At 34.5% G+C, this 237,794-nt stretch overlaps 1 protein-coding gene across 1 annotated transcript; it reads left to right on the top strand.

Annotated features, from left to right (window-relative positions):
- Positions 1-50,995: 50,995 nt before the first annotated feature.
- On the top strand, positions 50,996-204,706 carry LOC124366242 (metabotropic glutamate receptor 2-like). Its single transcript, XM_046822637.1, has 17 exons — positions 50,996-51,110; positions 79,564-81,211; positions 101,312-101,454; positions 183,523-183,693; positions 186,319-186,463; positions 187,512-187,763; positions 191,166-191,352; positions 191,758-191,852; positions 192,978-193,127; positions 199,618-199,751; positions 200,544-200,694; positions 200,846-201,020; positions 201,116-201,278; positions 201,975-202,188; positions 202,449-202,600; positions 203,125-203,275; positions 204,391-204,706. The coding sequence occupies exons 2-17, from the start codon at positions 79,603-79,605 to the stop codon at positions 204,594-204,596; spliced, it is 4,098 nt and encodes a 1,365-aa protein (XP_046678593.1). The 5' UTR covers positions 50,996-51,110; positions 79,564-79,602; the 3' UTR covers positions 204,597-204,706.
- The last annotated feature ends 33,088 nt before the right edge of the window (positions 204,707-237,794 follow it).

Here is a 237,794-nt window from a genome sequence, read left to right on the forward strand (position 1 = left end):
TCTTCTGACTTATGTAATAACTTCATTATTTACACTTAAACAAAAAGGCTTGTTTGTGCGCTTTTCTTGGCCAGTAACCTCACAAACTATTTTCCATGTTGCCTTACTATTACCCTTACTGCTTTCAAACTTATTACTATAATACTCGCGCTTAACAAGTTCTATATCTGTTTTTAATTTGTTTCGGAATCTAATATAATAATTTTTAAATGGATCGTTTACCGGTCTATTCCTTGTTTTTTTATAAAGCTCATTTCGTTTTTTTATTCTTTTACATATATTATCATTTTATCCATGGTTTGAGTTTAGTTAAATTTCGAAACTAAACCGCTACCTCTTTTTTACATTGTTTAATATACTGTAAAAGTTTTACCTTCAAACAAGTCGTAGGCAGCAGAAGCATCCTGCTGATTGTAAACAGGAGCCCAGTCAGTGTCACCTAGCAGACCGATCAGCCGGTCATAGTCAAGGCGGGTCACAGTGCACTGGTCCCCCAGCTCACTGCTCGCACACACTCCACCACAACTCAACCTCACAGCCGTCCATGTAGTGATCGGTGATCTGTCTCCTGATTACTATAGCTTCTACACTAGTCATGTCTTTACATTCTACTCTGGCAAAAACATGATCAATACATGTCCGTGTCTGGTCTGTTTCGCGTGTAACTTCATGTATAAGAAGAGACTCAAGTCCGCAACTGGCCATTAATGCTTTGTAGCTATCAATATCGTTATCTACTTTAAAAAGATCTAAATTCATGTCACCAATAATTAAAAGATTTTTTGACTCTGTTTTCTTTACAAGAATTGAGTAAATATCGTCTTAATTCGTAAACAAAAATTTGTAATACTATATTCATGTAATCTGTAAACTGCAATTAAAACATATTCTAAATCATATATTCTTAATCTAAACTTTCAAAATGTCTGCTGACTGAAATTTAATTCTTTCATAATGAAAGCTATTTAAAAAAATTGCTTTTGAAAAATATAGCAACACCACCAGATCTGTAGCTCTCATTTGAGGTGTACTATTAAATCATAGTTAGATATTTGATAAAAAATCTGATTCATCTATACCTATCCAAATTTCAGTTTAAAATAATGATTTCTGGTAACTTTTTCCAAGAAGAAATTTCCGCTATTAAATTCATCAAAAATTTTTTCGCATACTACGAATATTTTGCTGAATAATACTTACACTATTTTTCCCTCCTACATTGTCAGTAAAATAACTATCATTTAGGTTGAAATTCTGCATTTTAAACTAAAAGAAAAAGGAAAACTGTGTCAAATGTATATTGTGTATTATCTAAAAATTTACTTTTTCTTATTAATAAAAATTGTTACATTATAAAGTTTTACTTTAAACCAGTTCGAGAACAGGAAAAAAATGCTTAAATCTACAACTTATCAAGGTCAGCCTGGGTTTTAATTTGAAATTACAGCAGATCCTTCTTCCTTACGCAGCAGGATGTTGCCGTTGCGCAGCCAGATGTACTTGTAGCCGCGGTCCCTATTGAGCATCCTCGCCTTGGCCAGCAGCTTCCTCCTCGTCGGTGACAGAGACTCGTTCAAGTACACGGGGAACGTCCGACGGCCTGTCAAGACTAAGGTGACGATTGGAAAAGTCCTTCTTCCTCTCACGTCTCTTCTGCAGGAGCGCCTCCCTGTCCAGACGACGGACGAACCTCACGATGATACCTCGTGGTCCTCTATAACCGCTGTCTTTCTGGCCCAATCTGTGGCAAGTGTCTATCATCTCCTCGCTGAACATCCATGCCCAGTGCGCGACCAACGTCCTTGACAATATCCAGAACATTTTCATTTTTTTCTTCGGGAATTCCTTGGATCTCCAGACAGTTCCTCCGCGAGTACTGCTCCATGTCATCCACTCTGATTTCCAGTTCATCAACCTTTTTCTTTAAGTTACCCATTCTCCAACTCCCAAATCGACAACTCTTCTTCGAAAACTCCTCTATTTTCTGTTAAAGCGCTTTGAAGTGACTGAGCGTTTTCCTCAAGTTTGACATGTAGAGCCTCATAAGAAGTGTTGAAGTCTTGCTTGGTTGCTTTTTGGTCCTCTCGGATGTCATTAAGCACCTTCATCACGTCCTCAATTGTAAGTTTGCCATCCTGCACACTCGTCTCTCCAACCTCATGCTTTTCCTGCGTTCGTTGTTGCAAGAGTTTACACCTCCACACTGAGTTCAGCTCCTCCAAGCAATCTACATCCGCCTGACTCATGTTCACACACCTAGCGTGAAAACTCGACTGACAATCAGCGCAAACGAGTTTTAACTGACTTCTCTTAATAGCACTCAACAAACTTTACATGAAGCCATTTTCAAAACAAAGAAAAGAAGAAAGTTTTCAAAACTAAGTATTAAAATAAAGTATAGCAATTCGGCACTAGCAATCAAGCTTATACAAGTAAGCACACATGCAGTATAGCTACGGAACGGGAACACTGATAAGAGAGCTTAGCCGCGATACGTCCGCTCCGCTTGGACTCCGACTCATTACTGTCAACTTTAAATAATAATGTCAAACACAGGGTTTCTAAAAATAGTTCAAAATTTTTTTTGTTTATTTATGGTTTATCATCCATCTAAGAGATTGCAAAAACTAGTAGATATATCGATATAAATTCCAAAAAGATTCCAATGGAAAGTGTTTTCAAATATATAAATAGCTTTCATGAAGTATTAATATACAACTAACAATACTCTAAAAATTTACAGATTGCGTTGAAATAAAATTTCTTAATGCTGATGGTCGAATGAAAAATTAACATTTGTACAGATTAAAATAACCTCAACTTAAAATAAAATAAACTTAAACATATTAGTAAGTTAGTGCTGGGATTAAGAGTGCCAAATTCCAAAAGTACACAACTTCATAAAAGCTCTAATTTCCACTCAAAGAATTATTATATTAGGAAAATGTGTACACAGATACTCGCAGAAGAATTCAGGATTCAGTTTACCTCATGAGTTTTTGAACGGTGTTGTGTGCTGTCCTGCATCTGATTTGAGTGCTGCTTAAGTTGAGTGATACGTGTGTGATTATGTGACGCCTTTAAAGTGCCACACCACACCTGAGTTCAATATCAAGTGTGAGTGAAGGTCTTCGTTACACAGTCTGCCATTTTAAAGTGTATTATTTATTGTGTTGTTTGAAACTTTATGTTTTATAATTCGTTATTACTTTATCACAATCTTTCACATATTTGCACACACACTCACACACATACATAGCCTACATTTATTGTAGATGTAAGTTGTTTATGCAATCGTTGTTGTGGTAATGGTTTTTAGATTTAATTGTGTAGCTTGTTATTTACTGGTAACTTTGTTAAGCTATTAAACAGTTACGATTTAATATAAAGATCTCTTAGGATTAATTGTTAAATTTATATTTAATACAGTATTAATGTATATAATTTTTATACATTCTTTTCATACAATACCTGTTGTATGTTTCATCACAGTTATTACACTTTTAGGTGTGTGTTAATTTAAACAAGAATATTTTTAGTATTAGTAGTATTTGTATATTTATAGTAAGTTACTCTTAAATATAGTTTTTTTTCTATGCGAGTGTACCTACTAGTGCTTGGCGTCTTATTTATATTTTCGTGTAAAATGGTGCAAACCGTACAATAAATAAACGATATAGGGCCGAGGACAGGGCTGACTCTATGCCACACAGCTGGTTCGGACTTGCATCACTGATTGCTTAATAATCTCTCTCGACCTTAACTCTGGTACATGCTTTAGGTATTAAAGAAAATGTGCCATTCAGTTATAACGTACGACATTATATGGTAATGGATTTTAATCATTATGCTTTCCAAGTTTTTATTTCAATAATTTTGAATCTTAGTTTATTTATCCGACAAATTATTTACACAGATGATTACATAGTATTTATCATCAGTGTGATACAAGTTAAAATTTAAGCAGTAAATTCCTAGGTCGCCTGTTTTTACTTAGATTTCTACGATATCGTCAGATATTTTAGAATCGTTTAATGTAATAGGCTAAGTCTATATCTAACTTTCTCTACCCGTAAGAAGCATCCACACTGACACGGTCTCTTTTTTATGTTGTATAATTATGTTATTCACGATATAAATATTCTTACGAATTAAAATAGTGTGTGCTAATCTTTAATCTCTAGATCGGCTTGACCGATTCAACTAATTCTATTTTTAAAGTTTAAGGAAGGTTTTTTATGAATAGAAAGATTTAAAAAGTCCCCTGAACTGTTTGGAATTAAAAAATAATGACAATGTTTATGTTTAATAATCCAAATGTAACTGACAGTAAATATATGTTGATTCTTATAAACTTTATTTAATAATTCAGGTGAAGTTTGTCAAAGAGACTGAAACATTTTTTTACATTTAAACCTTATACAATATTAAGTACACAGTGCTTCATCATTAGTGTAATGCAGATAGCAAAGACAAAATTACCTTATAAATTTTATTCCAGATTTCGCCAGTGAAGAAGTAAAACATGTAATATATTGAAAGTACTTCGTTAAATTTTGTGTTAGGAAATACTATTAAAAAACTGTTATAAACCCACCTAAATGATCAAAGCAGTGAATGCTTTGTGAGATGCTTAAATACAGATGTTAGGAAAAACAGAAGAATGAAAACTAACATTACTCAACGAGCCATTATACAGTCAGAAAAACATCAAGCCTTCTTGACTCAAATCCTATTATAAAAATATTTATTTGAAGAGTTGCGTGCCTTTATTAGTAAGGACTGAAAAGAATGAATTTTGATTATGAGAACCGTGAAATAAGACAAGAGTTCACCAGGTTACACATAATGAGTTTATGAACAGTGCATATTAAAATAAAGTGCACAAAATAAACAGTTACTTTTGTTTTCATGAGGGGTAACCGTAGTTTGCTGTTGTTGAGGGCCAGGTTGTGATCTGGAAGTGTGGAAATAGGCTGCTGTCTTGTAGGCAGGCGTGAAGACGGAAGATGTCCTTCACGGATTCACTCACGCACAATACGACCGCAAACGAATAGTATAGTTCATAACACTGTGGCCAGTAATGTAGAGCACGGTAGACGCGGGTGTCCGGGAACAGAGACGTTCTGGTAGAGATTGCCAATCCAGAGCACTGACTTTAATGTTAATGTAAATGTGCAACAAATAGAGATAAAAACTAATATTTAAGTGAGAGAGTAACACAAGGGGCATAAAGTCACGTGTTGAGTAAGTATGGTCAGCAGTGGCTAGAGTGCTAGGCCGTTTCACACCGCGGTCACACTATGTCACGTTACGTAACGTGACAGATTTTTCTTAAAAGATCTGTTTCCATAGTTTTAAATGGTGTAATTCACACCGACCTCGCAGAACCTCACAGACACCACAGACGTCGATAGACGAATCTGCGGAATCGCTCCGAGAGCGATCTTTTCAAAAACATCTGTCGACGTCTGTGGCCTCGCGCATGCGCAGACCTATCGCGCAGTTTCGTGCTGTAACTCTTTACAAGAAGCTGGATTGCTAGTTTTGTTATTTATTATGGAACAATTAATTGATGCTGTCAGAACGCGTCCACTGCTGTGGAATACAGATTTGGAGGAGTATAGAGACAGCAATTTAAAAGATACAGCATGGGTGAAATAGCAGAACAACTGGAACAAAATAGTAAGCAGTTCTAATTGCACTTGTTGAAGCTTAAAAACTTTCAATATAACGCTTCATAATTGAGTATAGTTTAATAATATTGGCAACATAAATGTGTGGGTGTCAATATCTACTTCACTGGATTTAATATTAGCATAAATTTGTACTATTTATACTCTTTAATGAACAGCCCAAATTAAATTTAAAAAACACGACTTAAAAAAAGAAAAACACATGCATGTTAATTGCAAATTGGCATTATGTTTATACGAAAGAAATTCAACGGAAAATTACATATTAAAATAATGTTCATATACAGACAGTAGAATAATCATTCTTACTACATGCCACAAACTGTTAGCAAAACATATTTTTTAAATATTAATCATACACAAGAGCAGAATACATACAAATTGTTAGAACAATTAATTGTTGTTTTGGTTATCATTAAATGTGGTTCCACTGCCATGGCACACTTCCTTCTTCGGACATGAAGTATTTAACAAAGTGATTTCTTATCTCGGTAGCTTCTTTAGATGCCTCAGCACCATAACGAGGAATAGGTTTTCATGCTTTGTCATAAGCTTCTAAAATTTCCTCAGGCGTCAGTACTGGAGAAAATGATCCCTTTGATCAAAGATAATATTGTGGAGGACGGCTGTTGCTTTGATTATTTTGTTTTACTAAGTGCAGCTTACACTTTAAGGGTCCTGAAGTAGATACGCCATCTTTGTGCAAGAATGACAAAAGTATTTTAAACTAATCTTCTACATCTACAAAGTCTATAGTTGAAAAATTCTTCTTTCGTCGTTAAGATTAGTACACATACCATCTTAACGCCTGGTAAGATTGGCGCATAGTGCCAAACTTTCTCTGCTGGTTATACATCTCCTGTAGTTGGTATCTTTTTTACTAATATCGTTACATATCAATGTTAAGATCTCTTCATACTCAGGATTAGATAGCCGAAAGTATGTTGTGAATCTGTCATCATCTAGCTCCATATCCTTCATTAGATGATGATAATCGCCGCACTGTCTTTTGGTTGATAGGGTGCACCCAGTGCGTTCGGTTTGTAAAACCGAATACAACAGCATGAGTTCCTCTTCGCTACTCGAACTACTATCGCCGTCATCCAAACCAAGGCACATTTTTAGTAAACGTGCTATCGCACTACGAACCACTTGCCATGTTACCTGCTTAAACTAAACCGACTGACAGAGCAGAAACAATGTCCCAGTATCTGACAGACGTCGGTGGCGGTGTGAACCGTATGTTTGTCACGTGACATCTGTCACTTTAAGTAACGTGACATAGTGTGACCGCGGTGTGAAAGTGCCCCAGGCGGGACTAAGAGTATACTGAGCAAGCGTGCCGTCCTTGCAAGGTGGGCAACACGGAGCCTTGATAAGTCAACCGTTGTGATTGGTTGTTGAGTGTACAGTAAACAGCTGATTCGTGAAACAATGGTTCATTGGTCTGTCACTGTACGTGAATATTTTAATCCAGTAAGGAATGGTATTGTAGGCACTAGGCCGCAGACAGAGATATAGAATTAATGCAGTATATACAGTTTAGTAAAATAAAGGCAAATATACAGTATAAATTGCACAAAAAATATATACATAATTATTGTTCAATAAAAGTAGCCTTTTAATATTAGGCAATAAAAAAACAAGTTATTTAACGCAATAATACTTAACAAAGATTTTCATTTTTACCGGGAGTAGTTTTTATGACCGTAATAGGCATCATAGTTATATGATAGTATGTATATTCTTTTAATCCGGACAACAAGGCAAAGTCAACTATTTTACTGTATATTTCATGAATCAGAAGTAGTGTACTACTTGGGTTGGAAATAAACAGGGTTATATTTACCAAAGTAGGTTTCTGAGTATATATTTTCTTGATTGAAAGAAAAAAGTTCCTATAAGCGCACAAAATAATATAATAGTCAGTCTTTTTGCTTCTGATTGCCTTAAATAATAACACTAAAATAATATGTACCTGCTCACTTGTATTATAAATATATCAAAGGGCACCATCACATTACACCATAAGCGCTTTAACTGAGTAGGCTACAGGCTTCAGTTAAAAAAACGTTGGTGAAGCCATGGGTAACAGCTAGTAAAGTAATGTTTTTATATTATAAACAAAATAAATAATGTAAACATAACAGCTATATCAATAATACAACAAATATTTTTATCAGTGAATAAAAGAAGTTTAAAGTGATTTGTTATAAGTTGCGGAACGGTACGAGAATGATAATACTTTTTCGAGTTTACTAGTGCACTCATTGCAGGTACTAAACCTTTGATATTAACAAATATGCTTAGTTTATGTGAAAGGTTTTCAACGTGTTTACAATGGTAGGGATGAAAGAGCACTAAGATCAATTCAATTATACTTATTTTGATAACATTTCTTTTACATATTCATTTCCAACAAATCCAGTGATGGTAGTTTTCTTTGAAGAAATAGTTTTTAGCGCCAAACATTTAGAATGTGAATTATCGTTCTTATATTCTCTGTGTTATGATCATGTGTACACTTTGTTCTGTGAACAGTAAACTTGGAGCTGCTCCAGCATTGAAGACAAAACAATCCATTACCTCCAGACACTACTTACGAGTCTAAGCAGACAGTTTTGAAACAAGGGGAAATCTGCAGAGAAATGATAATTTTTACTCTTCTCCGGCTTTTATCTGCTGCTCACACGTACCTTCTTGTGCGGCCGGGATGCCTTGTAAATAACGGCTTCAAGCCACTTTCCTGAAAGCATAATGAATCAAGTGTTCAACCAACTAGCTTTGATTGAACCTTGCTAGTCCTAGTGCTTTGACCTGCACTGTTAGGATTGACAGTTCATATACCACAAATAATAGTTAGATTACTTTAAATAAAATGAAAAAGCAGAGCGATAACAATAAAAAACTAGTAACATTATTAAATACCTGAAATATATCAGCCTTGTTAAGGAGAGCAATCTTAAGTAATAGATTATGGTAAACTGAAATCGGCAATACACATTATGACGTGTAGGTGTACATTATACGTAAAGGTGTCTTACAGTAAAATTTTATTGCCCGTAAAAAACGAAATTTTCAACACCGATTGCCAACCTGATTATTATTTAATGCTGTCATATTTAAAATAGTTATTTTCCAGGGTTACTAAATCGGGTAATACTCGTATAACCCCGACGTATTTTTTGTACGTTTTGGCAGTCTGTTAAAAAATCGCTAGCTGTATGTAATTCAGAGAATCGCGAAGCTTTTATTGTTTTTGTGTTAGAAATATTCTTTGCCTGCATAAGCCAGAAAATTTCAAGGTAGTAAATTAAAAAGGCCGTAAGAGACTACTGTACTATCGAACAACGAATGGTGTTGTTAATGCCTTTATGTAATAGGTATAGGTTACCAAACTTAGTGAGCACTAAACTAAGAGTTAATTCAAAAAGAGACGATTAATAATTTATCATTAAACTAAAAATAAAAACAAGAAAGAACATGTGTAATGACTTCAGTTTCGAATATGAACTTTAATGTTTCAGTAACTTGTATGTTAAATTTTAAATTACCACCAAATTTATAATATTTTAATTAAGTGCCTATCCCAATGGCAAAATTTACGTTGTTATTTTATTTCTTAGTTTAAATTAAAAGGAATTATTATATATTATAAGAAAAAGAGTGGACTACACGTGCAAGATCATATACAATGTTCACTGTGTTATTATATTTAACTACAGTACGTGCCACGAAAGAGTGCAGTTGGCAGTAACCAATTAAATAACCAGGCCGGCGCGTCATTCCCACGTATGTAAACCGCCGACCAGTGTAAGCAGGGAACAATTTTGACAACGTCTCTCAGTACTCGCTAGCTGCTTCAAGGTCACGCGCCAAATAGACTCCTTCCTCAACAGCACTCTCTGGTGATCCCTACTGTAATTAGTCTGGCATAGTCAATTAATGAATTAGCCTAAATTATATTTTACACTGCTGTATGTGTAATTTATAATTTTTAAAATTATACATGTGAATTAACCATTACTTCACCTCATAATTCAAAATACTGAACAAAAGTTCCTTTCTTTCTTCCTAGTTAGAATTAATATAGGTTTTTAGCTTTTCCTGACTTTATAACGTACCTTGGGTTTTTAGTTATGCCAGGAATCCTCATTAAACACTTCGCACATTTTTAGATTAAGTATATACATAATTAAAAAGGACGAGTATTGTGCGGTGCAATATATCTGCATGCAACACGCAACAAGAATGTGTATGAAAAGATTTTCATGCCTGGAAAAATAATTAAAATGTTTTAGCAGTAAAAATATAAATGGATTTAAGTTCTTAACTATGCTGTTTCCAACTATCAATACATCAGTTTATAAAGGGTGGTTGGGCCTATTTTGATACAATTTATTTAAATTTCATACATTGGAATTTAAATAAATCTATAGTAAGAATTACATTGAGGGTTAACGAATTTCATTGCTGGTTATATAATTTATAGCTATAGCAGGCTGTAACTTTGTAACTTGAAACATGCATGTAATTTGTTGGACAACGCTTGGAAGTGTGTTTAAAAGGTAAACTTTTGATCTTTATACTTGTAGAAGAAACGCAGTTCGCTCTACGACTGAAATCATTGTAGTGTTAGTTTAATCTACTGTAAGTTTATATTTTAATATACCGAGTTTTCTTACATATTCCAGATATCTTCCAATTTTAGTAAACGGTTTATTTTTTAAAGAATTTTTAAGTCCTATCCGAATTAAAATTTTAAATGTGATTCTCATTGCAGAAAGTTTGTAGTTTTGAAGCTTATTATAGCTGTATCGTTTTGTAATACCGAAGTTTGATTTCGTAATTACTAGAAAATTCGGTTGTCTTTATGACAACTAAGTCATACCTTTTTCTTGCTTCGTATGACTACAAAACATATCCTTAATTTTATTTTTGAAGTCGTTATTTTAGTGTATTTATGTAATCCTCTTTTATTCTACCACCGAATGGCTGATATAACTTTTGTGTATTTAATGATAACAATCATTGAAATTGGTTGCAATTCGGATCCTGTGAAGTAAGGCCTGGAAAAGTACTACTACAATCACGTTTCTTCTCAAAATAGTTTGAGTTGAAGATGATAACAAATGTTAAGTAAATTTTTAAACCACAAAACTAACATTGAAATCTATAAACGCTTCGTTGTAACGAAAATTTGAAAGCATTAAAACTAAGTTGAATACATCCTTATAATGTGTTTTATAATATAAATTAGTAGACGTCTCGTCCAAAGTTTATTAGTTACAACTGAGATTTATTTTGTATTTTCAGCCTCAAATGTATTACTCGCTGGAAAGTTTTTTTATAAAAGTTTTCCAGCGAATATAACTTTGTATGTGGAGAGGCAGATGAGGGCACTAACAGACGAACAAATCAATGAGTGAGGTTATCTCATCCACACGTAAACTCTACTCATCGCTTCAGTGGTGCTGCAAACTCGCTTTAGTTATTTAATTACTTCTGTTGGAAACTGACTTTTTGTGAAGAGTTGTCGGAAGCGCGTTGTGTAATTAAATAACGTGTGGACTCTGTTAAATGCAAATTAAAAGGTCGGATAAAATAAACAACCTCGACTTGACAGCGCTCACCTTCTTGAATTTATACATTACAATACTGTCAGTATAATTTACTGCGGTACTGTGCACTGCGTGGAGCTGTTGCAAGTTAAGTTTTGAGAGTACAAGCAACCTAGGCTTGTCTGTGCTTACTTTTACTATTTTATATTTCACAATACTGTCGGTATAATTTATGTAATGAGAAATGGATTTTAATTTATGTTCTACTGATACAAAGCAGGACTAATCTTAGGTTGTTAATTTGAATAACATTACTAGTTAAATTATATTGGAGAAAGCATTTAAGCATTAACTGGTTGTAGATTTTCTAACAGGAGTCTAATGTTTCATTATAAACATAATTAAATTTTTTTTATTGGAATAGTTATATCAGTAAAAAGCTGTATAGACCTGTGAGCCGATATTCAAATATAATTTTAAAAACTATATAAGAATTTTGTACTTTTTTGTACCTTTTTGTACCACAAAAATATAATTTTGTACGAATCACTGAAAAAAGTTATTAATCATTTAAAACTCGGCTCACAAGTCTACGTTTTTGAATAAATATTGTTTAATCAAATACATGATATGCAGGAAATGTAACTCTTCCATCAAAAAAGGCTTTCAACTGTATTAGAAAGAACAGAAGAGCTTGAAACACGATAAATCATACTCGTTTGACTGCGATGCTCTGGGTTTGTAAACAAACGAACAAATAACCTGATGTGACCAAGCCTCTGAACTCTGCTGATACATTTCTCCTATCTACTTCAAACTTTAAAATATGCATACTAATAATAATCGGTTAATTTATAGGAACGGTGATAAATAGTACGATCATGAATAACTTATTGTGGTATAACAATAATTTGTATGACTAACTAGCCGTTCATATATTTACATTAGCGCTTACGTTACAATTAAGCTAATCAAGCCGCGCTAGCTGTGTTAAATTTTCGTATAATTTGCTACTCCTATTACTGTTAAATAGTAACAAAGCTCCTCTTCATTACAATACGTTTTAGTCGAATAAAGTTCGTCTGTTTGATTGTGTGAGGCTACCAGTTTAGCTTAATGTACCTGGGACTATAGCAGGTAGAAGGTTGCGGTTATGTGATGACTTGAAGTTTGTCTTTGCCTCAAGCGCGACTACTGTACGTCTTTGTCCTTGTTATAGCGTACTTTTACTGGTAATACATGATTACAATTTATAGTGCAAGGAAGGAATAAATTAAATTGTACTAAATAACTAAGTCCAATTCTACATATATCTCTACATTTTAACTTCATACTGGCGTGCTTTATTTAATATCTTCTGAGCAGATATATCCTAAAGGTTAGAATATAAACTCACAATACTCCATTTCCACGACTATTAGTTTATCATTGTGAATGTGGTGTAACTAATAATTACATCCAGTATAATGTAAACAATGCCATTAGTCGTGACATGGTGTAACACGTAGGCCTAATCATTTAATAAATGTAAAAGTGGTGTAACTAATATTCAGTTTAATGTAAATCATGCGATCAGCCGTGAACTGTTGTTACGTTAAGGGACAAATACATTATTGTTAAAGTTGTGTAACAAATAATAAGATCTAGTTTAATATTAAGAATACCATCAGTCGATACATGTTTTGTCAAACATGCCTGCTCAATATATCATTTAGAAAGTGGTGTAATTAATAATGAAATCCAGAATAATATGAAGAATACCATCTTTCGAGATATGTTGTGACAGGTAGGCGTGCACAATCTATCATTCAAATTATGACAGATAACGCGGAAATATCCTGACAACCTTGTCAATAACGGAACTGACGTACTCAAACTGAACCTAAAACTGATGACAGCACTCAGTATGTGATTAGAGTACAAGGAAATTTTGACAGGCTTGGGAACATCTATATTCTGAAGTATACTACACTTGTGTTTAATGGAACCCTACTTAACACAAATAAATCTAGTTAATAGGTTCTGTGACAGCTTGCATTTACTAATAATAGTTTGGTTATTTTTAGAACTTCTACTAACGGACAGTCAGTCTTGTACAAACACTCTCAGATAGACAGTCTACTCTCTGACAATCAAACGAGGACATCCATTCTCGGGCAACCAGTCTAAGGCAGCCACTTTCGGAGAGCCAATCTAGGACAACCGCACTCATTCAGTCTATGAATGTCAATCTCAACTACTCTACCTGAAACAGCCACCCTTGGAAGTCAGCCTACGACAGCCACCCTAAGACGGTCACTCTCTGCGAATCAGTCAAGGGCAGCCACTCTCGGAAAATTAAGAGAATCAATCTAGTAGAGCCACTGTCGGATAGTTATTCTAGGACAGCCAGTCAAGATCAGACTCTCTAAACAGCAACGCTAGGACATTACCTGTGAGCGTGAGAGAGCTCAGAATTTTATACACAGAAGAAATTTGCCACGACTCGTGTTACATACCAATATAACAATAAGATATATAACAATTTCTTCATATAATGTTAGCTAAAAAAAATGTAACTAATTCATTGATCACGATCACTAGTAAAATACTTAGCTGCCCATACTAGGGGGATCGGCCTCTCTTTAAAAAAAAATAAATAAAAAAATAGGCCGTCAATACCTTACGTTTTATTTCTGTAGAAACATTTTCTAATTACCAGTCCGTGATACTCCGTTATATTAATGATAGTTAAATCAGTGTTTTCCTCAGATACTAAATCATTTTATGTAGTATTGGTAGTGCCATCGAAGATATTTCAACTTTGTATATCAACACAAAATGTACTAAGTCGTTTCGATCAAAGTGTCTACTCCACTAAAACAAAACACAACACGATATTTGGTAACCTGTGTCCACAAGATACTTACTCGGTTAGGAATGGGTCGGTCATACCCAATGTACTTACATTAAAAGGAACGCAAATCTAACGAGCGTAAAAAAAACGAAAACCAAAAAAAGGAACCTAAAAACTTAAATCCAAAAGAGCGTATGAATCTAAGTAAATGTTTAATTTTTACAACTCTCTCGACGGGAAATGTAAGGGACACCCTCTCTACTGGAGCAAAAAATAATGTTATAGCGTCGTTGACGTCATATAACACATCTCTACTGGAGGTGTAGAGTCACGTCATTATAGTATTTATAGGACACAGTCTAAATCTTGATAACTGTTTTCTCTGGACTCTTTCTCACAAGGGTTTTGCACACAACAGTTCCACACTACAGAACGAAATTAAATTTATTTCTGTTTTCACTGGTTATTCGTCATAAACAATTATCAAGTAATGCAGGAAGTATATTTATGTAATGCTTACTGTATTGGGACATAAAAGAAATAAAGCTATTTCGTTCCAACAATTTAATTAATTTTAATTTAAGCTCATGTATTTTTTCTAAATTTCTTGATAAATTAACACTTCCGAACTGAAACCAAACACAGATACTGAAATATCCAGTGTTTAAGTGCCTTAATTTAGATAACAAGCTTACTGAACCATTTACATTAATTAAAAGTGACTGTCTCGTTAATTAGTTAATTAATTAAAGCCATATTTGCATCAAGATTAGATTATTAACTTAATTTAAAACATTAAATTAAAACTGTTTTTGTACACTTTTAGCAATATATAAATTTCAGGGAGTTTCTAACATATATTTTATACCATTATAAGAATGGAAATAAAAATCTATATAGAGTTTATTATAGTGAAATAAAATGTATAGAAAATTTGCCTTGTGTTTTTTTCCGAGAAAAAGTTATTTTAGAAGTCAAGAATCGATCAATAAAATTCAGTTGTTATATTTGGTGATTAAAAGATTATAAATAAATTAGGCTAGAAGTTCTATAAAAATTTATAACATAACAAATTAAGAAATTATTTTAAAAATGTGTTTAAAGCGTGTATATATCGATGTGTGTGTGTGTGTGTGTGTGTGTGTGTGTGTGTGTGTGTGTGTGTGTGTGTGTGTGTGTGTGTGTGTTTTACAAGCCAGTTATGCAAAGTTCGGGCAATCGTTATGGGTTTTGTTTCCAATAAAAATTTATATGCGTGTTTTATATATATATTTCTTAATCGTGTTGTGGTATTAAAAATTATCTTCAATCAATCAATAATTGGGTATTTGTGATAATCTTCGATCACCCAATTATAAAAACCGAAAATATTTTCACGATTTATAGTTTCTAAAATTAATCAGTTTAAACATCAATCTTGACGTTTCAAAGATAAAGAGAATGCGGGAAGTTTATATTAACGGATTAATTAAACCAGAGCTCTCAACAAGATTGTGTGATACACTGTGTAACATTGTAACGTGTAGACTACATCTGGATATCTCATTTCCACCAACACAACTTGATCAATACTGGCTAATTAGATTTTCAAATGCACATGGTATATATTACGTCAGTAACTTGCTGTTTATTGATTACTATATTTAATATGCGCAGTTTAGGTATTGTTTTAAAATAATCATCAACAATAATTTAAATCATCTTTGTTCATATCTGCAAACTTCAGAATACAGTGTAGTTTAAGAGAAAAGTACATTGTAATCTTCGTTACAAAAACACTCTTATAACAACACTGATACATACTGTACATACACGTATGAGAGACATTTAGAAATTAAAAGCAAAGAAACAGAAACAAAATTATCTTTTTATTGCAAATGAACTTAATTTAAGGAGAGAAATTATATTTAGACAAATTTTTGTTCATTTCAAAAAATTATTATATTTAGAAAAACTTACTTCAGTTGCAAAACAAATTTAAAGTTGAGAATTTAAATTTATAACACAGGTATAGTGAGAAGGGTTGATTCAATGCAAATGTAGAGTTAATGACCTTACCACCTTCCTCTTAGTGCTGTATCTGAAATCTGACGTTGTCTCATACTAGATTCCTGGAATCTTAAGTCCATAATTGTCTGAAGAGAACCAGAACAATTCAAAGATGAAGGAAAGACCAAAACGAACTCATTGCATTTCTTGGATATTGCAGACACGCATACTAAAATATTAAGTATAATCTAAAAGAATATGTATGTTAATCGTCTATCAGGTGCTCCATTACGATGTTTAAGATACGATCACAAAGTACTAAGAAGCAACCGAATTTTAGCAACCTATGACTTTAGCGGGAAATTTATATCTGACCTTGACGACCATAACAATTTTAGAACGAGCCAGAAGTGTTCATCTCTTTCACCTGTTACCTATTATCCAAATCACAGCCCAAAATAAAATACAACACTATTATCACTGTATAAATGAGAAATCCACTTTCTAGATTTTTCATATTACTCATATTGTATCTCGATTTTTTTACTGCCACTAGAAAATATATGCACAATACAAGCATACATATTTGTGTTCAATCAGAGTTGTCATCTATCAACCATTATTTTATTCGATTACCATAACACGTGGTTTCGATAGAGAATATACATAATTTGTTTTATTTCTGTTGTCGATCAGCCATCTTTAATACGGTAATGTATATTTAGCGAGACCTGAATTATAGATTGTCCTATTTCATTCGTTTATTATTCAAAGTAATAAGGAAAGTCGTCATCCTTTATCGATGAGGAAAGCCGTTATTAGTTTCCAAAATAATATAAAACAGTAAAAAAAGTTTAACAAGCTTTCCAGATTGTTAACATTTTAAAATAACACAACAAAAATATTAAAGGTTTTAATCAGACAAGGAATTGCCTGAATACGAATACCTTCAAATATAACCATTGAGGGGTCAAGGATAAACTTATGTGACTAAGGACAAGAAATATGGTAGGGATCATAGTTAATCTAGTTTTTACAGGATTCTGTTCATGAACAAAGATAGAATGTTACAGGGTACTGGCCACATATTCATAACACCTAATATATTCTGCTATCGTATAACATTTGCAAATGTACCACAGCTTTAAAAGACAACAGCGTACTGTTTCTTTTACCGGATCCATAGACGTCCAAAATTAATACACTTTTACTTTAAAAAATTAAATTACAAACAACGATACATTTTCAATTCGAATGAATTACGGGTGCTACTGTTAAAGAATATCAAAAACAACAGTCTTTATAGCATGCACAGTTCAAAGTATAGTATATCTTCAAGTAGGCTACAAATGCAAGGAAATTGCTTCAAATAAGAACAAAACACATTCAAAATATATTAACATACACATATTGAAATTAATTAGAGATTGTTATATCCATTCGTTCAATTTTTAATTATTACTAAATTCTACTTCCGAAAAAAGAGTTCCAAATTTGTCATGTATACTACAGGAGTTTGAGCGCAAGGAAATGCATTGGCAGTGAGCCCAGTGCTTGTGTTTTTCGGAGGCACATAACTTTACAGTATAGAGAGGCTCTGTGCGACAGTGCAGGAAATTCCGCTATTGCCCCAATATTACACCCTGTGACATCAACAAGGATTCCAGCTCGCGTTATTTTTGTTATCACGCTATAAGTAGATTGGCAGTGAGCCCGGTGCACATAACTTATCAAGCTAGTGATGCACTTTTCGATTTACATGAAATATGATGGTAATTATATTAATTCAACATATCTTTTCGAAGTTACGACATCTACTCAAATAGAATTTATGCCAGAAAGTAAAAAAGACACAATGTGACTAACAATGCTGATCGGGTACGTTATCTGGGATGTATTTCATTTATCAACAGTTAAGTTTATCGTGTTTAATTTCAGTAAAAATAAAACAAAGATTTATTTTTCACATTTCAAACTCATATTTTAAAATAGGTTTCTTATAATTTAATACATTTTGGTATATCTGAGTCCATTTACATTTTTTCAATATCATCCCTAAATGTACACACCACATGAGATACACTGGTACATATCATAAGATGATTATCTTTACATATAATTATTTCCTAAATTCGCTACTTTGGTAGGTAATAGTTGATCAATACTCTTTTTAATAATCGATTTAAAACATATTATGTTTGAGAAATGTTGATACTTACATAAAATTGTTACTAGTTCTCTTAGTTCCCTCAGTGGTTAAGTGGTAGACGAATGGAAAGACCGTCAGTTCCAATACTATACAATTACATACTTACGTTTTTTCCCATATATGGGAACTGGCTTACTTTTTAGGGACATGGGAGCGACAAGCTTTTAATATTTTAACATTATTTACAAATACCTGACGTTTAAAGCACAAAGCACGTAACACGGTATAACATCAAAGCAATGTCCACTTCCAAAGTCAAAAGCATTCACGAGTAAACAAGCAGACAAACGTGATAGCATTATTGCTTGTTTTACATACTTGTAGTTACATATACTGACGATATATATATATATATATATATATATATATATATATATATATATATATATATATATATATATATTTATATATATATATGTATGTATCAAATGTAAAAATATGTTACACATCAAGTAAATAAAAAAAAACTTATGGTTGCCTGTAAAGTCGGTTTTACGGGCGAAGATTTTACGTGACAACGTCTTTTTCTCGGTAGAATATTTATTGATATGAATATTATTAAATTGCACAATAGGAACAAGGAATTGAATGAAAATAGGAATTGCACAAATTTTAACTATAGAAATATATTTTGTTTACTAAAACATTGTACATAATTTGAAATTAATTAAAATTTGTTATTGTAAATAATGGTAAAGTTGAATAAAACATTTACTAAAATTGGAATTTGAAATTCTTGCTAAACACAGTTAAATTCTAACTCCGCGCGTGGTGATTGGTCGGTTTAGTTCGTTTGTTTGGTCGCACTGTTATGACAGGTTAGAGGTTATAATTTGTTATTTTAAATGTTTGACTAGCAATACGCGCTGTTTCTTCTCAATCGACTGAATTACGATTGATTGCAGAGTGATTTAAACTAATAATTTACTTAACACTATCAACATTTGTCAATAGTATGACATAACCTATAAACTCAGTTTCTCAACTTTTGGGTCAATCTAACAATTAATCAATCAATCATAGTTTACGATAATGAAATATCAGTGTACAATTATTTACCTTTATTGTTGTAGTTGTTGTAAATGACGAATCTAAGCACTCCACATTTTCACGAATAAACATAGTTATCTGCTTTATCCCGTGCGGCGGACCCACAGTTATCTGCTTTATCCCGTGCGGATCCCGTGCGGCGGACCCACTGGACGGGCATCGTAACGTTACCGGGCGTTACACTTTTTCATGAGTGACTCCGAGCCGCAACCTAATTTAAGACGTTGTCACGTCAAAATAAATTTGGGAAAACTAACAATTCTAACACTTCAGACCGAGTACTGTGAGTATAGATATTTTGGAATCATAATAAAATTTTATTGAAAACATTTTTAAGCCATCCTAATATATTTTCATTTTGAACTCTACTTCAAATTTTTCTTCTAAAACCGTAACATAAATGTGCGGACACAAGTCTAAAAATAACAACAACAACAACGACATTACCAAGAAAAATTATACGGTGATCTAAAATTTAAAACTTAATTACTGGGCTATTTAAAATTTAATTCCTGGGCTACTGTAACATTTCTTTTCACTACCCCCTTTTAAGTCAAAATTACTGTTTGGTTTAAATAAGAGACGAATTGTTTAAAATGGTCAAAACAGTGGAAACTAAATTTATTATCTATGTACCTGTTCTGATTGTTCAATAAAAAACTAAAAGATTGCTTAATTTAATATAAATTTTTTATAATTTGTTAATAGTTTTGAATTTTAACTTTCGTAATTAACTTCCAAAAATTTCTGATAATACATTAGAGGAGCCAAAAGTGCATGTATATATAAAACTATATTAGAATATTTCTGCTGACACAAAAATATATTATATGTTCACTTTTATTTTTTATGCACTATATTTACATCCTTTCTTAAAACTTTATTTCTAATTGTCCAAGGTAAACGATTAAAAGGAAGCCTTCTTCTTTCTTATATATATATATATATATATATATATATATATATATATGTGTGTGTGTGTGTGTGTGTGTGTGTGTGTGTGTGTGTGTGTATAATATTTACTATAATCAAATATACATCATATTTGTTAAAATTGCATCAATTCATCGAAATATATCACTTTGAATTTCTATTCGATTTCTCCGATTTGAGTATATTTTATCAGTCCAGTACGGAGCCGCCAGCTACAATGACGTCATTTTTAAGCTTACTTTCATCTGCCAGAGCACGGTTTTCTATACTTAGTTACCTTAACATACAACATTGCTCCTCTCTACTATGTCTATTTCAGTTTCACTCAAGTTTGTTATATATTCAATTAAGGTTTTTTTTGTAAATTAATAAGTAATAACGTCGTAGTTTTAGTACGATAGTTGAACCTAATGTCTAAATACAAAATTACGAAAATCCTTGTTTTATGTATGCATTTGTGGTTAGTTTCCTGGGACGATAAGCAACCAAAATACAAGATTTGTATTTTGAACAAGATGCAACCATAAACATCCGTAAATCACGAGAGTTAAGACAGTTCACACGCAAATTACGTCACATTCACTGCAGGTGTTCCAGATTCCCTCGATCTGACGAGAAGTGTCTGTCGGTTGTACCATTGTTTCCTTTGTAAAGTTGTCTCCTGTATATTATTGTTATTGAAACAATAACCTTGAAAACTGAAATATTTTCTTTAATAAATATCATAGTAAGAGATGAATGAAAACTGGTGATAATAAAAGTATTGAGATGTTCTAGAAGTATTGATTTTGATTTTAGTTTTCAATTTTTAATTTTCACTAACAATATCTACATCTATACAATTATTATGAAATCTTTACTCTTTTGAATCTAACTCCACTATAAAATTAGTATTTGTAGACCTATAGTCTATACATACTGTTTCCTGGTGCAAAATAACAAATTCCATATTTGCGTCAGAATATAATTAAGCCATACCAGAATGCTCTTAAAAATAAAAAAGCCTGACGTAAGGATTACTGGCTATTTTGCTTAACCTCTAATCCTCTTAACCATGAACACCGAAAAATGGGAATCTGATTCTTGATAACTAATGCAGTTTCCAAGATATGATAGAACCCTATTGTATTATATCATAAATGCTTTCAATAAGAAAGCTATGAATTATGACCTAAAATAGATTAAGCGTAATTGAAATGTTGGGAGTTTTTGATATACATGAAATGTTGCAAAGACATCATAGGTGGAGGCGCGGGTATGTGGTAGTAAATAGATAAACACGTATTTGTCATATCGTGTAGTGCAGACGCCTAATACACCTTACGACTTGTTTAATATCTGAAAGATTTAAAACATTATTTTAATGTTATTTTTTCAAACATACAAATTTATTTAGAAAAGTCTTATGTCTTTTTTCCTACTTCGCTGGCATAATAGGAATCCAGTATTCTCAAACAAAATTAGAAATGTATTAATTATTGTTTTTTAATAAACATTAATACACATTCATATTAAGAGTTAGTTACGAAATCACAGGCGTATAATGTTTTTGTATTGTGAATATTCAGTATAGAAGTTTCTAATTAATTATTCAGTAATGTAACAGCGTAGATATTCTATTAGTTTTTTATAATATGACACATAGTTAATTAGCTTAGAATGCAATAAATATTTCGAGTCCTGGAGCTAATCAATTCTCACTTCTCTATTCACTATACGCAGATATCACATTAGTCTATGCAATATAATATTGTTGTACAAGGCTCGAAACACAGAGTAAACACGAAGAGCTGTAAATTGATTAATCCATTTACCTAAGCCCTGCTCATGACAGCGCACTTTACACGCAGATATCACATTAGTCTAAGCAACATAATATTGTTGTACAAGGCTCGAAACACAGAGTAAACACGAAGAGTTGTAAATTGATTAATCCATTTACCTAAGCCCTGCTCATGGGAGCGCACTCTACACGCAGTCTGTGTTAATTTTTAAATCTCCAATATTACATAGTATCTCGTAATAACACTTCTACATGAATTATGTGTCCATTGCACCCTAACCATTTACTTTGTATGTTGCTCGGAGTTATTATTCCGTAAATCAAACGTGTACTAAACAAATATATAAGAAGGTAATAGCAGATTTATGAGGCAATACAACTACTGCCGCACTTTGTGCAGCGTTGTCTCTGTATAATATCACGATGTCTAATACTGTAAATTATTATTATTATTATGTTTTATTGTTATTGCCTGTTTATTATTATTATTGTTGTTTCTTTTCAACTTGATAACTAATATATATTGTTTTATATATACCATAGTAAGATGTGAATGACAACTGTCATAATACTTAAGTTTTGAGATGTGCTACAATTATTAATGTTGATTTTAGTTTTTAATTCTAAATAACAATATCTACATCTATAAAATTTTGAAAACTTTCTTTTTTTGAATTTAACCTCACCATTAAATTACTTAATAGGTCTATAAATATCGTTTCCTAGTGCAAAATATGAAACTCCAATTTTAGGTCGGGATTAATCCAAACCAGAAATGCTACTAAAAAGCACAAACCCTGATGTAAGGATTACTAGCTATTTTCTTAGCCACTAATCCTCTTAACCGTGAACACCGAAAAATGGGAATCTGATTCTTGATAACTAATTAAAATTCCAAGATATCATCGAACCCTATTGTATTATATCATAAGTGCTTTCAATACGATACCTATGAATTACGACCTAAAATAGTTAAAGTTTTATTGTTTATTAGAGGAGCTATTCAGTTCAGAAGGCGAAGCTTCGGGTTTGTGCTAGTAGATACATAAATACGCATTTGGCGTATTATGTATTGCAGGTGCTTAATGCATGTTACAAATTTTGAATATCTTAAAGGTTAAAAATTAATGTAAACTTAATTTTGAAAACATAGAACTTATTTAGGAAAGTCCTATGTCACTTTTCCTACTCCACCGTCACAATATATAAGGAATCCAGTGTTTTTAAACAATAATTATTACAATTTTATAATACCAATAACAATTGAAAATGTTTTAATTTTTGCTTTTTGCTTTTGTCTATACAGGCATATTAGATTTTATTTAAAAACAACGTGCATGTTTTATTTTTGCGCTGTAAATATTAATTCTTGGAGTTAATTAGTATGTAATACTTTATTCAGTATTATAACTGCGTAGATACCCATTGTTTTATTTAATATCACATACAGTTATTCAAATTTGTAAGCAATGCATGTTTCGTCTTGGAACTAATCAATTCTCACTTCTCTATTCACTACGCGCAGATATCAAATAAGTCTATGCAATTTAATATTGTTAAACAAGGCTCGAAACACAGAGTAAACACGAAGAGCTGTATATTGATTAATCCATTTACCTAAGCCCTGCTCATGGCAGTGCTCAGTGTTAATTACAAAAGCTCAATATCACACAGTATCTCGTAATAACACTTGTACATTAATAATGTTTCATTATCTTCCCAAACTGTTTGTTTTGTTTGTTGCTCGGAGGTATTCATTCCGAGAAATAAACGTACAAACCTATAAGAAAACATCAGCAGATTTATGAAGTAATATAACAACTGTAGCACTTTGTTTGGACAACGTGTTCTCTATATAATATCGCGAAGCTTATCTACTTTAGTTTACATGAGTTTTGTTATTTAAATAGATAACCCGTTATAATATTTACCACGAATATTACTCAGTTATTACAAACACGTTCATAGCAACGAATAAATTGGTTATCTGTAGTGGGGCCAATTATGAGTAAGGAATTACATTTATTTCGACCATTGCGAGGTTCTTTGCAATTTATTTTTCAAAGATTTAAAGTACCTTTATTAGTGAAACTGATAAAAAACTTTACATTAGAACGTTAGACACAAAGCATTAGTTTTATTTCAATAACATTTTATTACAAACGTTTAATGTAATTGTTTTTAAGTGAAGAACCTTTTTGCTTGTGTTTACTGATTTAGTTGTGCCATTGTTTTTTCAGACAGATGAGAAATATGGAAGTTAGAGGTATAAAATATGTTTGAGATGTTTTCCAGCAAAAGGTTGTTCTTTGCAAAGTTTGCTACATAAATTATACTTATTATATACTTTATTTTATTTTTACGAATTTCAATCTTTTTCTAACACAGAGAAACATAGTAAAAGATAAAAAGGACACAAAGGCATAAGGATCCAAATTTTGGAAATAAAATATTTGCCAATGTTTTAAACGATGTAAAAGGTAGTAAAATTATAAAAATGTGTGTGAAAACTTTGCAATTCGGGTACCTATATCGAAATATATAAACGGGGAATGTATTTATTAAAAATAAAAAAGTTTGAGTTTATGTAGTGTAAGGTGAAGAAGCATAAGAGAATAGTGAAAGCAAACATGGCAAATGATATGAGAGTATTGTATTTAAATCAAACCTTCAGAAATAGTAAACAAATCTACTATAAACTAGCCAAGTACATGTAAATCGACTAGTTGCAATATTCACGACTCCATACTTGCTCGAACCAGCTTCAAAATAAAAAGCGCCTCATTTACAATTTCCCAATCGCTCAAAGGTCGAAGATTGAACCATCCAGCTCCAATTGTTCAACAGAGTTTTCAACTATAAAAAAACCTAAGAGTTTTCAGATACATTTCACTACTCTGGAGTTAACACAATGAATTCTCTAATAGTCCATTATTTGTATCTAGGGAATGAGTTACCGCCCCTTAGGGGCGTGACAGATCTGTTCACTAGCAGTGTATGGCAGCGCTAACTCACTTGCCGTGACATAAGTGTCTCGGGTATTGCGTGAGTGACATATTAACTCGCACGTACACGTGGACATCAACTAAATATTCGCTGTAGCTTAACAGTAAGTGTTATTTAAGTGTAAAACAAGTCAAAATTATAAAAAACATAAGCGTTCCTCCAGTTAGTACACCTAACTAAACTTCACTCTAAGCAGTCTACTTATTAGACAACACACTAGTACAGCATATATTGTCCAATTTTGCCTTACACTTACAAGTTAATGAACAAATCATGTTGTTATTAAAGAGCGTCGCTGGAGATATCAAGCCCTCTCTACCACTTAAACTAATGTACTGCACAGAAACGCTTTATACGGTTGTTTCCACATAATTGCATCGCAAGGAAAGTCTTTACAGTGCAACAATGGTTAGAATGTTAGCAACCACTTTGCGTCGTCTGGATAAAGTAAGAGTTAAGATACACTAATTAAAATAATATCATTATTAAAACTGTTGAAAATATAAGGTCCTTCATAGAGAAAGAGTTGGAACAATCAGAGTTATATATCCTTATAAAAAATCTATTGCTCAAACAACTGTGGCTGTAGGAAGGTCTCGCACACACGCCATAAAAACTGAAGAATAGGTTGTTTACGGCACGCATTGTTGGCCCTTGGCTCCCTGTCATATATAGGGCCAAATGGCCTTACTAAAACCTAATATATTACATCTTACTTAGACCCTCTGTGCGAACCATTTTTAAATAAAAATAGGTTATTTTAGTTAACATTATAAAACATTTAAACATAAAAAAACATATTAATCGTTAAATTAGGTTATATAAATAAATTATACTAATATAAATTAAAACCGATTGAATTTAAAATTAATGCACACATATATTTTGCAATATAAAATCACAAAAACATGTAATGAAAATAATCTAAATACTTTCCGTGTCATTAAAATATTAAGAAACACAATAATATGCCTGGGCACTGAGATGCTATTTTACAGCACATACAAAGCTTTAAATGAACAGGATGATTATTATATAATACGAGCTAACATTAATATGTACCCCATTCGTGCAATGCCAGACGGCGATTTGGGTGGAGTAGATTTACATGTCTCCATGTTAAATACCGAAGACTCCCTTTGAAACAGTCGGTAAGAATTGTGGTTGATGACAGTTCGCTTGACTGTGCTTTTGAAGTAATGTACCAATTCCAACTCTAAATGTTCTAAAATATTAATATTATTTTACAGTTTATAAGGCTAGAAACGCATAGTGTTATTGTTAATGTAATTCTAACCAGTAAACTGTTATAAAATATTAGTTATTAGATTTAAAAGATAATTTTTTCTACCAAACTTTTACTATAAATTTAAAGACTGATATAAAGGTCATCTTAGTTTAATTTTGGCAAAATTAGGTTTCGCTGATGTCTGATACACACATTTTCTTGATCTTGAAACAAAGTAAACTCAATTATGGAACAAAACATACTTAGAACAAATTGAATTATATTGGCTATAAATATAAACTTTGTGACGTATTTTCTTGATTGTGGTAAATAAGGCAAACTCAAAATTGGCGACGGGCATGAAGTTCACTCGAACTAGAAGTGGTCATACACGTATAAAACATACTAAATTACGTTCAAAGGGGGGGGGGGTAGCTGATAAAAATTCAAATATAAGAGGCAATGTAGTATAATTTTTAATTTACATTTCAAGACTGTATGATATCTAAGTTGTTATCTTTTGACAAAAGTAGGCTCCTTAAGGTTGTGTATTTATATATTTTATTGGTCGAGATAGAAGCAAAATCAGCTATGCAACGAAAAATACTAAAATCAAAGTAAATTAAAATGATCCTACATATACATTTCTAATCTATTTTCTTGATCCTGGAAGAAAGGCAAACGTAACATTGGCGTTGGATATATAATTAACTGGAATTAGAAATGCTCATACAGGTGCAAAACCTACGTAATTGCATGTGTAAACGTGGGTACCTGCTATCTATTTAATTAAAGATTTAATTATTTTTTTTAAAGTGTTTTATATATATATATATATATATATATATATATATATATATATATATATATAAGGGGCATAAATCTCCTCCTTGAAGTATTTAAATAATTAAAATTGGATTAAGTAATTTTGTTTTTAACCTAGAACTCATTCATGACTTTTCAAATCTCAATTTCTCAAGGAAAGATTTCAGAGGTCTTTTTTTCGAGGGTATTTGAGTCCCCTCCAAAATAATGTCATAAACGCGACTGGTAATAATACCTAAATTTAATGACAATTCATTTAATTATTGATAATAACAACAAAACAGTCCAATAAAAAGTATTTTTGTACTATGGAGCATATACGCATTATGAGTGAAGATGATTCAGAAGGTTGTAGAAATGTTCAAAGGTGATAAAACTCTCAGAATAGGAGTAAGCAGACGGAGAACAAGGAAAGGTGGATCAGTGCATCGGATCGGAGGAATGAAGTAAATAAATAACGCCAGAACATATGCCCTAGGGATTATGGAGCTACAATACGACATCCTGTTGTACCACCCTGGGACTCCTACACTTGTTCTCCTAAGGCACTCCATACTAATGCATAGCGCCAACTGTGTATCAGTATTATCCTAATGTATCTACTTACATAACGCCAGAACATATGACCTAGGGATTATGGAGCTACAGTACGACAAACTGATGTAACACCCTGGGACTCTTACACTTGTTCTCCCAAGACACTACATACTAATGCTTAACGCCCAACTGTGTATCAGTAGTATCCTAATGTATCTACTTACATAACGCCAGAACATATGACCTAGGGATTATGGAGCTACAATACGACATCCTGTTGTACCACCCTGGGACTCTTACACTTGTTCTCCCAAGGTACTACATGTTAATGCATAGCGCCCAACTGTGTATCAGTAGTAACCTAATGTATCTACTTACATAACGCCAGAACATATGCCCTAGGGATTATAGAGCTACAATACGACATCCTGTTGTACCACCCTGGGACTCTTATACTTGTTCTCTCAAGACACTACATACTAATGCTTAACGCCCAACTGTGTATCAGTATTATCCTAATGTATCTACTTACATAACGCCAGAACATATAAAACTGTCCTGGGATACACTGATACTAGGGCTACAAGACTAAAACATAGTTGGATTTGGTTGTGTCTCGCTAACATAAATATAATCTAATAACAGTTATTGTTACGTTTTTGAAGTGAATACTTTCTGTTTACGGGCTATGGATGTATGTTTTACATGTTAGAAAAAATGTCGTTACGCGTCACGGAACGTAACGTCACGCTTGTTCGCTCTGTATCCGCTAAGGGCGGGATCATCGCGGCCATTGTGATGTCAGGGATTGCGATTCCCGTTTCGTGGCTATGCATTCGTGCTAGTCAGAGGTTACTGTCGCTGCTTGTTGAAGTGACTACTACGGGCAATATATATATATATATATATATATATATTATATATATATATATATATATATATATATATATATATATATATATATATATATGTGTGTGTGTGTGTGTGTGTGTGTGTGTGTGTGTGTTGTGTTTGCAAGGGGAAAAAGTTCGTTTCGCGTCACGAATGGTTCTTTCAAAGTAAAATGACAGCTTTACCGAAACGTAAACAAACCGGTACACAAGATCTGATCTGAATTCACAAAAGTTGTCGTTAATGTAAAATCTGTCAGGAGAGATTAAAGGGGAAATATAATCTACAATAACATATAATATATAAGTTAATGAAAATACAAAACGCTTCAATAGCCAAGTTGTGTTTACAATGATTTATTTTCTAACTGTTCGATCGGTTTACTCATATTATTATTGACGTAAATGTCCACATATCGCATCGTATGGATCTATACCTGCTTCTGCAAAACTTTTTTTGTTTATGGAATGTTCCAAGTTTGGTTACTTAAACTTCAATTTAACGGTTGTACAAAATATCAATTCATACTCTGCTATTAGCAATTCTTTTTACTTTAACACGAGATGGAACTTCCAACGCCAGACAATCATTGGAAAAAGACTAAAATATATGGTAATTTGCGAACTACTCATTTATTTATTAATTAATCCAAATTATTTAACTTACTGCATTATTTAATAGCAGTATTTAACGCTCTCGTATTCAAAATTGAATTTCAGCACGGTTAATATTAATTCATATTCTAGTTTACTACTAGTTTTGTCCAGACAAGATTTAAAAATGGATTAAAACTAAATTGTTAGATTTCTTCTAACAAAGCCGTAGTGTAATTTAATCCTGGAAGAAATAAGTCTCTCTGTTGACTATAATTCTAACCTTTACTCAGTTACATTTTGCCTTATGTAACACTCACTTTAAAAATCAATTAAATTTAAATACAAATTTTACTTAAGAAACATGTAAACCATTACTTGAATTTTTAATTCATCAAATAAATATAACAATTTAAAACGATAAAATCATAAGTGTGACGCAATATGTAAAAGCAATAGACGCTGTATTTACAAGATATTTAGCAAAACTGTCATCTAGAACTTTATAAACCATATTTTCATTTCTAGAATATATTGACAAATTAAATGGAGCAATTATTTCAGAAATACAAGATTGTAGTAAAATGTGATTTACCAAAATGTGGCAAGTTATACAAGGATATTGTTGAAAGTGTATAATTATTTATTACTTTAATATTTAGAAGTCAGGGATCATTGCAATGTATGAAATGTATAAAATATCACAAAAACACGTACACAATAATATAAATATACAGCTTTTTTGTTATAGAATTGAGGGTTTCGTATTATTTTAAAATATACAAAATAATCATTTAATAATTAACAAACGCTCTTTTTCAAGATACATATTCACAACCTGTCATAAGAATTAGTAATTTCTGTCGGTCAGTCCCGTGACTGCCTTTTCATTTTTTTCTTCTATATACCCCATTCGATTTCATTCTTAGTGTACATTAGTCTTTTCAGTAGACATTCTTAGCATCGATTTCCCGTAGGACAAGGCTAACTGTCCGTGTGATACAAGCTACAGGTTATATACTGGCTCTCGGCTCCTGAACGATGAGTTTTCATTTACTCAAGCTACAGCAAATACGAGGTAAATCGTATGTTGTAGGCAAACATGTGTGTCGGTAAGGCGAATATATTTTCATTCATCACTCCTATGAAATTATACATATATATTAATTATATTTTTGTCTATAAAAATAGTTTTTTAACGATTAGCAATATTATTTTAACACTAGACACTTTTGAATCTCAACTATAGATCAGAGTTTAGTTGTAGCATAGCAAAATTGTGGTGCATGATGCTTATCTTATAACAAGAAACATGCACCGAGATGTTTGTTAGATACGGTGCTAAAACTTGGCAACAGATTCTGTATTTAATGTCTTTGTCAAATATTCACCTGATTCTATTTCTGATTTTATTGTTTCCATTTAAGCAATTGTTTATTCAGAATATATTCAGTTGTAGAGTCCGTATAGGTTTGTTTCAAAACATGAATTTAAACTAAAATCTTGTTTAATTATAATTGGGGTTTCCCAAGCAATCAGTACACTGTAACTTAGTATCGTTCTGGTGGGTGAGGACTTCCACAGCGATGAAGGTATATATTGAGGTGTGAACCGTCTAGGCCCGTGTAAAAGGAAATTCTTGTTCTTGAATTTGGCGCTAATAAAAATAGACAATAATTCGAACACACCAAGAAATGAATTATAAAAACTTAATAGTATATTAAAGAGAATGAGTCTTAGAAAGCGAAGGTTCTTATTTAAAAGGAAATCGTTGCTAACTTGCAGATTTAAGCGCAGGATTTAAACAGTTGTACTAGAGTTTAATTTGTGGGAGTTCATGAATTAGCGTGGGAAAATGCGGTATGTGGGATAAGGATTGAAATAACGAACAAAATTGAGACAGCCTTCAGCGAGGAGACCGATGATTGTATGACTAACGTCTGCAACCGTATAGGGGAGGCATACCTAATATAGTTTTTCAGATTGACTGGAAGAGAGAGAGCAAAAGTGACCTCTCAAGCTGATATTTGGACATGAATTATTTTACCAATGTGGTGGAAAGTATTATGAGTCCTACGGAACCACCTTGGTAAGCAAGAAAAGTGGTCGCCATAGAGACTGTTCCCGAGAATTGTAAAATATTTTTTGATTATTAATTATTTATACCTATTAAGAATTAATTGTTGTTATCTCTGATTATTTGTGTTTAGTTTATTTATGGACGGTCAAGTTTGTATATGTTGTGTGACAATAATTAAAACAGTGCTACTAAAGTAAAAAACTAGCAAATAAAACATTCAAACTATGCTTATTAATTATTTTCATTTTTAAAAGTGGGAATAATTTCGTGGGTTCGTTTAAATATCCTATTATAATCTAAAAGTGAACGAACATAGAAATCATCGTTTTGCTGAAGTTGCAGCCAGTTTAAAAAGCTTGATTGGTTCTGAAACCAATATTTTGTTTAAATAAAGAAGCCAGTTCAGTACATGAATTCATTTTGTATTGTTTCAGTCTCACTCTTCCGTCACAGACTTGTTTCAGTCTTAAAGTCAATAATTTGAAAACTATTTACGAGCGACTAACTCATCTGAAAGATTTTGTTCACCAGGATATTCAAATGCGAAATCAATAAAATTAACTTGATTAAACGTAAATATTAAGTAACACTGGCTATAACTTGCAATGTTGTAATTGACATCTCGAGTTTCTGACAAGATTTGACAATAAGTGACACAAAATCGTTCTAGATTTTAAATTTGAGATTTAGATTTTTCTTGTATGTATCTTTTCGTTATGCTATGTTACTAAGTAAGAACATGTGTTTAATCTTTTATAAAAACTAAAACTGTACTTTATAATTTAACTAAATCTTTACTTTAAAATCGATAGAGTAAGTTGAGGAAGGTTCTATTCTGTGTTACAATTTTTGAACTATTGTGTCAATAGATTCTCAACCGTGAAAAGAAATAAACCTTCTAAACATTTCTTTTCTCACTTTAATGAAAAAAAGAACACGTTATTGCAGCAAGGACTTTTTATAGGATATATCAACGTAATACACGTACCATCGAGACAAGGTAGAATATAAAGGAGGATATAAATATACACGACGATGTGGAGCGCTTAATGTGCGTCTAACCTTGTGTGCTGATGGCTCAGGGAATGTACATTTATAAAGTAGATTAGAGCTGATAGAGCACGTACCAATAAGGTTGTGTAGAATATGAAGCAGGATATAGAAATAAATTGGTATAACAGCGCCTAATGTGCCTTCAACCATATATGACTATAGCTCTGGGCTTATACATTGATGGAGAAGCTCTTAGTCTTACAAATTGGTTTCGAAAATATAACTACTCTTATTTAACTGCGTTATTTTATGCTTGGATCTCCTCTAAACAAATTTACTTTTGGATAGACTAGGCTCTCACGATTAGAGTGTATAGTGGGAAAACGCCCAAACCCTTATTTGAACCCTGATCCCTGAGGTGAAGCTAACCTGTCAAATGTGTCTATTATTATTGTTCATCTCGAGGATCACTGTGGAACAATTCAGTAAATGCAATATAGGCCTACACGGTAAAAGCGTGATTTACTAAAAGCTTTATATAAAACGATCCAATAATACTTACCCAGGCTTAACATTAACGCGGGACGCTAATTAATTGCCAATACCCATATATTAGCTTAATATATAAGTAATGTTAGTTTAAATTTGTTTTTCAAATCAAGATTTATTATTATCCGTTGTTCACATTTCAGTTGTGTGCATTAGGGTTGAGTATCCTGGTATACTATACAAGCCACACTTCCTTTGTTTATTATGAAACAAAACGTTTTTCTCTGAAATATAAACCAGACTTTTGTGATATAATTTTAATTATAGAAGGTAAAATCATGTTATAGATTAAATTGGGGTTAATACATACTGAATAGAACAAATATCTTATATTGTCATGGTTTAAATTAAGTAATGTATGCAACTGTGGTGAAATCGACCAACACGAGTTCCAGTGCTGTGAACAGTAAACTTGGAACTTCTCCAGCTCCAGCTGAAGACAGAACAATCCATTACCTCCAGCCCCTCCTCACGTGTCCGCACTGCCGCTTGCAAAGCAAGAGTAAACCCGAGGAGAAACGTCTATTTAACTGAGTTTTGAACGACTTTTGACTGTTTGCGACACGCATAAAACTTCTTGTGTCATCAGGAGGCTGGAGGTTGACACGCTTTACATCACTTGTATTGTATATACTTGTAGAAAGACGAGTTTTCACCAGAATGTAGAATTTCCACTAGCAAAAATGCCAATAGACCAAATGGAAAAAGATAAATAAAGGCAACAGATACTGTAAGAATACTGAAGGCCACAGAATGATGGTACCGCTATTTCCACGAGTTGGGTATCTGGGATGGGAACCTGGGAATTTGACTACGTCAGATTCTGGTATTCCGAGATAAGTTACAAGTGAGTTACGTGGCATTAGAAAGAACATAATAGAATGTCAGAGCTTTTATATATTTAAGTAAGTCCAAGTATGTATATATTTAAGTATATATTTAAGTTGTGTGCAAGTAAGTCCAAAGGTAGGAGCAAAAACATGATAAGCTAGAGCTAACTAATCAGTAAAGATTGCCAAAGCGCTTCATGTGATAACTTTGAAATCTAAAACGGTTTACTTTGTGGAATGATTAGTACAATGTATTAAAAACCACTGAGGTTTAGTAATGTACCTGCAAATTTAATTGAAGAATGAGACCCAATGATTTCTTTATTTATTCTTCTAACGGAATTACACCAGTAGTAAAATTAAATAATTTAAAAAATATTAATAATTTAAAAAACAGTAATAATTTTTACTTGTATAATGAAATAGCAAACTATGTTAAAAATAAATAACAACAAAGCGATAGAAAAATTTGACAAATAACCATTTGCAAAAATTATAATACTTAACGAGCAATGCGCAAGAAAAGATTAAAAGTCAGAAACATGCGTAAATTAAAAAAATAATCTGCAACAATCTTAAATATTGAAATAATTACAAATAATCATTAACGCTTGTGAATATGTTCCTAAATCCAATACATACATACCGGAGTGACGCGCACGCCGTGTATGTGTGACAAATAAGTGTATAATATGATTATTTTAACGATAGTTATCAATTGTTTTTTTAATCTAAAGGTTTTTCGTTTGGAAATATGAACTCAAATTATAACAGAAATTGCTTACGAGAGACACCCTTAGTCAATAGATGATAAATCAAACTGATAGGAAAGGTAATACAAAACCTCTAGGAGGAAAGAGGGTGGGTAAGACAGTGATTGGCGGCATTTTAACCTATCCGTGAATAATGTGACTTTGCGGTTCTACTTTTCAATGTTTGATATAAACTAAAACTGTTTAACATGTTGGAGCTCTTTACAATATTTCTAAAATTATATAAAGAGTTGAATTATTGTGAGTAAATTTACGGATTTAATTCTTTGCACGATCTTGGAATATAACACTTCTCTTCAGTCAAGAAGTGGAGTGTTCAATTTCCCGTACATAATCTCCAGCATTATGCAGAGTCATGTTTTGTGTTTGGAGTATTCTCTGACTAAGATAGATTGTTAGCATTTCTAGCATTCCAACGGTCCGTCCATCACATTAATCGTGTGAATATATATGGCACAATATAGTTAAACCTACTTGTCAGTTTAATATTACTTTGTTTATTACTTACTTCGAATAATTCTGTTAGGGGGGGGGGGGGTAAACTACCTAGCTTTAACAATTCCATTTAATACGTATTTTTTAGGGAAAAGGAACATTTAATCCTAAATCTTTAGGTACATTTACATAAAAAAATTAATCATGATTATAATAATGAAGAAGATATCGAAGTGAACTATTAACAATTTCGCTTAGTATTTTTAATACATGTGTGTGGACAAAAGAAGCGTGAACAGTTTGTCCACGCACTAAGGGAAATGAACATAACCAACAACAGATTGTGTCGTATCAACTAACCAAGCTGTACTTAGCTACTTACTCTAGGCTACAGTAGCACGGCGGCTTCTATTAGTTTGTTATGTTAGTAAAGTATCAGCAAATAGAGTCAGCCGCTGTTTAATAAAAATTAAAAATGGGCGTCATTATATTATAAAATAAATATAACCAATCTATATTATGATAAATGAATTCAAGTAAATAGTGTCTACTATTTCTCTATCAAAAGCCTTTGCTACACATTATAGCGAAAATCAAGCTTTAGTAGTTGTGGTAGCTTCTCAGTGAGCTGCTAGAGTAACATCACCTGGAAACCTGAATAACAATGAAATGTTTCTTAGCTTTCAAAATGAAGTCCACGTATACAGAAAAATCCCAACATCTGCACATTATTCCCTACATCCCAAAAATATATTTTATACAGGCACCAACTGGGAAGCTCTCTGAGAACAATGGGAAAGTAAAATTCAACTTTTAATCCTTACTGTAAATAGATTGTAATAGATTCATTATAGCCAAACAATGAGACAAAACTTATAGAAGAAATAAACTATTTGTACTTAAGTGATAATTTTCTATAGTAATTGTTATGTACAGTTAGGAAAGTTCATTAGCTTTATAACTAAGGATGTGTGGACAGGATGACGTAGCCTCCTTCTTTCACTTGCTGGATGGATAGGAAGATAGATGTTTCTCTAATTCTGTCGATGTATAAATTTCCAGTAGTAAACTAACAAACAAATTAGTAATATCACATTTTTTATGCCAGGCTTAATTTTTATTTGGTGAGTAAATATAAAATATACTACCATGTATCTAATCAGTTTTGGAATCCGTATCCAGGAAGATAACTAGGAACCGGCATTGCTACAAGGGCAAGAAATCCCGGAAAGACAATTGGGCGGAGCTGTAAGGCACTATTGTGAAGGAAATTATTCGATAAGTAAGAAATATGATTTGGAATAGATAAATAATGTATCGATTTAGAATGAGCTATCTCTATCTCAAAAAAATTTTGAAGTTAACACATTTTTATGTAGGGCTAATCACATCTCTGTGTAATTCAAATACATATAGGTATTGAGTTAAGAAGTGTATTAAATATTCAACTAATGTCCATCTCGTAATCAAAATTATTAAATATTAAACTGTAACATGAGTTAACAACTTAAATTACAAGAACCTATACCAAGGTGATATTATGAAAGGTAAGTTTCCATAAGGGTACAAACGGTGAAAGTTTTTCTAAAATAGTTGAAGCCTACTGCGGTTTGTAAATCCCAAGGTCTTCACTCTATCCTTCTTCGCTGCGGCCTAGACGCATTCAACATGACCAGGAAAGTCACCCTAAACACAGACATGAAAACTAAATGCTCCCAAACATTTTTGAGGTAAGTCATTTTTCTTGGAAGAGTATTTGGTATCTGCGGCTACGCTGCTCTAAGGAACTTCCACAATCCTGATAGAAAGAAAGAAGAAAGATGGAAAGACTCCTGATATAAAAACCAAATTGTTCCCAAATATCTGTAAAATTCATGCTTTTTGGATGATTATTTTGACATCTGTGGATGTGATTCAAATGCTCCAACATTACAATTTATGTTTACATATAGAGATCTTATCGATGGAGTCATATTCCGTGAATAAACAGTCCCATTCGGTTAGTATAAGACTCTGTACCCCCCCCCCCCCCCCGAAAACTACTCTATACTCACTACATGTTCACGATCATAGCATAAATTTTATGGAACAGCATAACCATAAGGTTTAATAAATACTTAAAAAATCACCTAATTAATATGAAAATATGCCGGTAACGAACAAATTGAAATGTGAAGGACAGCAATAATGACAGGTGAAATTACACGGCGAGAAATGACACATGATGTGGAATTAATGAAACCTACTGATGTGTAATGGTGTTGAGGCCGGCGGGGGAGGAATAGATGAATTATTTATTGTTGTCGCCTGTCACACATTTGATGGAGGAAATATTACAACTTTACACACAACAGATACATTTTTCAAAGGCAAAGTCAGCCTTTCGAATCCAACATATTTGTCTTCTACATGTTATTGTATATGCCGAGGAGCCATTTTGTACTCAGCAATTAATGTCTTATTATGAATTTTTCGATAACGTTATAGAAAAATAATTGCGCTCAGAGGATTACTTGTATAACTTAAGTTAACATAGTAAAATTACATTTGGCTTATTACTGTATGAAACAGTCGAGTTTTCATGCCGCTTTTACTTACACAAATGTCAAACTTTGAGGGACTGCATCTAGACGTGGAAAAACACATGAAAATTAGTAACGCATTTTTATTTCTCAAGTATATCATACTGTCAAGTATTTCTGGGCTATGTACCTGGAGGCTTACTGAAGTGGGCTAATCGCACGGCATGGGTATCTGAAGAAAGTCTTTACTGAGAAGACTTCTCTAAAATAACCCATTTCTTTGGCTATACTGTACAATGAGCAAGACAAACTTGAGCGAATAAGTTTTTTCTAACCCGCGTTACCTCAAAATAATTTTGCCATTGTTGGCGCATTGGACATGGCCGGTAATTTATCTTAGGGAAACGGTATTAGGGTTATTTAGTATTTTAGGATTGCAAGAACTGAATTCACTTTTTTGAATTGTAATAAGACCCTTCAGATTTAAATGCATGCTAATAATTATAAAGTCCATTAGATAAGGAAGAAGAAGAATTATATTAAAACTGTAATTGCCTCATACGTTTATGTCTGTGGCGGGTCTCTTAAACTGATCTTTATTCCTACAGTTTTAAATCCAATTTTCATGTAATTAACCCAGGAAAGTGAGTTTTTTTCTCTTACAACGTATCACGTAGTCTGGTATTTTCGTTTCAAGTCCCGTCTTCATCGTGGACAACAAATCGTACAGCACGGAATAGTGCACTCAACAGCAATTACCACTCCTCATCCTCCTCCTCCTATTTTCTTTCACCTATCATTTTGAATTACACTTTAAATCCAAATTTAAACGTATACTTCTCAGAGATGTATATTCACACAATAGAACAAACTGCATTAGTTGTATGTGTATGTAAATATCTAGTTTTACATTTAAAAAATTAACAGATCTATAACATAATGAAATATAATATATAGTATAATTTTACCTTGATGTCACGATCAAGAAAATATGTCAAAAATGTATTGTACATGCATAATGTATTTTATTACAAAGTGGTCTACCACTCAACCTTTAAGTTCAACCAAAAATTTAGTTTAGACAATTATAAATCATAACTTAGCGCCTTCAAATAGTGTTTCACTGTTTAATATACGTATCTATCTCGTAATTGCAGGTTATAATGTGCAGGCGCTTTGAAAACTTTTCTTCATTTTATTCGTTTATATTCACGACATAAGCGAATAATTCAGATAATAACTATCCTATCTTCTAAGTTAGACTAAATTACGGATACATGTGAAATTTGATTGAAATTGGTTCAGTCGTTTTGGAGTTTATTGGCAACATACATCGTGACTCAAGATTTTTTATATATATAAGATTTGTCATTGCGTTGTAATTGTTTGAATTACATGTAAAGTGGTACATTTTGGACATAATTAAATTTTTGCATCTGGATTGTCGGTTTCGTGATACGATAATAAACCTTTCCAGCCACGTGGCGTATCACCCTACATTGGTGCTGGTTTAATACTGTAACAATGTTGCAGACGTTCAAAATCAAGTAATTAACTGAATTTTTGAAAATATTAAGTTTAAATCAATCTGTGTTTAGTTTATTTCTTGCATTATAACTATGATTAGGATTATGGAAAAGATCACAATTTGTTTAAACAAAATCCAATATGCAAGGTAGAGTAATAATGTCCGAAAGTGTTCCATAAAACTGTCCCACGATTCACGAGCCCAGAAATTTGGCAAAGCTCTCTTATGTAGAACATATTGTCGATTGATGGTCTGGATACCTCTAAATCCCCATAGTATTATGCCATATCTTTGTCTAGACTAGGAAATGACACTTTATGCTACCCTGGGAGTTTTCTAACAGGAGAAACTTGAAAGACACTGCAGTGAAAATATTTCGGAATTTAAGTTATTACATAAATATCTTTATTTTTATCATATATACGTGTTTTATACCCTGTTTTGTGTGTATATAAGTTTGTATATACCAACAAATATTGTATGAAGAAAATGTTATTAGTGTAAACAATCATTTACAACAGTATTGTGCTTCTAATAAAAGGTAATATCCTCAGAATTAGTCACATTCAAAGACACTTATTTTCTTCGATCCATTCCAGGAGGAAGTGATTACATTCCAGGGGGATGTTCTAGAATGTTATATTCACATCAAGTGTCACATCGTGATACTACACAGAGCTCTTTGTGCCAGAGTCACACCTTACTCACCAATCCAGGCCAGCACTTGCAGCATGACTCGGTCGACCAGCCATAGTGCCCTATCGAAGATCCTCCCACGCAGTGATGACGGCGGCAATATTGTCCGCGTATCACCTTGACCAGCTCTTGCCGTGATCTTCCTCTAACGCGGCACGTCAGCAGTTGGAAAGGTCAGCTGTGTATCCTTGAGATAGCTGTTAAGCATTCTTATGAGGTATGCAGCAACGTTTAAATCGTCTCGCAGGGTGGTCAGCATATCATCTACTCGGCTTAGTTTAATGCGTTTCCCACGAAAAACTACCCCGAAGGCATCCAAAACCAGCGCCACTGCCCCGATGGTGAAGCACCCTGCTCGAAAACCGTTTTGACGGCCAGAAAGCACTGCCCCTATCAATCGCTTCGATGATCCTCGGCTTCAATAGCCGAGTAGTTTTACTGCCTTTTCGAGTATACGCAGAGGTCTGTATCCCAGTCGGGTTTCAGTTTCTTCCTTTAGGACAGCAAATCCTGACGTAGTTTAACTTGTACTATACATTTTAGAGGCGGTAGCTGCTAGAAGGGCCTATCTCGAGATGGGCCCTTTTTGCGGAGATCGCTTATATTTTTTCTCCATATGTTTAAGTATAACCTCCATCTCACTCATTCAAATATTCCTCTTTGTTGTCAAGATAAACCTATTTAAACGTCTATGTGTCGAGAGGCCCTTCTAGCATAGACAAATGGTGGCATCAGCTGGCTGTGTGTTTTTGTTTTCTGCTGTACAATATAACCTCACTTCTTGTTGTTTTGTATTGTGATTGTGTAGCTTACAAGTAGTATTTGAGTGTTTTATTTAGATTGTTGTTAGATACAGAAGAAATAAGTGGTGAACTTCTTTTGAAATCTAACTCAAAAGGTGTAAAGAGAAAAGTAGTTAGCACTGAACAGTGGGGCCGTAATGTTCGGAAACAAAAGCGGCAGTCGGGCCTAGGTTATACTTCCACTTCGGGAAAAGATGTTCCTCCGAAAGTTATAGTACGGGAGCTAGGAACGTTTCTAAAACAAGAATTTCAGGTCAGCTGAAATTTTGATATGCTGTTTTTTCTTGCTCTTTCGGTTGGAGTCCGGGCTATCTGGCTGGCGGTAGTGGTTGCGTTTTAATGCGCATCTTACCTGCACAGGTAAAAATCCTGGAGCGCTTCGGCAAATGGACAACATGGCGTCAGTCTATCAGAAAGACAGCATATCAAAATTTCAGCTGACCTGAAATTCTCTCTCGAAAACGTTGCTAGCTCCTATACTATTAATAATACAGTTCAATCTTGTTGCAAAAGGGATGAGTGCTACAAAAAGTTCTCATTTGATGAACAACTTGACATTTTTAACCAATTTTACGGAAATCATTTGGGTAAAAGTGGTCAAGATTCATACTTGAGTAGTTGCATGACATTACAGGATAAGAAAACTGAGTGTAATGTAATTTATTACTGCTGGTAGTAGGGTTAATAAAAGTAATTAAACTCAATTACACTGTGGAAATATAAAAAAGAAATCTGTTTGTAAAATAAAAAAATATAATAAGTGAATAAATTATCAAAATAAATGGCTTTTATCCAATAGTAAACATTTAAATGCAGTTTTCTCAAAACATGATTTTTTGAGATAGGCCCTTCTAGCAGCTACCGCCTCTAAGTCTTAATTTAAGACTTATGAAATATATAGCTTTTGACAAAAGTATATATTTGTGTGTGTGTGTGTGTGTGTGTGTGTGTGTGTGTGTGTGTGTGTGTGTGTGTGTGTGTGTGTGTGTGTGTGTGTGTGTAAATCTCTGAGAAACATATATATTTGTTATTCGTCATCGAGAGAGAGGCTAAATCAGCTTTGAAACAAAAAAATACTAGGATCGTAGTCAATTAAAATGATCATAAATAAACATATTTTCCTGATCGTGAGAAGAAGGCAAACTCAATATTGGCATCGAAAATATAATTTACTCGAACTCGAAGGAAAATATAATTTACCTTCTGCGAACCTACGAAAGTTTCTCAAACCTACTAAATTGCTGCAAAACCGCGGTTAACTGCTATTCAATTTGATTGAAGAATAACATATTAATGAGATTAATCCTTCATGATTTATGTTATAACGGATTCAGCTCATTACGACAAAAAGGCCTCTCTCAGAGGGTTGCTAGAAGAAAGATAAATATTAATAAGCATACTTATGTATAACGCCTTAGAACTAATAGTTATCAGCTTAATGGTTGACATTTAAAAGATATTGAGTTGTAGCCAGCATTACGGTAACTAGCTTTAAGAATTCAACACCATTTAAACTATGCAGAGCATGTATTGGTTCTCTAACGTCACCACCAATAACACTTATCAGAGAGTATTTGTGTGCTCGTACAGTAGCGAAAGCGACAATAATTTGCTTCGAGATTTCAACACCAATTGATCAACTCAGAATCTTGTTAGATATAGGCATTCTAAAAGCAGCGCCAATGGGATATATTTGTTGGATGTACATAAACGAGAATGAAAATAACTGGCTGTGGCATGTCAACACCGGTAGAACTACACAGAGGGTTCTTTAACGTACAATATGGCGTACGTATGGCAATTTCCTGAGAGTATTTGTGTGATGTACAGTACCGGCACTGGCAATAATGTGCTTGAAGATTTTAATTTCAATAAATAATTTAACTCTATGTTTTACCAGGTGAAATATGAACTACATTGTTCTTTTCTTACACATAACCTCGTATAGATAGCAAGTTCAAACAGTATACGTCATTCAAAAAACACTAACAACTAAATCTTACATAACAACAGAGTTAAACCATTAATGTTACTGCAGTAATACAAAGTAATACTTTTTGATTAAATTTATTTTTTGACATTGGATGATTTAAGAAGATTATCGGATTATTATTAGGAAATAATATTTGATATAATACGTTTATGAAACAAAAAAAAACATTTTGCTTAACTATCACTATAGTTCTGGTATCTGAATGTGTGTTTATCATATGTTAGCATATGAACAATATAAGCTCTGGACTTGGAATTTTACATGTAACATCCTTTGTACTTATGCAACGTCGTGTTTAATGATGGGCAGGTTTCTTTATGAAATTTGGCTGAGTCTTTACGTAGCCTAACTATACGGAGGATATCCCCACAACGATTTTACTTTCGACTTCCATGAAGGATTTTAGTAGGCGTTATTGTAAAATCACCTTTAATTGTATTAATTACACAGGAAATAAATAATTCATATCGACGAGGTTACTGAGGTAAATGGGACTATTTCAGTTAGTTATGAGGTCTGACGCTAGGGTTGTGCGAAGTGTATAATTACGTGTATGATTAGCCATGATATTGCATTACTAGGTACTCTACACAGAGGATAGTTGAATCAATTAAAGGCTAATTGAATACGGTAAAGTTTTGAGCATTCACCACGTGTAATATGTAACTAAACGCCTATTTACTTAATGCATATACTTACACAGTAATTTAATACGGTTATAGCTTAGAGTATTCACCACCAATGATATTTAACTCATTGAATATTTCATTAATGCATAGTGGCGTGCGTAACAGTGATTAGCTATATAGTAGAACTACCAGGTGCGCTACTCACCCCCTAATTTATTATTGTACTATCTTTGAGTATTCACCACCAATGATATTTAACTCATTGAATATTTCGTTAATGCATAGTGGCGTGCGTAACCGTGATTAGCTATATAGTAGAACTACCAGGTGCGCTACTCACCCCCTAATTTATTATTGTACTATCTTTGAGTATTCACCACCAATGATATTTAACTCATTGAATATTTCGTTAATGCATAGTGGCGTGCGTAACAGTGATTAGCTATATAGTAGAACTACCAGGTGCGCTACTACACACCCCTAATTTATTATTGTACTATCTTTGAGTATTCACCACCAATGATATTTAACTCATTGAATATTTCGTTAATGCATAGTACCGTGCGTAACAGTGATTAGCTATATAGTAGAACTACCAGGTGCGCTACTCACCCCCTAATTTATTATTGTATTATCTTTGAGTATTTACTACTAATGATATTTAATTAGGCACCTATTTGCTTAATGCACAGTAACGAGCTTAACAATAATTAGCTATACAATTGCATTACCAGGTGCATTACTCTAACACTAATAATTATTGAATTCGGTAAAACCTTGATTATTCACCATCAACGATATTGAACTGAGTGAATATTTTCTTAATGCACAGTAGCGATTGTAACAATAATTAGCTATACCATTTCATTACCAGGGGCACTACTCAGACCCTAATTGAATAAGGTGAAGGCTATATATGAATAAGGAGTATTCACCACTAATGCTATTTAACTAAACGCCGATTTGCTTAATGCACAGTTACGAGCTTAACAATATTTAGCTATACAATTAATTGCATTACCAGGCGCACTACTCAAACCCTAATTGAATACTGTAAACGGTTTGAGTATTCACTACCAATGATATTTCATTGAACTTCTATCTACTTCATGCACACTAACGAGTGTAACAATAATTAGCTTTACAATTAATTGCATTACCAGGTGCACTACTCTGACTCTAATTACATTCGGTAAAACCTTGATTATTCACCACCAACGATATTGTACTGAGTGAATACTTACTTAATGCTCAGTAGCGACTGTAACAATAGTTAGCTCTATAATTGCATTATCAGGTGCACTGATCAGACCCTAATTGAATAAGGTAAATGCTTTGGGTATTCACCACCAATGATATTTAACTAAGTGCCTATTTGCCTAATACACAGTAACGAGCTTAACAGGAATTGGCTATACAATTGCATTGCTATGTGCATTATTTTGAGCCAAATTAAATACACTATCGGTGTTGGTATTCACCACCTAAGTTATATCACATAAAAAGCACACAGTAACACTGTATTTACTATTATAGCTCGTTATTTTACGGGTAAAATTAGCCATGACATTTCATTACCAGCTGTAATAGTCAGATCGTTATTGAATACGGTAAAGACTTTGAGTTTTCATCACTAATGATATTTAATTGAGTGTACATTTGCTTGTTGCACAGTAACGAGCGTGACAATAATTACCTATGACATTGGATTACCAGTTGGGATATTTAGAGGATAATTGAATAAATGAAAGGCTACAAAAATATGAACCGCATGGATGAAACACATGTGGAAGGAGAAATATGAGGTCTTAGTAATAAATACTGGGCATTGAAAAGTATAATTTTGGCAAATAAAACCTACAAGCACCACTTTTAGGTGTTAAAATAAAATTATGACCTGTAAAGTTGCTGCTAAAATAGAGCAATTAATAATACATTAAAATTATATCTGGGAGGTGGGCTCAGTAACTCTTATGTTATTTGGAACCTAATCACTTAATTAAATAAACTTTAAAAATACTTCCCATCACGTTGATTTTAATTCAAATATCGAAGATTTATCATTTTAACTTGACATTGCAGCTGCAGTCTCAAAATGAATGAAGGGAGTCCTCGAAGAAAAATCGTTCAGGACTCAAGATCTCGTCTAAAACAAAATCGCAAACGGATTAACCTGAAAATATATAATCACGACAACGTTGTCTCGCCAGAAGGAAATCACAACTTCTATCTGTATTATTTTACAAATAAAATATCATCTTGGATAAGTTACCTTACTACTAAACATTTTCCTTATAACAAATTCAAAATTCAAAAGCATGAAAATTTTTAATAGTTAATATTAGTACTTTTTAATAAAAAGACTAAGTTTTACTTACATAAGGCGCGCTTGGTGGTGATTGATGAGCTCTCGAACGGTTACAAATTTCAAGAGCAAAAGAGGAACAAAATTACTACGCGTCCCAGTTGTGTTATTATTTCGCAAAGAAGTTAGTTCCAAGAACATCGGATAAAATACCACTAACTAGTAAAGAGTAACAGGGTTGCGAAATATATGTATTATACATAATGAAAATAATTAACAGTATACGTGTTCTCCACTAAAGATATTTTACTGAGCGCTATTTAATATGTTGACTGACATGGCACTCCACAGCAAGGCCAGAATATTTCAAGAATTTAATTATGTTATGCGATGTGAACCATAAAACTATAAAAGTTGCATGCCATTATGGCACTGGACGTGTAAGAATAAGAACTAAGATGACCAAGATGCTTCACGGGTCATTATTGTAGACTTCTACTCCCCTGACGGCGGCATATTTCTTGATAGAAAGTTTAAAAACAACCAAACTTTGTTTTCCACAGATTTATATTTGTACTATGTAAATGGTTTATCTTACATCAAAAAACTATGTATTGTGAAACATTACATAATATTGCATTCTGTAAGCGCTATAGCAAGTTATTGCGTGTTGTTATGCATTTGAACTTGATAACGTTGATCTTTTAGATTCTACATTTGATGGTGAAGGAAAGATTTAGCAAAAGTTTTTCAGAAGTTGAGATCTCTTCCTGTCTCACAACTCACCTTTCTGCTACTTGGATGTGAAACATTGTGTTGCGATGGGTAAGAAGCTCATGTTAACCAAGGCGTAAATAATCCACAAAACAACATACATGTTGACGTCCAATTAAAAACCTCAAAAAATTATTTAAGATTTTTCATGGCCAATTTCAATATTTCACACCTAAAACACTGCTATGAAATGTAAAAAATACCATGTTTAATCGCTAGTTTAGGTCAGCTATTTGCTTTATAAATTTTACAAACCAAGGTTTTTGTAAAATTTAAGAGTGCCCTTTTAAGTCAAGACAACACATTTTTATTTGTTAACACCTGTTAAAACAAGTCTTTACAGGATATGAGGTAAATTATAAATAAATTAATTCCAAAATATGTGTAACATCCTTTTAGCAAACCCTCAAGAGAATAGAAGTGGTCTTAGAGGTAATGATATTTTCGCCACAAGGACGTAGCCATCGAGGGGGTCTAATCAAAGGTGACCAGACCCCTCCACCCCAAGTTTTAATTACTTTTTCAGTAATCGATCATTATTACTTACATAATTAAGTATTACTGACATGTACTACTTAAAGATCGTCTAAACAAATAAATGGGTCAAGAAATTTTTAAGGAACAAAACGGGGCCTTCCTTTCTGTCCACTACGGGAAAGTATCAGTTGGACTACCTCAAAATTTTTTCCTGCCTACGTTCTTGCTTTGCCTATTTGATAAAATTTTATAAACAAGTGTATTTTGATTTTCAAATTAATAGAAGATTGGATTGCATTCAGATACTCCTGATAAAATGAAATGCTGCAGGATATTTTTACACGTATTACAACATGTTTTATTCACAAGTACATGACTGATGGTTAATGGTTTTAAGTTGTTTAGAAGTAAACTTGTAGCAAGAATCATTTATCATATGTTTGATCCATTCATCCAGTGTAGCGTATACCAACCCTATCCTCTCCCATCACCATTTCCCTATCCTCAAACTTTACTTTCCTTAAGATCAAGAGGAGGCCGTGATTATTGCTATTGTCCCAAGCTTCTCTTGGTTGACCACGTTATTTCTTCTAGCATAAAAGCATGGATTGCATTATGTCACCTGTCATTAATAATGATCTGGAAGCACTAATATTACAAGTTTCTAAGATCAAATGTACTTTACAATTACTGCTACATGAAAGATTACTAGATTTCAATGAGACTAACAACAGTCTGTGTAAATATCCGTCGTGTCAGAATTAGTGGTTATGTTATCCCTAATAATTCCTATAAGGTAATAAACTATGAGTAAATAGTTCACATAAGGTTTTGTAGTCTAAATTTCGAAGCTGTCGGACTAGAATTTCCTATCATATCTTTGTGTATGTAGAGTCTGTATAGTGGCGTCATGGTTGTATAGTAACATTAAGTCTCGATAGTAGCGCCAAGTCTTTATAGTAACTCAAAATGTCGATAGTGGCGTCACGGCTTTATAGTAACACAAAATGTCGATAGTGGCGTCACGGCTTTATAGTAACATTAAATCTCGATAGTGGCGTCACGCCTTTATAGTAACATTAAGTCTCGATCGTGGTATCACGGATTTATAGTAACATCAAATCTTGATAGTGGCGTCACACCTTTATATTAATAACAACACTCGATAGAGGAGTCACGGCTAGTAAATAGTGACATCAAATTTCAATAGTGGCGTCACTGCTTTATATTAACCTCAAGTCTCGATAATGGCGTTATGGCTGTATAATTACATCCAACTCTACCAACAGTTCGATTTGGCTAACATTAATGCTTTAATTGGGCTTAATGAGTTTTATGGAAATTTATTAATATTTTATATAACAGACTAGTTCTTGATTAAAATGGATAAATAGATAGTATATTTAAAAACTTAGGAGTAAATACTATTCATTTTAACATAGAAGTTTTAAAAATAAATAAACACTTTTCTCTGTATGCTGTACTCGGCTGATTATAATAAAATTGTTATTGTTTAATAGAGTTTATTTTTTAAAAATTAAAAAATAAGTGAATAGAAAAATGAATTTTGTTTAAATAGTTATATAAACTAGTGTGGAATTAAAACCAGCGATGAGTTGGGTAGATTATATAAATTTAAATAATCACACCAGTACAAATTGATTTTAAATTCCTAGTATTAGCTTGCAAACCCTCTATATGTTAGTATGTTCATTAAGTAAATAAACATTGCATAAACTGTTACACTTTTCATTACACGATAGAGCTGATGTAATTTTGCATATAAACTTAAATCCAGTTACATGTTAATAAACCAAATTACAACTATTTACTTCCCACTGGCCTCTAAAGTAGAAAAAATCTCTATAATAAATGTATTGGTGAATAGTCTGAATTTCATGTTATATGACACATGTTGAAAGTACACATTGAATCACTACAGTGGTTGTATTTATAGAAAATCCATTTTCAATATACCAGCTAGTTGGAATAAAAAGTTGGCGTAAACATTCAGTATATCATTGTTTATTGATTTAACTGTTCTGTTAGAAATGTATAACCCGGGATTACGTTTAAAAGTATTATTATACAGCGTGTATCAAAATGAATGACCTGATTTTAAAACTCAATATCTATTGCTAAAAATGTACTACAAAAATAATATTTATTGCAAAATACTCACAAAATCTTAAAGTTTTAGGTTCATTTTCCAACAGGATGGAGCTCCGCCTCACTGGCACAACAATGTTCGGCAGCTTCTCAACAACAACACTCTGCCCCACCGCTGGATAGGGCGCATGGGACCTCGAGACAATGCCCTTCATTCTTGGCCTCCAAGATCACCAGACTTGACCCCATGCGACTTTTTCTTGTGGGGATATGTGAAGGAAAAAGTGTTTGTTCCCCCTCTAACTCATGACATCGAAGAACTAAAGAATAGAATAACTGTCGCAATAATGTCTGTGAACGCAGATACATTGTGTAAGGTTTATGAGGAATTTAGCTATCGTCTGGATGTTGTTCGTGCTGCTGCTGGTGGACATATAGAACATTTGTAATAACATAAAACCTTTAAGATTTTGTGAGTAAAAATATTATTTTTGTAGATTTTGTGATGAAAACCCTGTATTTTCATCTGCAAAATCCATTTTTACGTTATATACAAACAGCATTCTTATTATAATCCTTTTCAGTAACACATTAGAAATATTTTACCAATAATACTAATGCCATAATGTTCTTTGTAATCTGTACTGATAATGTTTTAAATTGCGTAGTTGTCTTCAATTCAAAAATATCCTGATAATATTTTAAACGGGAAAGGTCCTTATTTTTCTTTGTTTTGCTTTCACGCGTAACCTGTTCAATTGATTGTACTGAATTTTAGAGGTACATTTTTAGGGTAATTGGGATGAATATAGGACTATTATTATTTCGAAACACCATCCAGGTTACTGATCAATAAAACAGTGACAAATACAATCTTTGTCTGTAAAGTTGCGAAATATTAATTGCAAGAGCTTGTTAAATATAAAACGCTGTTCTCAGTAAACATTGTTTTATGACAGCTCAAACATATAACTAATTTATATAATCACTATTTTCAATTTGTTTAGGTTTATATTGCATAGCTTCATTAATGATTAACCATTCGTTTTTATGCCGTTTTTTGAATGTAACTATTCATCTACCTTAGACATAATATGGTTGGAATTTTACTCCGAAGACTGAAGCAGTCTGCTAGAACTATGCTAGATGAATGTTTGCTGGGCTTTAACTTTGAAATAAATAACCGATTTCAGATCTAATTAATATTCCAAAGTATTATAAATGTGTTTGACTTTATAAAGAACCAAAAAATTAACTATTGTAATCGTTAATGTACTTTCAACTGTACATTTTTAGAAAATTTTATTTATTAGATGTAAAATCCAAAATTGCAATCTAACTTTTACTATAAGCGTTAAGGCTGGTAAAAAACCCATCTTTATTTTCTATTGACAGAAGTAGGCTTCTCTGATTTGTGTGATTTTATACCAACTACGCTAAATTAACTATGGAACAAAAATGCGATGAACTTAGTAAATTACAAGGCCATAAATATATACTTTTTGACATTTTTTCTTGATCGTGGCAACAAGGAAAACCCTACATTGGTGTCGGAAATATAATTGAATAGAACCACAAGTGGTTGTACACGTATAATGCCTACTAAATTGCGTGCAAATCAGCGGGTAACTGCTAACAGTGCAGATATTAAAGACAAAATTAATAGTCTAAATTTTACTTTCCCTTTAAATAGTTTTATAAACCTATATTAGGTGTCTTTTGACATAAGTAGTCTTCTCAGGATTGTTTATGTAGGTTATATAGTATTTTTAACTAGAAAAAGGCATAATCTGCTATTGAGAAAATACTAAGACAATGGCAATAAATATACGCTTTTAACACAGTTTCTTGTTCGTGGCAAGAAGGCAAAATTAATATTGGCTTCGGAAATCCAATTCACTCGGACCAGAAGGGGTTATACATGTGCAAAACCTACAAAACTGCGTGAGAAACCGTGGGTAACTCCTAGTTTATCTATATTTATCTGGCCCCTCAGAGCACACGATGCTAACAACACAAACAACAGACTTTAAGAACTATTGACAAAATTATTGAGGGCTTATTTACTTTTTTAATTTTTTGCTATTCATATATTGCACACAAAGTCCATGTGTTTATATTGAAGACCTCCTATTGTAAATACAGACAGTAGAATTTATTTAGAGGTAGGAAAATGTTTTAAAAATGAAAGTTGATTTACAACGGAACGTGTACCCTGTTAACGGGTGAAATATCGTACCCGGACCCGGACGCAAGAATGGACGAGGCAGGTGGTGTAGGCTTGAATGGATGGGCGCCGCGACCCACCGCGCCCCCGCCCCCACAACCACCCCTGTAACTACCCCGGCTCTCTGACATTGCCGCGCGCTCTCCCGCCGTGTCCAGTACGTGGTTGTCGCGTCGAGTGTCTCTGACCGCCTCTCTACGTCAGTGTATATCGTTCAGGAGTGGTCCTGCCCACCTGTGGCTGGTCCCAGGTAATACTTTCTCAATGTATGTTTGTAGAATGTGTTACTATCGCAATGGAGTCACGCCCTTTATTAGTTTTAATTATGACTGGGAGTGTCCTACCTGGTAACAAACACATATTATCGTTCCTTGAATTTCATAAACACGACCTCTTCAGGTTTTAAGGGTACGCTTTTCGTAATATAGTTATAAACGACTTCTTGATTAACTTACATAGGTTAAAGGAAATGTGATATTCTGGACTTTTGCCACCGTTCAGTGATACAAAAAGGTCAGTAATACCTATTACAGATATGTTTTGCAAATATTCGGAAACAATCCTATTACCTTAACAATCTGTCAAGATTATTAAACAGCTTACTACATTAAAACTTTCAAAAACATATTTTTGAAATTGTTTAAACATTTCTTTGTTCTTATTGTTATATTTGTATTGGAAAGATAGCATAATAAAGGAAATGTTTCATTGCTATGTGTTATAATAAAAGAACGAAATTTCTACGTAAAACGGTGATGAGTGAAATCTTTGGTTTCCAATCGATTTTGCGCTAACGCAAACACACAGTTCCGTTTTATTAATAAACAATATGACTCGTATTTGTGAAAATATAGACAAATTAAAACACCAAGAACTACACTAATTGTGATAGGTATGAATTATAAAATTATTTTACCGGTAATAGTGACAGTAAACAAATGTTGTTTGTAGGCAGAGAACGTTAAAATTACTACAACCAAGTAGCAAAACTATTTCCCCTCTCAAATTGTAACAAGGGACTGCTCAGGCTTAGCTGCAAAACTGCTTTAAAAATCATTAATAAAACTGCTATGTTTAAAAATTCAATTAAATTATAACAAAAGCGCAAAATGTCTAAGTATTTTTACTAATATATTAGGACTTAAATGGTATAGTTATAAACAAAGCTAGAATTAGAAATAAAAATGCAGCGGTGTTTACAGTATATATTTTGTAGCAATTCGGATCAACTGGGTCTTAATCGGTTTCAGCATTTCTGCAAAGTTAATACGGCTATAAATTAATAATATAACGTATAATTTTTCCAAGTATACGTTTTTTATATACACGCTCCTAAATAAATGTGCTTTTTTGTCTATAGCTTACTAGTTTATTTATTGCTGCATCTGTTGTCTGGCAGTGGTCGTACATACAAAGCTTGAAAAATTAATTTTCAGAAAATAAATTACGTTAGAGCTTCGGATATAAAAAGTGTACTACAAAAACTCGTTCTACTCTATAGTTTTCAGGATTTCAATAGGATGAAAAATTCTAAATCTAATAATTTAATATTATCCAATAATTTATTAAATTCCACTTTGTACATTCTAGTAGTGCGTCCTTCAATAACGGTCCTCTAATAAATGTTTTACATAATAATTGTCTTTTAACATTAAAATAAACAACATTTAAAACCAAAGTAGCAGTCTTTAGCAATATATAGCATTTAAAATCACAAAGTAAAGTAAATTAGATAAAACTAAACTGATCTTGTTTCATTTTAGATGATCATAAAAGGCAACATGTACAAATGGATTCACCTTTTCAATATTATTAAAGCAAAGGTTGCTAATAACTTAATATTAGCTTTCTCAATAGTGTGAAAGTACATTTTTCGCAAGAGTCAGATATTACAAGTATATCTCCAACACAGTATTTTGAAATCTTGCTAAAGCTGGTTAAATCCAATAAGTAGTCAATTGACATATTATAAGATTTTGACATAGTATAATTTCGAGTATAAATCATTTATATTAAAAGTTTAAGTATGTTTAATTCCACTCTTTCCACCTTTTAATTTATCTTTATATTACTAAAATGTTTGAATAAAATATTTTAAATAGTATATTTTTAGTTTGAATATTTTACTAGCAATAATCGCCTGCAGCTTCACACGCAATATAAAATCAAAGTCCTTAAATAATTAATTAAACGCACATTTGACTTAATATATTCTAACTTAAGTAGGCATACATGAGGTACGTGTTATTTCAGTATTCCAACATTTTGTGTAAGAGTATCAAAGTTTAAGCTAACTCTTATATCATGTTTTGCACGAGCAGAAGTATTTCTGGTTCGAATTCATTATATTTCAAACGCCACAGCTGAATCTGCCTTTTTGCTCCGATACAAGTCATAAATACTTCTTACCTACTTCCGGAACTGAAGACAATAGGAGGTAAATTGTTATTAAATTCACGAAACTTTGAAAAATAATCTTTTTTGGTTTGCGTTGTGAATTTTTTTGTTTTTAAAACTGTTCTCTTAAACAAATGAAACTTTGAGACATGTTAATTTTCTTCTCTCTACTTTCCTTCAAGCCACTGTTAAAATGTCAAATCAAAAAATCATATCAAGAAAGCCCACAAGTTTTAAGTAGCTTACATAAAACATTCACAGATTTATTCATTAAGTTCAGACTTATTTTTAATGCATTATACGTTTTAAATTCTTCGCTATGGAAATCTAGTGTTAAATATGAACTTGCCATCTCCATTAAATTACCGATCAAGCACTGGAAAAAATACTTTATACATTTTAAATGTAAGAAAGTTTTTCACTTTATTTGGCGAACTTCATCTGAAATTGATAACGGCTCTTTAGTATCTGAAATATAAACACTGCCAATTTTACAGAATATTCCGGGTTAAGTTTCTAATCTTTCACTTCTCATACATTTCCTTCAGATTTCAACGAATATTTTTCGAATTGGAGCCGAATTGGTTAACCCGTTTTCAAGATTAGCGATTAGTACCACATTTTGCGATAAATTTTTCTTTATAAAATTAATTGTATGTACAATGAAACCACTGCATTCATCCACTATAAAATACTTTATTTTACAAGTGGGGAAAATAAAATAGTAAAACTAAGGGGAAGAAAATCGTAATTAAACCGTTCACTGCGATCATCAAGCGATGGGAGCTTAGTTGTGTTTGGTCTTTTAAACGAGCAATAAAAACTAATGTTTTGTGCCATGAACATTACACATATTGGATATTGCAAGGATAATGGTTTTCCAACTGACTAACTAGTATCTTTTAAAAAATAAATCAATAATAACTCGAAATAGAACAAAATGTTTACTCCTAAATATTATTTTTGATTATTTTTTTTATTTTTGCATGTAAACGATTATAAAAACTACGAAAAAATTAAAACGTTTACAGCACAAATAGATATAACTCCAAAACGATATATACAGTTTCAAAGCGTTATTCGCAGGAAACTGGCACACATATCGCGTACCTCTGCTTCTATCACAGTTTGCAGACTCACAGATCAACTACTGTTGAAACCAAATAGTGAGTGATTACAAACTTTAAAGTGGACATATCCAACACCCAATTTAACTAATTGTAATTTTATGAAAAAGGAGCTTTGATGCTTTACTTCATTAGGTATTATCAAACAAGCCTTTTGTTACCGAGTTTGTTATTGTTCGATATTTGCTCTTCCTAACTAACTTTTCGGTTGTCTCAAAATCTACCAACTTTTCTCGACTGTGCATGAATTAATTCGATGTTGAACTATTCCTGATTGATATATCGAATACGGGAAAGGTACTGACCATTAAATGTAACATTTAGATTTCATTCTCAAATTAGGAATCCAATAATAAAATCATAGGTTATATAATCAATCCACGTGATTAGGTTTTTATCTTATCACGATATATATATAATTGCAAGTGTGGTTTTTGATGAATAAACCGTTGCGTAATCCACTCAGTTCTGAGATATATTATTGAAACATTACACGAGTATAAACAATTAGTCTCTTGCGATAAAACTAGTATTACACATTATTAATTTCATTTTATTACAATACATAATAATTAGTGTCTCGTACTATAATAAAAATAATTATCTCATGGTAGACTTGACGGAAAATCCATCCACAAATCTTCTAAAGAGTAGCTAAATTCATCTTAATTATATTCAAAACATTTCCTGCCTAACAATGAATTTCGTACATTTTATTTCTGGTTGGCATCGTTTAAACAGATTTATTGGTCTAATTTTACATTAAGCTTAACAATCAATATTTAGACTACTTTTATGGTTGGGTGACATAAGTTTAAAATTAGTTAATTTATCCAAACACATAAGACATTTAGAATTTAGAAATTCGTATAAGACTTTCCATCTTCGAAAGATATATTGTAAATAAGTTTGGTTGTTTGATTATAATTTTGTATGCATTTTCTATTTGATTGTAATTTTGTAATATTTAATAATATAATATTATATTTATAGTATATCCATTCTTAAAGGCTTATAGTTCTTATAAATTTAGTATTTTATAAAAGAAAGAACCACAATCAAGGTGCTTCTAATGTTGCTCACAGTTTTAAATATCGGTTCTCAATATTGTTTCAAAGGAAACAGAACGTACATGAAATATTCACTAAACGGTTTTTATAAGAAAACACTCTGGACCTAGTGTATGCATTATTGAGTTTGCCTAAAAGCTTCCTGCTCCACAAGTATGTCCTTTTTACTTTTTTCCTTTCCTCTTGCAGTAAATACCGTAACAGCTAGTTTTGTATATGCTGGACTTAACTTCTTTTTTTACTCCGTATAAAGAAAATACGTTAAACTTGAAGTCACTTTTTAACTCATCGTTGCCCTATGTGTTTTTATTTACTACCAGTACAACATTACACTTTACAAAAACAAAACACAACAAACTAAAGTGATTGCTGAAACAGAGGAAGATAATCAGGTGACCAAGAAATGGTCACGTGTGCTGTCTAGCGATACACCCTTGTGAATACCCATCGCTACATAAGTAGGGAAGCTATGGAACATAGTTCCTGCTCAACCCTTGGCAACCCACAATACAATTAAATCTGACTTTTTAAACAATAGTTAGAAATAACAGGAGAAAACTGTAAAAATAAAACAATGACACTTCCTACAGACACTCCACGTCAGATGAAGGTAAAATGCAGCAAATTTAGTGAATGTGGCGTAATTTACGTGTGAACTGTTGTCAGTCACGTTGACTTAGTTGTACTTTAATTTAATAGCGGGTTCATAATGAGAACTGGTACAGCTTTTCTCTCGGAAATCCTTCTAAGGGTGCTTAAAGTTATGTGTATAGATGTATTCTGTAGTTATTAGACTGTATAGCACAATACTTTTTATGTATAATTTATATACATATAGTACTGTAGTATGTATATTTTATATTATATAATATTAGTTTATATATAAAATATATAAATAAAGAAAGACTTCGTTATAATACGTAATATTTTGACATAATGTGGTTTTCAAAAAGAATTAAAAATATTGTGTACACAGTCTAAAATTAAACGTAAACATTTAATAAATTTGTAGCACCAACTAATCTAAATTTAACTTCATATTTATAATGTAATTTTTGAACTCCATGGCACTGTAAAACCATTTTGATAACTGGCTTTAATTATAAATACTAACTAAAATGTTATTAAATATGTGTTTTACTCACTTTTACATTAAATTAAACTTAAAGGATGTTGTTGTTTTAATTGAACATTAACAATAGGCAATTGTCACATTGTCAATTTTGTACAATTTTTTTACATTGTCTTCATTATTTTTAACAGATCACCTCTTATTCAAACTAAAAGCTTTACATACATATTGTATGGTTCTGTTCCCCATTGATGAATAGGGAGTAGGCAGAATTGTACAGAACTGAACTTGAGGAGGACGTACACCTGTCTCACTATTACCGCTCACATAAATATTCAATTTATAAGTTCAAAATTCAGTTATTTTAGAGGTATTACAATCTGCATATATTCTGCATGTCTATCAAAAGGACGGTTATTGCTAAATGATCAACTATCCATTTCAAATTTACATTAACATTTCCAAAAAAGGCTTTTAATATAATAGAAGCTTACTGGTTTATGAGAGGATATCATATATGTTCCTAGGGGAAAATTTGAATTTAATCGAAACAAAACCAAGAGTGACTCTTTGACAATATTATGGCTAAATTTCTAATTAGAAGAATATTCTGTTAATTTACAAATCCTATTGAAAGAGTAACGTAGGTAGTTATTAAATATCTCGTTATTATCCAATGCGTGTTTTGAAACCAATGTTTTGACTTACCTCTAGGGTGAATACAGTTGTTAATACTAATATGTAAAAGATTTGCAGTGAAACCAATGTAGTCCTTGGAAAAAAATAATGAACATAACTGATAAATAACATTCTTTGATTTACAGTTAATGTTATTTGAAACTATTAAATAATATTATTTGTGCTACTTGTAAAAGTTTTAAAGGATTGAAATTTTGCATGTAGCACAACGTTGGTCTTAAAAGAAAATGGCAATCCAAAGAGTTTTTATAAGCATCTGAATATTGGATTTTGATTTGGCATTAATTAAGATCTTACCAGAAGGTTCTTCGAATTAGGGGCTTTCTAAAAAGTTGTTTTAGGGATTTTAAAAATAAATAATGTAATTTTTCAAGGTAGATTGTTTGGCCCTTGAAAAATCATTGATAGTCTGTATAATTTTTCTTGGTTTTTATTATTTTTAGACTTCTGAATTTAATTTCTAGTTATCTTTGTTGAATATCTTCTAGCAGCAAATGTATTTGATAATGTTTCAATATAAATAAGATAATACTAGTTGTTTGAACATAACTGTTGTGCTCGGAATGATAGGTTTTATGGTATGGACTTCTGGTGTTCAGAACTGTTATAGTGCAGGTAATGTATGCTATTTGTGCTTTTTATATTAACTTTAGTTTACGGTAACCGTGTTGTAAAAATATCTATGCCTAAAATGTTTACAATATAAGAAAAAATGCGATGTCATTTAAAAAAATTAAATTTATTGAGATGTTTTAAAAAGTTAACCAATAAAGTTTGACTATTGTATGTTTCAAAAACAATTTCTTGTACAAAGAGATGTATATACTCGTAGTACTCGTTCTGGAAGGGTAGAATTGTTAGACTTTTCCAGATTTTATTTTTATTTACAAGATACATATATGTGTCATGTAACTAGGTAGTATATGTCACAACATGTATATAAAAGAAGTAATATAGTTATCAATTTTATCTCCTTGTTTACTCGTGAATGCTTTTAACTTTACATTGAAGTGGGCATTGCTTTGATACTGTATCGTGTCACAGGCTTTGTGCTTTAAACATCAGCAATATGGTAAGCAATTTGTTAAATGTTTAAACCTTTCCCCTCACCTGCCCCAAAAAATGCCAGCCAGTTCCTGTAAAGCAGACAAGGGAAAGTATTTTAGCTCTGACTTTGGCTCAACAGCAGAATCAAACTGACGGTCTTTCCATTCGTCCATTACTTAACCACTAAGGGAACAAAGTAAACCAATTATGTTGTAAGCCTGTACTCTTATATCAGACAAGGAAAGTATTGTAGCGATGGCTTTGGCCCAGAATCAAAACCGGACTAAAGGTCTTTTCATTCGTCAAGCACATAGCCACTTGAGCAACTAAGTCTACTAATGAAAATTGTATATAAGTACCCAAATTATTAAACATTACTATCTACTACTTGATGAAAGAATACCAAATACAGTATGAATTCGGAAAAATAATATGTAAGAATAGTCCCTTCCAATCAATATAAGTAATTTCATGAGTTAATATATGTTTCAGGCTATATCATGCAGTGAATAGGAAAAGAAGAAGTTTCAAATAATGAAAATGGACTCAAAAAGATTCAAGTTTAATTATGTATAAAATATTTTGTAAATTTGAAATTATAAATATAAAATTATACTTTTTTTGTTTACAGAAAATTACAACATGAAAAACCTTAATCGCAGATTGGGGAAATGCACCCTTACGCAGATCCCAAGTAACTTATCTGATCTGTTCTGGTATTCCCGTATTTTATTCTTTTCTTTCTGACACAGCTTGGATTGTAGTGGACTTAGTATTATAGTTAAGTATTAGTGAGAAAACTTAACATCTCAATAAAAAAATAATAAATGTATACAAATTACCGCCATAATTAATGTATTATTGTATATTGAAAAAGACGTCATTTCCCTGTTAAGATAAGTGCACTGGGCTCACTGCCAATGTACTTATCGGTGAATTATTAACAAAAAGAAAGTGAGCTGGAAGCTTTGTTAATGTCACGGTGTGTGATGGTATTGGGCCAATAGCTGAACTGCCGGTAGTTGTGTGTCGTCGCACAGTGCCTTGCCATCCTGTTAAGTTATGTGCCTCCACAAACACAAGCACTGGGCCCACTGCCAACGCGGTTCCTTGGGGCCAAAATCCTGTAGTACATAGCACAATTTCAGAATTATTAAAGAGTATGTAATAATAAGTAACAGTTTGAAAAACGAATATTAGGATCTGTAATCCATTCATACCTGGGTTTATTGTTTTATTTTGTATATTTTTGGTTCTTATATAAAGTAATTCCCCTGAAACTTTAGCCTAATTTTAGATTTAAGTTGCTTTGAACTGTGCAGGCTATGAGGACTGTTGTTTGTCGATATCGTTTTACAGTGACACCCGTAATTCATTAAAATTTAGAATGTACCTTTGTTTGTAATTTAATAGCTCTAGAGTACAGGTGTAGTTATTTTCTTACGTTATTAGATAAAATAAGGGAGAGAGTCCTCTATGTTGTACATAAATACGCTAAGAAACATTTGCAGTTGTTTTAGGGTTGCAGAATATAGTAGGTGTTATGCATATTTATATTTGAACAGAACCCAGCATCGTTATCTCTTTGTCTATGAACATAATCTTGTATAAACTAGATTACCTATAATAGTTCATAGCCTTATATTTTGTTCATAGCCACATAAGTTCATCATTAACCCCTTAATGATTCTTACTGAAGCACTACATGTCATACAATACGTTTTCGGATTTAATTCTTTGTCTTCTCGTTTTCTTTAACCTCCTTCTCCACAGAAATGTGTAACGTCTGTTGTTTACTGTTTTCTATGTTTCTGGAACCTAATAACTACTTTCCTAATTGATGAAGACTCACGGATTTCCTTGGTGTTCTGTTACATAAAGGAATAAAACAAGACAATGTATAATTCTGTCTCGCTAAATATACATTACTGTATTAAAGATAGCTGAGTGAAAACAGTTGCAAAACAATTAAGAATGTTTACACTCTATCGAAACCTTGTGGTATTGGATAAAATAATGGTTAATACATGAAAAACTCTGTTAGGTCATGAAAATTTTTGCTCGTGTATTTTATATATACACTAGGCAGTAAAACTATCAAGATATTGAGCGAATTTCCCACGTTTACAGTAATAGGGTGTTCTTTTAATTTTGGCTGGAATTTGTATAATAAGTAACATATGGAACAGATGAGCAAATACTCGTTCTAGTATTTTAATGGTTTTCAAGGTCAGATCTCACAATAGCTACGCCATATGTTAAAAACTCGGTTGCTCCACCGTGCTTTGGAATAATCGTGTGTACATTTTGTAGTGCACTAAATTATGCAGCTGACATACAGTTTAACACCTTTTCATCTACATTACATTTGACTTGGTTTTATTGTCTCTGATGTCGAAACTAAGCAGAGTTCGATTTCAACATTTATTCGATATTGACCTGTTTTGGATCTTTTCGGCCGGTCGCGGAGTTTAGATTCTAAGGGTCAATATGTCGAACTAAGCGGAAAGTTAAACAGTTGCTAAATTAAACATTCGCAAGAATCAACTCTTCTCAACACCCGTATGATATTAATTTACATTGTAGAACTATTAGGAATTGTTTATTACAAAATAACTTACTTTGGTCTAAAACAAATTTCTCATCTTAACTTAAGTTCTTATATAAATATCTCTCACGAGTGTATGTACATTATGTATACAGTTCGTCCCAGAAGCTTTTTTAACTAAGAACATTTCATATAAACAATACTGTATTCTGTAGTTTGCAATTATGAACAAAGATGTTTACAATTATTTTTGCTTATTATTAGAAAACAATTCTTAAGCTGCACGTATTAAATATAGTAACGAATAAACGGCAAGTTACTATCCTAATATATACCGTGTAGGCCTACCTTTGAAAATCTAATCAGCCAGTATTGATCAAGTTGTGTTGGTGGAAATGAGATATCCAGATGTAGTCTACACGTTACAATGTCACACAGTATATCACACAATCTTGTTGAGAGCTCTGGTTTAATTAATCCGTTAATGTAAACTTCCCGCATTCTCTTTATCTTTCAATCGTCAAGAGTGATGTTCAAACTGATTAATTTTGAAGTTTTAAATTATGAAAGTAATTTGTGTTTTCATGATTGGGTTCCAAATTTATTACTAATTGCTATTCATGGATTGATTGAAAATAAATTTGATTACTTTTTTACTTGATTCAAAAAATATAAAGAACGTTTAATAGTATTTTTTTATCACAAAAACAATAACGTTTTCCCGAGTTTTGTATAACTGGCTAGTACATACACAAACGATAGATCGAATTTATACACGTATTAAACGCCTTTTCGTAATAGTTTCTAAGCTATAGTTATTTTAATAATTTAGTTGCTACCATTAACGTGATTTATTTATAATTTATGAATCTTCAATTATAAGAAACTGAATTTAACCCATCGATTCATGACTATAAAATTAATGTGTTCTAAAAAGTTTATTTTACTATAATAAGCTCTATATAAAGTTTTATTTCCATTATTATAATGTTCAAAATTAAAGCTCTGTTAGAAACCCACTGATTCAGAAGTTGCTAAAACGTGGAAATAAAAGTTTAAATACATGTTTTATATTAAGTAAACATTCTAAACTTGATGGAAAGAAGGCTTCAGTAATTAACGAGACAGTAATTGTTATTTAATGTAAAAGGTTCGGTAAGCTCGTTATCTAAATTAAATCGCTATTTTTGTAAATTATATTTTGTAAAGTATATTTTGAGAGTGGCTGTCCTGGACCGTCTGTCCAAGTGTGGCTGTCCAACTCGTAGACTGGGTGTCCTTGATCTGGTCGAGAATGGATGTTCCAGACCGATTGTACTAGAGTGGCTGTTTTATATTAATTGCCTGAGATTGGCTTTTATAGACTGTCTCCCCGAGAGTCAGTAGCATTACCTAGCTGTCCTAAATTTACTAAACTGTTATTACTAAATTCGAGCTGTCGCAGAACCGGCATTTAGCGTCTTCTCTGGTATAGTGGACTGACGCTCTCAAAAACAAATCAATATAGAACAAGCTGATACCGTATTTTACCTAGATTTGTGTGTTTGAGTTATAGTTTCGTCAAATTCAAGTATAGTAATTATACTTCAGGATTGGAGATATTCCCTAGCCACTCAACAAGATTTCCTTGCACTCTCCTCACATATTGAGAGCTGTTATAAGTCTTGGGTTCAATATAAGTACGTCAGTCTTGTTATTGACAAATGTGTCAGGATTTTTCCGCGTTATCTGTAAAATTGTGAAAGATATACTGTGTAGGTCTACGTGTCATAACATATCACGGCTGATGGTATCCTTTACATTGAACTGGATTCCATTAATTGTTACACCACTAATTACAATGATATATTGTGCAGGTCTACGTGTCACAACATGTCACGACTGATGCTTCCTTTACATTGAACTGGATTCCATTATTAGTTATAACAGTAGATCCACCACTTTTACAATTACTCTATTTTTCTATAATGCAAACAATGTAAGGCTGGATCGTTTACAAGCTACTACACAAGTGATAATAAAATGATATGATTAAACATAGCATCCTATTTAATGAGATTACAAGAATAAAATAAATATTCTTATATAGTTACGATACATGTCACTTACAGCCTCAGACAGATTAGAATAATATTTTGTAAATGAGTCGTGGGATCCAAATAAGGAAATACATATTGCATTTAATTAAACGTTCATACAATGGGAAACAGAATCACGTTTAAATAAACGTCACAAAGTCATTTCGTTTAAAATTTGTACGTTTGCTGTGGGTTTTTACCTAGCCTTGTAGTTTTCAATGGGTTGTTACAGTTATGTTATATACTTTTTGAGTCATAATTAGACAAGACATTTAGAATTATGGTGTTATAATTGGTAGCAGTGTGGGGAAAGTTGTACATTTAATTCGATTCCCTATTGTATACATATATATATATATATATATATATATATATATATATATATATATATATATATATATATATATATATATATATATGAATAGAAACATGATTTTGTTTCTGAGTCTGTGTAACCTTACATTGAATTGTTCAAATAATTTCGAAAACATTAAAAAGTACAAGTTGAAAATAAGCATATAAATTACAAGGCTGCATAATGAGACAATCATTAACTAAGTATTTCAAGATCAAGACATAATAAGTGTCGGGCCAAGACATGTTCTGCGCTTGACACGTTGCGGCATGTAGGTACGATTAATGGCGCATGCGCTCCAGCGCCAAATTGTCAGGCGGACGGCCCAGCAGAGGAGCGGTAAGCGTTGTGATCGTAAGTTGAAGACTGACCTCGCGCTCCTCTGCTGGGCGGTTGTTTCCATGACGACTTTTTGAAACATACATTGAGCATTTTATTTCTTCATTGCCGACACTTATTATCTATATGTCTTGAAAATAGTGTATCGTGGGTTTATATTCCCACTTTTGGAATATCTCTGCTCGTAACATATTGAATAAAAGAACGTGCCAATGTAAGTATGTAAGTTAAAATATTGAGAGCTATGTAGAAACAATTCCGGTAGTTAGAAGAATTGTATTTATTCTTCCCTTCCACAATATAAGGTAATCCTATATTACCAGTAAAAGTACGGAGACATGTACACCAACACGATGATTAAGGCAAAGACCACTTTCGATTCATCACACAAAGTCAACCTTATGCCCGTTTTGCCGTCTCAGGTACATTAAGCTAAAATTGTGGCGCCAAACAACCCAACAGTCAAAATATAATCCACTAAACCTTTTTTAATGAAGAGGAGCTTGATTACTATTTAACAGTGGAAGGATTAGCAAGTTAGAGGAAAATAATAAAACTTGGTAGGTCTGATTAGCATAACTGTAATGTAAGTGTAAATGTAAATTCGTGAACAGCTAATTTAACCATACATTTTGCACTACCATACGTTCCAATTAAAATTCATTATTACCATTTTTCTTTTGAATAAACGGATTATTGGTATCCATAATTTGTGCATTGTATCAAATAGGAGAAATTTATGCCCAGAGTTCAGAGACGGTAACATTGTATCATTTGTTTTTGATTTTTTTACAAATACAGTGCATCGCAGTAAAAAATGTATCATGTATCGAACCCTTCTGTTCTTTCTCTAATAAAATTTCCTTTCCTGATGGAAGATTTTACTTATATCGGTTCAGATATATATCATTAGAACTTAAGTTACACCACCTGGTCATAATACTTAACACCGCAGAACATTATACTGATAACATTTCAGTGTATAAATTTGTGCAGGTTAGCGCTGTCCGTTCGAGGATATTTATTATCTCCGACCTCGTGATTTGCGTTTAACAGAGTCCACACGTTATTTAATTGCACCCCGCACTTCCGAGAACCCCTTAAAAAAAGTCAGTTTGCAACAGAACGAATTAAATAACTAAAGCGAGTTTACCGCACCACTGAAGCGATGAGTGGAGTTTACGTGTGGATGAGATAACCTCACTCATTGATCCGTTCGTCTGTTAGTGCCCTCATCTGCCTCTCCACATACGTAGTTACATTCGCTGGAAAACTTTTATAAAACAACTTTCCAACAAGTAATAAACTTCTAACTGAAAACGCAAAACAAATCTCAGTTGGAATTAATAAACTTCCAACCGCACGAGTCGTCTCCTCTTTTGTATTATTAATTACATCATAAGGGTATATTAAACTAAAATTAATTGCTTTCAAACCATCGTTAGAATTAATGCATTTGTAACTTTGTAGTGTTAAACTGTACTCAAGATTTTTTATCCTTTTCAAACAGAGCTGTTTTAAGAAGGGAAGGTATTTTTCTTGCGCTTGTTCTAACATTTCTTTCCAAGTTCTGAACCACTCCTAATTTCTATCCAGTTGTTACCATTAATCAGGCAATAATGTAATCACCCATAACGTTAACATAAAACATTGAATGATATAATTACACTTAAAGTGTAAACATTCAAAAAAAATAAATGTGAGAAATGTTATGCAGTTATACGACAGAAGAAAACGGTACGACGTGGTTGTTATAGACAAAACATACTTCTCCAATAATACAAATTAAAAACTTATATTTATAAATAAATTAAAAACAACCCCAATTATAGAAAATCAAAAGCTACATACTGTCTGTTTCTCCATTGAGAATGTAATTTAAGTAATAAATAAAAAGGGTTCTCCAAATTTACTGTGTATTTGAAATATGCCAAAAAACAAGATATGAGGGCTCTAACTGCAAAAGTCACATTCTCCAATTTTTTTCGAAATTGACTTTTGGGTATATTCTAATTATATTCATAGCTTTGCACATATTGATCTAAGAGTTTTTAAAGCAAAACTAACAGTATCCCACTTTATTTATAACGGTGAAAATTTACGTTTGTTTTCAAAACTCACATTCTCCAAAGTCTATGAATGCAAAATTCACATTCTCCATTTCAGCCAATAGGAAGGCTTGTTTGAGTCACGTGACACTGCACCCTGTATCGTCTGTTTTGCTAATGTTTTGTAAGTAGGAAGTCAGTGTAGTGGTGTACTGTTTCTGTTTTATGCGTTAAATAGCTTAAAAATGGATATTAGTGTAAGACCAAGTGATAAAAGTAAAGGAGAAACACCCAGGAAGAAGGGTTCGAGCACCAAACCACTGGAAAAGAGCCCAGGCAAAAAAGAAAAGGTAACCAAAACCTTCATACATAACCTCTATGTTCATAACCTATTTGCCATGTTTCAAAGACCGGGTTAATTAAGAAATAAAAAACTTTTTATTGCATAAATATTTACTTATTTAACTATATTTAACTTTACGTACCGGTCTGAGGCATAGCTTTTTGGATGCTTGTCATTCTCTAGGCGTATGCAATTTTAGCAAATAGGACTTAGGCCTTTGTTACTTTTGACACGAAATGCTAATATATCATTGTGGTTCTCTGAGACAAGAAAATAGAAATAATTGCTGAATAAAATGTTAGAATCAGCATATATTTTTATTTTTTTGTTTTCAGATATGCTCCGAAGGGTTTTCCGGATTTTCCTACGTGTAACCACACCAAAGGCGCCCTACTTTGCCGATCATTGACAGCCCAGGACATAAGAAAAGATTTCATTCTGCTTTTTATAAGGAACATGATAAAATATACCAAGACAACTTTGTTCTAAAGCATATAACAATGAACGTGATAAAGCGAAGAAGACCCAAAAACCAAAAAAAAATATTAAAAAAACAAGCTAGAGCAAAATATTTCATAACAAACCGTGAGAAGAAAATGGTTCCGGTGTGTTTGGGTACTTTTCCTGAGGGCCTTAAATATTTCCAGATTTAGAATTAATAAAATTGCTGACCGGTTTTTATTACAAACATGAAATGCCGAAGGAGAGGAGAGGGCGGTGACACTACTGGTAACAGATTTGTGGCTAAAAAAGAAAGTATTATGACGTTTTATTAATAGTTTTAAAGTGCAGTGAAACTCATTACTGTACAAACAGAAGTGGCCGGAAATATTTGCCTGCAGAACTAAATTATAAAGAAGCTCTGGCGAATGTATCAGACCAATGCGGAAGATCACCTTAAAGTGAAAGACAGTTATTTTAGATATATTTTTAATAGAAAATACAACTTGGGATTCGGATCACCTAGGGTGGACGTATATGTTCTACTTGCCTAGAATTGGCAGAAAAAATAAAGTCGACAAAGAGTGATGCCGAGCGAAACATGCTTCTTGTTGAGAAACGGGTCCACAAGCTACGATCACAAGCATTTTTACGGTTTGTTACAAGAAGACCGTGAAGATCTCCTAATATTATCTTTCGATTGCCAAAAAAATCAACCTCTACCTAAACTTCCGGATCAGTCCTCCTACTACACCCGTCAGCTATATTTAAATAATTTTTTTGTTGTAAAGGGCCATTCAAAATCCAAACTTGACAAAGATAATGTAACAGCTTACACGTGGACAGAGAATGAGTTTTCTAAGGATCCAATGAGATTTCATCCTGTTTATATGACACTTTGAATTCTATTGATCTGACCCCCTACATGACTGTTCGACTTATTAGCGACGGGTGTGGGGGTCAAAATAAAAAATTCAATTTTAATCACTATGGTGTGCTCATGGTTTGTCAATGCACCTGATAACATCAAGGAGGTACAGTTAGTTTTCCCAATGACAGGTCATAGTTTTATCCCCCCCAGATAGGGTGTTTGGCAATGTCGAGAAGGAGATAAAGCGATGTGAAGTAATTGTAAGCCCACAGGAGTACATTGACATCATAGGAAATTTTGCTACAGTGAAAAAACTTGGCGTTGATACTGTGAACCTTGATTGGAAATCTGAGGTGGAGCAACACATACGCAAGACAAGTACATGGCATTTTGGTATCCAGTCTTGTAGGCGGGTCTACTTTACTAAGGAGAGTAATGGTTACAATGAAACGGTTTTTGGTACAAGGAGAATGTACCTATCGCCTAAAAGCAAATCCTGAACAAGCAGCAAGAAGTATAGTAAAAAGAGGGAGAAGCCTTAACAACATAAGACCAGTGACTATTGTTAAAGGGTAACAGTGTTGGAAAGGAAGAAAAAAAGGCTGATGTAAACACTCTTCTACTAAAACATTATGGAAATGAATGGCGACAGAATGAATCCCTGGAGTTTTTTAGACATGTATTTAGATGACCCTGAAGTCGAAGTAATTGGTGACGATGAGGAAGGTTGCCAACGAGCCGAAGAGATGCCTTGTTACCAAATTTAAAATACTGTACAGAAGTCCTAAATGAATAGGCAATAAAAAACTTTGGTTCTCTGATTTCTTTCATTTTATGAGTATTTTAATACCGTAACCTTATAAATCCCCAGTAATTATGTCTAAGCATATTAATTTATTACTATTTTCTTTGTCTTTGAAAGCCTACAATGTTTGGTGTCAAAAAGTAACAATCTCCATATCGGATTATTGCAAAACTAACATTCCTCCAGTTTGAGAATACAAAACTCACAATTCTCCAAAGTTTAAAGGCATTTTTCACTATGTTTAGAGTGCTTTTATATACAAAAAATGTTGTAAATCTAATTCGATGGAATGCCAACTCTAAGAACATATAATGGTTACCAAGGTTACTTTATTTATAATGCAAGTAGCAGTTTTTTTGCTATTTTCGTAAAATTTTAAAAAGTGGAGAGTGTGACTTTTGCAGTTAGAGCTTAGAGCCCTCATATAATAAAATACATATAGTAAGATAAACCTACACAGCCGTGATTCCTATTTTACATTGACCCTTGTTTCTGTCATATACATTAAGATCACACATTTACCTGTGTGAATTACGAAAACTGTCTGTTTCATTTTTTTTATTTCCAACAAAGCAACCATTATAAAAGCGAGCATAATAATTTATAAATATAGTAATAAGTTAGCAACAATGACTAACACAAAACTAAAAAACTAAATCGAGGCAATAAGGCACTTATGGTTATGGCCCCCTAAAGGCACCATCAAAACCCAAACACGAGCACAGGTGTGCGTGCGCATCCGCGTTTGTGCGCGTGTGTGTTTTGAAATTCATAGTTGAGTGGTCAAGCACTGAGAATCACAAGCTCTCTTGAAGGAAGCTAAGGAAGCGCAGAAAAAGTCCATGTGTTCTGGTAGCAAGCATCCAAGTCTCTGCATACTAATCACATGACTGTTGGCTGCATAGGAAGTTGTCACCAAAGTTCTTGCAAAAAGGACTCTAGATCTTGTGCCAGTGGGAATTTGGAAATTTATTTTCTGTAGCAGGTCTGGGCAATCGATGATTCCGTTAACCAGCTTGTCCAAGAAAAGAACGTCATGGATGGAGCGTCTTGTTTCAAGTGAAGGTAAGTTAAGATAAGACGAAATCTCTTGTACTGGGACATCCAGATACCTAAATCCAAGGCGCACTCCCGCAAGTCTCAGGAACCTCCTCTGCACCCTCTCAATGCTATCCCTCAAGTACAACTGGTGAGGGGACCACACCACGCAACAATACTCAAGGTGTGGTCTTATCAAGCAGCAATACAGCGTCCTCAAGACGCGCAGGTCGGAGAAAGGCTTAGGAACTCTGAAGAAAAGACCAAGAATTTTGGAATTCAGTAATTTTCATCATTCCATAATTCAGTTCTTCTTAGATTACTGGCAGTATAATCTTGGAATGAATTTCACAATAATACATATTTCAGAGCAGAATATCAAGAACACTAAGCAAACAGAAATGTAATGTGACTTCTTGTACAAGTAGATAAATGTTTGTTTATATTTGCCCAGTACAAAATATCTGAAATGAAGTGGAAATATTACCAACTCTTCCCATCATAGCTCTATCACATGTAGAAATCTCGGTTACTCCACCGTGCTTTGGAATCATGTTTAAAACATCGTAGTGCACTCAATTGTGCATCTGATGAGACAATAAGAAGTCCTCTTCATATAGATTACATCTGATTTTGTACTGAAATAAAATTAAATCATATTTAAAATGTGTTTATTTATAAAGGTGAAGTTATGACTAAAAATGCCTCTCATCCACTCAACCACTAATTGTTCTATAAGTATTCTATGTGTCTCTAATACATAAACGACGTAAAGAGTTCTTTTTCAGTGTCTTCATCACAGAATGTTTTATCCCTTCAGACGGACGTGGACTCCAAAATTTCAGAAATCAGGACTGTGGCCGTCAGGTTTGTGTGCTCCACCTAGCAGAAGGTGAAATCGAGCTGAACTAACATTCTCTAAATATTATAGAGAATGTTCATGTTCATTTATCTAAGTGAAAATCTTCCCCAAAATAAAAAATGCCAAATGACTCTACAACTGTAAGGTGACATGAAGTGAAAGTTGCAGAGTAGTGCCTACTGCTATACATTTTATTATTATTTAGTGAGGTATTAAAAAAATTAGCCTCAAGGTTTTCAATGTTTACGAAGTCAAACACTACAACATTTGAAACTCTGTGGCAAGATAGATTTTAAATTTAATGAGTACACATACCTCGATGATAAATTACGTTTTCAATAGCGTTAGAATAAAAAAATTAGAATACCTGTTTTAACACAATGTTTGAGTACACATCTGTTCACACACACACCACACACACACACACACACACACACACACACACACACACACACACACACACACACACACACACACACACACACACCACACACACACACACACACACACACACACACACACACACACACACACACACACACACACACACACACACACACACACACACACACACACACACACACGCACGCACGCGCGCGCGCACGCACGCACGCACGCACACACACAATGTGATTCCTTTATAAACCGAGAAAACAGGATAAAACAGCGTCCAGGGTTTCGAAAACAAGGATATAAATTATGTTATATCACGTTTCGCGTTTCACGCAAACGAGAATTGCGTGCCGGGTGTCCTGTATGGTAGATATGTTCTTCTACCAATTTAACGTCATCATAAATTTTAAAGATGTGACAGTTGGGTTACATTAAAAAAAGCTGCTGTGTGTATTCAGTGTCTTTAAATTTGGATTGAACACAAAATGCCTTCTACTGTGTAGAAAGTGTGTCAGTATTCAATAAATGTTGTATCCCCCCTGTTTTGATTTCGCAACCTAATTAGTCGCTTTACTTTAAACATATTCTAAATAACAAAACTTAATTCAACCTTTTATTCATTACATAAATTCAAATTCAAACCATAACAATACGATAGCGCGGGGTTTCAAAAGTTTCCTATGAAATCCGCTAGATCGCATGCCAATGCAGTTCTATGACTGCTCGCTTAGGGACCAAAAATAGAAAATCAATTTAGGCAAACTATTTTCATGCAGTGCACGTTGCAGCGTTTTAGAATTTGCGGGTCGTTGCAAGAATAAGGGCATTTAAGGCGATTAAATCGTAAACAAGTGTAGTGTAGTGTTTTGTTATATAGGCGCCACATTCATACTTCTTTTTGCATTCATACCAGTGTTTTTGTGTATAGTGTTGTGCCATTAAATACCCTGAGACTTGCGGACAAGTTACCAATATGGATCGAATACTTTGGAAATGAAAACGTCCCCTCACGAGAAGCTAAGTCTCCACATTTCTTATTAATACTGCATCACTCTTAATATATATTTACATACAACATCCTATACATCTACATCTACATAAATTTTAACACTTCAAATATATCTACAAAATTCAAAATTCAACATTTCGGCATACATACAAAACACAGACAAATTTTTCATATTTGGTTCCCTCATTACAAACAGTCAGGATCAACTTTGTCTCATTTCTTTACACTAAGTCTATTTACAAATTCTTTTTCTATATTTTTATTTCCATTGACACATTCGTTAAGAATTCACCAAACAGTTAACTTCCTCCTGGATTTTTATCTTATCTTTTAAATTTGGCAGCAAGTGCTTCCTTAAGCTAGGGATGCTACAAAATTCTTTTTTATATACAGAACAGGTTTTAATTTAATTTTAAATCTACAATATGAACCTTTTTTACATTCAAAACATTTTCAGTGTGTTGTACAATACAAGTTACAGGGCTTAAAAAAATATAAAATTCTATAAAATTCCTACATATTTTGGTGCTAATTTTGCACAAAACTTTTCTACCTTATTGCTTAAATAGTGGGTTCTAATCCATACTAAGGAATGCAACTTAAAGGGATGTTTTACATTTTGCTCTGAGTACTTTTGTCTATTACTGTTATGTGCTATACTCCTTTTTACATTCACCACAGCTCTCTTTAAATTGTTTACAACAGTTTCCTTGGACAAATTCTCACCAATTAGATCATTTAGCTTCCATAAATTAGATAAAGCATTATTACAGGAATGGTTAAACATTAAATCAAAGGCAGCAAAACCTGTGCTTTCATTATGGGCGGTGTTTAAAACTTAATTGTATATAGCCTAGGTCATTATCCCAAATTACACTATGACAGTTGTGATAGAAACTACGTAATAATGTAGATATGTTTCTAATATGCCTTTCTGATTGATTTCCATTAGCCCTGTAAGGCGCTAGTCTACGGTGTTCAATAAAATTCTTAAATAAGAACTTCTTAAAATACAGTGATGTAAAATATGCGGCATTGTCTGACACTATTATTTTAGGTACAGAAAAGTTGTTAAAAATTATGCGGTCTAATTTATTACATATTTCAGCACTCTTTAACATTCCCTCAAAGGGATTAGCCATAGAAATTTTACTGGCGGCATCTACAACTACCAGTAAATATACATTGCTGTTTTCTAGTTCTCACTAAGGGACCTAAAAGATCTATGAATAAACAATCCATATTATTCTTAAATGGCACAGATACTAATTCGCCTTCATATTTTTCTTTGGCACACTTTACTCATTTTACAAACATTACATGCTTTCACTTTTGCCTTTATAATTTCGTCTAAATCAGGTCTATAAAAATACTGATTAATTTTTCTTTGCGTTCTAGCAATGCCTAAATGACCTCACTATTAAAGAACTGTGGAAGAATTCATATACTAAATCAATTAACTGTACAGGCAAAAATATCTTACTCTTTACTTTTTACATTCCTTTTGTACATCAGTAAATTGTTTTTTATAAAATAACATAAGTTGTTACTATTGCTTTTTTACAGATTGAATGATTCGCTGAGTTTCTTTATCTTGAAGTTGATATTTTTTCTAAATCTTTAAACGCTAATGGCAAATCATTAATTAACAACCACAAATTATCCTTGTTATTGCACATATTATTTATCTGCATTTTAGGCTTTACATTAGATGTTCGTTTACATGTTTTGCCTTCGGGAGGAGTTTGAATGGCAGAAGGAAATCGATAATCTATTTTTATTCCTGGTCTGGAACGGTCCGGCAGTCACTGGGGCTCGGATCAGCTGTTCCCGTCGACTCGCCCTCAAACATACGTGAAAGGGCGTCTGCCAGCGCATTATCGGTGGAACTTTTAAATTCCACCTCAAATGGCAAATTCAAAATCCTCTCGATCCACCGGGCAAGTCTTCCTACCTTCCTTTTGTGATTGAGGACATAGGATAAAGCTTGTTTATCAGTTATTAATTTAAAGGTTCTTACTTCTAAAAATTCGTGCCATTTTTTCTATGCAAATTAGTGCACTCAAAGCTTCTTTTTCATAAACAGTATATTTTAATTCGGCATCAGTAAATTTCCTAGAGTAATAGGCTATTGGCATTAATTCATTTTGGTCGTTTTCCTGTAACAAACAACCACCTGCGGCTATTTCCACTAGCATCTGTCATTACTATAAATTGCTTTGAAAAATCGGCTAACTGGAGTACAGGAGGATTCATTATAGCTTCTTTTAACTTTACAAACGAATCTTGACATTCACTTGTCCAAACAAATTTAGCGTTTTTCCTTCTTAAAACGATTTAAAGGATTACATAATTCGGCATAATTATTTATAAATTTTGAAAAGAAATTAGTCATACCTAAAAACTGTGAAATTTGTTTGGCGTTCTTAGGCGGCATAAATTCTCTATATACTCCTTGTTCGCTCGGGATCTATAGTTACTGTATTATTTTTAATTAAATTCCCCAAAAAGGAGATTTCCTCAAAACAAAACTTTGCTTTCTCTAGTTTGCCGTTAAGCCATGTTTGCTTAGTCTATTTTACAATCTCTCTGACATGTACTAAATGCGAATCAAGGTCTTTACTGTACACTAAGATATCATCACAAAAATTTATCACATATTTAAATTTTATATTGTCTAGGACTTTATCCAGATAGGCGGAACAATACAGCACTACCAACATGTAAACCAAAGGGTACTCGTTTAAATTTATATTTACCAAATATAGTGCTAAATGAGGTAAGAATCTTGACTATCAGGTGATAATGGACATTGCAAAAAACTTTTTCTTAAATCTATTATTGAAAAATATTTGGCTCCACTAAGATGTTGATAATAATTATTTAAATCACCAATGGGAAAATCAATTTTCTGTAACTTTTTATTTAATTCGGTATAATTGACTACAAGTCTGTCCTTTTTGGTTAAAAAAGGCTGGACTGGAGTAGGCTGAAGTACTGGGTTCAATTATTCCTTGGTCCAACCAATCCTGTATTATTGTTTTCATCATTATTTACAGTAGGAGGGCTCATAAAATAAGGCCTAATATTTACAGGTGTGGGGGTCATTTTAGAACTAATCTCACTTCCAAATCTAGAGCCTCTCCTAATTTTTGGATTAAAAACAATTTGGAAAATCCGCTATAAGGTTTTGTATCTCAGCCTCAGCTCTAGTGCACCCTATTTTTTACATCAATGCTGTTTACTTCATGTTCAAAAGGCTGTTGTCTGACAATAGTTATTTTCTCATTACAATTGAATTTAAAATAACATGAATCTCCATCAAGATCTAAAATTAATTTGCTATTAGATATAAATGGGTTTTCCCAATACAATGTCCCATTTTAAGTTATCCAATACAATAAATTTTACTTTCCAACAAAATTTAAAAATTTTTATCTTAGCATAACAGTAACCAAAACATTTTATTTCAGTGTTTATTTGCAGTAAACATTCTATCATCTGACTTCATTAATTTAGAAAACATTTTTATTCAACAATAGGCTATCATAAAATTCTTTACTAATTAATATCTCTTGTAGCACCAGTATCTAATAAGCAGTTTGTTTTTACATTTTTACCCACTATAGCTTCAATTAAAAGGCATATTATTTACACTGTCTAACATTTAGTCTTAAATTAGGGTTTCTATAGTTTAATTTACTCCAATTTTTAATTACCTTACCATAGACTCTCATTAAAATAGTGTTTTTTCTTTTCTTACTGTATTACTATTTATAAAATTATTATTCTTAAACTTATGAAACCGGGGAGAGATTATTTTTAGGTGTTGTGTGTAATACCACTCCCCTATCGACTAGTTTTTTGGATTCCTAAAACAATTTTTTGCTAAGTGACCAGGCCTATTACAATTGAAACATAACTTTGGGTTTTTGACAGTAGGCCTACTTTTTCTAAGTTCAACATGTGGTGGATACATGTTGTTAACATATGTCCTTACTTAAATTGTCCCTTAAGTTATCATTAAAGGTTATATTGTTACTAGCTATACACACATTTTCCAAATCTGTAAAACAAATGGGATTGTTTTCAAAAATTTAACTTATTTCTATCTGTAGGCTTAATACCTCTTTTTATACAAGTTACCAAGTCCTGTTCACTTATGTTACACAATAAAACTTGACTGAGCTCTTTGATGTCATAGATGTATTCATACAGTGGCTCATCAAACCTTTGTGGCCTATAAACTAAATCTAGTCTCAGTCTTTCAATTAGGCCTACAGGGATTAAAAGCACTAATTAATTCCCTGTGTAGATAGTTGACATTTGGCATGACAGACTTACACTGTATTATTTTTGGCTAAAAGTGGACCTTTTGCATAACATGGTAACAATGCTAAAATTTTCATTTTCTGATAGGCTAGTTTCACATTTTAGTTTTAACAAAGTTTTCAAAAAGTTTATTAGCTCAGGTACTACTAAGCCATTTGTTACTGTAAAATTTTGTAAATAACATTCTACAGGGTTGTTTAACTTATTAAACATATTTAAACCAGACATAGGTTTGACTAATACAATCATTGTTTGCATTATAAATAGGCATTATAGGCAAAGTGGGGGTACTGGCAGTAGGCTGTGATATTGTTGGTGGTTGTACAGAAATAGGGCCTATTTGTTCTTTCACTGCCTGTTCCATAGCCTCATCTTGTTCTAATGATTCATTTAAATTGGCTTCTAACACTTTAAGCTGTTCTAGGTTCACTGTGTAGGTAGCAAGTTTTTAGCTAACTGTTGTTCAACATTTACTAGCCTACACTTTAAAGCTGACAAAGTTTCACTATGTATAGAACTTAGTTCTAGCTGGTTGTCTAAAAATAAACGGTTTATTTAATGTTTACACTTTTCTTGGAATTTGGTGATTTCTAAAGGTGAACTATCACACTGTTCAATTCACTGCACCCATGTTCTAATAAATATCACTTTTTCACTGAGAAGTTTTACTTCCTGGTTGTGGTCTATTTTTAATAGGCTACTAGGAGTAGGTAAAATATTGTTTCTCAAACACTGTCTTAAGGACTTTCTGAGTTCATTTACTGTACTGTCACTATTTAATTTAATACCTCTAGATATCAGTTCAAATACCAACTCATCTTTAGACAAATATTCTATTTTAATGGCAGGCATTGTGGCGTTTTCACTCAGTTTCACCCAGTTGATGGCAGAGTAGGCACATCAAAAGCAGATTGGCGCAATAAAATTGTACCGTATGACGATAACACATGGGGGTGGTGACTTCTGAGGTCGTAGTAATAAATACTAGAAATACAAAGTTTACTTATAAGTTCAGTATTAATTACGAAAACTTAAAAGCACCACTTTTTGATGGTAAAGGAAAAGTTATGTAATGCCACGTTGCTGCCAATTAGAATATAATAACTAAAAAGTATATCTTCTAGGTGGGCCTAAGATAGCCAATGTTCTATTGAATTATGCGTACGACGTATTACTTTACAAAACAATAATATTTCACTTCCCTTCGCAATAGTAGAGAACTCACAACCCGGGTGTCGGCGTCTTGGCACGAGACATTGAAAGCTGTAGTCTAAGAACGGTTATTTCTTGAAGAGGAGTAGAAGTTAGGAAGTGGTAGCCATCTATTCAAACAACACGTGAGATACATCAGCTACGTAAACTCGCCTAAAACAAATTCGCGACGGTATTAGCCATTTAATGATACAAATTACTATTTATAACAATGTGCTCGTCGCCATAAGGACGACGCCACAACCTTTATCTATCTCCATCAAGCAAATAAAAGATCTTCAAGGGTAAGTTACTTTACTATTCACATCTTTACTTTACGTTACATTCATTTTATACGTTTGGCATCAAAGGGCTAATTTAATAATACGAAAAGATAAATTTTACTTACGGACAAAGCGCGCGAGGTCTGATGGGTTTCGTAGTTGGGCTGCTACAAAGGGTTAGAAGAAAAAAAAATTCATACGCGTGCCAATTAGGTAGTTACTCCGCCCAATAATTTAGTTCCGGAACATTGGATGTAAAATAATAATTATATAATACTGGCTGATTAGGTTGCGAAATTTACATTGTATGAAATTTAATTAACTAATTTACGGTACATGCTCTTACTAAGAAAGCTACCTGCAAACCTAGACGTAATTTCCGCTGGCCTAAATAGACGAAGAAATGCTTAAACACTTAAAGCTAATCAATAAATATTATGGAATCTTGCACGTAAATTACAATTATTTGTATTATTATTGTACAATTATTGTCCCAACAGATGATTCCTGTAATCGTTCTTTGTCCATCCCCCTGGAGACCCGTATGTGTACACTTGATAAAAAAGTCCTACAAACTGTAACTGGGTACGAACGTTTTACTTAGTTCAGGGAAGCTCTATTGGTTATAGGATAAAACAGTAAAATGAACCACCTGTAAGACTGACCTTCCTAATAATTATCGTTGACATTGCTTGTGGAACTTTGATGTATGAGATATAACAGACACGAGATTAACATGCACCAGGTCAGCCTGGACATACACAGACGTCCATTATCTCTTGTGTACCTTATACTCCCTTACAGCAACGATGCATGATGTGTTTGGTGAGTCTTGTATAGTTTCACGTTTAAAGTTTGTTATTGACGATGGAATGTTTGAAAGGATAATACGATTTTGGACATTTGCCATTGAAATTTGTTACAAAATGTGTAAAACTACGTTTAGAGCATTGAAATCTATTTTCTTCACCAGGTGGGAAGACACTTAATGCGTCATAAATGAAAGGAAAGAAGAGAATGAAAAGTGGTCAAACATACCCGAAACATTTTTAGAATCCAAATAACTATAAAAATTAAAAATAGTTTTAGAATAAAATTAAATTTGTACATAAACCATGATATTAAGGACTAGGATCAAAACAAAGGGTTGGGAATGGTTGCCTTTACCATTCCCCTTCCTGAGTATCACCTTTCTGTATCATTGTTATAGATGACACGCCGTGATACCGCAGGAAATGCCAACATTTATTTTTTGTTAGTATCCCACTTTCGATTGAGCTGGTGTGACGTGTGCTCTTGACTTGCATCCTGAGCAGTGACAATGCTGCGTTCATTTTCACCCTCTGGACTCCAATCGGGTCTCAGGTTACTTTTTACCACTTTTACTTCTATTCTTTTCTTTTTATATAACGTATAATAAAAGTACCTTCTCACCTTACGAAGAGAATAAATTTCAATCTTCGTAACGTTGCGTTATATATTTGTTAATTTTTATTTATTTAGTTTTATTATTATCTTCATTTCTGTTATTATATTATTTTTATTATTAAGCTACCTTATACAGAAGGTTAGCATGGACTTACACACAAGACAATTACAGCAAATGTGACGACCTTTTTTGCTCGTTTTTCCTTATAGGATAGATGAATATATTTATTGAAAATCTTCAAACGTAAAAATATTTTTCAAGTTACTGGTATTTGTTTATATTTTACATGAAGGATGAATCTAATATGCCTACTACTAACAAATTAATAAATCCTTCTTACAAAATTTATCATTTTCTTTAAAGAATTGCATCACCTGTTCTTGAAAGAAAGACTTATCTTCGGACTCTATCGCACATCATATTTTACATGTGACATTGTTATTCTTACTTTACTGTACACACACACCATTGCACACACATACATAAATAACCAGTATTACTGTCGTATTAATTTGAAATACAAGCGACACTTGACAATAGTATCTAACTGACGCGAACTGTCCAACAACTAAAACTTTGTGATATTTCCGTCAATGACACAATGGTGTGGTGACGTCACGTATTACGTTTGTAGTGATGATATTAAGCTCTTGCTCGACCCCCTAAACGTACAACTGTGTGATAACTATCTTTCAATCCAAATTTAGGAGATATGTGTGTGTGTGTGTGTGTGTGTGTGTGTGTGTGTGTGTGTGTGTGTGTGTGTGTGTGTTTGTGTAGGTTGTCAATTAAGCAATTAAGCATTCAATCCAAAAGTTAATTCAAGTATATGAGTTAATATAATAAACTGGTTATTAAGTTCTTAGAAACAATTCTAAATTGAATGACAAAGTTGTAGTATATCAAGGTTGTATTTTTGTTTCAGATGGTGTAGTCGCAGGAAGACAGAGTGAACACAGAATCAATGGATTTAACCGGACAGTTCGTCCTAGTGTTGCTCTATCAGGGGGCTATTGTGGCAGATTTGTCTGAGCTGTCGCATCCACAAGCTCTCTCCAATTACGATAATGGGGAAGCCACCGTCGACTTTGCTGTGAGCAACGGCTTTGGAATCACAGAACCGTCTGCGGTCTTTCACCTCAGCGGGTGGGATTTGGATTATAACCCTCAACAAAGTATTGATTTCTCCCTCAAAGCCTCTTCACTTTCTGACAGTGGGCCCCACCTTGAACCGGATATTTTAGGGACGGTTGAAAATGAGGAAAATTACTCTCCTCTAGTGAATCTAATAAATATTGAGGATACTGGAAAAGATATTTCAACTAATAAGTTAATAATTAATAGTACTAATATAGATAGATCGAGAAAACAATCAAAATACAAGCATGGCTTACTAAAATCATTAAACCTAGTTCTAAATGAAATTCATTATCAAGAATCTAGACTAGATACAGAACACAGAAACCCAACAGTGTTAAGCGCCGTTCAACCTTCACCTACTGATGTATTAACGAGGTCCTTCAGTAAATCCACCAATAGTTCGAGGAATATTAAAACTAGTCAGTCATCATTTAGTCTTTTGAAAAACGCTCTGCAGAAAAGCGTGGTTTCAAAGGAAAACAGAACATCGGCGTTAGACCACTCGAGGCGCTTTCGTGAACTCACAAAGAGGCGGAAGTACTCCATGAACTTTGTAAAGAGGGAGAACATTAACGGCTCGGAAAACGTTTTCGACCTAACCGCATCGAACATTACTTTTGGAATAACCGAGTTACAAGAAAATATATCTCTTGGTTTTATAAGAAACAGTAAAATTCCGTTCGTTGATATTTTTGGAGTGTCTTCCATAAACAATTACACACATCCTTCTGAATCTCAAACGGCACACCAGTTTGTCGATGAAGATCTTCTTAACACGTTAAATTACTCTGATTTCAAACTAGAACGTGCTCCTATGACAAATAATAATTCCAACAACCATCTTTTGAATACAAATATAGAACTTAATAAAGGGGCATCCACCATGTCACGTTTGAAAAATTCAAGTTCCATAGTTAGTCCAAATAAAACTCTTTTCTCTCCTTCTTTTACATATTTGGGTTATCTTCCAGTGCCAACAAGCTCTCATCCACCGACTAAAGAATCCACCCTGTTTAGCAATGGCGGTACAACCAGAGTCACTTTATCGTCATCTTCAATGGGTCCAGACAATATACATGTACCTGGAGTCCTTCCAATGCCCTTAACAACTACTTCGTTGCCAAGGCCTACGCTTTCGACACTCTTCTCCTTAAAACCCACCTCTACTTCGGATCCTTGGCCGGTGAAGCTCGCGGCGGAAATACCAGGTGATCTGATACTCGGAGGACTCATGATGGTTCACGAACGAGAAGACTCGGTCACCTGCGGCCCCATCATGCCTCAGGGTGGTATCCAGGCCTTGGAGACCATGCTGTACACCTTGGACGTCGTCAACAACATGCCTGATGCTCCCTTCACCCTGGGGGCCCATATACTGGATGACTGTGACAAGGATACTTACGGGCTGGAAATGGCAGTAGACTTCATCAAGGGTAAGTCAGTCTCTTCTTACATTACTTTGAATATTCATTCTAACAGATCATATGAGAATATTTGTTTTACATTTCAAATTTTTCTGTTAGCAGATTTTGTAATAATTTGTGTAATTTAATGTGTGCTTAATTATACAAGAATTGTACAACGCTATGTATGTAACAGTAACTAACGGTTTAAAATTTCATATACAATGGCAATGGTTTTATCAAATTAATTTAAAGGTTGAAAGGGTTGATTCTATGTTTGAGTTTAGCTCCAGTTGATCTTTCCCTTAGTGCATTGTCTGAAATTCGAGGAGTCAAATCTATTACACAGTCAGATTCCACACGCTGCTCTAAGCGGAAGGAGTATTAGAGCTAAACTCATCAATCGCTCTGAATTCTTGTTTTGAGGGAATTGGCCTCGCCTTAATAAAATGAATAATTGATTTTTTTATTGTTTAAGAGTTTCTTTCTTCAATGTTTTATTATTAAAGCAAGCTTAAAATATAATTCCTTATTGGTAAACACTTCTTTTTCATATCTCAACAGAAATTTGAATATGACTGTAAAAGGTATTGGACACTTTACAACACAGATACCTTGAAGAACGACTAAGCAGTATGTTTAGTTTGATATTTATTGGCTTATTTGATGTTGTTATGAATGATAACATTCAACTTTATTGTCAAGAAGGCCAGATCGATGTGGGAATTATCACTTCCTACTCACTCTTCCTTACCAAGAACCCCTACCAACCCTGCCTACCACGAACTACGTGTTCATACTCTTTATCAAAAAGCTTGAATCTTAAATAATAAATATTTTATATAAATAGTACAAGAAAATTTCTTATTTTAAATATTTTTTTACAATAATATACATGCAGTATATATACCAACAAGTCTATCCCTGAGGATATAAACCTATATTGTAAGAATAAGATTAGAGTGTTGTATACATGAACTGTTTCGAGATTTCGAAATCATGTATACCGTATAATGTTTTGTATTGTGATAAAAAATCTACGACACTCACACTTTCTTTTACGTAGTGTAGCGTTTTTAAAGCTACGTTGGTTGATTTTTTAAATTAAAACTTAAATTAAATGAAAATTTTGGGAAAGAAATATTGGGATTTAATTTTAATTTGATTGTGAGAAGTTAGGATAAAGACGAATATGTAATCCTTTGGCAAGTTAGTTCCGGTAACTTTAAATTATTAGGAACTTGTCTTTTTCTGCAGTTATGTTAGATCTGGGAAGACTATTGTTCTCAGGTTGGATACGGCTGGGCCAATGAGAGAACACCGCGGATGTCCATCAGAAAGGGGGGAAGGGGAACTATAAAACCGCCAGCTCATAATTTTCGCCCTTTTTTTGGTAATTTATTGTGAAGTAAGTTGATTACATACCGCCGTGTTTCTAAATTTTTTTCCGCGAGGGATTTTGAGGTAAACACCTGATTTATTGTACGTTATATTGAAATAGTCTTCCAGATCTGATACTAAATACATTTTTTTTGCCTTTTTTATAGGAAAAATTTTATTTATAGAAACTACAGAGCAATCTGCATAACTGATTCTCGATGAGCAATAGACTACAATAGAATCATACAAGTCACATTTGGATCAAACTTGCAAGAAAAGTGAATTAAAATTGAACTTTGTTAATAACTTTAATTGAAATATAATAATTTATTAATATTTAATTGGAACTGTTTTATTGTGAATTATTAGTTGGTAATTAATTGAACATTAATTATTGTTTGAGAGAGTTGCATCTGAATTGCAAAGACTTGACATTTAAGGCACAACCAGTGGAAAGAGAAGTTTAAATTTTTATTTTTTGAATTGTGAGTGTACTTAGAAGTGAACATTTTTATTTTAGTTATTTCCAAGTGGTATTTGATTTTTATTTCAAAAGAGAGCTCTGAGTTTTAGTTTGATATATTTGATTAATATTTTTATTTCTTGCCAAAGGACCATTTAAAATTACTAAATGGTTTGTCAATTCTTTGTGGAAAATAGAGTGATGAAAAGTCTGAAACTTTCAACTTATTAGTTTGCCAGTTTAAAATAAATCCATCATTTTAATTTAGAACTGTGATTTTTATTTAAGACAAACCAGATAATATTTAATATTTTAAAAATCTATTAATAATTTTACTGAATATTCACTCGGAGCTTATTAATCAAAAAACATTTTATATCGTCTTGGACGTCTGAATATAAATTTCTACATCCAAGTCGTACTTCGTAGTTAAGTTGAACACACACTTCCGGTACAAGTGTTGATTTCCGTTAAACTAAATTGGCATGTCTCAGTCACGATGCGAACTCCCGCATGCTCTGTCCGTAATTATTAATTTTGCTTATATATCCTGTAAATATAATTAATAACGTAAGTGATAATAGTAATTCAGTTCTAGCCTTTTTGTTTTTGATGACTAATACCAGTAATGAAGTTGCCAAAGCTTAACTCTTCTTGTGAAAGTTTTAATTTTATTAATTAATGCTTTTACTCGAAGTTAATTAGGTTGGGGTTTTTAGGTAGATTTGTGGTAATCATCCTTATTTTGTAGCACTAAGTGGTCAATATATCGTGGTCGCCATGTATCTTGGTAAACATAATGTTTACCAACAACAAGTAATAATGATTATTACTTCGTGGACCAAATATTTTTGGTTGTTCAGTTAAAAGAAAGTATAATTATGAGGAAAGTTTTTGAGATGTTTGCGGCGCCGGAAAGGAATCGGTAAAAGATGTCAGTATCTTATATCAAAGCATTATAATAAATCAGTATTGTTAGCTCTAAAAGGCTAATAATTAGTTATTAGTGTACACCCTACTGTCCTGTGGTATAAAAGTTGTAACCTGCAAAATAGATGATCTTCCAGAAATTTTGTCATAAAATTAGTTGAAACAGTCATACTTCTAAGAAATGTATTTAGCACTCACAGCAAGGAATTATGCCCTTTGTTGTTTGTCAATGTCTGATGATACACAAAACGTCGTTCCTACTTACTTCCAAGACGTTATTACATTTAGCAATATGGCATTAATTAATTAATACCGTATCTATTTTTAACTCTCATTTCAAAATAAAAACTCTCTTCAGAAACTACACAAAACGTCGTTCCTACTTACTTCTAAGACGTTATTACATGTAGCAATATGGCATTAATTAAAACCGTATCTATTTCACGCTTTTATAAGCTTCGGTTGTATCTATGTATGTAACGGAATCTTTGAGCATAATTTTCACCAATTTCCGGAAGTCAGATTAATTTGAAACTTTGCATACGTATCAAGGACCGATGACAATGCAATAATTTGATCATAGTTTTCCATTATCCTTATAAGGACCGATAGGATTAATAAATTCTTTTATAGATCCTCTGTAGTGGAGTAAAAAAATAGAGCTAGCGCGCGATCTACGCTAACTCAGCGTTCAAGTCTCCATTCAATCTGCGCTTACCCAGCGTTCAAGTCTCCATTCGTCTCGGTATTCTCGGATGTGCTTGACCCTCTTAATATAGTAATATTATAGTATTCATCCAGTCTCTGCCATTTCCAGTGGTTTCCTTGGCAGCCAGATCTCTATGTACAAGATCCATGCACGTTCTTTGTTTTGTATATATTACATAATACTAATTTGAGTTGTTGCTTTACAGAAACATAAAGTATTATTATCGGACAAAGCCTTTAGTGTTTTTTAAGTAATTCCATTTCAAAAATATTCCAAATTTTTCTTGCATTTTCAGTTTTATTTACTATAAAATAAAGTTGAACAAATACAGTTTAGTTATTTTACACATTACCGAAGATGTATAGCTAATAAATGAAATAATAAATGTACCAAAATATGGGTATATTCAAGTCTGAACTACAATAACCTTTAGTTTTATTATGTATGTGTAACTTTTTAAATATATATATCAGAATATAGCAATTATATTGTACCGTTTTTATAGCACATATTTTAAAATTTATATGGAGCTAATACTTTATAAATTAAACAACTTTTCGGAAATACTTGGTTTATTCCGAAATTCAAGTTTACCAAAAAATTAACAAAGTTTACAAACTTTTGATTCGATTTTCTTCAAAACTTCACACAATCGAACAAATCTAATTAAGAGTCTGATTAAAAAAGAATTAAAATTAAAATGAAACTAAAAATTTATACTTCTCAAAAAATGGTTTAAATTAAACAAAATAAAATAAAAGTTCTCTCTCAAAATACTCAAAATCAATATAACACAAAACTTGATATTAACTTTATGACCAAAATTTAATTCACAATACTTCAAAAAATGTAATTAATTCTCAGACTCTGAAAGATGGGAAACTTTAGAAAATTTTAATTACAACAGTATAAAAAATCAAAGATATTAACTAAACGCTGGTACGGGACTTACTACTTTGAAGATTACGGAGGCTGATAGGGATTTAATACGCACTGAAGAAAAATTAAAAACTTGAATTAAATTTACACGCGAATAAAAAATGGAATTACTCTAAATCCCACACTATAGGGTTAGAGGAAGAGCTGCGATCTCAACAGGACCTTGTCGTCGTGGCTTCAAGACTCGAACTGAATCCTCCAGCGAGCCGGAGGAACGCATCACCCGATACGTCACTGACCGATCAGCTGATTGCCGGTCCAACTGAACAAATCAAAGTCCCCGCACCGCGTCTAGTTAATAAGAGCCTACTTTCCTACCGCGATTCAGCATAAATGAATTTGAACTATGGTACATATTTTCCCTAGCCCGAAGCTGCAATCACGGTAGGAACCTAAACCTTTAAACACTCATCCCGGACTAAGTACAATAATATCCCTCCACATGCACACTTTTAAATAACAATTCTTTTGTACTTATCACTACGTGGAGGCTGTGATGTGTAGTCCGAGGGGTGATGTGGTAGAAGGTGTCCGACGTCCAGTGTGGGTCCCCAGGTAGCCATCGCAGAGGGATGTGGTAGGTGAGGAGTAGAGGCAGGTAGCTTCTCCAATGATTGTACGGCCGGTGCAGTGCGGCGGCCTCGTTGATCTCGTGGTTGGCTGGCTCTGGTTCGCTAATAGCACTGCTACCTGCTCCTCCAATCTAATAACAATTTCAGCAGCCAGCGAGGCATTGAGCTCTTGGGAGGACATTCCTTTTACAAAATATTCCCTCCGTATAATTGTATGGCTGTCAGTCTTTCACGGTGTTTCTTATTGTACGCCTGCGCCAGTGTCACGAATGTAAACCATTACCAGATGTTGTTAATTACAATACAATCAATTTACAGGGATTAACAATGGCACAATAATCAATTGTTTACACACAATAAACCTCATATAGTGATAAAAAAACAATATTAACATATCACTATCACTATTAATACAACTCATTGTATACCAAAAAAATATTACCACTGTCCTTCTCTATTTGGAAGGAACAGGGGACAACAACACCACAACATTACCAAAATTACCCTGTCCTTCTACATTTGAAGGAACAGGGAAGAAATATATCTCATGATATATCACAATACATCAGAATACATCTGTGTATTTACTTTAATACACCATTAATGCCATTCATTGTCCCTGAAAATTACATGGTTTACAACAACACTTCTATTACACACTTACACTGGCATTTTATATTATGACTTCTCATCTTAGCCATACAATGTGCTGAAATAAAAACGGTCGTCACATCACCCTTTTATATTCCATTATTTATTTTTACTATTATAATAAGCTACTGGACTCTCATACTTAACTTGTTTTGTGTTTTGGGCCAAATTAATACATAATTATATAATCAATTCTTGAAGTTAATTTAGAAATAAATTATATTGTCATTTTATTGTTTTTAGACCCATCTTCAATTCCTTTTCAACAATATAATTGTCCTGAAAATAAAACATACTGACCTTTGCCGGGGGGAGTTAATGTTTATTGAGTTCTAAAATTTCACATTTCGAATTTAAATTTAAATTTTAGAAATATTCACCTTTTAAGAAAAACAACCTATCTTTATTTAAAAAAAAAAAAACACATTTAACCAGGATCGATATATTCATTATTATCTCCGATAAGCATTTATATCAGTGAGTTCAATCATATTGCCCAGTCCTTTCTTTACTATCGAGTCATAAATACTTTCACTTATCAGGCTCACTTTGTTTTCACTTATCAGGGTTCACTTCGCTTTCACTTATCAGCTTCAGTTGTAATAAAACTTTATGATACGGACTCTTACAAACTAATACTTTTACAACGGGCAGGGGCTTGGGCACACATCCGGACCTTTTTATGTTTACACAGGAAGCGCTCACAATACTCCTATCTCCTGCCCTCATTGTTCTTGACCCTTTCTACAATAACTATAATTATTTTATTTATTGTTTACCCCCTTTCAGATTACAAGCACTGTCCCTAATATTAAATTTCAAAGTGGACCTTCACATTTTCCTAAGATTATTACGGTGTCGTATTTAAAAGCCTTTCCGTCCCTAAAATTTTTTTTTTTCAAATATTAATTCCTTTTTGAGCAACAGATCTACATGCGCTAGCTCCATTTTTATTTTAAAATAATTTTCTTAAAATAAATCAAATATTCCAAACTCACAATATTATTCTAAGTCCTCAGTCTTACACACTACACAAAATTATGCAGGGTTTATACACAATGTTCAAGTTCATACAAGTCTTATACAAGTCTTATACAAGTTACACACACTTACAGGTATCAGACAAGTTTATGCAAGTTTACAAGTTCTTTCCTGTAAATAACCTGTTGTACAAGTTTATGCTCAAAAAGAAATAGCAGATTGGCGCAATTTATGTACCGTTTTTTATAGCACATATATTTAAATTTATATGGAGCTAATACTTTATAAATTAAACAACTTTTCGGAAATACTTGGTTTATTCCGAAATTCAAGTTTACCAAAAAATTAAACAAAGTTTACAAACTTTTGATTCGATTTTCTTCAAAACTTCACACAATCGAACAAATCTAATTAAGAGTCTGATTAAAAAAGAATTAAAATTAAAATGAAACTAAAAATTTATACTTCTCAAAAAATGGTTTAAATTAACAAAATAAAATAAAAGTTCTCTTCCTCAAAATACTCAAAATCAATATATACCACAAAACTTGATATTAACTTTATGACCAAAATTTAATTCACAATACTTCAAAAAATGTAATTAATTCTCAGACTCTGAAAGATGGGAAACTTTAGAAATTTTAATTACAACAGTATAAAAAAATCAAAGATATTAACTAAACGCTGGTACGGGACTTACTACTTTGAAGATTACGGAGGCTGATAGGGATTTAATACGCACTGAAGAAAAATTAAAAACTTGAATTAAATTTACACGCGATAAAAAATGGAATTACTCTAAATCCCACACTATAGGGTTAGAGGAAGAGCTGCGATTCTCAACAGGACCTTGTCGTCGTGGCTTCAAGACTCGAACTGAAATCCTCCAGCGAGCCGGGAGGAACGCATCACCCGATACGTCACTGACCGATCAGCTGATTGCCGGTCCAACTGAACAAACAAAGTCCCCGCACCGCGTCTAGTTAATAAGAGCCTACTTTCCTACCGCGATTCAGCATAAATGAATTTGAACTATGGTACAATATGATAAAAATATAAAATTAATTACGATACGAAAAATTCAACTTAGTTAAGGCTGTAACATTTTATAATAGTATATCTCAAATAAGTTATAGCTTTAATACAGCTCAGTAAGAATGATAAATGATACATACTTGCCAACATAGTCCAGCCAGTCTAGCCCAGTCCAGCTCTGTCAGCCGAGCCGATAAGAGCTCTGTTATCAGTTCAAGGTTAGTCAGGCTACCTAGTCCAACTGTGCGTGTTTCCCTTGTTTTATCAAGTCTGAAAATTGATTTTTATTAAGTATTATTAAAATGGCAGTCTGTGGCGTCTGTAAAAATATGTCAAATGAAGACAGTGATGTGAAGTGCTCAGGACATTGTGGTTTTGTTTTTCATGCGGATTGCATTAAAGGCGAGTACGAGAAGAAAACACGTTCGTCCAAAGAGTTTAAGGGTAAGGACTGCAAGGCGAATTCTTCACAAGGTAGTACAAAGTCATTAACAGTAGCTTCAAATGTTTTGACTAAGGACTTTCTTCTGTCAGTAATGGAAAGATTAAAAAAAGAAGTTTTTGCTGAAATGGAAGGTTTCAAGAAAGAGGTATTTGGCGAAATTGTCCTTTAGAACTAATGTAAATGAACTAACAACATCTTTACAATTTTTTTCTGATAAGATCGATTCTTCCTGTAAATTGATGGAACAGTTAAATACTCAGTTTGCCCAGCTTAAGAAAGAAAATGAAGAGATAAAAAGTAAAACTGTTGTTCTATCCAGTGAGGTTCGTGAGCTTCGTGAACGACTAAGAAATCTGGAGCAGCAATCTCGAGTTAATAATGTAGAAATTAACGGTCTGCCAACTACAAAAGAAGAATGTGTAAAGGATCTGCTCAAGGACTTGGCCGCAACTATCGAAGTGGTGGTGCAAGACAGCGGCATCTCCGCAGCGCACCGCGTGCCATCCTTCAGGAGGGACCGAGACCCTGCCCTCATTGTACACTTCACAAACAGGACGAAGAAGGAAGAGTGGATCAGCAAGTACCGAACGAAGAGGCCAGCGTTGACAGCTCAGCAGGTAAATTAGCGGTTCCCGGCTCAGCGCGTCTATATCAACGATCATCTGTCACCCGAGAACAAACAACTCCTCTCCCAGCTTAAGAAAAAGTGCCGTGAGATCGGCTACACCTTCACCCGGTGCAGGGACGCCAAGTTCTTCGCCAAGAAAGATGAGGGAGGGCCTGTAAAAAAGATCACCAGCTTCGAAGATATTGAAAAGCTAAAGTGAAGCTAAGTCAGAGTTTGTTGTTATCATGCTAAAGTAGTTTTTGTTTTTCCTCTTATAGTTTAGTTTTCTTTTTTAATTTAAAATTAAATTATTGTATTTTCCTAGCTAACATAAATATTTTTAATGCCGGAATATTTATTTTCACTGAGTAGTTTTTTTGTTGATAAGGAGGGTCATGACTTAGTTTATGCAAATATTAGAAGTTTGAGGAAAAATTTTAATAAATTTTTGTTGGAATTAAGTCGATTAAAAACAAAAATAAGTATAATAGTTCTTTGTGAGACCTGGATAAGTAGTGGTGAAGTGGGGTTATATCAAATTCAAGGGTACAATACATATCATTGTTGTAATAATGCATATAGAGCAGGTGGAGTGATTTGCTACGTTGATATTCAATTACAGGTTACCATTTTAGACATTAAATTATTAACTGCAGACATGTTAGCATTAAAAATTGAGATGCATAAAACTTTTTTAAATTTATTATGTATGTATAGGCTACATAGTTTTCCAAAAAACAATTTTACGCAGGATAATAAAATAAGTACTTTAGCGAATAATTCCATTTTAATCGGAGACAGGAATATAGACCTACTAGGGGATTCTTTAGCAAGCCAAAATTATATTACCTTGGTAAATGGTTTGGGATTTTCACAAATCGTAAATTGTCCTACTAGAATAACTTCCCAATCAGGGACTTGACTTGATCACATTTTTATAAGACATAAAAATTTAGAGCTTTTTCGTAGTGCAGTTTTTGATATCGCATTGACTGATCATTGTTTACTTGGTTTAAAAATCATGAACACAAAATATGATGAAAAGAAAGTATATTACAATGTTCCATTTTCTGACAGTAAATTTGTTATTGCCTACAACTTAATAAAAATTAAACTGCAAAAAGTAACGTTTGCGGAAGTTTACAAAGAAATTAATGTAAATATAGGTTTTAATATTTTCCATGATATGTTGTGTAATGTGATAAGTAGTTGTAAATTATCTGTAAATAGAGTAACCAAGTTACAAAGAGCTAAAGCCATAACTCCATGGATAAATAACACACTTTTGTCAAAACTAAATGGGAAAAAGCAGCTGTACAAAATGATTAAACGAATGCCGTATAACAGAACTTTTAATGAATATTTTTATCGTTTTAGTCAAAATCTTAGAAATGAAGTAGGTGAAGTAAAAAAAGCGTACTATGCTAAAAAAATTTTAGATTGTAAAGGCGACTCAGTACTTCAATGGAAAATTATTAATGATTTTACAGGAGTTAGCAAGAACAAAAGTATTGATCGAATTGAGTTAGATAATGGAGAAACCGTAACAGACCCGTGCCTTGTTGCTCATGAAATAAACAAACATTTTATCTCGGTGCAAGCAGACAGTACTCAGACCGAGAGTACTCAGACCGGCTATATTAATTTGAGAAACAGATTAGCATCTTTTTTTATAGAACCAACTACATTATTTGAAATGTTGGAAGTTATAAAAGGCTTAAAAAATAAGAAATCTTCCGGATTTGATAATATAAATACGAGTCTTATCAAAAGTATAGCAGAAATAATATCTCCTGCTTTAGTTTACATTATCAATCAAAGTTTTAGCTGTGTGATTTTCCCAGATAAATTAAAGGCATGTGTTGTAATTCCAATATTTAAGGAAGGAACTTCAATAAAACTGGACAACCTGCGTCCCGTCAGCCTTTTATCGGTTTTCTCTAAATTTTTTGAAAAAATAATGAAATTAAGGCTTGTAAAGTATCTTAATGATTTCAGTTTTTTTAGCCCAAATCAATACGGTTTCAGAAAAGGTAAATCGACGGAAGACGCCCTTGTTAATGTAACGGATTTAATTTATAATAGTTTAAATTGTAGTAATAAATCGACCGGTTTATTTAATGATTTTAGGAAAGCTTTTGATTTGGTAAATCATGAAATATTATTAACCAAAATGGTGGCCGCGGGTATGAGGGGAGTGGCTCTCAGCTGGTTCTGTTGTTTTCTCACGGGCCGGGAGCAGAGAGTCCGAGTGGGCGAGTGTCTCATTGAGCCGCTACCCGTCACAGCCGGGGTTCACCAAGCATCTGTAATTTCTGCTACATTATTTTTAATTTTTATAAATGACATGTTAGAGATAAATTTTAAGGGAAATCCCAGTGCTTTTGCAGACGACGTGGCTCTTTTCTATTCAAATAAAAATATCGAAACCTTATCTAATGACATTACGGACGATTTGAGGTCACTTAGAAAATGGTGTTCAATAAATAAAATGGTCATTAATGTTAATAAGACAAAGTACCTGTATGTCAATTTCGACTTTAAGGGATTTGACTTGGTAACAGATTTAAAATATCACGATACGGATTGTTTAATGGTAAATTGTTGTTGCGATAACATCACTAAAGTGCCGACTTTCAAATATCTAGGAGTAAGATTAGACGAAAAACTAAATTGGGAGTCACATATTAAAGTAATGTTGTCAAAATTAATATCATCAATTAAGAAATTCTACTTTTTGAAAAGTCTTTGCTCCACAGACCTATTGAGATCTTTAGTATATTTTGCTTTAATTGATTCTGGAATGCAATGTGGATTAGTTTGTTGGGGAGGGACATATAAGTATTTAATAGACAAATTAAGGGTTGTTCAAAATCACTTTCTACGAATAATACTAGGTAAGAAAAAGAGAGACAGTTCTTTTCCATTGTATGTAGATTTAAAAATACTGCCTATTCAACATCTTTACGTATTTAAGATCCTAAGGTTATTTTATTTACGGAGTGGGAATACCGGAACGACTGATCTTTTATATGCAACTAGAAATATAAATAGAAGAAATTTCAGAATTCTAAAGTAAATAAATCATTTTTTTTTAATTCTTTTATATATAGTGGACCATCATTTTTCAATAGATTACCTCAACATATTAAAGAAACTAATAATACAATGCATTTTAGTCTGAAAGTAAAATTTTGGTTGTTTAGTCATCACGATATTGCGTTTTTAAAAACAAATGTTGGCCTAAATGCTTAACTATTTATTTTTATTCTTTTTAATGTTAAAAATATTTTAAGAATGTTTGTTTTAGTATAATTAGCTGTCCCTTCATATTTTGTAATCTAAGTAATGCATAATTTGTATACTGTAGTTATAGTTAGTTTTGTATAAGTCTTACCTTATGGAATAGAGTCAGCTAAGTCTGACAGACGCCACAGAGTGCGGCTCAACTGGCAGCAACATGAACATTAGACCTGGAATCAAGAAGTAACTTTGTTTTTATATTTGTATTTTAACTGACCACATTACTTGTAAAAGTGGTCAGTCATTCCAGAGTTTTTTAAGTTTTGTTAACCATGTGTATTATATTATTGGAATAAATCTTTATTTTAATTTCACATTAAGTTTATTAAATACTTTACATACATAATCCTCAAGTCCGGCAAAGGTGTTTCAAACAGCCACAGTTCCTTGGTAGCTTAGATGCCAGCCTTCGATTTTTACGACAATAATTAATCTAAAGAGAACTGCGAAGCTCCGAGTCTCCAGGGATCAGAGCCGACATCTTAAGTGCAAGCTCGAGGAGTCATATTAAGGCGATGCAGGTTGCTATTTCCCCGTTAGTAGCTATTAATAAGACAGAACCCTTAATGGGGCACCGATGATAGAAACGCACCAAGCAGGCAAAAACCTGTCCGACCCGACATCCTTGTTTGCTGCTGGACAATCCTATGTAGCACTTAGTCGTGTAAGATCTTTAGACGGTATTCCGATTGAAGAACTTGGTTGCTCTAAGTTAACAGGAAACACCCCACGCAATAGTGAATCTTTAAACGAAATGATGAGATTGCGGAATGATTCGTAAGAAATACCACATTTCCACAAGAAACTAATTGATACATCGAACTAAAAAATGAAAAATAAATAATAGTTTAAAAAACTAAAAAAACACGCTTTTATAGCTAACCAAACTAAAAAATAGAAAATAATTTTTAATTGCAAAGAGTTTATATTATGGTAGTAGGAGGCAAAACATCATTCATAGTCAATCAAAAAAGTAAAAAGCGTGGGGTGCTTGATATATATTAAATATAACAATCATTCTATCGGTAATTATCTTTGAGAGGAGACTTATGAAATGTAGTAAAATGCACCCTACGCTTTTTACTCTGAATTAATTTATTCTGTTAATAAGTTAAATTTTATAATAATTTTATTTTGAGGTGATTTTCTATTTTTTAGTTTGGTTAGCTATAAAAGCGTTAGTTTTTTAAACTATTATTTATTAACTTTCCTTTCAACGCAAAACAACTCTTCAGAAACAAAACGTCGTTCCTACTTACTTGCAAGACTTTATGACATGTATCAATATAACATAAATTAACACTGTATGTAATTTCAAAGCTCTTTTCTATAAGAAAAATAATTTCAGAAACCAAAAAATATAACTATCGTGGGTTTAATTAAAAATAGTTTATAATTGAGGTTAGTGGTAGGAAACGTACTTGTTACGATACTCCCTAGAAATCTCGTTTGTTACGTAAATTGCACTCAAATCATTACAGTTACCCCAGAAACCCAAGTTCTCGTCAACATAATATTGACGTAACATGAGATACGTTAATAAATGTTTTTATAAAAAAATAATTGTGTTTATTGTCTAATGTATTACATTGTGAGCCCATTTGCAGTAAGCCACGGCTCCTCACGCAGTTTCTTAGCACGTGGATGAGCAATTGTGGTTTGAGTGAATATTGCCAACGACAATGTTGAGTATACATTGTTGTTGCGATAAAGAAAATCCGTCGAAAAGTGTATATTTATGGCCATTGTAATTTACTCCGGTCTTAGAATTATATTGTTCTATAGTTGATTACATCTAATAGTGTTTTCAATTAATATTTCGGAACTTTAGATATCAAGATGGGATTTTTAGTAACTTTTGGAAACAATGGGGCGTGGTCCGGAGGTACTTTAGAATAGGTCTATATAACCGGGACTCTAAGAATGTCAAAGTAAAATTTCAGTGCAATCCGTTGAATAGTTTACGCGTGAAAGCGTAACAATCAAACAAAGTAACTTTCACATTTATCATATTATTATCAGTTATCTGCGGCTTCACACATAACTTTGTTGGTTTTGTAACTGAATTAGAACTTCTTCTTGGAGTGAATTATATTTCTGACATTTTCTGTTATAAAATGTACAATTATGGCAGTTGTAATTTACTCTGGTCCTAGTATGTTTTGTTCCATAGTTGATTTTTACCTTTTTTACGATCACACGCACACGCGCGCGCGCACACACACACACACACACACACACACACACACACACACACACACACACACACACACACAGCGGTTTACTGTTTCAGTTTAATTTTGTTAAAGAGGATGAAAATTTTGTTCGCGTTTAAATATTACTAATATTATGTATAGGTTGCTTGTCTAATGCAGTTAACGTAGACAAAGTTACTCTCTAACATTCAACCCTTATTTCACCAGTGACTAATTTAAACAAATTATTTAATGCATAGAAAATACTATTAAAAGAAAATAATTTTAACCCATCTTAATGAATACAGCTGCTAATATTTGCTCATACGATATTTCAAACTAGATATTTTTGGAAATTTTTAAACGAAATTGTTGCTGTGGCAAAAGAAAAACAGGTGTAATCTCTGCCATACCGCAAAGTGGAAATCTTTCCCAGATTGCAGTCCGAACAAACAAAACTTTCATGTTACTGTTGTATGAACCTAGTAAGGATTTTCCATGTTTTCCTTTATACAGGTAGTAGATTGCAAGCGCAGGAAGTAAGCACTTTTTGAGCGAAGTAGGTTTCCTAGAGCTGGATCTAAACATATAAAATCCATACAAATTTATTTATTTTCTGATCACATTTCCTCTAAAACTTTAAGCCTCTGGACCTTTAAACTAGGCCTAAATATGTTTAAAATGTCTATAAAAACATTTGCCTCATGCCTCATATTGGAAAAGAAAATATATTTTATTATATAAGACGTATAGGGCCTGAAATAGGGTTAAATTTCCTAGAAGAATTATATTTTATCCAACTTTTCGCTGTCTCAGAAAGGTAAATTTTGCACAGACTCTTGCACTAGGCTCTGAACAGACACCGGCACCGAAATACCATAGACCGGAAGCACATTAAAATAAACGAAAGTGTTCGGTTTCTTACAGAAAAATTATATTGAAAACATCGCATTACATACCTAATTTCAGATTTGAAGCAGAATTCTCTTACAAGTGTATATTACAATTGGCACAATGGATACACTCAGGAGAAGGAACAGAAAGACTTATGATAATCGGTGTTTGGTCATCTTGCATATGCGTGCAATACTGCCTTTAATAAATTTTACAAAAAAATAAACCTGGAAACCTACGTACATTAGATCTGCACTATAAATAAAATGCTTTTTTTGTGTGTAAAACTCTTTACGTAGACGCGGTAAGTATTAAAACTATTCAGTACAAACTTCACTGCAGCCTGCTCGCGCCCAATTGAAGAGGGAGAAGATGGATGGATACCACAACGTAAGCGATTGATGGATTCACTAATCTGCTGAGATCACTGCTATCGATTATTGGACGTCATTGCCATCTGATCGTCCGTCCAACTGAGTTTATGTTATGTGTGAAAACATTGGTATATTCGGAATGTTTTTCTGTTATATTATGAAATGTATAATATTGAACGTCAAAGTACAATTTTCATTTTCATTAAATGGTATCCCTAATTTGTCATTATAGAGTTAGAAGAACCAGTATATGAAACCTACCACTCGGTCAGGGAGCTGTGATCAACACAGTTGCTGCCGTGTATTGCCTCCTGCTAGTTTACAACAAGACGACCTAGATCGGTCGGCCAAGTACCCACACCGGAAAGTTGTCTCGCTCTCGACCTTTTGTGAACGATAACAATAGAAACGTGCCGTGGAGCAGTTTGCTCTTTTACTTCAATGGCCATGAATGTAACGTGATAAAATTTCTGAACTTGTATTACAAACTTGTTATACCCGGTAGAGGAAACACAATTTGCAAGGTTTGCTTCAAAGTAACATACAGTCTGATTATTACACCCGCAATGACTTGCTATAATGGATAATATGCTCAATAATACCGTGGTGACATAGCTTCAGGATACGTACGTAGATTTGACAATGTGAGTTGAAATAAAACAAGTTTATAGAGCGAATTCTTTATTGGAATTTAAAAAAAATGTTTGGCAAAGTTTTGAATTAATAATAAAATATTTTTTACATAAAAATAAAATAACTAACTGGGGGTGGCGTTGATTGGACAATAATTAATGCTTAGCGAATTATTTAGTCTATACATTGTTTTCAACATTTAGTTAAACCTATAAATTTTCTGGGACCATTTTATGAAATTAAATTCATCCATTCATACACTTAATACTCGCAATAAAAATGTTTAAAAAATAAAGGCATTTTCCTGCTTCCCACTCAGTAACATTATTCCTCACTGACCACAATGTTATGTATGTCACGATCATCTCTGAACTTGACTCCCACTCTTTAATACCGTTCCTCGCTGACCGCAATGTTATGTATATCACAGTTGCCTCTGAACTCGCTTCCCTCTCAGTAACATTGTTCCTAGCTGACTGTAACGTTCTATGTCACAATTGCCTCTGAATTCGACTCCCATTCTGTAACATCATTCCTTTCTGACCACAATGTTGTATATGTTACAATCATCTCTGAACTCAACTCCCACTCTTTAATACCGTTCCTCGCTGACCGTAATGTTATGTATATCACAGTTGCCTCTGAACTCGCTTCCCTCTCAGTAACATTGTTCCTAGCTGACTGTAACGTTCTATGTCACAATTGCCTCTGAATTCGACTCCCATTCTGTAACATCATTCCTTTCTGACCACAATGTTGTATATGTTACAATCATCTCTGAACTTGACTCCCACTCTTTAATACCGTTCCTCGCTGACCGCAATGTTATGTATATCACAGTTGCCTCTGAACTCGCTTCCCTCTCAGTAACATTGTTCCTCGCTGACTGTAACGTTCTATGTCACAATTGCCTCTGAATTCGACTCCCATTCTGTAACATCATTCCTTTCTGACCACAATGTTGTATATGTCACAATCATCTCTGAACTTGACTCCCACTCTTTAATACCGTTACTCGCTGACCGAATTTTTGTGTATGTCAAAACTGCCTCTGAACTCATTTCCCACTCTGTACCAACAATCCTCAGTGACCGCAGTTATGTGAATGTAACATCTTTTGTTGTTGTTCCATGTTCTGAATAATTAAATTTCACCCTGTCTAGATGACGAAATTTAGTTCTTGTTAATTAATGAATTTAAACTCGGTAACTTTCAGTTGAATCTGACTGCCATAACTTTGTTTTTAATCTCACCTTGTAAATTGTGTGATGGAACGATACAAAGGTAGAAATTATTTTAGTATTGATACATTCTAAATTCAGTTTAAATACACTTTTACGCGAGTGTCAAGAGTATGGATTTGATATAAAAACTCAACAGAAACTGCTGAAATGAGATAACTTTCCGTTCTAACACTTTCTCTACACAGCGAAGAAATCCCCTCTGGGAAATCACTCTTAGCCCTGCTCCACTCACCTTACTCAGAGATAGGTGAATGTCTTTGTTCTGTTATGGCCTCCAATCGTGTTCGTATTCCTCAGCAATTGGAAAAATTAATTTATCCAGATCCATTCTTATATATTAACTTTTAATTTTTAACTTAATAAAACGGAAGTATAAGTACACTTTGTTGTGTTTTAAATATTTAACGTTTAGGAGAAATTTTATTTAAAATTAGTGAAATTAATAGATTCAACCTTGAACTGGTTTGATACAATTAATTATTCTGTTTTTCATAGAAAAGAGAAAATAACAGTTAATCCATAATGGGATTGCCATAAACTTCACTAATCCTAGTAATTAATAACTAAAGAACTGTGTTGTATTTAATAATGTAATAGTTAATTAATTGTAATTTCTCAGGGTCAGGTGTTAATCTACCTTGTAAACGAACGTACCTATCAAGGAAACATATATCTCACGTCTGGTAGTTTGGTATTATTCGGAGGCCACTATTTTTGGACGAGATTTCCTTATTGGAAACCAAAATATATTATAGTATTATAAAGAATAGAATTTATTTAACCTCTTTCGAAATTTACAAGTCGTTACGACGAACGGTTATCATATTCTGCCTCCCAAGAGTAAGCGATGTCGTCGAGAATTGAGTATTGTATCAGGAGGCCACTATTTTTGGACGAGATTTCCTTATTGGAAACCAAAATATATTATAGTATTATAAAGAATAGAATTTATTTAACCTCTTTCGAAATTTACAAGTCGTTACGACGAACGGTTATCATATTCTGCCTCCCAAGAGTAAGCGATGTCGTCGAGAATTGAGTATTGTATCAGGAGGCCACTATTTTTGGACGAGATTTCCTTATTGGAAACCAAAATATATTATAGTATTATAAAGAATAGAATTTATTTAAACCTCTTTCGAAATTTACAAGTCGTTACGACGAACGGTTATCATATTCTGCCTCCCAAGAGTAAGCGATGTCGTCGAGAATTGAGTATTGTATCAGGAGGCCACTATTTTTGGACGAGATTTCCTTATTGGAAACCAAAATATATTATAGTATTATAAAGAATAGAATTTATTTAACCTCTTTCGAAATTTACAAGTCGTTACGACGAACGGTTATCGTATTCTGCGTCTCTAAAGGATGCGATGTCGGCGAGGATTGAGTTGAATGCATCTCCACCAGTCGCCGCTACTCCCGATCGTCACATTTATTCTGCCAATAAAAACTTTCCTCTTTTGTTTGAGGTAAATCCCAGAAAAGAAGATACATTTCATTCATGATGTAGTTATAAATGAAGCAAGTGCATGAAAATGTTTGGAAACAAAAACTAAAAGAATAAAAATTAATTATTTTAAGGTGACATGGGATTCGTGCGTTTAGGACTACTTGAAGATTGCTCGTCTAGGCATATTGGGAGGCGATTTGGCAACAACGAGTATGATTCATTGGGTGTATTAAGATTCATTACAACACAAGGAAAAATATTAATAACATATAACGATGTTTTTTTTGGTCCCCGATAAGAAAGAATCATTCAAAATTAGTGGTCTCCGGATAACACAAAAGTACCTCACGTCCTTAATAAACAAAGTCTCCTTTATTCGAGTACACATCATTCATGTAAGTACCAAGTTTAAAATTAACTAGTAAATAATATATGTCATTTCGAGTCTCATTTACAAGAAATCCTAACATAGCTCATTGAGGCCACACTCCTAATATTACAAGACTTACAAACTTGAAATTCTACCATCTAGTAATTTTGGTCACTTTTGACCTAATGTTAAAAAAGTGACTATGTTTTGAGGTCCAAGAAACCATACCCAATAAATTCCTAACACGCAATGACTTTTGTATCAAGAAAAAAAAACCTAGACCGATGGCGGCTGCCTTTTACACCCTTATCTTCTAAACCATCCCTATCCTGTTATTTTACCTTAAGTACATGGCGCTTGCTACAGGAAGTGTCCATACTGTATTTTCTTCAACCATTCCTCAACTCTGGTGGGTGTGTGACTGTATTCAGTGAACTTTTGGTATGCAGTGACTGGATTTGTACTATTCTATCATCCTGGAGCCTCAAGAATACCTCAGGTTCATGACATTTAGATTGTTCTTAACCATTATTTGGACGACGCGACGTTCCATTGACCTTAAGGTTTGTCTAACACGTGAAGAATATATACTGTACATTCTAATCTTGCAGAGAACTATTTTTGTAACATAAAAAATGTCAAATATCTAAATATTTCCATGGTTAACTATTTTTTAATGTCTTGTAGTTGTAATCCTACAAATATCATTTTAATAACTGAACCGCCATAAGCTAAGATTATCCTTGTAGTTGTATATCCATTGGTATTTTTTAATTGTTAGTACAATCCAAACGAAATAATTAATAGCGCATGCAAGGTTATAGAGTTATTTTCTAATGGTTAATTTAACCTCCATGAGATAAATATGTAACACATCAGTATAAGGTAGTGCAAAATTAAACTTTATATGCTTGCCTTGATATCCAAAAACAAAAATTGATTACTGTTTCAGGCTCCATTAGTAATATAGACGACGCCGAATATCACTGCAACAAGACTCAGATACGGAAAGTGATCTCTGGTGTGGTGGGCGCAGCGTCCAGTGTCACCTCCATCCAGGTGGCCAACTTACTGCGTCTCTTCAAGATTCCTCAGGTAAGATACTTTATGTTCAGGTTCCATCAGTAACACAGACGACCTCCAATATCACTCTTCAAGACTCTGGTACGTAAATTTATATGATCTAGTTTTATCTCCATATATGTTTCCAAATTTGTATTGTTCAACTTTCCCAGGTTACACGTTACCTGGATATCCCCCTGAGGCTTAATTCTCTAGTTTTCAGGTGTTTAAATTTTCGTTAGTATTTTTGGGCTTGTAGGAGCCCTTTAATAATCCCTATATTGTTACCAAGTGTTTTAAGACTTATACCACATGGGAGTTAAGTCTCTCTGCAATTCCCAGTCTACTTTGTTACTCGCGAGCTGGCTTCGTAAACAAACGTGTCTCCAAGAAACATCAAACACCAAGTCTGTACCTCATTGATAAATAAACATAACATAACTCCTTCCTTCGTGAGCACACCATTCGAGCAAGCATCAGCAATAATTTACTTTGTATATGGTTCGAAACTACTCGTAATTGCAAATTCATTTTTAATAGGAAAACCTACTCGTATAAAGTATATTTATTTTCATTCCTCATCCGGTTTATATACACGTCTTACGAAGGTCTGGTCAAAGTCTAAAATTAATTTATAACGATTCTTTCCAGCAAAATATGAGCAAAACAACATTGTGTATATAAAAAGTGTGTATCATTAAAAAACACACTGTTTTTCAAATATATTTAGCGAAAAAGATATACTGTTCCAGTGTTTTAAAACTTATAACGTACCGACGTTAAAATGGACAAAATCTACCACTACGTATATATGTATATATATATATATATATATATATATATATATAATTATATATATATATATAATATATATTTATATAATTATATATATATATATATAAATTTTAAAAAGTACTTGCTCCGCCCGAACTCGAACCTGGATGTGTGTGTGATTTTTGTGTGTGTCTGTGTTTTAAAAGCAGTTTATAATATTTAGATAAAAATATTGATAACTTTCTTTCGTTATTATTTTAATAAGTAAAAAGTTTTTATAAACCGTTTGCCTTCATCTCGGGATACAAGAAATCAGTAGCACTATGTCTCGTGATCTGTATGCTGATATTTTCTCCAAGTAAATAAGTAACCCAACACATTACTATTACCCCAACACATAACTACTGACCGAACAGATAACTAAAACCTAGGCGAAAATAAACAAATCACACCAGAGCATAAACAGGTTATATTGCAATCAAATGACACGACATCTAAAACATGTTCCTAATTAAAGCACAACACTAATCAATACGTATGGACCAGAGAGGGCCTACTCAAAATCCTATGGACAGTCTGTGCGATGAGTCTTAATAGGAGAGTCCTAGATGATGGCAGGATTAAACGTGTAAAATCATATCTACACGGTCTCTGTTTTAAACACTGCGATCTCTGACCACTTTGCGCAGGAGGTCCTGGTTCATGGATGCAAGCTGGAAAATCAAAACCCAAAATATAAAATTGCAAGATCTGTCAATTTTAAAAACATTTGCCGACTGAATAAATTGCTGGAGCGTGAGTCTTGGGCATTTTTAAATGAGTTTGAGAATGTTGAGGACAAGTTTCAAGCTTTCAGTAATAGTTTCAATAATTATTTGGATGTTGCTTGTCCGTTTAAAAAACTAAACAAAATCAAAAAACCACGGAAAAATGGCTGGTTGACTAAAGGAATTCTTATATATTCTCGAGACAAGCTTAAATTCTACCACAACATTTTTATTCGAACTCAAAACGAAGATTTCAAAACTTTCTTTAGAACATACCGCAGGATCTATAGAAAAGTCATACGAGCCGCCAAAGCCTATGACATCAATAGAGCCTTAGGTAATTGTGAAAATTTCTCAAAAACTGCTTGGAAAATTATTAACAACCTTTCTCGAGATATAAACTCAAAAAAGTCTTCCCAACCCATTGCAATCAAAATTGAAAACAAAATTTACGAAGATCAATTTCAAGTGGCTAACCAATTCAATAAATACTTCTCTACCGTGGCTACAATGAACTCGTCATTTAAAGAATCTCAGTCACACGGAAGAGAAGTCAGTGATCCGGTTGCATCCATGGCCTTGGCCCCTGTGTGGGAGGGGGAGGTAGCAAATGTCATACAGAGGCTGAACACATAAAAAACCAGTGATGCCGATGGGATGTCAGTATGGCTACTCAAACGTTACTATAAGCACATTTTGAGACCGCTCACAAAATTGATCAATTTCTCATTTGAAACTGGAAATTTTCCATCTTCTTTAAAGACTGCCAAAGTCATTCCGATTTAAAAAAAAGACGATCCTTGCCTTGCAAGGAACTATCGTCCAATCTCAATTCTTCCTGTGTTCAGCAAAATTTTTGAAAAATTATTCTATGAAAGACTGGAAAGCTTTCTAGAAAAAAACTAAATTCTGAATCCAGAACAATTTGGATTCCGAAAAAACAAATCCACAATTGACGCGGTGAACGGCCTTTTGGACAATGTTGTCGATGGACTGGAAGGTCGTGAACATGTGCTAAGCATATTCCTCGATATTTCCAAAGCCTTTGACTGTGTGCATCACGGGACACTGCTGCAACAGTTAGAAAAATGTAGCGTCCGGGGTCTCCCACACTTTTGGCTCACGTCTTATCTAAAAGTTCGCGATCAGCGTGTGATGATCTCGAGCGTCGTTTCCAGCAAAATAAAAATGGCTCATGGTGTCCCTCAGGGATCTAGTCTGGACCTCTCCTTTTCCTGATTTATGTCTGTAGATTGAACTCAGTAATCCAACTTGGGGCACTGGTTCAATATGCTGACGACACGACTCTCTGTTTCAAAAGCAATTCAAAACAAGATCTGGAAATCAAATTTTTTGTGGGATTGAACGCATGCATTCAATATTTCACAGAATTGAACTTGACAACAAACCAGTCAAAATCAAGTGTCATCAATTTTTTTCTTCGTCAGCATGATCATGCGATGCGACCTTCTGTCTTTGCGGATGATGCCCTTTTAGAGGATACAGATTCCACAAAGTTTCTGGGGATGTTCCTTGACAGAGGATTGACCTGGAATGATCATGTTGATAGCATCTGTGCTAGAGTTACTACAGGCATATTTGCCCTACGGCACCTAGCAAAGATATGTACCCTAAAGGTTCTAAAAACGGCCTATTACGGCCTAATCCATCCACATCTTGTTTATGGATTAAGACTCTGGGGAGGATGTGCCAAAAACAAGATGAAGCGGGTTTTCAGGCTCCAAAAAAAAGCAGTCAGGATAATTTTAAAACTGAATTATAGAGAGTCGTGCAGGGCATATTTCGGGCAGCTGGGATTGATGACATTGCCCTGCCTTTACGTTTTTGAGGTGATCGTGTCCTGCAGATCGAGATGTGCCTTGATAAGTGGCAGGGACGTTCACCAATATGAAACTAGAGGCAGGGACAACTTGCGAACTCATCAACGCAGACTGGCATTATCGCAACACCTCCCTCAGCAGGTGGGTGTCAGACTAATCAACAAGCTCCCTGAGGATATCAAAAACTCCAACAACCTCAATCAATTCAAAACTCGACTCAGACGCCTGTTGGTGTCTAAAGCGTTTTACTCGATTGATGAATTCATGACGAGCCGTTGGGATGATTGAAAATCATGGATCCGAAGTCTGTGTGATTGTGTCGTGAGAATGTTGAGATAATAATAATAACGTCTTTATTTGCAGCGATTTTCAACATTACATTGTTGTTTTTCAAAATAACTGAAGTCATACATTTTTAATCAAGGCACATACAAATCTATATCATCATCCGAGAAATATAAAATTAAACTAATCTAACCTAACTTAAACTAATCTAATACATTACACAGCTATTTAGAGGTGAAACACTCCTCCTCCAAAGCCAGTCTGAGATTGTCCTTAAACGAGGAATATCCGTAAGCCTTTAGACTGTGAGGGACACTGTTGTATATCTGGGGGCCAAAGTATCGAAATCCATTCCTCCTCATCTCCAGCCTGACCCTGGGCACCTCCAGCATGGCGTCCTGCCGAGTGTGACAGTCCCTAATCTCAGCTCGGGTCTGTAGCATCCTCCTGAGGTAAGAGGGTTTTCCCGTCAGCAACACCTTGTGAACAAGGCAAGCCACCTGGAGTTTGAAAATGTACTTTATCGGGAGGATCCCTGCTGTACGGCGATACTGGCTAACGTCATCAAATTTTCTCAGGCCGTACACAAATCTTACAGCAGAGTTCTGTAACCTATCAATCAGGACCGCACCCTCAAGGGTCAATCTTCCACCAAATACAGGAAGAGCATAAACAATAACTGGGAAAACCACAGCTTTGACAATCTTCAGTTTCACTTCCTCCTGGAGTAACCCCTTAAACCTAAACAACACTCTTAACCTATTCATTACACCACGATTGATATTTTGAACATGGTTCAAGAAGGTTAACTGCTTGTCAAAAATAACGCCAAGGATTTTTACTGTGTCTGAAACCTGCAAAGGAACACCTCCCAAGGAAACTCCCAAGGGTCCATTACCAAGAAAGACTGCATTTGAAGAGGGGTAAAAATTAACAAGTGAACACTTTCTTGGATTCAACTGAAGCCCGTGATCGTCAGCCCAGAGCCTGACCCTCGACAAATCAGCATTAATCTGCTGCATTGCCAAGGAAGACTGTAATGGAGGATATGACAACACAAGCTGAGTGTCATCAGCGTAGGAGTAAAGGGAACAGAATGATAACTCAAGATTAAGATCCGCAGTATACAATAGAAACATAATAGGACCTAAGCAGCTACCCTGAGGAACCCCTGACTCCTTGAGAGCAATCCCTGAAAGACGATCATTCACCCTGGTTACCTGGGTTCTGTCGATCAGATAAGAGCGAAACCACATTGTTGAAACCTGATCAAAACCGTAGTAATGCAGCTTAGCCAAAAACATATCAAAATTCACTGAATCGAATGCATGTGAGAAATCAAGAGCAGCTAAACTACTACATAAATTCTTATCCCTGGTGGAAAACAGTTGGCTTGTCAAACTTAGTAGAGCAGATGTCATACTGAAATCCTTCCTGAAACCAGACTGACTATCGGGCAAAACACCGCTGCACTCCAGGAAGGAAACCAACTGATTTGTCACAATTCCTTCCAATACCTTAGACAGAACTGGCAAAATGGAAATGGGCCTAAGCTAGGACACACTAGTAGGATTACTATTTTTGGGAAGAGGGATGACCAGGCTTTTTTTCCATCCGGAGGGGAATCGGCCAGAGGAGAGAGAGAGAGATTAATGATATGGGTGATAGCCCCGATACAGAAAGGACTAACTGCTCTGACCATGATGATTGAAATTCCGTCAATGCCAAAAGCCGCTGTGGAGATACTGTTGATAATTTTACCTCACTCTCACTCACCTGCCGAAACTGAAATTTATCTTGCACCTTTTCGCAAGTAGCGTGCTTATAAAAACCGAGCCTTTCCGGGTTCACACTGTTATCGCCGCCCAAGCCAGAAAAGTAGCGGTTAATTTCATCCGGGGAAATATTAACCGATACCGAACCGCCAGCAGTGCCCACCTTTAGATCTCCTGCGCGCATGGTTGCCCAGAAAGATTTTGAGTCACTGCACTTTAACTTTGCCGCAAAATAATCTTTTTCGCCTTTATAACGGCGCTACAGTTTATTACGTGCGCTACAGTATGCCGCTTTCGCACGTGCATCATTACGACAAAGTAAATCTTTTTTTAATTGGTTTTTTGTGCATGTCAGAAGCATTATTTCTGAATTTCGCCAAGGCGCCTTCCTTTTGGTCACACGCTTTTTTACCAATGGAGCACATGCATCAAATACCTGCATAATTCCCGCGGTTAACATATCCACAGCATCGTCAACATCACTCTGAAGTTCAATCCCATGCCATTCAATGGAGGAAAGCTCTGAGGAAAACATTTGCAGATCCACTTTTGACAGTTCTCTGTAGGAAATGAACTTTTCCTTCATCCTTTCCTTAGTCTTGCAAGGGCAGTCACAGAAAACCAACTTGTGGTCAGTGATACGCTTGCCTCGACCATCCAAGATCTTAGACGTGTCAACCACACCAACAGTCATGTTGCTCAGGGAATTGATATGATCAATCAAGGCTGCGGTATTGTCTGTTTCGCGGGTTGGCTCATTGACGATCTGAGCAAGGTTCATCGATGCCAAGAGATTCCTGAAATACTTGAACTCCGGCTTATTGTTCCCAAGAAGATCAACATTAAAGTCGCCCATCAAAATCACCTCATCAACTTGAGAGAGCATGTCAATGAAGAGGGCGTGGAACAGAGAAGCAAAGCATGAGTAAGGGATATTCGGAGGCTTGTAGACAACACAGACACACAAGCGTAATCCCTGAACTTTTCCCAACACGCATATGTATTCCAGCCGGCCATCAATATGATCAAGATAGATCCACTTCATATCGAATCTTTCCCTGAAGTAGACGGCGACACCGCCGCCATTTGAAGGCAAGCCAGGGCCGCACGTCCTATCAAAACGCCAAAATGAATAGCCCTTCAAACTGTAACAATCCGAAGACATATCAGGAGTAAGCCAGGTCTCTGAGATACCCAGGAAATCAAAGTTAAAATCCTCAACCACAGAGCAGAGCTCACCGAACCCCGTGTTAATTGAACGAATGTTCACATGGGCTAATCTGCAGAGAGATGGCGGCCTATGACGGCGTTTCCCGACAAGGTGGGAGATAGAGGTGGTTGTATAGAGCTGGCCACTGAAGGCAAAACATTCAAAGAGGGATGACCGTCCAAGGTTGCGGTCTACGAAGAAGTAGGCGCTAGAGGAAGAGGTACAGAGCTAACCGCCGAAGGCACCACATCCACTCCCTCCTGAATATGAGAGAAAATAAAGTTGCCGAGAAGATGGTTCCCCGTTCTGTTAAGATGACGACCATCACGAGCCAAGTGATATCTTTTTATTGAGTCATTGGCGTCAACAAAAACCAAACCGAAGTTATTGCACATGAGATCTAATTGCTCGTTAAAAAGATAAATGGATGAGTTGCTGATGTCTCCTCGCTTCAGGACTCCACTCAAGATGATCCTAGATTTAGGGAACTGACCCTTAGCAACACTCAGCAGATCAGCCATGCTGTGGAGAGCAGCCTTCTTTCCCCATCCACCATTATATCCAGCACCCCTATTGTACCCATTTACCAGATTATTTGTCCCAGCATGAATGAAGATAAGCTTCGGCTGGGAAGCCCCATACCCCGAAAGCTTTTGCTTAATATGTACTATTTTTGCCCCGGGACAGACATCAACGGTTGCCCCATTCTCAGCACAAGGGGCACCCGCGTACCTCAACAAAGAGTCCCCAATCACCAACACCCCCGCGGATGATAGACACCCAATTGAGTATGAATCAGAGCCGGCCTCTCCAGGAGTACAACAGACCCCCAAGTCAGCCCTACTAGCAACTACCTCAGTAACATTACTGCAACATTTCATATCAATACAACTAGGCTTATGTTTAGCACCTTGTGTAACTGAGGTAACATTACCTTTGGAGGACTTTCTATACTTATTATTTTTGGTATTTCTCTTCCGTTTAACATTCCATTTACCAGATACATTTCTTATTACACCAACTACGGCAGAGTTTACTTCCTCCTGGTCACCAGAAGGTAATAATACATCAAACGGATATTTGTGGACAAAACTAGATTTTATTTGAGCTTGTATTCTATTGGACTTTAGTTGTTTGCTATGATTGGGACCCACCCTTGTCCAAAAATTATCCTTAACCTTTGTTTTGCCCATTACAGAGTCACATTTACTATTACTAATGCTTTTAACTGAGCTACAGTTTACAGCCTCATTTCGTTCCAGGCCTACCACAGGAATGTCAGAGGAGGTCCCCTTATTACTATTTACATTGACACCACTTGGGTGAGGCACAAATATGTGAGAAGAAATACACCAATCATTGAAAGAAGTGTTACTTATCCTAACAGCACTACAATATCCGTCATAGACAAGCTTGGTATTCACAAGGACATGTATACCACATTCAAAATCTTTGCTCTGTTGACTACATTTAGTTACAAAAAACATGTTTTCTTCAAAATTCAATTTATGTACAAAAATCTTTTTGGCAATGCCCAAATTAGTGTTTTAAAGAGAGTCAAGACAGTGACCAGACTTAGCATTAATATCAATAAAAAGTAAACTCCAATGAGTGCCATTGTCAGACTTGAGTTCCGCTCCATTATTATTTATACAAAGCAAAGCAAAGTCAAATGAGTAAAAAGAAAGATCTTTCATTTGTTGCTTTACAACATCAGTTCTACCATGGTTAATAATTTGTGTTACAGAGGGACCTAAAAACAAGGCTTTTGCCTTATTGCTGTCATTAAACGCATCAAAATAAGAATCCAGAATCTTGTCATCCAGCCAACGCCCAGCTTTCCATACAGAGTCATTAGCATTATTAAGCTGCGCTCTTAACTTAACTACCTTCTTATTTAACTCTAAATTCTCTTGTTCACAAATATTTAATTTCTATATAAAAGCATTAGCCGTGGCATTTTTCTCCATAATTAGGGATTAGAGATAATGATTTTCGCCTATAATTTGATTTAAAGTACCTTTACATGAATTTAAACTATTTTTCAACAACATATTATCTTTTAAAATAGAGTATCTTTCTTCAGTGATGACATCTTGGGCGTGTAAAGAGTCGTTCATTGCAGCTCGACTATTACCTTTCACCTCCAACAGTTTATTTTCGAGAGATAAAATGTCTGATTTGCCGGTTTCAACCAAAGACTCGAGATGTGAGATAATGCTCGAAGTTTCGTCAAGTTTTTTAATAAGTTGGGAGACACCCTTTTCCAATTCCTGCAGTCTAGGGTCCGGACAATTAGCTTGCAATTTTTTCCAATTTAGGCAGAGTTCGGAGACAATGTTTGCAGAGATGTCATCAAGATTGTTTGTAGTATTTAATACACTTTCCAAATTTTCACAAGTTAACTTTGCACGAGTTACCACCATTGTCAGTTTATGGTAAAACGAAATCAGAAGAAAACAAAAAAATAAATGTGCCTATTAAAAACACTATTATTACAGTCAGGAAGGAATACCTGATTTCCAAGTACTCCTGAAAAAGAACATTGGCAATCAGCACTGTAGATATGTAGTAAGATTGCCGTCCATAAAATGCAGGCGCAAGTGAAACCGCGCCGTAGTTGGACAGGCGGCTAGGCTATTGCACTGTAGCTGCAGGTACGGCAGGGGAATTTCGTGCGGCGGCAGCCTGCTGGAAGACTCTAGTGCGCATGCGCCGACTGAGCGTTGCGTCTCTGCAGGTACCCACTCATGCCGATATTTCCAAGAATAGACACTTCACTGATAACGCCAATCCTGACAAGCATTACTACTTACGGTAATCCAGAGTATTTAGTGGCGCCGGACGGCCGCGGGCACAGTTCAAGTAAACGCTGAACTCGTTTAAACTCCGCACTCGGATCGTATTATTTAAATATATAAAATTAAACAAGCAGCGAAATACCACACAGCAATTAGTGTAGGACCAGGCCTGCCAACTCATACTAGAGATGTAAGTATGACTGTGAGTGAATGTGTAGTTAGGATATATTTTATTATGCATTTGACTATTGCAATACAATGTTACATATTGTCAAACACGGAATAAAGTGATTATGAATTATTATTTGACCGAATTTTTGTATTAGTTGTCAGATTATCAGTATTAAAATTTCGCTATATTTATTAACCATTAGAAACCTTATATTCGTTTAGAGGCCACATTTCATGAATGAGCAGAAACATTCATTGCTTGTTCCATAAAATGTTACTTGTCTCATCAACAGTTCCGTAATAACCCACTATTGATGCGATAAATAACACTAATTAAAGTTCTAACTTAGTGAGTGTTAGTAATTGTTCAGCGTCTCAAGTGAACGTGATTTAATTACATCTCCTTTAATGAACAAAGGAATACAATTACTTTTTTCCTCAGAACTCAAGTAATTAATTTGCGGGGGATTGCTGTTCTAAATTGAAGCGATATTTAAACCTCTTTTTGTTAAAAATTTGATGTATACTAGGAACGAAATTTTCTGTCCTTAATTTGTAACCACACTTGGACCGTATTTATATTGGTAACTGTGCTGTATTACCTGCTTGCGTTTTTGCATGCAATTAACATAGTTAATATACATAGTTATATTTCTGTACGTATACACATGCATATCTAAATGTAGTATAAATTAAGAATTACCATTCTAGAACAGTATAGTACCACTTTAAATACTATATAAATAGTATTTGTAAATCAGTTACTGAATTATTATCCTATCGTTATATATAATAATTGGTTAAAAGCCGTGAATACAATTACGAATTCACCATACAATACAACTTTTAAATGCTTAACCACTTCAGAAGTCATACTTACTTGAATTGTAAATGAATTAAAATATAATCTTTCTCCCAACTGTAACCACACATATTCAACCCCCAAGAACTTAAGGGTCTATTTTCCAGTCTTTAAGAAGACCAAAGGCGCATTTTGGGGACACGGAGGCCGGGTTTGGAAGTATTTAAATTAATTTTGTCATAATGTTTCTATACGTATTTGAACCTGTATTATTGTAGTATATTTTTTAATTACAGTTAACCGTGTCCACAGGAGTTCAATAACGATTAAAAAAATCTACATTTTATTATCCTGTAAGTCATTGGGCTAACACTATCAGTCTAAACTAGAGGGAGATCACATTTTATCTAGTTCCACTTCTTTCTCACCCTACCAGAGGATTATCAGTACCAGAGTGCTGTAAAGAAGGCCGTTGAGGGCGTGGCCTGTACGGCCCACTACTTAGCATCATCCAACCAAAAACATGCTGTGTTGCCAAATTGGCCTGCCCGGACAGACACAGAGCTTGTCTCAGTGACTTTCTTAACCTTGACGCTCCAAAAGATACGAGAGCTGCTTATAAACAGATGCTATATTACCAAGTAGCATTAAAAGACCTACATTTGGGTAAAAATCTCATTTCTGTACATGTACACATTAATTAATTGGCATTCTATATATTTGTACAAAAATAGTAATTTTATTTTTACAACATTTCTCGACTTGTATTTTCAAATCAAACTATTTATAAAAATAAAACAAAATGTTCAAATTCGTTGTAAATGTTGTTTTTTTGACAATTATGTACGGCCCATAAATATTATATATATATATATTAATAGTATTAAACAAACTAGTTCATTATTTATCACACTTCCTATAATTTACGAATTTATTTTGTATTTATTTAAATAACTAATACAATTAGGCATAAGCAGACATCTTATACGATTTAGCACATTTGATAATAGGTAATTATAAATTTATATTTTTTATTGTTTAATATAAAGCAATATATTAACAAATTAACTATAAACGTAACTATCAAATATTAAATAAACTATATTTAAATTAAATGGGTAGAAGGTAGTTAAATTGTTGAAACATGAGCTCCGTTATCGCTATTGTTTATTACTTCGTTGTATAATACTAAGGAAATCTCCAAATTTAAACACTGGCAGTTATATTTTGTAAATTACAGGAAACCTATTTCACAACACGGATAGCTTCTGTTATTTAAACAACACAATCGGTAGCAGAGTGAGGGTTCGTGACTTGTGTAAGAGACCTACAAACCCATCAAACGTCGAAGGGTAGGTGATATATGAGGCGTCCGCCAGACCATCAGCTAGCTGCAGGTACTGGGTAGCTGAGTGCTCGACACACGAGTATGTACGTCCGCCTGCTCTCTTGCACACCGGCTAGCTGTCATACTATACGACAATGTTCCTACAGCTAGCTGCAGGCAGGTACTGGGTTGATGAGTGCCCGACGCACGAGTACAGATACCCGTCTGCTCTCTTGCACACCGGCTAGCTGTCCTACTATACTGCAATGTTCCTACAGCTAGCTGCAGGCAGGTACTGGGTTGCTGAATGCTCGACACACGAGTACAGATGTCCGCTTGCTCTCTTGTGCACCTGCTAGCTGTCGTACTATGCGGCAATGTCTTTACAGCTAGCAGCAGGCAGGTACTGTGTTGCAGAGTGCTCAACACACGAGTAAAGATGTCCGCTTGCTCTCTTGTACACCGGCTAGCTGTCATACTATACGACAATGTTCCTACAGCTAGCTGCAGGCAGGTACTGGGTCGCTGAGTGCTCGACACACTACTACAGATGTAAGCCTGCACTCTTGCACACCGCCTTGCTGTCATACTATACGGATATGTCCTACAGCCAACGATATTGTTTGTCATCTTCACTCAAAACTGTTTAGCACTTTATAGTAGTTATTCCAATATACAGTATAAACTATACGCATTCAGAAAAATAGGACTAAATAATTACCTGTTTGAGAAAATATTGTAAACACCCTATTGTAAAAAATTACGACGCAAATCATGTTAAAGCTTAGAAATATTTCAAACTTAAATTTAAAGATGAATTAAAAATTCGTTTTATTGGTATTTTAAGGTTTTCATCTACTTGTTAAACAATACACACAAACATTATATCCGAGCTTGTACAAATTACTCAATGAAACGGTAACAACAATTTTTAAATATGGAAGGTCGGATTGCAGTTGAGCGCAGTGTTCCGGCTCGCGTAATATCAAATAATTATATTTATTGTTTTTTCGATTACCAGAAGATTTGGTTTCCGCGTAAAATTATAGTTTTATCGTTCCTGTCTTTATTTATTATGTTTAAAACGTGCACCGTTCACCTTTTCAATTGTGCAATTGTATTCTCACGTATACAATATTTGTATTATTATTCTAAATTGTTCTGGTGATTTAATTGAGAAACCAGTTTGAGACAGAAATAAACACTTGCTACTCCATAAGACATTGATGGTATATAAAAATTATAATGTAAATGGATACTGTATTATCCTTCTACTTCAAAATCCTTAAAATAGGTTTTTAATATTAAACAAATTGTTGATGTCAAACTTGTTACGTTAATAAGAAGAACTTTTTGTGATTGGGTCAGATTTAAAATGTAAGTGCTGTCCAATAAATATTTTTTAAACAGAAATCTAACAAGTGTTGAGAGTCTTATTTTCATATTTAAGAATGTTCAGAAGTGTCCAGTTCTCTCATTATATAAACATTGAAAAAGAAAAACAAAAACATTGTTCAGTATGCAATCACGGCAATCTTTTCTGTGCCACTATCATATATTTGTCAACAATAACCGCTTCGCCACACACCTCGCTGCACATTCACACACTGAACTGCTTTGTGACCTTTGCTGTGCCACTATCATGTCTCTGTCAACACATACCCGCTTCGCCGCACACCTCGCTGCACCTTCACACACTGAACCGCTTTGTGAACGTAGCCGTACCACTATAATGTCTCTGTCAACACATATCCACTTCCCCGCACACCGCGATGCTTCTTCACACACTAAACCACTGTGTGACCTTTGCTGCACCACTATCATGTCTCTGTCAACACATACCCGCTTCGCCGCACACCTCGCTGCACCTTCACACACTGAACCACTTTGTGACCTTTGCTGCGCCACTATTACGTTTCTGTCAACAAATATCCGCTTCGCTGCACACCTAGCTGCACCTTCACACACTGAACCGCTTTGTGAACTTAGCTGTGCCACTATCATGTCTCTGTCAACACATACCCTCTTCGCCGCAATCACCGCTGCACCTCCACACAATGAACCGTTTTGTGAACTCAACTGTTCCACTATCATGTCTCGGTCAACACATACCCTCTTCGCCGCAATCACCGCTGCACTCCACACAATGAACCGTTTTGTGAACTCAACTGTTCCACTATCATGTCTCGGTCAACACATACCCTCTTCGCCGCAATCACCGCTGCACCTCCACAAAATGAACCGTTTTGTGAACTAAACTGTTCCACTATCATGTCTCTGTCAACACATACCCTCTTCGCCGCAATCACCGCTGCACTTCCACACAATGAACCGTTTTGTGAACTAAACTGTTCCACTATCATGTCTCTGTCAACACATACCCTCTTCGTCGCAATCACCGCTGCACCTCCACACAATGAACCGTTTTGTGAACTCAGCTGTTCCACTATCATATTTCTGTCAACACTTTTGATACTGAACCTTCAATACATAATATAAGTTATAATATCGAGACAAATTTTGTGCTTCATTAAGTTCAAATAAACTGTATAGGGGATAGAAAATTAAAAATACAAATAAGCAATAGGTAATTCTAAAATACTTACTACAGCAGTAGTATGCTTTAGAATTTTTATAACCTGAATGATGATTTTCAATTTAACAAATGCTACAAATTAAGTTTATGTCTACAAAAAATATATTTCCCAACATAATTTAACTGTTATCAATTTAAATGAAGCAACAATATTATTTATATCCATTTTTTAACAATTACTTATAAAACAAAATAAAAGTAATAACATTAGTATTCCTCTCAACAATCTTCAATGACCTACATTCTCACAACCGACACATAATTACACTACCGTATATACTCGTATATGTATCAGTCAGACACTGACATATCTATCATGGTAATAATGTAAACAAGATTAAAGAAATAATAGTTACTGTTTCTTCAGTAAAAAGATTGGACTATTATTATCTTCTTCCTTAAAACTATTGGCAGGTTGCCGCCGCGACAATGTTCCGCTTGGCGGGCTCTCCTCATAAAGCCCCCCAATATTGTCAAAATCTGGGACAACCCTCCTGTTCGTATGCATTAGTTCCGACTTAATGACTACGTTTAAAATGGGCAAGATTTCACTATTCCTCGGAAAATTCAAGAAAAGGAAAACATTATTCAGGTTTGTGTTATGTTTTTCTGGAATTATTATAGCGTTAAACACAATGATTTTCTCAGTAATAATCTAACAAAAGTTAACCTCAATTATGAATTCAAAATTACTTAAAAGAAAAATTAAATAAGAGTTGTTATTACACATTCAATTCAAAGAACTCATTACAAAAATTACCAAATAATGTTTCCCTAAATAGACTGTGTGTATCAACCTATTGAAAGTGCTTCGGTCGTAGGATAGGGTGAGGACTGTCGCCCGTACAAACATTCCTCGGGACTGGGTGTTATTCCCTTCTTTGACCGATTTTACCATTATTTTCTTCTCCCTCGATTTTGCAGTACTCTTTAGATTTGAAGAGTCACTGATCAAAACCTTGATGGGCAATTAGTGGATAATGGAACGTTTCCCAATAGCTACTTCGAGAATTTTTTTTACAAAATTCACAGAAGATTAAATGGTATGGTTTTTGTCGACCCACCACACCACCAGTCACCATAAGTACTGAACTAGGTATTGAGTTATCTCCTGAGTTATTGCTATCATGTGTGGCCAGCTATTTTAGATCTGTGTGTACATAGTCAGAGACACGTCCACACACGGAGCACACGTAACCAAGCAATCGACTGTACAAGAGTGTGTTGTGTCCAGTCTTCATTCAGACAACAAGATAGGGCCCAGGAGCATTGCGGATTTCTGACATTCTTTATATTTATATAATTGCTGTCGGTGTCCACATTCGGTTAAGTTGAAAACTTTACGTAAATAGGTGCCGTGAGAAAGAAGCCTCGTCCTACAATCAGTTGTGTTTTTACCATCAGTATAAGCTATTCACGATTGTCTTCCGTGTTGATGTGAAACATGTGGCAAAGAAGCCTCGTCCTACAATCAGTTGTGTTTTACTAACAGTGTAAGCTAGTCATGATTGTCTCCCGTGTTGCGGTGAAACATGTGTCAAAGAAGCCTCAAAAATATGCTCGAGACTGGCTATACTCTTATCGTACACAGAATAACATATGGTGTGTTATTAAAGTATCACAGCAAATACAGTTTTTTAAACATTTTAATTAATATTTTCCTCTTAATACACTACAGTAACTACGTGGAAAGAGGCAATGTAAAGCAATTAGTTCCCTTCTACGGTTTATTTGCCGCAGTTATGTAATGTGTTCGATATAAAATAACTTTACATGTGAATATTGGTTATTTGTGTACGGCCTGTAATTGAATGCGGCAAAAATCCCCACTTACCATTTTAAATTAGTGACTTATGAAATTTTTAGGTTAAAAAAATAAGTTACAGTGGTAGGAACATTTCAAAAATACGAGAAATGTGTTTAGTGTACACAACAATTTAAAACATTGTGTCATGAATAATTGATAAAGATTTTATATTGGAGTAGAAGTTTTATATATAGTGTGGTTTCGTGTCACAGGGGTGACAAAAAAAAATCCAAAAATAACTTTTTACAAATTTCAGGCTGCTATTAGGTACGAAACAAGGAAAATTAAATGTTTAATCGCAAAAAGTTTTGATACAAAGACCTTTATAATTTTTTACAACATGATGTGTGATTGGTTACATACATTTGTACATAGGGCACTCGGTTTTGGGGCCCTCTCTACATCTACAGGTTTAACCCTAGAATGGTAAGGTGAACTTCCGTTTCCAATACGGTAAGGTGGGGTGCGGCACACCCCAAGTAAAAAACAGTTTTCTTTTTACAAACAGAAGTTGTTTATTGCCTATAAAATACAAATCTACTTAATCTACAACTACTCTACTTTAATTTTCTCTATTTTATGTTAGTCTTAGCACAAAAACTTTTAGCACAAGTTTTTTTATATTTGTAAATACTTTTTATTAGTGTTTTTACTTTTTAATATTTAATTCACATATTGTAAATAAATTTTGATTATGACTTACAAGTTAATAGTAAAATGTTTTTAAAACATCTCACAACAGTTTTCATAGATTTTTAGTCACTACAATTTTTACATAAGTCCACAGAATGATCTTTGCATACAGGCTTCTTGCAGCCATTGCACCTAGATTTAGATTTCTTGTCCTTTTTACGATCACACATGTAGCACCGCTTTTGCTTGTTGTCTGGCTGCTCTTCTTGATCCTCCTCAGCTTATTGATCTTCTCTTTCTTCATTGTAACTAAGGATGGCTTTAATTTGTAATTTCAATTGTCTGGGAATGTTTCCCTGCTGACTCCTTGCAATCATGTGTTCGCGAGTCAATGCTGCGCTGAGATCTTTCAAAAAGAAACTCCTGTTGTGTTGTTTCTTTTCTTTCCATTGTGGATTTGCAAGAACAAATAAAACATACGCGTTCACACCACCTTGGTCCAGGATACCATAGAAAACTTGCATTGGCCATCGAAGATTCTTTCTTGAGGTGGAGAATGTTGCACATAGTTTATGAAAAGAGTCAGTCCCTCCTTTGTTCTTATTGTACACAATAAATATTTCAGGTTTGCCTGTTTCTTCATCAATAGTATCATCGTGGTGCATAGATGACACCAAAACAACATTTTTCTTCCTTTTTGGGCTGAATGATACCAGTGTCTTGTTTGCGTCAAAAACAAAAACAGAGCTGTTAACTGCCCTTTCTTAAAACAGACATCGTGGGATTTGAGGCTTGTTCTTCCTCAAAGTTCCAATCATCGTCAGCTCTCTTTCCAACATGCGGTCCACCAATGGAACAGTTGTGAACCAATTGTCACAAGTGATGTTGCGCTTTGTTCCTGAGATGGATTCACTTAATTTTCGTACATAATACTCAGGAACCAGCTCATTTGGAAGTTTGTCAGTAACTTCACCAACATAAGGAATGGCATCACACATATAGTAAGTTTTTGCATCGTTCATCATGACAAATTTAATGCCATACTTCCCTGGCTTGTTGGGCATGTACAAAATAAATGGGCATCTTACTCTACATGAAACAAGTTGCTCGTCTATGGTTACATGACCTGATGGTGAATATAATCTCTTAGAACTTTCAATAAAAGAGTTCCAAAGAGTTCTTATATGTGTAAAATTGTCGTTTCTTACTCTCTCTAGCCTGGTCCTTTTGTCGTCAAAACGCAAACAGTCAGTTAGAAAAAAAACCTTTTCATAGACATAGTTGCTCTAAATAGGTTGTTGCCATAGATTGGTGACCATAAATCTTCGACATTTAAACCTGACCCACGTAGCACGCCAGCCAGGTAATACAAAAAAGCTTTGATTTCTGGACAAGTTGTTGGATTTACAGAATAGTTACCGATAGAGTAGTGGGCAGACTTTCTTTCAATTTCTTGGTTAGTATGCAAAACAATCAAGTTCAACATTTCCTGAGTAAAAAGTAAATTCCATGCTTCAAGTGGAGATTCTGCTCGTTCTGCCCCATTCTTCGGATCAGGCTTTATAATTAAAATGTTTCTAGCTAAGGGCCTACCTCTTTTAGTAGGAGCTACTACACTCCAAGCAGTTGTATTGTCCTTGCCAAGAACAAGAGGGCCTAGTTCAATTTCCTCATCCATCCTGATAGCAGCTGCGTCAGCTGGCTGCACGTCACTTTCTTCGAGTTCTTCTTCCATGACCTGCGGTATGATGTTAGCATCATGTCTTTCTCCGTGTTCGTCTTCGTTATCCACCCAGAGTAGCCGAGCAATCTCATCTTCATTTAGAATTTCCATCGTCTAACCTGGAACGCAAAAAAGATTGTAAAAGCAAGGCTTTTTAGGTTAGGTTCTGAAAGTTAGACACTTAGAATAGAAAAGGAAGTGTTTTAGGTTAGTTTGGGATAGTAAGATGATTACAATATAGCTTAATTCATAAACACTTAACTGTGAATCAAAAGTAATACAGTACAAGTAAGATTGCTGACAGTAAAAATAAATGGTAAGATGGGGTGTCATACGAGGTCCAATCAAAAAGTATCCTACCTTTTGGTGCAACGTAAAACTGAAGTTACCTGAAAAAAGCTGGCGTTAATTTTCTTAAAAATAAGCACCCTGAGAAGCAACACAACGATTCCAGCGACGTTTCCACTTCTGGAAGCAGTCTTGAAAATCACTTTTCGGCATTGCCATGAGATCAGCCGTCGTTTTTTTCATAATTGCTTCTCGACTTTCAAATCTGGTGCCTTTCAATGGTTTTTTGAGGTGGGGGAAGAGCCAAAAATCGCATGGAGCCATATCTGGAGAGTACGGAGGCTGAGGAACTTGCGGAGTGCCGTGTTTCGCCAAAAAAGTTTGAATGAGCTGGGAAGAATGAGCTGGCGCATTGTCGTGGTGTATCCGCCAATTTTGAGACGCCCACAAGTCAGGTCTTTTGCGGCGAATCGCATCTCGGAGACGACGTTGGACACTTAAATAGTACTGTGCATTCACAGTTTGACCCTCAGGGGCATATTCATGGTGCACAACTCCACGGTGGTCGAAAAAAACAGTAAGCATCACTTTAACATTGCTTCGAACTTGCCTTGCTTTTTTTGGCCGAGGATCCTGGGGAGACTGCCATTGTGATGACTGAAATTTGGTCTCAGGGTCATATCCATAGACCCAACTTTCGTCTCCAGTTATTATCGATGTCAAAAAGTCCGCATCATCCTCACAACATTGCAGCATGTCCTCGGCAACATCCAATCGCCGTTGCTTCTGCTCGTCTGTCAGCAATTTTGGCACAAATTTTGCGGCTACCCGGCGCAATCCCAAGTCATCCGTTAAAATTGCTTCAGGTGATCCGAAACTGACATCTAACTCAGTACTTACTTCCTCCACAGTCATTCGACGATTTTCACAGATCAAAACTTTTGCTTTCTCGATGATTTCCGGAGTTCGACTTGTTTTTGGTCGGCCTGAACGCGCGTCACTTTCTGCCGAGGTTCGACCACTTTTGAAACGGTTATACCACTCTTTAATCTGCGTAACACTCATTGCCTCATTTTCTTATGCTAGCTGAATTTTCCGAATGGTCTCACTTTGTTTTTCTCCGAGTTTCACGCAAAATTTAATGCAATAACGTTGTTCCACTTTTTCCGTCATCTTCACAGTTAGAGAAAACCGATACGCGCACTTGACTTATCAGTACATACTGACCCGTCTCCGGCGAACCAGTCGGGGGATCAAGATAAGACTTTATACCTTTCCTTATCAGAGTAGGAACTATTGTCGCAACAAATCTTATCTCGTTATTGGCAGCAGAAGCCGCGATACACGACGAGGTCGGATACTTTTTGATTGGACCTCGTACACCCCACTGCATGCAAGCTTTTAGAAAACACATAATAACTACCTGCAGGTAGCGATGACAATTCTGCTCGTCTGCCCACGTCTAGGTCAACAGCCCAACTGAATTTACAAGGCCACGAGATTCCCCCTACTCATTCCTACTCTGAGTGCTGAAACAAACAAACACTGCTGGGGTGCAATACACCCCACCTTACAATTCTAAGGTTAAGATAATTTTAAACTTTTTTTAACATTTTACAATTGAGAATGGTTGTCTTAAAACACTTATTTTTATATTACGTTACAATATTCTAATACTACTGAATTGTAGTTAAAATAATGAACACATCGACCTTAGTGATGGTGGTAACCAATTTAATTTCATAGCAAATTCATTTCATTTCATGAACTGTTCTGTCTCGATCAGTCAGCAACGTATACTTCATAATTGGATTGACTTCAGTTGCAGTTGTATAGGCTATTTACATTTTAATTAGTTAGAGGTAACAAAATCGTATTTAAGAGTTGGCAATATCTTACAATATCGTAATTCTAAATGTAATTGTTTGTAAATTAACGAATGAATCTCTCTCTCTCTCTCTCTCTCTCTCTCTATATATATATATATATATATATATATATATATATATATATATATATATGCATTAAACTGTAGAAATGGCAAAAGCCTTATTTCATTTCAATAAACATTGAATCGCAAAAAGTGCTTGCTCCGCAGGGAGTCGAACCCGGATCTCTCACTTGCCGGGTGAATGTGCTACCATTACACCACAGAGCGCTTACTTTTTCCGATTCAATTATTTTGTTTTTTGGCCGTATCTGTCACATATGAGTTTTTAAAAATAAGCAAACTAACATATGATCGGAAGACCAAATACCTGTCAAACGACTTTTTATTTACATTAAAACTGTATAAATGGCAATAGCCTTATTTCATTTCAATAAACATTGAATCGCAAAAAGTACTTGCTCCGCCGGGAGTCGAACCCGGATCTCTCACTTGCCGGGTGAATGTGCTACCATTACACCACAGAGCGCTTACTTTTTCCGATTCAATTATTTTGTATTTGGCCGTATCTGTCACATATGCGTTTTTAAAAATAAGGAAACTAACATATGATCGGAAGACCAAATACCTGTCAAACGACTTTTATTTACATTAAAAATCATAAAAAATAATAATGCAAAATATTCGCATTAAATATTTCGCATAAATTTAATGCGAAATAAATATCAGACATAGGTTTAAAATTGTGTACCTTACTACTCATAAAAGAAAATACGTAAACTTTGTTTGAGAAATGAAATTCTATCTTCAGTCAATGCTCAGCAATAAATTCGTTATAAAACTCAAACAGATAAAACAAAGTCTACATTCTCGGATGTTTTCAAGTAATACAAGTTATGGCTGTTGGCAAAACAAAAACATTCCCATCCGACATGTGTTCCCCAGATAATTAAAACAAACAACAAGTCATTTATTTAGAATATTTCTAACGAAAACCTCACAAGCGTCGAGATGTTATTTAATAAGTAAATAAACCCATGTTTTTTGCCTTAACTCCATTGTTCAACAAATATTTAGCTATTACTCAATTATCGTATAATAGCATTAAATTTATTGTATAATATGAACTATTTCAATCCGAATTAATATTGTGTGATGGAGCCCAAACCTTTTATTACTAACTATTAAATAATGTAATACTAATTTCTATAAAATTTTTATTTTATTAAGTTAAATATTTTGTCATACTTTATTACTTTATTTGAAAAACAATGTTATTTGATAGGGTATTTTTCAACTAGCTTTCAAAGTCCATCACCCTGATTGCAATATTCTAATAACTATAGAGGAATTGCTGTTTTTCGTATTTATTTTTTTTCATACCTTAAAAGATTTACTTTAAAAGTCAATACTACCATGCACCTGCGGCTGAAAATCATCTTGTTCTTGTGACACAAATAAGTTGTCTTCACATAAAGTAGCCATGGCGGGAAGGGTTGATGCCATGTGAATGTTGAGCTAAGTTCCAATTCACATTCCTCTTATTGCAGCGTATGGTATCTAACGCTGCTACAGACTTTACTCCTGGAATCTGGAGTTTTATTCGAAGAGATCCAAACAATGTAGGTGACAAAGAATCTCAAAATTAACTCTTTACATCGTTTCAACATCAGAGATACATATACCACAATATATAGTATAATATAGGCGAAGAGTCTAAAATCTGAAGCAATTTTCTTCTGTATAAACAAAAAAATTGTGCACTAATTAAGCACCTGACGGTACAACGAAAATACCCCTTCACATACATTACTTATAGTCTTGTAGTAACTCCTGTATCGCTAACTGGCCCTGAATTAGCCACGTCTGGTTGTGGGGCTGGTTATGGCATCATAAAACAACTCCTGTATCGCTAACTGGCCCTGTATTAGCCACGTCTGGTTGTGCGGCTGGTTATGGCATCATAAAACAACTCCTGTGTCGCTAACTGGCCCTGTATTAGCCACGTCTGGTTGTGCGGCTGGTAATGGCATCAGAAAACAACTCCTGTGTCACTAACTGGCACTGTATTAGCCACGTCTGTTTGTGGGGATAGTTATGGTATCAGAAAACAACTCCTGTGTCGCTAACTGGACCTGTATTAGCCACATCTGGTTGTGCGGCTGGTTATGGCATCATAAAACAACTGTTGTATCGCTAACTGGCCCTGTATTAGCCACGTCTGTTTGTGAGGCTAGCCATGGCATCAGAAAACAAGTCCTGTGTCGGTAACTGGCCCTGAATTAGCCACGTCTGGTTGTGGGGCTGGTTTTGGCATCATAAAACAACTTCTGTGTCGCTAACTGGCCCTGTATTAGCCACGTCTGGTTTGTGCGGCTGGTTATGGCATCATAAAACAACTCCTGTGTCGCTAACTGGCCCTGTATTAGCCACGTCTGGTTGTGCGGCTGGTTATGGCATCATAAAACAACTCCTGTGTCGCTAACTGGCCCTGTATTAGCCACGTCTGGTTGTGCGGCTGGTTATGGCATCAGAAAACAACTCCTGTATCGCTAACTGACCCTATTTAATTTACGGCGGGTTGTGAGAAGGTCATGATATTCGTTAGTAGTTTATTGGCCCACTGGCGAATCCAATCTTAAAACTATTTTTCGTCTCTTACAAGATAACAAAGCATATCTTTTACACGTTTTGATTTAAGTTCCCATCCGGTTTAGTTCAGGTACCCGGTGATGTAACGAGTGTTTACGATGATAATTGATATTAAAATTTACCTTAAATTAGTCTCCGAATGCAAATACTAGTCAGAAATGGGAATTGATTCCATCAGTCGTGACGTGTTCAATCAGATTTTGAAAAGATGTGCTATAAAAGATCCAAATGGGAACAGTTACATAAAAGGATCATCAATATTATATAATTTTATTTCTTAATGGTACATTTGAATATTTATTCATAATATTAAGTTAATTCAATAGTTCTTTTCACGAACCACGCCGACTAAATTTAAATATACTCTCTGTTTAATGACGAACAAAACCTATAACATTCAGTTGTATTTGACGAATTCACACAAAAAATATAGTCATTCAAAAATGCACAAGATATTGGACATGATTATCACTATTTTATGAACTTTTGAAGTCTCGAATTTTAATTCAAAATATATCAATAACTAAACAAGTGCCCTCGATTTATGAATACCAATTTTACAATGTATAGGCCTGTATAAAATTACTTTCAATAGTAGTTATTTTTAACCAACTTTTCCATAAGAATGATATTTGCTTCGTTTTGTAACTACTTTAAATTACGAGTAAAACTGATTAACAACGACCCAGCTGACCAAATTTATTTTACAAAACGCATATATTTGCAGATAATTTAATTTATATCCAAAATATTACCATAAATTATTTTGTATATATATATTAAAAGCATCACAACTGTATTTGCGGATCCCAATGGACGCTTTGATCTACCACCGTATCTACAAGCATCCATCAATGCTTATGTGTAAAGTAGTATTTTGACTGCAAAAGAGGATCTTTCGCATTATGTCAGGATCTGGTCTTCGTACTCACTATAACTCTTTTTTTAGAAACTGAATCCCCTCATTCATACTTAAAGTTTTAAATTTCATGATAAATAACCACGATTGTTTTCGGAAAATTCCTTTAACCACCAGTACAATACACGGCACATGTGTAACATAGTCCACCCGATCCATAGACGGACACTTGTTGAAAATGGCATGCACTGTTCGGCTCTATAACGCGCTGCTTCGTCACCTGAAAAAGCTATCCTACTCAAAAACTTACATAAAATAAACTCATATTCCTGGAGAGACGTCCATATACTGTACAAGAATTCCTGTCAGATCCTTACTTATATGTAAATTATATTAAGCGACCTTATGTTAATCCATTTCTATTATTTTAGTATGTGAATTATTTCATATGCATTGTTATTATTACAGAAATAAATTTATTCTGATTCCAAAAATAGTGACATATCCCATGCTATTAGATACCACCATCTGAGGAATCGGATCAGGCCGACAGCTCTTCCACACCATTCCTATTTGTGAGCCTAATATTTTACTAATATTAATTCTTACTATTAATGTTAATTAATTAATTAACTATAATTTTATAATTTCCTTCCAATTTTCAAAATGTAATATTGAGTTTTCCCCTAAATGTTCAAAACTCACGATTATGTATTGAAGTCATAATTCATTTGATGTCATTAGTTTCTAAGAGATATATTAACCTCATACATTAAGAGGCAAATTTTATTTACAGTGATTGCCACCTTTGATACATAGTTTTCTCATACGAGGGTAAACTAATACTAATATATTTGACCTGCATTTTATAGCAAAATCAGTTCTAAATCAGGGATATAAATTGTTCAGCCAGAGATGCCAACTCGTTCAAACAAGAAAGTATTAACTTGTTTTTGTGGAGGTCCCGGGGATTAAGTCCCATGATTCTTAGATCTGGAGTTGTTGTGAAAAGGATTGAGGGGAGTGAGGGGGGATAATTAACGACGGCTAATTTAATGCCAACACAAACATGGGCCTTATCTCGTGCATGTATCATCCAGTACCTTTTGTTCAACCTGTACGATTTTTACTTGTAGCATGAAGCTTTACATTTTTATGTGTCATGCCTCGGATATCCCCGTCATCAGATAAATAATGATATAAATGCTTGACCTTAGAAATAATTACTCTTCGAAATAAATATAAATTTATTAACGATGTTTTTATTTCGCTTCCCTGATAAATGCAGAAATCCGGGTTTCTGTTTCCAGGGTTCTGAGAATAGCGATGTACTTTCAAATTACCAGCGATCTCACTATAGGCTGATATACAACGAAATGTGTGTAATATCGAAGAAAGGGGACAGAAAATTAAACCGTTGTTTCTGAGTGAATTTAATTATTCTCTTCAATGAATGATGTCATCACTTTATTTCATTTTCTACGTTAATAATTATTTCTTAGCACCGATAACATCTTTGCATTAAATTTAGTGTTTAAACGAAATAAAATACCAACATGAGCCGCTCATAATCTTTTTAGTAGTGAGATTTCCTAATAGTGCGTTTTCCCATAACATTGTTGTATACGCCAACTCATTACCTCAACTGATTTACCCCGCAAAAATAATCTTTCTCATTCTAAAGAATGTTCAACTATACTCAATGTACATAGGGGGAGGGTCAGAGTCCGAACGTCTGGGGCTATCTATCTATCTATATATATATATATATATATATATATATATATATATATATATATATATATATATATATATATATTATACGTTATCTTTAAAAGATAAACATGGAAACTACTACAAAAATATTGGGCCACATTGGAAAATTAAAACATGTTGAACTTTGGTCTGATTTCATAACAAATTGTGTTTATTTAATCACAAAAACCTGTTTGTTCAAATAAAAATAATTTGTAACATTTTGTAAACAGACATAAGTAATTCAGTTTTTTGGCTGCAGTTTTGAAACATTAAAAGATAGGAAAAAAAGTTAAATGCAAAAAATGTTGGTTTTAAAAAGACCTTTTATATGATATAACATTTATTATATGTTGCTATTTAAGAATTTTGAGTGTTAGGATTTTTTGTATTCTTAATTTTGAATATTTTTGAAATTTAGAAAATCCAGTGAACAATGCCCGTACCACATACTGTATTTCATTGAAAAATTTGTCAATAGCAAGTTAGGAAAAAAATCTAGAGCTGTTCCGTATTGTAGGTAGGGTAATACGGTACTTTATTTTAAAGTCCTATTTCAAAACATTTTGGTACACCCTGTACATACGGTTAAAGATAATTAACTTTTATTTGCGCCAAAATGTTCGGTGTAATTAGACCTTTAAATTGATGTACCACACGACCCATGTTTACATTTGAAAATTCCCCAAAAAGCACACCTACCCCCAAATTGGGCTCTTTAGGGGCATTTTCAAAATTGAAAATAATTTTAAGGGATTCGGAGAGGCCAAATTATGGAGAAAAGAGATAGAAAAAGTGTGGAAGTCAGTTATTAAGACAGCTGTAAATACTGCAAAGGTGGTCAGACTCACCCTGTATATATCGCTAGTTATCGTGAGAGTTTTTAATATTGAAAGCTTAGGTGTTTATTATCTGATACGATATAAATTTCAAATTACACTATAGATTGACTTTCTTACACCAAGTAATTTATTTATATACAGTATATGTCATTTATTTAACTAATGAGTATGGGAGAAGATATTTAATGAAAATTTAGTTTTGTTTCTTTAGGTTACAAAAATAAAACATTTAGTATTGGTTTTTTTTCTCAAAGTCATTAACAGACAACATATCATCGTAACACGTGAATTATCGTAGGTCTCGGCTCCTTTTCTTAAATAAATAAATAAATATTCAGGACGTGCTTTGACCAGAACTGTTAAATATTATTTCCCATAAAAAATCTCTCCGTGAACGACATCAGTTGGCACTTACTAATTCTCACACACGCTTGAAACGAAGAATAATGTTTCAATGAAAGGAAGAATAACTTGGCAACGAACGCCAGTGTTTTGTAGCGCGTTTGTTATTGTTCCCTTACTAACGTCAGAACTGACTCTCCTGTATAAAATATGAGAAACTCCCTTGCAGTGTTTTAACAGAACTTTAAATACATTGTGTTTGTTAAGACTTCGTCCTTTATTACAACACTGTAGATTCTCTAGAGCCATGTATTTATGTTTTAATAACTATCTTTAAAAATTAGCTTATTGTAATAAAAATATATGTTTTCTAACTTCTTATTACTCCTCTGACAAGATATTTTATGTGTTTTTAGTTTTTATTAATATGCAAACATACACACAAACACACACACACACACACACACACACACACACACACACACACACACACACATATATATATATATATATATATATATATATATATATATCGTGTGTGTTGGTAATACTGAAAGTTTAAATTTGTATTCTCGGATACGAGATACATAAATTACAAATTACACTTTCGACTGACTTTCTTAACCAATTAATTTATTAATATAGAGTATATGTCATTTATTTAACACGAATGATTATTGGATCAGATATTTAATCAAAATATAATTTTTTCCTCAGGTTACAAAAAAATACATTTAATATTGGTTTGTTTTGCTCATTAACAGACTACATATGATCATAACATGTGTATCAGTGTAGTAGGTCTTGGCTCTCTCTGTTCATTGTGACATATGTATGTTTAGTGTGCAGTGCTGTTGATATTTAACGCGTATAAAACATCTAATGAAACGTTATCATTTCATTATAAATCCTACATGTAGTCACAGTCTACAGATCAGAGCAGGACAGCGTATTTCCATTCTAAAGGTTAACGTGGTTATTTATAACAAGTTTTCAGCACTCATATTACAAGATAAATGAATCCTTATTAACAATAAATTTTTTAAATAATTTAATTTAATAAATGATAAGTTCTTAAATTATAGGTAAACCGCTTACAAAAAAAGACCGGGTGACTTGAGTTCACGCAGGGTAGGGTAAATAAATACCCCTCCGCCGCTGTGATGCCGCCCCCAGTATCCCCACCGCTGCTCGGAATTTGCTGATCATCTGACTGATCCGACTCAGTCGGTTTCATTCAGTGCTGCGATTCGTTCAGTTGAACCAGTCAGTACAGAGTTACTGAGCTTGCCGGTAAGAGCGTGCTATACCGGTCATCGTGTTGACCAGAACGAATAGACGACTGAACGGAATGACTGAGTGAACGAAAGGATCTGCTTGTAAAAAAGTGTTCGAGCAGAGGAAGAAACAGTATATCGTACAGTGAATCGATAGATGTATAACAATAAATTTATTGTTTCAGGAATGTAGTAAATATTTAGTTGTACGTTGCCAGATACATTATTGAATATTTAAAATGTTAATACTTATAACCAATGGACTTGGTTAATTTATATAATCATGAGTAAGGGTATTCATGTATTCATCATTCGAGTCGAACAGCACAGAACGGCAGCTTTCGAACACTTACCATCTCAAGTTGGAGTCGGACTAATCAATAGGCTCCCTGAAGGCATCAAACAACTCAATGAAACAAAAAAATTGAAAACTCGACTAAAACATTTTCTTATGTCAAAGGCATTTTACTCAACTGAAGAGTTCATGATGAGCCGCTGGGATGAAAATTTTTGAAATTAACAACCTCGAAATCCCCGGTTCTGATACATACAAGAATCGTATTGCATTGTATGTATTTACCTTGACCAACATCATTTATCTGATGTACTTATCTACTTTATATAGTTACGTTGACGCATGACATGCAATATTGTAATTGTTTCACGCAATAAAGAATATTATTATTATTATTATTCACTTACAAATTTATTATATAAATTGCTAAACATTAAAGAGGCACATTGCTCGTTTGATAACAATATATTTTTACAAATAACAAGATATTGTATATTCAACCGATTAACTTCCCACCACTTTTAATAATACCAAGGCTCTCTACTTATTTTTAATCGATTAGCAGTGAACGAAAGGAATGACAGAATAATTTTGGGGATCAGTGTAACCTAACTTATAAATTCTATAGAATTAGTTAATTGTGCTATTCCTCATGGATAAGGGTTTAAAAATGAACTTAATTATAATATTGTAAGTTTAAACAATCGCTAAAAATAATATATTTGATTTGAAAAAAACTATCGAATTCGTTCAGTTTTAAAGGAAAAAGCGAACGAAACGGTCGAGGAGAACGGGTCTTTTGAAACACTCGACTGATCCGGATCACTCGTTCATCTACCTGAACTATACATCTCTACTGGCCACTGTTACTGCGCGGCTAATCTCACAACAATATGCAAGCTCCCTGCTTATGTCTATGGCTACTATAACCTGGTCTATTAATATTTTACGCTTTAACACTTGTATATGCCTACTCACTAAAATATAATATATTTATAGAACAGGTTAAGTAAACAATACTGTGCGAGTGAAACACGATCCACACAGCAGATACACAGAGACAAGGTGCTAGTTCCACTCCCCATCAAACCGCCCCATAGAGGGGGGCCCCTTCTACGACGTACTGCTAAGATACTTGCTTCTGCTCAGGTTTATTTGCGAGCGGTTTATCTATAAAATAGATTACAGTTTACTAGTCAGTAGATGTATTCACACAGTAAGACAGTAGTAAGATTTACTTAATCAATCTCAATGGTTAATACAAATATAGGATTGTTTATCCTATATTTGTATTAACTCTACTGGATTAGCTGTTTGCTAATCCAGTAGAGTTAGAGAATGCTTTATCTCGATACTTTAATCGACTTGTTCAGAACTTTGTAAGCCTTCACAAAGGACTCGCGATAGTGATAAATAATGACTTCGTGAGCTCCTGAAGAACCTTGAAGTTGCTCTACACTGTACTTTGATAGCTTTTTCGGCAAAAGAGACCTGCCTCTCTAGATAAAAAATATTAAATTCTGTACATTATCAAAATATTTTCGTTTGAAGTTAAAAAAGGAATGCTTTATATATTTGTATAAAACTTTAAAACTATAAAATATGTATTTAAACCCTTTTGTTTTAATGTTAAAACTTTAGTTTAAGACTTAAGTTCATTATTTTCTTTCTCATATTCTCTTAATTGTTCTATTAAACTTTTAATTTTTCTACTTGCAATAAAATACGACTAGAGACCCTCGTTTATCGAGACAGATACATTTTTGCCATGAGGCAGGTAACATTTTTATAGGTTTATGTTTGTTGTTAAACGATAAATATTTATATTAATAACTTTTAAGATTAGAAATAGTTAAGAATTGAGTTAGCCGCCAATTTGTAGTTAATGATGACATCCAACCTTCACTTTTAATTTTTTTAAGAATTTTCAAGCTATATATAACTTGAAGGGGATTTACATTTAAACATTTGAAGTTGAGTATACAATTTTGGTATTTTGTGGGCAGGAGCAGTCTTGTGATACAAACAGAACAGCGCAGTGTTGTATTCTAACTAAGTAACTAAGTTTAGCTTTTCTAGGTGCAGTCATTAAAAAGGTAATATAGAGTATTCTTTCTTTTTATTCACGAGTAAAGGTTGGGACACACATATCCGCACCGCGCCCGACACGTGAGTCGGCCGATTGTCGGTGCGGGCTCGGCTCGGTTACCGTGAGGCCACACATGTCCGTATGCAGTCCGAGCGCAACAATCTCACTGTTTGTACTAGAGCATGTTTCTTTTGAATTCGAAGTGACAGATACTTAAAAAATATTCGGAAGATTAAGTATTGCTTGAGATAATTGTTAATTTCATTGTTGTTATGTTTATTAATCGCTGTGTGAATGAAACATTGCAATGCTACACTAAAGCTTTGTACAATCAGCTAGTATGTAAAATTTGTAAATATCATTATCTTGGTTATATGTTTTATCCCTATAATTCTTGTTCGTTGTGTTTCATTGCAGTGAATTTCGGTCAAATACACTATAAACAGTATATTATTGGTGTTTTTTGTATTAAACCCAAGAGCTATAGTGTGATGCCAGAGAGTTTGCTATGTTGCAAGCCCGTTTATAATAATTTGAAAAATCATACTAAATATTTGTAAAATATATACTGGAGAACATACAAAAAACACATTTTAAAAATTGTTTTCTTTTATAGCTCCGAGGACCCCCCCCCCCACCCCCCCCCCCCCCCACCCCCCCCCCCCCCCACCCCCCCCCCCCCCCACCCCCCCCCCCCCCCACCCCCCCCCCCCCCCACCCCCCCCATCTGAACTCGCTTCCCTCCTCAGGTAGAACAGTGTTCCTTCGCTCTGACTGTAAACGTTCTATGTCACAATTGCCTCTGAATTCGACTCCCATTCTGTAACATCATTCCTTTCTGACCACAATGTTGTATATGTTACAATCATCTCTGAACTTGACTCCCACTCTTTAATACCGTTACTCGCTGACCGAATGTTTTGTGTATGTCACAACTGCCTCTGAACTCATTTCCCACTCTGTACCAACAATCCTCAGTGACCGCAGTTATGTGAATGTAAACATCTTTTGTTGTTGTTTCCATGTTCTGAATAATTAAAATTTCACCCTGTCTAGATGAACGAAATTTAGTTCTTGTTAATTAATGTATTTAAACTCGGTAACTTTCAGTTGAATCTGACTGCCATAACTTTGTTTTTAATCTCACCTTGTAAATTGTGTGATGGAACGATACAAAGGTAGAAATTATTTTAGTATTGATACATTCTAAATTCAGTTTAAATACACTTTTACGCGAGTGTCAAGAGTATGGATTTGATATAAAAACTCAACAGAAACTGCTGAAATGCTGAAATGAGATAACTTTCCGTTCTAACACTTTCTCTACACAGCGAAGAAATCCCCTCTGGGAAATCACTCTTAGCCCTGCTCCACTCACCTTACTCAGAGATAGGTGAATGTCTTTGTTCTGTTATGGCCTCTAATCGTGTTCGTATTCCTCAGCAATTGGAAAAATTAATTTATCCAGATCCATTCTTATATATTAACTTTTAATTTTTAACTTAATAAAACGGAAGTATAAGTACACTTTGTTGTGTTTTAAATATTTAACGTTTAGGAGAAATTTTATTTAAAATTAGTGAAATTAATAGATTCAACCTTGAACTGGTTTGATACAATTAATTATTCTGTTTTTCATAGAAAAGAGAAAATAACAGTTAATCCATAATGGGTTTGCCATAAAACTTCACTAATCCTAGTAATTAATAACTAAAGAACTGTGTTGTATTTAATAATGTAATAGTTAATTAATTGTAATTTCTCAGGGTCAGGTGTTAATCTACCTTGTAAACGAACGTACCTATCAAGGAAACATATATCTCACGTCTGGTAGTTTGGTATTATTCGGAGGCCACTATTTTTGGACGAGATTTCCTTATTGGAAAACCAAAATATATTATAGTATTATAAAGAATAGAATTTATTTAACCTCTTTCGAAATTTACAAGTCGTTACGACGAACGGTTATCATATTCTGCCTCCCAAGAGTAAGCGATGTCGTTCGAGAGAATTGAGTATTGTATCAGGAGGCCACTATTTTTGGACGAGATTTCCTTATTGGAAACCAAAATATATTATTAGTATTATAAAGAATAGAATTTATTTAACCTCTTTCGAAATTTACAAGTCGTTACGACGAACGGTTATCATATTCTGCCTCCCAAGAGTAAGCGATGTCGTCGAGAATTGAGTATTGTATCAGGAGGCCACTATTTTTGGACGAGATTTCCTTATTGGAAACCAAAATATATTATAGTATTATAAAGAATAGAATTTATTTAACCTCTTTCGAAATTTACAAGTCGTTACGACGATCGGTTATCATATTCCTGCCTCCCAAGGAGTAAGCGATGTCGTCGAGAATTGAGTATTGTATCAGGAGGCACTATTTTTGGACGAGATTTCCTTATTGGAAACCAAAATATATTACAGTATTATAAAGAATAGAATTTATTTAACCTCTTTCGAAATTTACAAGTCATTACGACGAACGGTTATCGTATTTCTGCGTCTCTAAAGGAAGCGATGTGTCGGCGAGGATTGAGTTTGAATGCATCTCCACCAGTCGCCGCTACTCCCGATCGTCACATTTATTCTGCCAATAAAAACTTTCCTCTTTTGTTTGAGGTAAATCCCAGAAAAGAAGATACATTTCATTCATGATGTAGTTATAAATGAAGCAAGTGCATGAAAATGTTTGGAAACAAAAACTAAAAGAATAAAAATTAATTATTTTAAGGTGACATGGGATTCGTGCGTTTAGGACTACTTGAAGATTGCTCGTCTAGGCATATTGGGAGGCGATTTGGCAACAACGAGTATGATTCATTGGGTGTATTAAGATTCATTACAACACAAGGAAAAATATTAATAACATATAACGATGTTTTTTTTTGGTCCCCGATAATAAGAAAGAATCATTCAAAATTAGTGGTCTCCGGATAACACAAAAGTACCTCACGTCCTTAATAAACAAAGTCTCCTTTATTCGAGTACACATCATTCATGTAAGTACCAAGTTTAAAATTAACTAGTAAATAATATATGTCATTTCGAGTCTCATTTACAAGAAATCCTAACATAGCTCATTGAGGCCACACTCCTAATATTACAAGACTTACAAACTTGAAATTCTACCATCTAGTAATTTTGGTCACTTTTGACCTAATGTTAAAAAAGTGACTATGTTTTGAGGTCCAAGAAACCATACCCAATAAATTCCTAACACGCAATGACTTTTGTAATCAAGAAAAAAAAACCTAGACCGATGGCGGCTGCCTTTTACACCCTTATCTTCTAAACCATCCCTATCCTGTTATTTTACCTTAAGTACATGGCGCTTGCTACAGGAAGTGTCCATACTGTATTTTCTTCAACCATTCCTCAACTCTGGTGGGTGTGACTGTATTCAGTGAACTTTTGGTATGCAGTGACTGGATTTGTACTATTCTATCATCCTGGAGCCTCAAGAATACCTCAGGTTCATGACATTTAGATTGTTCTTAACCATTATTTGGACGACGCGACGTTCCATTGACCTTAAGGTTTGTCTAACACGTGAAGAATATATACTGTACATTCTAATCTTGCAGAGAACTATTTTTGTAACATAAAACATGTCAAATATCTAAATATTTCCATGGTTAACTATTTTTTAATGTCTTGTAGTTGTAATCCTACAAATATCATTTTAATAACTGAACCGCCATAAGCTAAGATTATCCTTGTAGTTGTATATCCATTGGTATTTTTTAATTGTTAGTACAATCCAAAACGAAATAATTAATAGCGCATGCAAGGTTATAGAGTTATTTTCTAATGGTTAATTTAACCTCCATGAGATAAATATGTAACACATCAGTATAAGGTAGTGCAAAATTAAACTTTATATGCTTGCCTTGATATCCAAAAACAAAAAATCAAAAAATTGATTACTGTTTCAGGCTCCATTAGTAATATAGACGACGCCGAATATCACTGCAACAAGACTCAGATACGGAAAGTGATCTCTGGTGTGGTGGGCGCAGCGTCCCAGTGTCACCTCCATCCAGGTGGCCAACTTACTGCGTCTCTTCAAGATTCCTCAGGTAAGATACTTTATGTTCAGGTTCCATCAGTAACACAGACGACCTCCAATATCACTCTTCAAGACTCTGGTACGTAAATTTATATGATCTAGTTTTATCTCCATATATGTTTCCAAATTTGTATTGTTCAACTTTCCCAGGTTACACGTTACCTGGATATCCCCCTGAGGCTTAATTCTCTAGTTTTCAGGTGTTTAAATTTTCGTTAGTATTTTTGGGCTTGTAGGAGCCCTTTAATAATCCCTATATTGTTACCAAGTGTTGTAAAGACTTATACCACATGGGAGTTAAGTCTCTCTGCAATTCCCAGTCTACTTTGTTACTCGCGAGCTGGCTTCGTAAACAAACGTGTCTCCAAGAAACATCAAACACCAAGTCTGTTACCTCATTGATAAATAAAACATAACATAACTCCCTTCCTTCGTGAGCACACCATTCGAGCAAGCATCAGCAATAATTTACTTTGTATATGGTTCGAAACTACTCGTAATTGCAAATTCATTTTTAATAGGAAAACCTACTCGTATAAAGTATATTTATTTTCATTCCTCATCCGGTTTATATACACGTCTTACGAAGGTCTGGTCAAAGTCTAAAAATTAATTTATAACGATTCTTTCCAGCAAAATATGAGCAAAACAACATTGTGTATATAAAAAGTGTGTATCATTAAAAAACACACTGTTTTTCAAATATATTTAGCGAAAAAAGATATACTGTTCCAGTGTTTTTAAAACTTATAACGTACCGACGTTAAAATGGACAAAATCTACCACTACGTATATATGTATATATATATATATATATAAATATATATATATATATATATATATATATATATATAATTTATATTAATTATTATATATATATATAAATTTTAAAAAGTACTTGCTCCGCCCGAACTCGAACCTGGATGTGTGTGTGATTTTTGTGTGTGTCTGTGTTTTAAAAAGCAGTTTATAATATTTAGATAAAAATATTGATAACTTTCTTTCGTTATTATTTTAATAAGTAAAAAGTTTTTATAAACCGTTTGCCTTCATCTCGGGATACAAGAAATCAGTAGCACTATGTCTCGTGATCTGTATGCTGATATTTTCTCCAAGTAAATAAGTAACCCAACACATTACTATTACCCCAACACATAACTACTGACCGAACAGATAACTAAAACCTAGGCGAAAATAAACAAATCACACCAGAGCATAAACAGGTTATATTGCAATCAAATGACACGACATCTAAAACATGTTCCTAATTAAAGCACAACACTAATCAATACGTATGGACCAGAGAGGGCCTACTCAAAATCCTATGGACAGTCTGTGCGATGAGTCTTAATAGGAGAGTCCTAGATGATGGCAGGATTAAACGTGTAAAATCATATCTACACGGTCTCTGTTTTAAACACTGCGATCTCTGACCACTTTGCGCAGGAGGTCCTGGTTCATGGATGCAAGCTGGAAAATCAAAACCCAAAATATAAAATTGCAAGATCTGTCAATTTTAAAAACATTTGCCGACTGAATAAATTGCTGGAGCGTGAGTCTTGGGCATTTTTAAATGAGTTTGAGAATGTTGAGGACAAGTTTCAAGCTTTCAGTAATAGTTTCAATTAATTATTTGGATGTTGCTTGTCCGTTTAAAAAACTAAACAAAATCAAAAACCACGGAAAAATGGCTGGTTGACTAAAGGAATTCTTATATCTCGAGACAAGCTTAAATTCTACCACAACATTTTTATTCGAACTCAAAACGAAGATTTCAAAACTTTCTTTAGAACATACCGCAGGATCTATAGAAAAGTCATACGAACCGCCAAAGCCTATGACATCAATAGAGCCTTAGGTAATTGTGAAAATTTCTCAAAAACTGCTTGGAAAATTATTAACAACCTTTCTCGAGATATAAACTCAAAAAAGTCTTCCCAACCCATTGCAATCAAAATTGAAAACAAAATTTACGAAGATCAATTTCAAGTGGCTAACCAATTCAATAAATACTTCTCTACCGTGGCTACAATGAACTCGTCATTTAAAGAATCTCAGTCACACGGAAGAGAAGTCAGTGATCCGGTTGCATCCATGGCCTTGGCCCCTGTGTGGGAGGGGGAGGTAGCAAATGTCATACAGAGGCTGAACACATAAAAAAACCAGTGATGCCGATGGGATGTCAGTATGGCTACTCAAACGTTACTATAAGCACATTTTGAGACCGCTCACAAAATTGATCAATTTCTCATTTGAAACTGGAAATTTTCCATCTTCTTTAAAGACTGCCAAAGTCATTCCGATTTAAAAAAAAGACGATCCTTGCCTTGCAAGGAACTATCGTCCAATCTCAATTCTTCCTGTGTTCAGCAAAATTTTTGAAAAATTATTCTATGAAAGACTGGAAAGCTTTCTAGAAAAAAACAAAATTCTGAATCCAGAACAATTTGGATTCCGAAAAAACAAATCCACAATTGACGCGGTGAACGGCCTTTTGGACAATGTTGTCGATGGACTGGAAGGTCGTGAACATGTGCTAAGCATATTCCTCGATATTTCCAAAGCCTTTGACTGTGTGCATCACGGGACACTGCTGCAAACAGTTAGAAAAATGTAGCGTCCGGGGTCTCCCACACTTTTGGCTCACGTCTTATCTAAAAAGTTCGCGATCAGCGTGTGATGATCTCGAGCGTCGTTTCCAGCAAAATAAAAATGGCTCATGGTGTCCCTCAGGGATCTAGTCTGGACCTCTCCTTTTCCTGATTTATGTCTGTAGATTGAACTTAGTAATCCAACTTGGGGCACTGGTTCAATATGCTGACGACACGACTCTCTGTTTCAAAAGCAATTCAAAACAAGATCTGGAAATCAAATTTTTTGTGGGATTGAACGCATGCATTCAATATTTCACAGAATTGAACTTGACAACAAACCAGTCAAAATCAAGTGTCATCAATTTTTTTCTTCGTCAGCATGATCATGCGATGCGACCTTCTGTCTTTGCGGATGATGCCCTTTTAGAGGATACAGATTCCACAAAGTTTCTGGGGATGTTCCTTGACAGAGGATTGACCTGGAATGATCATGTTGATAGCATCTGTGCTAGAGTTACCACAGGCATATTTGCCCTACGGCACCTAGCAAAGATATGTACCCTAAAGATTCTAAAAACGGCCTATTACGGCCTAATCCATCCACATCTTGTTTATGGATTAAGACTCTGGGGAGGATGTGCCAAAAACAAGATGAAGCGGGTTTTCAGGCTCCAAAAAAAAGCAGTCAGGATAATTTTAAAACTGAATTATAGAGAGTCGTGCAAGGCATCTTTCGGGGAGCTGGGATTGATGACATTGCCCTGCCTTTACGTTTTTGAGGTGATCGTGTCCTGCAGATCGAGATGTGCCTTGATAAGTGGCAGGGGACGTTCACCAATATGAAACTAGAGGCAGGGACAACTTGCGAACTCATCAACGCAGACTGGCATTATCGCAACACCTCCCTCAGCAGGTGGGTGTCAGACTAATCAACAAGCTCCCTGAGGATATCAAAAACTCCAACAACCTCAATCAATTCAAAACTCGACTCAGACGCCTGTTGGTGTCTAAAGCGTTTTACTCGATTGATGAATTCATGACGAGCCGTTGGGATGATTGAAAATCATGGATCCGAAGTCTGTGTGATTGTGTCGTGAGAATGTTGAGATAATAATAATAACTTCTTTATTTGCAGCGATTTTCAACATTACATTGTTGTTTTTCAAAATAACTGAAGTCATACATTTTTAATCAAGGCACATACAAATCTATATCATCATCCGAAAATATAAAATTAAACTAATCTAACCTAACTTAAACTAATCTAATACATTACACAGCTATTTAGAGGTGAAACACTCCTCCTCCAAAGCCAGTCTGAGATTGTCCTTAAACGAGGAATATCCGTAAGCCTTTAGACTGTGAGGGACACTGTTGTATATCTGGGGGCCAAAGTATCGAAATCCATTCCTCCCCATCTCCAGCCTGACCCTGGGCACCTCCAGCATGGCGTCCTGCCGAGTGTGACAGTCCCTAATCTCAGCTCGGGTCTGTAGCATCCTCCTGAGGTAAGAGGGTTTTCCCGTCAGCAACACCTTGTGAACAAGGCAAGCCACCTGGAGTTTGAAAATGTACTTTATCGGGAGGATCCCTGCTGTACGGCGATACTGGCTAACGTGATCAAATTTTCTCAGGCCGTACACAAATCTTACAGCAGAGTTCTGTAACCTATCAATCAGGATCGCACCCTCAAGGGTCAATCTTCCACCAAATACAGGAAGAGCATAAACAATAACTGGGAAAACCACAGCTTTGACAATCTTCAGTTTCACTTCCTCCTGGAGTAACCCCTTAAACCTAAACAACACTCTTAACCTATTCATTACACCACGATTGATATTTTGAACATGGTTTCAAGAAGGTTAACTGCTTGTCAAAAATAACGCCAAGGATTTTTACTGTGTCTGAAACCTGCAAAGGAACACCTCCCAAGGAAACTCCCAAGGGTCCATTACCAAGAAAGACTGCATTTGAAGAGGGGTAAAAATTAACAAGTGAACACTTTCTTGGATTCAACTGAAGCCCGTGATCGTCAGCCCAGAGCCTGACCCTCGACAAATCAGCATTAATCTGCTGCATTGCCAAGGAAGACTGTAATGGAGGATATGACAACACAAGCTGAGTGTCATCAGCGTAGGACTAAAGGGAACAGAATGATAACTCAAGATTAAGATCCGCAGTATACAATAGAAACATAATAGGACCTAAGCAGCTACCCTGAGGAACCCCTGACTCCTTGAGAGCAATCCCTGAAAGACGATCATTCACTCTGGTTACCTGGGTTCTGTCGATCAGATAAGAGCGAAACCACATTGTTGAAACCTGATCAAAAACCGTAGTAATGCAGCTTAGCCAAAAACATATCAAAATTCACTGAATCGAATGCATGTGAGAAATCAAGAGCAGCTAAACTACTACATAAATTCTTATCCCTGGTGGAAAACAGTTGGCTTGTCAAACTTAGTAGAGCAGATGTCATACTGAAATCCTTCCTGAAACCAGACTGACTATCGGGCAAAACACCGCTGCACTCCAGGAAGGAAACCAACTGATTTGTCACAATTCCTTCCAATACCTTAGACAGAACTGGCAAAATGGAAATGGGCCTAAGCTAGGACACACTAGTAGGATTACTATTTTTGGGAAGAGGGATTGACCAGGCTTTTTTTCCATCCGGAGGGGAATCGGTCAGAGGAGAGAGAGAGAGATTAATGATATGGGTGATAGCCCCGATACAGAAAGGACTAACTGCTCTGACCATGATGATTGAAATTCCGTCAATGCCAAAAGCCGCTGTGGAGATACTGTTGATAATTTTAACCTCACTCTCACTCACCTGCCGAAACTGAAATTTATCTTGCACCTTTTCGCAAGTAGCGTGCTTATAAAAACCGAGCCTTTCCGGGTTCACACTGTTATCGCCGCCCAAGCCAGCAAAGTAGCGGTTAATTTCATCCGGGGAAATATTAACCGATACCGAACCGCCAGCAGTGCCCACCTTTAGATCTCCTGCGCGCATGGTTGCCCAGAAAGATTTTGAGTCACTGCACTTTAACTTTGCCGCAAAATAATCTTTTTCGCCTTTATAACGGCGCTACAGTTTATTACGTGCGCTACAGTATGCCGCTTTCGCACGTGCATCATTACGACAAAGTAAATCTTTTTTTAATTGGTTTTTTGTGCATTGTCAGAAGCATTATTTCTGAATTTCGCCAAGGCGCCTTCCTTTTGGTCACACGCTTTTTTACCAATGGAGCACATGCATCAAAATACCTGCATAATTCCCGCGGTTAACATATCCACAGCATCGTCAACATCACTCTGAAGTTCAATCCCATGCCATTCAATGGAGGAAAGCTCTGAGGAAAACATTTGCAGATCCACTTTTGACAGTTCTCTGTAGGAAATGAACTTTTCCTTCATCCTTTCCTTAGTCTTGCAAGGGCAGTCACAGAAAACCAACTTGTGGTCAGTGATACGCTTGCCTCGACCATCCAAGATCTTAGACGTGTCAACCACACCCAACAGTCATGTTGCTCAGGGAATTGATATGATCAATCAAGGCTGCGGTATTGTCTGTTTCGCGGGTTGGCTCATTGACGATCTGAGCAAGGTTCATCGATGCCAAGAGATTCCTGAAATACTTGAACTCCGGCTTATTGTTCCCAAGAAAGATCAACATTAAAGTCGCCCATCAAAATCACCTCATCAACGTGAGAGAGCATGTCAATGAAGAGGGCGTGGAACAGAGAAGCAAAGCATGAGTAAGGGATATTCGGAGGCTTGTAGACAACACAGACACACAAGCGTAATCCCTGAACTTTTCCCAACACGCATATGTATTCCAGCCGGCCATCAATATGATCAAGATAGATCCACTTCATATCGAATCTTTCCCTGAAGTAGACGGCGACACCGCCGCCATTTGAAGGCAAGCCAGGGCCGCACGTCCTATCAAAACGCCAAAATGAATAGCCCTTCAAACTGTAACAATCCGAAGACATATCAGGAGTAAGCCAGGTCTCTGAGATACCCAGGAAATCAAAGTTAAAATCCTCAACCACAGAGCAGAGCTCACCGAACCCCGTGTTAATTGAACGAATGTTCACATGGGCTAATCTGCAGAGAGATGGCGGCCTATGACGGCGTTTCCCGACAAGGTGGGAGATAGAGGTGGTTGTATAGAGCTGGCCACTGAAGGCAAAACATTCAAAGAGGGATGACCGTCCAAGGCTGCGGTCTCCGAAGAAGTAGGCGCTAGAGGAAGAGGTACAGAGCTAACCACCGAAGGCACCACATCCACTCCCTCCTGAATATGAGAGAAAATAAAGTTGCCGAGAAGATGGTTCCCCGTTCTGTTAAGATGACGACCATCACGAGCCAAGTGATATCTCTTTATTGAGTCATTGGCGTCAACAAAAACCAAACCGAAGTTATTGCACATGAGATCTAATTGCTCGTTAAAAAGATAAATGGATGAGTTGCTGATGTCTCCTCGCTTCAGGACTCCACTCAAGATGATCCTAGATTTAGGGAACTGACCCTTAGCAACACTCAGCAGATCAGCCATGCTGTGGAGAGCAGTCTTCTTCTTTCCCCATCCACCATTATATCCAGCACCCCTATTGTACCCATTTACCAGATTATTTGTCCCAGCATGAATGAAGATAAGCTTCGGCTGGGAAGCAACATACCCCGAAAGCTTTTTGCTTAATATGTACTATTTTTGCCCCGGGACAGACATCAAACGGTTGCCCCATTCTCAGCACAAGGGGCACCCGCGTACCTCAACAAAGAGTCCCCAATCACCAACACCCCCGCGGATGATAGACACCCAATTGAGTATGAATCAGAGCCGGCCTCTCCAGAAGTACAACAGACCCCCAAGTCAGCCCTACTAGCAACTACCTCAGTAACATTACCGCAACATTTCATATCAATAAAACTAGGCTTATGTTTAGCACCTTGTGTAACTGAGGTAACATTACCTTTGGAGGACTTTCTATACTTATTATTTTTGGTATTTCTCTTCCGTTTAACATTCCATTTACCAGATACATTTCTTATTACACCAACTACGGCAGAGTTTACTTCCTCCTGGTCACCAGAACCTAACAATACATCATACGGATTTTTGTGGACAAAACTACATTTTATTTGAGCTTGTATTCTATTGGACTTTAGTTGTTTGCTATGATTGGGACCCACCCTTGTCCAAAGATTATCCTTAACCTTTGTTTTGCCCATTACAGAGTCACATTTACTATTACTAATGCTTTTAACTGAGCTACAGTTTACAGCCTCATTTCGTTCCAGGCCTACCACAGGAACGTCAGAGGAGGTCCCCTTATTACTATTTACATTGACACCACTTGGGTGAGGCACAAATATGTGAGAAGAAATACACCAATCATTGAAAGAAGTGTTACTTATCCTAACAGCACTACAATATCCGTCATAGACAAGCTTGGTATTCACAAGGACATGTATACCACATTCAAAATCTTTGCTCTGTTGAATACATTTAGTTACAAAAAACATGTTTTCTTCAAAATTCAATTTATGTACAAAAATCTTTTTGGCAATGCCCAAATTAGTGTTTTAAAGAGAGTCAAGACAGTGACCAGACTTAGCATTAATATCAATAAAAAGTAAACTCCAATGAGTGCCATTGTCAGACTTGAGTTCCGCTCCATTATTATTTATACAAATAAAAGCAAAGTCAAATGAGTAAAAAGAAAGATCTTTCAGTTGTTGCTTTACAACATCAGTTCTACCATGGTTAATAATTTGTGTTACAGAGGGACCTAAAAACAAGGCTTTTGCCTTATTGCTGTCATTAAACGCATCAAAATAAGAATCCAGAATCTTGTCATCCAGCCATCGCCCAGCTTTCCATACAGAGTCATTAGCATTATTAAGCTGCGCTCTTAACTTAACTACCTTCTTATTTAACTCTAAATTCTCTTGTTCACAAATATTTAATTTCTATATAAAAGCATTAGCCGTGGCATTTTTCTCCATAATTAGGGATTAGAGAGAATGATTTTCGCCTATAATTTGATTTAAAGTACCTTTACATGAATTTAAACTATTTTTCAACAACATATTATCTTTTAAAATAGAGTATCTTTCTTCAGTGATGACATCTTGGGCGTGTAAAGAGTCGTTCATTGCAGCTCGACTATTACCTTTCACCTCCAACAGTTTATTTTCGAGAGATAAAATGTCTGATTTGCCGGTTTCAACCAAAGACTCGAGATGTGAGATAATGCTCGAAGTTTCGTCAAGTTTTTTAATAAGTTGGGAGACACCCTTTTCCAATTCCTGCAGTCTAGGGTCCGGACAATTAGCTTGCAATTTTTTCCAATTTAGGCAGAGTTCGGAGACAATGTTTGCAGAGATGTCATCAAGATTGTTTGTAGTATTTAATACACTTTCCAAATTTTCACAAGCTAACTTTGCACGAGTTACCACCATTGTCAGTTTATGGTAAAACGAAATCAGAAGAAAACAAAAAAATAAAATGTGCCTATTAAAAACACTATTATTACAGTCAGGAAGGAATACCTGATTTCCAAGTACTCCTAAAAAGAACATTGGCAATCAGCACTGTAGATATGTAGTAAGATTGCCGTCCATAAAATGCAGGCGCAAGTGAAACCGCGCCGTAGTTGGACAGGCGGCTAGGCTATTGCACTGTAGCTGCAGGTACGGCAGGGGAATTTCGTGCGGCGGCAGCCTGCTGGAAGACTCTAGTGCGCATGCGCCGACTGAGCGTTGCGTGTCTGCAGGTACCCACTCATGCCGATATTTCCAAGAATAGACACTTCACTGATAACGCCAATCCTGACAAGCATTACTACTTACGGTAGTCCAGAGTATTTAGTGGCGCCGGACGGCCGCGGTCACAGTTCAAGTAAACGCTGAACTCGTTTAAACTCCGCACTCGGATCGTATTATTTAAATATATAAAATTAAACAAGCAGCGAAATACCACACAGCAATTAGTGTAGGACCAGGCCTGCCAACTCATACTAGAGATGTAAGTATGACTGTGAGTGAATGTGTAGTTAGGATTATATTTTATTATGCATTTGACTATTGCAATACAATGTTACATATTGTCAAACACGGAATAAAGTGATTATGAATTATTATTATTTGACCGAATTTTTGTATTAGTTGTCAGATTATCAGTATTAAAAATTTCGCTATATTTATTAACCATTAGAAACCTTATATTCGTTTTAGAGGCCACATTTCATGAATGAGCAGAAAACATTCATTGCTTGTTCCATAAAATGTTACTTGTCTCATCAAACAGTTCCGTAATAACCCACTATTGATGCGATAAATAACACTAATTAAAGTTCTAAACTTAGTGAGTGTTAGTAATTGTTCAGCGTCTCAAGTGAAACGTGATTTAATTACATCTCCTTTAATGAACAAAGGAATACAATTACTTTTTTCCTCAGAACTCAAGTAATTAATTTGCGGAAGATTGCTGTTCCAAATTGAAGCGATATTTAAAACCTCTTTTTGTTACAAATTTGATTTTATACTAGGAAAGGAATTTTCTGTCCTTAATTTGTAACCAAACTTGGACCGTATTTATATTGGTAACTGTGCTGTATTACCTGCTTGCGTTTTTGCATGCAATTAACATAGTTAATATACATAGTTATATTTCTGTACGTATACACATGCATATCTAAATGTAGTATAAATTAAGAATTACCATTCTAGAACAGTATAGTACCACTTTAAATACTATATAAATAGTATTTTTAAATCAGTTACTGAATTAATTATTATCCTATCGTTATATATAATAATTGGTTAAAAGCCGTGAATACAATTACGAATTCGCCATACAATTCCACTTAAATGCTTAACCACTTCAGAAGTCATACTTTCTTGAAGTGTAAATGAATTAAAATATAATCTTTCTCCCAACTGTAACCACACATATTCAACCCAAAGAAACTTAAGGGTTTATTTTCCAGTCTTTAAGAAGACCTAAGGCGCATTTTGGGGAACGGAGGCCGGGTTTGGAAGTATTTAAATTAAATTTGTCATAATATTTCTATACGTATTTGAACCTGTATTATTGTAGCATATTTTTTAATTACAGTTAAACCGTGTCCACAGGAGTTCAACAACGATTAAAAAAATCTACACTTTATTATCCTGTAAGTCATTGGGCTAACACTATCAGTCTAAACTAGAGGGAGATCACATTTTATCTAGTTCCACTTCTTTCTCACCCTACCAGAGGATTATCAGTACCAGAGTGATGTAAAGAAGGCCGTTGAGGGCGTGGCCTGTACGGCCCACTACTTAGCATCATCCAACCAAAAACATGCTCTGTTGCCAAATTGGCCTGCCCCGGACAGACACAGAGCTTGTCTCAGTGACTTTCTTAACCTTGACGCTCCAAAAGATACGAGAGGTGCTTATAAAACAGATGCTATATTACCAAGTAGCATTGAAAGACCTACGTTTGGGTAAAAATCTCATTTCTGTACATGTACTCATTAATAAATTGGCATTCTATGTATTTGTACAAAAATAGTAATTTTATTTTAACAACATTTCTCGACTTGTATTTTCAAATTAAACTATTTATAAAAATAAAAATAAAATGTTCAATTTCGTTTTAAATGTTGTTTTTTTTTGACAATTATGTATGGCCCATAAATATTATATACATATATATTAATAGTATTAAACAAACTAGTTCATTATTTATCACACTTCCAATAATTTACGAATTTATTTTGTATTTATTTAAATAACTAATACAATTAGGCATAAGCGGATGTTATAAGATTTAGCACATTTGATAATAGGTCATTGTAAATTTATAATTTTTATTGTTTAATATATTAAGCAATATATTAACAATTTAACTATAAACGTAAACTTACTAAACGTAACTATCAAATATTAAATAAACTATATTTAAATTAAATGGGTAGAAGGCAGTTAAATTGTTGAAACATGAGCTCCGTTATCGCTATTGTTTATTACTTCGTTGTATAATACTAAGGAAATCTCCAAATTTTAACACTAGCAGTTATATTTTGTAAATTACTGGAAAGCTGTGTCACAACACAGATAGCTTCTGTCATTAAAAATAAACAACACAATCAGTAGCAGAGTGAGGGTTCCTGACTTGTGTAAGAGACCTACAAAACCCATCAAACGTCGAAGGGTAGGTGATATATGAGGCGTCCGCCAGACCAAACAGCTAGCTGCAGGTACTGGGTTGCAGAGTGCTCGACAAACGAGTATGTATGTCCGCCTGCTCTCTTGCTCACCGGCTAGCTGTCCTACTATATGGCAATGTTCCTACAGCTAGCTGCAGGCAGAAACTAGGTTGCAGAGTACTAAAAACACAAGTATGTATGTCCGCCTGCTCTCTTGCACACCGGCTAGCTGTCCTACTATACTGCAATGTTCCTACCTCTAGCTACATGTAGGTACTAGGTTGATGAATGCTTGACACACGAGTACAGATGTCCGCTTGCTCTCTTGTACACCGGCTAGCTGTCATATTATACTGCAATGTTCCTACCTCTAGCTACATGTAGGTACTAGGTTGATGAATGCTTGACACACGAGTACAGATGTCCGCTTGCTCTCTTGTACACCGGCTAGCTGTCATACTATACGACAATGTCCCTACAGCTAGCTGCAGGCAGGTCCTGGGTTGCTGAGTGCTCGATACACTACTACAGATGTAACGCCTGCACTCTTGCACACCGGCTTGCTGTCATACTATACGGATATGTCCTACAGCCAACGATATTGTTTGTAATCTTCACTCAAAACTGTTTAGCACTTTATAGTAGTTATTCTAATATACACTATAAACTATACGCATTCAGAAAAATGGGACTAAATAATTACCTGTTTGAGAAAATATTGTAAACACCCTATTGTGAATTACGACGCAAGTCAAGTTAAAGCTTAGAAATATTTCTAAGTTAAATTAAAAGATTAATTAAAAATTGTTTTATTGGTATTTTAAGGTTTTCATCTACTTGTTAAACAATACACACAAACATTAGTTCCGAGCTTGTACAAATTACTCAATGAAACGGTAACAACAATTTTTAAATATAGAAGCTCGGAGTGCAGTTGAGCGCAGTGTTCCGGCTCGCATAACATCAAATAATTATATTTATTGATTTTCCGATTACCAGGAGATTTGGTTTCCGCGTAAAATTATCGTTTTATCGTTCCTGTCTTTATTTATTATGTTTAAACAGTGCACCTTCACCTTTTCAATTGTGCAATTGTATTCTCACGTATACAATATTTGCATTATTATTCTAAATTTGTTCTGGTGATTTAATTGAGAAACCAGTTTGAGACAGAAAGAAACACTTGCTACTCCATAAGACATTGATGGTATATAAAAATTATAATGTAAATGGATACTGTATAATCCTTCTACTTAAAAATGCTTAAAATAGGTTGTCAATATTAAAACAAATTGTTGATGTCAAACTTGTTACGTTAATAAGAAGAACTTTTTGTGATTAGATCAGATTTAATATGTAAGTGCCGTCCAATAAATATTTTTTAAACAGAAACAAGTGTTGAGAGTCTTATATTCATATTTAAGAATGTTCAGAAGTGTCCAGTTCTCTCATTATATAAACATTGAAAAAGAAAAAGACAAACATTGTTCAGTATACAATCACGGCAACCTTTTCTTTGCCACTATCATATATTTGTTAACACATAACCGCTCTGCCGCAAACCTCGCTGCACCTTCACACACGGAACCGCTTTGTGACCTTTGCTGTGCCACTATCATGTCTCTGTCAACACATACCCGTTTCGCCGCACACCTCGCTGCACATTCACACACTGAACCGCTTTGTGAACGTAGCCGTACCACTATAATGTCTCTGTCAACACATAACCACTTCACCGCAAACTTCGCTGCACCTTCACAAACTGAACCGCTTTATGACCTTTGCTTTGCCACTAACATGTCTCTGTCAACACATACCCTCTTCGCCGCAATCACCGCTGCACCTCCACACAATGAACCGTTTTTGTGAACTCAGCTGTTCCACTATCATGTCTCTGTCATCACATACCCTCTTCGCCGCAATCACCGCTGCACCTCCACACAATGAACCGTTTTGTGAACTCAGCTGTTCCACTATCATGTCTCTGTCAACACATACCCTCTTCGCCGCAATCACCGCTGCACCTCCACACAATGAACCGTTTTGTGAACTCAGCTGTTTCCACTATCATGTCTCTGTCAACACATACCGTCTTCGCCGCAATCACCGCTGCACCTCCACACAATGAACCGTTTTGTGAAACTCAGCTGTTTCCACTATCATGTCTCTGTCAACACATACCCTCTTCGCCGCAATCACCGCTGCACTTCCACACAATGAACAGTTTTGTGAACTCAGCTGTTCCACTATCATGTCTCTGTCAACACATACCCTCTTCGCCGCAATCACCGCTGCACCTCCACACAATGAACCGTTTTGTGAACTCAGCTGTTCCACTATCATGTCTCTGTCATCACATACCCTCTTCGCCGCAATCACCGCTGCACCTCCACACAATGAACCGTTTTGTGAACTCAGCTGTTCCACTATCATGTCTCTGTCAACACATACCCTCTTCGCCGCAATCACCGCTGCACCTCCACACAATGAACCGTTTTTGTGAACTCAACTGTTCCACTATCATGTCTCGGTCAACACATACCCTCTTCGCCGCAATCAACCGCTGCACCTCCACAAAATGAACCGTTTTGTGAACTAAACTGTTCCACTATCATGTCCTCTGTCAACACATACCCTCTTCGCCGCAATCACCGCTGCACTTCCACACAATGAACCGTTTTGTGAACTAAACTGTTTCCACTATCATGTCTCTGTCAACACATACCCTCTTCGTCGCAATCACCGCTGCACCTCCACACAATGAACCGTTTTGTGAACTCAGCTGTTCCACTATCATATTTCTGTCAACACTTTTGATACTGAACCTTCAATACATAATATAAGTTATAATATCGAGACAAATTTTGTGCTTCATTAAGTTCAAATAAACTGTATAGGGGATAGAAAATTAAAAATACAAATAAGCAATAGGTAATTCTAAAATACTTACTACAGCAGTAGTATGCTTTAGAATTTTTATAACCTGAATGATGATTTTCAATTTAACAAATGCTACAAATTAAGTTTATGTCTACAAAAAATATATTTCCCAACATAATTTAACTGTTATCAATTTAAATGAAGCAACAATATTATTTATATCCATTTTTTAACAATTTACTTATAAAACAAAATAAAAGTAATAACATTAGTATTCCTCTCAACAATCTTCAATGACCTACATTCTCACAACCGACACATAATTACACTACCGTATATACTCGTATATGTATCAGTCAGACACTGACATATCTATCATGGTAATAATGTAAACAAGATTAAAGAAATAATAGTTACTGTTTCTTCAGTAAAAAGATTGGACTATTATTATCTTCTTCCTTAAAACTATTGGCAGGTTGCCGCCGCGACAATGTTCCGCTTGGCGGGCTCTCCTCATAAAGCCCCCCAATATTGTCAAAATCTGGGACAACCCTCCTGTTCGTATGCATTAGTTCCGACTTAATGACTACGTTTAAAATGGGCAAGATTTCACTATTCCTCGGAAAATTCAAGAAAAGGAAAACATTATTCAGGTTTGTGTTATGTTTTTCTGGAATTATTATAGCGTTAAACACAATGATTTTCTCAGTAATAATCTAACAAAAGTTAACCTCAATTATGAATTCAAAATTATTTAAAAGAAAAAATTAAATAAGAGTTGTTATTACACATTCAATTCAAAGAACTCATTACAAAAATTACCAAATAATGTTTCCCTAAATAGACTGTGTGTATCAACCTATTGAAAGTGCTTCGGTCGTAGAATAGGGTGAGGACTGTCGCCCGTACAAACATTCCTCGGGACTGGGTGTTATTCCATTCTTTGACCGATTTTACCATTATTTTCTTCTCCCTCGATTTTTCAGTACTCTTTAGATTTGAAGAGTCACTGATCAAAAGCTTGATGGGCAATTAGTGGATAATGGAACGTTTCCCAATAGCTACTTCGATAATTTTTTTTACAAAATTCACAGAAGATTAAATGGTATGGTTTTTGTCGACCCACCACACCACCAGTCACCATAAGTACTGAACTAGGTATTGAGTTATCTCCTGAGTTATTGCTATCATGTGTGGCCAGCTATTTTAGATCTGTGTGTACATAGTCAGAGACACGTCCACACACGGAGCACACGTAACCAAGCAATCGACTGTACAAGAGTGTGTTGTGTCCAGTCTTCATTCAGACAACAAGATAGGGCCCAGGAGCATTGCGGATTTCTGACATTCTTATATAATTTATATAATTGCTGTCGGTGTCCACATTCGGTTAAGTTGAAAACTTTACGTAAATAGGTGCCGTGAGAAAGAAGCCTCGTCCTACAATCAGTTGTGTTTTACCATCAGTATAAGCTATTCACGATTGTCTTCCGTGTTGATGTGAAACATGTGGCAAAGAAGCCTCGTCCTACAATCAGTTGTGTTTTACCAACAGTGTAAGCTAGTCATGATTGTCTCCCGTGTTGAGGTGAAACATGTGTCAAAGAAGCCTCAAAAATATGCTCGAGACTGGTTATACTCTTATCGTACACAGAATAACATATGGTGTGTGTTATTAAATTATCACAGCAAATACAGTTTTTTAAATATTTTAATTAATATTTTCCTCTTAATACACTACAGTAACTACGTGGAAAGAGGCAATGTAAAGCAATTAGTTCCCTTCTACGGTTTATTTGCCGCAGTTATGTAATGTGTTCGATATAAAATAACTTTACATGTGAATATTGGTTATTTGTGTACGGCCTGTAATTGAATGTGGCAGAAATCCCCACTTACCATTTTAAATTAGTGACTTATGAAATTTTTAGGTTAAAAAAATAAGTTACAGTGGTAGGAACATTTCAAAAATACGAGAAATGTGTTTAATGTACACTACAATTTAAAACATTGTGTCATGAATAATTGATAAAGTTTTTATATTGGAGATGAAGTTTTATATAGGTATAGTGTGGTTTCGTGTCACAGGGGTGACAAAAAAAATCCAAAAATAACTTTTTACAAATTTCAGGCTGCTATTAGGTACGAAACAAGGAAAATTAAATGTTTAATCGCAAAAAGGTTTTGATACAAAGACCTTTATAATTTTGTACAACATGATGTGTGATTGGTTACATAAATTTGTACATAGGCCACTCGGTTTTGGGGCCCTCTCTACATCTACAGGTTTAACCCTAGAATGGTAAGGTGAACTTCCGTTTCCAATACGGTAAGGTGGGGTGTGGCACACCCCAAGTAAAAAACAGTTTTCTTTTTACAAACAGAAGTTGTTTATTGCCTATAAAATACAAATCTACTTATTCTACAACTACTCTACTTTAATTTTCTCTATTTTATGTTAGTCTTAGCACAAAAACTTTTAGCACAAGTTTTTTTATATTTGTAAATACTTTTTGTTAGTTTTTTTATTTTTTAATATTTAATTCACATATTGTAAATAAATTCTGATTATGACTTACAAGTTAATAGTAAAATGTTTTTAAAACATCTCACAACTGTTTTCATTGATTTCTCAGTCACTATAATTTTTACATAAGTCCACAGAATGATCTTTGCATACAGGCTTCTTGCAGCCATTGCACCTAGATTTAGATTTCCTGTCCTTTTTACGATCACACATGTAGCACTGCTTTTGCTTGTTGTCTGGCTGCTCGTCTTGATCTTCCTCAGCTTCTTGATCATATCTTTCTTCATTGTAACTAAGGATGGCTTTAATTTGTAATTTCAATTGTCTGGGAATGTTTCCCTGCTGACTCCTTGCAATCATGTGTTCGCGAGTCAATGCTGCGCTGAGATCTTTCAGAAAGAAACTCCTGTTGTGTTGTTTCTTTTCTTTCCATTGTGAATTTGCAAGAACAAATAAAACATACGCGTTCACACCACCTTGGTGCATACCATAGAAAACTTGCATTGGCCATCGAAGATTCTTTCTTGAGGTGGATAATGTTGCACATAGTTTATGAAAAGAGTCAGTCCCTCCTTTGTTCTTATTGTACACAATAATTATTTCAGGTTTGCCTGTTTCTTCATCAAATAGTATCATCGTGGTGTATAGATGACACCAAAACAACATTTTTCTTCCTTTTTGGGCTGAATGATACCAGTGTCTTGTTTGCGTCAAAAACAAAAGCAGAGCTGTTAACTGCCCTTTCTTGAAACACATCGTTGGATTTGAGGCTTGTTCTTCCTCAAAGTTCCAATCATCGTCAGCTCTCTTTCCAACATGCGGTCCACCAATGGAACAGTTGTGAACCAATTGTCACAAGTGATGTTGCGCTTTGTTCCTGAGATGGATTCACTTAATTTTCGTACATAATACTCAGTAACCAGCTTTTTTGGAAAAGGTTTGTCAGTAACTTCACCAACATAAGGAATGGCATCACACATATAGTAAGTTTTTGCATCGTTCATCATGACAAATTTAATGCCATACTTCCCTGGCTTGTTGGGCATGTACAAAAGAAATGGGCATCTTACTCTACATGAAACGAGTTGCTCGTCTATGGTTACATGACCTGATGGTGAATATAATCTCTTAGAACTTTCAATAAAAGAGTTCCAAAGAGTTCTTATATGTGTAAAATTGTCGTTTCTTACTCTCTCTAGCCTGGTCCTTTGTCGTCAAAACGCAAACAGTCAGTTAGAAAAAAAAAAACCTTTTCATAGACATAGTTGCTCTAAATAGGTTGTTGCCATAGATTGGTGACCATAAATCTTCGACATTTAAACCTGACCCATGTAGCACGCCAGCCAGGTAATACAAAAAAGCTTTGATTTCTGGACAAGTTGTTGGATTTACAGAATATTTACCGATAGAGTAGTGGGAAGACTTTCTTTTAATTTCTTGGTTAGTATGCAAAACAATCAAGTTCAACATTTCCTGAGTAAAAAGTAAATTCCATGCTTCAAGTGGAGATTCTGCTCGTTCTGCTCCATTCTTCGGACCAGACTTTATAATTAAAATGTTTCTAGCTAAGGGCCTACCTCTTTTAGTAGGAGCTACTACACTCCAAGCAGTTGTATTGTCCTTGCCAAGAACAAGAGGGCCTAGTTCAATTTCCTCATCCATCCTGATAGCAACTGCGTCAGCTGGCTGCACGTCACTTTCTTCGAGTTCTTCTTCCATGGCCTGCGGTATGATGTTAGCATCATGTCTTTCTCCGTGTTCGTCTTCGTTGACCAGAGTAGCCGAGCAATCTCATCTTCATTTAGACTTTCCATCGTCTAACCTGGAACGCAAAAAAGATTGTAAAGCAAGGCTTTTTAGGTTAGGTTCTGAAAGTTAGACACTTAGAATAGAAAAGGAAGTGTTTTAGGTTAGTTTGCGATAGTAAGATGATTACAATATAGCTTAATTCATAAACACTTAACTGAGAATCAAAAGTAATACAGTACAAGACAGTAAGATTGCTGACATTAAAAATAAATGGTAAGGTGGGGTGTCATACACGCCACTGCATGCAAGCTTTTAGAAAACACATAATAACTACCTGCTGGACAACTCTGCTCGTCTGCCCACGTCTAGGTCAACAGCCCAACTGAATTTACAAGGCCACGAGATTCCCCCCACTCATTCCTACTCTGAGTGCTGAAATAAACAAACACTGCTGGGCTGCAATACACCCCACCTTACAATTCTAAGGTTAAGATAATTTTAAACTTCTTTTAACATTTACAATTGAGAATGGTTGTCTTAAAATACCTAGTTTTATATTACGTTACAATATTCTAATACCACTGAAATGTAGCTAAAATAATGAACACATCGACCTTAGTGATGGTGGTAACTAATTTTAATTTAATAGCAAATTCATTTAAATTCATGAACTGTTCTGTCTCGATCAGTCAGCAACGTATACTTCATAATTGGATTGACTTCAGTTACAGTTGTATAGGCTATTTACATTTTAATTAGTTAGAGGTAACAAAATCGTATTTAAGAGTTGGCAATATCTTACAATATCGTAATTCTAAATGTAATTGTTTGTAAGTTAACGAAATGAATCTCTCTCTCTCTCTCTCTCTCTCTCTCTCTATATATATATATATATATATATATATATATATATATATATAATATATATATATATAGGTATAAAAGAAAACAAAACACGTTTTTTTTAAAATCGAAATGCTTAATATTTCGTTACTTTTCAGTAACATTATCAAAAGCGTGTATATAATAAAATATAAACAAACAAAAGAATGAAGGTGAGCCGGTTCAATACCTATATCTCCCCGGCTCATGTGTGTTTTATATAGTGTGTGTGTGGTTTATTGGCTGCAGAGGCGACTGACCATTTGAAGGCGTTTGGCCTTTCCGGCAGAGTGGCGTAAAGACTCTTGAGCCGTACTGTACTAGTTAGGAGTAGCTCCTGTTTAAAATTTAGTTTATTTAAGTGTTTTGTTTATTTGCTGAGCTCATTTACTTCTAACATGTGCGGCTAAGTTTACGGCCCCTCACTGATGAGGTCCAAGGGATGAGCTGTTTATCTCCTGTCATCTCGCCATCATGCGTGGTCGCAGAGAACCTTCACTTTGCGCTCTGCTGAGGGACGGCCACCATGATGGACATTTCTCCTAGTCAAAATCTGTGATACCCTGCATTCTTTATTTATTTGTTATTGTTGCCATTTATATAGTTTATATTTTGTTATTTAATTTTTAAGTTAGTTTTAGATATTATTTAGTTATTTCTTGGATTTCATTAGGAGCCCGCCCTTAGCCGAAGGATACCGGGTGGAATTGGCATTTCTTGTTTCAAATTATGGCGTTTCTAATTTTTGTATGCAGGTGCACCTGACAAGAATAATTGTTCGAGGTATATACTACTGCAGGCACTTTTTATTTTTTTATTTATAATATATTTATATATACTTAATTTGACTGGATAGGCCTGTGTTTTCGTAGTAAATGAACCTGAGTATACTGACCACGGTGTTTTTTTTTTTTACCTAGTTTAATTTTGATCCTGCATCCCATTTGCCACCATGGGCGCGCGTTTCCCTGTTGGTTTGCTGTGGGTGTGCGAGCGGCGATGTAAGGTTTCAATGGTAGCAGAGCGTTGGTTCCTGCTCTCTCAGCTGTCTCTCAGTTCTGGTTTTGTTTGTTGGTGTAGGTTAGTGTTAGGTAGGGGGAGGTTAGAGTACACATTTTTTTTTATTAGGAGCTCGCCCTAGCACAGGATACCGGGTGGAATTGGTTTAGTGTCTTGCTTCCTGCAGACTTACCCTTTGCAGGGAGCAGGGGACTCTAAATTGCTTAACCGCTAAATTTACCTAACTGTACTCTACTTCTCCCCTATCAATGTGTTGTTTTGTTATATTTATTGCTTCTGTGTTTGTAGGTTGTGGTTAGTGTATATTTGCAGGGTATCCTTCTATTAGGTAGCAGGTATTAAGTTCTTCACTTGGACCTCGTCAGTGTAAGCCCTTTGTGAGTTGAGTCCACTTAGTTTACTAAGTAATTGTTGCGTACGCTTTGTTGTATTTGTTTTGTCTTAATTGTTTGGTATGGCGTTTTCCCTGGTGCCTGAACATCTGCGCAAGCCCGAGTTGGTTTTTGAGGTCCTGGCGAGAGAGAACAGAAGCCCGAGGGAGATGTGAGGGCATTAAGAGCTCAATTACGGGATTGTATAGCGTTGGACCGCAGCTGGAATGCAGAGTTCCAAATTAATACTAAATTTGAGTTTTGTTAAAACCCGAATGGAAGAGTTAGAAGACGATATTAATTTTGAGTCACTTCCCATGTCCGGGTCAGCAAAGGCTAGATTGGCATCTCAACTTTTACATTGGCGTGACAGAATAGTTTTACTTATGTCAGCTCCTAGTTTAGACTCTGATATTAAAAGTTGGGCCTTTTCGGCCAGTAACAAATTAAAACAAGCCTTAGATGGTTTGAGTGAGGTGCGCTCGGTGAAAGAGAAGGGGGTACTATTTACCGCTGTCACTCCAACGGAGGTTCCCACTACCATCACCATTACCTTTGCTAACCGTCCTCCGGCTCTTTCTTTCGAGCCTCCCAGAGTTACTATGTCTCCGATGGGTAGTGGCCCTCCTGAAGCGGCTGGTGAGGCATCATCTATAGTTGTGCCTTCCTTTTCTAGCTTTGGCAAATTGCCCCATCCTTTGGGGAGTGTTTTACAACACTTCCCCAGAGTTGATGGGCTTGACACTAATTTACTTATCCATTTCCTTCTGGAAGTTTTTAAGCTGAGAGAATTTCCTGGTATGACAGATGCCATGCTTATGCAGATTTTAGCGCAGTTTTTCCTTAAGGCCGCTTTTTGATCGCCTTCTAGACTGCCTTAAGAGAGGTGCCACTTTTGACCAGTTCCACGCCGAGATCTTGGAGTTCTTTGTACCTGCTCGGGTTAGGGAGCGCTTGCGGGTGGAACGCGTTTACCGTCCTCAGGCACCAGACGAGACGTTGAGCCATTTTGTCGGGGAGATACGGGATGTAGCCCGGGTGTTTGCGCTTGAGCTTGAGCGAAACAGAGTTGGTGAGCCTTATTTTGGAGGGCATTAAACCTGAAGAACGCTCCCGTTTGATTTTTTGTAGCCGTCCCGCATCTTTTGCGGATTTGGACCGCCTCTCCATCATCTCTAGAGGGGTTCAGGATGCGGATGATCAAAGGGAGGCCATGTCGAGACATCTTCCTCACTTGCCTCCGGGGCCGGTCCATGCTCCGGTGCGGTCTGAGCCAGCAGCTGCTCCTTCCCGTAGGCAGCCTCCTACCTGTTATGGCTGCAAGCAAGTGGGACATATTAGACCGTTTTGTCCACTTAATAAAAAAAAACTAGTAAGCTTGCGGACGAGTAAGCCCGACTCGTGCCGTAAAGGTAATTTTGAGGGCAAAAATGTACATAATTTTGATGGTAAAAGGGTAGCTGGTTTAATACAGAACAGAAAGAAAACAGAAAGAAATAGACTTGGGGACAGTTATCATCGTTGGCCGAGAGGGGAGGTTGCTGCTCTGGCCGCGCAGGGAGTAAGGGCTGCCCGCTCAACCTGCCCACAACTGGATGTGCTTGTGGGAAATGTGGTGCAGAAGGCCCTGGTTGATTCTGGGTCAGCACGCAGCCTGATTTCTTTGTCGTTTTTTGAAGATCTAAAATCCTCTGGGCTAATACGGCAGGTTGAGCCTAGTTCACTTATCTGCTGGACTGCTTCACGCACACCTTTACCTATTATCTGTAGTGCCCAGATTCACATCAAAATTAATTATTTCTCTTGGGATTGGAGCTTTTTGGTGGCTAAGGACCTGACTTTTCCTTTCATCTTGGGAGCAGATTTTATCGGAAAAACTGGCATGATTTTGGATTTGGCCTCCAGTCATGTTTTCTTTGCTTTCGCCAGGCGGGTGCTCGTTCCCTTTTCTGATGTCGAGTCTCGTGGGACTGCTGCCGTAGAGATGGAAGATAAGAGCTTGACTCCTCCTGACCAACTAGGACATCTTACGCCGAAAGAGGCTGAGGACATAAGGCAGATTTGTTCCAGTTTTTCCTGAAGTCCTCACTGACAAACTGGGCACGACCAATCTCTTGGAATACGAGATTCGTCCTTACAGACACCCGTCCTGTACGTTCCCATCCATATAAGCTTGCTCCGCCCAAGATGGAAATTCTGAGAAATATGATCGATGATTTACTTAAGAGTGGGGTAATCGAGCCGTCTTGCTCAAATTTTTCCAGTCCAGCGTTTCTAGTGCCGAAACCTAATGGGAAGTCCAGATTGGTCCTGGATTATCGAAAGCTCAATGCTCAGATAGAAATTGACTCCGTGCCTCTCCCCGATTTGCATTCTGCTTTCGACTGGTTTGGTAAGGCCAAGTATTTCTCCATTTTTGATCTTAATCAGGCATACCATCAGATTCCTCTAAAACACGAGTCTCGACCTCTCACTGCCTTTTGTGTGCCTTGGAATTTGTACCAGTTCACCCGAGTGCCAATGGGCTTGGCTGTGGGGGCCCAAACACTCACCAGACTCCTGGATTCTATCTTTCATGATGTCAAATTTAAGTTCGTGTTCAACTATCTGGATGACCTGCTTGTGTACAGTGAGAGTTATGAGGAGCACTTGACTCATCTGGAGGAAGTTCTAACTAGGCTGCGAGAGTCTGGCCTTACCGTCAATCCTGAAAAGGTGAGTTTTGCTCAGCCTGAAATATCGTTTCTTCTGGGTCATCTTGTCTCTTCTCGAGGTGTTTGTATTGATCCAGAGAGAACCCAGGCAATCAGGGAGTTTCCTCCTCCTAAGGATGCCAAGGGGATTGCCCGTTTTGTGGGAATGATAAATTTTTATCGTCGTTTCATCCCCAATGTTGCTGAAGTGGCGGCCCCTCTGAACTCTCTTAGGAAAAAGGGTGCCAAGTTTGAGTGGGGTGAAGCGCAACAGACTGCTTTTGAGCAGCTGAAAGAGGCAGTGATGCAGCCTCCAGTCTTGGCTATGCCTGATTTCAGTCGTAGGTTCGTCTTGCAAACTGATGCTTCCTCCTTAGCCGTTGCTGCTGTTTTATCCCAAGAAGTAGATGGTATCCGGCAGCCCATAGCTTATGCTTCACGCACGTTAACCCCTTGTGAGAAGAAGAGTTGTTCTGTTTATGAGCTGGAATGTTTGGCTGTCGTGTTTGGAATTAACAAGTTCAGGCGTTTACCTAGAACATAAAGAATTTTTGTTGGAAACCGACAACCAGGCACTTTCTTGGCTCCTTGCCCACCCCCGTCAGCTCGGGAAGATTGGTCGCTGGGTAGTCCAAATTTCTGCCCTTAAGTTCACAGTGCAGCACGTGCGAGGCACCCAAAATATCATAGCGGACACTCTGTCACGCATGTATCACTTACCCAACGACCACCAGAATTTATCAGAGCCGCCATGTTGTGGCGTGCTCCTAGACTTTCCTCTGGCATTTTCGGACATTGTTCCACACCAACTTAAGGATCCCGAGCTGACTGCTATCATCAATGAGCTTAAAAACGGAGGTGCCCACCCTCCTTATTTTCTGTACCGAGGTGCTCTATGCTGCCGTGACAAGCAGCGGAGAAAACCTAAGTTAGTGCTGCCAAGCTTTCTTGTACCGATGGTCTTTCAGTATTTTCATTCTTCTCCTGTGGGTGGACATCTAGGAATTCATAAGACCATCGCGAAGATTAGGGATCAGTTCATCTGGAAAGGTATGGACCGGGATATTGCAGCTCGAGTACGTTCTTGTGAACTGTGCTCGCTAAGCAAACCCGCTCAAAATACCAAGTTGGGTCTTTTGTCATCTGAGGTGGCGGAAAAACCTTTGGAGAAGGTTTTCATTGACTATGTTGGGCCTCTCCCGCGTAGCAAGTCCGGAAATAAGTTCCTACTTGTTTGTGTGGATGCCTTCTCCAAGTTTGTTTGGTTGTTCCCATTGCGGAGTGCTACCGCGCAGCTCACGGTGCAAGCACTTCGTAACCATTTTTTTCAACACTTTGGAATCCCCGCCACCTTAGTTTCCGATAATGGTTCACAATTTGTCTCTAATATCTTTAAAAGAATGTGCTTTGGGCACGGAATCCGCCATGTGACTACTTCCCCTTTCTATCCTCAGCCTTCTCACGCCGAACGGTTTTAATCGCAATCTTCGATCTGCTCTCATTGCCTTTCATGCGGAAAATCAGACCACCTGGGATCAACAACTACCTTGGATCCAATTTGCCTTTAATACGGCCCAGCATGAAAGTCACAAGGCGGTACCTTTCGAGTTATTATTTGGCTTTCCGCCAAACAACCCTTTGGCGAACCTTTGGAAAATTAGCGATCTTCTGCCACCTCCTGGTACTCCCGATGTGAAAGCCACTTGGGAGGCAGCCAGGCGGAATCTCATTCGGGCTAGGGAGTTAGTAAGGAGGAAGTACAACCGAGGTCGTATTGCCAATCCCTTCCAGGTGGGGGATCTAGTTTACTGCAAGGCTCACCCAGTCAGTTCGGCTGTGGACAAAAGAGCTGCTAAACTTTGCTACAGGTGGACTGGTCCCCACCGCATCTTGAAGTTTCTGACTCCGGTGACTGCCCGACTGGGAGATCCTCAGTCCGAGAAGATTTTCAGGAAGGCGCACATATCCCATCTGAAGCCTTGCCCGGAGTCATCCGTGATTTCTCTTTAGTCTGTGCGGAAGGGTTTTAGGTCCAGAGGCCTGATCACCTCTGCTCCTTCTTCCTGATCAAGGTTCCTGTTTTCTTCTTTGTACCCACGCTACTCTTGGAGGGATTTCTTGCCTCCAACTGGATTTTCTTGGTTTTCCCTTCTGCAGACTTCAGGGTTTCCGGTTTATAATTCTTCAACCTTTGGGGGGGAGAGGCATTTCGTTCGGTTCTTCTTTTTGAAGAAATTAACAGAGGGGAGTTCCTACTTTTGGGGGGGGAGTCTGAGCCGGTTCAATACCTATATCTCCCGGCTCATGTGTGTTTTATATAGTGTGTGTGTGGTTTATTGGCTGCAGAGGCGACTGACCATTTGAAGGCGTTTGGCCTTTCCGGCAGAGTGGCGTAAAGACTCTTGAGCCGTACTGTACTAGTTAGGAGTAGCTCCTGTTTTAAAATTTAGTTTATTTAAGTGTTTTGTTTATTTGCTGAGCTCATTTACTTCTAACATGTGCGACTAAGTTTACGGCCCCTCACTGATGAGGTCCAAGGGATGAGCTGTTTATCTCCTGTCATCTCTCCATCATGCGTGGTCGCAGAGAACCTTCACTTTGCGCTCTGCTGAGGGACGGCCACCATGATGGACATTTCTCCTAGTCAAAATCTGTGATACCCTGCATTCTTTATTTATTTGTTATTGTTGCCATTTATATAGTTTATATTTTGTTATTTAATTTTAAGTTAGTTTTAGATATTATTTAGTTATTTCTTGGATTTCATTAGGAGCCCGCCCTTAGCCGAAGGATACCGGGTGGAATTGGCATTTCTTGTTTCAAATTATGGCGTTTCTAATTTTTGTATGCAGGTGCACCTGACAAGAATAATTGTTCGAGGTATATACTACTGCAGGCACTTTTTATTTTTTTATTTATAATATATTTATATATACTTAATTATATTGACTAGATAGGCCTGTGTTTTCGTAGTAAATGAACCTGAGTATACTGACCACGGTGTTTTTTTTTTTTTACCTAGTTTAATTTTGATCCTGCATCCCGTTCGCCACCATGGGCGCGCGTTTCCCTGTTGGTTTGCTGTGGGTGTGCGAGCGGCGATGTAAGGTTTTCAAAGGTTATAAAAACATTTCAAACTACTAAAACATATGGTATCAAAACAAGTAAATTAATTAAACATGTAACCTTTCCTAAACACAGAGATAGATAAAATGTTTGAATAATAAATTAAAATTAAAATTAACTGTGTCTCAAATTTAATCCAACTGGTGATTTTGATTGAAGAGCCTTATATATATTGTTATAGCCTTTTCATTTTGCGACTGAACTCAGAATATTACTTTAATATTTAATGCGAAATAAATATCAGACATAGGTTTAAAATTGTGTACCTACTACTCATAAAAGAAAATACGTAAACTTAGTTTGAGAAATGAAATTCTATCTTCAGTCAATGCTCAGCAATAAATTCGTAATAAAACTCAAACAGATAAAACAAAGTCTAGATTCTCGGATGTTTTCAAGTAATACAAGTTATGTCTGTTAGCAAAACAAAAACATTTCCATCCGACATGAGTTCCCCAGATAATTAGAAACAAACAACAAGTCATTTATTTAGAATATTTCTAACGAAAACCTCACAAGCGTCGAGATGTTATTTAATAAGTAAATAAACCCATGTTTTGTGCCTTAACTTCATTGTTCAACAAATATTTAGCTATTACTCAATTATCGTATAATAGCATTACATTTATTGTATAATATGAACGATTTCAATCCGAATTAAAATTGTGTGATGGAGCCCAAACCTTTTATTACTAACTATTAAATACTTTAATACTAATTTCTATTTTATTAAGTTAAATATTTTGTCATATTTTATTACTTTATTTGAAAAACAATTTTATTTGATAGGGTATTTTCAATTAGCTTTCAAAGTCCATCACCCTGATTGCAATACTTTAATAACTATAGAGGAATTGCTGTTTTTTCGTATTTATTTTCTTTCATACATTAACAGATTTACTTTAAAAGTCAATACTACCTTGCACCTGCGGCTGAAAATCATCTTGTTCTTGTGACGCAAATAAGTTGTCTTCACATAAAGTACCAATGGTGGAAGGGTTGATGCCATGTGAATGTTGAGCTAAGTTCCAGTTCACATTCCTCTTATTCCAGCGTCTGGGATCTGAAGCTGTTACGGAATTTACTCCTGGAATCTGGAGTTTTATTCGAAGAGTCAAACAATGTAGGTGACAAAGAATCTCAAAATTAACTCGTTACATCGTTTTCAACATCAGAGATACATAGACCGCAATTTATAGTATAATATAGGCGAAGAGTTTAAAATCTGAAGCAATTTTCTTCTGTATAAATAAAAAATTGTGCACTAATTAAGCACCTAACGGTACAACGAAAATACCCCTTCACATATATTACTTATAGTCTTGTAGTAACTCCTGTATCGCTAACTGGCCCTGAATTAGCCACGTCTGGGTGTGGGGCTGGTTATGGCATCATAAAACAACTCCTGTATCGCTAACTGGCCCTGTATTAGCCACGTCTGGTTGTGCGGCTGGTTATGGCATCATAAAATAACTCCTGTGTCGCTAACTGGCCCTTTATTAGCCACGTCTGGTTGTGGGGATAGTTATGGAATCAGAAAACAACTCCTGTGTCGATAACTAGCCCTGTATTAGCCACGTCTGTTGTGCGGCTGGTTATGGCTTCATAAAACAACTCTTGTATCGCTAACTGGTCCTGTATTAGCCACGTCTGTTTGTGGGGATAGTTATGGCATCAGAAAACAAGTCATGTGTCGCTAACTGGCCCTGTATTAGCCAAATTTGGTTGTGCGGCTGGTTATGGCATCAGAAAACAACTCCTATATCGCTAACTGGCCCTGTATTAGCCACTTCTGGTTGTGCGGCTGGTTATGGCATCATAAAACAACTCTTGTATCGCTAACTGGCCCTGTATTAGCCACGTCTGGTTGTGCGGCTGGTTATGGCATCAGAAAACAACTCCTGTATCGCTAACTGTTCCTATTTAATTTACGGCGGGTTGTGAGAAGGTTATGATATTCGTTAATAGTTTATTGGCCCACTGGCGAATCCAATCTTAAAACTATTTTTCGTCTCTTACAAGGTAACAAAGCATATCTTTTACACGTTTTGATTTAAGTTCCCATCCGGTTTAGTTCAGGTACCCGGTGATGTAACGAGTGTTTACAATGATAATTGATATTAAAATTTACCTTAAATTAGTCTCCGAATGCAAATACTAGTCAGAAAAGGGAGTTGATTCCATCAGTCGTGACGTGTTGAATCATATTTTGAAAAGATGTGCTATAAAAGATCCAAATGGGAACAGTTACATGAAAGGATCATCAATATTATATCATTTTATTTCTTAATAGTACATATGAATATTTATGAATATTATTATAATATTATTATGAATATTTTCATAATATTAACCTCATACATTAAGAGGCAAATTTTATTTACAGCGATTGCCACCTTTGATACATAGTTTTATCATACGAGGGTAAACTAATACTAATCTATTTGACCTGCATTTTTATAGCAAAATCAGTTCTAAATCAGGGATATAAATTGTTCAGCCAGAGATGCCAACTCGTTCAAACAAGAAAGTATTAACTTGTTTTTGTGGAGGTCCCGGGGATTTAAGTCCCATGATTCATTAGATCTGGAGTTGTTGTGAAAAGGATTGAGGGGAGTGAGGGGGGATAATTAACAACGGCTAATTTAATGCCAACACAAACATGGGCCTTATCTCGTGCATGTATCATCCCGTACCTTTTGTTCATCCTGTACGATTTTTACTTGTAGCATGAAGCTTCACATTGTTATGTGTCATGCCTCGGACATCCCCGTCATCAGATAAATAATGATATAAATGTTTGACCTTAGAAATAATTACTCTTCGAAATAAATATAAATTTATTAACGATGTTTTTATTTCGCTTCCCCTGATAAATGCAGTCATCCGGGTTTCTATTTCCAGGGTTCTGAGAATAGCGATGTACTTTTTCAATGTACCAGCGATCTCACTATAGGCTGATAGAAAACGAAATGTGTTTCATATTGAAGAATGTGAACAAAACATTAAACCATTGTTTCTGAGTGAATTCTATTATTCCCTTCAATGAATGTCATCACTTTATTTCGTTTTCTACGTTAATACCTATTTCTTAGCACCGATAACACCTTTGCATTAAAATTAGTGTTTAAACGAAATGAAATACCAACATGAGTCGCTCATCATCTTGTTAGTAGTGAGATTTTCTAGTAGTGCGTTTTCCCATAACATTGTTATATACGCCAACTCATTACCTCAACTGATTTACCCCGGAAAAAATAATCTTTATCATTCTAAAGAATGTTTAACTATACTCAATGTACATAGGGGGAGAGTCAGAGTCCGAACGTCTGGGGCGTCGGACTTTGGGGTTGAGTTAGAAGTTGTCCAGGTCTAAGACCGGTAGAGTTTTGTCGTTAGTGGACATAACCGGCTGTCTCTTTACTCTGTTTTTATAAAGCTCTCGCACAACCCAGTGATTTATAAGGACTAGCAGAATAAGGATTTGAAGACCCTGTCTCCTTTTTATAAATAAATAAGTAAGTATTCAGGATGTGTTTTTACCAGAACTGTTAAATGCTATTTCCAATAAAAACCCGTTGGCACTTACTCATTCTCACACTCGCTTGAAACGAAAAATCTTGTTTAAATGAAAGGAAGAATAACTTGGCAACGACATGACAGTGTTGGTAGTGTGTTTGTTCCTTTACTAACGTCAGAGCTGACTCTCCTGTATAAAATATGAGAAACTCCCTTGCAGAGTGTTTTAACAGAACTTTAAATACCTTGTGTTAGTTAAAAGTTCGTACTTTATTACAACAATGCAGGTTCTCTAGAGCCATGTATTTATGTTTAAATATATATCTAAAAAAATTAGCTTATGGTACATAAAAATATATGTTTTCTAACTTCTTATTACTCGTTTCGCAAGATGTTTTATGTGTTATAATTGTTATTAATATGCAAAAATACACACAAATACACACACACACACACACACACACACACACACACACATACACAAATACATATAATATATATATATATATATATTATATATAAATATATATATATATATATATATATATATATATATATATATATATATATATATACACACAGGATGAGTCTGACCAACCGTGCAATATTTACAGCTGTCTTAATAACTGACTATCACACTTTTTCTATCTCTTTTCTCCATAATTTGGCCTCTCCGAATCCGTTAAAAATATTTTCAATTTTGATAAATGCCCCTAAAGGACCCAATTTGGGGGGTAGGGGTGCTTTTTGTATTAAACTTTTTTTCCTATCTCTTACTGTTTCAAAATGGCAGCCGAAAAACTGAATTACGTATGTCTGTTTACAAAATGTAACAAATTATTTTTAAATTATATGAAATAAAAATATGTCCTATAATTTTTAATTTGCTTAAAAGCTCTGAATGACCTCTGAACTAGCCATAATTTGACCTTTCATTGATTTTCCTGGTACAGGTTCTCGAATTGTAGTCCGTCATTTGCTAAACACAGTTCTAGTCTGGTACTTAAGCTATCTACAGCTCGCAACACTTCTTCGTGGCTGATTGAATTTATAGCATTCCGGATTCGAAGCATTATATCTTCAGGTGTTGTCGGTCGTAAAACATAAACTAAGTCTTTCAGTCTACCCCATAAGTAAAAGTCCATACAGGTCAAATCAGGGCATCTTGGTGGGTAGTTAACTGGACCACCTCTTCCAACCCATCTTCCAGGATATTGTTCATCAAGCATTTGTGGCACGTTGTGCGAGTAGTGAGCCGGAGCAACGTCGTGCATAAACCACATATTGCCAACAACTTCGTCAGGTCATCTATTAATAAATTAGGCAATTGATTAATTAAAAAATTGTTATAAGTCTCTCCATCTAGGTATCCTTCAAAGAAAAAAGGACCTACAATTCTCCAAACTCCAATCAATTCTGCCAACAATACCACACCAAGTAATCACAGTCAGTACCTCTGGTTGTCAAACTCTCGTATCCAGTGGGGGTTCTCATGAGCCCAGTAGCTCATGTTGTGACGTTTAACTTCTCCGTTGCTCCGAAATGTAGCTTCGTCACACCATAATAAAATGTGAAAAAATGTTCATTTTGTAGCAACCTTTCTCTTGCCCACAAACAAAAATTCATTCTTTGAATGCCATCATCACCATGAAGTTCTTGGTGCAGGGACATCTTGTAGGGATGCATTTTATTGTCTTTCAGGATCCTCACCACTGAACTTTGGCTCACACCAGAATAAATATCTATTCTTCTGGAAGAATCATTTGGGTTTAGTTGCACCGCCGCCAATACTTCTGGTGCTCTACCACTTTTTACAGGCCTACCCCCCAAATTGGGCCCTTTAGGGGCATTTTCAAAATTGAAAATAATTTTAAGGGATTCGGAGAGGCCAAATTATGGAGAAAAGAGATAGAAAAAGTGTGATAGTCAGTTATTAAGACAGCTGTAAATACTGCACAGGTGGTCAGACTCACCCTGTATATATCGCTAGTTATCGTGAGAGTTTTTAATACTAAAAGCTTAGGTCTTTATTATCGGATACGATATAAAACTTACAAATTACACTTTAGATTGACTTTCTTACATCAAGTAATTTATTAATATACAGTATATGTCATTTATTTAACTAATGAGTATGGGAGAAGATATTTAATCAAAATTTTGTTTTGTTTCCTCAGGTTACAAAAATAAAACATTTAATATTGGTTTTTTTTGCTCAAAGTCTCTAACAGACAACATATGATCATAACATGTGTATCAGTGTAGTAGGTCTTGGCTCTCTCTGTTCATTGTGACATATGTATGTTTAGTGTGCAGTGCTGTTGATATTTAACGCGTATAAAACATCTAATGAAACGTTATCATTTCATTATAAATCCTACATGTAGTCACAGTCTACAGATCAGAGCAGGACAGCGTATTTCCATTCTAAAGGTTAACGTGGTTATTTATAACAAGTTTTCAGCACTCATATTACAAGATAAATGAATCCTTATTAACAATAAATTTTTTAAATAATTTAATTTAATAAATGATAAGTTCTTAATTATAGGTAAACCGCTTACAAAAAAGAGACCGGGTGACTTGAGTTCACGCAGGGTAGGGTAAATAAATACCCCTCCGCCGCTGTGATGCCGCCCTCACCCAGTATCCCCACCGCTGCTCGGAATTTGCTGATCATCTGACTGATCCGACTCAGTCGGTTTCATTCAGTGCTGCGATTCGTTCAGTTGAACCAGTCAGTACAGAGTTACTGAGCTTGCCGGTAAGAGCGTGCTATACCGGTCATCGTGTTGACCAGAACGAATAGACGACTGAACGGAATGACTGAGTGAACGAAAGGATCTGCTTGTAAAAAAGTGTTCGAGCAGAGGAAGAAACAGTATATCGTACAGTGAATCGATAGATGTATAACAATAAATTTATTGTTTCAGGAATGTAGTAAATATTTAGTTGTACGTTGCCAGATACATTATTGAATATTTAAAATGTTAATACTTATAACCAATGGACTTGGCTAATTTATTTAACTTTGATTAATCATGAGTAAGGGTATTCATGTATTCATCATTCGAGTCGAACAGCACAGAACGGCAGCTTTCGAACACTTACCATCTCAAGTTGGAGTCGGACTAATCAATAGGCTCCCTGAAGGCATCAAACAACTCAATGAAACAAAAAAATTGAAAACTCGACTAAAACATTTTCTTATGTCAAAGGCATTTTACTCAACTGAAGAGTTCATGATGAGCCGCTGGGATGAAAATTTTTGAAATTAACAACCTCGAAATCCCCGGTTCTGATACATACAAGAATCGTATTGCATTGTATGTATTTACCTTGACCAACATCATTTATCTGATGTACTTATCTACTTTATATAGTTACGTTGACGCATGACATGCAATATTGTAATTGTTTCACGCAATAAAGAATATTATTATTATTATTATTCACTTACAAATTTATTATATAAATTGCTAAACATTAAAGAGGCACATTGCTCGTTTGATAACAATATATTTTTACAAATAACAAGATATTGTATATTCAACCGATTAACTTCCCACCACTTTTAATAATACCAAGGCTCTCTACTTATTTTTAATCGATTAGCAGTGAACGAAAGGAATGACAGAATAATTTTGGGGATCAGTGTAACCTAACTTATAAATTCTATAGAATTAGTTAATTGTGCTATTCCTCATGGATAAGGGTTTAAAAATGAACTTAATTATAATATTGTAAGTTTAAACAATCGCTAAAAATAATATATTTGATTTGAAAAAAACTATCGAATTCGTTCAGTTTAAAGGAAAAAGCGAACGAAACGGTCGAGGAGAACGGGTCTTTTGAAACACTCGACTGATCCGGATCACTCGTTCATCTACCTGAACTATACATCTCTACTGGCCACTGTTACTGCGCGGCTAATCTCACAACAATATGCAAGCTCCCTGCTTATGTCTATGGCTACTATAACCTGGTCTATTAATATTTTACGCTTTAACACTTGTATATGCCTACTCACTAAAATATAATATATTTATAGAACAGGTTAAGTAAACAATACTGTGCGAGTGAAACACGATCCACACAGCAGATACACAGAGACAAGGTGCTAGTTCCACTCCCCATCAAACCGCCCCATAGAGGGGGGCCCCTTCTACGACGTACTGCTAAGATACTTGCTTCTGCTCAGGTTTATTTGCGAGCGGTTTATCTATAAAATAGATTACAGTTTACTAGTCAGTAGATGTATTCACACAGTAAGACAGTAGTAAGATTTACTTAATCAATCTCAATGGTTAATACAAATATAGGATTGTTTATCCTATATTTGTATTAACTCTACTGGATTAGCTGTTTGCTAATCCAGTAGAGTTAGAGAATGCTTTATCTCGATACTTTAATCGACTTGTTCAGAACTTTGTAAGCCTTCACAAAGGACTCGCGATAGTGATAAATAATGACTTCGTGAGCTCCTGAAGAACCTTGAAGTTGCTCTACACTGTACTTTGATAGCTTTTTCGGCAAAAGAGACCTGCCTCTCTAGATAAAAAATATTAAATTCTGTACATTATCAAAATATTTTCGTTTGAAGTTAAAAAAGGAATGCTTTATATATTTGTATAAAACTTTAAAACTATAAAATATGTATTTAAACCCTTTTGTTTTAATGTTAAAACTTTAGTTTAAGACTTAAGTTCATTATTTTCTTTCTCATATTCTCTTAATTGTTCTATTAAACTTTTAATTTTTCTACTTGCAATAAAATACGACTAGAGACCCTCGTTTATCGAGACAGATACATTTTTGCCATGAGGCAGGTAACATTTTTATAGGTTTATGTTTGTTGTTAAACGATAAATATTTATATTAATAACTTTTAAGATTAGAAATAGTTAAGAATTGAGTTAGCCGCCAATTTGTAGTTAATGATGACATCCAACCTTCACTTTTAATTTTTTTAAGAATTTTCAAGCTATATATAACTTGAAGGGGATTTACATTTAAACATTTGAAGTTGAGTATACAATTTTGGTATTTTGTGGGCAGGAGCAGTCTTGTGATACAAACAGAACAGCGCAGTGTTGTATTCTAACTAAGTAACTAAGTTTAGCTTTTCTAGGTGCAGTCATTAAAAAGGTAATATAGAGTATTCTTTCTTTTTATTCACGAGTAAAGGTTGGGACACACATATCCGCACCGCGCCCGACACGTGAGTCGGCCGATTGTCGGTGCGGGCTCGGCTCGGTTACCGTGAGGCCACACATGTCCGTATGCAGTCCGAGCGCAACAATCTCACTGTTTGTACTAGAGCATGTTTCTTTTGAATTCGAAGTGACAGATACTTAAAAAATATTCGGAAGATTAAGTATTGCTTGAGATAATTGTTAATTTCATTGTTGTTATGTTTATTAATCGCTGTGTGAATGAAACATTGCAATGCTACACTAAAGCTTTGTACAATCAGCTAGTATGTAAAATTTGTAAATATCATTATCTTGGTTATATGTTTTATCCCTATAATTCTTGTTCGTTGTGTTTCATTGCAGTGAATTTCGGTCAAATACACTATAAACAGTATATTATTGGTGTTTTTTGTATTAAACCCAAGAGCTATAGTGTGATGCCAGAGAGTTTGCTATGTTGCAAGCCCGTTTATAATAATTTGAAAAACATACTAAATATTTGTAAAATATATACTGGAGAACATACAAAAAACACATTTTAAAAATTGTTTTCTTTTATAGCTCCGAGGACAAATAATTTATTGCCAGAATTAGTCAAAAATAGTAGAAACATAAATATATTTTCTAAAAAACTTAGAGTGTGGATGATCGTTCAAAATGATAATGAGTATATGTTTAAGATAATAAATTAGTATGGTTAGTCTTGTCTGCTAAATTATAATAATATTTAAATAGACACGTTAGAGCATTATAAAATAATTATTTATAATATAATATTTAATGTTACATGTGTAAAGCCTAATATTTGAATTGTAAATCATGCATAAATCCTTTTTGTTTAATACAGCACACTAGTTATACTAAATTTAAACTTTGATGCGTAATAGTATATTATTTACTACATAAGCTACAATAACTCATTTTTATCATTTCATTCTTGCTCGATTCCGCTATTTTTATTTTTACCCTTTTTTTCTTTCTTTTTTTTCTTTCTCATTCTTTCTTTTCTTTTTACTATTGTATATTTTGTATATAGTATCCCCAACACAGGCACAGCCTCTTATGGGGTACCTAAATTTCCCTTATTTTGTAAATCTATTGGCCTAATTATTAGTTTTAAAAAATCTAAAAGGATGTAACCTACTTTTTATATTTTATTACTCTAAGTACATAAATTAGAAATAAAGTAAGTAGAACATTTTTTTTGTATTTGTTATTTACTGCTATTGTAAATACGTTATGTCATAGTATTATTTATTATTAAGCACTGGCAATAATATTTATTTGTAATATTCAGTTTGTTATTATGGGGAAATAAATTATTTATTATTATTTATTTTAAACGTGGGTTTTTCTTGCTTGAAAATCTTATTGTAAATAAAATATTTTTATTTTTACTTTAAAGAAATAAAAAAATAAAATGTCGTAGAAACATTCTAAATGACTTACAAAATACCGGAATAAATTTATCAAGTAACATCAATACAACAAAGAAAAATAGATTTTTGCTCAAATAATTACATGCTTGTCATTTTTTAATCAATGAAAAATGTTTATAGATTTTTCATAATTCGAATTTAGTTGTTTAATTTCACTTAATGTACAACATGGTTTTCAAATTTGTTGTAATAAGAAAATATGCACAATAAGGTAATATGACTAGTTTACTCTAAGGAAAGAAAATGTAATACTTTTATCAATAAATATGATTTTGTACGCGAACACAGGATGTAGAGGTAGTAGGCTATACTAAATAATTCAATAAAATATAACGTGTAGACTACTTAAATAGTTTTAAAAAGAAGAACGCAACAGTAAACAACATATGATGCCGCTCGTAGACCGCACCGTGCCCGTCAAAATTCAAACTCCACATATCGGAGACGGTGCGGGCACGGTGCGGCCACAACGGTCTGGTGTCGGTGCGGACATGTGTGGACTTGCAGGTTTAGTCCAGTCGTATTACCTGATTGAAAAAATAAATGTTTTCTTACAGCAAACTAATGGCACAATTTAGTCAAATACATCATAAATAAATAAAAAAAACCATTCCGAACCAAAATCGTCTATTAGGGGGTATAGGAGGGGTGGTTTTTAGGGGTGAAAATGGTTTTTTGCAATTTGTGAGTAAACAATGCATCTTATTGAAAAAAGTTAAATGTAAAAGTTGTTGGAAATAAAAAAATCTACAACTTTTGTAGTAATCATTTTTGCCCTAACCTCAAAAATTTCCCCAAAAAATTCAAAAAAAAAAACCGTTTTTTTTTTGGTTTGTAATTTTTTTCTTTTACAAACATGGTTTGATTGAGCTGAAATTTTGTTGAAATATACTTTGTGCTATTCTAAAAATACTGTATTTTTTTCATTAAGAAATATTCAGCCGTTATAATAAAATTTCACTTTAAAAAAATATTTTGATAATTTTCAATCACCATTTTGAAACATTTTTTTTTATCAAAAAAGGTTCTCTGACGGCTCATTATTTTAGTTTTTTTGTCTATTTTGAAGAAATTAAATAAAAAATATGTAGTTTAATTGAAAAAACTGCAGAAAAATTGAAAATAAACAAAATATTGACATTTTTCATTATACATTGTATTATTTACGTGGAAATAATTGTTATTATTTATTTAAATTATAATTTTTTTTAATGTTGAAGAATTCTCGAATATTTTGAAAAAGTATTTAGAAACATTGTTGAATGTGAAAGTTGGATTACAGGTATATAATAGTGTCCTTGAAGTAAAAGGGCGGGGTCAATCCTATTCTTCTATTATACGGGTCTCAGTATGTTTCTAAGCATTCAATAAACAGCTGCTTTGTCGTCAGTCAAGTTATATTGGAGTAGTGTCGTGAAATAAGCCTCGTGATTAGCAATTTACAAGATTTTTGTCCATATAAAATACAAATCGTAAGTAAAACTTTTGCAAAACAAAATGTTATACAAATTATTCAATAAAAATTATTAAAAATAATACAGATCATAAATCTTTGTCTCTGTGCATACAATTTTACGCATGCTATTTATCTAGTAATTTTTACGTATTTTCAGTATACTAATTTTATCGTGCTTTCTGCATTTTATAGACTCATGTAAATGGTGGAAAAGGTACCTTCTTGTATCATTTGTAAAAGCCGCGATAGAGATTTGGTGAAAATAAAAAGTCGAGGGATAGATACTCTTATTTCGTCAAGTAAACAAAGCAAAGATCAGCGGTACAAAACATTTCAGAAATTGACTAAAGCACACATTCATGATGGTTGTCGACCAGCATACAATAGACCTCGATCAAAATCTATTGGGAAGAAGATTATGAAAAAAGCATGTGATTTTAATTTTGAGCATCATTGTGTTTTTTGTGAAGAACCTTGTAACCAAAATAGAGCATTTCGCGGCATGCAGAAGGCTGAGACTAATGAAAAATTTTATCAACTTTAAAGGGAAGAGATGTTTCAGAATCATTTAATAAAAGTCTGTTAGTTAGACTGAATTTTCTCAAAGAATCAGATGAAGTTCAAGCTTATTATCATAATAGGTGCATGTCATCTTTTTATGATGGGACAAGCTCAACATCTTGTAGACATACAGCGAGTGTAGATTCTAAAGATTTCATAAGTTACTGCGTGTATTACTTTAAAAAAATTCATCCGAGTGCCAATTTTCCCTTAACGAAATTAAATAAGATTTTGATGGTGATATCCCAACATTAAATACATTAAAAAAAAATTGAGTGATAGTTTTGATAACGATCTTGTGTTTCCTTCAATGAAAGGAGATACAATCATTACATTTAAAAAAAGCAGGGGAAAAATTGAGTAGAATATGGTATGAATCACGATCAGATGACGTAGAATATGAAAAAAAATATATTTATATTTTTAAGTTGACTGAAAAAAAAACATAAATATTCAAAAAAAACTTTTGGAAAGAAATAATGGTTTCTTGATTAATTTCAATAAGAATTGTAAAAAATATTTTAAAGAAATAAAAAATATATGATGGAAAATACAAATTAAAAAAAAAATTACTAAGACTCGAATCCTGTTTTTTGATTTATTTAAAAATTTCCACGTAGTTGTTAAATATGCATAATTCATTATTATTTTGCCTAATGCTTACAAATAGCACTGGTATAAAAAAAATTATAATTTAAATAAATAATAACAATTTTTTCACGTAAATAATACAATATATAATGAAAAATGTCAATATTTTGTTTATTTTCAATTTTTCTGCAGTTTTTTCAATTAAACTACATATTTTTTATTTAATTTCTTCAAAATAGACAAAAAAACTAAAATAATGAGCCGTCAGAGAACCTTTTTTGATTAAAAAAAATGTTTCAAAATGGTGATTGAAAATTATCAAAATATTTTTTTAAAGTGAAATTTTATTATAACGGCTGAATATTTCTTAATGAAAAAAATACAGTATTTTTAGAATAGGACAAAGTATATTTCATCAAACTTTCAGCTCAATCGAACCATTTTTGTAAAAGAAAAAAATTAAAAACCAAAAAAACGGTTTTTTGAATTTTTTGGGGAAATTTTTGAGGTTAGGGCAAAAATGATTACTACAAAAGTTGTAGATTTTTTTATTTCCAACAACTTTTACATTTAACTTTTTTCAATAAGATGCATTGTTTACTCACAAATTGCAAAAAACCATTTTCACCCCTAAAAACCACCCCTCCTATACCCCCTAATAGACGATTTTGGTTCGGAATGGTTTTTTTTATTTATTTATGATGTATTTGACTAAATTGTGCCATTAGTTTGCTGTAAGAAAACATTTATTTATTTGACCATTTTTAACTGCTATTTCTCCTGGACTAGTTGAATACTGCGCTGCAATTTTTTCACCGTATGACGGCCAACAATCGGCCGACTCACGTGTCGGGCGCGGTGCGGATATGTGTGTCCCAACCTTAAGGGTATTGATAATGGAGATCAGTGGAGGATTTTAACGTTACCAGGAATCTTAACCCCACGCTCATCTAAAGACAGAAGGCTGAACTGTAATTTTAGCCGGAAGTTCTCTTGAAAGCTTATAAACTGTCTCGGAACAGCTTCCGTTACCGATTTAGAAGTCTGTTTTTACATGTGTATGGCTCGGTTTGATTTTACTATTGATTTAGTGCTTATTTATATATTTACTTCATGAAAACCATTTTTTCGTGTAAAATATTGACTCATACTGTGTAATATGTACATATTTTATGAAATATTTTAAAACGTACACATGTTTTCCTTGGAAACACATTTAACAATTGGTTCTGTGCATATGTACATAACTACTCCAGGAAAACTAGTTTCTTATGTAAAATGTTGACTCGTAATGAACACTATATAAATACTTAATTATACAGTAATTTTTAAATTGTAATTTAAGTCTCATACGTTTTAATAATATTAAAATTGAACCTAGCACTTATTACTAAAAATTTTATTTAAACCATAGATATATAGACCAGCAGGTGACAAACCTTACGAGTATTATATCCACTGAAAGTTATCTATTGTTATTCTCCCTTAGTTATATACTCTTGTAACTGAATTTCCATAGATATTATTCTAAGTGAAAACACGCTTGAAACTATTATAATTATACCTCAACTTTATAAGATGTGTATAGATTATTCGATTATTGTAAATAACAAACCAATAAAACGGAGTATCGTACATCAAAACGTAACGAAATTCATATAGCACAGATGAAAAAACTGTTTTTACGTTCGATTAAGATAGCCCAGAACAAAGTGTAAGCTAAGCCTATAGGACTTTTGCAACGAACGTTATCACATAGATGCTCAAAGGGACTGACTACTCCCTCACAAAATTAAAGTAAAACAGTTTCTTATTATAGCAGGCGAAATTAGGGCTGAGAATCCTTCTCTAACACAAAACCTGGGTCCAATGGCTTAAAAATAACCTCGAATTACCACCTATGGCTGGGCAGGCAGACTGCTTGCAAGGACTGGATCGCTCAGATGTCTCCAACCCCAGCAAAAGATTTTAAGCTTTACAAATAAAACAAATTGACCTATCATACTTATAAGTATGATACTCTGCAAAACACTCCCTATATTTTCTTAAGAGAAACTTCCATTTTCATGAAGATAGGCTTTAAAAATGTGGGTGAAAACGACACCTCTACCTGACTTGGCTGTAATCTAAAGTGTATAATAGTGACATATTAGGAATTTGTGAATACCGGTATCATTAAAATTGTGTTGATATCTAGCCAAAGATACGACATGATATTGTATTAATTGAAAGTGTGAAATGGGTTTGTGTGCCGTGTGGACTGAAAATAGATATCAAGTTTTTAAAACGCTGTAATGTTAGGTGAAAAGTCATCGCCAGGACACAGTGCCCATAATAGGCAGCTTTGGCTATAAAGGAAGAGCCTGAAGGATAATTTGAAGTTGATGAGGCAGAGGAACTATGAATTGCATCTGGCCGCTATTGAGGTTAGTGCAATATTAAATATATCTTAGTTTTTAGAGTAGACGGAATATTCCAGAATTCTTTATTAAAAAATCTAAAAAAAAACTGTATTATCTCCAAAACGGTTACAGATTCCGTTAAAAGTTCCGTTCATTTTATCTTGTCCTTATAAACGTATATTTGACATAAGTACAGTGAATGCCCATAAAATAAGTTTATAACATTAGTTTCAATTAATAATATATTCCTTAAATACATTAAATGTTTAACAAATATGTTTTTTATGTATATAGAAGCTTTAAAAATATAAAACAGGGCATTTTACTTAAAATTAGCGTAATTATTAAGACAAATAAAAAATAACTATTTACAAAACTGATTAATTTAAATAAATGCCAATTTCATAGTAAAAACTGAAAAGTTTACTTATATTTTACTATAAACCACATAAATATTGTTAAAACTAATCATAACATTACTGCACGATTCTGAATAATAACGAGATACGAAGTAGAGGCGGATATAACACTCAACGGATATGTTTGGATATGGCTCTGTATGAGACGCAAAACTTTCGATCAGGCGATCGGAGTTAGAAAAGGGGGCTAACGTCCCAGTGCCGTTGAGTGAAGGTCGTTTATAAATACTTCCTCGGCAACCACGATAAGCACGAAGCGTGAAGCGGGCGCTTCAAAGGCCTTTTATGAACTACAAAATTCTCCAAAATATATCAATAATATTCGTGTAATTGTATTTGGCGTTTTGGTCAAAGAATACCATTCAAATATATCCGTCTACGACGTGGGAAGGGCTAAAACATACTTCTTACTCCCTCCAACACGCAAGGACCACGAAGAAGGTCTAAACTTTATAGGACTTTGAAAATAAGCTTGATTTCAAACATTACAGAGACAGGTAAATGTAAATACTCAGTAACGATAATCTGTTGTGTTTAAGGAGGTGGCAGAATCTTTTGGGTGGAGATTAGGGTTTTCTGGTGTCACAACGTGTGAGATCAAACGCCTATAGTTTTAGTTATACTAATAAACTTAGTAACAAAATAAACGCCAATATTTTTAAAAATATAGCCTGAAAAAAATTTCACATTATTCTAAATTGACTCCTGACCCTCTCAAAGTAAAGAGATGTCAGCGCCAACTCTCCACAAAGTAAAATATAACGAAGCAATATTTGCCAACTGCCCACCAAGCGCCCAAGGGTAAGTCGTTTGCTTTGTATCAAGTCGGAAGCTTCTTTGGAACTTCCTGGCCTCGAGATATTTTAAGACTTGGCGCCTAAGCTGCTTAAGAGATGAGAGTAACACTTGGTACTTCAGTTCTCCAACTTCTGTAAATATGCACTTGTATGGCAGTGTTAGAAGTTATCTAAGTAAGACATGTTTCACTAAATTTACCTTTTTAATGCATCAAGTCAATTATCAATGTGCAACATTTAAATTGTTTAGTACGAAACCATGACTAATGATTATATATTTACATAATTAAAGTTCAACAAACTCCAATTTCGAAGAGTCAGTGTTAATTGTCTTTCTGAAAATATATGAAATGATTAGAACTGGACAGTAATTTATACAAACACCAGTTACGCAATTAATATTTGTTTGCATTGTTACAACAACAAAAAACTGATTTATTGAAAATAAATTGTAAACAGCAAATTTATGTTAACATTGAAGTGTTCACCATTTTTTAATAATATTATGTAAATTTTCCAAGTTGAGCTTCTATACGGGATTAAACAATGTTCGACCTTATTTTTCATTATAATATTATTATAATAAACAAGCATTGCAATACGTTTTTTGATTGAAAAATAACACTACTCGAGTATTTTTTAGTACATGAGATGGACGTAGCATCGGCCTCATGTATTTTAGCCTCTTTGGCAGCGACACGTTTGAAGTGTGCATTGGAGGCGCAGCTTAGACTGTAGATTGGCCCGTAAAAATTAATGCGCGCATGTAAGAGCGAGAGAACTCGTCTGCCGCTATCACATTGTTGAGAGCCCTATACCCCTTTGAACTCCAAGATCGGGATCCATACATAACCCAAGTACGACGTTTAGGGCTAATGTTTGGAATAGACTTGTTGAATGAAATTGTTGGAAAAGACTACGTTGGCGCGTTGCTAGTCGAAACAACACAAGGCAATACGTAGTGAGTAGTGAGCGGTTGGTACTCTAGGCCGTAAACCGAGCGTAAACTGGGAAGGTAGCGTAGGAGAATATCTTCATACTAAACCTTAGCTAGCGTGACTCAAGATGACGAATTAATCACACATTGTGTGATACCCATACGAGAAGGTGTAACGAAACTTAATAAACTTTTGCACTAATGTGTTACATTACTCATTTAATCATATTTATGATTCATTTATACCTGTTTGGAAAGTTTAAATCTATTTAGGAGCATTTTTAGACTACAGAAGTTATCTAAACATTATACGGAGAAAAGTGTGTATTTTCACTGGTATAATCCTTAAAGCTTATTTATACTTATCTAAAATTAAAACAAATATAGAAAACCAAACACAATAAATCAAAATTATTATAAATTATATCAAATCCATGAGAGTAAAATAAACTGTTCAGTAAACCTAAGACCAGTTTTGATCCAGACACCATTTACATCACGTATAAACGTATTTTAAATCCATTTATAAAATTGAATGAGAAAACAAATAAGGGAATTGCGAAAATTTGAATATATCGTAATAGTAAATAAGGAAATAGTGATGTCGATTGAAGTGAATATTTATTACTAAAATATATTTCTCAATACATCTGTATTGACTCGTTACTTCTAGATGTGTCAGTCTTCATCAAAATTTTTGTGGTTTTGGAAAACTAATATTTTTGTTACATCGTGATATGGTCACAGTGAAAAGACAGTTTCCTCGATACCATTTCAGTGGTACAATTTAGAGTAATCAAGTATACGAGTCAAATGTTTGAAGGAAAACTGCAATCAGTCAGTCAGTATAACGGAGATCTATCAGACATACAGACGCCTCACGTGACCGAGATACTGATCGCTAACAAGACAGTACCCCTCGCCCTCACCAAGTATTCACCATTACACCAATCAATTAATTGGCTTTGTTCCAGCTTTCAGTCAAACAAATTGGCAAAGCTTGGTCCAGTTGAAGTTAGCAGAAAACAAGACATTTCCTCTGTAATTAATTAATTGGGTACGTTCTTTGGATCAATCGATAATTAATTAGTTAGCTTCTCATCGCTCCATCTGTCACCATGCAAGAGTACTGCCACGTACAAAAATTTGTGTCCTCAGATATAATACAGTAAACTTCCTCGCTGTCCGATCCTTGTCCGTTTGTGTCCTCGGGTGTAATAAAGTGTACTTTTACACTTGACGATCCTTAGCCCGTTTGTGTCCTCGGATGTAATACAGTGTAATTTTTCACTTTCCGATCCTTGGCCGTTTGTGTCCTCGGATATAATACAGTGTACTTCCTCACTGTCCGATCCTTGGGAGTTTGTGTCCTCGGGTGTAATACAGTGTACTTCCTCACGTTCCGATCCTTGGCCGTTTGTGTTCTTGGAGTTAATACGGTGTATGTACTCACTTTCCGGTTCTTTGCTGTTTGTATCCTTGGATGTAAGTTACTTATATGCAGAATTCTAGATTTCATTTATATACAGCACTCAAAAATTAATTTCATATGCAAAGTTATTTATTAATCAATGTTTGTTTTATACTATAACGGCCAAAACACAGAGTAAAAGGCAATACTAGTTTTCCATAAATAATTTTTTTGTAAATTAGCTCTGGAAATGCTATACAATACAAGGAAGATATTTATTTTAAATAATTGTGCGACCTTGTGGCATGCTCTAGTCTCATTTTAAAAGTATTATCAAAGGAACAATCAAAGACGCAACCTTCAGAGAGATAAACCAAATAATATAGTAACGAATAAAATCAACAGGTTTACTTATGTAAAAATGATTAACTGTACAAAATTTAAAATAACAAAATTACAGTAAATCTTTAACATGTAAATAAAGGGTTACTGTTTGTAACTGCGTTCGTAAATTTGTATTACTTAAAGAAGCACGAAACAAGAAACTGAATTGCAAAGTAGAACAAATTCCCTTATGGCGTTATACAAAGTTAAGTTAGCTTAGACTTTCTTATTTCACCGTCTCCTTTGAGACACAAAGGAGGAGCGATGAATGGGGAACGTCTAAGATGGCGTCTACAAAGAGAACTGTCGCGGCGATTGTCTCAACAAAGGAGATGTGGGTTTGGCTTGGACTTGACAGCTTAGTCTAGAAGGGGTGGGGAGGGGCCACGTAGATGCTGGTCTAGAGCTATATTTACATATCTATATGAGATCTGTGATAACGTGTAACAACATGTTTCAGAGTACGTAGCATTTCATAACAAAGTATTTTTACACATTTTTATTAAAGAACGATAGTTTTAATAAATCACAATAAATTAAATTATTGTAACATTGGAGCATTGATTTACTTTTATTAAAACTTTTTTTATTTCAACAAATATTTTTGTATAATATTTATGTAAACTTTTCACGTTAGGATTAAGATTTTTCTATTGTATACTCTTTTAAAATAGTTTTTTCTCTTCCTCCTCCTCCTTCATTTATGTTCCTCAATTCAATCATCTGTATTATTCGCTGTTATTGTTGTTTTAAAAATTCCCGCTTATTATTATGTCAACACCTCAATTATTTTCTTATAGCGATTTAACGATATTCTCAATACTCCTGATTGCTTATTCGTATACTCCATAGTTTTACATATTGATTTGAATTTTACTTTTTGCATTATTTCTAGATCGTCATGGATAGTTCATCCTTCTAGTTTGATTTAATCTTCCGTTCTTTCTCTATTTATATCTTTTAGTTTCACACTCACCCTGCAATACCTGTCCAAGTTTCACATCTTTCTGAGTGTCTCAAATTTCAGCGGCTCACGTCAGCGTTGTCTCTGTCCAGGTATCCTTCTTCTCTACCAGCCCCGAGCTCAGCAACAAGCAGAGGTTCGAGTACTTCACTCGCACCATCCCCTCGGACCATCATCAGGTCAAGGCCATGGTGGAGATCGTCCGTAGACTCGGCTGGAGCTACGTCTCCATCATCTATGAGGAGTCAAATTATGGCATCAAGGTCAGCATTCCTGTATCATAATTCAACATCAGGAAACTATATCACGAGGACACATACGTTATTATAAGAATTATAATTTGTCTGTGATAATACTAACATCAGAGACATGATTATCAGCAAGGTTGAAACATTTAATAATTTGAATTTATTTATATGGGATGTATTTATATCCAGGTACACTTTTATACAGTCAGAGTTTGCATCTCTCTGTGTAAGGCCTGAACTATTACGTGATAACTCATTTTAGAGATTGGCCTCGATCCAGCAATGTTCTGAATAGGTGAACGAGCTTCAGTAGCGCTCTGACATGAATTTGGGGGGTGGGGGAGCTGTGTGAAAAAACTGTTCACCCCGACCCGCCTTCATGGGAGGCTGCCAGAGTTATGATTGTGATGACACTTTCGCCTGTCAGTAGTATATCTTCCCTTATCTTTGCCTAAAAAGTGTTCACATAGTTTAAGATTACGTTCGCACCAATACTTACAGCTTGATGAGAAAACTATTTCAATTTGTACACGTTTATAATTCAATACATACGTATGAATATGATCAAGAGCCAATATTTTTGTAACTTTTACTCTTTTCAATAAAGTTGGAAATTTTAAAATATACAATTACAAAATATAGTCTAGATGTATCAATTAACATTGTTTGGGTATTTATATAAATACAAACCAAACCTCTAGTATGTTGATTAAATTTATGAAGAAAATATTATAGAATGGAAAATAAAATTAATTAAAAAATGTACAAAGTTGAGGCTTGTAGAAGTAAGTATATATATATATATATATATATATATATATATATATATATATATATATATATATATATACTGTAAGTAAGTACTAGTATGTCACAGTTTAGCTTGCCATATTGCCTCGATCAAAATACTATATACGTTCGATTATCTAGTCCTCGGAAATCTGTTTTGGTTAAATTCGTGTTGAAATAGTTGAGTTTGCTTATCCTAATGAAGAAAATACACACATAAGTAGGACTGAAAAGCCTATTACGACCTAGGGAGAAGTCCTACCTACTTCTCATGTACTTTCGGTATAAGAGGAAAATCCTTAATAAGGTTACGCAACATTACGAAATAATCGTAATTATAGTTTTGCGTTTCCTTGTTTTATGGACTATAGCCAGAGAAAGAATCATTCCTTGAGGCATGTTAATATTCATTTCTCTGTTTCCCCATAAGCCATTTAAAAAATGTAATATCATAATGTCAAGAAGTCCACCAGTTTAAAGTAACTTACGAGAAAGCATTCATAACTTTGTTCATTAAGGTTAGTTTTATAACAGCAGTTAGGCTAATTCATTAGATGATTTTAATTCGTCACTGGCGCAATCTGGAGTAAAAGTTATATATTATTGTTTTATTTAATATCTGCATTACACTACCGATCAAGCACTGTTTACTAATTATTAAAAAATTTAAATGTAAACAGATATTTCAGAAAGTTTGTCAGCAGCTGTTTAGTGCCGGTTTAATTTGAATTATGAAACTTAAAAACTGTAATTTTTTCCAAATTCCAAAATATTCCAGGTAACTTTTCTTAACTTTTTCTTCACAAAAACCTTCCTCGGATTTCAATGGACATTTTACAAAAAGAATTAACCGAGTTGGTCTCTCGAGATTTGCGCTTAGCAACACATTTTGCGATTCATTTTTATTTAAAGGAAGATTTATATTGATATTATAACAGATTATAACTATTTACTATCTATAATCAAACCTCCTTAAAATTAAAAATTATAAAATAAAAAGTTTAATGATTCAAAATGTAAATGAAACATTTATTTATGATTATTTCATTTATGTGATCACTCAAACATTAAGAATTCCATCTATCAACGCATGTTATGTTGTATCAATTTTACCAAATATATTATTTATATTCCTAAGTCTAAAAAGTAGAAAATGTTGAAATATAGATACTGAAATCTTCAAAAGGGATTAAACAAAATTCAAATGATAAAAATAATGTATATATTAAATGATCAAAATTAATACAATATTTTTAAAAATTGTGTTTCTGTAGTTACATTGTTTTATTTTTTAATTTGTTGTGATAATTTCATGTAGTATAAGATCCTAAAAATAAATCGGAATAATTATTTTGATATAACTAAGCTAGCCAATACCAGGAAAACATACAACATTCTGTGAGTGAAGAAATTTTGTTCAAAATTTATTAACTTGACTTGTTTATAAATTAATTTTATTATATTATAGTACTCATTTTAGTGCAATTTCTACTGGAAATAACGATAATGCCACTGATATCAGGCGCTCGAGGAGTTGGAGGTCCTGCTAGCTAAGTACGAGATATATTTCGACTACTGATCGATTTTAGTAACAACTCTACTGGGAATATTGATTGTGCCTTTGCTCTCAGGCGTTTGAGGAGTTGGAGGTCCTGCTAGCTAAGTACGAGATATATATATCGACTACTGATCGATTTTAGTAACAACTCTACTGGGAATATTGATTGTGCCTTTGCTCTCAGGCGTTTGAGGAGTTGGAGGTCCTGCTAGCCAAGTACGAGATATACATCGACTTCTGATCGATTGTTGTAAAAGCTCTAGTTGGAATGTTGATTGTGCCTTTGCTCTCAGGCGTTTGAGGAGTTGGAGGTCCTGCTAGCCAAGTACGAGATATGTATCGCAGTAAAGGAGAAGTTGGTCAAGGACTCGGGGGTCGCTGAGGAGACTGCTTACGACACCATCGTGCTCCGCCTTCTGACCAAGCCGAGGGCTCGAGGTCTGTATCACACGTTTCATAACTAGAAGCCTGATAGATAATATCGTACCTGAAACTTTAACTGCATACATAAATATTAGAAACAATAATTACGTAAAGTACGTGACGAACTGTGTGCTGTGGCTAAGGCCAGTAACACAATCACTTATCGAAGGGTGAGACTTGCTAATTATGGGAATCTCTGCAAGCGTTGACGTCATCAAGTTATCTTGTTCAGGCTCAATGTGGAGAGCAATCTTCACAGTTTTATTATGTGTTACGCTGTTTACAGTGTTAGGCAACATATTTTAAACAGAAAATGTTAATAATGCATATTCGCTTATCTAGTAGGAGGGCTCTCAACTGGAACATTACAAATTTGTTCAGTCATGCGTAAAAATATTAGTCCGTCTATACTAGAAAAAGTAAGCTGTGGCAGCGCCTAATTTATATTTGCAGAACACACACAGTATTCACCCGTGTCATTCTTTGCCATCAACCTCACAGGCCAAGGTCGCGGGCACATATACATATCTCATAATGCGGGTGAATAAAATTTTTAAACCCCTAAACTGAAATATTTTATCTATCTGGAGGGAACCGTCTGATTTTAATAACAATTTAATAACATTGTTTAACACACACAAACACACACACACACACACACACACACACACACACACATATATATATATATATATATATATTATTATTACTACTGTCACTCACGAATACTCTGTACAAAGTGATTGACCTATATAACTAAAAAATTTATAGCTCCGTTTTGGAATTTTTTTTAAAGTTGCCTCATAAAGGGATTAAATTCTGTCAGGTAAGTATCAAATTTGATTGCAAGTAACTAAATCATAACTTTACCTACCATTCAGTTCATTTTCAGAAAAGTTTATAAAATATCACTCAAACACAAATTGCAGCTTAATACAACGGAGAGGGCGCTGCAACGCCACAGCCACATGGTGAATTTAGTAGCGATAAATGGTCAGCCCACATGACGGTGTGGAAAGGCAAAGATCGAGAGGTGGGTTGGTTTAACACTTGGGTGTTCCAGGAGCCATAATCTTCGGGTCGGACCAGGAGGTGGCAGGGTTGATGAGAGCGGTAAGACGCTGCAATGCCACCGGTAACTTCTCTTGGATTGGCAGCGATGGATGGTCAGCCCGCAGCCTGGTGTGGCAAGGCAACGAGCGAGAGGTGGAGGGTACTCTTAGTGTCCAGCCTCAGGCCAACCCTGTGGCCGGATTTGACCGTTACTTCCTCAATCTGACTGTGGACAATAACCACCGCAATCCTTGGTTTATAGGTTAGTCAATTATTTGCTACTTCGTTATTACAGGTCTTATGGGCCTTTTACACCTTCAGTGGTGGTGTTTTAGTATGTCTGTAAAAACTAAACAATACTATTTTAATAATCTTTTACCACGTTGATTATATATTTTTTAGAAGTAAAAAATCATTATTGTTTTACTAAAATTAGCCAGACTAAGGCTCATTGACAACTAATGGAAAAGAAGTTTTCATGCCTTATAAAAGATTTGTTCTTTACATATTCGTTCTTGAAACCTTCTCTGATTTTCAAAGTTACAAATTTATTTCACTAATAGATTTGATCTCAATGTTTAGTGAACTGAACTTACGAATACATTTATATTCACTTGGTTCTTCTAAATAAAATAGGATTTTTTAAGAAAGAAAGTTTGGTTCCTATTTTAGCTTTATTTCTGTCCTTACCATTAGTTTATGTTGTGGAGGGGTTGAGTGCATTGGGTGAGATTGGCAATTGCAACTTTGATTGCCGTATATATCTGGTATTAATTAACTAATATTGAGAATCTTATCTTAAAATAACGTATCCCCATATGCTTTATAAACACCCACAATCAGTATTGCTAAATTCCGAATATATTCCGTACGAGTATGGACTTTAAACAACTAACATTTATAAATCTTGTTTTAGGGGAAATATTGTATTTAGACATCAGAAACGCCACAAAAAAATTTTAAATTTCACAAAGTAAACTTAAACAAACTGATGTTATTTGAATTAAATCACAGAATTTATTGCTGTTAAACGAAACTATTATATAGATTCATTGAGTTGGTTGCCATAGCTATCGCCATGACATCACTTATAGACGTAATCGTTCAGTTCAAACTAGTTACATTTGTATTACAAAATATTGGCGAACCTTCACGATTTATATTAATGCATTTTAAGTATTTTCATCACTTATTATTTGGGTTTAGTAACTTTTAACTTACTGATGTCTAAATATGCGAATGAGAGTCAAGAAGTAAGAGCATCAACATTGAGATACTCTATCACGTGACAGTACAGTAGAGAAAGATTAATTGTGTTTTGTGACTCCGGTGCGTGTATAGTTACTACATAGACACAAACCATACTAATTAGATTGGGGATGGAGAGAATAAGAAGTCTTGTTAAATTATCGAGTAACTATAACAAAATCTGCCGCAACTCGCCACCACTATTGAATAAAAAGGGTAACGCGTGTATACAGTTTTATTTGATTTCATCTTACAATTTCTTTCAACCAAAACCTTGACAACTGTTCCATTGTTAAGTTGAGTATCCTAGTAATACAATATACATTAATTTTCAGAGAAGATATTTGTATCCTTTAAAACCTGAATTCGAGAAAAAGCTGACTCATAAAGTATCTTTGAACATAACAAAAACAAAAGTATTAACTAGCGTAACAATAAATCGTCCAGATAAGTTTGTTATAACAAAGAAATGTTATACTTTAAACGAACATTATCATTATTAAGTAATGTATCAAACAGAATTTATGACTACGTAACCAAAAATAACCCAAGTACGCTTTTTTACTTATGTGTCGACTCTAAAGTGGACACGCTGGGAAAAGCGTTAATTCAATGTCAGTTTGGTCCAGTTCACTTTCCTGTACTTCGAAGCTGTCCATACTTAACCTAATTTACACTATATTTTGTAGTCTGGGTGTCTCTGATGTTAAGTGGTCATTTTGAACTTATTCGTCGTAGGCTTATCACTCCAGACGAACATGGCACCAGATTCCACGGACGGAGTCTGTGACAGCGTCAGGTTCTTAGACCCTGCACTAAGAGGAAGTTAAACTGGACCTAAATTTAACGCTCATAGTTAAGCTATACTGAATTGTACATCATTGTAAAGAATGAGCTGTAATGAAAAGAAAATATTACAATCCCGACTACAAACATTTTACATTGCCCTGGTTGCCTCTTATTTTCTATCAATAGATTCTACATTTAGGAACCCAGTGTGCATTTTTATAAGCTGTGTTTTAATTCATGCAAGAAAAGTAGGATAAGTTAAATGAAGTGTCCAAAATTATTTTGGAACTGAGTTTTAATAATAAATAAACTGCAGATTTAAATCGAAATTGCGGCCATCTCCTGGTCATTTAGATTTTTCGTCACATTACTCGTACATAAAAGATTCATTCTTTCAATTTCCATGTCATTATATACTTCAACTTTGATTATACTTCATTTAAAACTGGTGTCAACAAATATTCAATATAAATCTAGAGAAACTAAGTCTGGATATTTCCGAGATACGACATGAATGACCGGATACTAACCTATCCACATTTAGACTGGGCCCAGCCATGTAATCAATCTAAATATATTTAGCTCTCTTAGATCTCGTATTTGACTATGGAAGCACTGAGAAAACATGTAACAACTCCGACCAGTGCCTAACGATTCGTGTGAAATCTGAACGCAGTGCCAACATCTGCTGCCGGTCCAGCTGTTGTTTAACTTTGGGTATAAAACCTTACTTTCACTTTTCCTGCCCTAATTTTTTTATTCACAAGCAAAATTTTGGACACATTAAAATACTCATACAAATGGGCTAAATATTCTTCAATTAATTATAATCTGTTACAGTAAACTTTTTAAAACTTATTCCATTAGTTTATTGTTCAATATTATGCAAATATCCCCAAAGATGGTAACATAAAGAGTAATATAGAAATAACCAAATTTAATAAGTGTAGGAACACATAACACGTTACTTGTACCAAAAACTTCTATATACGTGTTTGTGAACAATGCAAAGAACGGATTTTCTGTCCAAATGTGGGGCATATTTTTCTCTTATGAGTATACAAATAAAGTTCATAATTCGGCCTAACTGGACTCAAGAGATCTAAAAACTATTTCAGCATTTATTGTATATTGGCTTTGTATAAAACACTTGACGTTGTAAATACATGAGATTTGATCATGAGGGTATATTGCAATATAATATGAGAAGAAGGAAGAAGTCTGATGATGTAGGTAAATAATCAAATTACTCATTAGATCTCTTTTTACTGAAAAGATTTTATAAAACATTCATGTACATATGCTAACCTTATGTGTTTAGTCAGTATAATTATACTAAATGGTGCACTATCTAGGCCAATGGCCCATGAGAACAAGCAGAATAACGCTTAACTGCAATCATCCTCTTTTTTCATAAAAAAAGGAATTGGAACCAAGGGGCAGAGGTTTTGTGGGAAAAAATTTAGTATTAAAGCTGTTTTGAGAGCTTTGTTAGTGAAGAAAGTTTACGAAACTGGTATATTAAATTTTTTGATTGATTTCTGGAAGAGAATTTAATGGAATGGCCTTGTCTAGTAACATCCCTATTTTAGTTTTAATAATAATATTTATATAATATGCTCGACAGAATTTTGGGAACACCACTTCCAGTGCCGATACCCCAACAGCCCTCGCACCCCCCACAACCAGAGACACACTCGGATGTGCACCTCCCGAGAACAGCTCACTGTAGACAATACAGTGTTCGAGAATCAACTCCAGTTCGTCAGTGACGCTGTGATGGCCTTTGCTGTTGCTCTCAGAGACATGCACAGGTTAGCTTCAAATATACGATTAGATCATACACGTGTGCTAACCGTTCATTCGCGACTTACTAAGACGTCATAAGAAATGTTAACCATTTGATCTTCCATTAATAACGGAAATATAAAAAAACCAAGTATAAAAATGTCTTAAAATTGCTTTTTATATTATAAATATTAATAAAATAGAGGGTATTCCGTATGAAATAACAAATTTTAATACCATATTGGAAAATAGTAGAAGTTTAAAAGTTTTCAACAATTATTTTTGAATGTATCAAAACCAAGGCTCCCATTTAACGTATGTTGTCAGATTTATGGTTTCCGAGATTAAAATGGTGGAATATTAAAGGAATCAACCTGCATATCCAAATAACATACATTTTTGTTAATCTAACCAAATCTTCATCTGCACAGGGAACTCTGCCATGGCAGTCTAGGACTCTGCGAACACATGAGACCCACCAAAGGTCCGGAACTGCTCAAATATTTGCGTAAAGTCAACTTTGAAGGTAATGTCAATATGGTTTGTGTGCCTTGGCCCCACTTTCTAAAACAACTATAAACTATATTCTACTGTTAACTTTTATTTAGCAATATTTTTATTATTAGTTATTTTGAAAACAATAATGTCATTTTAACCGGCAAGTATGGCGAATATTGGTTTAGAATGAATATGTTAAGAAAGGTTATTGTTACAGAATCCTCAGTGTTCTTACATGGTCATATATAGTTTATTCCTATGAACCATTTAATAATAAAAGCCATTTTTATTAACATATTGCAAGTAATTATTTAATGGGTTATGTACTTTGTTTGTTTGTTTAATGAGTTACTTCAATTTTCGTTGTTTCACTTTATTTACAGCGAAGTATATTTTCCAATCAAAATGATCATAACTGTTTAAATTGCACGACTTTTTTTGTATGGATCAAGTAATACATTTTTAGGATAATAGATCACTGTATTAAAGAGCTGTTTTAATATGGGTTCCACTTAAATAACAGTGAGTATTTTCACATCGATGAAGCGTTAAGAGAAAGTATTTTAATCTTACCTTAAGTACCGATTCTTGTGTATTGTGTAGTGTATAACTACAGAAAGGAACTAGACAGACGGATGTGAATTTATATAATTATAAAATATTTCCATCCCGACAAAACGTAATCCCAGTGACAATTACAAAAATAAAAATAACTATTGACGTATTAAGAAGTTAATGGGTAAATACTATTCTTTGAATTCTTTGTTGAAAATGATGTCCTGGATCATTTTAAAACTTCTGAACGTCCACATATGTATCAATCTGTATATGAAACATCTGCATTTAAAATATAAGGTTTATTGAATCAAAAAGTAGACTTGACAGTTACATTAGGTTAAAATTATATTTACGAAAAACGTTTATAAGTTAAAGATATTCTTTTTTGTTTTATAAATGGATAAAAGTAAACACGTTTGAAAATTGTGGGTGTATACGCAATAACCGATGTTTAGCGCTGTACGCACAAAAAAAAAGAACTGTGTAAAATTCTGATAAAGAGACGAACCGAATTATTATCCTGATCTCTCTAAACTGTAAAACCATTCATGAAATTTCACCTTTCTGAGTCAATCTATCGTTTCTCTGCCTGTAGGCCTGTCTGGAGACAAGTTCAAGTTTGACTCTAACGGTGACGGGCCAGCGCGTTACAATATCATTCACTTCAAGCAGATGTCGTCCGGCAACTACCGGTGGGTCAAGGTCGGAGACTATCTGGACGGGGAGTTGACTCTAAACATGTCAGGTTAGTCCTACAATATTATATACTTCAAGTGGACTTCCTCCGGCAACTACCGGTGGGTCAAGGTCGGAGAGTATCTGGACGGGGAGTTGACTCTGAACATGTCAGGTTAGTCCTACAATATCGTTTACTTCAAGTAGACTTCCTCCGGCAACTACCGGTGAGTCGAGGTGGGAGAGTATCTTGACAGGGAATTGACTCTGAACATGTCAGGTTAGTCCTACAATATCGTTTACTTCAAGTAGACTTCCTCCGGCAACTACGGGTGAGTCGAGGTGGGAGAGTATCTTGACAGGGAATTGACTCTGAACATGTCAGATTAGTCCTACAATATCATTCACTTCAAACAGCTGTCTTCCGGCAACTACCGGTGGGTCAAGGTCGGAGAGTATCTGGACGGGGAGTTGACTCTGAACATGTCAGGTAAGTCTTACAATATCATTCACTTCAAACAGATGTCCTCCGGTAACTATCGTTGGGTGAAGTTCGAAGAGTATCTGGACGGGGAGTTGACTCTGAACATGTCAGATTAGTCCTACAATACCATTCACTTCAAACAGCTGTCTTCCGGCAACTACCGGTGGGTCAAGGTCGGAGAGTATCTGGACGGGGAGTTGACTCTGAACATGTCAGATTAGTCCTACAATATCATTCACTTCAAACAGCTGTCTTCCGGCAACTACCGGTGGGTCAAGGTCGGAGAGTATCTGGACGGGGAGTTGACTCTGAACATGTCAGGTTAGTCCTACAATATCGTTTACTTCAAGTAGACTTCCTCCGGCAACTACCGGTGAGTCGAGGTGGGAGAGTATCTTGACAGGGAATTGACTCTGAACATGTCAGATTAGTCCTACAATATCATTCACTTCAAACAGCTGTCTTCCGGCAACTACCGGTGGGTCAAGGTCGGAGAGTATCTGGACGGGGAGTTGACTCTGAACATGTCAGGTAAGTCTTACAATATCATTCACTTCAAACAGATGTCCTCCGGTAACTATCGTTGGGTGAAGTTCGAAGAGTATCTGGACGGGGAGTTGACTCTGAACATGTCAGGTAAGTCTTACAATATCATTCACTTCAAACAGATGTCCTCCGGTAACTATCGTTGGGTGAAGTTCGAAGAGTATCTGGACGGGGAGTTGACTCTGAACATGTCAGATTAGTCCTACAATATCATTCACTTCAAACAGCTGTCTTCCGGCAACTACCGTTGGGTCAAGGTCGGAGAGTATCTGGACGGGGAGTTGACTCTGAACATGTCAGATTAGTCCTACAATATCATTCACTTCAAACAGCTGTCTTCCGGCAACTACCGGTGGGTCAAGGTCGGAGAGTATCTGGACGGGGAGTTGACTTGAACATGTCAGGTAAGTCTTACAATATCATTCACTTCAAACAGATGTCCTCCGGTAACTATCGGTGGGTGAAGTTCGAAGAGTATCTGGACGGGGAGTTGACTCTGAACATGTCAGATTAGTCCTACAATACCATTCACTTCAAACAGCTGTCTTCCGGCAACTACCGGTGGGTCAAGGTCGGAGAGTATCTGGACGGGAAGTTGACTCTGAACATGTCAGGTAAGTCTTACAATATCATTCACTTCAAACAGATGTCCTCCGGTAACTATCGGTGGGTGAAGTTCGAAGAGTATCTGGACGGGGAGTTGACTCTGAACATGTCAAGTAAGTCTTAGAATATCATTCACTTCAAGCAGACGTCCTCCGGCAACTACCGGTAGGTCAAGGTCGGAGAGTCTCTGGACGGGGAGTTGACTCTGAACATGTCAGTTTAGTCCTATAATATCGTTCAATTCAAACAGATATCCTCCAGCAACAACCGGTGGGTCTAGTATCTGGACGGAGAGTTGATTCTGTACATGCCAGGTGAGCAATAACCCTCTAATAAATATTAATTGGTGAAGAAATATTGCTAGGCCACATGATCTCCATCACGAATATATTGTAATGGCATCAACAACAGAGGTGAGTTTGTAACAACAGGTTGTTTGTCACATTTATATAAAAATGGATTAGTTAAATCTGTCTAAAAATAAATTAACATTTAGGTTTTACCAAACAAAATTTAAGTACGAAACCTGTTTTGGTTAAATTAATTCACGATCTTTTTTTCTATTCACTTCCCCTTGACATTTTTGTTTTTATCCGTTGTTTTTTACATTTTCATATTTCCTGTTGTTCCATCCATATTAATGTAGTAATGTTTTTTTACTTTGTTTTCTTACTTTATTATACTAAATCAAAAAGAACTTATGAGTTATTAGTTCTGCTTTTTACTCTATTTTTAATCAAAGAAATGTTTATGTCCATAATCATATTCTTGGTATTTCCATTTATAAATTGAAACACCCACTAAAGTTAAATCTCGAAAAATTCACTCCATTTAAGTAGTATAAGGACTGCTCTTTGCATAAAGCCATTTTGTCAACCTATTAGGAAATTACATGCACTCTAGTAAAGTTGCAATATTTTTTTAAAACTCTTTAACCGAGTAAAGGTTTTTATATTTGTTGTTTAAATTTCCATGTGTTTTAGAAAAAGGTAATTCTTAATAAGTATGCTATTTTACGTTATAAACGACAACACATGTTTATATAATAAAATAAATATTCGTCATAGGCACATCATATTCGTATTAAACACAGATATTTGTCGTGTGCTTCAGTTTTGTTTTTCAGTTTAAATCACAGTAACACACACATTTGGGGTATCATAAGAGATACTATCCTTATCTAATCATTGACACAAGTACATGCCATATGCCGTTCACCTTTGTACCCTCACCAATCACCAGTCACCAGGTTCTGTGAACGGTCATTTATCTATGAGGTCGTGTTTTACTCGTGTCGTTGCCCAGATCATATAAAACTATTATTAATTTTTGTCACTTCATTATTCATCAGCATGGAATAAAGTGATGTGTTTCCGAAGTCAATAATGCAATATTGCTCAATTGCAATAGTGTGAAAAGTGGTGATTATTATGTTTATATGTTTCTTTATTATGTTGAAGAAACATATTTTATAGATATAAAGTGTACATTATTGACAACAAATTTGGAATAGAAATCTAGAGTTTCGTATTACGCATACAATTAGGATCAAATGGGATATGTTGTGTTTACTAATTATGTTTATTTTAATATGTTAATTTGAACAAATTAAATATGACTCAGTACTCATACATAGGCGTGGTTTGCTAATTTACCCTGCTACATTCAGGTCAAAACTCAAACAAAATCGTATCAAAACTTGTACACAAGTATTACTGAGAACGCGAACACATTCACATAAGAACTCAGGCACAGGCTATACTGATAACTCTGCTACATTCACACTTGAAACTGTAATTCAAACTTACAGTGTCAGTCATATAAATTTTATAAAATATGATTTTCTGTATTTATTTTAAGAATAAAACATTGATATTACACAAGATACATAAATTGTGTCACTCTTTTTGACTATTGTCAAGATTAAAAGTTTATTAATTTTGATACAAAGTACACAAAAATTTTGATGATTCCAGTGATTTGTCATGAACTTATAAATTGAATTAATCTCATTCAAGTCCAAAATATCTCTTTATCGAGCTTTGAAACTTATTTGTTGCTAATGCTTTGATAAAGTCCAGTAGTCTGTGAGATTGAATTATCAAGTTGTCCCTTTCACACGTATTATATCCGTAGACGTCACTGCCCTGTGTCAACTCACATTTGTATCGATTACAGAGCCACGTCCAGGATGTAGAGGCAAAGCAAAGTCAATAATACCAAACTCCTGAGAGCATTACTGCATTACTCTCTAAACTTTAAATTTGTAATGATTTTGACTGTTTTCTTATGGAACCGAAAACCTTATTCAAATTCGTATTAAGCGCAGCTAATCAACACTTTATTTTTCAATCTTAATTCATAGTAAAAATTTGGATATACTAGACCACAATAGGCCTTTATTATAACACTTTAAGGATAATTTTTGTCAGGTTACACCTATCACATACCATTGTCAATTCTTGAATATAACTCGTCAATAAGATCACTTTACGTAAACTTTCTATCGAGGTGCGTTCCTAGGAATGTAGTATAATATAATTTTTAGAAGAGAATGTAACTATAACGAAAGGTGCGCTTCAATTTTCTTGTTGAAATTAATAAAGTTAGTTTTTTAATATCGATTGCAAAGTCTGCTTCGAAAAAGATTTGAATCCATGAACTAGTTCCATGTAGACAGAGATTTTCAAGCCATTTTTTATTTATATCATAGCCAGTGAGTCGAGATATTTTCATATTGAACAGTATTGAATAGCCTTTTGTTTATATTGTATTGAAAAAAGAGCGGAGTCAAAGTCTAGTCTTATATTTTGTGATTTTTAACTAGGACATTGATGCTGAAATCGAGAAAGGACTTAATTACACATGAGTAGCTGTCCACTGACACCGCAATCACCGCAGATCAAATTTCAAACACACATATTGATATTCGATTCTACCACATTCACAAAAATACTTGCACACAAGTGGTAAGCCAACTCTAACACCTTTCACATCAAAACTCATAAACACGTATTGCTGACGATTCTACCACATACACAACGATATTCGCACACAAGGTTAACTCTGACAAAGTACACATTAGAACTCATAAACACATATTGGTGTTGAATATTATAAATAAGTATAGACCCTACCCATAAACAGCGGCTTTTATTAAAGCAGCCTACTTTTATAGATTGGAATTGTTTAGAGGTTTTCACTTCGTGTTTCATATTTATAAAATGTCCATAATTAAATGTTCTTTAAATATTTGGATTCTTATAAATTAAATTTAAAATTCCAAAAATAAACAAACATTATAGTGTACATATATGTGTCCTTCTAAAAAGAGAGCCGAAATTTGTTCTAAATCTACCACTTGTCATGCTTGTCACCAAAGAAATGTAGAAGACTCCATCTAATTAAATCTAAAACTTTATCTAACTTTATACTACATTTATTTCTACATTACAAATACATTATTCTGTTTATGTAGAATTGCATCAGACAAATCCAGCATAACTTAGTTGAGTGGGATTAATATCCACTAAATAAAGATACCATGCATAAAAAAAACACACACACATTCTTTAAGTATGTAAAATATCTATTTAAATTTAATGGAAATTTAGGTATTCCAATCATGGCGTTATTAATTTATAACATATTAATGATTTGTACTAATGCATATTCAAAAAAATTCAAATAATAATCGTTTACATCCTCGGATCAGTTGTAATGCATTTATAAAATTAACTTTGGCCAATTAAGCTAAATCGATTAAACACTGATTATCTAAATACTTAAATTAATGTCCGGCTGACGGCAGACTCTTCTTTTTAACCACCTTTATCATAAATTACTTCATTATCAATTAACTTATTACTGAAACAAATTTTCTACAAAGTTTATTATTAAAGAAGTAAATCTATCCGATAACTGTCCTACAGTTTAAAATCATTTTTTTGTAGGCATATTTTTACTACAAAATTATTTATATCTTATCAGTATGTTCTTTTCGTTCTCAAAATGGATTTTAATTTGCTTAAACACATCATACTCGGGTGTCAGCAGATTCACAGATCCATTAATGCGGGGAGTTTAGGACTTCGAGGCGGAACTGCTAGTGCGTTGTAATCTGGAGCTATAATTGTTTCAAATGTAATAATAAACTGCTGGCCGTGAATTTGAGCCTCCGCTAATGAAATCCGTCTATAAATCTAAATCTAAAAATATTTCACTCCATAGGTTGGATTTTAGTATCTTAATTGAAAAATACCATTACATACTATTAAAAGCTCCCAACACCCCACATCCATACATACCATACATTAAAAATTATCATCAATATTTTTTGTTAAATGTATACTCCATTTTAGAATTAAAGACTACATATTGAATATAAATTATAAAATAGTAGTAATATCAGATAGTTGGTTTTGTGAGAATTAATTGGCATAGATAGAGACACTAATTGTAAGTTTCTGATATGAAAAGTTTGTAGATTTGAGATTATTTCCTATTTTAAACTCAGTTTTACTTCATCCCTGTGTTAAAAGTGATGGATTCTCAGATGCGTGGGCAAATAGCATGCCTTCTGATGTCAATACTGAACCTTAGGGACTGGATTACAAAGGACCTTTGTATGACATTGCAAGCTCGTAACTTTCTGTTCTGAGTCTGTTGTTACTTAATATGATATTTTTATAATTCCCATTTTCTTTTGATATAGGTAGAATATAAACTACTGCATTGTAATTCATTAGGTGCTCTAGCTGTTCTAAAATAAATAAAACTATTATATCGTTCCTTTACGCTTTATTTATTAACATATTAGATTATCCAGTAATCCAGTAACATATTAGATTATGCAATGGTTACACTCATAGATCACCAGATGTCACAGTACAAACTCAACATAGTGATTGGTATGTGCCGACAGATGTACAGTTCCGCCTGGGGCAGTCACAACCCCCAGAGTCTGTCTGTAGTCTGCCGTGTGAGTTGGGACAAGCCAAGCAGTACGTGGAGGGAGAGAGCTGTTGTTGGCACTGCTTCAACTGTACACAGTACCAGGTAAAGTTGTTTGTATCTCACTATTCACTGCAGCCCAATATAAGAAAAAAGAGCAATTTCAATAATAGGATATTGTAACCAGTAAAACATGGATGAGAAATTTTTATTCCTCCAATTCCAACATTACAAAAATAAACAAAATACAAGTACGTGTACTTGATTCTCGATAAAAAATAAATTTAGGAAAGTGATTAAATTATCACGCCTTGACTTTTTCTTGGCTACAAAGTAAATGTTGCGTAATATTAAAATATGATAATTTATTCGGATGATAGATCTCAAATATTACTTATTTGTTTGTACTTAACTTTCCTTGAGCAATCAAAAGGGAATAATAAACTAAAGCGGGCTTAGACAAAAACGCAAAACTACTAAGGGAATAAAATATCCACTGTCAGACACATTACGAAATCTTCTTTCGAAGATCACGCAGAACGTGTTAACTGGACTTTTTAAAGTCAATCTTTTTAAGTGATATGTAAGAAAATGTTCACTTTAATGAACTATTTGAATTCACACAAAACTGCGATGATTTTAATTAAAATGTTTAGTAGATACATTTAGATTTGGTAACATTTTAAAATTACTACCAGATTCCTGAATAAATGTTTTAGATAAGGTCAACACAAAAGTGTTTCATGTTTTATAGCTAATCGTGGAAACTCAACAATGAATCCAGTAAACAGTGTCTGGACATTTCAGAGGTGTTTTCCCAATATTCATTGGAGCTGTCATTGTCTACCACAAGGAAGTCACCCGTACAAGAAACTGTAATAACCTGTGTTTGTGTAGGTAAGACACCCTCTGGACGAGACTCAGTGTGTTATGTGTCCTGAGGGAACAGTACCAGACCCCAGCAAACAACAGTGCCTGAATATTCCAGAGGTGTTCCTCAAGGCAGAGAGTGCCTGGGCCATCGGAGCTATGTCTCTGTCTGCTACAGGTAGGTCATGTTCTTATACTATACTTGTATACACACTCACCACTATATTGCTTGAAGTAATTTGCTCAATTGTCAACAATACTACATTAAGATCCTAACACCACCTCATTACTTGGGTGTGAGTGACTTCTAACTCAAGATTGTTTCGCAGGTATCATAATAACCCTCCTAGTGGTGGGGGTGTTTCTTCGACACAACACGACCCCGGTGGTCAAGGCCGCGGGCCGGGAGCTAAGTTATGTCCTGCTCACCGGTATACTGCTGTGTTACTCCGTCACCTTCGCGTTGGTGCTGCGGCCCAGCAATGTCGTCTGTGGCATCCAGAGGTCGGTAACATCGTGTCCACAGCTACAGACACGTTCTAGATGTTTACAGTGCAGATGTCAGACTCAGCTGTACTATAATTTGTGATGTTGGCCAGGTTCGGGACAGGGTTCTGTTTCACGGTGGTGTACGCAGCGTTACTCACGAAGACTAACCGGATAGCCCGTATCTTCAACGCCGGCAAGCGGACTACAAAGCGGCCCAACTTCATCTCCCCTAAGTCTCAGCTGATCATCTGCAGCGGTCTTGTGTCTGTGCAGGTACCACGATACATGAAGGGGGGAGGGGAGGGAAGCCAATCAAGTTCAAGTTCAAAAATCTGTATTCAATAAATTACAAATAATACAAATAAACTATTTTCTCCGAATTTGCACATCCGCATGCGGGAGTACAGTTGGTTTTTTTAGTTTTTCTTATGTTTTAAATGCTAATATCAAGTTCAATAGGCCTACTATAATACCACATACTAAGATTGTTTACTACTATGAGGCACAAGCGGTACAGGCAAAGCAGTCTATATGCTTTATACAATTATTTGTTTCATACAACTATAACAAATGTATAAAATATGTAAATATAAAATATAAAAAATATAATGTTATAAATATAATGCCAATGTTTCCAACTATACTGTATTCATTGCATTGTGATATGGATATATCATTTAAGGTATACAGAAATCAGAACAAGATATCGGATTTACGTACGGTTAAAACGTTGTAGTTTTAAACTACCTTTCCAAAGTTGTATTAGAAATACGGAGAAAGTTACAAAACCTAATAGCCAAAACCGATTTGATAGTTTGTCATTGCGCTTAAAAATCACATTTAAAACAAACTCTACGAATTCCAGCCATAACAGGTAACAAAGAAAACAGCGAAAAAGGACGGGATGGAGATTAATAATTTGTTTTTAATTCACAGAATACCATATTAAACTCTATTGTGTTCACCTAGGTCTTGATCAACGGTATATGGATGATCGTATCACCCCCTCGGGCCATCCACCACTACCCCACACGGGAGGATAACCTGCTGGTCTGCGCGTCATATGTCAATGCTTCATACATGATAGCGTTTGGCTACCCCATATTGCTCATCCTGGTTTGTACCGTGTACGCTGTCCTCACTCGGAACATACCTGAGGCATTCAACGAGAGTAAGCACATAGGTGAGTATCTTGTGAACATGTGAAACCTATCTTCTTTCGACAAAGTCCAGATTGCAGATCACGAAATGTAATGTTACAGATTTCATGTAACTCTGAACTAAGGTAAATGTCTAAAAAGTAATATATCCATCACAGTCCATTCACTGTGATGGATGGTGATATATTAACTTTTAACATTTAACATTTAATATTAACTGTTTACAGTTCTAGGAATACCAACATAAGGATAGCAAATATAGTGACGATATTTATTGTCTTAGGGTTCACAATGTACACTACTTGTGTGATATGGCTGGCATTCGTACCTCTGTACTTCGGCACTGGTCACCACATGCCGCTCCGCATCACCTCCATGTCCGTGACTATCAGTATGTCCGCCAGCGTCACTCTGGTCTGCCTCTTCTCTCCTAAGGTAAGTACTTACAAGTAGCAACCCTAGGTACAGCAAAAAGTCTGTCACTATTATTTTTTTAATCATTCCAAAAAATAGATAGGTAATGTGGCAAAATATAACATATGGTGAATGGCTGCATGTATCTCTATGACACGTTTATGTGCTCCGTAAAAACCTTCAAGTGCATTAAATCTTGTTTGATAACATCGTTGTAATCTCTTCTTTGTAATTTAGATCCTTAATATAACCGGATAATGAAAATAGATGCTATCTTACAGAAACATATTTTTATTTAGATTCTGAACGCTGCCATACCAGCCCCAAATATTTTGTTTGACTTACTTTTTTGCTTTAGTACTCTGTAATGGTCTAAGTATGTAAGTCCTCCATACAAAATAACTGCGTTCAAAGTCTTTATACAATGTTTTATGTTTTATTAGAACATTTTTAATTATCACACAGATGCACGTCAATTGTGCTGTACACAATATGGAACGTTATACTGTAACAGAAGTGAGTATTACCAAGAGTCAATGTTTCAGTTATACATCATCTTGGTCCGACCAGAGCGCAATGTACGCCAGTCCATGATGCCAAGTCGGCACGGACTGTTCAAGTCCGGCACTGCAGCCAGTGTCATGGTCGGTGCAGCTCCAGTGGCCCATACTCACCAACCGTTTGCTCAAGTCCTTGGTACGCATTGTTCATGTATATGAGTAACTCATGCTCATAATTTATTCCTAACTATTACATTCTACAAATATTACAAGTATATAATTGTGTATTTAAAAAGTATAGGTACATGCTTATGTAAATATCACACATTATATAATCAATAAAAAAATATCGAGTATCTACAATCTCTTCATGATTAAAATTAGTGATAAACTTAGGAAAGCCAAAATAATTTAAAAAAAATATTAATTTTTATATACAGTCTCTACCTTGTAATTTTGAACAAAATAACATAGAGAAGTGAGCGTTTTGAGTGTGTCTTAGATAGTGTTAATAAATATTTCATAAATGTTATAAACAAAACAAAAAAAGTTTTGCTTCGAATCGTTGTATATATGTCTGTGGTACTGTTCAAGCATCAGTGTAACTAAAGTAGTCCAAATTATGAACATCATGACTTTTTCGCAAAAAGAAAATTTTTATAAAATTTAAAGCCAATTAAAATTGCAAACAAAACTTTTATAACGGTTTTGGAAAATGACACAACACTTAATTAGCAATCTATTATTCAGTATGTCCAGAAAGATCATATTCTTTAGTCATGGTTTGATCACAACCAGGTCAGTACTATAATATAATATTATCTTGAAGGGTGAACAAAATTAAATGAAAAATGTCTTTATTGGAGGCTAAGTTAGGACTACAAAGTCCTCTCTACCACTTAACCTCAATATGGGTGAATAACCATGAAACGCTGACTTATCTCACTCAAATACAAGTGAAAACTATGGGATCAATAATAAAAAATGCCATTGAAAAGTTATGTTCCGTTATGATAATCCCAGTAGTTAACGCCTATACTAAATCAGCCTGGACTAATTTTATCATGGTTGCAGCAGTGGTTGATGGTTGGTTGTCAGACAGTGTTGAATACTGTAGATTGGTTTATGACATTATCTGGGAAATTACAGTTTTATTCGTGCAAAGTCTACGGCATCAAAGTCCCGTCTATATGATTTGATAATCTTGAGAATTAATAATAGTTCAAGAACAGACTATACGACACCTTTTATTCCTTTTTACTTTTTCAGAAACGTTGTACTTCTGTTTTTAAATACGCATTGCTGTTTTAGGTCAAAGAGAATGCATAGCTCTGGAGATCAATGAGGACACCAAGAAACACAAAAAGGACAAAGTCCAGACATCGACAAGGTCGACTCAAACTACGACAACGACGCCAATAGCAATAACCAACAAGTCTCCCACTTTAGCTAAGGTGAACAACGTCGTCAACAACATTTCCTCGTTTGTCGAGAACGGGCCTCCGCTGAACCTCTAGCAGCACGCCCCGCAGTCGCAGCGCAAGGCTCACCGTCGCCGCAAAATCATTCCCAAGAGCAGAACCCCCGTCGTCGTATGATCACTGTACATATTCTAATAAAAGCGATTTTATAATTAATTGTTTTATTTTTTTTTCCTCAATTTTTATTTAAGTAACATTACAGTCTTTTTTTACTCTGGACCGACCAAAAACCTTTAAGATACTAAAGAATTTGTGGGCACAAAATGTTTTGTAAATTATGTAGGTACGAGTAGAAAATCTTAAGTAATTCCTTTTACCCCTGTGATTTATAATGGTTGAGAAAACCAATCCTTCCTATATTTAAGCAGCGTCTTGAAACAGTAATAAATATAGAAATGTGTAAATGTAAGTGTTCATACCTGTTCAACGTTTTTAAGTCACTCTCGTAATGTTTACTAACTGGTTCAAAATTAACACGGTACAGATTTATTCTTTCAAATGCCTTGGATATGTTTCTTAACCAGTACCAGTTAATACAAATGTTAGTGTGGTAGTCGTTCTCACGTTATCACAATAATTATTAAGTCGACTATTTCTCAACATCAACTGAAAATGAATTTCTTTATGACATAACAATATTAAAGCATTTTGAAAATTAAGAATGCTTATATTTCTTCAAGTTTCTAGGGACGAATAATTATTATCCCAACTATAAATAATCTTCAATTTTTTACCATCACTACCTTGAAACCTTCCCCGCGATAACAAAAATCTTGTGAAGTTACAAACTGTCAATTATACATTTCTGTGGGCAGACTCATTTACTGAAATTGTCGAAGTGATTTCATTATTAGATCCAAGGCCCAATATCAGTCAAAGCCGTAGAACAGCCTTCCAAACGGCACATATATTGGCCATACAGATATTTTCCACACTACATTCATACAGGTCATAATAAATTTGAAAAAGTGTTGTAAATAACTTTTATTTAGCCTTATCTTTTAAAGTTGGTCTATATATTAGCCTTAAATTGAGATTATTCGAAATACGTTAACATTAATTGACTGAATAAATAAACATTCAACATTTAACGAAATCACTTCAATGTTTATCAGTTCTCTCTGTCTGTTTGTAACAAGCATGTATGAATCCTGACACTCGACATTCAGAGAAACATGTCAGAGCTTGTCTGTCCATCAGCCATCACAATACACTGACTGGCCGTATTTTGTTTCCGAACTCCGCCATATTTGACACAACATTTTTGTTTTAAATACGAAGCCTAAATTCGTTATTTAAACTAAGGGAGGAGAGCCATATACATACAAGATAACATTATCATACAGATAACAACCATTATGTATGTAATTACCATAAGGATTATTATATATAATTAACAATCTCTACGAAACTCGGCGTTGTTAATTTAAAATTGGTCTCAATGTAAAAAATTAAATATGTAATTTAAATATGACCTAGTGCTGGAGACCTCTAGTTTAATACAGTGAACTAAGGTACTAGTCTGAAAGAAAAAATTAAAATTTGGAATGGTTTATTTTATAGAATTTTTAGAATTAATACAAATATGCTAGAATATATGGAAGGGCGCATTACCAGGGGATTTTCGTGGAGACAAACTTTTAACAATATAGTTCTGGGACTTTTACTAGAGAAAATTCTTTTACAAAACTTGAAATGATTATAATTATTCGTTTTTGAACATGTTTCCTGACACCAGAAAAGATAATTATTTAAACGATGATAAAGGTCCTAGATCCAGCTATCCATTCAAAAATCCATCATTATTAATTACATTTAACCAAATAACATAATCCATGGTTGGTCTACGAATTTCTTTGGCTTTTGTCTCAAATCATTAAACCAGAGTTGAGTTATAACATTAAAACACTATGTATTGTCTAGAATAAGTATTTAGATGTGGTGGTATCTAAGAGTTCATATACAAAAATTTTAATAATGTGGGAATCATTTACAATTATGGTTAAATAAATAGATGAATGTAAACAATATTTACCTATAACATTATATGGTATATTTTCCTCCATATGGCGTCTGGCTGCCTATATTTTATTTTTTAAATCATAACGCAAAAATGGAGATACAGCATTGTAGTTTTAGTAAATAAGTCAAAATAGTAATCGCCAAAAAATATAATGAGCTTGTCCAGAGTTTCCATTAGCTTTTCTTTGGTGAATATTTAAAATATCGATAAAAATATTACTATTTTGAGTGCCATTCAAAATCTACAGGATATTTTACGACCCAATTCCCAATTTTGTGTCAGCGTATATAATAAGTAAAAATAATAGTTTCTTGGTAGGAAAATGCAAGAAACATGTCGTTCTTGTATGATGGAGTCCATACTCACTAGCACGGTGATGTCAGAAGGTGGCTAAACAGGCGTTTATAAAACAAATGAATATGCAGAGGTGGACCTTATAAATGGCTAGCCTGAAGCCCTTATAAGACTGCATGTGATATTTTGGTTGGGTTGGGGCAAAGACGAAGTGTAATCAGTAACTTGAAAACAGAGTGCAGGTAGTGTCAATAAACATTCCAGCACACATGCTGCAAGTCTCGGTGGCAGATTCCCGACGGCGGTTAGAGGAATGTGTTAGCAACACTAGAGTACATGTTAAACCGTAGTTTAATAATTTATAGGGAAGATAAATTATGAATTAAGTTTCCTCTTTATGCCAGTCACAATTATCACCATAAATAAATAAAATATGTTATTGAAAATACAAGATATATATTAATGCCCGGATTATTACGAAATACCCTGTAGCTGGAGGTTTAGTTTTCTATAAAATCTTATTTAATTTTTTATCGTTAATATCTTGTGACTTCGGCCATGTTTGCGCATATTCCACAGAACAATACCAATTTGGCCTAAAAGCAATGCAGTTAATATGAAAAACTATCATTATTTTGTAATTTTGGGTCAAGCGCAACTTTGCTTCTGTTGAGAATTTAATAAGTGTTTATTTCTTAAGTAGTTATATTTTTCTTTGTTTTATGTAGTCATAGGGTTGTACACTAGTAAATAAAATATTTATTTTTCAGAACTTATAATAAATGCCATTAAGCCCCACTAATGATACAGCGTGAGTTAAATGTATACACTCTGTTTAGTGTTGTTGGATACAGATGGAGGGATGGAACTCGGGACCCTTTAATAGGAAATTAAAGTGACCTCTTTATTCACTTATACAACTTTGGCCATTTCCTAAAATGGTATTTATATGTAATATATTATGTATTAAGATCTTGTTAAGAGAAGAAGAACAGTGAAAACTAGAGCTTTCTACCTCAAACCCAGTACAAAATGGCAGCTCATTAAAAGAAATACAAAATTTATTGAGGCAAAACATGAACATCCACATTCTGAAGGTAAATAACTCCCCTTACAAACTCTAACCTATTTTACAGTTATTATCTACTACAAGGCAGGCCTCCCTTATCTTATCAGTTCTGAGGAAGTCCAGTATCATGATCAGTTTCTGGTTGGATCTAACAAAGTTAAAATGTATTTTTGTGATACTTTACTTTGAAATGGAGTGTTTAAGTGAACAAGAGTGTATTTTGATCTTCATGAGGCAAGGCTACGTAGACCGTGTGAGATCTTATGATGAAGTATTTTATTTAATGACACTTATCCAAATCGAAACCCTGTATCTGAATCAGGAGTTTAAAAAACAATCCAACGTTTCCTGGAAACAGGCAGCGTTAAAGACCGCCCCAAATCTGGACCACCAAATGTGTTACAAACGAAACATTGTCACTTAACAGTCTGTTGTAGAAGATCCTCATACCTCAGCAAGACATTTTTCTCAAATATTAGGTATATCTCTAACATAAGTTATGTAAAGTTTTACATGACAGAGAATATAAAGGCACAAAATTTGTTTAGTTCATGAGCTAAGTGAGGACGATTTTGATCGTCGAGTAGAATTTTGTAAAATAATGATGCGGAATATTGATAATAATACAATTATATTTAACAAAATTTCTTTCTCAGATGAAGCAACTTTCATTTTTAAACTGTAACGTTAACAGACACTATGCATGTTAGATCATCTGTTATTCAAACTCAAATATAATTTTGACTTAGTAAATAATTAATAACTTTGTTCCGAATTTTCCAATTGGAAGAATACTCTGGTACTTTACACATCCAATGTAATGAGTAACGCAGTTATTAAATGTATTATTTATAACTTAATGCGGGTTGTGAAACCTATTTGTCGACTTGCCTCTAGGATGAATACAGTTGTTATTAATACTACTATGTTAGATATTTGAAGTTAAACCGATGTATTCTTAGGGACAAATTTGAAAGACAACTGATAAGTTAATTTTTTTTATTTACAGTTAATGTAATTTCAAATTAGGAAGTTCTATTAGTTGTACTACTTGCAAAAGTTTTAATAAGACTTTTAGTTTAGCATGTAGCACAAGGTTTCCTTCGCAAGAATGGCAACCCAAAGAGTTTTTATTTGCATCTGAATTTGGAATTTGGCTAATCAATAGTTAGGATTTTACCACAAGGTTCTTCGAATTAGTGGTTTTGTAAAAAGTTGTTTTAGGGATTTTGAAAACACATAATGCAATTTTTCAAGGGGGATGATTTTAAAATGTGTTAAGCAGTTATATTGTATGGCCCCTGAAAATTATTGCGTAAATTTTTGATCGTATTTATAAATTTACATGGCTTTTATTGTTCTAAGACTTTCAACTTTGATTTCTAGTAATCTTTGTAGGGTGTCTCCTAGCAACAAATTTCTTAATAATGTTTCAATATAATTATGACAATCCTAGTTGTTTGAACACCACTGTTTTGTTCAGATTTATAGATTTTATGGTATAGACTTTTTTAATGTAAACAGAAGTGCAATTGTTATAGTGAAGATAATGCATGCTATTTATGCTTTTTACATTAATTTTCTTTTTAAGGTAACCGTTTAAACAAAATATATATATATATATATATATATATATATATATATATATATATATATATATATATATGTCTGAAAAGGTTACAATATAAGAAAAAAAATGCCATGTTATTAAAAAAAAAAAAATTTATTGAGTTGTTTTTAAAAGATATCCAATAAATTTAGACCATGTTAGACCATGTTAGAAGAGTAATATTGTGTATAAAGAGATTTACATACACTACTAGGCTACTCGGTATAAAAGGGTAGAATTGTTATATTTTTATTGATTTTAATTTATTTACAAGATACATTTATGTGTATCATGTAAATAGACAGTATATGTAACAACATGTTTCTAAAAGAAGTAATATAGTTACCACTTTTATCTCCTTGTTTACTCTTGAATGCTTTTGACCTTACTTTTGAAGTGGACATTGCTTTGATACTGTATCGTGTCACAGGCTTTGTGCTTTAAACGTCAGGAATATGGTAAGCAATTTCTTAAATGTTTAAACCTTTCCCCTCGCCTGCCCCAACAAAGCCAGCCAGTTCCTGTAAATCAGACAAGGGAAAGTATTTTAGCTCTGACTTTTGCCCAACAGCAGAATCAAACTGACGGTCTTTCCATTTGTCCATTACTTTACCACTAAGGGAACAATGTAAACCAATTATGTTGTAAGCCTGTACTCGTATATCAGACAAGTAAAATATTTTAGCTCTGAGTTTGGCCCAACAGCAGAATCAAACTGACGGTCTTTCCATTCGTCCATTACTTATCCACTAAGGGATCAAAGTAAACCAATTATGTTGTAAGCCTGTACTCGTATATCAGACAAGTAAAATATTTTAGCTCTGACTTTGGCCCAACAGCAGAATCAAACTGACGGTCTTTCCATTCGTCCATTACTTATCCACTAAGGGAACAAAGTAAACCAATTATGTTGTAAGCCTGTACTCGTATATCAGACAAGGAAAGTATTGTAGGGCTGGCTTTGGCCCAAAATCAAAACCGGACTAAAGGTCTTTTCATTCGTCAAGCATATAACCACAACAATTTTATATAAGTACCCAAATTATTAAACACTACTTTATATTACTTGATTAAATAATACCAAGTACAGTAGGAATTCGGAAAAATAATATGTAAGAATAGTCCTTTCAATTTAATAAGTATTATGTTTCTAATATGCGCATATTAAATATAGAAATCAATAGATAGCAAGTTACTATCGTAATATATACCGTGTACATTTGAAAATCTAATTAGCCAGTATTGATCAAGTTGTGTTGGTGGAAATGAGATATCCAGATGAAGTCTACACGTTACAATGTTACACAGTGTATCTTGTTGAGAGCTCTGGCTTAATTATTCCGTTAATGTAAACTTCCCGCATTCTTTTTATCTTTCAATCGTCAAGAGTGATGTTCAAACTGATTAATTTTTGAAGCTATAAATCGTGAAAGTAATTTCTGTTTTCATGGTTGGGTACCAAATATATTACTATTTGCTATTCTTGGATAGATTGAAAATAAATTTGATTACCATTTTTACTTGATTAAAATTAAATATAAAAAACGTTTAACAATATTTTAATCAGCACAAAACCAATAACGTTTTCCCGAGCTTTCCATAACTGGCTTTTACACAAAAAAACATATAGATCGATTTTATACCCGAATTAAACGCCTTTTTATAATAGTTTCTAAGTAATTTTTATGTTAATAATTTAGTTGCCACCATTAACGTGATTTATTTATAATCTATGTATCTTCAGTTATAAGAATCGGAACTTAACCTATCGATTCAGGACAACAAAAATAAATGTGTTCTGAAAACTTTATTTTACTAGAAAAGGCTCTATATAAAGTTTTGTTTCCATTATTATAATGTTTTAAAAGCTCTGTTAAGAAACCCACTGATTTAGATGTTGCTAAAAGTGTAAAATAAAAGTTTAAATAAATGTTTTATATTAAGTAAACATTCTAAGCTTGATGCAAAGAAGGCTTCACTAATTAACGACACAGTGACTGTTATTTAATGTAAAGGGATCGGTAAGCTCTTTATCTAAATTAAAGTGCTTAGACTAAGTATATGTTGAGAGTGGCTGTCCTGGACTGTCTGTCCAAGAGTGGCTGTCAAACTCGTAGACTGGTTGTCCTGGGTTAACTGGTCGAGAATGGCTGTTCTAGACCGATTGTCCTAGAGTAGCTGTTTTAGATTATTTTTCTGAGATTGGAGTTTATAGACCGTCTCTCCTAGTCAGTGCCTTTGCCTAACTTTCCTAAATTTCCTAAACTGTTAATACTAAATTCGAGCTGTCGCCGAACCGGCATTTAGCAAGTCTTCTCTGGTATAGTGGACTGACGCTCTCAAAAACAAATGAATATAGAACAAGCTGATACCATATTTTACCAATATTGACGTGTTTTAATTATAATTTCGTAAAATTCAAGTATAGTAATTTATATTACAGGATTGGAGATATTCCCTAGCTTCTAAACAAGATTTCCTTGCACTCTCCTCACATATTGAGAAGTGTTATAAGTCTTGGGTTCAATCTAAGTACGTCAGTTCTGTTATTGACAAATGTGTCAGGATGTTTCCGCGTTATCTGTCCAACCGTGAAAGATATAACGTGTAGGTCTACGTGTCACAACATGTCATGACTGATGGTATCCTTTACATTAAACTGGATTCCATTATTAGTTACACCAATTTTACAATGAAGAGTTAAGAGGACTTATATTTGTTTAGATCTGTATCATTAGAACTTAAATTACACAACCTGGTCATAACACTTAGTACTGCAGTACATTATACTGACAGCATTTCAGTGTATAAATTTGTGCAGGTTAGCACTGTAAAGTCGAGGATATTGATTATCTCCGACTTCGTGATTTGCGTTTAACAGAGTCCACACGTTATTTAATTGCACTCCGCAATTCGGGGAACCCCTCACAAAAAGCCAGTTTGCAACAGAACGAACTAAATAATTAAGCGAGTTTACTGCACCACTGAAGCGATGAGTGGAGTTTACGTGTGGATGAGATAACCTCACTCATTGATCTGTTCGTCTGTTAGTGCCCTCATCTGCCTCTCCACATACGTAGTTACATTCGCTGGAAAACTTTTATAAAAAAATAGTCCAACAAGTAATAAATTTCTTATTGAAAACGCAAAACAAATCTCGGTTGTAATCAATAAACTTTGCACGAGTCGTCTCCTATTTTATATTATAAATTACATCATAAGGGTATATTAAACTAAGTTTAATTGCTTTTAAACCATCGTTAGAACTAATGCATGTATAACTTTGTAGTGTTAAACTGTACTCAAGACTTTTTATCCTTTTCAAACAGAACTGTTTTAAGAAGGGAAGGTATTTTGCTTGCGCTTGTTCAAACGTTTCTTTCTAAGTTCTGAACCACTCCTAATTTATATCCAGTTGTTACCATTAATCAGGCACTAATTTAATCGCCCATAACGTTAACATAAAACATTGAATAATATAATGACACTGAAAGTGTAAACATAACATTAAAAAAAATAAATTTAAGAAATGTTATGCAGTTATACGACAGAAGAAAAAGGTACGACGTGCTGGTCGCAGACAAAACATACTTCTCCAATAATAAAAAATAAAAAACTTATATTTATAAATAAATTAAAAACAACCCGAATTATAGTTATCAAAAGCTACATACTCTGTCTGTTTCTCTATTTAGAATTTAATTTATGTAATAAATAAAAAAGATCACTAAATTTGCTGTGTATCTGAAATATGCCAGGAAACCAGATATAATACAATATAAAACTTTTAGTAAGATAAAATTACACAGCTGTGATTCCTATTGTACATTGACCCTTGTTTCTTTCAAATATATTAAGATCACACATTTAACTGTGTGAATTACGGAAACTGTCTGTTTCGTATTTGGAATTCAGTAATTTTAATCATTGCGTAAGTCAGTTCTTCTTAGATTACTGTAAGTATAATCTTGGAATGAATTTCACAATATTAAATATTTAAGAGCAGAATATCAAGAACACTAAGCAAACAGAAATGTCATTTGACTTCGTGTAAAAGTAGATAAATGTTTATATTTGCGCTGCGCAATGTATCTTAAACGAAGTGGAAATATTACAACTCTTCCCACCGTAGCTCCATCGCGTGTAGAAAACTCGGTTGCTCCACCATGCTTTGGAATAATGTTTCAAAACATCTTAGTGCACACAATTAATTGTACATCTGATTAGACGATAAAGAATGCTCTTCAATACAGATTATATCCAATTTTGTACTGAAATGAAATTAAATCATATTTAAAATGTGTTTATTTATAAAGGTGAAGTTACGACTAAAAATGCCTCTCATCCACTTAACCACTAATTGTTCTCTAAGTATTCTATGTGTATCTAATACATAAACGACTTAAACAGTTCTTTTTCAGTGTCTTCATCACAGAATCTTTTATCCCTTCAGACGGACGTGGACTCCAAAATTTCTGGAATCAGGACTGTGGCCGTCAGGTTTGTGTGCTCCACCTAGCAGAAGGTGAAATCGAGCTGAACTAACACTCACTATATATTATGGGTAGTACATGTTCATTTATCCTAGTGTAAATCTTCCCCAAATTAAAATAACCACATGACCACTCTACGATTGTAGGGTGACATGAAGTGTTTGAAAGTTGCAGAGTAGTGCCTACTGCTATACATTTTATTATTATTTAGTCAGGTATTAAAAGAATTAACCTCAAGCTTTTAAATGTCTACGAACTCAAACACTACAAAAATTTGAAACTCTGTGACAAGAAATATTTTAAATTTAATGAGTACACGTACCTCGGTGAATTAAGTTTTCAATAGTGTTAGTATAATAATATTGTGTAATAAGTATTCAATTATGGCTCCTAAGAATATAACAGTTATTACTGGTTCTATATCCCTATACGTTGTACAGGTCCTAAACATGATGTGCAATATCATATTATGAAGGACGAGTTATTTTAAGGTCAAATACAAGCGAACACGTTCATATATCTCATTTTTGTTTCGCTAAGCCTTTAAGTGTATTAAATAATACAACAATTTCTTCTAAAGGTTCATAATATGGATAGTGGCCTTTGCAGCAGGAAAAACTCGAAAATGTGAAGCAAGAGGTACTTGCTGGGGTGTAGCACATGTTTGGCTAATCTTAAACGAGTAATAAATAATTCAGAAGAAACTGTAGGAATTCTAGAGCTTACAATACAGGAAGATATACATTGTCTTGCTTATTACTACAAGCACTGTAATATGATTACTTGATACTTCAGTTCTGAATATATTATGTTATCTTACTACATATTTATTATTTTTAGTCGTAGTAAAATAAACGTATTAAGTGAGGTCATAATATTACCTAAATTGTTTTAGACTGGGAATTGGCTATCGTACTAAAAGGAAATTATTGTACTTTGTTTCATTTACATTTAGTTTGTGTGTGTTCTGGAAAATGTAACAACATCAGTGCTTGTTACAAACTTACACAAACTGGCGATGCAAATTGAAACCCTATCACTGTAAATAAACTTTTTCCGTCAGTTGCGCTAAGTGTAAAACTGGATTTGAAAAATTAATTATTTAATATATTGAGTCTATATAATTTTATCACAAATATTTTTTCTGTTACCAAATTTTAAAATTATCAAATTTTAAGTATTAGTATATTTATGGCTGAGCATACATATTAAGCCATTATTTCCAATACTCACCGTCATATTAACATTTGGGTCAATAATGATTTCAGTGTAAATTAGATTTAAATTTAGTTTATATGGAAATAGAATTAGATACATCAAACAAAAGATACACAGGTGAGTATTACATGAGTTAATATGTTAATAATAAAAAAAACGCAAATTAAGTTGCCAATGCTAAGCTCAAGATTTGAATGAAAATATGAAAGAATAGTAAATTGAATTATCTGTATAGTATAAGTTATGTAATTGTAAGGAAACACGTCATTTCCTTTCTACAGCGAGGATCAGAGTTCAGGCCAGGAGCGATTATTAATAAACATCGATTATTAATTATAATTGCCCCCCGCCCAATTGATTTTTTAAGACTCCCGACACTAATAAATATGGATTTTTTCAGAACAATCTTATCTATTCTTATAGTTTTTTCTATTTACGGGTGAAATTTCATAATCAATAATTAGAATTACAAATTAAAAAATGATTGAACAATATTAATAAGTTACGTTTTTAGGATATAAATAGTTCCTAGTTTAAGATATCTTTTATTGTTTCCTAACTTAAAAACGTTTTTCACACAAAATGTAATAAAATCTATTCAACATACTCGTACTTGGATTTCCACAGAGTTCAGTAAAATTAAGAATAAGGTAAAAAAGCAGGAGGTATTTACTGTCATAAATAGAGTACAATAATACGAAAAGTAGAGTTCGAGTTGTATTTCGAAGAACCGAGCCAGTCACAGATTCATTCTATGATATGCTAGGTTTAAATCTATTAACTAACTGAATATTTGTTTCACTATATCTTAATTAATACATGTGTTTCACAGTGTTTTATGTTAAACATACAATATATATATATTCTGTATATAATATTTGTGCTGCATATGTTGTTAAATTTATTTGATTTCGAATTGTGCATATCATGCAATAATTTGATGTCCAAACATGAATATATTTCAGTTAATGTAACCAAAACACATCATTAATTGAATCTATTAATAATTATAGTTTAGCGAATTGATTTAATATCCATCGGATTTTTAATTGGCGATCGCAGGGTTTAAGTGCTTTAGAATGTTATGAAAATACAGATTTAATAATATTCCTTGAATATAACAGATCAACCTAAAATATGACCTAAATCCTGATTATTATGTATACTATTATTACCAACATTTACAGTGAATATTCTCAAATGCTGAAAATACTATTACATCTGTAATATTGACATTATATTATAATTTAGAGAGTTGAAGAGTATTTAAACGTATCCCTCCATTTAATACTGTCAGTATTGTTTAATACTCTGCTTACTGTGCACGTCAAATTAGCTGATGATAATCTCATTTAACAGTGAAATTGGGATTAAACAATAACGGATTAACAATGACTATGAGCTACTCGCGTATAAAAAAGTGGTAGAAATTACAAGTAGCTACTAATGCCCTAAGGTAATATAAAATAAATAAATAAATAATATGCAATGAGGAATTACTTATGAAATCTTATGTGTTTTCTCCTTTTGCTTCCTTACTTGTTTTATATTACGTTTCTCAATGTTAAGAAAGGTATTGATGTTCGTAAAACGTTTTAAAATTAAAATTTATGCAAAGCTTTGTTCAGAGCAACCTTTAAGTGAAAATTGTGAACTATTTATTTAGATCTTTATAAAATTGCCTAAGAAAACAATAGTTCAGCTTAAAAGCTTGTTAAAAGCAAGTTAACAAGTGCATCAGTTGAAATAATGTCGCTACATGTTTGGAATAAAATGTTATTTAATTAAAACGAACACGTTTGTATCCAGATCACTAGTGTTACGTTTATTACCAGTTTCAATAATTAAAGGTACTTTAAACCTTCAGGAATAAGGAATTACAAAGAACATTCGATGCAATTCGATGTAATTCCTAACTCACGTTAAGTTTCTATTAGTGCAGTCGTCAACAGTGAACCAATTTATTCATTTCCTAAAGAGTTTTACACCAATTTTCTTTTAAATGTCTTATACAGCTTATTTATTTAAATAAGAACAACACATATGTAAACTAAAACATAAATACTTAATTCACAGGCCACGCTGTACAAACATACTTCTAGAGGGGTTATATTGCTTCATAAATCTGTTGTTACTTGCTTATGGGTTTCTTTGGTATGTTTGTTTCAAGGAATAAATAACTCCTTGTATGTGTTGAGTGACATACGAAACAAATAGCTTAAGGAAGAGTGTTCAAGTGTTATTTCGAGATACTTGTGGTATTGAAGCTTTTAAAATTAACATAGTTTGCGTGTAGAGTGCGCTGCCATGAGCAGGACTTAGTTAAATGGATTAATCAATTTACAGCTCTTCGTGTTTACTCTGTGTTTCGAGTCTTGTACAAACAATATTATATTGCGTAGACTAGTGTGATATCTGCGTATAGTGAATACAGAAGTGAAAGTTTATTAGCTCCAGAACTGGAATCATTCATCGCATACAAAGTTAAACAACCTTGTATTGTATCATATTAAAATAAATGGCATATCTGCGTATAGTGAATACAGATAAGTGAAAGTTTCATTACTTTAAGGATTCGAAATATTCATTACATTCAAATTGAAATAACTGTGTATTATATATATTTAAACTAATGGATATCTGCTTATATTGAATAGATAAGTATCATTTTATTACTTCAAGGATTCGAAATATTCATTACATTCAAATTGAAATAACTGTGTATTGTATTATATTTAACCTAATGGGATATCTGCTTATATTGAATAGATAAGTATCATTTCATTAATTCAAGGATTCGAAATATTCATTAAATTCAAATTGAAATAACTGTGTATTATATTATATATAAACTAATGGGATATCTGCTTATATTGAATAGATAAGTATCATTTCATTACTTCAAGGATTCGAAATATTCAATTACATTCAAATTGAAATAACTGTGTAATATATTATATATAAACTAATGGGATATCTGCTTATATTGAATAGATAAGTATCATTTCATTACTTCAAGGATTCGAAATATTCATTACATTCAAATTGAAATAACTGTGTATTATATTATATATAAACTAATGGGATATCTGCTTATATTGAATAGAGACGCGTCGGTTAATCCATCTGTGTCCTGGACTCAAAATATTCATTTCATACATTAAATATGTCCATCAGCAATTTGCGTGTTTCAGAGTTTAAGCGCTATATATGAGATATGTATGCGCGCTTCTGTAACGAGCTGCTGGTTGATGTGTATTTATTTTGTGTGTGTAAATCCTTTTATTTTCTAAATTTTTCTCACCACCACGTGTTTATTTTGATACTTTTTTGCTGACTTAAAATAATTAATATTATTTGGGTAGTTGAAAATTTATGGTCTTCTTTTATTGCAACACTAAATGTGCGTACTACTGTTTTGTTCCAAATATTGTGCACTGAAAAGCTCGTTACAGTCTTATCTGGGAGCATATGCGATACAAACTTAAACTGTCAAATACTTTGAAAAATAAAATAAAAAAGCACAAAATAATAAAAACAATTTTATTTACATTTTAAAATGCAGTTTTAAACAAGTAATGCAAGGATGAAAAAAAAGACTATTAAACTTTAGGACAAAAGAAAACACAAAAACACTAGAACTATAACAAGTGAAGACTAACGAATTTCACATAATTGTAGGCCAAAGTTCATTGTTTAAATATCTGGTTCATCATTTCTTTATAATGTAATTATTCGACGCTTCATATATTAAATTAGCGAACCAACCGATCAGTTTATCATTAGTCGAAACCTAGGACGCTTTGGGGCCAAGATTTGAAATGAATTAAACACTTTAGGTAGATAAATATATAAGGTACACCGAGAAATAAGTTAATGACAAGTCTATATAATAATATTCAACCAATATTATTCACAGAACTACATGTGATGATGATGTATAATACGCGTGTAGTGCACTGCACAAGTGTACATACTACAGTTCTAACAGACTGAGGCTACATAGATGTAAGATGCATTAAAAACGAATGAGATCGTTCTGCACACCGCAGTTGGGTGATATTTAAATTTATTTCATTAGTGATGTTCAGCGTGTTCTTTTCTTTCCTTTGCGTAAATTAAAAGGTCTTGAAATACTACGATAAATATTATTTTAAGAAAGCCATGGCTTTACAATTATTTCTTAATTTCATTAAAAATAATATTTTATTGAAAGGAAATTAAAATGTAATTCTCAGAAAATCAAACATTATGTCGTTTGAACAGTTAGATGCATTGTCTTGGGTTACATTGGCCAGAATACTATTTGTGAAATACCATATCAACTGATGATATTACCACCTGACAGCTAGATGTCACTTCTTGTTCATGTATTGGAGAGTGTTGGATGACAACATCCATACATCATATAAGCTACAACATACATCACACACATCAGAGCCCCGGGCGGTAGGCTACTGTACACTGAACACGGTACGACTTTACACATAACTCTTCTAATGGATATGTCTCACTATTTTTGTCGTGTGTGGCAGATTCCACAACACTGTTGCACAAGTTTACTTTATGCATTTAATATCAATACAAATACAGTATTCATGATTTAACTATCTTAAAAAGGTTTAATTTTATAAAGATATGTATTAATATATAATTTTTTATTGCATTTAAACAGAACTTTTAGATCAGGCTTTTCATTGCTCAACCTTTTTCATAACAATATTACTTTGTATCAAAGTAGAATATATCGGCATAGTATTTATAACTCAAATCTGTTAGAAAATTTAAAAATTATAATACGCTCTGAAATATGTATTTACTCACAGTTTTAAGTTTATTTTGGAAACTTAAACTATCTCACAATTAAACTTCAACTCAGGTGTTTTGCGGAAAATAATTATTTGAAGTATCGTTACTAGGTGGTTATATAAGTATAGAAAGGTTGGAAATATCTCTTTACATTGCGTTTTAAATTTATTTTGGGATCTTAATCTTACAATGAAACTCCAACTCACCTTTATAGAAGATAGTAATATTTGCTTCAGTCAATCACGTTACAGTCCATGTACATTAAACTTTAACTCAGCTGTGTAGTGGATAATACTATTTGCAGTTTCGCTTTTACAACTCTGGACTGAAGAAGTATCTCCAGAGCTACCAAAAATAGTTTAATAATTGAATTTTACGAGCAATATAGCTACGCAGCGTTGATTGTATAAGTAATTAATGAATTTAAACTATGCAGAATAACGCCGTACTTTACTACTGCACTTGTTTTTGCCCAAAGACTGCCTTAGCTATGCCTTGCACTTGTGCATCATAAGGTCAAGAAAATAAAGTTGACCTCAGAATAGAGTAAGTGGAGTTAGATTCTATCAAGGGGTTAAAGTATTTAAGCTGACTAGTCTCTCAGAAGATTTGACTATTTTCAGGAACAGTTTCCGCAGGAACTTAGCATTTTTTTACTACAGCTCAATCAGCTTGTTCTACCTGTCTCTCCTTATGGCATCTATTTTCTGCAGTAAATATCGAATGCAGATTTTATATTTTGTACAAAGCTTTATTCTTATAAAACGAAAATCAAGTTTGATAACGGTTCTTGTTGCCCTTAATGATATTGGACGGAGCGCTAGAGAAATCTACCATTGGAAATATACTGAGAACTAACTAAGCTTTGCGCCTGAAATTGAGAGGGTAATTGAAAATGAAATGAAATATACCTTTATTTAAGAGGCGGAGTTAAAGCTATTTAGCCCTCTCTACCACTCAACCTCACATAATATACAGATATATGTACAGTGAATGATCTTAACTAATAACACATTTTAAATTAAAATAAATGCTTTAAAATTAACCAAAATATATACATACTATTTAATAATTAAAAATAAAATTTATCAGCTTAATATGTAGAAAAATTCAAACAAAGTTAAATTAAAACTTAAACCAACGGATTACTTTTTAAAGAATTTCTCGTTATTACTACATTCATTCTCTCAAACACACAGCCTGATCACGAGCACGCCACGAGCACGCCACGAGCACCGCCACCCGTCACCCCTACAGACCGGCCAGCAACAAGTCCTTGATCTTTGCCCCAAAACGAGCTCGACCTTCTATAATACGTATATCATCAGGAAGAGAGATCCAGAGGCGACATGCCTGAACAGAGAACGACTTACTGGATAAGTAAGTGAGTTAATTAAGTGTCATGCATATAGACAAAACGGAGATCTATAACTTTACATTCTTCGATAGTGGATGTTTTAGATCTGGCTAGGATGCTTATTATAAACCAAGATTAAGAGCATCTCAATTAATGTTTTTTGCCCAGAGTCATCAGCATACAAGGTTTGACGGACATAAGGCACTGTTCATCTACCTGTATATCCATTACTACCTCCATATTCTACACAGTTTCGATTGTATGCGCTCTATCAGCTTTACTCTACTTCATCAATGGATGTGCCCAGAGCCATCAGCATACAAGGTTAGACGCACATTAGGCACTGTTCATCTACCTGTATATCCATTACTACCTCCATATTCTACACAGTTTCGATTGTATGCGCTCTATCAGCTTTACTCTACTTCATCAATGGATGTGCCCAGAGCCATCAGCATACAAGGTTAGACGGACATTAGGCACTGTTCATCTACCTGTATATCCATTACTACCTCCATATTCTACACATTTTCGATTGTATGCGCTCTATCAGCTTTACTCTACTCCATCAATGGATGTGCCCAGTGCCATCAGGATACAAGGTTAGACGGACGTAAGGCACTGTTCATCTACATGTACACCCATTACTACTTCCATATTCTACACAGATTCAATTGTATGCGCTCAGGATACAAGGTCAGACGTACACTAGGCGTTGTTCCCCCCTCCCTGTTTATCTCCTCTTTTATATTCCACACAGTTTCGATGGTACGTGTGTTAAGAAGATATGGCTTTTAAAACGTTATTGTTACAGATAACTTTGCTTTATATTTGAACAAAGTAACAAAAGAACTCTTGTTACAGTAGATGTGTATGTTTTTACCGTCAGAAATGTTTTGACAGAATATTTAGAAAGCCGAAACACGTAGAAGAGATTTTCTCTTAACTTATTGAGAAAAGTTATAAATTATGATTGTGATGTCTACATATTTAATATTGTAGATAATGAAAATGTTTGATTAAAACCAATTTTACAACTATTCAGTCCTACACCTACTGTTAATTTACGTTCATGTAGAAATGGATGAAATAATTAATTGTGTTAATGTTATGGCCGGTATTATTCATTATTTTTTATTAATCAAGTGTAATTTATTGATAGCAGATTTGAGTTTTCTGGCGAAACAAAAGATTTCACCAGTCGCTTGTAAATAGTTTTCTTATTATCGAATTTAAGACTGAAGTAAACACCGTAGTGGAAGAGTGAAACTGAAAAAATGTAAATAAATTTAAGTAACGAACTCGCTTCTTTATTTTACAGAATATCTGTTTGAAAAATATTTTTTAATTAGCAGCAACTCCATCAAAACGAGAATTTTCTTGTTCGTTAACTTTTAGTTCATAATTGGAGATACTACCGAACCCACAGTGAAATAAAAGAAACAATTCTTCATAAATATAAAAATTAAAGAACTCAAGATATATTTGACAATTCCCTGGAACAGTCTGCAGGGTGAACTCGCTTTTTGCTTAAAAAGGAAATGCCGTTGGAGTCATATTGTACTCCTTCGCGCCGGTGACATAATTTATGTCCAAATATCGGCTCGGGATGTTAAGTTTCTTTTATCTTTTCCGGTCAGAAGATCTTTGTCCAACTTCCGGCAATATCAATATCGTTCCCCGTAGTGGATATCTTCCCTCCAGACATGATTGCAGGGTCGATCATGGAATCACCGACCACCACACTGAGAACTCCTCAATCTCTCATATTTTTTATTATTTCAACCCCTATATCGCGTTTCACATTTTCCACGGTAATCTGCGAATTCCAATGAAATAAACTCAATTGTTACACTCATATATCAAGGTTATGAATTGCCACTTAATATTGATAACTTGTTAACTAATCAATCTGAAATTATAACAAATTCTGTACCAAAACTATTTTAGAAATTGCTCTGATTTCAGGTCATAATTTATGTAATATGCATTGATCATAAAGCGAGACATCATACTTAAGCTAGATTAGTATAGGAATATAAATTTTTAATTATTAGTTCAATTAATCTCAGTTATGGAGCTGTAAAGGTATTATGGTTTTTAAATACTATACGTGCAAAGTTTATATTTAGTGTCTTTTTTTATAAATATTAAATCTTATAAATGTTATGTTCAAAATTAAAATATCACTTAAATTACGGAAATAATAATAAATTATTTGTCTCAAGCTTCTGCAGTAAAATTTTCCCTACTTAATTAGAAACTCGTAATTTTATATTTAATAATAATTCAAGGATTCGTATGAGAAAAATTAGTTTAAAACATAATTTTGTTTGCGCCTAAATATGATACGGATTTTTAATATCCTTAAATGTGTAAAGAATATCCAGGTGGAATGTTCACCAGAGCAATAATTGTGGGATTGTAAGGTTGAAGTATTGTTGTTAGAGCCGCAGGAATTCATTCAGCACCGTTAATATGCAACCTGGCCTGTAACTGTGGATAAAAATAACAAGGAAATTCACCCTTGACTGGGTGCTATGATGATTACACAGCAATGGAAAATTCTTCTCGAATCGTGGCTCTGAAATGATACTGCCTTCAAAGTTCATTGGCTTCGTCCATTGTCTTATCTTACAAATTTTATTATTAACTTTTAATTATACATTTCCAACAAAAAATTACATAAATCTCGCTATTTCTACTAAAATATTTTCCTATTCAAAACTACATATATTTATTTGGAATACTAATTTTCAATGTAATGTAATATTATGACTTTATCATTAGATGTTATGTTTAAACCAAAAGATAAACCCAATTAGTATGATCAACAGTGTTAATTATAGACATGGTACTTGCTGATCTTTGTCCAGGAGGTTTACATTGTGAGAGCTTATCTGTGTCAAGGAGGGTTATTTTTTAAGTGCTGATTTTTGTCCAAAAATGTTCCCTTCTGGTTGGTTTATTTTCCAGTTGAAATTCTCCTAAGTACAACAAAAACCGATTTGTCACTAAAGCCTCGGCACCCTATGGTTTTCCATCACTAACTGAAAATATCAAGATATTTCAAGTGTAAGTTATAGATTGATATGTCTATTCTACTGTGAGTAATGAATTTTGGAGTTGATGGGGCTCCCTAAGTGATAAAGGTGGTTGCTAGTCTAGAAATAAAAGCGTGCAACCCCTGCCTATTCTAATTGGAGAGACTTGTACAAAGCTGGCCCCCCTTCTTCAAAGGATACATGTCTGAGATTAATACCCAAAAATTGTTGCTCAATGATTTTGACAGGTGGCTGCCACTACAACCACTCTTACCCATCCGGAAAATCCTGTCATTTCAGAAGTAAACCCCTGCTTTTTTGGGAACTAAATTCAATGGCTCACCTTTGTTTCCTAAGAGAACAAAACCGTACTGATCTAGACTTTCGTTTTGCTTCTAAATGAACGGGGGATTTTACTAAAATATTTAAATATAGATAAGAATATACAGTAGACCACAATATTTGAATACTTAAATTCTGGAAAACCAAAATAAACTAGCTATTGTTTGTCATAAAATAATTATGAACTTATCTTAAAACATATTGTACAAGAGAAATTTATTGAAAGCCGTTAGTATTTTGCATGTGCACTAAATCAATATACAGGGTGGCGCAGAGAACCAGGAAATTTTGAAATAATCATAATAAACCAATGAATTGTACAAACAAATTTTTAATGCTTAAAATATGTTAGGGAAGAGTGGAAATTACATGAGAAATGTTGGAAATAACAATAAAGTTAGAGTCAATTTAAAAAAAAATAACATCAGTTAAGTGTTGTCCATTGCACCTAACACATTCATTCAATCGATTTCGAAAACTTGCAACGCAATGTGTTCTCTGGGATGTTGGCGACGTGTTCTTCAATCTGAGTCTTGAGCTCAAGAAGATTTCTTGGCCTAGTCTGGTACATAACGCGTCTTTAGATGTCCCCATAGAAAGAAGTCGCATACTGAGAGGTCTGGAGACCGTGGAGGCCAAGTGACATTAGCGTTCCTTGAAACTATGCGCTCCCCAAACAAACGCCTAAGTGCTGCCATTGACAGATTGGCAGTGTGTAAGGTGGTTCCATCCTGATGAAACCAGATTTGCTGAATGTCAATATCTGGAGAAGCATGAAGCCATGGAGCAAAACATGTGATAGTTACAGTGGAACCATTGCAATCCTCAAAGAAGTAAGGTCTAATTATCTCTCGTCAAGACACTGCACACCATACAGTAACTTTAAGGCTGTGTAACGGACCTTGTTGACGTTCACCGGGATTTCTGCGAGCCCAGTAACGCATGTTCTGCTTATTGACATGCCCATTTACATGAAAGTGGGCCTCATCAGACATCCAAAGATTTTCAAGAAAATTTGCGTCCTCATTGATTGTGGTTAGTAGCTGTTCACAAAATTGTAAGCGTAATTCACCGTCATTTGGTTTTAGAGCTTGAACAATCTGAAGCTTGTAAGGTCGAAACTGCAGGCCGTGCAATATTCTTTGCACACTCCGACGCTCAAGTCGCAATGATGAGGCTATTTATCGTACAGAACGACGCGGACTTCTTTCCACTGTGACTCGCACTGCATCAACATTTTCTGGGGTTCGAACAGTCACTATACACCCAGGAGGTTTTTTCTTTAAGGCCGAACCAGTCTCTTCAAAATTCCGAGCCCATGATGATAGCATGTGAAGAAGGAACTCAACCGCGGGGAGGAATATCATGGCGTCGGAACACTCGTTGTGCAGCTGTTACACTGTCGTCATTTTTGTAATAAAATACGCTCTCACAGCAACGGCACGCTCCATACCACTCCACTGCACCATCTCAACTAAATGACCGTTAGTACTTGGCATCGTGACTTCCGTCCCCCACTCCTACGAGACTTACAGAAGTACCAACAACAACTTCAAAATTTCCCGTTTGTCTGCGCCACCCTGTATTTCGTAGTGTTTTACATATTAAGAATAATAGCTATCTCAAATGTTAATACCAGTTCTACAGGTATTATCGTTGTCATTTACTGGAACTAGAGGATATCAATATTAAATACTAATGCAAAGTTAGTAAAAGACAATTTTATGACACGAGGTACAAACATGTATCTCATACGATATTCAGTTCAATTGTTATCCTATTAATGTCAAACCCTATTCCCTATCAAAGACGTTCTCAAGGAAGCTGTGGAAGCTCTGTAATGTACGTCACCAAGGTTCCTGTACTGTGTTAGCGTCATTTAGTCGTAAATGGCAGAATGTCCATCACATGTCGTAAACGAAAGGCGGGTGTGTTCTTTTACTTCCATCTTAATGTTTCTGTCCTTAAAAGGACATAAGCTGCTATTCGAAATTTCCCTGTAATATACATTAATGTATCTAAACATTTTTCGATATATAACGTATAAAAATGGACCTAGTCATGAAGCCGTTACAATTTTTATAGTATTTAACAAAGTTTTATTTATACAAATAAAACTTCTTCACGCTGATGAAAGGAGGGTAATAAATATTTCTTACCGGTGACTTTAAAAGAAGCGGTTACTTACTAAGCACATTGTCTTAATGAGGGAATGAAATCACAAATAGTTCTTTTGTTTAGTTGTTACACAAGCCGTAGAAAGTAGAAGAGCAGACAATCGTGGAATGAAACAGAGGAGATACGACCCAATGTTGTATCTGCAGTTGATAGATTAAATTCACTACGATTGGAATAACAATTAATACACGCATTGAACGTCTCATGAAATTGGTCTAAAATTATTTTAGACACATTTCTAAAATAGGATTTAATACATTTGCAATGAAACGAAACAAAATCGTTACGATGAGTAAACAGCTGTCAGATATTTACAATTATAGTCATCGACAAGTAATACATAAACACGAAGTAGCTAAGTCTAATAGTGCCATACGCAGTTCCAGGTCTGATCGAAGAGTTATTATCTTAAGCCTAAAGAGCAACAGTCTGAGATATAAATCCTCTTCTACTTTTTAATTTCAGGTTCAGATTGATAGTTTAATAAAAGGCCTGATATAAGCTTTAGACAATCCCAAATCCTACTTCATAAAATACTGTTTAATCACTCTAGAAAACTTATTAAGCCCTAATGAAACCTGTCAGTGGAGTTTGCCTAACTTCGAAAGTTTTCATGAAACCTTAATAAAAGTTGTGCAAAATAATATATCCTACATCAAAGTTGACGATAATCGTCACAATATGATACAAGGATTATTATTATGGAGGCCTGATTAATGTTTTTATGTGAGTCACGTTCAAAAATATAATATGGTAGTGTAAATTACGAGGCAAGTTCATATAAGATCACACCTTATCATAGTTTTCCATGTTTGTTTTAGAACGGTTCAATTTTTAATTTTTTATATTGATAATTACAAACAGTTAATGTTCTAAACGCATACCGGAAATAAATCCGCACACCTCAAAGTATAATGATATTTTCCAGTATACCTTACTGCAAACATTTATTTTTTAACCTATAATAAAGTGGCAGTATAAACAAGCGGAGGGGTAGTTCCATGTACAGAGATTCGCAAAACCTTCAAAGTCTCTTTATATACTTTCTTAATATCTTAAATGCACTTCTGTTTCCAGTTTAAGTTATAATTGATTGTATTAGTTAATGAGAATATACAGGAGAATAAATGACAAACCACTTAAAATTTGTGCTATTATTAACCTTTTATTAACTAAATTTTTAAAATTGACGTTCAATAAAATAAACTTTATTAATTTATAAATAGTTAGATTTAATTACCAAATACTTATACGACTAACTGTTTTGTAAAATATTTCCCAAGAAAAAGTTTTCTTGTTTAAAATACAATAAATAAATTTCAGTAAAAAATCTTCATTTAAAATCTAAAAAGTACAAAAACAAATTTTTATATAAAATAAAATAAAAATTTGTAATTTAAATGCAAACAAATATTACGTTTATCCTATTTCTAGTTTGATTACTTTTTAAATTTTACACATTTTTTTACTAAGCTAACTTTCATTCTAAAAATATTTTCGTAAATATTTTATCCCATAATTATTTATTAAAAATTTTACTAACCCATGTCAATCCTACAGTTATAATTAGGATAGTTAAATAAATATTTAGGACTAATTGGTAAAGGAATAACCTGTTGACTCATTGCATAACGATGACTTCCTAGGGCTGTTTGCTAGGACAGGATCGCTCAGCGGTCAGCCATTCAAGCAGCAGCGACTCTTGATGTTGCTTGACTGGGTTATCTCGTGATAGATACCATAGCCACTAAACTGTGCTATTGGCAATCGGTAATGGGAATTTAATAACGAAAAAATATTCTTAGGAAAGCAAAACAGTTTCATGATAAAAAAACACTACTAATTTAAATTGCTTTATTAATATGCAACATTCTAACAGCTGAGGTATATTTTGGTGAAGACAACCCAGAACTATACTGCGTGTATCCGTCACAACAGATATGAAGCTTGTTTTACATTGACAATGTGGACAGTTCTGCTGGCATTACATTGTAGCGGAAATGTCGATACAATTCCAGCCCAGGTGAAATAACTATGCGTTTTATATTAAATTGCATTAGTGTTGCCCTTTTTACAAACTTTCGGTTTCCCAATATAATAATCACCTATTTTGTGTTATTTCATAAATGACAGACATATGTGTTCAATTACTAACCCATTCACCGTTTCAGCTTACGAGTTCACCTACGTTTAGTTACTTCTAAAATATAAATTTCAAGAAACATAAATAATTAATGTGTAAAATTATGGTCATTTTGTAACTAAATTTACATTACTTTCATTTTTCTTGTAATAGACTGCAGTATTGTGTATAATATCGTCTTAAGCTTTCCTTTACCTTCTGGTCCACCGCACGTTTGAAAATATTAATAAAATTAAGTCCTATATTTAATTTTTAGGGTTTCAATTTGATCTACTTAAACAGCGTTACTGCACTTGGAGATATTTACGCCAGAACCCTCCAGTGACCTCTTTAATCCTCCATGCTCGCCTTAATCTCCATTATCCTCCAAGCTCGACCTCCATCTCCCTTATTCTGTATGCTCAACCTTGATCTCAATCAATCTCCAGACTTGAACATGATCTTAATCATCCTCCACAGTCGACCTTGACCATCCTCTTCCTGCAGACTCGACCTTGAGCTCCATCAAGGAAGGCCAGACTTGTTCTTCGCCTCTAACATCCTCCAGGCCCGACTTGATCTCAATCATCCTCTATGCTCAACCTTGTCTTCCTCATCCTTCCGGTTCGACCTTGATATCCATCGTGTTCACAACATTGTTAGACTAAACTATGTACATAATGGAATTATTTAAGACTATTTTACATGCTGATGTTTGTTTAGACATAAGCATTAATCTATTTAACGTGGCATATATTCTGGTAACCTGTCACGACTAAATCGTCTTACCATGTTCTTATGTTTATGTTCAAGCCATTAATCATTATATAACAATTTTACTTGTTTCTTAAAAAGATTGAATGGCGTGTGTTATGTATTTTAAATAAAAATCCATTTTGAAAGAGATTATAATGTATCATTGCCTAGCATTAAAGTAATTACGACTGCCTCTTTATCTAAATGAGAACACGGTCCATGACATATAATGAATGCAGCTCCACCTTAATTGAAATTCCATGTGTGAAATTTTTACTGTAAAATATTGAAATAAGCTCATGTAGTAATACTGGTGATGCAACATAGTGTGTGTGTGTGTGTGTGTGTGTGTGTGTGTGTGTGTGTGTGTGTGTGTGTGTGTGTGTGTGTGTGTGTGTTTGTGTGTGTGAATGTTAGGATACCAAGTTATGTGGTCATTATTTATTTATTTATTGAGTCAACGGTAAACCATTTCGTGCATATCATGTATATCTAAGTAACAGATGGCATGCTAGATATTAACAAACCCAAATAAATATCGCCAACTCTTAATTGTAGATAACAGAAAACAATGTTTTAAAATATCCAAAGTTTAACGTAATATACATATAAATAAACACCAACATAAAAATAAAAATCGATTAATTATAAATAATATGAAAAATATTAAATAACAGCTTAAGTTTAATTTACCACTTATTAAAGCACCACCTACCACCTATTATTATTATTGGTTAAAATAAGGTGATTAATGCCTTTGTTTTGTTCCCGCTGTCAATTCACAAAAATACAATATAAACGCTAGTACACACATATTTGTTTTTAATTCTACAATTAAATTTCCGTTAAATTACGGAGGAATTCCCTTAGTAAAGACATTGAAATTCCAGTTGCGCTGATTTTAGAGGGGAGGGTAGATGAAGAGTTTTTATGAATTGGTATACGAACGGTTAAAAATAAAATATAAATACTTTCTCAGTATCACAGTGGAAAATCACTTGTGTACGACACTGTGGTGTCAGCTCTAGAATTAAAGAGAAGTCGACTAGAAAGACAAGTCGACTAGCGACAAAAAGGTCTTGCCACACTTCACAAAAGTTAATGTATATATCAATAATGCACAAGTAGTCTGAGATCTCTGACAATGACCTTGTCGTACAATACTCTGACGTCAGACCTCACACCACAGTGTCAGTCTACAAGATAGACAAGTCTACTAGCGACGAGAAGTCTTGCCACACTTCACAAAAGTTAATGTATATATCAATAATGCACAAGTAGTCTGAGATCTCTGACAATGACCTTGTCGTACATTACTCTGACGTCAGACCTCACACCACAGTGTCAGTCTACAAGATAGACAAGTCGACTAGCGACGAGAAGTCTTGCCACACTTCACAAAAGTTAATGTATATATCAATAATGCACAAGTAGTCTGAGATCTCTGACAATGACCTTGTCGTACAATACTCTGACGTCAGACCTCACACCACAGTGTCAGTCTACAAGATAGACAAGTCGACTAGCGACGAGAAGTCTTGCCACACTTCACAAAAGTTAATGTATATATCAATAATGCACAAGTAGTCTGAGATCTCTGACAATGACCTTGTCGTACATTACTCTGACGTCAGACCTCACACCACAGTGTCAGTCTACAAGATAGACAAGTCGACTAGCGACGAGAAGTCTTGCCACACTTCACAAAAGTTAATGTATATATCAATAATGCACAATTAGTCTGAGATCTCTGACAGTGACCTTGTCGTACAATACTCTGACGTCACACTACAGAATCAATTTTTAAAACGATTTAATACCAATTATACTGTCGAAACTATATATAACACATATATTTAAAAAATAAAAGTTTTTTTACCTGATATGATAAATTTACTTGTAAATTGTGTTCCAGTTTCGGTACTTTCAAATCAATTTCCCGCTACATTATATTGGGTACGTGGGTAAAAATGTTTTGTAATGGGTAAGAAGCAAAATTTCCGTCTTTTAGATAAATAAAAAACAAGTTGAAAAGACGTGTTCTCTACTATGTGTCTTAACATTTGATAGCAAACATGTAATTATCTTAGCTCGTTTTTCCTTATACTTACAGTCAATATACAGTTTAGTACTACTTGTATATACCTAATTATAAACAGATTTAATCACAAATAATTTTAAACTTGTTGAACATATTATTCCTAACTACCACAACTCGAAGGTGTTTTATCTATTGCATGTTCTCTTGACATTGTCATATGTATAAAACATGTATATGTTTTGAAAAATTTCCTTAAGTTACTTCAACTACATTGTTACTTATTATTTAATCCTAGAAAAGAAAGTCTCAGACCCTCTACAATTTTTATATTTTACTGATAAGTATGGTTTATGTTTTTCCTTCACCGCAACATTATGCTAATGCCCGAGGGATTGCTGTAAGCTCGTTAGTTGTAAGCTCCTTTTCAAGGTTGATGTTAATATTTTGGCTTTCTGCAATCATCAATTGTTTTCTGTATTTTCCTTATCACTTACTACGGATTTTCTTTCAAAATGAAAAATAGGAATATTGTGATGGAGGAAAATTTAGTGGTAATGAAACATAGAGTATAAAATAAAATGTATTGGAGTGTAAAGCTAATATTAAGCGTCGATGCAGAGCTAGCTTTTGCGTTGTAATACCCACCCTAGTTTCCTGCTCCATACAAGTGGCGAAAATAATACCATAATGACACTACACAAAAATAATAACAAATAATTTAGATGGCTTTGGTTTGTAAATATTTCGCTCCATTAGTTCAACTGATTTTAATGCATCATAGACTTACAAAATTAATTCACGTAAAACATAAAAAATTCTTAATAAGTAGAAAGAACGAAGAAAACTGAGTCAAGGAGTACAAAAACAGAGTTATCAATATAATCATGCTACAACATTAACAGTAAAGAACGTTAGAAAGAAAAACTCCATTCAAAATTATGTTTACCACTAATATTTTTATACAGGGTGGAAAAAAAAGTATGGAAACGCTTTCACTAATTTTGTATGGCTTCACTTATACAAATTAAATTTTGTACATCACCACTTGTATTAAGAACCTAGCTTTTGAGACCAGTGGGGACATTTTATCTTTTCAGGGGGGACGGGCCCGTGAGGAGTCGGACGAAAATCTTAAATGTAAGCATAGGCCGAGTTTGGTATCAAATTAAAGGTCTAGTAAAGAGAAACTCATTACCGCAAACCACACTTAAAATGGTTGACCCTATCCAGAGTACGGACCGTATGAATTTCATGACAAAGAAAATTGAGTAATTTTGTCTTGTGAAGTAACTAAATTTACTTTCAGTAGTATGTTTTTATGTCGGTTATGTAAATTTGAAAAAACAATTTCCAACAAAAAATAATTTTTTTTTTACCTCTACATTTGTTGGATAACACTAAATAGGGGGTTTCCTGTCTTGTCTTCAAGAAACTGAGAGTATTCAATAATACCACCGTAACTCCTTATCAACATGAGGTCAAGGTCCAGTCCCTCCAGCCCTTTTATCTCAGGCAAACATAAACTGGTTTAGGCAATACAAACAGTACTGTCACATCAAAACTCCACAGTTTTGTATTTTTAATATCAACTTTGGTTTTTAGTCTACGTTATAATTTCGTCCACGTAAGTTAAAGTTTAAAGTCTTCACTAGAAGGTATACTGCGATAGTTATAAATTTTTTTCCTTAAGTGTTTACATTTTATTCTACTAGTTTTAAAAGCAATGTCACTTAGTGAGTTTGAGAGAATCACGCTGCTTATGATGCGTGGGTATGGAAATCTAGTTCGTCCCTATGAAGAAACAGCGCATTTGTTTAATGACACTTTTCTTGATAGACCCCCAATTAGTAAGTCAACAGTGTTTAAGATAGTAAAAAGATTTGAAGAAACTAGAACAGTCAAAGATCGCGAAAGAAGTGGCAGGCCTAAATCGGCAACAAATGAACAAAAATCTGTGGATGTACTCCAAACATTTGTTGAAAATCCCAGCACCTCGGCCAGCGTGGCTGCAGAAGATCTTGATATGAGCCATAGCTCAGTGTTGAATGTTTTACACAAAAAACAAGTATCACCCTTTTAAAGTAACCCTAACCCAAGAACTTGCAGAGGATGATTTTGATCGAAGGACTGAATTTTGCGAAATAATGATGAGAAAGTGTGACGAAATTCAAAATTTTTTAAGTTCGATATTGTTTTCAGATGAAGCTACATTCTTTGTTAATGGACAAGTTAATAGGCATAATTGCCGTTACTGGGCCGACCATAATCCACACTGGATGATAGAAGGCCACACACAAAGGCCTCAGAAAGTGAATATGTGGGCTGGAATAATAAAAAAATAACATTGTAGGACCGTTTGTGATAGATGGAAATCTAACAGGCGAAATTTATTTCAAAATGTTGACAAATAACATTTTGCCAGCAGTGCGTGCTCTTCTTGGGGCAAATTTTAATGCAGTATGGTTTTCAGCAAGATGGAGCACCGCCCCATTACTATTTGCGGGTGCGCAATCTGTTACATGAAGTGTTTCCTAACCGTTGGATTGGTCGCAGGAGTACCGTTGAGTGGCCGGCTAGGTCACCAGATCTTAATCCACTAGATTTCTTTTTGTGGGGCTTCTTAAAAGATAATGTGTATAAAACTAAACCAGCCAACATTGAGGAAACTGACAAATCCGTTTATTAGAAGAAGCAAGAAGAATTACACCCGAGATGCTTCAAAATGTGACTGCAGTAGGTTTTTATAATAGACTAGCTCATTGCCAAAAAGTGTTCGGAGAGCAGTTTGAGCACCTCATTTAAAAGGTATGGTTATTTTTTGTAATACATAGATAATTTTTTAATTTAATTCTTTTGGATAATTGTGTTCCATAAAGTGTCATTTTTCAGTCAGAACAGTTCACTTGAGACTGTGAAATTGGGGAAAAATAATAATTAATCAAACGTTACTTCTGAAATTCAAACGGCCCGTACTCTGGATAGGGTCAACCATTTTAAGTGCGGTTTGCGGTTAATGAGTTTTCTCTTTACTAGACCTTTAATTTGATATCAAACTCGGCCTATGCTTACATTTAATATTTTCGTCCGACTCCTCACGGGCCGTTCCCCCTGAAAAGATAAAATGTCCCCACTGGTCTCAAAACTAGGTTCTTAATACAAGTGGTGATGTACAAAATTTAATTTGTATAAGTGAAGCCATACAAAATTAGTGAAAGCGTTTCCATACTTTTTTTTCCACCCTGTATAAGTACTGCAATATGAACCCATACGTGATGCATCATCTAGAGCTTCTTACGGAGTAGTAGCCAACTTGAGCTTCTTACGGAGAAGTAACCAACTTGAGATCCTTACGAAGTATTTGCCAACTAGAGCTCCTTTTGGTTAAGCAGACAACTTGAGACCCTTACGAAGTAGTAGCCAACTGAGCTCCTTACGGAGTAGTAGCCGACTTGAGCACCTTACGGAGTATTTGCAAACTAGAGCTCCTTACAGAGAAATAGCAAACTTGAGAGCTCATTACGGAGTAGTAGCCAACTTGAGCTCCTCAAGGAGTATTTTCCAACTTAAGCTCCTTACGGAGTAGTAGCCAACTATAGCTCCCTACGGACTAATAGCCAACTTGAGCTCCTTACGGGATAGTAGCCAACTATAGCTCCCTATGGAGTAATCGCCAACTTGCGCTCCTTAAGGAGTACTGTTTACGTTTGATTATTACTTTTACACAAAATCTGTCGAGATGTGCGGCAATGTGTCAAATAGATAAGACACTGACAGGTGACCTATTCATTTGTGGTTTCTATAACTCTATCTTTTATTTGCGATATTCAATTTAAATCATCAGTACGAGAAATACTTATCCAGCTATTTTATAAGTGGTACGAGTGTTACGAAATCAGTGTTTAAGGTTATACATAATACTTAACAGTTTCTTAGTACAAACTTGCTAACGTCAATGGTCGTTCCTGTAAACAGATTAACTATCGATTAGATTAAATATCCTAAACGTATATGTAGCAAGGGTACTAGGTAACTGTAACTTATCTGTAAACTGCTTGCCATGATAGTTCTGTACATTACTGTACCCGCTGTTAAACTGTAGTTATGCATTATTATGCGTTATAGTGTACAGTATACATAGTGCTATAGCTTATGCAAATGTTATGTTGTGCTAGCTATAACGCTACGTGGTAAAGTAAGCTACAGCATGTGCCTGGGCGAGTGACGTAACTTCAAGGAGATACGTGATAGTGCGTGACGTGATACGTTATGAGCCGTTCACTTAAATATTATCTACTGCCGTATATAGCACGTTCTAATAACTGTCTCCTTTAAAGATCACAAACAGGTTTTAAAATCTACTCAAGTGACCACTGTAATTTAAAAGCAGCTGAATAGCTGTTTTGATAATAACAGCTTTTCTTTATCTTTATGTTAATTTCCTGAAAGTTATTTAATGCAACGTTTTAAAATAGAAATCCGTTAAAAATTTGAGTACTTGTTTTAATACAACGTTTTAGTACAAATCTGCACACACACACACACACACACACACACACACACACACACACACACACACACACACACACACACACACACACACACACACACACACACACACACACACACACACACACACACACACACACACACACACACACACACACACACACACACACACACACACACACACACACACACACACACACACACACACACACACACACACACACACACACACACACACACACACACACAATGTGATTCCTTAATAAACCGAGAAAACAGGATAAAACAGCGTACAGTGTTTTGAAAACAAGGATGTAAATTGTGTTATATCACGTTTCGCGTTTCACGCAAACGAGAATTGCGAGCCGGGTGTCCTGTATGGTAGATATGTTCTTTTATCGATTTTACGTCATCATAAATTTTATACATTGCAACGTTCTCCCCTAGGGGAATTGTGCAAATGTCCGGTATCACTCAGTGGAGAAAGGGGGTGGTCCTTGACAGCGCGCCGTAAGGGTATAAGGGTATCCTACGATTTAGTACTTCTTCTTCTTTAAGGTTGCTCGGTGAGGGAAAGGGCGCCACCCTTGTTGTAGGACAGGTAACAGGCAGGGCTCCAACAAGGAAGAGTACCCCTGCTCCAAGGAAAGTACCAATCAGGCTCCCTACTACCATACACTAAAGCTATTTTTTTTTGTCAACCAGGCCTTTGGATTACACAGATAGTTGTATTGAAATATTCTGAATATAAGGTTAAATATAGACCCCTAATACTTATGCGAGGTTATCTAAATCCAGTTACTAGGACTGAACAAAAGAAACAAAACACTCAAATGTTTGCAATTCAACTAATTATTTATGTGCAGGAATTGTATGACATTATCACAAGTAATCCAGCCTTACAGTAAGTAAATGCTTTAGACAGAAAATAATCAACAACAAACATAGCGAAGATACAATGTTACCACTTATTAGAGAGAATTACAAATGGCTAAATGAACTCTATTTATGGTAGGGGAGCGCTCCACTTCCTCAAAACAACATTCAACATACATAAATAAATACAATGAAACACATGCAATAAATGGCCTAGACATGTAAATAATAGACGACACAAGTAAATATACTAAAGATACACTATAATGCACTAAGGTGTGCAGTTAACGTCTGGAGGGTAGCGTTGAACCAAAATTTTAAGGGCTCCTTCCACAATACAAAGGCTCCTGGTCCAGAATTAGACATCAGTCCGCGTCCGACTCACTAATCCATAAGAGCACTCTGTGAAATAATCCAAGTCTGTACTCACCAACTGGGAGTCACAACACAAAAGGCCTACTACGTCCGGTCCAGACCGTGGCTCGGAAGAGCGCGGC

The sequence above is a fragment of the Homalodisca vitripennis genome, chromosome 7 (genome assembly GCF_021130785.1).
Source record: "Homalodisca vitripennis isolate AUS2020 chromosome 7, UT_GWSS_2.1, whole genome shotgun sequence".
NCBI classification, from domain to species: Eukaryota; Metazoa; Arthropoda; class Insecta; order Hemiptera; family Cicadellidae; genus Homalodisca; species Homalodisca vitripennis.

What these genes read in the sequence shown, in the direction of transcription:
- LOC124366242 (XM_046822637.1), top strand. Translation starts at nt 79,603, where the DNA reads ATGGATTTAACCGGACAGTTCGTCCTAGTGTTGCTCTATCAGGGGGCT. An exon ending in AGTCAAATTATGGCATCAAG is followed by an intron (nt 183,694 to 186,318) that starts GTCAGCATTCCT and finishes CTTTGCTCTCAG; the next exon opens with GCGTTTGAGGAGTTGGAGGT. An exon ending in TCTGCCTCTTCTCTCCTAAG is followed by an intron (nt 202,601 to 203,124) that starts GTAAGTACTTAC and finishes TCAATGTTTCAG; the next exon opens with TTATACATCATCTTGGTCCG.